We start from the raw sequence: 288358 nt of genomic DNA, 5'->3' as shown, positions 1-288358 counted from the left end.
AGGTTTGTAACTGCTGATTGAATTTCTATTTGTTTTTCATCTGTCCAGACTTTCTATTCCTTTCTGATTCAGTTTCAGTAGGATGTGTATTTGCAGGAAGCAAGCCATTTCTTCCAGGTTATTCAACTTGTTTCCCTATAATTTTTTCACATAGCCTTTCTGATCATTTTTCTTTCTGAAAAAGCTATTGACATGTCTTCTGTCATTACAAGGATATATTGTTACTTTCTACATATTTATGAATTTTACCATTCCTCTTTTGCTGCAGATTTCTATTTTATTTTCCATCATAAAAAAATGAATAATTTCAGTCTGTTTAAATTTCTAGGACTTGTCTTGTCATCAAATATGTGATACATCTTCCAGATTGTTCTCTGTGCATTTGAAAATGCTGTTGTGTGTTCTACTATGGAATGAAAGTTTCGTGTGTATCTCTTAGGTCCATTTTGTGTATAGCGTTATTCCAATCAGCAGTTTCTTTAGTGATTTTCTATCTGCATGTCCTATCAGTGGCAGTAAGAGGAGCCATGACATTTCACAATGTTGTGTCTGTCAATTTGTTCCTAAAGATTTGTTATTATTTATTCATTTGGCACTCTAACGTTGGGAACCTATTATTTACAACTGTTACATCTTTCTGTTGAGTTTATCCTTTCATCATTGCATAGTGACCTTGTTTGTCTCTAGAGATTATTTGCTTAAAGTCTGTTTTCTCTGATATAAGCGTGACAACATTATTTCCTTTGGGTTATGTCTCACAGAGAATATCTTTTGCTTTCACTTTCAGCTGTGCACATCTTTAGGTATAAAGTGGGTTCCTTGAAGACAGCATGCACACTAGATCTTATTTTGTCCACTCACCCACTCCATGTCACCTTCTCAGGGACTTCAAAATAAAACATTTACATTTGAAATAATTACATTTTTGCTTTGTAGTCATTTTGTTCTTCCTTCCTCTCTTGTTAATTTTTTTCATTATTTGATTGTTTTGTAGCAATTTGGCCTCACCAGATTTATTTTTATCTTTTTTGTCTCTGTTACAGGTTTTTCGGTTTTAATTGCAGTTACTTGGAGTTTTGCATATCATGTCTTTCATGTACAGTATCTACTTTTCCTAACAACATAACTTCAACCACAGACAATAATTTTACAGTCCCTGCATTCCATTTGTGTTCTTTAGTCTACCTTTGTTTCTTATATATTCTGTTCATTAAGAAATTATCTTAGCTAGTTATTTCTAATAGTTGATCTTTTACTGGTTGTTTTATGATTAACATGGTTATAGGTTACATTATTTTAATAACTTGCATATTTATCTCTACTAGTAACATCTTTGATTTCTTACATTTCATGCTGCTATTTGGAATGTTTTTGTCTGAAGAAATTTGTTATGTAATTCTCATAAAAGAGACCCACTGACAATAAACTTTCACTCTTTTTGTCTGCCAAATATATGCCCTTCATTTTTGCATGATACTTTGTCCAGGTATAATATTCTATGCACTACATTTTGTTAGGTTTGTTTGTTTCTGTCTGGACTTCTGTAGCATGGAATTCTCTTTGCAAGGAGAGTGTCATGGTGAGTCTCTCAGTTATATATGTGATCATTTCTTTTTCTGTGTCAATTTCAAGATTTTTTCCCCTGTCTTCAACTACTGACAATTAAATCACGTTTCTATATAGGACTCTTCCTGTAAGTAAGGAGAGGTGTTAGCTTGTTCACTCATATGTGATTGACATGGGTCAGGTTGTTTTCTTCAGGTTTGGGTTGCACTTCCAAGAAGATGTCACTCACGTGTCAGATGCAATGGACTCTTCCCTTCTGGTATCCCTCCTCCAGGAGAGTCTCTTCTCGTTGGGATTTTCAGAATATAGCTTCTCATACTTTAAAACAAACAAGTAAACAAACTAGGTTATTTATTTATTTATTTCTGTACGTGAAAATCAGAGTTATAGAAAGCAGAGAGAGATTTTTCATGTGCTGGTTCACTCCCCAAATGTCTGCAATTGTTGCAGCTGGAGTGGTCTGAAGCCAAGAGCCAGAAGCTTATTCTGGGTCTCCCACATGGGTGCAGGGGCACAAACACTTGGCCCATCATTTGCTGTTTTCCTGGGCACACCAGCAGGGCGCTGGATTGAAAGTGGAGCAGCTGGGACTAAAATTAGCACCCATATTGGATCTGGTAGCTTTGTACACTATACCATGGTGCATAGCCCCTGTCTACACTTCATAAATTATTATTGATTTTTCATTATTCTTAATTCATTTTTTATTGGAAAAGCAGGTCAGATTTACAAAGAGAAAGAGAAACAGAGAGAAAGATCTTCCATCTGCTGGTTCACTCCCCAAATGGCCACAACGGTTAGAACTGAGACAATCTGAAGCCAGGAGCCAGGAGCTTCTTCTGAGTCTCCCATGTGGGTGGGGAGGCCCAAGGACTTGGGACATTCCCTACTGACTTCCTAGGCTATTGAGCCATTTTGAGAGCCCCCACTTAATTTTTAAGCTTATTTATTTTATTTGTTTGAAATACAGATTCCATCTTCCATCTTTTGCACTGAGCAAAAGGGAGATTCTGTACACTAGATGAATTCCCTCAAATATCTGGAATAAGCAATGTTTGGCTAGGACAGAGTGAGGGGTAAGATACTCTGCTCTGATCTCCCATGTGGGTCTCGGGGACTCAGAAACTTGAACCATCACCTGTCACCTGCCAAGGTGTGCATTAGCAGGTGGTAGAGTCAGAAGTAGATGTGATACTTAGTCCAATGCTCAGAAATATGAATGTAAATGTTCCACGTGGTTCTTTAATCTGCTGCAATACAATACCCACTCCACATCGAACTTCTTGATAATAACTCCCTTTCAAATTCATGTGCAAAATTAAGTGCCAATTAGGGATTCACCTGGAGATAGTACAGCCTCCAGTTCACCTTTCCTGTTGAATCAAGGCAATCTGTGCCAGATTTAAGTAGATGGAGAAAATGGGTTAATTATTGATATACAATGAAGAACTCAGAGTCAAATAATATGTAGTAATAAGTAATGTATTGAAAATTAGTTGAGGAAACAAAGTTTTTGGAACATAGATAAATATCATAATACTTATGCTTTAAGACTAAATAGTTTTGGTCAATTGTGATAATACTTCATGGGAAAAATGAGCATAAGAGGAAGGACTGAATTTGTGTTAAAAGAATATTATGATATATTCAATGTGCGATGTGACAAAGATTTCTAATGTTTTGCACAGTAAATCAATGTGTTTTTATTGATGGTGAAGCAATTGGAGAAAATGCAATGACTGAATAATGTTTTATAAAGTATACACTGCAGACAATAAATATATACTTGATTAATAGGGGACGCTTGGGAAAGAACAAGTTTGTTGACTCTGAAATAGTATTTGAACAAAGTATGCTCCTGTCAAATTACACTACTGGAAGCACAGGCATCGAGCTCCTATATGGGGACTCTGAAATGAAAGTCATCAGTAAAGAGGTGACAGATAAAGTCAGGGGACTAGCTAAAATCACACAGGGGTACAGTAATGAGAAAAAAGAGAAGGCCTGAGGATAAAGCAAGGAATCAACTAACTTTTCAGGCATCACTCTGAGTGAAGGCTTTGAAGTACTTTGCGTTGCACTAATGTTGATTAATTTGGACATCAATCAATTCACGGCTCCATGAATTGTTTTAGCTCTTGATATAAGTCCTGGAAGTATTTTCACGTGAAGTTACTTTATTTTTTTTTCAATAACACTGCAAATATTTCTCTAAAGTCTACGATTTCTGAATTAAAGGTCTTAATGGGATTGATATTTCGGTTTTTATAATTGTACCATTGTGTTTGGTTTAGAGCCAACATCCCATGTCAGAGTGACAGTTTGAGTTCAAACCAATTGCTTTATTATAGTTTCCATCTTCTTTGCAAGCAAAGCAAGGAGAGGGAAGAAAGCATTCCGCTTTAAGGATAAGTCAGAACAGCAGACCGATAGGCCTTTTCCATAATAACCTAAGCAGCTACACGGAACCCAATTGTATCAAGAGAAAAATGCATATTGACTTGCACACACTCATTAAAAAGACGGCATGCTGTTGTATTCTGAGAGCATAATTCCATCTGCCTTCATCAGATCTCTCAGTTTTCATTTACAGATGACATAGCGTCACTTGTTGGAGCACCAGAGTTAATTCATACTCCTCATTATCCGCTGCTGTGTTTGTTCAAAGCAGAGAGCCACTCTGGAAGGCTTTTCCATACTTGCTCATGCTAGTTCCCAAATTGTATATTATCTGTGATAAATGCCTCATGCTCAGATCTTCACTTTGAGTTTTGAATGGATGAATTCTGAATTATCTGAAGCAAATTCTTCTAGCCCCTCTTCTGCAGTCTCTGGGAAATTCATCTTCGGTGTGGCCAGTCTAACACCTGTCATCTTGAGGAAGTGTTCAGTTCCAGAAACTGCATAGTTTTGATACTACAGTTTGCCTTAGTCTCAACGTTCTGTGTTCAGAGCCACTGGTGCAGAGTTCTCATCACGACTAAATCTCACGAACGAAGTATGACCGAAGTGTCCTCAGTAGGATCCGACTCTGCCCCACTGTTACAATAATACTCGGAAAATTTAAAATCTAGGGCCTGGCGGTGTGGTCTAGCGGCTAAAGTTCTCGCCTTGAACGCTCCAGGATCCCAGATGGGCACCAGTTCTAATCCCGGCAGCTCTACTTCCCATCCAGCTCCCTGCTTGTGGTCTGGGAAAGCAGTCGAGGATGGCCCAAAGCTTTGGGACCCTGCACGCCTGTGGGAGACCTGGAAGAAGGTTCCTGGTTCCCGGCTTCAGATCAGTGCAGCACCGGCCGTTGCAGTCACTTGGGGAGTGAATCATCAGACGGAACATCTTCCTCTTGGTCTCTCCTCCTCTCTGTATATCTGACTTTGTAATAAAAATAAAATAATTTTTTTTAAAAAAAGAAAATTTATTCATATGTTTATTTGCCATTTGGGTTTGTTCCTTTGTGAAGTGTTTGCCCATTTCCCGTGCCCATTTCTTGAGTGGCTTGTTTGTTTTGACATTTTGGTTGTTTTGTAGCTCTTTGTATATTCTGGAGATCAGCCCTCTATCACCTATGTCGTGTGCGAAGATCTTCTCCCATTCTGTGGGTTGCCTTTTTACTTTGTTGATTGTTTCTCTAGCTATACAGAAGCTTCTTAGTTTGATGAGGTCCCAATTGTTTATTTTGGTCTTAATTTCTACTGCATCTGGAGTCTTTTTTAGGAAGTGAGGGCCTACCCCTAAGTGTTCCAGTGTGTTTCCAACATTTTCTTCCAAAAGTTTGAAGGTTTCTGGATGTAGGTTTAGATCTGTTATCCATTTAGATCTGATCTTAGTGTATGGTGAGAGATGTGGATCTATTTTTTTGTTTCTGCAGGCTATCAACCAGTTGTCCCAACAGCATTTATTGAACAGACCTTCCCATTTGCCTGGATTGTCGTTTGTCTTTTTGTCAAAGATTATTTGGCTGTATCTGTGTGGGTTTCCTTCTGGCGTTTCTATTCTGCTCCATTGATCTTCCTCTCTATCTTTGTGCCAGTACCACGCTGTTTTGATAACCACTGCCCTATAGTATGTCCAGAGGTCCGGAACTGTGATTCCCCCTGCTAACTTCCTGTTCTTCAGGATGGTTCTAGCTATCCGTGGTTTTTTGTACTTCCAGATGAACCTTTGGATCATTGTTTCCAGTTCCATGAAGAATGTTTTGGGCAATTTGATTGGGATTGCGTTGAATGTATATATTGCTTTTGGCAGTATAGACATTTTAATGATATTGATTTTACCTATCCAGGAGCATGGGATGTTACTCCATCTTTTGAGGTCTTGTTCAATTTCTTTTTTAAGTGGTTTGTAGTTTTCTTCAAATAAGTCTTCTACATTTTTGGTTAGATTTATTCCAAGATATTTCATACTTTTCTCTGTTATTTTGAATGGTATCTTGCTGGTTAAGTCTTTTTCCATCTTGGGGCTGTTTGCATACACTATAGCTGTTGATTTTTGTTCATTAATTTTGTACCCTGCCACTCTACCAAACTCTCGTACAAGTTCTAGCAGTCTCTGTATTGAGTCTCTTGGCTCTTCTACATAAAGAATCATATCATCTGCGTATAGTGAGAGTTTAACTTCTTCGTTTCCCATTTGGATTCCTCTGATTTCTTTTTCTTGTCAAGTTCCCTGGCAATAAGGGAAATCCAAATTAAAACATCAATGAGGTACCACCTAACGCCAGTAAGACTGGCCCACATGAATAAAAGCACCAACGACACTTGTTGGCGAGGTTGCGGGGAAAAGGGAACCCTACTCCACTGCTGGTGGGGCTGCAGGCTGGTACAGCCTCTATGGAAATCAGTATGGAGAATATTCAAACAACTCAAATTCAACATACCGTATGATCCAGCAATAGCACTCCTAGGAATATATCCAGAACACTTGTTCTATGAGAAACCAACATCCACTCCTATGTTCATAGCAGCACAATCAGTAATTGCAAAAACATGGAAACAACCAAAATGCCCATCAACAGAGGATTGGATAAGAAAGCTATGGTTCATCTACTCCATGGAATACTACTCAGCTATTAAAAAAACCAAAATGCAGTTCTTTGTGGCCAAATGGGCCAAACTGGAAACCATAATGCTAAGGGAAATGAGCCAATCCCAAAAGGTTAAATACCACATGTTTGCCTTGATTTAAGATGATATGATGTTATGTATAACATGTTATGTTTTGAATGTTATATGTTGTGTATAAACTAAAATTGAAGTATAGGTGAGGTGGTCACAGAAGGTGGCTGGGAACTCGCATTTACTTTTAACATATTGGTTACTCATTACTATGTCAATTAATTCCATAATGATGTAAATTTTTGCTGATGGTATGTTGGAGCTTTCAATTGACTGGGATGATACTCTGCTGGCTCTGTCTTCAGACCAGAGAGGGTATACCTAAGAAGCCGTTGAACTTGACGGGACAATAAGATACTGGACTCTATGTTTGGTATACGCTTGCAATGGGGAAATCTCAACTGAACTTGAGCTGTGGTTATGCAACAAGGTGGAGGAATCCACCATGGTGGGAGGGTTTGGGGAGGGGTGGGGAGAACCCAAGTATCTATGTAACTGTGTCACATAATACAATGTAATTACTGAAGTTAAATAATAAATAATTAAAAAAAAAAGAAGAAAATTTAAAATCTGTACCATCTGCAACAAGAAGTTCTTCTTCATAATGAAGAGATGCAGAATTGATAGCTACAGGAGCTTCAGAACATTTCACTGCGTCCAAATCTATTGCGCTATGCAAAGCAACAGATTATCCAAAAGATATAACTGAGATCTCTCCCTCGGGATTATATTTTTTATTAGTAAGATACATATTAAAATTTAGTAATGTCACTTCTTTCATAGTAGCATGATCCCAAAGAATCTTCTTAGTATAATTGTGTCAGAAAGTGTTTTTAAAACCGGAAGTGTGATCACCAATTTCTTTAGGTTCTGCTTCAGGTTTACGCAAATTGTATCTGAGTAATAGTTTATCCGATGCCCCAGTTAACAAGTATTTACTATCCTGTGGGAAATCCACAGTCTTGAAAATGTGATTATAAGCCAGGGTCTTCTACTCATTTGCTGAAACAGCATCTCACACTTAGTCTAAGAAATCTGCAGGTGTTGTAGCTGCTTATTGGTACTTTTATTCATTGTTGAACCCCAAAGAGCATTCTTGAGCTCAAAAAATGCTCTGATCCAGACTCCTGCATTTCCTTAGTGGAGCATAAGCAGCCAGCTCAGCAAACACCAGTTAAAAAACATGCATAAGTTGTGATGCCACTGTCAGCCAAGCCGATCCTGGGCCACGTGTGGCCTGAGCAGATGAGCTACCTTGACTCACTGTCATGGCAGCGCTGCAAACAGCCATGCAACTGTTGAGACGAGAACCATCCTTGTCTTCTCTTGCCTCAGCTACCGAACCTCTGGCTCCACAGGCCCCTTCTCGGACAGTGAGGCTGTGCCTGAAAAAAGAAAGACAGTCCCGAGGCACCAAGATCAGCGAGTGGTTAGGTGAGATAGTCTGATTGGCAAGCATTGACTGCCAAGGAAGGGAAAGGAAGGGAGGAAGAGGGTGAGGGGAGAATTCTAGAAACCACCCAGTCAAGATTCCAAGGTCCACACCCATTTTATTTCTTTTTAAAATGCAAGCACTTTATTTAATTGTTACTGTTTCCTTGAAGTGACTAGTATCTCAATCACCTGATCCATTGAAATGGACAGACAATTCATTGACTTTTTTATCATTGTGTTTCAGTGTGTATGAGTTTTCATAGATAACCTTTATTTTCAATCGTCTGAGAGATTTTACTGTCAAAAACGTATTCTTCTATTTTTATTTTTTTGTAAATCTATGTTGTTATGTAACTTCCTTAATTTTCCTGTTTAGATAGTGATTTATTGGTATTGTCACATTCAAAGGTTTGTCTTAAACATTTATTTTACTAATAGCTCATGTTGAAGTTCCTCCTTTCATTCTTGTTAATGGTGAATTTTACATTTTTTTTAAATTATTCTAGCTGGAGTTTTATAAATTGGATCTTTTTTTAAATCAAGAGCTTTGATATTCAGCAGCTTACTCCTTTATTTATTTCCATCTTTGTTATTTTTCTTCCTCCATCTAATCTGAGTTTAATTTTAGTCTTTCAGTATTCATGCGGATGCCTTGTTTAAAAGCAAACAAAAACCTTTAGATGCCTAATACATTTATAGTATATTCTTAATGTAAAGGAAACCATAAATCTAACTTTATTATTATTATTACTTTTTCCAAATAACTATCCAGTTACCCAAGCAAAGTATAAACCTATCTTTGTGATGTAACTTTTGGAGATGATAACTTTAAGGTACAGCAACAATTCCATATATATTGGGAAAGTTTTCTTCTGCCTTTGTTGATACATCGATGTCTTCAGTGTCAGCAGCACAATTTTATTTTTATTTTTAGTACAATTATTTTAAAATCATATATTGATATACATACATACATTCACACATACATCATACATACGTGCTGTGGAATACCTACTTGTTAAATGCAAGTGTGAGGCTGATATTAATGCAAGGTTGGCTAAGCGGCAAGCAGCTTTCCCTGTCAGAGTTTCAGTTGCCATGCTGCTTCTGATCACCGCATTTCTGATTCTAACAACTTGCTAATGTGACTGGGAAGGCAGTAGAGCAAGCCCAAATATTTGGGTTCCTGCCAATCATGTGATAAACCACAATGAATAACCCAGCTCCTGGCCATCCCTGCCAATGGTGGACTTTTAGAGAATAATGGCAGAAAAGCAAATTGATCTCTCTCTCACTGTCCCCATTGTGTGTTTGTGTGCATGTATGCCTTTCTCTTCCAATCACTCATTCAAGTAAGTAAGAAATACAAATAACTTGAAGTCAAATCAACCACTTGATCAACTCAGAGGCCAAATTCTATTCTAAACCCATATCAAACTAATAACAAATGTTAAGAACGGACATTTTCTACATTGTTTTTGAAAATATTTCCCTATTTAAAACTTGGAAAATGGTGTATATACACACTAACCTGATATTTCCAGTGACTTGCATGGACTCATTATTTAGAGTTATAGCAGCTGGTCTCGCTGTGCTCACCTGTGCTAGACTTCCAAACATATGGCAATCTAAACTGCAAGGTTTGTTTCTTTGGACTCTAACACAACACACGTAAGTGGAACTTTTAGAGAACAATAAGGCCTAACTCTCCCACTTCATTGATCTAAATTATGGTATTGTCATTCAACATCAGGGATTAGAGCCATATACATACCTATAAACAAAAGTTTAGGAATTCAACAAACATCTGGAAATTTAAAATGAATTTTGCCTTAAACCAAAAAGCATCTTTGAGTTTGCTTCTTTGTAAAATGTACAGGTAAATGACCTAATTTTCTGTTCAATTTAACATTTGTAATTGTAAATTAGTAAAATGTACAGTTGCCTTTGTTTCATATGCTAAATCTTTAGAAGTATTTTATATATCATTTTAATTATTGCTGGAATAGTTGCCTGTGCTTATACTAATTAAATAAATGAAACTTATTAAAATATATTCTGAAGAAGAAATGTTAAATTAGTTCAGAATAATATAAACCAATGATTTTTTATCATTTCCAAACAGTTTAACTCAAGATGGCAAGAAAAAACTTCAGAATTTCTAGTCTTTTAAAACATACAACTTCAGTGAATGAAACAAAAAGCCATATACATATACAATAATATTTAATTATAGTAATCTACTAAATATTTCATATATGAGACAGGGACAAATATGTGATATGAAACAACTAATAGATTTATAAATTAAGTATGAATTTCTGTTTTGGCTTCTATGCAGATCGTAATAAAATCACAGATTAGTATAAATTAGAAGTGGCCAGGCTCCTGAAGGCAAAAAGTTGCAATTTATTTATATGAAGTAAAGTAGTGTTTGTCATCTCAATTATAACTTCATGTTTGAAATACAGAAATCATTTCTTTTTTTTTAAGATTTATTGCAAAGTCAGATATACAGAGACTTGGAGAGACAGAGAGAAAGATCCTCTGTCTGCTGATTCACTCCGGAGTGGCCGCAATGGCCAGAGCTGAGCTGATCCGAAGCCAGGAGCCTGGAGCTTCTTTCGGGTCTCCCAGGCAGGAGATCCCAAGGTCCTGGGCCATCCTCTTGACTGCTTTCCCAGGCCACAAGCAGGGAGCTGGATGGGAGGAGGGGCTGCCTGGATTAGAATTGAACTGGCACCAATATGGGATCCCAGCATGTGCAAGGCAAGGACTTTAGCAGCTAGGCTGCCACGCCGGGCCCCTAGAAATCATTTCTTTAAAAAGCAACATGTCCATTTGCAACTAAAATACTCCTATATATTCTCTCCAAATAAAATATAGTTTTATTACTTTAAAATTTTATATTGCATGTGATTAAAACATTGTTCTTTACTGGCACTTTCAATTTTATGGTAATCAAGAATGAATTATTTTAATATTAATTACGCTTAAAGCAAATAATGGAGAAAAATAATTTCACTGAGTCTAAGATTGTTAAATATGTAAGAAGCAATGCTTGCTTTACAATGAACTTAGGTTAACCGACAGTAGCTAGAAAAGAAACCACAGCTGAATGTGGCATTTGGGGCAGCTATAAAAAAGTTTGAAACACTTGCCATTGCTGATCAAAACAATAAAATTAAATAATTGTAGCATAACATTTCTGCCTGGTTAGAAGCAACAGATGTGAGTATGTAGCAAAATAATATAAAGAATCTGATATGAGCAGAGCGTTTGCATTTGAAGTAAGTCTGTGTTGCTTTTCAGATGAAAACAGGTTAATGTGACTCTATCATCTGTTTATGTATAAAAAATTATGCCCTATAATTAGAGGTTTGTTTATTATTTAAGAGGTGAGGCAGAAAGAGAGAGAGAGAGAAACATAGTTGCCTATGGGTTCACTGTCACAATAACAGGGTCTGCTCCAGGCCAAAAGCCAGGGGTCTGGAACTCCATCTGGGTCTCCCACATGGAGAGTAGGGGCCCAAGTACTTAAATCACCATCTGATGCCTTCCCAGGTACATGATTCAAAACCTGGACTGGAAATAGAGTATCTGGGACTCAAACCAGTACTCCAATGTGGAATGAACCCAGGAGCTTCTTCTGGGTCTCCCATGTGGGCTCAAGGGCCCGAGAACATGGGCCATCTTTTGTGCTTTCCCAGGCCATAAGCAGGGTGATGGATGGAAAATAGAGGTAGTTGCTGGGATATAAGTCAGCACCTGTATGGAATGCTGACAGCACAGTGGAGGCCCAGCATGCTCTACCATGGCTACAGCACCAGATGAGTTGAATATTTATGAAACTTGTAATTGCAGCTATATACTACTTTAGAAATTATGACTTTTCCCATTTAAATGTATATACATTACCTATGTATAACCTAATACATTCAAGTAGACACTCGGTACAGATAATTTATGTGTCATCATTTACCACTTCGTTGTCAATAGTACATAAATATTTCTGTTCATGTAAGCACATATTTAATGTTTGTCAAATTACTTCATTAAAGTATTGGGGGAAATCTAAGAAATACACTAATGTAATGCACTCTTGTTAAGACATGCTGAAGTTCAATAGTGTACACACAGATGCAGAATAGAAACATCTAAGTTTTGCTTTTCAACTCCATTTTGCAGTTAGATGAGCTGTATCTTTCAAAAGAAAACATGTACTTATTTTATTTGAAAGCTAGAGTTATAGATACAGACAGAAGAGAACTGGAGAGAGAGCTTTCATCACCTGGATCATTCCCCAAATGGCCAGGAAAAAGACCAGGGATTCCACGCTGTTCTCACATGTGGAGGAGGGGAGCCAAGTCCTTGGGCATAGTCTTACGCTTTCCCAGTGCCATATTAGGAACCTGGACAGGAAGCAGGACTGAGCTTAGTCTGGCACTCGAACACGAAATGCAAATGTGACTTGTGGCTGTTTCACTGACTGCCTGTCAACATTATCCTGATAACTTGTGTCTTGAGATAATTATGTATCTGCAAACATTTTTGTTCAGGTGTGGGCATTTGCTATGCTAGTTGAAACATCCCTTGAGAGTTCTACAACTCATGTTGGAGAGCCTAGAAGGAGATCATCTCTTCACTTCTGCTCCAGCTTCTTGTTGGATGCAGATGAACAGTATGTGATTCCTAGGTAATTGGTCTCAGATTTTGACTTCCTATGGACCCAACAATGGTCTCTCTTCCATATGGTCTCTTCTAATGGTCTTTCTCCCGTACTCTCTTTTTCATTTTATTTTTGCTTGTTTATTTAAAAAAAATTTACTTATTAATTTAAGTTCAGAGTTAGAGCAAGAGAAGGAAAGATGGAGAGAGAAATCGGGTTCTTTCCTGAAATGGTCACAACAGCCAGAGCTCCTGGCTGCTCAAAAGCCAGCTGCCAGGAGCTGTTCTGTCTCCCACACGGTGGCAGGAGTACAGGCACTTGAGTCACCCTCTACTGATTTCCTTGGCCATTAGCAGGGATCTCAGTGAGCCACGGAGCAGTAGGATTCAAAATGGTGTCCATGTGGGATGCCATCCTTGCATACAGAGGCTTAACTTGCTATGCCCCAAGGTCAACTTTTTGACTTTCAGATCGTTTTAGATTAGGAAAATACAATTCATGCCTCTTATTTCCAAATTGTGCATCACTTTTCCCCTTTTATTTTAATCTCCTTAAGTTGATTTAGAATTCAAGGTGAAGAACAGTTTTGCCTCAGAGTCTTCCTAAAAGTGTCTTTCATCAAAGTCTGAAAGGATCTGACAGATATCTGTTGCGGGCCTGTTGCATTCTCAGGGGGCTCTTTTTCTTCCCCAGGGGTGATTTTTCCTCTTTAGACATCCAGCATTTCCTTTTCTTTAGCTATCTTCTTTGAGCGCAGAGTACACTGTCACTCTCTCTGTCATGTTCACTTGTTAATTGATAGATTTTTCTTTGAAATAAAATAGTTGCTGCCAAAGCGTTACCTAAGCCAGACAGTGCACTTCAAACATTTCCTCTCTGAGAGGTAAGTCTGATAAAAATCTTTTAAAGCATATTTGACAGCAAGGGGAACATATTGAAAGGGTTATACCAGGGCATTTTCAAATCAAAAGGCATACATCAGGAAATGGCTAATCCTGGGCTCTGGGAAGACCCTCTGGTAACAACAGCAGATGAAGGGATTGAGCTGCAAATTCTTTAAATGGTGGCATTTTCCCAGCCCTGTCTGCCCACATGGATCTGTCTGGAAAGCACTGTCCATGGGCACATTTATCTTTCTCTTTGGCCAAAGATGATTTTTTAAAGATGATGTGATTTAACACCCTATCTCATTTTTAAAGATGTTCATTCTATTTGAAAGCCAGTTTTAAACAGAGAGGCAGAGGCAAAGATCTTCTGTCTACTGGTTCACTCCCTAAATGGCTGCTACGGCCAGGGATGGGCTCATCCAGAGCGAGGAACCAAGAGCTTATTCCAGATTTCCCACGAGGCTGTAGCAGCCCGAACACTTGGGCCATCCTCTATGTTTTCAAAGGCCATGAGCAGAGCTGGATGGGGAGTGCAGCAGCCAGGACACAAACAGAGGCCCGTGTGGTATGCCAGTGCGGCATCGAAGGGTTACCATGCTTCACCACTGCCTTGGTTCCTCTACCTCATCTCTAACATGCTGATACGTATTTTCCTGTTTTTTCCGTTACTTCTACTATCAATAATTAGACTCTGACAACAAACACATTGTGATCATGCATTAAAATGTCTTTTCAAAAATTCAGTAATACCATATAAATGACAAAATGAAAATATTCAGTCTCTAATTAATCATAAGCAACTACCAAGCATTTGTTTTAAAAATACAAATATAGTAAACTTATAAAATTATCACACCACAAGATTATGTATTATGATAAACATACCAATGTGAAAGGTTCAGAGATAATACAATTGCTGTAACTGGGTTAGATTCATGTGCAGATGAGTATTTGACTCAGATAATTAAATGGCTTGTCTGTATTTGCATTGACAGCATTAAGGCTTGAAACCCTATAGAAGGTACCCAGGATTTCAATTTTAAAAGAGGCGAGCAGAAGCCCTGAACTGTGTATGCTGACAGGTAGGGGGAGGTCCAATTAAAAAAAAGAGCTAACGTGAATCATGACGTAACAAGTCAGAAACAATGAGGGTAGTCTTAAACTGCTGCTGTTCAGGGGCATAGACGCATGTCAAGCAGAATGGTGAAAGTGCATTGCATGTGAAGTTCTGCTAGGTTCCTTCCCTGGAGGAGTTTATTATCCAACACAGGCACTGAAAAAGCAGCAACTTCCATAATCACAAGATCTTCTGCCATTAAAGCAGAATGAAAGAATTACAAGGAAAATCAAGGAAAATATTTCTGATTATTCCTAAGAAATTTTATTAAAGAAAAAAAGAATTAGATTTGTACAAACTAAATTATCAAAGCATCAAAAGGAAAATAGCCAAAGAAGGGGAACATGTTACAAAATACATGCGGAAGAATTACCATGCTTTAAGCCTCACCCAAGCAATATGTGCTATTTTCTTCCTTGATAACAAAATTGATGATCTTACAGATAATCAGTTATGTAATTCTAGATGTTGAAGTAAGTAATCTATTTCATTGGAGGGGATGATATTGTGCCAGCTCTGCTTTCAGACCAGAGATGGTCTCCCAAGGTAACTGTTGAATTTATTTGGACAATAAGAGTCTGGATTCTATGCATGATACATGCTTGCAAGGAAGGAATCATGACTGGATTTGAACTGTAATACTGCAACAAGGTGGAGGAATCCACCAATGTGGGGAGGGCACGGGGAGGGGTTAGGGGAATCCCAGAACCTATGAAACTGTGTCATAAAATAAAATGAAAGTTTTGAAAAAGTAAGCAATCTATATTATGTGTTTAAATTATATTATAACTGCCAAGAAATTTAGCAAACTTGACCACTGCTAGATTTAAGCATCATTTTATTTACCTCTTTCCGAGGGTGGTGAAGTAGCAACCCCATGTCCCTTGGGCAGTTTTGTTCGGATTTTTGTTTTCTAATGCAATGTGTGCTTGCTGCTGATTACTTATTCAGAGAACGAGTCTCTGATCTGTTCCCCGCATAGGGAACAAGGAGATTTGCCAATTTGCTTGATGTTGTTTTCCTAATGTGATGACAATAATTGTAGAGAGAATGTCTCTTTCTCCCAAATTCTTAATCTGGAGCTACCTTCCCAGCATGATGCTATTTGAGGATGGGGTTTTCAGGAGATGATGAAGTCTTCGAGATGAAATCTCATGAATGGGAATCCTCATAAAAGGAACCAGTGAGCTCCCTTGTCCCTTCACCTCATGGAGTGCCATTATGAACACAACACTTGTGAACGGGAGGCCAGGCCATCACAAGTCACTGAATCCCCCAGCACCGTGTTCTTAGACATCCCAGCCTCCAAAACTGTGAGAAGTAAATTGTTGCTGTCTCTCAGCAACCTGAGCTGGCCAAATGGTAGTAATTAAGGTGTATAACACCATCCTAATAATAATATAGCACAATTTATAAAGAAAAGGGAAAATAAGCTAATAAAATGGTGACTTTCAATCTAATTTTCTATGATACTAAAAATGTTCGAACTCTTGAGCTACATAATACAGGAGCCGACAACTATGTGTGTCTAATGACCACTTGATCATTGGCTGGTGAGAGGAAAAAGTGAAGTAAATTATAAACTTTCATTGAATGTTAATCAAGTTACATCTCAGTAAACATGTGACTATCTTATTGGAAATGTTTGCATTATTGGACAGTGATGTTCCACAGACACCACATTAGTGGCTCTCAATGTCATCTGAGGATCACTGAAGTTCTTTGAGAAATGTTAGGGAATCCATGGGGCAAAAACACATTGTATAATAATACAGGAAGATTATTTTAATGGGCATTGTTTCATATATACTGCCTTTCATTATTTCAGTTCCCCAAAGTTGGAATAGCTGTGTGGGCCAAAGCCATGGAAATGGGAACACACTTCCATAAAAGACCTTTTACAAATTAAAATAAGCTTGGCTAAGTTAAATTGTTTGCTAGCCTGGAAATTCCCACGGTTTAGTAAGAGAAACTTTATTTCCCTCTACTCCTACAAATGTACCTGGGGAACACTAATCATACTAGAAACCTTAGTCAATAAGTTATGGCAGCTCTATAAGTCACACTGCTTCTTAAAACTACTGTTCAGAAAATCTACATATACATCTAGTACGTTTTATTGACAAGACAAGGCATGTGGCTAGACTTGAGTTTAAGGAACTAGAAAATTAGACTACTAGCATATGACCAGTGAAGGAGTAGCGGTATTAGCAAAATACCTAAATGAATAGTTTTGTGTGCAGGCTGGTACAAGGGACACAACATAGAAATGCGTCAGCATAACTCAGGCATGAGAATGGCTGTGTCGTATGCGGGGGCGGGGGGTGTTTGTACGGGAGATAGAATGTGATAAAATTTTGAATAATTTCTACAAGAAGTCTGATAAGATTTGCGAATGAACTGAGATACAAAACAAAAATTTCGGCAAATGAAATCCACAGTTCTGACTAAAGCAAATTGTGCAAGGTTGCTATTTGCAGAAACGAAAGGATCTACTTTGAAGAGTAGTCTCAAGAAGTTGGCTTTGTAGGGGTTAAATTTTTGGATGCATAATCATCAAAAAGTTCTATGCATATGTCTAGGCATGCTAAGATATATATTTTGCCTGAATCTGTCTACCCTTTAAAACTCTAACTTAGACCATTTGTGCATGCAGAATCAGTCCATTGATCTTGCACTTCTGTTGATGAGAGGAATTACTCCTAGGCTGCTGTTTCTGTGATCCTTTATCCATAGAAATTCAAATTTTACAGGATTTATTATGTACTTCTTTATCCAGTGGTCCATGAAACCAAACTAAGAGCTACTGAATGTAATGAAAGGTTTCCTATTATGCTGTAGAAAAATACCTCGGAGAACACAATCACTCCACAAAATTGTGAGAAGTTCTAGTTTGGTTTTACTCTATAAGCCCAGGTGGGTTATATCTACTTTTACAATTATATTCCACCTTTTAAATGCATACAGGCTCAAAATGATCAAGATCAAATATGCTATGAATATTTCAGAATACTATACTCAGTACTTTCCTGGCATATTTCATAATTCACTGTGTGTTGAGAAAATGTTAATCCCATCCTATAATGAACAATGGGATCCATCCTGAAAAACAACTTTTGGTTCATCGCAATTAGAACAACTAAATCAGTTTCTCTTATTACAGACAGAGCATTGCAGAAGGTCCATTATTACGGACTTTTTCTTTGTCTTCTGCAAAACTTTAATTCCACCAAACTTTTCTAAATTACAGAAATTTGTTTACAATCAGTAGAGACAACTGTAACTTTCTAAGTTCTTAAATAAAAAAAAACACATACCATTGAAATGATTCAAAGTAATATTGACTTGCTACTCACTGTTCAGGACAATTTGACATGAATTTCTCATAATTCCTACTGAAGTTACTATTGAGCCCCTGCCAGCCTTGCTAATGTCCTGATAACATGTGAAATATAGCCCCACTTTGGTGTTAATGGAGTATCTTGGTTGATTACAGTACAAGAGCAAATAGTAATGTCTGTGGCCTCCAGTGGACCCCCTGAATCCTACCAAGCTTTACTTTCATATGCAGCGATTTGAAGCTTACGCTCTTATCATCCCCACTGTTTTTGCCAAGACTGCAATGGAGTCAACTAATCTGTCAGTTGCTAACTCTACTAAAAACATGCAACCAAAAATGTGAGCCATAAACCCTAGTACAGCCACCCATACATACATCGTTTTGTTTTATTTAATATTGTTTTCCCTATACTGGCTTCTTCTATGTTTGAGTATTATTAGACCTTTTGCACACTAGTTTTGGTTCTAATTTCTCTGACTCTGCGCTTCTCCTGAAAGCAAGAGTTTGCGTTTTGCTTTTGTATGACTTATTTCCAGTGCAGGTCAAAACACTGGGAAAAAAAAAATCTATTCTCATGAATCTACAAGTTATTTTATTCTTTCTGTGCTGGGTACTGAAAAACTTATGTTTCCACAGAAATTTCTGCCCTGCAGAAAACTTGTTCTAAATTCAGCCACTAGTCAAGCACAGGTGCAAAACCTTTCCAGCTCTCACCCCATGTTCCGACGTAAATGATCTATCTCTGCATTATCCAGCTGTGCCTCTCAAACTCGAAGGCATTTTATTCTTTCATCTTCCCCAGAGGATGTTCAGTGTGGAGCCCACATTTTTTTCCTTCCCAAGAACACATCTTACCTACCTGAAAAATGTCATTGCTTTTTGTCATATCATAATGATATCACTTAGATCCTTTTTTCTTCTCTAAAAAAAAAAGGAACATCCTTCTTTCTGCATTCCATGTCAGATGACAAGGGTGTATGAATCAACTTCAGTGAGCACTATTCTTTCGGCATTTCAGCATGATGATGAAAGACTTCAGTTATGAACGTAAGTCCCATCTCTTGAAAACATCTGTTTCTAATTTTTGAGCCAATGGAATATGACCACTATCTTCCATAAGAGATAGAGAGTGTGCCACAATGGCTACTTTTTCAAGTGAGCACGCACTCTTGAGGACTATTCTTCATCAGCTTAGGAGCTCTCCTTAACTGACAAAAAATGCACTTTTCATAAGGTAGACAATGTGACCTGCTCAGGAACCAAGCTTAAATAAATCCTTCCCTATGCCACTAAGTCTTTTATAGTTTAATGTTAGGATGAACTGAATCACCATGTAAATAAAGATGCTAAATCAAAAACCAGTGAGTATTTTTTAAATAACAAGAATAGATAACTCCTATGGTATGGTGATAGTTGGTGCCAGCATTCTTTAACAATTCTATACTTAGTTGGCTCATTTAATTTTCACTATATTTTATTAATTCAATAATATTATGTTTACAGTAGGAAACTAAAGCAAGGAGAGTTTCAGGCATCCGTGCAGGGACACACAGTTGGGGAAATAATAAAATTAGGAAACAAAAAAACTTACTCGTATTTTCTAAGATGTTGTTTTGTAATTTTAACAGTACACTTTTCCTCAGCAAAGGGCATTTTAACCTTCCACAAATTCCAAAAGTAATTGTACGTGTGTGTTTTATTTATTCTATGTTTTGTTTCTAGTTTGTTTATTCTTTTTTGGAATTTGAAGGATCAATTCTAAGGATCAATTAAGCACTGATTTCTCTTGTCATTGGTTTCAAGTTTTTTCACTGCCACACTAAAATCCAACACACAAAATATGTGCAAGTGTGTGTCATAGAAGTCTTGAAATTCCATGAAACACATGGGATGCATGTGTAGATACAAGAATTCACAGAAAATCTACATAATGGAAAAATTGCCATCCAAAAACACATAGTAGGTATAAATCACAAAAACTGCACATGCATTTCAAAAAATGTTTATTCTCACATAAGCCATTATTTTAATTCTATTTACCATGAACTTTGAAGGCACTCAGATTTATTTGCTTAAAGTAGTTTGTCAACATTATTCAGAAAACAAATACCATAATGAAGCTTTAATATCAGAACATACCGCTCCTATAATTATGCAGTTAATTAGTGTTAGTTACTACCTAGTAACAATGATAGTAGTAATTCTGTAACACTCTGATCTAATTTTTACGTTGAATACCATGTGCTCAAGTCATAAAAAGCATGGAAAGCAAGTCAGTAAGCACTCGATGCATTTTGGTCATTGTGATTACTATTCAAATTTAGACTGTCTTGATTCACCTAAAAAATGTTGGGGCAGGTGTTTGGTAGAGGATCTCAGAATTGCTAAATTGCGACATTCTGTTTCAATGCATTTCTACTTCCAGACAAAGATGGACTTACAATGAAACTGTTTACCATATCTTGACAATAGGATGCTGAACTCTCTGCCATTGTCCATGCCTGCAGTGATGGACATATGACTGTGTATGAAGAACTATACTTTAGTAACGATATAGAGGAACTAAGCGGGGGAGAGGGCTGGAATAAGGGAAATACCAGTAGCCTATGGAACTGTATCCTAAAATGATAATAACAATAAAATGTAAAATGTGAAAAAAGTGCCTAATTTGTGTCCCAGCTACTCCATGTCTAATCCTGCTAATGCACATTATGAAAGGCAGCAATAATTGTCAACTAGCTGAGCTCCTGTAACCTCTGTGTGATTCACAGATTGAATTTCAGAACTCTGGCTTTAACCTTCCCAGTGTTGGCAATGTCTTGCAAGCAGAGGTAAGGAGTACTGAGAAGGGAAGATACAGCGCTGTGTGCATCTCTACTCCTGAATAAGAAGATGGATTCCCAGTGAAACTGTTGTACACAACTTGACAATAAAAAAATGCTGGACTCTACCATTGTCTGTAACTACAATGTCACATACATTCAAATAGAGGAATGTTGGACTATTTCGGAAGGACTATAATATCTTAATAATAAAGGGAAAACAGCAGGTCTGAGGGTAAATGGGGGGGGTGGAAGGGGAAATCCTTGAGTTTAAGGAATCATAGACTGAAAATGAGAGAAAAAGAAAGAAAGAAAGGAAGGAAGGAAGGAAGGAAGGAAGGAAGGAAGGAAGGAAGGAAGGAGGGAAGGAGGAAAGAAAGAAAGAAAGAAAGAAAGAAAGAAAGAAGGAAAGGTAGGTAGGTAGGTAGGTTCTGGAAGGCAGGAAGGGATAGAGGGAGGGAAGGAGGAAAGAAGGAGAAAAGATATCCTGAATGTTAAAGATTTGTAGTCAGTCAAGGAGAGCTCCTAAACCGCTAGGGAATAGTGCTTAAGAGTGTGTGCTCTCCTGGCGCGGTAGCCTAGTGGCTAAAGTCCTAGCCTTGCATGAGCCGGGATCCTATATGGGCACTGGTTCTGATCCTGCTGTATCCTTGTGGCCTGGGAAAGCAGTCTAGGCTGGCACAAAGCCTTGGGACCTTGCACCCAAGTGGGATACCTGAAGAAGCTGTGGGCTCCTGGCTTTGAATCAGCTCAGCTCCAGACTTGCTGCCACTTGGGGAGTCAATCATTGGATGGAAGATCTTCCTCTCTTCTCTTCTTCTCTATGTATATTTGACTTTACAATAAAAATAACTTTTAAAAAAACAGTGTGTGCTCACGTCAAAAAGTACACTGTTTTGATGACCACTGTCCTGTACTATGTCTTAAGGTCTGGAATTGTGATTCCTCCAGCTTGATTTTGACTCTTCAGGATAGCTTTGGCAGTTTGTGGTCTGTTGTGTTTCCAGATGAACTTTTGTATCATCTTTTCTATTTCTGAAAAGAATGTTGTTAGGATGTTGATGGGGATTGCATTAAATCTGCATATTACTTCTGGTAATATGGATATTAGCGTGCTGCTGATTCTCCTGGATGAGAAACATGAGAAACAAATTTTTTCCATCTTTTAATGTATTCTCCCATTTTAAAAAAATGCTTTATAATTTTCATCATTGAGGACTTCCATACTTCAGTCAAGTTTATTCCAAGGTTTTTAAGATTGTTCCCTGCTTCTATAAAGGGGACTGTACTTGCAAGTTGTTTTTCAAAACCATGAAGCTATTAGTATGTACAAAAGATTGGTTTATGTTCATTGGTTTTGTATACTGCTACACTGCCAACCTTTCTTATGAGTTCCAATAGCATCTTGATCGAATTATTTGGTTGTTCTTTGTATACAATTATTCCAATCCAAAAAATGAAGTATAAAAATGGACATCATGGTCATAAACAGAAATAGAATAATCAGGAACAAGCAAACATACACAAACAAATCAGAAGGGCTAAATACATAATCCACCAAAATTGAATCAAGAAGCAATTAATAATCTAAATCACCTTATGAGCAGATGAACATTAAATCAGTAATTCAATCTTCCTTTTTTGATCAGTTGGACTAGTGGGGAATCAATTTGAACCAGCTCTATGATTTGTTGATCTTACATATTGTTCTTTCAGCCTTTGTTTTATTTCCTCTCTTGTTTTGAGTATTTCTTTTTTGCTGCTAATCTTAGGATGATTTTGCTGTTTTTTTTTTTAAGCTCTTTCCAACGTATGGATCGTCTATAGTATCTGATATAAAAATGGAGGCCTTGAGAAATAAACAGGATATAAAAAGAAGCAATAAGACAACACGTATAGTTATGGGAAAGAGAAAAGTTTCTGATCATGGTGTCTGCGTTCTAGTGGAGGTAGCCTGACCTGCTTCTATCCTGTGCTCTTCCTGCCTGGGCTTAGGGGAAGTCTGGCTGCTAGCAGGAGCTAGGGTGATTGTTCTGGCCTTTCTGAACTGAGCAGGAGCAAAGTAAGGGCTTATGGTAAAGCCAGGGCTCCAGCTGACAGTGTCCTTCATGGCTACAGTGGCAGCTAGCAAAAACTATTTCTGTGGTCTTACATACATGGGCACTGGAGTTTTAAGTCTGGATGCACCCAGGAAAGTTCTGTAGTCATCCAGGCATATACTGACAGGTTTAAGGTAATGTCGTGAGAAGATAATTAGACATCTTGGTCTAACAAGTTAGACATCCCTTTAAGTTCTAGAGATCAAACTGTGCAGCCTAGTCCTCAGCATCAGAGAGAGAGGGAGAAGAGAGAGAGAGAGAGAGAGAGAGAGAGAGAGAGAGAGAGAGAGAGATGAAGAAAGAAGCTGGAAACACCAGATTAATTACATATAGCAATAACATTATCAAGTGAAAACTATCAAATAAAAGTTCTAAACAACATTTGCCCAAAGGTTTGGTATCTGCTATAAATTTGAAACAAAAGCACAGGTTTACAATTAACCTAAATTACACATTAGAAAAAGCAATAATATCAATGATAAACATTCAGAAAATGCTATAGGCAATTTTAAGGACAATGATCAATTACATCATACACAAATCATACAAGATGTATTCCTCCCAAAACTTTCATGACTTCCCATCCATTCCTCAACATGCATTAACCTGGAAATATTCTGTAAAACAAGCGATAAGAGCACATAGAAACATCTCACACTTTGGAATAATTTAACAGTGGGTTAGAACAAATCTATACCAGATTAGTTATATATATATATATATCTGTTAAACCAAATTATAGAAAAAGTTTGCCAAGCAGCAGTTTTTCTCATTTTTCTTTTTCCTCTTTTTTTTTTTTTTAATAAACATTGATTTGCTTATCTCTTACCCCACCCCTCTCAGGTGAGGGATGGAGGTGGTGGTGAGGGGGAGAGCTACAGAGAGTTCAGATCCTGATGATGGCTGGGTGGGTTTTAGTCAAAATATTCAGAGGGAGAACAGGATAGGCAAAAGGTTAAAATGGAGAAAAAGAAGGTTTAAATATAGGAAATCTCTGATTGCCATTTCAGTGGTGGACGTTATCTAGTATATATAATTTGGAGGCCAAATTGAATGTCAGACACCCAGTGGAGGGAGCAAACAGAGACCTTCAGGCAAAAGTGGAGAGAAGGGAGAGAATAAGGCAAGATGGTGGACAGGGTCCTGCCATGTGGAAGAGAAGGGCAGGATGGTAGACAAAAGGTGGGGTGGGTGGGGTTGGAAGATAAAATGGGAGGTTTGTTAGCAGGGTAGAAATAGCAGAAAGAGGCCAGAGAAATCGGGGAAGCATGTGGTGCAAGAGCCCTGGAAGGGTTTCCTTCTTCATGGCTAGAAGATATGGAAAGGAGAGACATACAGCAGAGTCAAAGAGGGTTTCAACAGAGGATGGGACCTCCCCCCACCCTTCCGAATGCAAACAGTTGTTGATTAGATCTCAGAGTATATCTAATCCAGAGAGTTATTAAGCGACCATTTGGAGGATCTAGCTAGGGGATACTGAAGCCAATTCACAAAGGTGTATTCGAGTTTTAGGTTTTAGGTAACAAGCCAACTGAAGGCTTTCTAAATTTGCTAGGATGCAGCCCAAGAGAGTTGTGGGGGCCACTGTTGATGAAAAAACAGCTCCCATGGTTACAGATTCAGGTCCAATTGCAAGCATGGATCATGGATTGATACACAGAGATACAAAGGCGTCTCCTAGTTCCTCATGTGCCATAAAATAATGGAATAGCTCTCCTAGAAAGTCATCTCCAGGCCTGGCATGGTAGTCAAGTGGCTAAAGTTCTTGCCTTGAAAGTGCTGGGATCGCATATGGGTGCCGATTCTAGTCCCAGCAGCCCCACTTTCCATCCAACTCCCTGCTTGTGGCCTGGAAAAGCAGTCAAGGACAGTCCAAAGTCTTGGGACCCTGCACCTGTTTGGGAGATCCGGAAGAAGCTCTGGGCTCCTGGCTTTGGAGCGGCACAGCTCCGGCCGTTGCCGCCACGTGGGGAGTGAATCATCAGACGGTAGATCTTCCTCTCTGTCTCTCTTCCTCCTCTCTGTACATCTAACTTTCCAACAAACATAAATCTTTAAAAAATATACACTACCATTTTATTACATTCCACTTTAACCATCTGAAGCACCCTCATATTTCTGGTATGTAAGTCTTATTTAATGCCAAGAAAAGGAATATTACATAATGAGACAAAATATAGTTGTAAAATGAGTACATAGACATTATTTAGTGCATTACATTAGAATGAACTTTATGTGAAGGGAACAATGTTAGTGTTAGAGTCTGTATATTTGCAAAATCAGGAAGGGAGAAATTAGTCCTAGCGTAAAACATTTTAAGAGGTTTGTCCATTGTACAGATATCTGCGAAAGGTAAGCAGAGTATCTGGAAGTGGAAAGGTGTGTGTTGGGGTTGTGGGGTAGAGAACATGAGGAGGGAAGGGAAAAGTAAAACAAGGAAAAGTAAGGTGGAATGTAAAATGAGAAAAGGCAAAGAATGAAAGAAGGGATCTGTAAGAAAGGAGGAAATTTAAACAGAAAGCATTATAGGTATGAGCATTTTTAATTTGTGTTTTGTTATATTAAAGATCTCTGACTCTGAATAAAAGTGGAAACAAGAATGTCTTCATATCTAAAGCACAATGGGAGTGATTCACTGAAACAATAAACATATTAACCATTGTCTGTTCTATACAGGAAGCGGGGAACAGGAAGGGTGTACTTTTTCCTTTAATTTTATTTATAGTTCAGCCAAAACATGAGAGATATGAATTATTTATAATGTTCCAGGAGTCATGCTATGATTTTATATGCATTTTCTTCATTTAATTCTTAAAATAACTCTACAAGTCTGTGTTATTAGTTAAATCTGTTACCATTTGAAAGAGGGAAAAGTGAGGATAGAAAAGGTACTCTTAAAAGATGTTAGGATCAGCAAAGAAGCTCAGGATAGTACAACTGCAGACATTCAATATCTGTTCTCCTTTCCAAAGGTAGACAACTTCCCAAGTGATCTGCCTAAGTTGTTTTTCAGAGATCCCTTGATTATATTTTAGTAATCTAAGAGGAGCAAAACGTTATGAGGTGGATGATTTGCAGGAGTATACTTATTAATATCAGGGCATAATACTATTTCTTCTACGTAAAATAAAGAAGAGTGATTTGAACTTTATGAGAAGAAAAGAAACAAAATAGTATCTGTTTCAAATAACAACATTTCTACTCATTTCTATTCTCACCCTGACTTAACTTGGGTTAAAGTTTTGACTGCATCACATTTTCTCATTATCCTTGATATCATTTATTCACAGGGACATACAGAATGCCAAATGCTCATAGGACCATAGATTTGAAATTTTCTACAGTGGAGATGTGAGTTACAGGGCTGAAATCAAGGTCACAAGTTAACATCTGAATGCAGAAACGCCATGGTGCCAATCTCTTGCTGTTCTGCCAGAAAAGAGACAACTCCAACATAAAGCGTTTATGGTGTTTGTTCTCAGGAGAAAGTGGAACAAGCCTTCAAAACATAGAACAAAAGAAGGAACAAAAGGTAGAAGTGAGGAATTGAGTGACAGATGAAGAATTAATTGAAAAAGTCAAGAGGTACCCACTGCAGTGGTTTGCAATTCCCAGAGTATTGGAGGTGACTCAGAAATGGCTGGAGGCAAGTCTGGCAGTCTCACAGGGCTACAGACAGAGAAGGGCCATACTCTTGGTTAGTGTTCTGCTTTAGTTGTCTTGTGAGTATTATTTTTTAATGGTTTGTATCTCTAGCTTTCACAGAGTTTTGCAGATTATGTAGAACTTATCAGTTATGTATGCTCTCGACAAAACATCTTGAGCAAACAAAAGAATCTTTGAATTTTGTCCAGCTTGACTATGAATAGGTCTTTCATGACTTACCCTCAAACACGAAAAAAAGTCAAGAATTTTTAGGCCTATTGGAAAACTTATTACATGAAAGAAAAATGAAAAACAGTGTGAAACATTAAAAGAAAATTAAAATAAAAGCACTATAAAGCTAAAAGAAAATACCTGTATGCATAAGAACTACAATTACTAACTAAACACAATACCAGTTCATAAATGAAACAAAAACATGATACTATAAACATAAGCACTCAGCAAAAGCGAATTACTCATATAAATGGAACAAAGGCACTGAAAAAGTTTGAGGAAATTAACAAAAAGATAAAATAAAAAGACAAGGTCATGGAAGACAGGTTTTGGCAACAAGCAGGACTCTGATTAGAACTATAAAGCTCATTCTGTAAGGGTTATTTTTATTGAAGAGACAGAGTTACAGAAAGAACTGGTTCATTTTCCAAGTGACTGAAAGCACCAGGACCAGGCTAGGCTGAAACCAAGTATCTGGAGTTTCTTCTGGGTCTCCCATAGGGGTGCGGTTGTCCAAGGAGTTCAGTATCTAAAGCTGCATTCTCAGGTACATTAACAGAATGATATTTTGGGAATGGAGCAACCAGAACTTGAATGGGCAACCTATGGGTTGCTTGAAGTCATAGGCAGTCGCTTAACCAGTTACAAGACCACATGGGTCCTATAAATATAAAACTTTTAGGGAACTAGAAGGATAAGCCTGCTTCCTTGGAGTTCAAATCAGCCATATTTTAGTTTTACAAAGAAATAAGAATTGAGCACTTGGCAAACATTCAAATTAATATGGCCAAAGACAGTCTATATTGTTCTGCTGGACGTTTTTTGGTGTTTCTTAGCAAAGAGCTTTGACAGGCTAACTTATATGAACAATCTCCTTATATATACATACTCCTTTATAAGTGGCTACACAGCTATTAATCTCTTCTCCAATTTGAATTGAAAGCAAAATCAACTTTGAAGAAATAAAAATCCTTTCAATATTTCCTACATTTTTAGTGCTTCTCCAAATTTGAATTGCAAATTGTTTGCCTCCTTCGCATCTGCCTGATACAATCTCTCGCCACCTCTTGAACAGCATTTTGTATCATCTCCCTTCCAACCTGTTACAAAACTGCTTCTCTTTCAGTTCAAGCATCTGGGAAAGTATTCTCTGTTTGATTTCTGTCATCTTATGGTCTTCATTTGCATACATGAAACTGAATGAGACATTTTCCTGTTCCTCCAAGTGAACTCTAACCACGCAACTCGAGTGGAATGAAATTTTTCCTTCATTTCAACTTCTCATTTCCTCTCTGCCATGAAAATCAGGTGGCCTGTTGTGCACCTTGCCGTGCTCAGTTGAGGATATCAAGCTGTTCAGACACATGCAGAACAAATCCCCCTCAGGATTGTGTGTTCCTGCATTCTGTTCCAGACAGATGACCATGATGGTTTCACACAAAATCTCCCATGGTAATGTCAGGGGAATTTGATTTTTTTCCCCACATTGATTGCTTGGTATATTTTGAAGCCAAAATGCATTTCATTTATGACTACTATTTAAAATTCTATCTGGGGGCCAGCATCGTGGCATTTTAGTGACAGATTGTATCCTATATAATGTTTATGTGTAACTGTGTGTGGCTTCATAATGTGTGTATCAATGGCCATAATAGTCGAGAAAAGATGTAGATACTGTGACCATGAGAGAGCCTTACACGTCAGATAACGCAAGGTGCCATAGACTGTGTGCTGTGAGTCTTGACAATGCATGTTTGAAACTGAGTCTTTTGTAACATTCTGCATTTCATAGTGTGTATGTGAATAGCCATGGTCATGTTAACAGTTATTCACAAAACAAGCATGCATTCATGTAGCAAGTACAACAAAAATACTTTTTTATCATTTTATTTCTATGAGCAGATTTAAATTAGAAATTTAAAAGTCAATGATCATTGGTGTATAAAATTGACAAAGTTTTTTTGTTTGAATTTCACCATATCAAGAAAAAGATTGAGACTGCAAATTATGACAACCTCCCTTTTCACACACAAGAAAGTAAACACACACAAGATATTACTATCAAATATAGTCATTTATGTTTATAAAATAATGCTATTACAAAGAAAACACATAAAACTATATTTAAGTAGAACAAAATATTCACACACACCACTTCAAATTGATGTTGAAAATTGTAAACACTGAAAAAAATAATAACCAAGTTTTTTTTTCCTACCAAACATATTGAAATTTGTTACCTAAGTTTAGTTATTTAGTTCATGGTAAATATGATATTTTTAAAAAAACATTTATTTCTATTGGAAAGGTGGATCAGATTTACAGATAGAAGGAGAGACAGAGACAAAGATCTTCCATCCGATAGTTCACTCCCCAAATTGTCGCAAAAGCTGGAGCTGAGCTGATCCAAATCCAGAAGCTTGGAGCTTCTTCTATGCCGGGCCCTAAAGCATTGAACCCTCTTTTACTCTTTTCCCAGGCCACCAGCAGGGAGCTGGAGAGGAGGTGGGGCATCTGGGACATGAACCAGCACCCATGTGAAATTCCAGCAGCTGCAAGGTAAGGATTTAGTCGTTGAGCAATTGCTCTGGGTCCAGTTAACATATTTCTACTCAGTGAGTGAAAGCATTTAACTGTTGGGAAAGCGCGTATTAGTAGATATCCCTTAGGGTCACAGGATACCATGTGCAGATATCTGGATTATGAGAAATCTTTCTTTTCGAAGTCTACTATATCCTAATCTGTTGTTGCTTCATGCTAACACAGTATCACTGCAGTTTGGTATCCTGGAAATTGATTCTGCTGCTTACTAAATCAACAACCTCATGAACGCTATTTAACATTTCTTAATCTCTTTTAATGGGAATACTATAATTAAACACTATTCTAATTGAGGACAGAATTAAAGGTAAATGTTGAAAAGATTTTGCATAAAAACCTGACATAAAGTAGGTGATGGAAAACAGTTTATGAGTTTAATCCATTGTACCCTGCTGTTCAATCCAAATGTGAACTCAGAATGCAACATTTATACACACATCAGTGAACGAAAAAAAAAAAAAAACCACAGGCAATTTGGGGCAGTCAATCAGTAAACAGTACTCTTTTGCTATAGAGCTTTGACAAAGTTTTTGAAGATGTGATCATTTGCCTCCAATTAAGAAGAAACAAGAAATCCTCACATTTGAAAAAATAATGAAATGAATAGTTGATACATGTTGCCTAAAACTGCGTGCTGTAGAAATTCTGAAGACAAAAATCTTCAGTGTGAGCAGGAATAATTAAAGCAGCTTCAAAGACTGTGCCTGGGGAGTATGGTATCTGTCTTCTTGACCTTCCACGTGTTCAGAATTATTAACCACAAGCACCAATTCAGGTCTGGACTCAAGTGGAACCTTCCAGGGAGGTTATTTTTAAAGGTTCCTTTTTGTAGTTTTTGATTCCTTTGGGCAGTTCCTTCATGCTTTCCATGTGTCTATTCATGTGACATTTCTTAAAACTTTTAATGAATCATTTCATTTCATATTCATGAGTGACATAGAATACAAAGTAGCTTACAGATGGCATGAGTGCAGAAAAGCTGAAAAGTAGAGAAAACAACTCAGAATTAATCAACTTTGTCAGAAGATGTGAAAAGCATTTCATTGCCTTCCGAATACGAGTTCACTCCTTGAGGATACTGACTCTAAATATACTGTTTTTGTTTTTTTGTTTTTTAATCATTTTTAAAGTTACCATCCTTTTTTTCATTATTGGTTTTTATTGTAAGGCATATTTGCAGGGAGAAGGAGATACAGAGATACTTCTCTTTAACGAAGTGTTCCAACATCGAGATTATGGGAATAGCCAAGCTTTACAAAGAAAAAGCACGCTTTTTGGAGAAGACATCTCTGTACTTGTTCCTACATTCTGTTGCTACACAATGAAAAGAGAGCTTGTCCCACAGCATGTACAGGTTAAAAAAAAAAAAAAAAAAAGCCAACCTAACCCACTGAACTGTGTGTTTGTGAGGTATATAGGTACACAAAGAGGATTTTAGAGGTTCGCACAGGAGAGCTCTCTCCAGTTTGATGATGATATGATTTCAGTTCCAGCAGGGGAATGTCACCAAGGCCAAAATATCTAACAGTCCCCCACTGTTCACTCTGCAAAAGTGACAGTGTGCAGGAGGCACCTGGTTCTCATTCTCTCTAGTGTTGCTGAAAGAATCACACTTAGGAGCCATTCCTGTCTATTGCACTCCCCGGTACCCTTGAGGAAATGTAAAACTAATGGGCCCGGCGGCATGGCCTAGCAGCTAAAGTCCTCGCCTTGAAAGCCCCGGGATCCCATATGGGCGCTGGTTCTAATCCCGGCCGCTCCACTTCCCATCCAGCACCCTGCTTGTGGCCTGGGAAAACAGTTGAAGATGGCCCAATGCATTGGGACACTGCACTCGCGTGGGAGACCCGGAAGAGGTTCCAGGTTTCCAGCTTCGGATCGGCGCGCATCGGCCTGTGCGGCTCACTTGGGGAGTGAATCATCGGACGGAAGATCTTCCTCTCTGTCTCTCCTCCTCTGTGTATATCTGGCTGTAATAAAATGAATAAAATCTTAAAAAAAAAACCTAAATGGCACACAGTTTTTGAAGTGGCATTAAACTGAGTGTGCTGATTAGCTGGGGCTTGCCTTTTGAAATAGATGAAACATACCAACATAGGTAACAATAGCAAATATATCTGATGAGCTTATTGAAAATATGTAAGCTCATCAAAAGAGACACCCAGAAAAGTTCATAAACCAAATGAATAAGATGCAATAAGAAAAGTTAGTAACCATAACACATATTCTAATTTGATTTTAGACTTACTTAATTGTGGAGACTGTTACATCAAAGCATCACTTGATGGGTAGGGCTTACGAGCAATGTGCTAAGCCATCACTCAGAATGCCTGCATCCCATAGCAGAATACTTCCTTCAAGACCTGCACCTGATTGAGCTTTCCACTAATATGCCAGGGATGGAAGCAGGTGATGGCCCAAGCACCTGAGTTCCTGCCGCCCATATGGGAGAACCTGAAGTTCCTGGCTACGGGCCCCACCCTGACTTTGTCTGGCTGGCTGTTGTGGACATTTGTAAAGTGAATCCCTTGAAGGAAGACCTCTCACTTGCTAGCCCTCACTCTCAGTCTCCCTATCAAATAAATAAACAGATATATAAAAATATTTTTGAAAAGTTAAATTTGGGCCCAGTGCGATAGTCTCGTGGGTAAAGTCCTCGTGTTGCACGCGCCAGGATCCCATATAGGCACTGGTTCTAGTCCCGGCGGCCCTTCTTCCCACCCAGCTCCCTGCTTATGGCCTGGGAAAGCAGTTGAGGACGGCCCAAAGCTTTGGGACCCTGCACCCGCGTGGGAGACACGGAAGAGCTCATGACTTCGGATTGGCTCAGCTCCAGCCATTGCGGCCGCTTGGGGAGTGAATCATCAGAGGGAAGAACTTCCTCTCTGTCTCTCCTGAACTCTGTATATCCGCCTTTCCAATAAAAATAAATAAGTATTTTTTAAAAAAAGAAAGAAAAGTTAAATTTGAGCAGAAGGCATTTAGTATTTAGTATCATGATTAAGACTGCTTGGGACAGTCGCTTTGTTGAAACATATTCGTTCTAACAATAATCTTTTCAACCAATAATCTATATTTTGGTCTCAGAGCAATGGCTCAGTGGCTGAATCCTCACCTCACAAGCAACGAGATCCCATGTGGGTACCAGTTGGTGCTCCAGCTGCTCCACTTCCCATCCAGCTTCTTGCTAGTGGGATGGGAAAGCAGAGAAGGATGGCACAAAGCCTTGGAACCCTGCACCTGCGTGGGAGACCCAGAACATCCTAGTTCCTGGTTTCCTGCTCGGCTGCAGCCATTGCAATAACTTGGGGTGTAAACCAATGGATGGAAGATCTTTTTGTGTCTCCTCCCTCTGTGGATATACCTCTCCTACAAAAATAAATAAACTTGGAATGGAGAATCTACATTTCAGAAAAACCAAGAGCTCTACTCCACAAAAACAGCAAAATGTAGCTAAAATGTCAGATTATAAAACAAAAAAACACTTAGAAGAAAATATATAATATCATTATATTAGATTATATAATTGACAGAGGAAAAAAATAGGCAGTGATGTTGGAGTTCTCTGCGTTCATACAGGTTCCCTTTTAGGGTGATGGGATCCCCAAGTTAGAATTTGGAAGTAGTTGCATAACTTTTTATTGATTTTTTGTGATATGGAAAACGTATCATAAAAATGTCTCTTACATACACAGATAGAATACTACACAGTTCCAAATGTTGCTTATGCAACATGGTTCCGAAGTTATAACATGCATATGATAAAATTCTCAGATAACCACCTATTGACCTGAACACAAACTTTTGTCTTGCATCCAATATTTTGATTCATAAAATATATACAATGATATATCATATTTCATATGGCTATTGTGAGTATTAAAAAAATACATGGGAATTTTTATTATAGGATATGGTATATGATAAGCAATCAATATTAGCTCCACATTTTAGTAATATTCTTATTTGAAATCCTGTCTCTAGTGTGCATTGTGATAATTCCTGTCACAATTTTTAGTATATATTTGTATATTTTCATTGTCATATGAAATACAATTATTCTTCGATCAGATTTACAAAGCTGTTAATTGTCACAATCTCTCATGAATTTTACTGCAGAAAATTTACTTAATAAATCCTACACATTTTTTTAAAAAATTATGTTTAGGGAAATTGATCACTTGGCTATGTCTTTCTGGTAGTCATGACTTGCAAATTGAATCCAGGCATAAATGAAATTGTGTGAGCAAACCTGAAGACTTGTGTCTTGACAGAGAAGGAAATAAAAGGGTCTAATATTCAACATATATATACATATACATTAGAAATGACTAAAAGGTAAACTTAGTAAATGGGCTCAAAAATGCCCACGTCATTGCTCTCACTGTGGTAACAAAGGGTGAGCTGTTTATTGAGGTAGTAGATACCTGCACCCAAAGTTTAAATACGAATAACGGCAATTTACAAAATTCAAATTTCTGTTTTTGTTTGAATTGAATGATATATTAATATCTTCAAAATGACCCTGTTACCTCTCTGTGGTAGGATGCATGACCCTTAGCTAAGTTTCTATTCATCATGTATTTTAAGAAAAATATCAGATATTTCCACTAACATTATTTTTACAATAGTGGAAAGCTAGTCCAAATAACTTAAGTATGAATTTTTTTTCTGAGAAAGAGTTATTCTAAAATATAAAATATAATTTTGAAGAGAATAAAGATCTTATCAAATATACATGATACAAGTATTTGGCACTTAAATTTGTTATCAAATATGAATTTTTATATGATGCTTAGTGATATTAAAAGTTGATTTTCTACAGGGCAATTATACAAGCTTTGAAATAATCAACTTACAGAATGACAAATATTCTCACATGTTTTTGAAGTTCAAAGTGAGGGTCATGTGTTCAAGCAGCATGTAATTCAGCGAGGAGAAGAAAGAGGAAGATAAGCATGGATGATTTCTCTATGATCTTAATTTTTCTGAAGGTGTATACTTCTAATTGCTAATAGTAGATACAAATAGATTATATACATACAATCTTTTTTGGTAAGTATTTTGTTATATGAAAATATTGAAGATTTATGCTCACTTAATATTTACGTATCTTCAACAGCTCAAAACTGAAAATCTTTCAAAATTCTTCTTAGGTTTTAAAAGAGCTAATGTCAAGGATATGTAAATTAAAAGATTATTCAACGGCAATGGTAACTTTTCTGTTAAAGTTTAAACATGCACCCATGCTCAAAAGGAATTCAAACAAAGCAGTCAACACTTTAATCTAGTGTAACTTACTGTAGAATGTGTGGTAAGAGTTTGGCCTAATAGTTGAGCAAGTCGGGTGCCTCATGGGAGTGCTTGGGTCTGATACCCAGCACAGATTCCTAACTAGAGCTTCCTGCTGCAGCTGGCCCCGAGTGAAGTTTTTTTTTTATCACCTTCAATGAGCTCCTTCCTCTCTTCTGGCTTTCATTTGAATTATAGAACATAGAATTGGCCACATGAGGCACAGCCTGCTTACAGTTTTGTAGTAAGATTTGTTGCATGGATAATAGCTTTCAAGCATATGTATGCAAAATTTAAGTAACTTGTTGAATGATCCCCCACACGGATGCGTGGGCTGAAGGTCTTGAAGCATTCTTGTGTTTCCATAAATCATTAACAGGGAGCTGGACCAGAAGTAGAGCAGCCAGGACTTGAAGCAGCACTCATATGAGATATCAGAACCATAGGTAGAGAATTAACATGATATGCCACTGCTCCACATGGATGGCACCCAAGTTCTTCACCATTTTCTGCCTCTTAGGCTGTACATTAATAGAAAGCTCGATTGGAAAAGGTGATTGGCCTTAACCTGAACACACTCATTTGGGATGTGGTGGTGATAAGCTGTGCCCACTTCCCTACTCCAAATACCTACCCTAGATGTGGTAAAATGTAAAGACTGAATAACAGAAGCAACAGTTACAAATATTTGATGAACAATATTAACATTAATATTTACCATATGTTTATTTAGTAAAAAGAATGAGCTAATGAAAATTCACCTAGATCCCCATGAGGTAGTTTATTTTTCTACATATAGATTGTTTATTCAGTTATTTTACACTTCCATGCATACACATACAAATACATGGATATAGCAAAAAATCCATTTCCTCTATCTGTTCACCACATCACAACTTTTTAAAAAGATTTATTTATTTTTATTAGAACGGTAGATATGCAGAGAAGGAGACAGAGAAAGAACTTGCTTCAGCCATGTCTCCCACACAGATGCAGGGTCCCAAGACTTTGGGCCATCCTCCACTGCTTTCCCAGGCCACAAGCAGGGAGCTGGACACAAAATGGAGCAGCCAGGACCCAAGCTGGCTCCCAAATGGGATCTGGTGCATGAAAGGTAAGGACTGTAGCTACTACGCTACTGTGCCAGGCAAAGAACATCACAACATTTTCCTTTTCTATATATACTTTCCTCTTCACAGAAAAAATAACTTCTTAAGCAATTTAAATATCACAATTCTTAACTAACTTATTGTTGTTCACACTTAAGACATTAATCACCTTGGATGCATAAAGGAAATGGCAAATCGATCAAATCATATATCTTACTGAAAGTACTGAACTTTCAGAATTTGGAAGATAGGTAACAGGAGCTAAGGGAAAAAAGGTCATTCTTGAATGAAAAGTTTCTAAATTGACATTTCCAGCAGTAATGGCAGAACCTGAAAGATTAACGATTCTGTAAATTCACTCTTCCAGGATTATTACAAAATACACCAAGATATATGTTATGGAAAAAATAATTTAGTTTCTCTAGTTGCTGTTATTTCCATTGTCTTCAAATTAACAATTATTTTAGCAATCAATGAAGTGAAACAGCAACTCTGTGTTGACTCCTTTTCATGTGTTACGGTTTGCGTTGGAAAAAGTTCAAATAAATCTCAAATGTTGCTCTAATCAATACTTCAAATATTTCACGTCAAATTTATTTAGCTCATTCATTCAACAATTATTTATTGGACACTCAATATCTTTACCAGATCCATGGTAATGGCTACATATCCTTGAGTGAACTGATATATCCCTCATCAGGTGTCTTGTCCAAGCATAAATGGCACGTTACCTATCATTTTAACTGATAAGTATTATTAATTGAAACAAAATGAAAGCCAATGTGTATGCTAGCAATAAGAGATGTATTGAGAATGTGACACTAGAGAACCTTCTAGATAAGTACAATATATATGATTTTAACAGAATAATAATTCTTCCATGACTATCCTTCCATTCTCCCTCCAACCCTTCCTCCTTCTTTTCCATTTTTTCTTTTATTTTTTACAATGACATTGAAATTACTTTATAATCACAAGCTTAGCCCACAATACTGTAACTTAAGTAAAACAAAGAAATGTTTAATGATTGGATGAGTTGGAGAATCGAAAAATAGCCATTAATTCAAAACCATGTAGACTACATTGAATGCTTAGATTATCAAAGACAGGAAACAAAGTAATCACTGTGTGAATTGTCATGCACATATTATAATATTCCAATTGTCACATCTTATACATATTCACAGATGTTGTATGATGTTTTGGTATAGATATACACCGAGTGATGCTCAAATGAAGGAAACCATGGCAAATTCCCTAGACATTTATTATATCTTTGTGGCAAATTCATTCACAAACCTTTCTCTAGTTTTCTTGAAATGTACAGTCATTTTTCACAGTATCACCGCATTGTACTCTTTTGTTGTCACATTTTATGAGATAAATTATTTTAGATTCCTCGTTTGAGTGAGATTGTATTAGATTTGTTTGTTTTTTGATTTCTGGTTAATGTCACCAAATGTAGTGTTCCCAGTGGATGTGATAGTTCCAGAGAGAAGAAAGCTTTTCAAGTTAGATTACAGGGCTGAGCTCTCAACAAAAGATTTTCCATTTTCTCCTACACTATTCTAATACAGGACTTTCAGGCCCTGTATTAGTCAAACCAGCATGAAATATTAGCCAAGGTAGAAAACCTAAAATGTGCTTCATAATAGGATATAACGATGGCATTCTTCGAATTGGTAAACATGGAAGAAATATCTGATTCACAGAACTTCACTGTATTTGTAAATTCCAATATTAAATATGCACAGAAGCATTGTGTAGTCCCTGTGTTTCTGTTAGTACAATTAGGTAAATTGATGGCTGCTGAACCACCATAGCTTAATCTTGATACGGAGTCACCACCCATGTTGATGTAATAGTCAGTCACAAGGTGCACACTCCGTTTCACTCTTCATTTGTGTTGCATTATTCAAAGCAAGTTCAGAAAATGTGTGAGCTGCATTAATTTGGAATGCATGATGACAGACTAGTGTTCCAAGATCTTGACAGGCTCAAATGATGGGCCAAATTTAATAAGACAGATTTAATCAAAATAATTATAAGGTTACTCAAGAGATATCTGTCCAAAAATTTAATTATAAAAATGATTGCAAAGCAATGTGGAAATGCCACAAAAAAATGTGACATAAAATTATATAGCACTTTAGTAGTTTCAATTGATATTCATTCACTGTTAGTAATATTGTGATATATACACAAATCAAACTTTATAATTTCACTTTTAATTGATTAATATGAATTTCTATAATAAATGATCATTTCTTTTTAGTGTACTGTGTCAAATGATACCTAATTTATTGAGCTTAGTCCTAAAATATGATATTTTGGAGACCATTTTAGACAAAATGAAGTCATTTTAGACAAGTGTGATCAATTAATAAGAGTACAGGTCTATAAGTATGTTAAAATGAATGAGAAATTTGGTTTTATCCCAGATGAAGTGATTCATGCGAATAAGGTATTCGTACTGAAAAATTTTGAAATGATGTGATAGGTGAAAACTAAAAGGAAGCTGATTTTTAACTACTTATGCATTAACAAGTTGATAAATACTTCGTGTTTAGTATGGGGCACATGTTACATAACCAAATGCAAAGCCAGTTATACTTTTCTTGCATCACAGTTAGTGCATGATTTAGTTTTTTTCAAAATATTTGACATTCACTTTATTAAAATTTGCCATTTTTTCTGATACATTATACAAAGGATTAACTGTGAAGTTACAAAAATATGCTAAAAATATGTTACGATGATTGTTTTTTTACCTTTGGGGTCTAAAATATGTTGAATTTACCAATTTTTCTAGTTTAAACAAATGATTTAAAACTATAGATAATTCAACTCAATGTTTGCATTAATTTTATAATATACTTCTCATTAAAATTTTAGTTTTCACTAAAATTTATTAAAATGTATATCATTCCTAGTGATAAAAATTAAAACTTTTGATAATCGCTTTTTAATTTTTAAAAAAATATTATTAATGGATTCTGTTGAAAATATTTTCAAATATTTTCAAAGCAACTTCACAACGCCATGGTTCTTTGGGATTTTTTGTTTATATATAATAAAAGCATCATTCACCTAAAGCAGTTATCCAGAAGGAAACCTCCTAGAGCTGTCTCTCTAGTAACTGAGGAAGAAGATAAGGAATCATTTCAGTTAAGGTCATACATTTCAAAACCCTGATCAACTGTGAAGTTCATGTGAATAGTATGTCTCACACATACACCTGTATATGCAGGTGTTCACTAAGATTTGCTGATTCTTCCTAATTTTAGATATAAAAATTAGTGTTTCTAGATTACCTAAAGTGAACCAGATAATTGGAATTTGTTATCCTAATGTGTAGAATACCAGCAACAATCTCATAAGGCAGGTATCAATAGCACAGAGACATGAAATTATTTTCCAGGGCCGCACAAGCAGAAAATGCCCAAGTGAGATTTAAATTGGGGGATCTAACTGCTGAGTTTGTGTTTCCTGAACACATGGCTTCCCACAATTAGGTAGTTCAGTAACCTAACTAGAGGACACTGAATATACATGGATAGTTCTAATAAACACCCAAATTTAGTGCCACCCTACACAGGTGTTTTAAAGAGTTTATGAAAATGTAAATAGAACATAAATTAGGGAATGGACATGTAGCCTAAAAGTAAAATGCAAAATCCTGCATCAAAATTTCTGATTTTGATATTCAGCTCAGTTCCTAATGCCATCTCCCTTTAACACGGCCAGAGACTCCATCTTTGACATTTAGAAACAAAATGGTTATGTTCTAAATATCAGGTTCAAAACTGATCTTTGAATTTGTGATTGCTAGCCAAAAGTATCTCAATAAACTTTATGAACCTATACCAGTGAATGTTACATTGTGAAACTAAGCATTCATGAGATACAGGCTCAAGAAACATCTTTAAACTATCACTTTTTCTTGATAGCACTCTAATTATTTGACACACATATAGTTCATTATCTTAGTGAGAAAATGTGTATGAACCAATATACATGAATAATACTAGTCTCTCAAGAAATTCTTGGGAATATAAATATAAAACTTATCATTTCTAATGATATTCCTTATTTGATGATAGGATATGGAACACAGCTTCAGTCTGACCAACATCTTAAAACAGGTAAAATTTCTACTAACCTATGTTATAGATAACTAATGAGATGATCAATACTTAACAACAACACAGAAGTCTGTGAAACATGTTACATGCTGAATTATACACCAATAAATTCAAAACAAAATTTGGAAAAGTTAGACAACTGAGTGGACAAGGAGACCAACAGAATTTAGTGTTGGAAATAGAGTGTGTGTGTGTGAGGTGTGGGTATTTGCCAGTCCAGAATTGGAACCTGCAAGCATAATGTAACGAGACACTTGAGCTGTCTCATATTCATTGAGGATCCACCCAATGTTGCACATAGGAGAATGATGTGAGGCTCTCTCTGAGGACAGAGGCGTTCACCTGATGGAGGGAGGGGACCAAGCAAGAGGTCATGCTGCTGTTGCCTAAAATGGATTTTTGAGGGCTACCATTAATCAAGACTGGGGAATGTACACCTCCCACATTGTGAAAAGCCCACCAAATCTTGTGCTTTGCCTCCAGGGCAGACACAAATGGGACTAAAAATGCAAGAAATCTGTAACAGACTAAATGTTAACTAGATTATTTCCTATGGTCAGTGAATGATAAATAGCCAATGGCTCTAAGCAGAAAAAAAAAAAAAAAAGAAATAAAATATGGAGCAAAAGGAAATTATAGAGACTTAAGGATTTTAACAAGATTTAGTTTGGGAAATAGAGAGGATTATAATAAGAGAAACAAGGATGTTTCCAATTATTTTAGGTAATTGGAAAGATATTGAGGCAAAGTAACAGAATCAAATATTTACCAAATTGCTGGCAGTGTTTTGGGTTGGAAGGTGGTACAGAAATCCAGACTCAGTAGTTGAAATTGAGGTGTCTTATATCAACTATAAGAGTTGAATAAATGAGCCTACACTAACAACACAGACAGAACCAGTATTTCTGAGCTTGTGTTTGATAAATTATATCAGCTCTTCCCATCACCAAGGGAAAGCAAGTAGATTATCATAGATACACTAAATCCACCCTTCCCACCCCCTTACCCCGTCAAGTAATATAACCAAACACAGCAATGCAAAGCTGCTGATAAGGTTCTGAGAATACTGAACAGTGGGTAGTTAACAAGAAGGTGACTAACCCAATGGCTGCTTTTGTGGAGGCAATACCATTATATTATTGATCTTTTAAATCTCTAAGTTTTTACTTATACTTAAGATTAAAGCACAATGACAAGACAGGCAATTTGTTTTGTTCACACTCAGGCTCACCCTCGGGTCAGTGCAGAATAGATTGGCACTAAACTGCTATTGATTTGGGGTAAGGAAATCCTGAGATCTTTCAGAGCAGAAATGCACTATATTGTGCGCAGCTTATAGAAACTTCTATTACTTTAAAAGTTAGGCATGAGAAAAGCTATTGTTCTAACAGAATTAATATATTATGAAGTTTAACAGCTTAACACTTCAGAAAGTTATTTTTTAAATCTACACTAATTAAGGAGAAAATGTCCAACTGCCATTTTAAAAGTTATAATAGAGAGAAGACTTATTGAGACTTATTAATATAAATAAAATTGGAAAGTTTAATACACTAAGAGCAAAAATACTCTAAAATAATGATTAATATATCATTTAAAATTTTTAATTATTAACATTTTAGAACTTAAATAATCAGATTAAACTTTTTGTTTAAATTTTTCTCAATACTTTTTTCTCATAATTGTAGTATTATAATATGTTAATATTTGTGGAGAAAGTTTAGATTTTGTTACTATAATGCCCGTTTTTGTGACTGTACTCTGAATTGTATGAGTTTGGGTGCACTGATGTCTTTCTCAACGGAGGTCTCATACATTGAAAAAACGTTCTCTAAATCAGTAATAACTTAAAATTTTAATTTGAATACAATGATTAAGTGCATTATCTTGAACATAATGTGCTGTCTATATCACAGCTTTAAATAAACATGTATACTTAGAGAAGGCATATTATTAAAATATATAGCACAATCTTATATTACATAGTATTATATTCATTTCAATAACAGCAATCTGTAATCAGGTAATCATAGGTTTCATTTAATGCAAAAAGCATCTGGAATCATTGGGGAAACATCTATAATTTGATAAGCATGCTTTCTTTTTAGCATTTCCTATTATTATTACTTAAAAGAAATCTTGAAACATTTTTGTTCCCTATTGACTTATGTTCCTTTTTAGGCAAGGCAATATGCTCCAGAGGGTACACACTTAGTAATGAACAGTCCTTTCAAAGAGCTTGCAAATTATTATTAAAATTCTGCTTCAAATCAGCTAAGGCAGAATTGAAATGAATGAATTAAAGATCAAAAGAAGATGCTGTTATACACCTGTGAGTGTGGCAAGACAGCTCATTTCATAAAAATTGCTTCATAAGACATCTACCCTGAAAGTTTTGACGATCCTAAATTGCACATCAGCTCATCTATTCTAAGCCTGATAGACTAACTTGACCATGAGATTGGCTGTTTGGAGACTTCATTTATTTTTTTGAACCCCAACTACCTTAGGCAAATCAATTCATCTGTTTCTAAGATTGGTTTCTACTATTTCCTTTAATTTTAGATACTAAAAATCTTTAACAGAAAGTTTTCAAGTCATCAAAGTTTAATGCGAGCAATACTGCAGCTTTTTTTTTTTTTCAGTTGCCAGTCCATCATTTTCCAATTACTGGGAATGCTTAGCAATCATCCACAAATTTCAAATAACTTGAGTTTCATGAAGCAGTTTCAATTGCCTAACAAGTCTAAAAATGCTTATATTTCAAGCAAGTATACCAACTGTAACTTCACTGCCATGGCCAATTATCTGACCCAATTATTTGAATTGTCATGGCTACTTCCCCAGATTTGCATTAACAGCATACTAGGATCTGGGGATTCTCCTGATAAGAGAAGTGAGTATCTCAAACACAAGTGTTTTCCTCCAAGTGTTATTTTACTTATATGAACACTTATGGGTTCAGTATGTTAATTAAGTGCTTATAATCAAAATATAAGACAAAACCAAGCTAGGAAAACCTATCTCTTTAAACATTATAAATAGTATTTTCTTAACCATAATTGTAGTGTATAGCTACAATAACTGAATATCATGCATGGTGATCCAATTAGAGAAATTAGCATTTCCCTGTTTTGCTCATTATTCCACAGGTGAAGCCTTCAAGGTCATGTCTCTTATTTTTTTAGAAATAATATAATACGTTATCATGTACTAAAGCAAACCTATTAATTCTGTGCAACACCAAGGATTGCTTTTATATAAATAATTTGGTATTGATTGCCCAACTCTCCCTTCTTTCCAGTTCCCCCAATCTCAGGCAATCACTAGTGTATATTAAGATTGATATGTTTTAGTGTCTACATATGGGGAAAGCATGTATACAGTTTTTCTATACCAGACTTATTTTATAATCTATAGTTCTATCCATTGGGTAATAATAGAATTTATGAATGATTGTATAATGTTCTGTTCTGGTTTATTCTTTGAAAATTCATATTGCTATTGTACAAATTTATGGTTGACAATGCGATAACATTTCAGTACATGTATACAATCAGTGTTGGTCAAAACAAAGTAGGAAGCATTTGTCTTTATTTAATATTATTTTATGATTGAAGGTTTGCTGATTTTTTCTACTATTTGTTTCCATAATATATACCAGTTTACTATGTTTTGTTCTTTCCTGATTCACTCCTTAAGTGGCCACAACAGCAGGAACTGAGCCGGTCCAAAGCCAGGAGCCTGGAGCTCCCTCCCAGTCTCCCACATGGGTGCAGGGTCCTAAGGCTTTGGTCCACCCTTCACTGCTTTCCCAGGCCACAAGCAGGGAGATGGATGGAAAGAAGAACCACCTGAACATGAACTGGCACCAGCCTGGAGCCTAATCTTAATATAAGAAACAGCAAAAAGGAATTGTATGTAAGTATACCATAGTTGACATAATTACGGCTCCACAGCATAACGGGTGGCTCACATCCCATATTGGTGCTACTACATGCCCCAGCTCTCTTCTGGTACAGTTCTCTGCATATGGTATGGGGAAGCAGCAGTGAATGATGGCTGGAGTCCTTGTGCCCACATTTCCACAAAGGAGACCCAGAACCTCTTGCCTCCTGACTTTGGATATGCTCAGCTCCAACCATGGCAACCATTTGGTATTAGGTTAAAAGGTTAAAGACATTGGTTTATTTACTTATTTATTTTTTATTTTTTTAAAGATTTATTTTTTTATCAGAAAGGCAGATATGCAAGGAGGAGGAGAGACAGAGAGGAAGATCTTCTATCTGCTGGTTCACTCCCCAAGTGGCCACAATGATCAGAGCTGAGCTGCTCCGAATCCAGGAGCCAGGAGCTTCTTCCTTGTCTCCCACGCTGGTGCAGGGTCCCAAGGCTTTAGGCCATCTTCAGCTGCTTTCCAAGGCCACAAGCAGGGAGCTGGATTGGAAGTGGAACAACCAGTATTAGAAGCGGTGCCAATATGGAATCCCAGCACTTGCATGGAGAGGACTTCAGCCACCAGGCTGCTGCGCTGGGCCCTCAATTTATTTTAAAAATAGGAAGAAAAAAATGCTAAAGCATGGTTTTTCCATAGGATTTAAGAGTAGGAAGGATATATTAACAAAATATAAAAAATACAATATCGTAGACATAAAATGTTGAATACACTGACAGCAACAGATGGAGAACTGAAGAAACAAACCACAACCTGAAAAATATATACTTACAACACTAAAATAAAAGATAAATATAAAATTCAATTTTTAAATATTTCTTTAGCAACCGAATAGGAATGAAATTTAGCATTTTACCCAGGTGTTGTTTACATTGTAGATTAGAATAGGAATCATATTTTCATTTTATTAAAGTAAAACAAAACTATGGCAACTAGTTTTAGCAAATCTATCAGAGTTGTAGCAAAAAATCAAATATGTATGAAGTTTTAGACTTCAGATTTATAAGTGTAACTGAAACCTTTTTTTTTTTTCCTGGAAATGCAGAATTAGCCAAGTATACAAACTGATATCTTAGATTGCATAGGAACACTTTTCCCAAGTGCTTCCTGATTTGAGATTTAACTTGAAAGTCATATTTTCAAGCCCAGTTCATGAAAGTGTCACTATTTTATCACTGTGGACAAGTTTTTCTCTGCCTGGTAGGCAGCTATAAAAATTAATTGGAGATGCTACATGAGCTCAGCTTCTTGTGAAAAGTTCAAATGGAGATTTGATAAAATCAGGAAAATGCTTTTTGACAGAGTTGAAGAATAGATATGTAGCCCATTCGCATTTTAGTGTTTGATGTAAGAGTAACTGATTTTGAGAAAATTGTGAAATTGTCTACAGTTTGTCAATGGCTGCGAGGGTCAGAGTTCTGCCTGTCATTTCTCCGGTGACTATGCAGCCACTGATCTCAGAAACAGACACACTGATCCTAACGGGGCAAGTGTCAGCAATTCTGAGCGATAGAAAACTGTTTTTCCAAGCTAGAAACAGTTACAAATAATGCTACCTCTAACTCTCTATTTTACCTGACTTTGTTGATTCATATCCATCATTACAGCACGAGCTTCTTGAAAAAGAGGACTCTGTTGAACCCGAGTTCCTGAAACAGGGTCAGAACCTAATAATTGTTGGCTGAAAGAATAACTGAAAGCATGGAAGAAATGCTACTTCACGAGCAGCTTGTACAGAAACACGTGTTACATCAGCCACATTTGATGTACAGATGGTTTTCTCTGTGCTGTAACAGATATGCTAAGACTTGGAATAGTATGAGGAACATTGAATAAGGCTGCTAGTGGGAAAATTGTCATTGAAACTTGGAATTAATTTTTAGTGATGCAGCTATACAATATTCGAGGAAAAATGAATATATAAGGGCCTAGTGCAGTAGCTGGTGGCTAAAGTCCTCCATATGGGCACAGGTTCGTGTTCCGAAGGCCTCGCTTACCATCCAGCTCCTTGCTTGTGGCCTCGGAAAGCAATTGAGGACAGCCCACAGCCTTGGGACCCTGCACCTGCATGGGATACAGGGAGGAAACTCCTGGCTCCTGGCTTCAGATCAACGTAGTTACTGCTGTTGCAGTCAGTTGGGGAGTGAATCAGCAGACAGAGGATCTTCCTCTCTGTCTCTGCTCTTCTCTGTGTATCTGATTTCGCAATGAAAATAAATAAATCATTTTTAATGGCTATTTAAACAGTGGATTGTTATTACTTACAGTTCTTATTTACTTCTCTACATCACAGACTGAATCAAGACAGGTAAGTTCAAGTGAATTATATAAATTGTCTTGAGAGCTCTTCCAGATTTTGTTTTTTCATTTATGGTTCATTTGTAAAAAAAATTTTTTTTCCTATAAAACAAAATTTCATAAATTGGATATTTTCCAAAAAATAGTATATTCATATAATTGACAAGAAAATATCATGTATTATAAAACTGCTCATTGAAGGCTAAATTTTATATTAATATAATTTTATATAAATATTAAATATATTATATGTATATATATATTATAAAACAGCTCATTGAAGGACACATTTTTACGATGAATATAAGGTAAGAATGGCATCCAGTTCCAACATAACTGAATGTAAGTAAATGTTCTACTGCTGTACCTCCTAAAATAATAGTTGCATGTTATTGTATTCATCACAAATAATTATTCCTCTTTCTCTCTCTATATATATATAGATAGATAGATAGATAGCAATATATTTTTGAAAAACTACTAAATATGCTAATACTCATGATAATCTTCTCCCATTTTAAACAATTACAGGCATACATGTTTCTCACCCTTAATCCTAATGATGTTCAATAATGCATATTTTTAAACACATCACAATGAAAAATAAGAGTTGACTTTAAGACATTCAGGACAGTCCTAAATGGAGAAGTTTTTCTCATGCTTTAAATATTTATTTCTTCGTTTGCTTGAAAGGCAGAGCAGCAGAAAAAGAAGGCGAGATGAGAGCCAACCTCTGTTGACTCCTAAATTTCAGTAGCAATTGGGGCTTGGCCAAGTCAGAGACATTAGCCAAGGACTCCCTCCTGGTCTCCTACGTGTGTGACTGAGGCCCAAGTACGTGAGTTGTATTTTATTGCCTGTACAGCATGAGCAGGAAGCTGGATCAGCGGTGAAACAGCTGAGACGTCCACCTGCGCTCTGTTACGGTGCAGGTGCATAACGCTGTGGTTTAAACACCTGTTCTACAATGCTGATGCTGGTCTCTTCTCTATGCGTGTATCAAAAGAGATTTTGTGCATGCACACACACTCATTAACAAAGTTTTATATTAGTAGGCATATTTTGACACTCTTGTAAGGATAAAAGTCAGAGTAGACAAAACATGAATTACTGGTGCTTCTTTACCAAACTGCTAGTTTTATTAAGTATTTTGTAGGACTACTGACTACTAGAGTCCTCACGTTTTAGTCAATGAAATACACAGACTTTTCAGATTTGCTTTATTCAATTGTATAATTAAATAGACTTTATACATACATGAAATGTTTATTACCATATCGATCAGTAAAGTAACATTTAAAATTAGTCTTACACATGTTTTTATCTCTTGGGAAACATGAACTTGTTTCACTTTAGTCTACAATAATTAGTTGAGCTCTTGCCTTTAGGTATGAAGGGAAATATTTAATTTTACTAAATCTTTACAAGACTTTTGGTATAAATAAGCAAATGAACCCAATAGTTTGAAATTTAAATTGTTAAAAAAAAAAAAAGACTACTTTGAAGCCCAAATCCAATCTTACAAGTGATTTTCTGGTTCTCTGTTTGAAAAATGAATGCTTGAAAATGCTGAGCTAGTAACGTTAGGAAGGTTCAGGTATTACAACAATAGCCTGAGTTGCTGCCTGGCATATCCACAGCCCATGCCAGAGTGCTGCTTTGCATTTTGGCTACTGTGCTCCTAACGTCCTGCCGATGTCTCCTGGAAAGCAGAGGATGGTGGCTCAAGTGCTGGTTCCCTTTCATCCACATGGGAGTTCAAGGTGTTCCTGAGATTTGCATGCCCAGTGCTGGTTACATCAGGCATTTGGAATAAGATTCTCTCTCTCCTTCTACTTCATCCTTTTTTGTTTGTTTGTTTGTTTAAATTGGAAAACCAGATATACAGAGAGGAGGAGAGAAAGAGAGGGAGATCTTCCATCCATTGATTCACTCCACAAGCAGCAGCCACAGTCACAGTTGAGCCGATCCGAAGTCAGGAGCCTCTGCCAGGTCTCACATGTAGATGCAGGATCCCAAGGCTTTGGGCCAACACCCACTGCTTTCCCAGGCCACAAGCAGGGAGCTGGATGGGAAGCAGGACCTCTGGGATTTGAACTAGGGCCCATACGGGATCCCTGGCGCATGCAAGGCAGGGACTTTAGCAACTAGGTTACTGCACTGGACCCTCTACTTCAAGCAAGTAAAATTTACAAAAGATCATAAATACCAGAAATTCTACAGAAATATATAGCTTAATACTTTAATATTAACATTTCATATTCACCATATTAACTCTACATCATGTCCCTTAGAGAGGGTAATGAATGATACAAATAGATAATGCTGAAAGAGTGATTATTGTCACATAAAACTTGTATAACATTCTTAAAATTGTTTCGGTGTACAACAGAAGCACTAACTTATGACTCTATGAGTTAATGGCTAACAATGGACATGAGTGGCATGGCCTTTTGATCTTGGAATGAGTGACTTATTTATATACTTTAGTAGTTGCTGAAACATGGATAAAGGTAAGCTGTGCTCCTTGGGTATCCACTAGGGCATACCTTAGGCAAGGGGAATTTACAGGAGCGAGTCGAAATAGTTGAAGACTCTGCAGGCCTTAATTTAGAAGCAGCGGGACAACACCACTTTCATCAAATTCCCCTGGCCAAAATTAGTCAAATAGGTAAATACTCCACACATGACACAAGAAAAGGCATGATAACCAGGAGGAGGAAACATATAGTCAGGTATAAGTTTGTCATCTCAAATGAGGAGGGGATTGGTAAAGCAGGATGAACGCTCAGTGTTTTGTTGTTGTTGTTGCTTCTTTGTTTGTTGTTGTCCTAACTTAGCTTTCCTAAACCTTTGAGCTAGCTGACTCTTCAGTATGTCTTATGTGGGGAAATTCTGCTACAACTTGTATAGAATCAAGGATTCCTATACTGTCAAATTTCACAGATAATAACTATCACCAGGCTCACTAAATGGAACACACAGTAACTTATGATATACATGAGAATTTAGTCAAGTGGTAGAGTGGTAAGACTTAGTGTTAATTTGACTATTCCCAAGAGAAGCTTGGCAGGAAATATGTTACAGAATAAATAAAACCTGAACTGATCTTGGAAAAATAAGCAAAGAAATAGGCTGTGTAGTAAAAGAGAAATCATGAAGAGAGATGAGGGCCTACAGTAAATAACTGTGTCCCACAAATGGCGCACAGACATATTCATTTTTATACTTGGCTGTTCTTTTAGAAGGAAATGACAATGGAATTAAATTTACATTGGTAATGGAAGGAACAGACAAAGGATGCCACTGAATTTAGACAGTAAATTCAAAAACATGTGAACATTTGCTCAATAAAGTGAGAAATGGATTGGAAGATATAGAAGACAAAGCAATGACAAAAAATTAAAAACTTAGGCAATAGAAAATAGATTTCATTCTTGCTCTTTTTTCTGAAAATGAGTGATGATTTTTCTTCAAGAATCAAGGAAGTTAGTAGAAACAATTGTCAGCAGGCAGTTCAGTTGTAAAATCCCTATCATTCCTTCTGCTATAGTACCACTTTGATGAACACTTAGTCCAGTCTTGTCCCAGTTGGGTAGTCTCGGAAAGATCATCCCATCTTCAGACTCTCCTGGTCAACCGAGGCTGTCTAGACCGCATTGCATCATCTCAGCATTCTGTTTGTAGAACTATAAAACGGAGTGATTTGAATTGGCCAGAATGGCTGACAGCAGGGCATTGTCAGAGCTATACCCTGCTACCTGAGCCCGCGTGATGGAGCAAGGACTGGATCCCCAACTGGAATTTCTAAATGTAGTCTCCCCCATGACCTTTGCACTACATCTCATTAGAACTTTTGCATCTGGAAACTGTTTGGTAAAGTTGAGCAGACATTTGATAAGATCCTGACTAACCCTGCATCTCCTTCCTCCTTCTCAGGGTGCAAAACCGATCAAGTCTAAAAACCACCCACAAAAAGCTATTTAGCTCTCCTGCCACTCCACCCACTTCTCCATTCCAATCCCCAAAATGCCCTGGCTGTTGGGTCACTGGGTCTCTGCCAAGTGCTTCTTCTGTTTGCACATGGGTAGCTGGTCACCTCTTTGATTTATTCCTTTGATGTTAAATCCAATTTGCCCGTGAGTCTGCTCCACATCTCCTCTGTTCTGCAACTGTGTAGACTTCAGGAACTATTGCTGTACTCAGTACTGCCACAGGCACACACGCACCGGGGAAAAAAAGTGCCAACATTTAGACCAAACGCTAAGGAAAATAGATTATTTATCCCTCATTATTTCTTACAAATGATAAACAATATTATTTTAATATACTGGTTTCACTCTTTTTAGTCTCAAGGCAATTTTGCTTGTCAAGAAGAGAGTATTTAAAGGAATTTCAAAACACATATATATTATTGACTCCCTCCTCATATAACACTTCTTTCCACTATCACCAGTACCCCCACCTCCTTTGGATAATCTACAGTGATGAGTTATTCACCCTATGGCTCAGCTTCTCTTTTTTCAGCAATGATGAATCGGGTCTGTGGGAACTGGGAAACATGGATTAGTTTTCTGGTAGATTGGTGTTCTCTGTGAAAGTAACTTGCCTGTTTGCCATTCTGACTCCTTACACTAGGACACAGCTTTTGTAAAGTATATTTTTATTAAGCACATTAAAAGTGTTTTTGGTGCCCGGCACGGTGGCCTAGAGGCTAAAGTCCTTGCCTTGAACACCATGGATCCCGTATGGGCACCAGTTCTAACCCGGCAGCTCCACTTGCCATCCAGCTCCCTGTTTGTGGCCTGGGAGGGTAGTCGAGGACGGCCCAAAGCCTTGGGACTCTGTACCCATGTGGGAGACCTGGAAAAAGTTCGTGGCTCCTGGCTTCGGATTGGCACAGAACCGGCCATTGCGCTCACTTGGGGAGTGAATCATTGGACGGAAGATCTTCCTCTCTGTCTCTCCTCCTCTCTGTATATCTGACTTTTCAATAAAAATAAAATAAATCTTAAAAAAACAAAAAAAGTGTTTTTGACTGTTCATAATTATTACAGGTTTTAAGTAAGATATTAGAGAGACCAAGGTCACCTTGAGAGATAAAGTACACCTGGCACAAGTTGTTCTGCAGGTATTCAAAGTCCAGCTTTAAATTAGCAAACATGTCACCATTTTCTCATCTCAAAAGTTTTTTTTTTCTTTCTGCCTCATAACAACAACAACAAAAGGTTCATTTTTGGGTACCTGAAAATTTCTAAGCAATGCAAAAAGTCACAACTTTTGTTATTAAATGTATTTCAAGAAAAATGTTTCCAATTAAATTAAGAAAGGGCAGGAATGTTAGTCAGGAAACATCAGTTTATGGCCTGTCCACTAAGCTTGGAAAGCATGATTAACCAATTAGACACTCACCTCCAGCAACCTATCTAGCTGAAGAAAGCTAGGAAGATCAGTTCAAGCTACTGGCTTTCCCTGCCAAAAATTGTGCATCGATTTAGTAATACAGAGTATTTTGAATAACTGCAGAAGATAATGCTTTTGCTCTATATAATTTAACGGTAATTTGTGCTTTTATTTTCATTTTTTAAAAATCGAAATTTAAGTGGACTTTTATTACACAAATTTAAGCAATATGAACTTATTAAATCAAATAAAAGTTTGATTTCTTTATATTCATTCCAGGTGCTGTCTTGAGTAATTCATACAATAATTAACAAAATTGACACCTTTAAAGATGCCGTCTAATTTGCAAAAAGTATTTATGTTTTTATCTGACTTTCAACTAGTGGAAACTGCTTTTCAGCTGGGCAGAGAAGATGTAGTAATATTTCTCAGAATTTCAATCCCCCAGATTGCTATTAACTGAAAATTTCCATAGTGTACAAATATATGATTTATGATAATGTCATAGCAAGAAACCAAAAATTTATTGCATCATATGTCTATGTCTTTGAAGGTGACAAAAATAAACAAGGGGTAATGTTGTAAATATGTGTTCTAATTGCCACTGCTTTCTGTGAGATGTTAATGTTTTCTCCAACTTCACCCTCACAGCCTAGGACTAATCAGTTGATTACTGATTAGTGCATTTTAATTGTCACGTTACAATTCCTTGAATCATTGTCATTGTTTCGCAATAGACTTTTTCTCCTCTAAGTATGCTAAATGCCCTTGCAAATCTGTCGCTGAAAGGGTTTATAATTGCCATGACCAACACAATTTTACCCAATGTTCCCCATCTTTGAATAATCATATTTATGAACTCTGAAGAAGTGGTAAATCATTGAGGAAATAGAAAAAAAATAGTTGAAAGTATAATGGGAAAAAATACTATGCAGGCAGTTAGTTCACTGATGAAAATTCTAGGACATCTTCTTGCATACCACACACCTTTATTTGCTTTCATAAATAGCTTCAACTTACATAGATTTTCATCCTCAAAGTATCATCAATGCTTCTATAGCACATTGATTTATTAGCATGTATATATATATATATATATATATATATATATATATATATACTATATACTATATAGTATAAACTACGGTCTCACTTATAATCCCCATCCACAGTGCACGAAGATTTCAAATAGTACTTGGAGGTAGTAAAAGCATTCTCTTTGATGTAGGTATGTGCCATGATCTGTGTCAACAATTTTATGAAAAGACAAATTCAAGTCTCATAATTGACTACACAAGGACTTAATGACGTTAAAGATGTGTTAGAAGATTGAATAGAAATTCATTAAATCTGGGTTTGATTGAAATAGATGAAACTGTCTTTTCATTTAAAAATATTAATATATAGATCTGCTATCCCCTCTAGAAAGGATGCAATTGAATGTGGACATTGGTTTGCTAAATGTGCATTTCTATTAATACTATTTCCTAGTAGAAGTTCAGTACCTATTATTTGGCCATGGCAAGAGATACCCAGTTTTTTGAGGTATTTGTAGTGAGTCTTGATAATCATTTCCCTGAATATATACTGAATATAATTTAGCTGTGCCAGCATTGGATGACTCTGGTAAGGGTTTGTTCATTTTTCCAGGACCCTAGGGCAGCCACAGTCTATCAGCAGAAACAGCAAAGCACAAGAAAGCCACCTGGGGAGCAGTGCAGTTTGTTGGGTGTGTGTAGTTACAGCCTGAATAATTGCAAGGTGTTTGCTATGGGAGCAATTTAGCTTTCTGGGTCTCTGGAGCCGTCCAACAAGCAATAGATCACGCTAGCCACCATGGAAAGAGATTTCGCTACACAACCCTTCAAATGGCAGGCAGGAATGACCAAGGAGAGAAATCAATCTTTTTTATGGGCTGCATTGGAAACCAAAGTAACAACATAGGGTACAAGACTAAGTGACTCAGGCTGGGAGAAATGCAATTGTATCAATCCTGTGAAGCATGGGAAAAAACTCAGTGGATCTTGGTAGAATGAAAGGTGGCTTTGAACTACACTTCTGGGAGAAAGAAGTTCCTTCCAGGAAGGAAGTGTTTTGCACCATTACATTCTAGTTTGTGAGTGGAAACAAGGCTATTCTGTTCTATACTGTTTTTGGTGGGTTTTGAAAGAGAATACAGAGAAGTCGAATCAAGAGATAATTGTGTGTTTTGTTCATTTTTTTTTTCATAAAAGCAAGGAGAAGTTTGATATTACAGAATTCTTATGCCTACCGGGATTTTCTGTGCCTTGAAACAAGTCAGATTAAGACGGTGATGAGGTAACTTCCATCTCTCTACATATTACTCAATTGGTTCTCCACAGAGAGCCCAATCCCTGTTTGATGGCATTTCAAAAATGTTTAGAAAAAATGGAATCCAAATACTTACCAATTATTCTGACTTAACTATTAAAAGATAAACAATACAATTTTGGAAAACCATACAGAATTTATTTGCTTCTGTTTGATATTAGAATATCAGACATGATGCTAATCTAATTGATTCATAACAAGTTTACATAAAAATGTTTCAAAAGTGCTTTGAAACATCACCCATAAAGAATCCGATATAGGCTTCTCTGATTTGAAATCAATTTTACTTCTAGTATTTTAGTACCCATTTAATGTTGAGCAATGACCAAAAAGCTCAGAAACAGCAATCAAATGAACAGAAATTAGATTATCATAAAGAATAAATTTTAGTCTCACAAAGATGTTAAATCTATCCCTATATATCTTTTGTATATTTGAGGTCTCATGTTTTTATTTTTTGAGATTATAGTAAGTGCATAGTAATGTCCATATGTTTTTCTTCTTTTTCCTAAATCCATTTAACAGCACAAGATACAAATATTTATAGGACATTAAGCGATGCTTCATTACATGTGTATCTTGTGAGATACAGAGTTGTGGTTAAAAAGGGAACAGAAAAAGCCCAGTGGTAGCAGAGCTGCACAGTAGATGAGTAGCTGCAAATAAATAACAATATTGATTACGATAGCAACATTAATTAACTCATGATAGTCTAGGCAAAATTTTGGCTGCATCACAACGCTTAGCTATTTTAATTCTCTACCTGCATCGTAGAAACTGGTATTGTATTTTAGAAATATTTTTAAAAACTTGATCAGAAAGGTTGTGTAATTTTATCAACATAAGATAATTGCTGGCTACGGGATTTAAACCAAATACATACTTGAAAATGAAGAATCCAATGCACACTATTGAACAAAGACTACAAGGTGCATGGGAACAGATCTCAGTAATTTGGTAACATCAAGTTATTTTTAACATACTTGAAATTAACGGTAGGTACCAGTGTACTAAGAGTACTAAATTATTTGATATAATTGTCATAAATACAATAATATTTCCAAACTTTTCAACAGTACATGAGTCACTCTATTACACTGTTCCCTTTACCCAAAAATTAAGAGAACCATAACGGACAAAATTTTAAGTTAAATATATGAAAGTTTGGCTTAAAGCCATTTCTTCAGTTTCTACCTTGATACCCAATAGAAGTGAGAAAAGAGAAACAAGTTGGAAAGGAGGAAGTTAGTCCCTGTTTGCAATGGTATGATCTAAAGGATAGGAGCTAGCTTGCTCTGCGTGTGTGATTCTATCTTTCAAGCACATGAAAAGTAAATGTTTTCTTATGTATTGTTACTCTTTATTTTATTTTCGTTGATGCTATTCATTGGGTATCTGAGCAAAAAAATAGGATGTAAAATTAAAATTTACAAAACTGGTGTCATGGAATAGCTTAATATAAAACCGCTATATAAAAAAGCTAACAAAATTGTTTTCCTTTATGCTTGTCACATCTCCTTAAATACACTCTCTGTAAAGTATACTTCTAAATCATATGCTGAAGCTTCAGCAATGTAGCTTTCATTGATGTTAGGAATTTCCCTGCTAAAATACTGCATTATACTTTCATAATGCACTTTGTCTTTCCCAGTGACATTATGGCCTATTGATTTAGTCTTTTGTGTAAGAAGAGAAAACTAGTGGACATTTTCCTAGCCATGTTATGACTTTTCACCAAAACAGAAAGCAAGTATTTCCCAGCTCCCAGCTAATAAAGTTGCTATCTAATATCTATGAAATATTAAATAAAGTAATTGCCTGCTTTACTTTTTAAAGACCATGTAATGAATTCTCTCTGGGGAATGTCAAAACAACATCTGAACATAAACAGATTTATACATACGTGTATGTGTATATATATATATACATATTCATATATATATTCATATATATATGAAGCTTTGTACAGACATTGAGTGATCTTTGTAAGATCTATTCAGAGAAAAGGGGCAAAACTTTGTCTTCCAACCACATTTATCTCTTACTTCAAGGTCTTTCTGCATTTAGGAAAATGAACTTACAGATCTTTAAACATTAAACAAGTTAAAAGTAACTTGATAGGTTGTGCCACTATATGACCATGATTGCTTACTCTGACAATACAATTTAAATAGACTTTAAAAAATCTTTAAAATATTCAGTAGAAACTATAATAATAATATTCAATACTAAATTCATTTTTGAATAGTTTTTCATTTCACTTTTCCCATAGTTCATCCATGCTATCGATAAAATTGCGCTTCGTGGGGCAGATAGAATGTTGTAACACACTAATCCTCTGCGTGTGGCACTGAGATCCCAAATGGGCACTGATCCAAGTCCTGGCTGCTCTGCTTTGGTCCAATGCTCTGCCTATGATCTTGGAAAACAGAGGATGATAGCTCAAGTCCTTGGGCCCCTACACGCGAGAAAGAAAGAGAAAAAAAAGTTGTCATGGCTCCTGACTTTGGATCAGCTCAGCCAAAACCATTGTTGCTATTTTTAGAGTGGATCCATGGAAGAGAGACCTCTCTCTCTCTCTGTCTTTTTTTTCTGTCTGTAAATTACATCTTAAAATATAAGAGAAAGTAAATTGGCTTTTGAAAATAACCTATCAAAAATAAGCAATGTAAGGCATTATAAATGAGTGGAGAATTTTTCATATTGCCACAAAATGAGCTAGTGTAATGAATCTAATGAAACAATGAGGAAAACACTACTCACAGTGGGAAATCTGAGTTCAGGAAACTGGCCTCTTAGCATCTCCACACCTTTCTCACTAGCACGGTTAAACTTCATCTCTCTACTCAACTTTAACAAATCAAGGGAGAATTTCTGACTTTTCTTGAATTTCTTCACAGATATGAAGAACTTTGCTTTCTGATAGAATATTCAGATGGAAAATTTATTCTAATTCTGCTAATTAAAACTGAAAGAAGTTGATTTGTCTATATGCTAATACAATCTGTCTTAATATATAATGTTACATTTGATACTGTCTTATATGTGATATAGTCAATATTAACTTTGTCTCACAAGTAAGGAAGTTTTTATCTTCCATCATTTGTTTCCAGGATCTTTTAATTTAGAAAATAATAATAGCATTGGTTCCTCCTTTAAAGCTGTTAAAGCACGAATTCTTGGAGCCTCAAAATTGGGGTGATTATTACTAGGTTGGATGAGAGGTGTGTTTTCCCTGTTCAAATTCGTGCTTTAATCCTTTCCTCAGCAACCTAAAGCACAAATCACTGAGTTGGTACCAGCTGGGTAAGCAGGGGCTTAGAAGAGATACCATCAGGAGCAAACAAGCTGGTCTGTACTGATATAGCTTGTAGTATAATGGGAGTTTGATGAAACCTCAGGTTTCTTGCAGACTCTACAGATGTGAGATTCTCAACTGATAATCAAAGTGCTAGAAAAGCAAGGTAAGAGAAAACATTGTCCTCTTGTTATCATAGTTCTCTTTTGGAAATGGCAGAATGTAAAAATCCAAGTCAACAAAAAGCAAGTTTTTCCTGAAGTAAACTTTTGTGATACTATACTTACCTGTCTCAATACACAACACCATTAGTACTCAATTAAATGTTTCCATACTTCTTGTTCGCGTTCTTGGATCATTCACTCTTTTTAAAATTTATTTATTTATTATTTTTAATTCATTAATTACATTGTATTATGTGACACAGTTTCATAGGTACTTGGATTCTCCCCACCCCTCCCCAAGCCCTCCCCCCATGGTGGATTCCTCCACCTTGTTGCATAGCCACAGCTCAAGTTCAGTTGAGATTCCCCCATTGCAAGCATATACCAAACATAGAGTCCAGCATCTTATTGTCCAGTCAAGTTCAACGGCTTTTTAGGTATACCCTCTCTGGTCTGAAGGTAGAGCCAGCAGAGTATCATCCCGATCAATTAAAAGCTCCAACATACCATCAGCAAAAATTTACATCACCATGGAATTAATTGACGTAGTAATGAGTAACCAATATGTTAAAAGTAAATGCGAGTTCTTAACCACCTTCTGTGACCACCTCATTGACATTTCAATTTTAGTTTATCCCCAACATATAACATACATAACATAACATGTTATACATAACATCATATCATCTTAAATTAAGGCAAACATGTGGTATTTAACCTTTTGGGATTGGCTCATTTCCGTTAGCATTATGGTTTCCAGTTTGGCCCATTTGGCCACAAAGAACTGCATTTTGTTTTTTTTAATAGCTGAGTAGTATTCCATGGAGTAGATGAACCATAGCTTTCTTATCCAATCCTCACTTTTAAGTGACTTTCTTACTACTGTTGCTGCTGAAAAGCATCACTTTATATGTGTATTTAATCATTGATACAGATACGTATTTTGCATCATCCAGAATATATGTGTATAGGAAAATGCATACAATGAGGAGTATTGGTGTATCTTAAAAGTGTTAAATTTCATTGCAATATATAAAAATTCTTTCATTCTAATGAGCCATGATCCGTATTCAAGAAATACAGTGTATCAAAAATAAATCCTTTGTATAATAAAGAAGGCATCTCAGAATATCTGAAAATATCTCATTCTTTTTGAGACGAATGTGGTATCTGTCAAACTATCACTCTAAGTTGAAAGAAATGTTTGGCATCATGGTGACAAGGCAAAAAACCACATCCAAGTGCTGAGCAGGGCTGAACGTATGCTGAATTTGTGGATGTTGCAGGTGGAGATACCATCAAAGAGGGTCAATAAAGCATAGCATCTTGAAGAATGCAGTTTCCTGTTTATGTATTTTCAAAAATTGATATAATTATTATTTAAAAAGAAATCTTCAAAGTGACACCAAAATACAGATGTATATGCAGTTACCTTCTAGAACTAGTATAGTTTCATGTATATCAGCTTTTGGGAAATAAATCAGCATTTGCCATACTATCGATGAGCTGGGAAGATACTGTGCTGAAATCCTCGAAATGTAAAATTGGAAAAAAGAGATTACATTTACTGAAGTGAAGAATGAACAGTGGTCACCAGAGGGGCAGAATGAGGGAGAAAATACAAGAATGTCATAAATTTTTGCATCAAAATTGTCTGTTAATTCAGATCTTTCATTAACCACAGACCTTTCTTTTGACCCACCCTTGCACGTGTATATTCACATAAAGATGTGAATTTTTTACAATAAAATATTTGTTAAACTTAAAATCATTGATAATGACATTTTCCTGTGACCATAAATGGCACCTTACGTAAGTTAATATTACCATAGGAAGCCACGTTTTTCCATCTCTCAACTATAATGGATTTATAATTTCCATCTGCCCACATTGTTGGAAACTTCATCCGTTCCTGCCTCCACATTTAAATCATGTCTGATTGTTCAGCATCATGCTTTATAGTGTGAATCCCTGAACCAAAACATTTACTAATGACCGCAGTTCCGAATCGGAATATCCAATAATCTGCAGTTGTTGCACGAAGTTTCCGGCTAGAAAATTGAAAGCAAAAGCAAGCAAAGCAACAACATAAGCCACAACAACAAACTACATTCAACCTGCTTCCCTGAAGTTAATTCTGTCCCATCATGAGCAGGTTTGGTCTTTTTCTTGATCTTTTCCACTAACATGAATTTTTTTTTCCGCCAAGACTCTAATCAATTTTGTATTTAAGACATATGTTCTTAAGAGACAGAGAAGGAATTGACAGTCTATAGATGAGATGCTAATACTGAATAAAAAGTTCAAGAACAGAATTATGAGTATCCTACGAAAGGACAGGAGATTTCTTTATCCATCACTTCCATTCAGTCCATTAAACATTTTTGGCTTTTTAGATTATTTTTTGCCAACATACCTCCTGTTTTCTTTTATAATTTACGTGTTATTTTCCACAGTAAAGTATTAGGTTTTTTTCCTTTCATGTGGTATGCAATTAGAAGTCCATCAATGTCTGAAAATTTTTAACATGGACATAAATTGAAGTTGCTGTCTTTTTAAAAGATATATTCAATGAATAGTCATCTGTGGGTTTAAAGCCTGCTAAATGTCCTGAAAAGATCAAAATATGTTGAAAAGAGACCTGCCATTATGGAGACGACCTAGTAATCAGCTGATCTGCTATGGACACCGTTAGATAATTCACTCACAATCAGGATAGGAAAAGGTGTATTGCTCTAATTTTTTTTTCAAATATTTATTTCATATAATTCTACTTTATCTGCTTTCCACATGTAAAATTGCCATACAAACAGTAAATTGTTCACTATGTCAATTTTATTTCATTGAGAAATTTCAAAAGAATAAAGATATAAGGATTCAGTATCATAAATTACAGTTCTTGAATAACATGCTACCACTTAAAAATAAATCATTCCGGACCTGGCAAGGTAGCCTAGTGGCTAAAGTTCTCTGCTTGTGCTGGGATCCCAAATGGGTTTGTCCCAGCTGCTCCACTTCCCATCCAGCTCCCTGCCTGTGATCTAGGAAAGCAATCCAGGATGGCCAAAAGCCTTTGTACTCTTCACCTGCATGGGAGATCTGGAAGAGGCTCCTAGCTCCTGGCTTCAGATCAGGTCAACTCTAACCATTGTGACCACTTGAGGAATGAACCAGCAGACAGAAAATCTTTCTCTGTCTCTCCTTCTCTCTGTAGATTTGTCTTTACAACAAAAGTAAATAAATTCTAAAAGTAAATAAATGATCAATTAAAACCAAAATGTGTTCATATCCCTAGAAAATTTTAAAGGTAGAGGTATAAATCCATGAAATTTCTTTTTTTTTCTTTTTTTTTTTTTTATAATCCATTTTATTGTATTGTTGTTGACAATCTTTACATAGTTAACTATAGTTGAAGGAAAATCAAGAAAGAGAAGGAAAAAAAAAAAGGTTCAGGGGGATGGGGAGGTGGGCAATGCTATTATGTCCATATTGTTTCCATCATGTATCTGAGGTAAAAGGGGATATTGAGGGAGAAGCCCCACCCGGTTTCCCGCCCACCCCAAGTCCCGGATGTGGGCATGCTCTGAGATATGTGCTCAAGTGGAGTTAATAGTTCTCCAGTTATGAGTCACTGCCAGTTTCGCTCGATGAGGTGGTCCACTGATTGATATGGTCCATCATGAAGTCTCCATTTGTCCCATATTTCGCTGATCAGGGTGATGGACTGTGCTGGGCCCTGTGCTTGCTAGAACATACAAGAATCTGGTCTGGGAATACCTCAAAGTATCTTTGGAGATCTCCCCACTTGAACTGCTGGACTCAGAATTCTAACCAAGAAAAGACAGAAGACAGAATAGGACAATCCATGAAATTTCTTATCTCAATAGAACAGGTATCCTTTGAAATTATTTTTTGTTTCTTCATTGGTCAGTTTTACTATGATAACACATTTAAGAAGAATTTCATGCCAGTTTTTTAAACTCAAATTCCCTGTTTTGATGTCCAATTCTTTCTGGACATCAAAATCATGGAACATTCAAATATATCTTTCATTAAAAGTTCAAATACTTTATAGGATTTTCTTGACTAAAGAAGTCATGGAATGAGTATATAATAAATCTATTATATTAAATATTAATTCACTATAAATATCATGAAGCAAAAATATGAGTTATGTTGCAAAGTATGGAATTACTTTCATGTTAAGCAATGGATATCAAAGGATCTGGCAAGAAAAAAACATTTCTAATACTGACTTTTACTCCTGATAGTTAATATAAATGCATAAATGCAAACATAATATTCCCCCTAACTTTGTATTTGGCATACCTTAAATTCGTCACAATCTTATTTCCCAGGTAATACATTTTAAAATGTCTTGGTCAATTAAATGTGTTATGTTTCTATACAGAGGTTTGTTGAGGCTATTGATTATTTAGATAGGTATTATAAATAAGACATGATTTACATATTTACTCTGCCAGAAGGTAAACTAAGAAATGAAAGATTTCCTCTACTCAAATGCAAGGGGTTTTTTGCTTTTTCCTGTTTTTGTTTTGCTTTTAGTTTTTTTGTTTGGTTATGTTCTGTTTCATTTTGTTTTATGATATAAAGATCAGGTCTTCTTGGAACAACGCCTGAGTCCTGTATTAATTCCTAGCTCTCATACTTCAGCCCCAGCACCCTGCTAATGCACCCTGTTGGAAGCAGCAAATAATCCCATGCTTTTGGGGTCCTTAACTCACCTTGGAGAGCCAAGCGCTCATCCTGGGTCTTGGCTTCCACCCGGCTCCATGCTGGTGGTCGCCAGCTTTAAAAGACCAAATCATACGTGAAAGCTCCCTCAGGCTTTCTCATGCTGAGTCATCACTCTGCTTTTCAAACCAATCAATGAATGCAAACTAAGCAAGCACAAAAACAAAATAAACAGGAAGCTTTCAAGAGATTGCATCATGACTGAATCTTTTAATGCTGAAGAGGGAAAATTGGATCCCAAAACTATCTCTGCAAAAATATCAGAAGTTAAATTGACAATGAATTAAATAGCATGTGGCTAAATTCAGTTTTGAAATGGTAGCTTAGCAATTACTATTCAAAAATTGTATTTAAGACTAATGAAAATTCATTTACAAGAGTATGCAGGCAGTAACACTCAAAATGGAAATTTTGTGTTTAAAAAAATAAGAAAAAATATGCTGGATTTCAATGTTTTTAAATTGATCCACTCCATACATTTCTGTCAGTTTATTTTGTTTATTGATTGCTTTTTCAAATTGTTATGTAAAAAAACTTCAACCAACAGATCTGATTATAAAGAACTTGTACGATTTCAACGTTTTAATTGTAGGTTCAAAATAGATTAGTATTTCTGTGGAGTCACAGAAATGATCAAAATATTTATATTCTTTATCACTAATCTATTTTCAATGGCTAGCATATAAATATGTATGTGTATGGACGTCTGTCAGCTGCAATATATTTATTTACATATGCAAATTTATTATGTATCAGTAACTGCTGTATTCATTATTTTAGCTAAATTTAGAATAGTGTGAACGGATAGGTTTTGTGATTATATTTCTTATAGTCATATATACAGTTATTTTATACTGTGATGAGTATGCACTGACATAAATTGTGATAACATAGTACAATTAGAAAGTGTTAGTATAGGTACATTTATATGCAAATACACTGATGATTTCCCATGTATTTACTTAAAATTTGGATTTCATATTCTTTCCGGCTTGTCATTTCATTGATCTTATTTTCCTTGTTTTCTGCTATTTGTTACTTTGGCCATTAATTTTTAACATCTGTAATTTTAGAAATACATTTCCATTTTTAAGACTCTGTGACTTTCAACTTCTAAATAAAAAGTTTCTACCAGCTGATTTTTGAATACTATAATTACAATGCTTTAGTTTTGCTAAACCTAATCTCATTAAAATTTTTCCCTACAAAATGGTAATTTTTTTAAAGATTTATTTATTTTTTTGGAAAGGCAGATGTACAAAGAGAAGGAGAGACAGAGAGGAAGATCTTCCGTCTGATGATTCACTCCCCAAGTGGCCGCAACGGCCTGTGCTGTGCTGATCCGAAGCCAGGAGCCAGGAACTTCCTTCTGGGTCTCCCACATGGTTGCAGGGTCCCAAGGCTCTGGACCGTCCTCAACGGCTTTCCCAGGCCATAGGCAGAGAACTGGATGGGAAGTGGAGCTGCCAGGATTAGAACCGGTGCCCACACGGGATCCTGGCACGTTCAAGGTGAGAATCTTAACCACTACGCTATTGCACCAGGCCCCCAAATGGTAAATTTTATAATTGCTAACTTTCTTTTGAAATTCGATTGTCTATTTGTAAGACACAGCAAGAGTTCACTTCTTAAATGCCCACAGTTCCCAGGACTGGGACAGCCTGATTGAGAATAGAGCTGGACTTGAACCCAGGTACCCCCATGTGGGCTGTGGGAGTCTCAGGCAGGGTTTCATGATGTAAGTAAGATCAGGTCTTATGAAGCACATAATGTCTGACTCAATACTATTTTCCACTCTTTAAGATTGTACACATTTGACCACTTGATTACCAAATACATTGAGTGGTATTATTTTGCCACTGCTCCATTTGGATTCTGTGTAACTTTTATAGCATGAGTAACTTTGCTATTTTTTACACGAAAAAATTGTTTATTTTTATTCTCACATTTTTCAACACAATTTAGCAACTGGGTCAATACATTTGTTTTACTTGTCACTTAAAGATTTTCTTGTGCCACTGGCCTATTTATGAGGTTCAGATACTAAAATATCCATGTAATAATTGTCTTTTTTCTGAAAATCTATCCTTTGTTTTGCTGTTAATATTACTCTTTGGCAACATTTTTCTGTACTTTTAATAACCTTGTAGGTCATTTTGTTCTCTGAAATTTTTGTGTTCCTGCATCCAGGAGTTGTGCTAATACACAGTGAAACTAGTTCAGTGTTATTTCCTTTGAATATTCTTCAATGATAGGATTTTGACACTTTGAGGAGACAAATTCTCATGCCCCACCATTCTGTCACAATCCAGGAAGCATCAAATTCAATCTGCCTGCTGCAATGGACATAGATTTTCTTCTGGATGCTGTCAAAGCTATAGATTATGGGTGTTCAGTTATTGCTTTCAATTTGGTTTAGATGCAAGTCTGTTGTCACTGTGTGCTTGTGTGAACACCCAAACCTTTAGGTAACATGGCCTGATAATTATTCCAATAACTCTCCTCAGGCAGTTAGGTGGGGCTGTTTTAAACAATAGATTCTCTGCTTAAATTTCAATTTCCATTTATCTCATTTCTGCCAAGTTAGTATTTTTTAATCATTCTTAATATGTGTTTGATCTATTTATTATATTTGGATATTTTTTAGCTGAAGAATGTGTAGAAATGTCTCAATATGCCTTTTTTCAGGATGAGGAATGAATGAATTAGTAATTAAAATCCTTTATGACTATTACAGTCAATGACAGTTTATCACCTTAAAGTTAACTGTTTATATCAGTGCTAAAATTATACTATTTTTTCAGCAAAATAGAACCTAAGAAGTGTGAAGATCTTAATTTTAGTAAATGTACATAAAAGCAGGCACTCATGTAACTTACATTCAACTTGCATCTCAAGCACAACGCACCAGGAGCACAAATACTTACGATGTCTTCAACTGCTCTCTCAGGCAACACCAGCAGGGAGCAGAACTGGAAGCAGAGTAGCTGGGTCTCAAACTAGGACTCTGACTTGGAAGGTCAGGGTTCCTAAGGGCTATATGACCTGCTTACCACAATGAAGTCCATTTAAAAACATATTTTCGCTTTACCAAAAGAACTATTTAGAGAGTAATCTCCCTCAAAGACCATACATCATTTCTACAGAATCGAGTGGTGTTCTCGATGCTTGGACAGGACTTAAGATTCTGCACGTCCCACTCTATATAATAGCTAGAAAACCAAGTTAATAAATTTGCCTGACTGCAAACCTATTGGTTCCCCTCCTCCTTTTTAAAAATCACACTGACTTTTCCATTAACTGTATCCTTTCAAATACTTTCAGCAGTGGTGGATTCAACGCTGCTTTGGAAGTTCTGCCTCTCAAGTGACATCAATAAGGAAAAGTTGCAGATGGCAGTGGATGGGCCAAAAGGAGAAAAACTGGCAATGAACAGACATGGAAAAGCAGCTTAGGCAGAACTCCACTCCTTGGACCAAAGAGCACACTGCTGATTCACCAACGGGTCCATCCACAGCTCACCATAGAGGAGGGGCAGAATGTGGTAACCATGGCCACCCAAAGTATATTTTCCACTACAGAGTTTTAGTGAGTTGTACACTCTGAGATGCTGTCTGGAGTTCTGGCATAGTGAGTAAAGCCACGGGTTAGGATGCTGGTGTTCCACATTGGAGCTGGTTTGAGTCCAGCTGTTCCTTCTCTGATGCAGGTCCCTAGTAGGCACTCAGGAAAGCAGCAGAAGGTGCCTTTTGTGTTTGGGGCCCACGTGAGACACCAGGATGACTCTCCTGGTTTCTGGCATTGGCCTGGTCCAGTTCTGGCCGTTGCTGCCATTCAGGCCACTGAACATGAGCATCGAGAATCTCTAGCTCCCTCTTTATTTTCTGATACTATACCTTTCAAAGAAATAAAATAAATATTTTAAAAAACCAGATATATTAGACTTTTGATAGCTTAATGCAGCATTTTTGTCAGTAAGTATGTTTTGGTAAATTATAAGTGAAGCACATCTGAGATTGTGATTTTACCTGTGTTAACACGTTGAGTAAAACTGCAGGTAGGAAAAAAATCAAGTACCTAAGTTTTTCATAACTACGTAAAACTGTATTGAAACTAATCTGAACACAAATAACCATTGGCTATATTCTTGACTGACAGTGAATTTTTTTTTACTTGTTGATCTCTTCATGTATTTATTGGAACTTTAAGTCTTTGTCTAATGAAGTTAAGTAAAATTACATCACCGAAATGAAAGAAAAGGGAAGGGAAAGAATAAGTACTATATTCATAGAACTGTGTCTATTAATCACATGAAATTGCTTTTCATGCATTACCAAGAATATTTAAGAATCATAACAAAAATAAAGACATTGTGATGTATTTTTGAAACATTCATTTATTTGAAAATCAGAAAGTTGGAAAGCAGGAGAAATGAAGAGGAAGAGAGAGAGAATCCCCTGCTTGCTAGTTCAATCCCTAACTTATCCCAGGATCTGGGCCTTAGAGAAGAGCCATGTATGCCCCTGGCCCCCACTCCTGAGGAGGATGGCAAAGGCAAAACTGGAGCCTTCAATCCACATTTCCCACATGGGTGGCAGAAACCCCACTTCTTGAAACATCAGCACTGTCTCCAGACCATGCATTAGAAGAAATCTGGAATCAGCAATGCTAGGTGGCATGGAACCCAAGTACTGCAACTTAGTACGCAGCATTAAGTCCTGGGTTAACCATTCACAGTGCACTTTAAAAAAACTGTAAAAAAAATCCCAATAGACACTTTGCATGTTAAACTGTATGGCCTACCATGACACATAATGCAATGTAATCCAAAAAAAAAAAAATGTAATACAGCAACAAGGTGGAGCAATCCACCATGGCGGGAGGGTACAGGGAGGGGTTAGGGCATCCCCAGAGCCTATGAAACTCACATAATGATATGTAACTAATAAAATTTATAATAAATAAATAAATAAAAATAAATAAATAAATATAAATAAATAAATAAATAAATAAATAAATAAATAAACAAACGGTATGGCCTAATAACAGAATATTATTTCTCTAATACTGCTTTATTCTCGGTAATTTTAACTTTAGTCACACCTGATATGAATTAAATGATGACAACGGAAAACATCTAGTTTACATTTCATCTGCGAGTCTTACGGGCTGCGTCATCCTGGACAATTATTCAACTTATTGAAACTGTCATTTATCTTTTAAAAATATATTTATTTCATATACCAACAACAATCTACAAGCTATAAATAAATGTATTTTATATATATATCTTCTATATAGGCTGGTTAGAAAAGCATGATGCATTGATGAATATAATATGGCAATATTTGCTTGGGATGCATAGCAAATATAAAATTTTGTTAGGTTTATTATTATTGGTACTGTTGTATTAATTATAGTTAAGATGTTGCCATGGGAGTACTATTTCATTTTGCTAATGGAGCACTCAGCTTGGAATATTAGGATTTCTTTTTCCTGTTGCAGCATATATTTGCACTGGTTAGGCTACAGTGTTTCTATAACCATCACTGGCAGGATAATTAATGACCTGCTTAGGTGACATGTATATATGGGACATTCTTTTATTTGCCTTTGGGTTTAGATATCATTAAGTGAAGCTATTCCATGACATGTGGGTACATTTGAGAAAAACACAATGATGAGGAATTCTATCATATAGCTTTAAAACTTAATTGGATTATGGTCTGATCCCTATATCATGTGAGTAAATGAAAAACAACTATTTTTATCAGTTGGTTTTCACACAAACTATCTCTTGATTTAATTTAGTTATTTAAGAAGGTATTTTGATGATTTAAAATACTAAAATTTATTCCCTAGGAAGTGAGCATTCTTTTTGAGTAACTGAAAACTCTTTCCATTAGTTAATTTTATATATTTGTCCAAAAATACTTACCTTTTCTGTCATGAACATTTTAACATGGATTTCCTTTTTTTAAAGGTTGATTTTATTTTTATTGGAAGGGCAGATATACAGGAAGGAGGAGAGACAGAGAGAAAGATCTTCTGTCCTCTGATTCACTCCGCAAGTGGTTGCAATGGCCAGAGCTAAGTCGATCTAAAGCCAGGAGCCCGGAGCCTCTTTCAGGTCTCTCAAGCAGGTGCAGGGTCCCAAGATTTGGGCCAACTTTGACTGCTTTCCCAGGTCAGAAGCAGGGAGCTGGATGAGAAGCAGGGCTGCCAGGAGTAGAACTGGCACTGATATGGTTTGCTGGCACGAGCAAGGTGAGGACTTTAGACGCTGAGCCTCCAAGCTGGGCCCTAATATGGTTTTTGCAATCATCGTATTTAGGGCCTGGAGTGATGGCCTAGCGTGTAGTCCTCCCCATGAACACACCAGAATCCCGTATGAATGCCAGGCTGGTTCCGGCAGCCTGACTTCCCATCCAGCTCCCTGCTTGTAGCCTAGGAAAGCAGTGGAGGATGGCCCAAAGCTTTGGGACACTGCACCTGCGTGGGAGACCAGGAGTAGCTCCTGGCTCCTGGTTTCAGTCGGGGCAGTTCTGGCTGTTGTGACCGCTTGGGGAGTGAATCATCAGATGGAGAATCTTCCTCTCTGTCTCTCCTCCTCTCTCTATATTTCTGGCTTTACAGCAAAAATAAATAAATAAAATTTAAAAAATTAACTGCCTTCTTGATAATATAATCATCATGACCCATCCAAATGAGTGAAAAAGTACGCTTCATTTAAAAGTAAAATAAGTAATTAAGTATTTGGTTTTTCCTTTTCCTTTGCCTTTAATTTAGCACACTTGGACTCTTTCACAATTTAGGCCATTTTCGTGATAGTAACATTTCAACTTTGGTTGTTGAGCTGAGCTTATTGTAGCCGAAATCATTCTTTCAGCAAGCATAGCAGAGTTCTACACATGGATATGTACTTGCTCCCATCCATTCAATCGTTTGCTGATTATAAGTTTAATACTTCTAAATTAACAGCTATTTGCTTGAGCTGATTACCTAATGTTTGGTGACTAATGAGTAGGTTAAGTTCAATTCAACCTACCACTGGGAACCAATCTATAAGCAATGGTGTTAGATTTGATTAAAAGCAGACTCTGTATGGTCATGGAAGTTTTCTCAAACATTTGCTGAGTTTGCATACTCTCAAAGCCAATTTCTTCCTGATTGGCACAGCAGAACACTAAGGCATTTATCACCCATTTCCCCAAGTTCAGTCTTTAGAGATTTGAATGGCCACACCATATGGCAAGTTGGCAGTACTACAGCCTGGATTGTTCCACGTTAACTTCAGCTCCATTCTTTAAGACAATTAGAACAGTCTTACTTAGGGGTGGAGCTGGGGAGCGAGGCAAGTAGAGCTATCTTTTTGGAACTTTACCCAAAGAATGTATGAAATCAGTTCTTTTTATGTAATAAACTTGGTTTTAAAAAATTTAAGAAAAAAATTTATGCCTCACATAGAAAGTGAGAAGACACTGCTCTGTCAACTTTTAGTAGCAGATGTAAATTTCCATCTCACATAAAGTGAAAGAGTCTGTTTCTGAAGGTATGGTTTCAGCTGTAATTTAGTACTGAGTACATTTATAAATGATGCTTAAATAATTTAAGTTAAGTGGGCTAACCCACACTTGCAGCTAAAATCAATGTGTATTTGTTCAGTGAAGCAGCTGCTGCTTGAGTATGCTTGAGTTCTGGCTTGGAATCCCAAAGAGCAGACCATGATTTTGAAGGCATTATAAATTATTTCTGAGAAGTCATAAAAAAGCCATCAGAATATGGTCTTGTGATTACACTGAAGAGTTAGAAGGCTTGAATTACATTCTCCACTGGGTTAATAATCTCTTTTTTTTTTTTAGCCTGGAAAAATCAAATAATCAATAGTCAAACATAATTAGCTTTGAATTTAGTCTGATAGTACTATATTTAGGTGTGCATTATTTGCTGAAAATTGTCTTGGTGTAATAAGATCACATGCATTTTCCTTATTATATGCTTTTCCATATCCAACTATTTCTCCATTTAGGAATATTTGACAATTAACCATTCTTTTTTTCTTCATTCAGAAAGCATATTAAATCAGTAACTCTGCCATCTATATGTAATTTTTAATAGTTTTCTTTATACATGTCAGTAAATTGATAAAAGAAATAGCAGCACACTAAAAGAATGCCAATATAAAATTATTGGGAAAAATCCTATTATTTAATAAAATAAGTTGGTTTTTAACATAAAAATTTACTTATGCATTGATTGTAGAGAAAGTAAATAGAAAATTAATACTAAAAAAAAGCTATAAAAAAAGTGGTCAAAAGGCATACACACATGATAGAAATAGAAAGAAATGTCCAGTCAGTTCTAGCTGTACATGGTTGCTGCGGGGATACTGAATCAATCACTTGACTCAGCATCTCCAGCTCAGTCAGGGCAAGTCAGCACTGGGCTAATCTCACTAGGTTAAAACAACCATCGAGAGAGTGAAAGACAGGGATTGTTGTGATGACTCATCAGTGAATTCAGTAAACAAAATCAATCAATCAACAAATAAAGCTATTTTCCCCCCATAAAGTAGGTTGATGAAGCACCAAGAATAGTGATCGAAATTTAAGTTTACACTGTGCTTAGAGTTGCTTTCTCTAAAATCAATACCTAACGTTCCTATTGTTATTATTATAAAAGTTAAAAGCAAACATTTTAAAATGGAAATAATGTTTTCACCACTCCTCTTTTTAATGACTTGCTTATGTGTAATTGCTATATTATTAGGTACTGAATTAGAAATTTCATCGTTTACAATATTTCTTTTTTGTCTCACACCATATCTAGGAGACTTATTTTTGTTCACATGTTACTCTCTTTTATGAAAATTTTGTGTTTGTGTATTTACTTAATCCTGTCAAAATAAGTGCTCTTATTGAGGAGTCACATTTTCTATGTCATTAATATATTGATTTGGCATAAACACATATCAGGTGATCAAAAATCATTTATTCTCCATTCTACCTTGGCTACCTATACAATTTAGAACCACATAAAGCTATCCAATCTGTGTTAAATAAATTTAACCTTATTTAATATGTGAATGAATGCTCCATGGATGATTTTTTCTTTGTCATTTTCGTTTTTATTTCTTCTTCCCTTCATTTATCAACAACTAGCTAATTTCATCAACGAAAGCTTTTCCCATACATCTTACAGCTGATTCTAAATTTGCCATTTTTTTCTGGCATAAATCTACTCTTGAAATACATTTAGAGAATACATAGTTCTTGTATACTCAAAGCATTATGCTAAGTGCCACTGTAGGAAATAGAAACTTTACAAATTAAAATTGAGTCTAAAAAAGAGTATGCACATTTCCACAAACAACACATGGATATCTTGAATGTTGGATTTGGGGAAGCTGGATTGGATTGATGTGGTAAAATATGGACAGTGAGCTGAAAATGAGACCATAGAATAATCTGTTTCCACTCTCTGACTGATAATTTGGAGATGTTAGTGCGTATTCAGCTTTGTTAATTCCTCTTTGTTCTTCGTAGTTATTTCCACAGAGTGATGGTCCTGAACTCTTAACTGTATGTGTCCACACATTTAATTTTACCGTATCTGAACACCCGGGAAGCTTCTGAGTCACTTATTTCTGTATCCAAGGTGGAGCAAAGCAGACCTGGCACTTGTTAACAGCTGAATAAATGTTTGTCAAATTGTATATATTTTATAAATGGAACAGATATTTTGAAATAATTTTTTTTGAAAATGGAAAACCGCAAATGACTCAAAAGGAAAGAGAATATTTCAACAAGCCTATAAAAATAAAGACATTGAAGAGGCAACTGGAGCCTCTGAAGAAGTTCCAGAATGAGAAGATTCACCAGTGAATCCTATTACACACTTAAAGTGGAATCAACAACATCTCCTCTCAAGCACTTTCTAAGAGCAGTAAAAAGTGGTTTAAAACACTTCTTATTCCATGCGTCCATTAGTGTCTTGCTACCAGAGAAAATAAACTTATATACCAATATTCTGCAGATAGATACATAGAGATAAACAGGGATAGAAGCAAAACCTTAACAAAATAAATGTAAAAGCATTTTGAAAAAATTATGTATGAAACATGAAGGATGTGTTCCAGGAATATCTGGTGAATGCAGGTAAGAAAACCAGTCAAAGTAATTTGGCACATTTACAAAAGGGAGAGGGATGGGAAGAAGCATATCATCATTTAATTTGATAACAAAAGTTAATTAATAAAATCTAAAACTCTTTCTCGATATGATACAAAGGAATCTGGAGACAACACGGAACTTAACATGATTAAGGCCACTTATGAAAAAAATCTCACTAAATTATACTTGCAGGAAAATATGGAAAGTTTTTCTTTAATGTCATAAACCAAGAAGGTTGGCTATTTTGACCACTGCTATTCACTATTCTTCATGAATTTCTAGGTATTGAAACTACATCATAAAATAAATGAAAGGCATTCAAATTGCAAATGGAATAGTAAAATACCTCTGTTCATAGATGGCATGATCTCATACTCATAGCCTTTCAAATAATCCTCTAAGGAAGTTAGAGTTAGTAAACAACTTCAGTCAGATTGCAGTTTGCAACAGTGAGAAAACAATGTTGAAAGAAATTAAAGATGTCTTAAAGTCAAGTGAAGGCATTCCGTGTCATGGGTTAGAGTTTTCAATGTTGTTATCATTTAAATGCAACCCAACCAGACCTGCGTAATTGATGTGATCTCTATGAAAATGTCAACAATAAATTTTACAGAAATGGAAAATCCCAATTTCAAATTGTTGTAGAATTTTGTGGGGTTCTTGATAAAGTTGGTCAATTCATACTTCCATTTTAAAGAACTGTAATAATCAAAACAGTGTAGTAGAGTGGAATGCTGAAGTGGTCCATGAAATCATCTCAAATGTCTAGTAGTAGAATGGCTTATTTTCAGTTTCATTTATTTGAGAGGTTAAAGGAGAAAGAAAAGAGATGCAGGCACAGAGAAAGAGACAGACATACAACAGCCTTCTCCTCCACAGACTTCACTCCTCAAATGTCTACAAAAGCCAGTGCTGGACAAGAAGCAAGTCAAGGACCGCAAACCTACTCTAGATTCCATCCCCCTGGCTGACAGGAACTTAATTATTTCAGCCCACCTTACTGATTCTTAGGGCCTGGATTAGCGGAATCCTAGTCAGAACTCACAATATATCATCAAGCCCAGGTACTGCAATGTGAAATGAAGCCATGCCATCCAGGGGGGCTGAAGGCTTAGTACCAGGTCAATCAAATTTGACAAGATTATCAATTTGGTGCTGGACAATTGGGTTCATATCTCCAAAACTACAACATTGATCATCTAACTAACAGATGATATACAAATGTTGCTAGATATGTCCCCAAACTGAAAGTAAGATCTAAAATCATAGAACTCTTAAAAGAAAAGAAAGTGTAGATCTTTATGATCTTGGATTGATAATGGGATATTTAAGTATGCCAATAACAGCACAAACAATAAAGAAAAAAATATCATCAACCACAAAAGTTCAAAAATTTTCTCAAGGAAGTGAATGTATAAACGATAAAATAAGGAAAACATCTTAAAATCGTATGTGATAATAGAACACTGCTATAACTTAACCACACAACAATTGTACAATGAGCAAAAACTTGACCAGATATAATTCCAAAGAATACAAATGGCCAGTAAGCACATAAAATATCAAACATCATTAGTAATTAAGAAAATGCAAGTCAAAGTCATTTGAGATATTTCACATCTACTTGGATGACATTAAAATTGAAAAAGAAATTTTTGAATAGATTGCAACCCTGACACCGCACATAACACTGGAATAAAAGAACAACACAGAAAGTCTGAGTGCAACATGGCTGATTACTCCAGAATAGTTCCATAGGATCCTCAAAACTAAAGCTCTTTACTTAGCAACTCCACTTCTAAGCATATACTTTGAAAAGTTAAAAATTAAGAGTCACACATACCTGCACATCAGTGTTCATTGCAGCATTGAATAGTGAATAAAGCAGTGAAAAAACACAAATATCTATGTGATACACACATGCTGTGAAACATTGTTCAGGTATAAGAAGAAAACAAATCCTGATGTATATTCAACAGAGATCAGCTTTAAAGTATTATAACAAGTCCAATCAGCCATATACAAAAGAAAATTAACTAATGACTCTAGATCACAATTTTTCATAGCCTGGAAAATTAAATGATAAGTATTATTGTTACAAAAGTATAGAATTTGGATTTAGATTGATAATTGCCAAAACAGGTGTTTTATAAAGTTTTAAAAATAGGATCAAAATTGGACAGTATTGTGAACATTAAAAGTTCCATTACTTTTTATGTTTAAAATGTTTAAATATCAAATTTTGTGTTATACTTTTCACAATCAAACACACTTTAGAAAAAGAGCACAGATTGCCTGCAGCTGTCACCCTTGGATATTAAATCAGACAGTCACATGGTAGGGACATCTAATTTGGTTGTACCCAACATGTTCTGTGGCATTTGCATTTTAAATAATGGCGCATGTCTTTATACACACAGTATATTTAATGAGTAGCCTTATGAAATATCAGTATAAATACATTTTGAAAAAAGTATAGAAGTTGAATAAGTTTTTAGAACAAATTTTAAAAAATGTGAAAGAAAAAAGTGCCTGAGATTATAAATGTAGTTTTGAAAAAGGAAGCAAAACATTTTCATGGAATATTCCGCATATATAAAATTAGACCCTACATATTTTAAGTAACAATTAAAATGTACAAAAATGCTTCTGAGAACTTCCAAATTATGAAGCAAATGTAAGATTAAAATTATTTGAACTTTATTTTTACATAAAAGTATTCCTTTTGGTTGGAAACACTGTTTTATTATTAATCCTCAGTTGTACAATTAAAATTATAGTTGTAGGTAATCAAAATATGAATTATAGTTTTCAGTTTGCTTTCTTATGTCATCAGATGTTCAGAATTTTCCTTGAATTTCTTGTGCACACATAATATGCTTTACAAGACATAGCATGTGGAGTGTGACATCAACTGAATTAGAGGCAGACCTTTTAACATGGTTTTGGCACGTAACCACATTTACAGTTACTCAGGAGTGTAAAGTATAAGGATAACTAGAAATATTTCCAGTCAATGTCTGTCAGCCTTACATTTGAGACTTGACTCCATATGTTAAACCATTCCTGTATATCACAATATGCTCACTTAAAATAAACTGATTCTACTTATATTCAGAGTATCAATTTTAATTGATCACTCATTTTCAGATGATTAGTCGTATTACGTTGTGATCATACATCTCTTTTCTTACATCATTGAAAAAAGTCATAAATGGTGTTCCGCTAAAATTGAGACTCAGACTTAAACCAAGAGGTAGACTGTGACTGCCTATCTAATATTCCTTGATTGAATGCATAATAAATAGAAGTTTGGTTTTATCTGGAAATCATGCAGTGAATAAGTAACTGAATTTCCATTCACCTGTAGCACACTCAGAGTACTGTTTCTTGGTTATAAATACAGTATGAATGTCAGAGGGAAAAGGTAAGGTGGATGACAGCTCAGTTAGGAACACTGCATCACTATTCTCAACTAGAAAGGCAAAACTCAGCCAAAGTGGAGATGCAACAATGTAGAAATGAATAAGAAAATCACCTGCAGGAAAGATTTTCACAGCTGAGACGCTAATCTTTCCTTCGTTGGTGACCATGAAACACCATTCCATTCCTGCAACTTGTGTATTTGAAAAGTTGTATACAATAGGAAAAGTTTCACAGAGTTGATGCTTGCTCAGTTTGTCTCCTTTGCATCGGGATAAATATTTAGGTGTATATATGTATGCATACATGCACAGAAATATGATTATTCTTGAGAAATTAGTATTCTTCAAGTGATCAAGAAACGCAAATTGTGCAATGGAAACTAACAAGAAGTCCTCAATCTAATTTCATGAATCTTGTTTCAATAATGTACCACATCTTTCTGGAGGAGGGTTTATAGGAAAGTGAGTTTCCCGAGTTCTCATAGTCATTAATCTTGTGCAGGCTGTTTTGGGGGACTTGCATGCTTGTGACAGATCAGGACACAAGGGATGCTTTACAGATGAATCCAAATTCTCTGAAAGGCAAATTGTGTGCTAGGACCAGTGTTGTGGCACAGGAGTGAGCTGCTGCTTGCATTGCTGGAACTTCACACAGAGCAGAATAGTGTCCCAACCTTTCCTATCTAACCCAGCTCCCTGCTAATTTAGCTGTAAAGGCAATAGAAGGCCAAAGTATTTTCGCCCTTGGAACTCATGCTAGAGACCTTTATGGAGTTCCCTGCTCGTGGCTTTGGGTTAATCTAGTCTTGACTATTGTGGGTATTTGAACAATGAGTCAATGGACAGAAGGTGCCCGGCTTCCGATCGACGCAGCACCGGCCGTTGCGGTCACTTGGGGAGTGTCTCTCCTCCTCTCTGTATATCTGACTTTGTAATAAAAGTAAACAAATCTTTAAAAAGTGGTAAGCTGTATTCTAGTTCTTATATTCTGAACTATTGTTTGGTATTTAAACTACACATTGCTATTATTAATCAGAACTGTCAATGAATGAAAAATAATCCCTTATGAATTTGGAAAATCTATATTCAGTTGGAAGAAGCAATGCCACTAATAGTATTTTTTATGATTGTAAAGCTAGAGGGGAGATCAATGGGAGGATTTAGTTCTTATCTGAAATACTTGAATAATTTCAAATTCCATGCTAATGTATATCTCGTGATGATGTGGGAGACTCTTGCATCACACCCAGGACCAGCTCTTAAATGCCATGTTCTGATATCGCTTCAATATGTTTGTATTTACATTCATTACTCATCACAGATGCCTCACTCATATACGCTGGTATGAATCAGATGCATATTTTTTATTTACCCTGGGAGTGGACAGAACTAATGAATTTAACTCTTAAAATAAGTCATCATTGCTGGTATCCCCTTTCTTCTGGCTTTCTCAGAAAACAGTAAACCAGTTTTGATTACTATGAACATGCCTCAGTCTTCTCTGAGATGCTGCAAGAGGATGAAAAGCCATCAAGCTCCTGTCTTACAAAGAGGCATGCAGTTGACAAAGACCCGTTTAACTCACTGTACATCTCGCCCATGGAAGAGGAGGCTCCTGATTCAAAGGAGAAAGAACTCCAATCATACTTACAGTCTCTGAGACCTCGATGTTCTCAAGGCAATTCAATTTAAAACAGTGTTATTACCTCTTGCAATAACCAGCTTATCACTCAGGCTTGAAGGAGAAAGTCGTTCACAAATCAGGCATTGTGCAAATTTGGTCATAGTAAAACATTTATTTGTTAAAGTGTTATAGATTATTCAAGATTCTACAGTCTGTTAAATCATGAATGGCAATGTAAGATGGACTGATACAGAAATTGATGCCAATATAGGCTTTTCTCTTTCCACCTTGAAAAGAAAATCTGTAGGCCAAAGAAAATTTGGTTTCCAAAGGGGATGAGCCATGGTCTGATGGAGCCATTGTGCAGGCATCGGAGACTTCTACCCCAGCCCCCATGGATGGTTTCTTCCAGGATATCAGTTCGACAATTAACTTTTGTGAACTGAAACAATTTTTAACTTTCCAGTAAAAATATCAGTGGCAACTTCTTTCAGGAGAGACAATAGTGCTCTTCAGACTGACTCCAGCCTCTGAAAAGAAAGGAAAAGAGAACACATAGCTAAGATGATTGTGCTATTAACCTAATTATTGAGCTGTAAGTACTCAAGCAAAACTTTCTTGCCATAAAATGCCACCTTCTTTCCAATCCCCGAAGTATCTACACATGCGTACCAACACATAAAGCATTGCTGAGTCATTTCACATTGGTGAATATTTAAGGCAATCTCATTGTTCAAAGCAATCTAAGTGTGTGAAGCCTGAACAGCTAAATCAAAATCAAGCAGTGGAATGCTATGTACCTTGTTGCGGTTTTCACGTGTGTCATTTCAAAGTAAGATCAAACAACAAAAGGTTTTATTAATTAACGTGTGGCATTTAACATTCAACAGATATTTATACTGCTTTTTAAAAATGACATATTAAGTTTGTCTGGCTATCTGCTTAACTTTGCATAGAAACTGGAAGGTACTGCTCATACGGGAAAGGCTATGCGAAGTAAAATTGCACCTGGACTGCTGTCTCTTAAAGGAATATTGAGACCAAGTTCCACTAATATTAGTCATCAAAACGATAGGATGACTACAGCAGAAACCAGCCACAAAGTACAAGAAGGAATAGTTATGTTGGGGTCAGATGATGTCTTTCATCTGATGACAGAGATAACATGAGCTTAAAATGACAGGATGGTGTATTGCTGCTAACCTGAGTTAAAATTATTTTCTGTGGATTTTTATTTTCTAGTCACAGTATGGAAGGAAAATTTATGTTGACATGATAGTCATTTCCTTTATTAAACAACAAAAACAATAGGGTGAATTGTTTAGAAAGAAGACTTATTTAACTCCATTTGCAATTCACCACATAAAGTTAATGTAGAATAAACACAGACATATGAAATTACTACATATTGAAATAACTACTCACTAAAATAGGATGCAACAGACCATCATTTGCATCTGGGTGGAAGATTGTTATGATTTTTAAATTTTTATTATATTTTTCAAATATTATATGGTTATATTTTAGAATTTAAAAGGAATTATTGAGCTTGTGTGTATCTATTTTATATATGCAGTATCACCTTCAACGGCAATATGAAGACTTCCTAACATACTGCTTTTCCCTAAATTCTACCTCAAATAATGTGGTAAAATAAAGAAAAATATCCCATTTAGGAAATGTTTAAATTAGCAATTAAAATGACTGTTTCAAATGTAATGCAAGCTTTAGCAGTATTCTGCATTATGCTCCTTAGAGATTAATTTTTGATTCTCTAATCCCTTTTTTAAAGATACACTAACTTTTAGTTCAATTGAATGTTCAAAATCATATGATGAATGACTAAAAGGATATACAGAGAGAAGCAAGTGACTGAGAGACAGATAGGAGGAGACAAGAAAGAGTAGGAGGGAGCACCTAGCAGAGAGAGAATGAAGGGGTGAGTGGCAGCTCCTGCCTCTTCTCGCAGGTCAATGCAACACACACACCAGAGCTCAGTGCATGGCGTGTCCAACACTGCTGGTGACTGTGTTTAGGGAGTCATCTGTTGGTCTTTCCTTCTTTCTTTCCTCTCTCTCTCTCTCTCTCTCTCTCTCTCTCTCTCTCTCTCTCTCTCTTTTGCATTACAACAATGGGATCCTAAATTCAGGAATGAAATAATGCTTGAAAATAATTTGAGTCTTGGATGTAATTGGGGAAAACCCTGAAGGGTTGACCAACTTTCTATTGTTTTAAAACAGAAATATATAAAAAAAAATGCTATTTTTACTACCACTAAATAAATGAATGGACTCCTTGGGAACTTTTAAAACAGAGTATTTTTTTCTGTGCTAAACCTAAAGCACATGGCTGATGCTTCCGGCTGTTTGAACAGATTGCATAAGTGCAATTCTGTTCTGGAAATCTACCTTCTAATTCAGTCAAAATGCAGAAATCAAAACCTCATTTGAAATTTCAAAAAAAAAAACCATATCACTCAAGAAGAGTAATTGGTTGCTAACAAAAGGAATACCATGAATATTTTATTTGCACTCTTCAGTTCAATTTTAAAGTGCCTTCATTCATTTTAGATAAGAGTGAAACACTTCTGTTGGACATTTTTCAATGAGACCTAATGTATCAGCTCAGCTCCTTTTAGGATATGGCAGTCAACAAGAGCGTTGAACATCTTCTGCAGAAGTTGCTGTATTCACATTAGGAAATATGGTGCATCACTACATGACGAACTTTGATGTCTAAAATCCCATTGCTGCTTTCATTCCTTACAGTGTGACTAGCCCTATTATTGTTTGTAAGTGTTAGTTACGGTCCCGTGAATATGTGATCTTTATAGTTTTTACTTTTTGAAAATCATGGTTAGTGGTGTATTAAACCTGTGATTATGAACTGGACTGAAATTATGGTTTTGTAAAACAAAAAAGGAAAAAAAAGAGACGTGTATTGAGCGAGAAAAAAGGAGTGCGGAAAGTATGGTTGCATTCTTAGAGTTGTACCTTTGATACGCATATTATCTGTTCCCTTTATATTGACAAACATTTAAAAAATAAATTTGCTGAACATAATTATATCAGTATGCACTGCTTAGCATTCTGAATCATAATGAGAAATTTCAACCTTATACAAACTGGCAAATAAACATTGAAAATGAGTCATGAAAGAAAGCACCCATGTTAGAATAGAACTAGGTGGACAGTAGCAAGAATCTCACCTGTGTTTCCTGGACCATCTGGTCAACATTAGTCAGCAAAGCATCTGGGAATAAAATTTTCAGTGTCATAAATTCATTTTTTAAAGAAGGACTTCTCACTGAAATCTTGGAATTTTTTCCTTAGCTATGATTCACCTAAATATTTGGTTGGTGTTACTTACCAGTATTGGGGGTAATTGTAACAGATTTACATATTAATTGATAGTTCTCTATGGCTGCTTCTTGAAACAAGTTCTGTAAAAATGGAATTTTAAAAATATTGGCCTAGTAACTTAATAGAACTTTAATATGAAATGTGTTTTCCTTACAAGAGATGAATAAGAAAATTGTTTTTTTATATCCTTCTGTGCATTTCACATCTCAACTAGATAGTTGCATCTGATCAATACGGAAAATATGTCAAGTGAAAAATAATCCAAAGCCAACAGAGTTTCACCACATTCAACACAGAGATTATAAAATAATCACTTTTGTTTTCAACCATCATCCAATACCTACTGCTTAAATAGCAGCATGTATATATAACCCACACTTATTTAGTATTCTTTTGTAAGCTAGCATAGAATACATTGTATTGCTTTAAAAAAAAATCTCTTCCTTGGGCCAGGCGTGGCAGGCTATTGGCTAAGGTTCTCACCTTGCACACACCGGGTTCTCATATGGGTGCTTGCTTGTGTCCTGGCTGCTCAACTTCCCATCCAGCTACCTGCTTGTGGCCTGGGAAAGCAGTCAAGAGCAGCCCAAGGCTTTAGGATCCTGCACCCACATGGGAGACCTGGAAAAGGTTCCCGGCTCCTACTTCAGATCGGCTCAGCTCTGGCCATTGCGGCTGCTAGGGGAATGAACCAGAGGACGGAAGATCATCCTCTCTGTATATCTGACTTTCCAATAAAATATAAATACAATTTTTAAAAGTATCTTCCTTAAGAAAATAAAGTTTATCATTTAGAATTGTTACAGTAATAAGAAAAAAATAGCTGTCTATCAGAAAAACATTTTCTGTGTTCACAGAAGAGTATGAAAGACTAGGAATCTCATTTTTTAAAAATAAAACCTTCAGCATAAAAATTCATGTAAAATTGCAATGGTTTCTGGAGTTCAGGTTTTACTTGAAATCAGTGACAAACAAATGTCACATTGCATGAAATAGAATCAGAAATTGGGAATAATGACAGAACTAACATAGCATTTTTCATAAGCCCCTTCAGTGTATTGTGGTAATTGCATGTACTGGGCATATTCTGGAGCAAAATCTGGTATTTGCATAGCCATGTGTCAGTCAAGATGAAAAGAACAGCTACATACAACCACAAATATTTTAAATGAAAGTGATTGGATTGCTTTCTCCTGAATGTACTTGAAATCTTTCGTGTGCTTGTTTTAAACATTCATGAACATGGCATTCACCGATTTTGAACATCTGGATGAAAGTGGTAGATAGAGCTATCATAAGGAAATTTGACCACTCTATAAGCAACAGCAATTCATATCGTTTGTCTCATAAAATATGTGTAGGTACAATTTTGTTATACTAATGCGAGAATTACTAGTCTGTGTTATAGGCCAGAAAATGTCGATTATAATTGATTAATATTATAAAGATAGGTTTATATATAATGCAAGATTCATACCTATGTATCAATTTGTATATATGCAGCAACTTGCAATGTATGTATATATCCAATATTAACCTTCCATGTAAGTTTTTAATCTTGAAATAACTGAATATAATCAGAAACAATGGTATACATTTACATTTTTAGTGACTATAAAATTTTATAAACGTTTATTCCTATTACCTTAGCAAGATAATTTAATGGTTAAGTAAACTCCAGGCTATAAAAGGTTACTTTCCATGTCATAGGCGCATAACACACTTTTAAGAATTGCCCCACAACAGTAATATGTTTTCTGTGATTTGCAATTAGTCTTCTCTAGTGCTACAAGAGTAACAGTTCTATAGATAAAAATAACTAAAATATGCAAACTAGTTGCATTTCTAATCAGATCTGTTTTCTGGTATGGAAAGGGAATGAACACATAGCATGCAATATAAGATTTTGCACCAATTATCAAAACCTAACTTTTGCTTTCAGTGCCGAAAAATACGCAATTAAAATATTACTTGTACATAAATGTAATTTAATGGTACTAACATAAAGTATATTAATATTACCAACAACCTAGGAAGATAAGGAGAAGATCTTTTTCCCATGTGTACAATAATGCTCAGAAATCGTTTCCCCCAAACATTTCCCAGTCATACATAAGCAAACATTATGAAGATAGAATCATTAGATTGGTAAGGCACGCAGGGAAAGGCAAAGCAAAAGAAAGGAATTTGTTTTCATTCTTCCTAGTAAAAGAGGAAATTGTATTCTCAACTTCATAAAATGCAGATTTATTTTTCTTTTGATTTTTTCTAGTTTTTTTTTTTTATTTCCAGAAATTTAAAAGACATAGGAAACTATATGTAATGATGTACTACTATGTGATATGGAAATGAACCATATAAAAAAGACAACAGATTTATACCTGCTGAGATTTTAAAGAAATGTCTCATTTACCTTCACAATTCCATCTACAGGATGTTTTATATTTATGGATAGTTTTGGACACGATCAACTATATTTGTCTGAATAAAGAGAGAAATAGTAAGAGGCAACCGATGTTTAAATGTTTATATTTAGCTTAATAATAATATTTAGCTTAATAATAATAATAAAATAGTCAAACGTTATATTGATGGCCCAGCACGATGGCTCAATTGGCTAATTCTCTGTCTTGTAAGTGTCAGTATCACATATGGGTGCCAATTCGTGTTCTGGACACTGTGCTTCCCATTCCTCTCCCTGCCAATGTGCCTGGGAAAGCAGCAGAGGATGGCCCAAAAGTCTTGGGACCTAGAAAAATTCCCTGGCTTCAGATCTGCTCAACTCTGGTCCTTGTAGCTACTTGGGCATTGAACCAGTAGATGGAAGATCTCTCTTTGCCTCTCCATTGCTCTCTCTGAAAAATCTTCCTTTCTGATAAAAGTAAAATAAATCTTTAAATATACATGTATTAAAAACAAGTCGTTCATGAATGCTATGACTTTAATAAAAATCTCCCTCCCCTATTCACAGAAATGAAAGGGGGAGTCCTGTAGTACAAATATAGCACAATTAAGTTTGAAGGGAATTCCTAAATATTCACAGAAAACGTTGTCATCTTTCAAATTATAAACTTGCCAAGTTTCTAAATTGCTTAAAATTGTGGACATTTCATATGTAAAGACCTTTTTGGAGAATGTATCTAAAAGCAGATAAAATCAAATTTTAAACTATGCTTACTTAGACCACAACTGACACCAAATAGTTTGTTTAATAATATATAAAAATAAAAACAGTAATAATATGTAGTTGTTCCTAACTTAAATTTTTCATTTAATCTGTATTTAATCTTATGTTTTACTGAGTTTTCCTGCATGTATTTTTAATTAATTAATTTTAATTTTTCATGATACAGTTATATGGGCTCTCTGTTTCCTTCGCCCTCACCCCAGCTAGCTCCACACTCCCCTTTAATTTCCCTCATATCATTACAGTAGTATAATCTTTCACAATCAGTCAGAAGTCAATCATTTTGCTATTTAAGTGTATATCCTGACATTCTAGGCATGGGCAAGTGAAGAAAAGTCCAACATCCTATTGTCAAGATACATTCTGTGAGTCCATCTTGGATTTGGAAGTAGAGATACACACTGCATTAAATCTTCACACCTGTATGTGATCCTCTCTAGTACACAGTTACTATGCATCCCCTTAAAGAAAGGCCATAAAAAAATCAACAACAGAGAGAAAAATAGAAAATTTACAACAACTTGAAGTCAAATAATGTGCTACTGAATGACCAATGTGTCACTGATAAAATGAAAAAGAAAATCAGAGACCTTCATGACCTGTAGGTAGGTGAGGAAATCAATAAAAAAAAAAAAGTTTGAATGAATGAAGATAAAACAATCATATCAAATCTCCTGAGATGTAGCAAAAACAGTACTCAAAGGGCTTTCATCTTGTGTTTTGCGTGAAGGTTGCCTTATATCAGAGAGAACATGATATATATTATTTGGGAATTGACTTAATTCATTAAGAGCAATGGTCTCTAGTAAAGATCATTTGGTTGGAAATAGGGTAGAACTTTATTCTTTATTATGACTGAGTAGTAGTTCATGGAGATATGTACCACAATTTCTTTATCCACTCCTCTTTTGAGGGGAATCTGGGTTGTCCAAATCAAAATTCTAACAACACTCTTCTCAAAAGTGTGAAAGATGATGCAGAAGTTCACCTGGAAACACAAGAGACCACGAATAGCCAGAGCTATCAAGAAGAATATAAATCAAGCTGGAGGAATCACAATTCCAGACCTCAAGACATACTACAGGGAAGTGGTCATCAAAACAGTCTGGTACTGATACAGAAACAGAGAAGAATATCAGTGGAACAGAATAGAAACCCCAGAAGGGAGCCCACATATGTACAGTCAACAAATCTTCAACAGGATAACTGAAAATAATACAGGAGAAAAGTCCGGTCTCTCCAAGAAAATTGTTGGGATGATTGCATAGCGGCCTGCAGAAGTAGGAAGCAAGACCCCCACTTGTCACTTGTACAAAATCAACTCTAAGTAGATCAATGACCTAAATCTGCACCCAGAAACCACCAAACAATTGGAGAAAAACATAGGATGCACTCTCCAAAATATGGGCATTGGTAAAAACTTTTTTAAAAATTCACCAAAAAGCACAGGCAGTCAAAGCCAAAATAAGCAAACAACAACAAAACAAACAAGCAAACAAACAAAACCCAAAAACTAAAAAGCCTCTGTACAGCAAGGGAATGTTTGACAGAATAAAAGAGCAACCAATGGAATGGGTGAAAACCTTTGCACACTAACACACTGCACAACTGATAGGGGACTAATATTCAGGATTTACAAAGGGTCTCAGAAACTCAAAAAGAGTCCAGCAAACAATCTGTGAAGAAATGGTGAGTGAAATGAACAGACACTTTACAAACAAAAAATTCAAATGTCAAATAGACATATGAAAAAAATCCTGAGGCTCCCTAGCTGTGAGAGAAATCAAATGAAAATGACGTTGAAGTTCCACCTAACTCCAATGAGATTGGCCTACATTCAAAACTTTACTAACAACACTGCTGGGAACTATGTGGGGAAAAAGGAGTCCTCCTTCTCTATTTGTGGGAGTGTAGGCTAGTACAACTACTAAGGAAGTCAGTGTGGAGAGTGTTAAGAGAACCAAAACGTGACCAGCCCTATGACCCAGATACCCAGAAGAAAAGAAAGTTGCATATGAGAAAGGGATCTGGAATCCTCTATTTATAGCAGCACAATCTGCAATACCGAAGACTTGGAAACAACTTTGTATGTATTTATGTCCTATGTCCTATTTAATCTACCTTTATGCTATTGTAAAAATATGGGTGAAAACAGTGGGAAATTGAACGGGGGAGGGAGTTGAAGAGAGAAAACCATCAAGAAAAAAAATTGAATAATACTAATCAAGCTCTGGGGTCTTGGGATTTGAAGTTACTGCCTAGGGACATCTATAGATAAGGCCACTGTGTATGTAGGTGAGGAATGAATCTTGAGGGACTCTCAACTACAGGGCCGCTGTAGTTTTAGGTAAGCAAGGGGATTGAAACATGATGGTTTGGAGTGAAGAGACCAAAAGATCTGAATGGGTCAGAGTGATTCACCAGCCCACATTGGAGTCCTAAGTAGGGATTGTTAGCATGGAACATTGCTGATCACCACATGTCAGTCCACGTGAAAGCTAGGGCTGGGGACTGGTCTAGCAGGGCCAGATCCCAGTAACTGACTGAACATCAGAATGAGGCATGGGTCACATTAGTCAGGTCCATGACATTAACCAGCACACAAGAAAACTGGGTCTGGGGGTAGATTCTGTGGGGGATATGTGAGCCCAACCCTGTGGAAATACAAGTTGCACTAGTTGGCTCAAGAGTTGGGGTGGGGAAGCCCTGAGCTAGATGTAACCATGGAACCTGCCATCACTCACAGGTACAAGGACCCAAGAATAATCTGGGCAGGTCCAGGTGGCAGAACCCGCATATGCATTCTAAAACAGGATGTGGGGCAGGCCAGGCTACAATATTCACCAACTTGTACGAGGTCAAGATGGAGGGGCAGGCTATGACAGGTAAGGGCCTAACACGTGCTGGCATGCATGAGATCTGGGTCTGGGAGTGGGCTAAGTGGGGGAATGTGGGAAACTCCCCTAGTAAGTCATATCATCTGGTGAGCACATGGTCCAGGTCTGGGGGTTGGGTAAGCAGGGCAAGGGAGCTCCAACTGTTGGCTAATGTAAGGGTTGGTTCTGGAAGAGGCAGACCAGGCAAGGTTGAGCAAACCTTAGCTCACCAGCAAGTACAGAAACTAGGCTGGAGTGCAGGTCACGTTGGGCTAGGATATCACACCTTGTATGAGATAGGGATGGGAGTAGGCTGAGCAAGGCCAGGTTCCAGCAACCACCAGTGAAAGTTGGGAATGGGGGCAGGGTGGGTCAGGCCATGCTACAGCATCCAAAGGCAAAGGCCAAGACAGGGGAGGGGCTGTGCCAAACTGGGTCAGAACAACCACTGGAACACGTAAGATCTGTGACTGGGATCAGGTCTGGTTGGAGCGCTAAGAGGATGCCTTGTCTGTGTTGTGGTTCCCACTAGTGAGTGCAGAGGCTGGAGTTGGGGCTGTGTTCTGATCTGCAAATAGCTGCAGTGACCCTTGGCACAAGTGTGGACTGAAACTAGGGTGTACTGGCCTGGGCTACATTCTAACACTCAGCGGTGCTCATTAGAACCAGGGTAGGTGTGTAGCACAGGCTAGGCTAGGCTAGGCCTTTGCCCCTGCTCAGCCATGTGTGAGCTGTGTCTGCCTGTGGACCAGGCTTGGCTGGGCTGTAACACTGAACAATAAAAACCAGAATGGCTTGAAGGCTGGTCAGGAAAGGCCTCTGTTCTTGCTGGAACAGGGAGTGGACTAAGTAAGGTTGGCCCATGAACCAATTAATGCATGTGAGATCTGGCATTGGGAGAGGTTCTGATGGAGGATCTTGGGAAATTCCTCTGTTGGGACACAGTCCTGCATGTAAGCACAAGAACCAAGAAAGGGGGAAGCCCAGACCAGACCAGGGAATGGTACCCAGAGGCATATATTTGGCACAGATTGGGGGCAAACCAGGCAGGGCCAGTTCACATCACCTGCTAATGAATCCAAGCACCAGAATGGAGTGTGGGTCAAACTGGGTTCAGGCGCCACACATGTCAGTTTACATGAGGGGCCAGCTAGGCTGGACTAGGCTATAGTTCCCACCAGATTGAGCTGGAATTGGGAGTGGGCTGGGCCCAGCCAGGCTACAGTACCCACTAGAAAATGTCAAGGTGAGGTGGCCATGCCAGACTGAGCCACAGCACCCAACCAGCACATGTGCAATCCAGTGGAGGAGGAGACAAAGCCAGTAGAGGAGCTGCATGGGGCTCCTATGCTGGACAACCATTCCCACTGGAGAGCATGAGTTGAGATGGGGGCAGATCTGACCAGGCAGGGCTAAAACACCTGTTGGTCTCATGTGAGTTGGATCAGGGAAAAGTCAGGCTGGGTTGACTGTTTCTACTGGTGCAAGGATAAGCCAGAGTGGGTGTGGGTTGGTTGGGCTTTATCACAGCATTAGCTGGGAGATACTGGCACTGGAGGCTAATTCTGCCAAGTTAACCTGAAGAACCACCTGGAAAGCGCATGATCCAGGAGTAGGAGTGGGTCCATTAGGGAAACAGTGGGCGCTCCCTCTTGGTTATCACTCCCACTGGTGAACATGAGAACCAGGACTGGGGCAGGCATGGCTGGACAGAGTGGTACCCACCAGCATGTGTATGGATAGTGGGGCTAGTTGGGTTGAACAAGGCTTCAATGCCCATTAACATGCTTGAGAGCTGAATGGGATGTGGAACAGACTGGATCAGTTTGTTGTACATACTGACAGGCACGAGAACCAGTGCAAGGGGCAGAACTGGTGGGCATTACTGCAGGTCACTGGTTTGTGTGAGAGGTGAGTATGTGGTGTGCAGGATCAGGCTGGGCTTCAACACCCATTGGGTTGCATAAAATATGGGGCTGGAGACAGAACTGACCCAGCAATTGCAACTACCAATATATGCATAACCTGATTTGGGTGATGGACTATGCCAGACCCTGTATCAACAAGCACACACAAGAATCAGGTCTGGGATCACCTGACATGAAGTTTCTTTGGGGATCCCCCCAATTGAATTGCTGGACTCAGAACCCCATCCATGAAGAGAATTGCAGGTTCCACGTTCTGACCATGGAGTGCATGTGTCAAACCTGAGCCTTCTCAGTGGCTCAGACAGAGCATTGGACAAAATATCCAGGTGAACCTGGAGAATATGGCAGTACACTGGAGCCTGCGGAGGACACCTGGTACCATGACAGAGGGCAGAACAAATTGATCAACTACCCCAGACAAGTGTGGGCAGTGAATTTCTGGGGAAATGGAGACCCTGGGTTTCAGTGTGTCCATCAGTGGGTTCTGGGGCAGGTTCATCATGCTTGCAGTAGTGAGATTGGCAGTAATTCAGAGCTGTTGAACTATAAAAATCTCTTGCCCAGGACTCTCAAAGCATGCTCAACATTGGGGATCCTGAGATGGTGTCAGGTGCACTCTCTTCCAGGGTGCAGAGGCGTTTGAGAGGCTGTGTGTGGCTTCTCTGCTTGTCCCCGTTCCTCCTTTCCCCAGATACAGGAAGGAAAAACAGAGAATGTGAAAATGCTGATCTCACCCACCTTCCATAGGGTGATCCTTATCACCCTATGCAGCTATCATCAAAAACAAATTAATAAAACTATCAATCAACATGTGCTGCTTTTTGGAATTTTGTGCTTTGCTTGACATTCGTTGGGACACGATTATTCAAAAAGAATGAAAACAATAAGGTCATATGTTATTCTAAAAATATTTGCACCTATTCAGGAAGCACCTACTAAGATACCCTTAATGACAAACAATATTTTATGTTGTTCTTCACATTCAACAAAATGAAAGAATAATGTAAAATAGTTAAAAATGTAAAAAATGAGAGTAAAAGTAATCTGTGGTACTATACAATATAAATAAAATCACCAAATATATAAAGCCAAACATATGTTTCTGTTCACATAGGTATGACTGGTTAATTAACACATGCAACACATGACAGAAGGAGAAACTAGAAAAGAAACTTTCTCGCTTGGGACGGCACATCTAGATCACAAACCTATTACACTAATGTTTCTTATCAGTGTAACTTCCTCACTGATCACATTCACTTATCTATTCTTTTATTTACTCATTAATCCAGGCAACTCTTCCTGTGACACTTTAACAGGCTTGATTAACTATCCCCAATTTGTCCATACTGATTTTTCAATCTCTTTGTAGTGAAATTGCCCTATTAGATCATTTTTTTCTGAACATTTATAAATAAATACAGAAACAAATTGGTTTCCCTGATAGGCCAATATGCACTTTTTGAAGACAGGGAAAAATGGTCCAGAAATTCACTTTTAAGAACAATTGTCCAGGCATTTGGTTAAAACACTCTAAAAATGATATAAGAAGGACACATAAGTAAAGGAGTGCGCACGCCTTTGAGGCACAAAATAAATTTTAAATGTTTGGACACCACAGAGGTTTAAATGTGTATGGGAAAAATACACAGGTCACTGGAAAGAAAAAATAAATTCCTCAGTAACTTGGAGAAGGGCTAAGCTTATAAGCAGTTTACAAATTTTCAGGGCCTCCATCATTAAAGACAGCTTTCATAATGCCAAAATTCTTTCTGTTTAAACTCATTTTTGCAAACCATTAAGTCTTTAACATATTCAAGTATTTTAAGTAATATACAAATAAATCTAAAATGTGAAACATAAATATCCCCTTGCTTTTCAGTACCTCCTTAGGAAATACACAATCAATATTAATTAAAAGTATTTAGCTCTGACTAGTACACCACTATAGAAATCATTTTAAAAATATGCTTGAATAGTGCTTTTGATTTCATAAATTAACTTCCATCCATATGAGCTCATTTATTTCTCCCAAACACTGTATACCTGAGCAATGGAAGAGAATACACTTTTCAAAAATTAAGGGGAAACAGAGAAGAGATGCTGTTTAGAAAGTGCCTAAGATCAATAAAATTCATTGGGAAAAACATTTTTTTAATAAAGAGCCTGTGCTCTACTTTGATTTCCCATCTAATGAAGAAACCATGATATACTCATGGTAAGATACACCTCTCACAAGTTTAAAATAAACTACAGTGTTTGTATATGCTTCTAGCAGAATGAGTTTAAACCCTTGATTCAATATTCCTCACCTATGTCTAGCAGTTCAGGTGATCTTAAACAGTTCATAATAATTTTAATGTGTGTTTATCTGACTCTGAGCAAGCATTTTAAGAAGGTAAATATCTATGATAATGCTATGGATAGCATACCATGATTTTTCATATAAAGAAATAGGCCTAAATCCTTACATGAGCTTTCTTCTAAAAAGACGCATTAATAACATTTATGTAACTTTACTGAAACACCATCAAAAGGAACATTTGATTTTAATAAGTAGATAGACTACTTAGTTATAAATCTTAAATTAAGGGAATATTCACACATATTATTTAGAAACAATGACATGTTATTACTAATTTAAATTTTGCCATGAAGTATTCCTACTAAACTGCATGGTTTCTGAATAGATTTATCAAGGATTTTTGTTAAAATACCAAAGAAATATACTTTAGGAAAGAAGAATCAAACTTACAGCAAAGGGGGGAATCCACTGTTTGATTAACAAGCAACGACTTCATATTGCTTATAAATGAAATGAGATTTTTGTTAGAAGCTTTTTATTTCATTTGGCTATAAAAATGAAAATTCCTTTGATAAAGATAGTCTTTTGTTTCTCTCGAATTAAGAGCAAAGTAAGTACCATTCACTCAACAAATGTACACTGAACGAATGAAATCATCTTCATGTAGATACACATGAGATCAAGACACGTGATTTAAACTGGTAGGATCAATTGATGAAAGCAAAAATAAGCAATATTTTCCCTTTTTTTCTACTTCACAAAAGTTATGTCATGGAAGACAAATGTGTCAGAACCATTAAGGCACCTAAACAAAAAATGCTATTAGGATGATAGGCATTTGATAATTGTTGGGTATACTAGCTGAACATTTTATTTAAAATAAATAATAATATAATTGATCTTCACAACATTTTCTTAAAGACAAAGGCAGCATCATTGTGATGAAATGAAAGTATATAGTCTGCTAATTGAGAATTACCAACCATTCATGCATGGCCTTTTGTAAAATTTGAGAAAATGTAGATTTTTTTTAGGCGAGATTTTTCTCTCCATGACAATTTTGATTTTGTGATTTGCTGTTGCAGGACCTACAGGCAGGTCTTAGAAGAAGGAAGGCACTCCTCCTGTGTCATGTGTTTTTTCCCTAATCATTCATGTATGTTACCTTTATTTCATACATTTAAATGAAGTATACCCAAGAATGTGTACATACAACCTCCATACTAGGAGCCATGCATCAGAGAAACAAGACTGGAATCCCAAACTGCAATTTCTTATGTGAATTCATAAAATAAATTTTCTTTAAAAGGAAATCATCAATTACACCGAGCTTTCTAATATCCACTCAGAATTTGAGAAAGTTACATTTTCACTAGGACCATCGGAACCTCCAGACTGAATTCACATCCCATTCATAGACATGCTTCTTTGAGAAAACAGTCCACATGTGTTCGGTGAGTTAATATAACAATAGTATTCTTTTAATTCTCCATCCAGAGAGTACCTTTGCCTTGCTCTGGATCTTGTGGTAGGCAAAGTGAGAAACTTACTTGGCTGTGTGTGTGCTCTTTTAGCCGTGGGCCCCTCTGTGGCAGAATCCGGAGGTCGGCTAGCTAACTGCAATGCAGTTGAATTGTTCCTGTTAGTGTTTTGGGACTCAACATTTGTGACAGCTTCACTCTGTGATTCGGTACTCGGCTTTGTGCCAGTCTTTCTTTTCTGCTTTTGGGACACAGATGTGCTTGAAGTCCAGGTAGGAGGCAAAGCAGAGGTAGTGGTAGAGGAGTCCTGACTTGAACAAGTTTCTGAAGATTGGATCACATTGTCATTGGCAACTTTACAACACTGGGTATTGTCTTCATGTACCACAGCTTGCTTGGACATGGACTGGGGCAGCGTGACACTGCAGCCTTGGGTTTGAGCCCCATTTGTTTGAGAATAAACATTGCTAACCTTGGTGACTTTATGTTGCCCATTATTGTTACAAACCTTGTATCGGATCATTAGAATGATGATGAAAACCAGCACAGATGCTACAATTATTCCACCAATAATAATAATCATGGTGCCTCCCAAAAACTGGGACTGCATGAAATGACAACGCACATAATCCTGTTCCGTAGTAAACTGGATGCAACCCACGACTCTTGTGGCAGTGAGGGAAGTGATGCCATCGTCATATATGGCCAAGACACATAAGTCATACACAGTTCCAGCGGCCAGATTATTGACCAGGAAAGTCTTGCTCGTAGGAGGGATCATTCTGAGGGACAATGGAATTTGTGTTAATGTTAAAATCAAGACAAAACGTATACACAGAAAGTCATTATGACTTCAGTTCTGTCCCATTGCAGTACTCATTAAGAACATTCATAATAGCTATGGAATATGGGAAATGATCTAATCTTGTATTTGCTCAGTTGAAATGGCTGAAAGTCATTGTTGGCATCTGCATTCTATTAATGTTGCCTGCACCTTGCCTTGACAAGCTTACTAATTACATTGCTTGGCAAAGCAGAACTCCTAATAAAAGCCAGTGCTAAAAAATCATTTATGACAAATTGCTTTTGAAAGGTGTGACTGTGACATTATCTGACTACTAAACAAATCCATTTAGCACTTACAACACCTCTGTGACTAAAAGCCAATTTGAAGAAAGGGAAAACACTGACAATCACATTAGAAACCAGAATGCAAACGCATTTCAGAGGCCTTATTTTCAAAATTCCTGGTAAACTGCTGTGCAGTGGTACCCAGTGAATCTACCTTTAATAACAAATATAACTAAGATTCATGTATTTTATTTACAGACCTCGTCCCTTTCTTATCCTTGTAGCACTTGTTTCCTGCCATGTTTTTATTTATAAATGAAGATGATGATCATGTATGAATTAAACAAATAAAATTATCCTGGAAACAGAAAAGGCAAAGGTGTTGACTAGAGCGGAAGTCCCTTGCTCTATTATTCACCGATGAAAATTTCTATGAGAAAACATTTTCTAAAATCTGGCAAGAGTTCTAGACACTCTAAACTATATGAAACAAATATATTTTGAAACTCTTTTGATGTGTTCTTATTGTACAATCTTTTTGCTAATTTGGAGAAAAATTCAAAATCATATTTTTCATTGAGAATGAGGTTTAGAGATTTCAAAATTTGATAATAGTGATTTTTTTTAACATTACAACAATGTGTTCTAAAGAACTATGGGGCCTTCCTGCAAGAGCCACTATTTGTGACTAAAGCACCCTCCATCTTTAGTGTCCATTTCAAGTACCAGGCAGCAATAAGCCCTTTATATACATCTAAATCTGTTAGAATCACTTTATTTGATAGGTATTTTCATTGTTTCACAGATGCCAAACCTTAGGATTGGAAATTCATGGGATTTTCTCAAGGTCACACAAAATTATTTGTCACTGCTTGATTAAAATCTTCGGGTTGAGAAAATCATCTGACCGATTTGGTAGAAGTAATGTCTGTGGTGTACAGAATTCTCAGCACTTACAGGCAGGTGAAGTGCTGGGGTGAGTGCCTGATATTGAGGACGTACTAAAGAGTGCCCAGCCTAGGGCAAGAGCCCAGTATGACAAGAGAAAACTACCTTATACTAATACATGCGCATTATTTCTACCTTCCTATACATTTTATGATGAAAAGAGTATTAAAAATCATCTAGTCTAGTTTTTCCCATTTAAAGATGAAGATGTTAAAACTCAGGCAACTAGAACCTTGCCCAGGTTTGATCATCAAGCTACCTAGTATAATTTGGTATTTTTTCCCCTATTAGTCCATACATTTTTTTTCAAATTACTTTCACTTCCACACATAAGTGACAAGCAAATGATCTTCAAGAATTCACCTGAGCATGTAAGAAAATAGCTGATCTGATATCTGAAAAGCTTAAAGACACAAAACCATTTCAAAGCCAGTTTTTTGCATCATTTCCTAGGGAAAAGAATTGTTCATCATGAGTTAAATTATAGGAAAGGGTTAAAGTGTGTAGTTAGCACTGAAAATTGAACAAGATGTGACTATAAATCAATGAGGCTGAACTTCAGAAAAACATACCAGAAATTCTTTAGCAAATGCAAATTCTTCATCATGATTCTTACCTGGAGAATACATATTTAACTCCAGTGATACTTTCACTGCTCAAAATACTTATAAAATTTCTCTTTTGGAACTGTCTTAAGAACCAGTGCACATGAGACCACACACACACATGCAACTCAGTCACTCAAAAGAAAAATCAGTCTCATTATTTTATAGTTACATCCTATTTTTGACCAAAAATGGCAAATACCCATCTTGATCACCCACCTTATTCATAAGACTTGTCTCCAAATGGCTTTTGCTTGTTTCCAAAATTCAAATTCACCCTCAAAGGACGAAGATTTGCCACAACTCAGGATATTCAAAATAGTATGACGAAGGTTCTAAAGATAATTCCAAAAGTGCTTTGAGCAATGGCAGCATCATTGGGATAATGGTATAGCCTCCCAACGTGATTTCCTTGAAGGAAAGAACACTCAGGTGGATGTGTACATTCTGGTATGTTTTTGAATTTTTAAAATAAATCAATCTTGTTCCCTGATAGTCACATCTCAGATGAGGCGAAAAGTAAGCACAAAATTAAATATAAATTTGAATTCTCTAAAAATAATACCTTTCAAAACATTTCCCCACATGTTCTCAACACTTTTCAAAAACCTTATACAATACACTTTAAAAACAAAGTGTGGTGATTACAACACACAGTAGAACTGCTGATTAAAAGTAATTACATTACTAGGCCCTACACTAAGATGCTCAGAATCCTATAAATCTGCTTAGTTCTTCTTACCTGTAAACAAGGGTGTCATCATAAGTACCATTGTACTGGATTTGAAACATACGTATTCCAGGGATATTTCTTTGAAAATTAAATTTTAGTAGTGCTGTTGATGAAGTTGCTTCTGCCACCACAATTTTATCTTGACTCATTTTAGTATCACCATTACTACTGCTCGTGTTAGAACCTGACTTAGTAGAAGTTGAAATATCTGAAGAACCAGGATCAGGCTCATGAATATGGTTTGTACTGTTTAGTACGTGAGGGAGTTTAATTATTTGTAAAGCCATGGATTGGGTTGCTTCCCCAGCAGGATTGGAAGCAATGCAGGTAAAAGCACCTGAATCCTTCATAGTCGTAATCAGAATATCAAGCGTTCCATTATCATACACCAGAGACCGTGTTGCATTTGAAATAAGTTTCCCTTCAGGAGAAATCCAGTGAATTGCAGGCTCTGGGTCTCCCCTAGCCTTACACCTCAATGTTGCTCTTTGACCCTCCAGGACTCTCATCTCATGTGTATGACGAGTGATGAGAGGAGGCTCACACAAAAACTCTTCCTCAGGAATTGACCAGAAATAGCGACCAGTTAGCAGTGCAGGAGAAGCACACGTCTCTAAGTCATCTTCTCTGGACAGTCGCCTCAACCACAGCAATTCACAATTGCAATGTAAGGGGTTTCCACCAAAACTTAATGCGAATGTAGATGGGCTTATGATTCCTGAGGTTGCTAGTACCTGAGCTCGCTGAAAGAGAGGGTCAGGTGGTAGCTTCTGCAGTTTATTGGATGTCACATCTAGCCGAGTCATCTTGTGCAAGTGGGAGAAAGTCCCCTTAGGAATGTTGTCGATCATATTGTGATCCAGACTGAGGGTGTGCAAACTAACCATCTTCTCCACGGCATCCCAAGGAATCGTTTCTAGATTATTATAAGACAGGTCCAGCTCCTCCAGGGCAAACACGTCATCGAATGCAGTCGAAGAAATTAACGTCAGCTGGTTGTTGTTCAATATCAAATGGTGGAGGTTGGAAAGCCCGCTGAACATGTCATTTGTAATCTTAGTCAACCTGTTGCTATTCAAATGCAACGCCCTCAAATTTCGTAGATCAGCAAAAGCATGAGGAGTAATAAAACTTATTGTATTCCTGGATAGTGTCAGGTCCACCAAGCTGGTCATATTGGCAAAATCTTTTCTTTTGATATTTGTAACAAAATTGTCTGCCAACCGCAGTTCCACAGTTCTTCTGTCAATGTTTGGTGGAACAAATAAAAGCCCTTTCTTGGCACAGAGGGTTGCAAGATTAGGAGACAAAATCTGACAGACACAACGCTTTGGACAGATCTGAGCTCTCACTGCTATGCCAATGAAAAGCAGATAAAAAAGAAATTTTTCCATTGTAGATCAGTTTAAGAGCCTGTAGGAAAAGACATATAATAGAGTGTTAGCATCCAGTCATTGAATGAGTGCAGATTACTGCTAGGAGCCTATCCTCATGCCATTTAGAATATAGAATGTCATACTTAACAAAAAAAGTATTAAATACCTTCTGTAATGAAGATTTTTTTCCTTTGGACATGAGAATTGAATACATATCATTTATAACTTAATAGCACATAAGATAAGAGAAATAAAAATATTGTTAAAGTATTCTACTTTAAGTGACATTTTAGAAATATGTCGAAGATAATAAATATGCAAAACAGAGAGTACCAGACTTACTTAAATAGTGGCATTTCAGAGATACTTCACCCAAATCCCAAAGAACATGTTTTGTAAGTAGAGAAATAGGTTAAGGAATATCTGAGGATTTACAGCTAGTTCAGATCACTAGCCTACTTTAGAGAAATAAAAATAAAACACCAAACGTTGTTAAATTAACATTGTAGCATGATATAATTTTTGAAGATTTAGTTTTTATTGGAAGGACAGATTTACATAGAAGAAAGGGCAGACATGGAGAGAAATCTTCCAACTTCTAGTTGCAGCCACCACTGTTGGTCCAGTCCAAAGCCAGGAGTCTGAACATTTTTCTGGGTCTCCCTGCATGTGTGAAGGACCCCAAGGACTTGTGCCATCTCCTATTGTTTCCCAAGCACACTAGCAGCAAGTACAACTGAACGTGAAGCACATGGAATTGTAGGCAGAGGCTTAACCTACTAAGTTAAGGTGCTGGCCCTGTAGCACAATATTTGAATAGTATAAATTATCCACCAAGTTTTAGTCATGTTTTAAAACATATTTATTTTTATTGTGATGGCAGATATACAGAAAGGAGGAGATACTGAAAAAAAGATCTGTCCACTGGTTCATTCCCCAGGTGTCTGCAGCTGCAGAACTGAGCCAGTCTGGAGCCAGGAGCCAGGAGCAAGGGGGCATGCATCTCTTCCTGATCCCCCAGGCCGGTGCAGGGTCGTAAGTCTTTGAGCTGTCCTCAACTGCTTTCCCAGGTCACAGGCAAGGAAATGGATGAGAAGTGAAGCAGCCAGTGTATGAACCAGCGCTCATATGGAATCTCAGTGAATACAAGGTGAGGACTTCAGCCACTAGGTTATCATGCCCGGCCTAAGTTTTATTCATTTTTACCGTCTATCTTGGTATAATATAACTTTCTATCATTCAGGATCCTATTGACAAAAACCAGAGTATCATTTACTATATTGTGAGCTTTTGAAGATAATTTGTGTAAATCAGTTCCCAAAGGACTCAAGAGTAAGCTGAAAAATATCATATTCTGCTTTAATATATTTCAAAAAATCATAATGCCTTAATATTTGTCCAAATTGGATTTTAAGAAGTGATAAACATTTTGATTATTTCATTTTCCAGTTATCTTGAGTATATATTTCTATTGAAATTAATTCTCAAAGATAAAAATACCAATCCATTTGTGATTAATTTCATGAAGTTTGCAATATAGGAGGGAAAACAGCTATTGAAAACATTTAGTCTTTTAACTGATTTTATGTATGAAATACAGAATCATTGAGAAGTATTATAAATCACTTTTATATTTATAAGATGATAATTGTAAATTATTTTGTTTTTTATTAAATCTTAAATATGTTTGTATTAATTATATTAAATATAGTTTTTCTCTACAAATTCTTTGTACTGACTGAAAAAGCAATGAGTAAATGAGTTCTTCCACCACTGGTAGCAAAGAAAAAAGTGTGAAAACATATAAAAATTTTCAGATGTAGGAAAAGATTAAGCTTAGAACTGTGATCCGTGATATGGGTGAATAAAATACAAACTTTGTAATGACTTTTGAAGACATTTTTCGCTATACAGCATAAAATGGGAAATAAAGACAAACTACAAACAGTCTTATTAATCTGATGAAAGAGGATTTCCATGTACAGTCTCAGGTGGTTGCATTTTGTGAGGTAGTGTAGCAAAGGACAGAAGACTACAAGTTCTTCCAAACACATCATTATTGTTGGTATTATTGTTGTTGGAAGAAATGGAGAGAATCCTTCCATCTGTTGCTTCATCCCTCGGAAAGATGGCAGCAAGAGTTAGGTCTGGGATGGAGCCAGGAACTGGACCTCACTCCAGGTTTCCCATAGTGAGGACAGGAACCCAAATTTCTTGAACCATCAACACCTGCCTTTCAAAGTCTGCACTGGCAAGAGCATGGAGTCTAGAAAAAAAGCCAGGAATTGAACCCCTGCATCACAACATGTAATAGGGCATCCAAGTAACCCATGCAGGGGCAGGTCATGAATGGTAACCCTCTTGAAACGTAGGGGAAACAAAAAGATGATCGAAAAGGAACAAAATTCAGCAACCTAAGGAACAATTACTAAAAAGTCAAAGATACTCTAATTGGAATATCAGAATATGGGGAGGGAGATCACCCCTGAATCTCTGCCTGCTTGGCCCACGTGGAAGGTCATAAGGACACAGCACATCATGTCCCTGAAGCAGCATCCTGGCATTGGTCTTAGTACACTGATCTGATCACTGGACATGCAGGTGAGAGCAGTGGGCTGTGCACCAGCTTCTCTTCTCTGTCCTTGGACAAGATGTGTTGGGACTCTCTTTATAAGCAACTCTGAAAAGCCGGCAGCCCCACATTTTCTGCCAGCCAGACATGATCTACATGATCAAAAGCATATTTTTGAGGGTTCAGAGAGACAGAGATGCCTACTAACCAGTCATGGTGCCATTGTTGGGTGGGAGCATTGTTGGGAGACACCCTTCTGCCTCCTCTTTTTCTTAGTCTATAGCAGTGTGCACTGGCTTTCCAATACCAGAGCATGCTCCACCAGATTGCTCCAGTTTTTCTTGCTGAGGAACGCTTCCCTTGTGATCATGGGGGCCTGCTGGTCTGGGCGTTGAAGAAATGTGATGAGAAAATACTAACTTTTAAGAGTAAGCTTAACAGAAAGAAACCGTACCTAGCTACATCATAATCAAATCGTAGAGACCATGGGGACCAGGGGAGAAACCAAAACCATAAAGCAGGCAAAGGGATAAGAGATTAAAATAAATTGCACAAAATGAGAGTGACTTCTGATTTCTCACTGAATTTTTTTTTTGTAAATAAAACAAGATGGGAGATCATCAGAACTATTTTTGAAGTGCTTAAAGAGGAAAAAAATTACACCAACCTTGCGGGATTTTTTATCATATAAATAAAGATAAGAAAATTTAGAGAAGTATTTTTCAGCTGAGGATTTTTGGACGAATTTTAGAGTTTCATCAATAACAGATTACAAGAAAATGCAGTATAATGAACAGAAAAAGCATACTATTTTGTAGCTGAAGGAAAATTACAGAACATGGCAATACTTGTCCCTTGAAAAATGGAGAAAGATCAACAGAAACAATACATTAGTACATTATAGATAAATATGACACTTTTTGTTATTGTGCTTAGTAGGTTTATAACAGTACTTCGGGTATGGACATGGAAAGTGTAGGAAGCTACCACTGTCACTGCAATAATTACAATCAAGTGGGCATGTTACAAATGCTATTCCTAAAGATGACTCCATAATGTTAATACAAAAAGAAGAACGAAATTCTAAGGTGATACTGCAAAAGAAAACATACATAGGCATCCCTCTGTTCATTAAGAGAAGAAAAATGATCTGCCTTTCTGGAACTAGGAGAAACCTGCCCACCTCTGTGCAATTAAACATAAGCCACAAGAGACCCCAAAGCAAGAGGAGAGAGTCCTAACATTCATTTCATTCTCTGTGGTCTGCATTGAGTGATAGGAATAACAGCTGGAAAATATAGGGATGGGAAAAAATGGAATTTCTCTCAAATACTAGTTATCTGCAGATAAGATAGAATTGCTGAAGGAAAGGAAAAATGAAAGAAATACTTTGCATGACTTCAGCTTGAAAAAGGAAGAAAGCAGAAGAGCTAAGATAAATGGCCATTCTGAAGGAGTTCATCTGTAAAAGACTAAGGGTATGATAAGAAAGCTAAATTTCTTTTTTTAATGTTTATTTATTTTTATTGGAAAGTCAGATGTATAGAGAGGAAGATAATTCGTCCACTGATTCACTCCCCAAGTGGGTGCAATGACCAGAGCTATGCCAATCCATAGTCAGGAGCCAGGAGCTTCTTCTGGGTCTCCCACACAGGTGTAGAGTCCCGAGGCTTTGGGCCATCCTCGACTGCTTTCCCGGGCCACAAGCAGGGAGCTGGATGGGAAGCAGAGGTGCCGGGATTAGAACCAGCACTCGTATGGGATCCCTGTACATGCAAGGCAAGGACTTTAGCCGCTAGGCAACTGTGCTGTGTTCAGAAAGTTGAATTTCAACAAGAGAATGCCTGCGGTGGCACTGGGCAGCTAGGAAACCCTTGGGAATCTCCACCATCATAGAGTGTAAGGAAAATGCAGCCAAAAGGAAAAAAAAAGCAAAGAAAGTCAAGGTTGTGATTTAGGATCAATCACACCTGTTCAGTTACCAATAAAGCCAATAAAGCCTTATGGTTTTAGTACAGGGTGAGATTTATGAAATCAGAGGATGCAGCTCTAGAGCAGATTTACAAAATTACTGGACAGTCAGATCCCAGATCCTACTCAATAGAAAATTCCTAACCCCATCCCCAAAACATTTGAAAATATGGACAACTGAACAATAACGGCATTGTTAACACTTTACAAATGTTAATTGCAGAACATATAGACTGGGTCTTCATTAACAAAGACTGAAAGAAAGCAGACAACATCCTTTCAAAAAAATGTGCATGCTGCACAAAAAGTTTGCGTAAAAATATGAAAGAAGCATGAAAATGTGATCAACATTCAAAAATGGCAATGCTCAATGGAATAGACACAAAGACAACCTAGACACTGTAGTAACCGTAGGAAGTATGTATATACCTAGTGGAAAAAGTTGATGAATTGTCTGAGAAGTAAACATTTGGTTCCTTTTCAAATGTCTGTGAGGGCACAACTAAGTAACATAATAGCTTGGTTATATGTACATGGACGTTCTTAGGCAAACACGAAGTTAGTGGTCAAAATAGCTAAAGTAAACGGTGCAAAGATTGTAATCTCATAGTCATACATAAAGGAGAAAGTGGGGAAGGAACTGTGTGTATGTATGTATACATGTGTGTATATATATGTATATATACATATGTATATATGTATGTATGTATGTATATATACATACAGAGAAATAGATAGTAATAGCTATATAATCAAGAGCATTTGATAGTGTAAAGGAATCAAGTTTTCATGAAACCATGAAAATACTGAATGGACATAAATGTTAGAACAACTCTGCGCTATAAAGTAATATTAATACAGGAAAAAATAGAGGAGTGTTTTAAAATCCATTTACAATTTGAGATGCAAATTCACTGTAACAAACAAAGTAAGCCGTCAGAAATTGAGCAGTGGTTCAGAAGATTTGAGTAATCAAATACCTGTATCAAGAAACCCAACATAATTTAGGATTTGGAGACACAATTTCAACATATATATTTACTTAAGAAGTTTGACAAAGACTGTCCTTAAAATTGACCGTACTTCTCAAAATGTCTAAGATACTGTATATCAGATGGGCTACATAGGCTTACCACCTGACATTTTCTTATAAATTAATAAAACAAAACATCTAAGAAATGCAAAAATGAAAATTTAGAATTGCATGGATCAAAAAATTAAATGGGAGAAATATTCTGACTTAACGTGAAAAACAAATGTAACAAAACTCATGAAGAGTAGTGCATTAAATTATCAGAGAGAGGCTGCATTTGTTAACAGTTGTTTAAAATAAATAATATATGTTTGAAACCTAAAATTAACTAACAAATGAAAAGGGAATGATTGAATAAAAAGCATAAATTAATAAAATGGAAATAAGATACAAGATAAAGAAAACACACGTCATATTAGAAAGTTATGATTTAGAAATATTAGTAAAATTATCTATATATATTTAAGACTAAGAAAAGAGAAAAATGATTGTCATTTTTGTTCATGTTTGCAATCCACTCGAAATGTGGTCTTGTGGCCTTTTCATACAGTATTACTTGAACGTTATGATTAGTAACAAATTGAGCCTGTGATGGTAGAGCAAGAGGCATGGATGTTGGTGAAGTGAACATGACAGCAAGGGAAATGGAATATTTTTTAAGGGTTTATTTTCTTTTTATTGGAAAGTCAGATATACAGAAAGGAAGATCTTCGGTCCGATGATTCACTCCCCAAGTGAGTACAATGGCTGGTGCTGTACCGATCCGAAGCCAGGAGCCAGGAACTTCTTCCAGGTCTCCCACACAGGTGCAGAGTCCCAAGGCTTTGGGCTGTCCTTGACTGCTTTCCCAGGCCACAAGCAGGAAACTGAATAGGAAGAGGAGCTGCCGGGATTAGAACCAGCACCCTTACGGGATCCTGGTGCACTCAAGGCCCAGGAAATGGAATTGTTTTCTTGGAATTGTACCTTTGTAACACATAAAATCTATTCTCATTATATGAATTAAGAAGAGAAAGAATAAATAAAAGCAAAACCAAACAATAAGAATAAAAAACAGTCATCAGTACAGATCCCAAGAGCATTAAAAGACCAGTGAAAGATTTTTATGAATAGCATCATGCCAGTGAATGCAACAATTTACATTATTTGGCAAATTTACTAAAAAATTGCTATATATATTTCAAGGCAGACATGGTGATTGACAAAATGAAAGTAAATCAGAATAAACTTTGGCCACCCTCTTAAATCTAACTATACTTTCTATTTGAGACATCCCAATAATTAAGAAAATAATGTGAGTTGTGATCAATGAGTTTTCCCAATTTATTAGAACTAGGCTGAGATTTCAAAAACTGAAAATGAAAAAATGTCAAGGATTAGCTAAAGAGGTAGTTTTCAAATTCTAGGAGATAAAAAATCAATTCGTGACATATTTATTAATACATGAGCGCTTGAAATAATGCATATGAGTTAGAGCAGAGTACTTTCATGCTTTTTTATAATTAACAACTTTTTTATTTAGCAATGTGAGAAGGCCCGAATTGCAATTCTGTGTAGCTTGCTCATGAGAAAACAAAAAAGCCATCAGAATGGTGTGACTGAAAAGTTCTTTCTATTCCACTGATAAACCTACGAGGGTGGGACTGCACTTTCATCTTGCTAAAAGCATCTTATGGGCGAAAGCCATCTTGTAAGCTTTTAAAGGAACATCCACCTTTTCTCTTTGCAAAACTTTCATCCATATCATCAAATGCAACATAAAATTCTTTTATCTAGTTAAATAAAAGTATTTCAAACAAAATCGCTATTGCAAAAAGAATTAAATGCAAAAACACACGTATTTTAATTAAATCTTTGAGTCTACTGTAAGAGTAAATATTAACAGTTGAAAATTTTGAAAAATATTTACCCATCTCTATTGTATATGGTGTGTTCCTTGAAGCAAATTCTTTCCAGATACAATGTGGTCCTTTGATAAATAAAGAAGAATCTATCACACACCCAGCTTTCACTTCATGGTATTTATAATGTATGCTCAAGAGAATCAGTATTTATTGGAAGGGGATATAAAAGCGCCTTTAGATTTTACAAGTAACTGGACGGATAAGCTTATTGCCTTCAGAAACCAATATGGTAGAAACTTACACACGGAGTTAAAACTGGTGAATTCCACTGGAACTGCCTAGTCATAACTCAGGACTCAATCGGGTAAATTAGTACTCCTTTACAGGGCCCAGATTAATCCTTCAGTATAGACAAGTTATTTTAGGATACTGAAATAGTTACAGTATTGATATAATATTTTAATATAATGTAGTTAAGGACATTTGATACTTATGAATGTTGTTGGTTGTGACATTACCCTCTTGTGGTAGAATTGTGAATACTAACACTTAAACGGCATTCTTCATATAAATATAGTGAGGTTATTGCAATTGAAATGACTGAATCCATGCCTAATAATCTGATAAACAAAAAGAAATATATTTTTGATTATTTTATAGGTGAAGAAGTGATTTGGGTTTTTTTATTAAAGATTTATTTATTTTTATTACAAAGATTCACAGAGAGGAGGAGAGACAGAGAGGAAGATCTTCCGCCCGATGGTTCACTCCCCAAGTGTCTGCAACGGCTGGAGCTGTGCCAGTCCAAAGGCAGGAGTCCGGAGCCTCTTCCTGGTCTCCCATGTGGTGCAGGGTCCCAAGGCTTTGGGCCGTCCTCGACTGCTTTCCCAGGCCACAAGCAGGGAGCTGGATGGGAAGTGGAGGAGCTGCCAGGATTAGAACTGGTGCCCATATGGGATCCCGGTGCATTCAAGGCAAAGACTTTAGCCCCTAGGCCACGCTGCCAGGCCCAAGGAAGTGATTTGTAAAACAAAATTTACATTAATTTACTGAGTGGAGAACTTGTAATGTTGTATCATCCTTCTAATGTGTAGATATGCAAATGATTTAGCAATGTGTAAACATTGACCATTATGTTTTTCTTCCTTAGTACAGTTAACATAATAAATCATTATTTTTCTTAAGACTGATTTGTTTTTATTGGAAAGGCAAGCATACAGAAAGAAGGAGAGACAGAGAAAGACCTTGTATCCATGGAATCAATCCCCTGTTGGCCTCAGTGGCCAGAGACACGCCAATCAGAAGCCAAGATCCAGGAGCATCTTCTTGTTCTGCCACTTAGGCGCTGGGTCCCAAGGTCTTAAACTGTCCTCTCCTACTTTCCCAGGCTATAAACTGCAAGCTTGATGGGAAGTGGAGCAGCTGGGGCAGGAACCAGTGGCCATAAGGGACCCTGGCAGATCCAAGGCAAGGATTTCACATGAATATCATATTCAAGATATTTTGCTGGAATCATCTAAATTTGGAAGGTTTGATTCTTTACAGGACAAGTACACAAAATTAATATAAATGTCAAAGTATAAAATGCTTGAATTAGTATGACTTTTAATAGTTAAATATACACAATTCAAAGGGGCTTGTTAGTTCTTAGGTGACATCCTGAGATATTTGTTTGCAGCAAATTTATGCACATGGATATATTTTGACATGACTTTTGCATATATTAAGACATAATATTTATAATGTTCTACAGGTATGTGACAACAAATATCAATAGCAACAAATAATGGCAGTCATCATTCACTGAATATAAATAAACATAAAAGAAATAATGGTCTTTTTATTTTATTTTATAAATGAGAAACACTGAAACTTCACATTAATTTAGTGAGTAAAATATCCTGTGTTGTATGACCTCTGTAACTTGTAGTCAAGTAAATATTTCAGCAATTCTCTGCTTCTCTAACTTCAACTGAAAGCTAACAGACACTTCATGTCTTTAAAAACCTTTTGAATTTAATTTATTAATTTACACTAGAAAACAAAAGTTTGTCCATTATATTATATACTTACCATATGATTTTCTGTTTAATCAACTCGAACAATTACATATAAGAAATCTACTTTTATTCACATTCCAATAGAATGAAATTGAATTTAAGAAATATTAACTAATCCCTACAAGGTCTTATAAACAAGTTAAAAATTAAAGGAAATTACAAAGTGAGTTGAAACATAAACATTATCTATTTTTAAAACCTATGCTTTTCCATTATTTTAATTCTTCGGTTGTAAATTTGATACACTGTGTTTTTCTTACTAGATAGGACTTTTTAAATTTAATTTATTTATTTCACTTGACAGTCATAGGTTCATTCTCCAATGACCGCAATGGTGAAAGCTGAACCACTAAGCAGCAATGAACCAGAGCTTCTCTTGGGTCTCCCTAGAGGGTTCAGGGTCCCAAGGCTTTGGACTATACTCCTCTGCTTTCCCAGGGCACAGCAAGGAGCTGTGTGGGAAATGGATCAGCAGGACCTGAAGTAGTACCACATGGATACAGACATTTCCATGTGGAGGATTAGGCAATTAAGCCACCACATTAGCCCCTATTAGAACTCTTCATGTAAAAGTTGCTAATTATCACAGCAATAACCTTGTTATCATATGGTCCACTCAATTATTTTTCTAGCCTGTACTCATAATCAAATTATATTTAAAAGACAATAGCTTAATTTAGGACAAACTTAAGCATAGTACTTTTTTGTTGTTGTTAGCTTGATACATGGTCATAATCCCATATAATTAAATCAGCAAATAAGAATTGAGAAGAATGATTTAATTTTAAAAATGAAAAAGCCAAATCCTCCACCAAGAAACTATTAGAACTGATTAAAAAAATTAGTAAGCTTTCAGAATGTATGACCAATTTAAGGGACTAGCTTAGAGTCACCCTGTGGAATGATCACATTCTACATGGGCTCTGCTCTGTCTCTCTGGCTATTCTACTTCTGCTCCAGCTCCCTGTTAGTACAAGATGACCAAAGATTCTGGGTTCCTGTTGCCCATGCAGGAGACCTGGAAGAAACTTCAGGCTCTTGGCTTTAGCCAGGCTTAGTCTCAACTATTCCAGACATGAGTGAACCAGTGGATGGCAGATTGCTTTCTGTCTGTCACACATACATACATGCACACACACACAAAATGGCATTCTGGCGTTTGCAATAAGATGAAACTGGCTACTGTTATGTTGGGCAGATAAGAAAGAAAAACACTGTATGTTCTCTCTTGTATGCAGAACCTAAAAATAATAAAATTTGTTATTGTCCTAGCTGCTATATATATTACACATGTACTTATGTGCATTTTAAGCATGTATGTATATATTTATATTTATGTATTGGATTTTATATAATCATTATTAGAGTTTTAGATGGGAGTGAAATACAGTTTCGGGGATCTTGAATGATAGGTACCAAAACACAGTGAAGTGTGATAAGAAAGTTTGATGATTCCCTACAATGGTTAACCTTCAGGATTTGAAGTTCAACTAGCTATTACATGTACCAAGGGTTACCTAAAATAAAATTGTGTTTCGCTTAAGTTTTCTTATTTGTAAATAGAAGGTGAAGTTCATAGGAAATAGAAAAGTAATTTATATTTAAACCTTTTACTATTAATCCAGCTGTACCTATAAAAATTGGTAAGTATAATCCATCTGGTAAAAAAAAAATGGTCCTTTGTTGAGACAAACAATTTGACAACCTGTCTTGTACCTGGAAAGTTGCCCAAGGCATGACTTTCAAAGATGACACAAAGCAAAGGATAACCAAATTCTTCAACTTGACACATGATGAGGAAGAGCAGCAAAATTGAGAGAACCAAAAAAATTTGGATGAAATGGTTGCAATATGACCTTCAGGTAAACAAGCGAACTTTCAGTTTAAGAGTACCTGGTATGGCACTGTTGCTATCCATCAATGTCAAACCTGAAGACTTACCTGCTTAATGAGAAGTAGTGAACAGAACTTGACATTGAGTGGTTAGGAAACTGAATCTTATTGAAAGCCTGAAGACATTATGATGCATGTAAGAGTTCAGCCTGATTCACTGTTGCAAACTGTTTCTGCCACATTTCTTTGCAGGATAATCAGGCTTAAGTGGACACAGAAAGAAAAGGTATACATGTAGAACACTGTCATCAACATGTGAAGCAATAAAATCATTACGCTCTAAACACAGTAGACAACCTTTGTTCTGTTCCAATATCCAAGCATATAACTGCCATTTATGTAGTACTGGCTCTTAGTCACGATCAGCTGTAAGAATATACACTTAATGTACAAATTAAAAGGAAGCAATGATATAATACAGTGATTACAGAAGAGATTAAATTTTCTTCTCAACCAGTGAAGATGTTTTTGCCACAAAATGGACGAACATGTGAGATAATGCATTTCTTAATCAATTATCAATCCACATATTTGCAAATACATTATATACAATAAATATTTATAATTTTATCTGATAAATAGAGATGAAATAATACAATTGTATCTGCTATTAATTGGCATTTCAAATAAGGAAGTGACTTATTGATTTTATGATACATTTTAATTGAGATTGTGAAATGTAAATCTTTGGGTCTTTAAGGCATCACACTATCCACTGTATTTAACATTCCCTCTAACCGGATCCTGTGGTATTATTGGCTCCGTGGTGCTGTTGCCATAGCAACTCAAGCAACACAGCCATGGGGTACTACAGAAAGGATGGTAATCAGCCCAGACACCTAGTATGACAGAAGTCAGGCTTCTAGAAATATCGATGGCTCTTCAAAAAAAAAAATGTAATTTAATGTCTTTGTGTTATTGTGGAGTTTGAGGTAGTTTGATCATTTTCAACTGAGTTCCTAATAGAATAACTAAGATTCAAGAAAGCTGAGAAACATGGAACAGGAAAGTCCTACGTGTCTAGTGTCAGAAGAAGTAGATTTACTGGGGGCTTTACTGCTAAATATGTGAACGGATGAAAAGTCCCGGCAGTGCTCCTACAGAAATATTTTGACAAAGTAACACCATATGGAAGGTTTTATATCTCAGGAAGCAATGTGTTCTCTCTCTTGCTCTTCTTTCTCCGTCTCCTGCTCCTCTTCACCTACTAGCCTGTCTCCATTTCTCTTCCTCAGGGAAGTGAGAACTAAAATTATGTACAATAGTTAACTGTTGAGGTAAGTGCACTCATTTTGGTATGAAGAATATTCAATAAAAGTGGCATAATTTATAGCATATCTAACATTTTATTTCATGTTGACTTTAAATTATGTGATACATTTAGTTCATGACTGAAAGTAGGAGCAAGAATGGATGTTATTCACCTAAGGTATCTCTAAACTGTCTCACAGCCCGGTGGTCTGGGATGCACGCACCATAGGTACGAGTGCCTCAAACGTGCCAATGCAGCAGCGTAGCTGGCAGAGTCAGGACCACCAGGTGGAAGAGCCTATTCCAATTTTAGAAAGAGCTATGATGTGTCAACAGGGCAAACTTTAAACACTGATTTACTTATTTGAAAGGCAGTTACAGAGGAGGAAGGGGAGAGAGAGAGAAACAAAAGGAGAGATCTTTCACCTGCTATTTCACTCCTCAGAGAGCTGCAACGGCAAAGGGCTGATCTCAGCTGAAGCCATGAGCCAATAAATTCTTAGAGATCACCCATATGTGTAGCAGGGACCAAATCATTTGGACCATCTTCTCTTGCTTTTTTGGGTCATTAGTAAAGAGCCTTATTCAAAGCAGAGCAACTGGGACACAAACTGGTGCCCATTTAGGATGCTGATATTATAAGTTGTGGTATTACTCTATGTCACAATGTTAGCCCCTTTCAATTGGGTCAATTGTTAATTAAGATATTAAAATATTTTCATGAGTCACAAAGAAGCAGAACATAGGAGTTTAGTGGAACAAAGCATAACAAACATACAATCATCTTATATTCATACAAACTTATTTATGTATCTCTGTGTTAAAACTTGTGTTCATGAATATGACTATACAAGGAGGTTCCCTTTCTAAAATTCATTCTTCAGGAAATTAACCCACATTTTTATCCTTTGTATTGCTTCCCATAATTAGAGGTTTATTTTTTGCTTCCTTTGCAAGTAAGTGCAATTCTGTGAGTCACAGTTTCCTATGATATATCAGTGAAAAATTCTCAGAAGAACTTTAAAGTAGACTGATTAACAAAAAATATCTGAGATGGGATATAGCTTCTTGTTGTTTTATCTGTTTGCCTTCCTCTGAACTAAAATTTAGATGCAGTGTTTTGAAACTTGGTGCATTGTGGTGACTTTGTAGATGAGACTTATGAGCCAAGATGATGAAGGAAGAATTCCTGATGTCATGGATTTGCTCTACAGGCCTGGATTACCTCCCGGCATGTTTATGATACTATTTTAGAAAGTCTCTGTAGGGGAGCGTAGAGGGGAGCCATTTGACACTGTCATAAAAGCAGATGGGAAGCAACACTTTCTGAGTGCTAGGAGTTGGCTCCCAACTCTACCCTGACTCGAGCCTCCTGCTAACCTAAGCACTAGGGAGCAACACAAGAGGACTCAAGCAGTGTGGCTCTTGTCACCAACCTAGGAAATCTAGGCTCACTTCCCAGGTCCCAGGGATGGGGAGTAAATGGTAGTTTTGTATTTCTAATCTTTCTGCACCTCAAATAAACACATGCTTTAAAAAGTATCTGCTATTGGGCCTGGCACAATGGCAAAACTGACTAATCCTTTCTTACAAGAAACAGGATCCCATATGGGCATTGGTTCATACCTTGGCTGTTTCACTTCCCATCCAGTAACCTGCTTGGGGCTTGCAGTGGAGGAAGCCCAAGGCCTTGGGACCCTGGACCCATACGGGAAACTCAAAAGAAGTTCCTGGTTCCTGGCTTTAGATCTGCTTAGCTCCAGTCATTACAGCCCTTGGGGAGTGAGCCAGTGGATGGAAGATCTTTGTCTCTCCTACTCTCTGTAAATCTTCCTTTCTAATAAAATAAATAAATAAGTATCTGTTATTCACAGCCAACTAATCTCAATTGTTTACAGTGATTTTTAAGTTACTGATATATCAAGTATAAATATGCTAGATTAATTAGAAACATGTAATATGTTCAAGTCTTTATCACCATAGATATTTTCAATATGCTTTATGTTTCAATATTTTTAGTTTACCAATTACTCTATTTCATTATATTCACTTCATCTGTATGTTATAATATTACACACACACTGTTCTTGAAAGCATAATATGGAATTCATGACAAGGATCATACAGTGAGAGAAGAGTGCATTATTTTGCAGAGGGTGAATTTAGTGGTACAACATTTATAGCTATTAAATAGTTTTTCTCAAAAAATTATATGCAGTGTGCACATATTTTGTGTAAAACAAAAGAACACACTAAAACTAACTTCGATTCCATTAATACTAATTCACCCATGCCAGCCATGAGTGACAACCATATAAAGTCTATTAATTGAGACATTTCTGACAGATATTGCTCTAGGCTATAACGAAATTCTCAAAGACAAGCATTTTAAGAAGATTCAAGTGAGTAAACGCATTTAGCATACATCCATCATTTATCAACAGGAAGGCATTACTCATTTAACCCCTAAGGCACTTCTTGATAGCATCTTGATAGCTAAGGAAGTTCATTACATTAGTGTAACTAAGAATAATTTTATATATTTGTTGTTCAATTACAGATAAACCCTGACTATGGGAGTGAAATGTAAAAACAACTGTACAACTTGGTCACTGTTAGATGTGTGACCCAAAAGAAATCATTAATAATGTGGAAGTCAAGGTAATGGTTTCCACTGTAGAAGTATGGGTTGACTAACAGGAAGCGCAGGGCATTGATATGGGACTCCATCTTGCCCAGTGTGGTGTCCACATACATGTGTGTTTGTGAAAATTAGTTAAGTTCTACATTTACATATGCACTTCTGCGTGTGGTAATTTAGTGCAATGTTTAAACTAAATGCAATTCACTGAGAGCTATTACAGTCTTGGATCAGCAATTTCAGTGTTTGTTGATCATTACTATTTTCCAAACATTCTGGAAGACATTGGAAATAGAAGGATGAATAAGACAAAGTAGTTCTCCTTAGCTCTAGTAAAGGTAAAAATATACCAATACATTTTAAAAACACAGCCCATAAGTTGTTAAAATGCAGCTTTTTAAACTGTAGCATTCAAAATGTGTTACAAGCAATTTGAATACGAAAATACATGATAAGAATGGATGATAATCTCTTGAACAACAGAGGAATCCATGAAGCAAAACTTGTGGAAGTGAATAAAAACATAAATGGCTAGTGTATAACTAAATGGTCTTACATCAGTAGAATAACAATAAACAAAGATAGAAACAATAAAAAAGCTAAGAAAAATCACAATTTACCAACATGTTAATAAAAACCAATGTGAAAATAAAATAAGCATTAACATTACAATATGGTATATATATATATATATATATATATATATATATATATATATATATATATATTCAGTTACACATTAAGATACTTTTACAGTTTTGAAAATTTTCTTCACAAAAATTATTATTTTCCAGGGAAAATGTGGCTGGCTTACATGCAAAGAAATTTGACAACTTTTTACACTAGAATTTCTTTAAAGACAAAGCTACAAAGAGAGAGAGAGATAAATGAAGGACTCGTCCACCTGCTGGTTCACTGGGCCTCCCATGGCTCTGCAAGGGTCCAAGAACTTGGACCATCTTGGCCAGCTTTCCTGGGAGCATTATCAGGGAACTGAATCAGACGTGGAGCAGCATTCAAACCAGTGTCTCTATGGGATGCTGGCCACACAGATGGCATTGACCAGCTGAGCCACAACATCAGTCCAATTAGATTTTTTTTTAAATTTTTAGTAACATTCTAAGGAATTATTCCAAAGAGTTAAAGACTGAAGAGGACTGATAACAATTTTAATGTACAATATTGGATGAGACTCCCTTGTAGAATTATTTTTTTCTTTGAAGGTCAATTTTGAGATCATTAAAATTCTCTTTTAAAATGTTTCACTTCATTTGAATTGTCACTGGAATTTTCATGGGTTTGAGTTGAAGTGGATGTTTACTGCTTTTGACTTCCAAGCATTCCTTCCTCTGTCTGCTCCCTAGCACCTGCCGGTGTCTGCTGAACTGCCTCTGTCACTACGTGGTTCTGAGGAGTGGCCATTCATACAGTTCAGCTCCTCTGCGCTGGCTGGATAGACGGCAGTTACAGGAGCAAAGTGGGCAAATAAGTTTCACCGGCCTTTTATCCAATAACCTACTGAAACGGAAGTTAATTTTCAAATTGCAGTTCAGCAACATAATTAAATACAGCCATGAAGAATTATATTTTGAGTCTGTAACAAAAATAAATCTTTGTATGTACATGTATGGCCAAGATAAGGTACTAACTGAAAAATTATTGGCTTCAAAATAATCTAGCTTGTAGATCCATTTATATTAAAAAGTTGCGTCTGTGGTTATATATATATTGCTGTTTATGCCGACAGTGATGTAGAAATATAAATGTAAGCATAAAGCATATATTGGAGGAAAAGGGGAAATATTTTTTAAAATTCACAGGATTTGGAATATTTACAATGTTATAAAGAAAGCAGAATTAGGGGTCTGGTGCTGTGGCAGGACAGGTTAATTCTCCTTCTGTTGTGCTGGCATCCCATGCGGGTAGCAGTTTGGGTTCCAGGAGCTCTGTTTCTAATCATGCTCTCTGCTTATGACCTGAGGAGACAGAAGAGGGGGCTCTCCAGCCCTTGGACCCCTGTACCTTGGAGACTCAGAGGAGGCACCTGGCTCCTGGCCTCTGATCTGCTCACTCCTGGCCATTGCAGCCATTCGGAAGTGAACAATGGAAAATCTCTCTGTAAATTTGCCTTTCAAAGAAAAATAAATCTTAGAAGAAACTGAAGCAAATGCAATAAACATCAGTTCCTCTAGTGTTTGTGTCTGTCTCTATGAAGTGTATAGGTAATATTTTATGCTGAGCACATCCCTGTGCTTTTAAATTTATTAGACTTTGTGTTTACTCTGTGTGTATGTATGTTCTGCACTATAATATAGATTCAGCTTTCCTTTGCTTTCTAGAAAGCTAGCCTTGTGCTAGCGTGATACTTTCGATCAGAATTTTCTTGAACCATTGTCTTTGGATTCAGTTATCAAACATTTAGACAAGATTCAAGCAGAGGAATGTAAAATGAATATATTAACCTCACATTTAATCCACGCACCTTTGTCAAAATCTGAATCATGTTAGCCATCTCGGAAGCCCAGCATAACAGGATGATAGAATAAATGATGTGGTATGTGCTTGCATAAAAGAGTATATACACAAGGGTGAAGGAGTTATGTTCAATGTGATGACAACTCTGAGGGAGTACTGACGTGTAATAGCAATTATATAAAGGTATGATACTTCAGATAGTACTAGAGATAAACCAACAGAAATACAGAAGCTAATCCTTCTCTCTTAAGAAATCTGTGCCAGGATTATCTTAGATATTTCTACTTTGTACAATGTTTGAATGTCTTCCTTCCTATGTTAGAAAACTGGTTGAGTTAAAATTTTCCATCATTTAAAAAAAAAATTTTCCATCATTTGACCTTGTTCACAAACATGGCCCCATGTGGGCACATGGACCATTGAAAGCATCCCCTTTCTGGGATGCACATTAGGTATTTGTGATCTCTGGCCTGAGACAGAAAGGTGTTCAACCATTGCCAACTCACTGTATTAGAGTTATGACTTCAACAAACATTAAAAATGTTGATAGCTCTAATAACCTTCGGAGGCTACTTCTCCTCAAGTGGTTGTTCATTAATGCAGTTTTACCTGCAAACTTATGTTTGAACAGAGTTCAATTTTCGAGGATGAGGGAGGGAATATGGCAGATTGAGGTAATCAGCGGCTGAGAAAGTCTTTTGGAGCTTGTTCTAGGTAGCGAGTTACTCCTACATATAACTTTAATCTGATTGCTCATGCCAGTAGCTAAGAAATTCAACTGAGTGGTGTTCCAAAAATTACTTTTTTTTTGACTCACCACAGATATTTGCTAAATTTCCAGAAACTTTTTCAGCTGTTTCACCTCACAGTGATGTCTCAAGAATGATAATGGCGGTAATAATTATTCCACACAGATTCACAAATGCTGCAAATCAGAGCTTCTCTCCCAAATGCCAGCGAGCCATTATACATTGGCTTCAACGCTACTGTGCTAACAAAACAGTCTTTGTCATAATGTACATCATGACTAAGAGCACATGAGTCATTACTGTAGGACACAGTTTTTGTGAGAAGCATGGATATACAAGGAAAGCCAGAATATAGAACTAGGACACAAAACTGCGTATACCAGAAAGTCATAAAAAGAATCACCCATGTGAAAGGCCTGGAGAGCCTAAATAACATTGTAGGTGAGAAATATTCACTGACGTTTACGGGTAACAGTTCAGTATGGTTGTGTGCAGTGGTGGATACAGAATAGATTGCAATGAGCCCAATAGAACACAAAGAGCATAGGACAAAAAGCAGGGAACGTGAGTTCCTGGAGAATACTCTGAAAATAATCTGAAAATAAGACTGAAAGAACAGTGGGAGGAAGGATCTTCGTTAATTTTTTTTTTATTTCATGTTTACCTTAGCCATGCACATGCCAAGCGGAGGGTAACACCGTCAGAAGAATAAACAGGGTAGAGAAAAGTATTTGAAAGATGGGGGCCTCTGTGATGTCAGAGGTGATAAAATTCAGAGTGTAAACCTGGTCAGGAGACAGATGAAAATGGTGTGGTAGATGCAGAAGCACATTGACTTTTGCTTGAAAACAAAACATTAGAGAGTGTGTGTATAAATCGGCCTTTTTCTCTCGAAGTCAAGGAAACTAGTTCCACTGACCTTGTCTCAAGGTGACATGGGCTTGATAGTACTGAGGGAGAGACAAAGCTCTTTCACGCACTTTCTGATTTGAGAGCAAAGAAGCTGCCTACGGAAAAATTTAGCCTCAAGTAAATTGGCCACACCGTACCAGAGAGGAAGACATATGTTTTATTTATTAATTCATGTGATACCACTTCGGAGCAGTTTGTCATCAGCTCTATTCTGCCCTTGACCTTGACTTTTATTCCTTCTCTCCAAGTTTATGTTTCATTCTTCTGGCTCCAAATGAACTTATTTGATGTTGTAAACTCACAATAGGATTTTCAGCATAATATGTGAAATATCTATTTGTAAGATAAAGAAATATAGACAGGACAGAGCAAGGAATGGGAGAGAGGGAAGGAGGTTTGGAGAAAACAGGAGAAATGAGGAACACCCAAGGAGGTATTGAAATTATAAATAGAAGCACCACTGACTATTGAAAAACTCTTTATTACCTAGACTTGCAAAAATAAATATATTACACTGCAAAACAGTAAGAAGTACAATATAAAATGGTGAATATTACTCAAACATAATGCACAGAAAACATCCCTGGAAGTTCTAAGATTCTATAATCTATTTTCTAACATTTTATTACACAGATAAGTCAATCTATGACATCCATCTTTTTTGTTTGTTGGTGTCTAGGGAAACAGTATGGATAAGTTATTTAAAATTGTGGCGTCTAGGTGTAATGGCCTATCGGCTAAATCCTCAACTTGTAACCACTGGGATCCCATAGGAGTTCAGGTTCCTGTCCTGGCTACTCTGCTTCCCATCCAGCTCCCTGCTTGTAGGCTGGAAAAGCAGTGGGGGGAGGATGGCACAAAATCTTCGGACCCTGCACCTGTGTGGAACACTCAGAAGAAGTTGCTGGCTCCTGACTTCGGATTGGCTCAGTTGCGGCTGTGGGATCACATAGGGCGTGAGCCAGCAGACTGAATCTGCTTTTCCAATAAAAGTTAAATCTTAAAAAAAAAAAAAAGAAAGAAAGAAAAGAAAATGTGGGATCTAGTACCAATTACTTGGGCTCTTTTAAATCAAGGCTGTTGCTGAAAGCCCTGGGACCCTCGGAACTGCACTGAAGCCTTGTGTCTTGAATTTAAACTCTAAGATGAGAATAATAACAATTATACCTTTTTCAATTCATTCAGAAAACCAAATTAACAAAAACTGCACAATCAAAATGTGATTGGTATTAGCCACTGATAATTTGGGTAAGATTTTATAACACCTAAAATCCTCGCCAGCAGAGTTGATCATGTTCAGATCCTCACAAATACAAATGTTTCCAGGCAACAAAATCAAGTGTTTGAAATAGTAGCATACAAGCACTGGTGCACATTTATCCCATGGTTTCTTTATCTAATATGATCTCCACTAAAGCTTCAGCTCCCAGATGGAATAGGGTGTGTACCCGCTAAATTTCTGTCCCGCAGAGGCCCTGCTCACTGTTCTGAGTCACGTACTCAAGGATGCTATAAAAGAAGCCACATTCCCTGCCCTGCTGTTTCTTCTGCTGCGTGCTTTCCCAGGGCTCTGGTACCAGGGTGGAGCAAGGTGTCTGTTGACTCCATCACCATGATACACATGAGAGGCCAGATCTGTTCTTCAGAAAACCTCCTAGAAAGATCTGACCTTGCTTGGCAGTTAATTGTCACTGCGCCTCTGCTCCTACCAAGAACCTGACAGTGTGCTCCACTGTTAAATACAGGCCATGTTTGACTGCATCTGCCAGATGATGTTCATGGAGGCTGGGAGATTGTGGGGGACCTTGACATTCCAGGGACTCACAAGCCCTTGGGTTCTCAAGGGCCTTCACCATGAGGCAGTTACTCATCCCCCCCAGTAGGACACTCAAATCTGGTACCATCCATAACACTGGTGTTTGGGTTAATATGGGCAGGTGTCGGGGTGGTGTTATGTACAGGTAGCAGACATAATTGCACCTCCATGTTATATATCTAGCCTCAGAAATTTGTGATAGACCAATTCCAGATAGTTTCATCACCTCTATAAACTGTACCATTTTTATTAGTAATTATCATTTTCAAGTGTATAAAATAATTCCAAATCTGCACTGCAGTTAATCGGCTTATCCTGTTGTGAATTTTTGAGTCTCCTGCCTTCTTGCCAAAGCTAAGAGATCCTCAGGACCATGCGCAGTTCTAAGTAGAGGAATCCTCAAACCGTAGAACATTCTACACTTAAAAAAAAAAGCAACATATCACAAACTAAAGAAAAAAAGTCTTGTTTATATATTTTGAACATAAATAATTGCAAAATGTAAAGTCATTTTGTGGAATGTACCAGCAGATCGATACCAATGTTTCTCTTTCTTTCAAGCATATGGAGATAAATATTTCTAAAATAAGGTAAGTTACATAAAAAAATTATCTGCCTCAGAATACCTGTAAAATCAGGATGATGAAACAGGGAGACCATGGAGGTTACATGTTGATTTTTAAAATATTTCTAAAAGGCAATAATCACTGAAGATTTTGTGAGCTGCATCTACCACAACTCTGCAAACTAAGGGAAAATATCTATGGTGATACTTGTTCAAAAATTAACTATTTTATATGGTTACAAAACATCAGTTTTACTGAGCTTGTTGAATTATTATAGGTAAATGAAAAGCTTACTATTCATCAATAGAACCAGTAAAAATATTTATAGAAATGTTAGTTCAGCTTTCTAGAAGTAGTCATAAAGAAGTTTCCTAGTAGACATAAATCCCTTTAATGAACAATATCTCTGTGTCTGTGACATTCTTTTCTGACTGTCCAAAGGAGCATTTTCCCCAATGTTATCCTAGGTACAGGCTAGAAAATACATTGTACCAATGCAACGTGTAGCTAGATACATTCAGTGGCAGTAATATAACATAACCTTCAAATTACCAAAGACTAAGGCTCATCATCTACTTCCAAATATGTTCTACTGCTTGAAAATCACCTATGTCTCCCAACTTATTGCGGAATAAGCCTATACACAGCATGATTTTTCAAGGTATTTCACAGGCTGTCATTGTGGGAATTATAGCCCATTTTCTTCATACCTTTGCTCACCCTGCCACCTACTTCCAGAATAGATTCCCTCCAAATGATGTCCATCAAAATCCCATTCATTCGGAGTATCAATTGAAGTATGTTTTCCTACATGAGACCTTTCAGGGTCACTATGCTTGAAGCAGGCTTGCTTTGAACTTTGATAGAAATTTATCTGTCACCTAGAACATAGAACTAAGCTGCGTCCTATCCTGCATTCTGGAGACAGGGATTCTTGGGGAGAAATGATTAATTCATACCACGTTTACATGAGTGCATGCTATTATGATGTGTTTGTTTTATTGACTAGAAATACAAATTTGTTACTGTATGGAATGTAAAATCTACATGGCAACCACACTCCTCTGCACAAAACATTATTGCTGTTTTCTCTGATGAAACACTAACATGAACGCAAGGACTCCAGAGGGCATACTTCGTTTTCCCCAACACACACACTGACCTCTAACAGTTACCCATAGGGAACCTGTATACATTCACATTCTCCCCTCTAGCTGCAAGAATTTACTCAAAGATGAAATGCTTCAAACAAAATGATTTTTCTTTCATCCACTCCAACTTTTAAAGGGCATATTTTAATGGTACTCTCTTTTCCTGCATTAGTGATGTCTTTATAAGATTATGTCCAATTGTACACAGATGTGTTCTAGCGCCTCCTGTTAAGCAAATGGAAGTCTTCCTCAGCCTCCCTCCCATCCCAGGTCCCCGATGCGAGATGTGCTGCAAGGGTTCTGCTCAAGCTTTGATAGTTCAACAGTTCTGAACTGCTGCCAATCTCGCTGTTCCAATCATGATGAAACCTATTCAGAATCCACTTGCTGACATAGTCTCTTCATGGTTGGGGTTCTGAGATCAGCAGTTCAGTTGGAGGGGCCCCTGTGCCTTAATCAGCTAAGTAAGATTATTTAAAAAAAAAAAAGGAATAAAAAAGAAAGTCTTCCTTAGCCAGCACAATGGCTCACTGGCTGAATCCTAGCCTCTGACATGCCAGGATGATTTATGGGCATTGAGTCAAGACCCAGTGGTCCACTTCCCTTCCATCTCTCTGCTTGTAGCCTGGGAAGGCAGTAGATGATGGTCCAAAGCTTTGGGACCCTAGACCCTAGACACGTGGGAAACCCAGAAGAATCTCCTGGCTCCTGGCTTTGGATTGGCTCAGCTCTGGTCTTTGCAGCCATTTGGGTAATAAACCAGAGAACAGAAGATCTTTCTATCTTTCCTCTCTGTAAGTTCGCCTTCCCAATAAAAATAAATAAATCTTAAATAAAAAAAGGTCTTCCTCCCAGATAAGATATCTTACTCTTTTGTGATGGAGCTTCCCCTCATTCAGACCAAAAGTAATAATGGTACCAGATGTGGTATGCTTGTCATAAGTACTAAATCAGTGCGGTAATTAATGTAAATACTTTAGGATATGAGTTATTCAGAAAGAGGCCAAAATTATCATAATTGTTATTATTAATCTTATTGTTAGTATGACCATCACTATCCCAAGTTATATATTATTTCTACCATGTATCTAAATAAAACAGTTCCTCTAACATCTGGTAGTTCTCTTCATCTACCTTCTTATTCAAATCACTTTGGCATTTCCTGTGGATTTCATTCATTTCCATAATGATATTATCCACTCCAAATATCTCCAGTAGTCATTTCCATTGAGTAACAGATCATATATTTATCTGCTTTTTGGCATAAATTATCTTAATTGTAACCCAGTGGAAGCCTACTTTACTTCCATAATGCCTCCTCACAAAAAGTCTTTTGAACCATTTCAAGTCTTAAAAATTTCTCGGGCCTGGTACAGTAGCCTAGCGGCTAGAGTCCTTGTCTCACATACAGTGGGATTCCATATGGGCACCTGTTCTAATCCTAGTGGACCTGCTTCCCATCCAGCTCCCTGCTTGTAGCGTGGGAAAACAGCCAAGGAGGGCCCAAAGCCTTGGGACCCTACACCCACGGAGGAAACCCGGAGGAAGCTCATGGCTTCGGACTGACTCAACTCAGGCCATTGCGGTTGCTTGGAGTATAAATCAGCAGATGGAGGATCTTCCTCTCTGTATATCCAACTTTCCAATAAAAAATAAATATAAGTTAAAAAAAATTCCCTGCAAGGTCACTACTCTCTCTTGTCTTTTTCTACCCTCAACATCCAAAATAATTGCTTAATTATAGCCATCTAAACTAAAATATACCTTAAATTCACACACAGTTATGATTACTTTTTCTTTCACTGTCCTAAAGCAAACCTACTCACCGGTGTTCTTGTTTTGTTTTTGTTTTGTTTTGTTTTTCCTAGAATAGCTTCCCAAATTGTAATACAGAATAAAGGACAAACTGTTCTGAAGTGGTACTTGTAATACGAATCAATGGATAAAACATGTGTCTTCCACTCTTGTGGATTGTTCACAATTTATTTGAAAACATTCTAGATTCTAATTTTCAAAAAAGTATTTACTGGAAAGCATCCTGTTTCTCACATGGCTAGATAATTCACGAACACTATCCTCTGGTTTAGAAATAAATCAGTGACGACGTGCCATGACTGTTAATGTTAGAACTGTTCTAAGATAAATGATGTGGTTGCCCTAAAGACAGGTCCCATTGGCAAGAGGCACATTAATGATCCAGCAGTTAACATACTACTTGCTATATCTAGTCTCATATGAGTGTGTTATGTGTTTGAGTCCCAGTTCTGTTCTAGATTCTGTATGCCCTGAGAGTTGGCAAATGATGATTAACAAATAAACAAACAACTAGATTTCTGCCAACAAAGTTGGAAATCTGGATTAAACTTCTAGCTTCCAGTTTTAGCCTTGTTTGGTAAAGATATATTTGTGGATGAATCAGCAGATGGAGGATCTCTTTCTCACCTGCTTAGTTCCTGATTGCTACTTATTTTGGGACAGTCCCCATTATGTCTCCATGTTAAACAGATTAATTTAATCTGGTTAATTTAAATGCATTTGTGTAAGAAAGTACATGTGTATGTTTACCCATTGAGAAACTTTTGAATAACTGCTTCATGTACAAATTTTAAATATAATATGTATCATATAAAAATGGCTAGTGCCTTTTATCCGCTGTGGCATTTAAATTTGATGAGAGATTTTTGTTTTACCATCAGTATAAATGATACAATTGCAATAATCATAGTTAAAAGTTTATAAATTGAGTAGTCAGTTTCCAGAATGTAATGCACATTAATATTTTGCTTGCTATGAAGAGTTTCTTGTAAGTTATTTAATCTCATGATTTTATACAATACAGCTAACACATATTTCCGTGTGCCAATGTCCTAGTTAGTTATAGGTAATAGGTACACCATAGTTATCTGCATCATTGTAAGTCTACCCTAGAGTAACAGGCATGTCATATTACAATGCTGTTACCAATGAACAGCTCATCTTTTCTGAAATTTGTATTTGAACAAGAAAGACAAGTTCTGATAATGTGTTCATTAGTAATAAGTCTACTGGTAAGAATGATATATATTTCCAACCTAATTATGAACTGCCAGGACACATTAGATGTCATCCAGTTATAACTTTGTAACATCTATTTTTCCTCAAATATTGAAATTACACTTAAGAGATAAGAGAGTCTTGAATTATTTTTCCAAAGTTTAACTTTCAGAAGTGGTCTCTGAGAACAGAAGTTACAATACAAAAGTTCAGTTACAATACAAAAGTACTGTAGCGGTAGGCATGATGGTATACATGGGATTTCCACATCCCATCAGGTGTGAGTGTGACTTCTAGCTACTTCACTCCAATTCATCCAGCTGATACTGTGCCTGAGAAACAGAGGATGATGGTCCAAGTATTTGAATTACTTCAACCCATGTGAGAAACCTGAATTGCATCCCTGGCTCCTGGCTTTTAGCCTGGCCAAGTCTCTCCTAACCTGAGGTTGCTATTATGAAGAATAAGCCAGTTGACCAAAGGTTCATCTTCTCTCTCTCTTCTCAAATAAAATATTAAAACCTAGCGCACTGCTAAAATGATGGCCAACTGATGATTCAATAAGACACTTGGGTGATATAAAGATAATTAAATTGAAATGACTAGTTAAAATTAATTGAACAAATGAAATGTTAGCTTTATAAGAGGAGAATTCAGTGTAATAGGTTTGAATGAATTCTTTTACTCCACCTATCTTTGTTCTTACTTCAATAAAATGCTTTGTGATACAGGAACCCAAAATATCCACAATTATAAGACATTCTGTAGCTAAACAGTAATCATGAAAAGTCTCAATATTTGCCTTTACATACCAATCTTTTGAAAGTGACAGTACTTATATTTTCCTTAGATGAAAAAGTTCTTAAAATAATTCACTCAGTTCAGATTAGGTTTATGGCTCAGGATTTATCTACTCAGCACCTCAACGCTGTCTTCATTCTGCCTACCATTTTTACTAATCATTCATCGTTTATGCATTTAATGAGCAAGTATTATATACATGTCAGTCACAGAACTTGTTGCTGAAGGTTAAAACATAAGCAAAGCAATCTCTAATTTTGGAGGATGTTGGTGGTTTAAGTAATATAAAAAATGAATATGATAAATTCAATATCACTTCTTACAAAACCATAGCTTCTTTTCTTCATGGTGACCAATCACTGGACAAAAAGTATTCTCGGTTCGGGGGCTGCGTCCTTTGGGTGGATTCTTCAACGACCTCATCATGCTTGGAGTGGCAAGACTGGCAGTGATTCATAACTGGTGAACTATCAAAACCACTTGAGCAAGTATCTCAGAGCATGCCCCACATCCAGGACTTGGGGTGGGTGGGAAACAGGGTGGGGCTTCTCCTTCAATATCCCCCTTTACCTCAGATACATGAAGGAAACAATGTGGAAATAGTAGTCTTACTCACTTCCCTATAGCGCTTGAACCTTTTTACCATAATGGACCATGTAAAGATTGTCAAAAATGTAAGCATTGGGCCGCCCTCTACTATTTTCTCATGCCACAAGCAGGGAGTTGGATGGGAACAGACAGGGCTGCTGGGATTAGAACTGGTACCCATTTGGGATCCTGGCTCCTGCAAGGTGAGAACTCTAGCCACTAAGATATTGAGTGGGCCCATTATGAACATTCTTACACTTTTTGTACATATATATCTAAACCCATGTTTCATTTATTCCAAGAAATACAATTTCTAGGTAGCAAGTATTTCATGTGTCTACACGTAAATACATCTTTGGCAAATACTAGAAATAGTCTCCTGACATTGGTGTATGGTTTTGAGGCTGCAAAATTTCCTCTGGCATATTCTGTAGACACTGACTACCATGAAAGCCAAGCATATGGTCATGTATGTGTCGTCCTAACTTAGTAATAATTAAGGAAAGGCTCTGAACTGACTTTAGCATACTTTGGTTATCCTTCAGAAACAAATATGTTGATAATTGACAAATTGTCAAGATGCACACTTCCTTATTTTAGTTCATGAATACATGCACAATTTCTCACCTGCAAAAAATAAACCATTTTCAAGTCTACATAGAACTGCTTATTTTAATCATATGCAAACATTTACTACTGTTTACAATGTAATAAATGAAGATGACACTCACTCAAATTCTTGCCTGGTTATATCAGTTTGTAACAGATAATTGTGGAATTCTGTGAATGGACTGTTAAACTGTTAGTAGTAGAAGCTGGTCATAGTAGAAATACATTCCCTCACAAATATTTGCAAGTAATACAAATCAACACTTTACCTTTCATGGGGAGCAAAGTTACCAACACACAATGCATGGTTCTGTGCAATCAGTGCTAGGCAACTTAAGCATAAATAATGTGATATTAAATTTGCTAATCTGCCTTTTAAGAAGTTGGTGATGATTTTTAAACTAATGGAAGCATATGAAATCCTCCACAACCACATAGAAATTTCTGTGAATTATGCATTTTAAAAATATTTTATTAACTTTAGAGTTGCATTATGACATTTTATATTTGAAAATCTCCAATTATTAGCAAGGCTGCTTTTCCCCCATAAGATTGACAACTATGTTTTCTTGTTATGAGGTATCTGTGCACCTTCACTGACCTTTCAGCTATCAGTCCCATCGTGTTTTGTATTACTCGGAATAAACTGTATCCTGATGACGACAGAAATTTTATTATCATTGACTATGTGCTGCAAATATCACACTGAATCTGATTTTCCACAATGTTATTATTTTTACATGTGGTCGTTTGTCCTTCATCTCCACCTTCATGATTGATTCATTTCTTATAGGGTATAAATTCCATGTTCATAAGATGAACACATTCATGGAGTTGTGTATTTGTATAAAGTTGCATTTTGTGTTGACATTATCTGAACTTACTTTAATGAAGGACTCAAGATTCTAATCTGTCCAGGTTTCTCACCCACCAAGAACCTTAACACAATATGAAAAGGAAGTAGAGAGGATCACGATGATAATATAAGTATATGAGAAAAACATCAATACAATTTAATAGGAAAATAAAGTCTTCAATAAACAGTGATTTATATCAGTATATATTCATAAGATAAAACATGAATCTTGACTATCAACACAAAAGCTGATTTGTAGAAGGTTATTAACCAAAAATGAGAATCTTCTGTACTACAAAGGAAAACACAAGAAACTTTTTGATGATACCGGAGAAAAATAGGGAAGTCAAAAGTCATTAACCATTAAATAAATGGTAAGACAAATCTCATCACAAAAGTTATGCTTATGAAGCATATTTTAAAGTCTTTTAAAATCAATTTTATAGTCTTGGAGAAGATGTTCATAATACATATACATAAAAAGAAATCAAATCTATCACATAAAATCAGTTTCAACTCAATATAAATTAAAAACGTTGGGCAACAAATGGGAAAAATATTTCATTGTAGAAGATATTTACATTTTAATAACATATAAACGAATGTTTGCACTAATTTCCAACAGATAATATTGAAAATCACAGATAATATGCTTAAAATTATATCAAAATGTCCCAAACACTTCAGTAGCTATGATATTAAAATACTGACAATATATTATAATTGAAAAATGAAATAATTATAACTTCACACATTCCATGGGTACAAAATGCTACAGATTCACTAAGAAAAATCCTTAGTGGCCTGGAGTTATGACTCAATGGCTAAATTCTCACCTTTCAAGTGCAGGATCTCATATGGGCACCAGTTCATGCTCCAGCTGTTTCATTAATCATCCAGTTCCCTGTTTATGGTCTGCAAAAGCAGTAGAGGATGGCCCAAAGCTTTGGGATCCTGCACCCATGTGAGAGACCCATAAAAATCTCCCTGTCCCTGGCTTCAGTTCAGTACTGGCCATTGTGATGATTTGGGGACTCAAGCAGCAGATGGAAGACCTTTCCTCTCTACCTGTGCTTATCTATGTAAATCTGATTTGCCTTTCCAATGAAAATGAATTTTAAAACAAAACTATTTAATAATTATATATATATATATACATTAAGTTGGGTTTTGTGTGAAAAATATGTAATATATTTTGAGAACTGAAAACTAAATATATACATATAGTTATATATGTGTCCTTACTACAGCTTTTGCCAGTATGATAATGTATAGCAATGTATGGGTGCTAATATAATTCTATTTGGCTAAATTATAATCAATTATTGCAATGGAAAGTTTTTTTCTGTGATTGCAGTTAATAAACTAGTATAATTTGGGAACAAATGTTTGTTGATATTTCCGTGTTTTTTAAAAGATTTATTCATTTCCATTCAAAAGTCAGATATACAGAAAGAAGACAGAGGGATGATCTTCCATTCATGATTCCCTCCCCAAGCAGCCAAAACAGCCGGAACTGCACCCATCTGAAGTCAGGAGCCCAGAGACTTATTCGGATCTCCCATGCGGGTGCAAAGTCCCAAGGTTTGGGCCATCCTCGAGTGCTTTCCCAGGGCACAAACAGGGAGCTGGATGGGAAGCAAAACTGCTGGGATTAGAATTGCCGTCCATATGGGATCCTGGCGCATGAAAGGCAAGGACTCTAGCCACTAGGCTACTGCTCCAGGTGTGGTATTTCTATATTTTCACCAGCACAAAGAGGTCAAACAATGAGACCTGCATCTCTGCCAATCACTATGTATGTAATTTATTTGTTGATTTACCTAGTAGTTTTGAACATACAAAACTATTTGTTTTAATTTCTATGATATTTACAATGTGTTCTTTTTAAATATGATGCATTTTAAATTTTTTTCATTAAATATATTTTCTCTAATGCTTTCACATGTTCAAGCATATCAAAAGACAGTATATTTATAATAAATCTATATACTGCATAATGGTATACAATTGGAATTTGTCAGATTTCATACCATGATGAGCATAGGGATACGAAAATGTGCAGTAATGCATGGCATTATACTTCATATACAAGATAGTTTGATATATTACTTTCTTTTTCTTAAAATTTATTAAAGCCTAAGTTTATACAATTTAATTTTAATCATATCAATGTTTAACAGCCAACCCTTAAAATATCCAAATTTTTTACAAACAGCTACAGTGAGCTCATATGAGTTTTCTCCAGTAAATCCATTCACGCTGTGATCAGAAACTGTACAACTTATACACGCATGAGAAACAAATATAAACATGTACAAAAAGACTTGGGCAGATTGTTGTTCAAAGCTTAATTTACAATAGCTCCAAAGCGGAAGGACCATGAAACCCGAAAAATCATCAAGAACAGCATTCACCAAAAAGATTATGGTGTTGTCACATAACAAACTCTATACAAATTAAAAAATTATTCATGCATCTTTACAATGTTTGAATAGGAAAAACCAGATACCACAATGTATAAACTACCTAATGCTATGTGTTCATTTACATGCAAACATGCTTGAATCAGTGAGGTTCATAAATTAGTTGTAAGAAACAAATCCATGTGTCACATAACCACGATTTTATAACTACCTGTCCTAATGGGGAAATCTATTTTGCCCCTTTTTTACACACAACAAATGTGAACAGATTTTGTTTTTCAGAATATATTTTTATATGGACCTGTAAAAAAATCAAAATGTTACAATTGCCATCTATTTATTCATGATTAATATAGTCACATATTTCATATAGTTGTATAATTGCCACTATGGAGGTTCAAGACTTAAAACCATTGCTACAGATATATACTCATATCGAATGATGGTTGTGGAGTACATTCAAATATCTTGCTTGTGACTATTAGAAAAGGTAGCTGATACATTTATTCAGGATGTTTGTCTAAAAAGTATTATCACTGCTAACTTATATTTTAGTCTTTATACCTGGAACAAATATGTTATTAAACATTTAATATCAACAAATGCTAATTGTGTAAAATTAAAAAAAAAGATGTTTACTTAGAATTACTTTAAGTGGCCACCAATCCTCTGAAGAATACAGCTCTTTTGGATCACTTAGCTGGGTTATCTAATAATACAATGGCAAGGTTAAAACCTGCCCCACTTAAGGGATGAGTGAGAAAAAAAGATATCCATTATTGATGCACATGGAAAATATTTATGCCTGAGACTGCCAGATCAGCATTTTTACAATTGCTAAAGGCTATTTTAAATTGTACTTAAGCACCAATAAAATATTTTAACATATTACAATGATAATTTTGATGTTTCCTGAATATTACTGTATGAAATATTTAGTAGGCATGATTAAATAACAACAGAAGTCATTTTTTGGTTCTGTTGCCAAATGTCTTTCAGGAATAACTGAAAAATAATCACAAAATAAATTTACAAATGGCATGTATGATTCATTTTATGATACAAGGGACATTCAGAAACTTTCAGTCTACCTATTTTTTGCATGAATTCCATAGGGATATGAAAATTTTTATGGCTAAGAAGAAAAACTGTGTGATTATTTTGTAAATTGTTAAGACTGCAAACAGCCTACTAGAGTGATTCATGGTTGTCTACATCTTTCTGGACATTGCAGACACTTAACAGATACTGGATATGTTTGTTTAGAAAGACTGGTACTCTCTAACACAAATTCAAGGCCATTTCATAGTTAATGTACAATTCCAAGTTATCCTTCCAAGTACTCATGAAATTAGATTTAAGTTTTAGAGCTAAAAGAACAAATGAACGAGAAAGAATTAAGAAGAAACATTATGCCAGAAAGATGGGACCATGGCGAGACAGGCATGTCTTCAAGATACGATGATTCTTTGGCTGCTTCTTTCTGTATTATCAAAGCTAGGAATATGTGCACATAGTATGTTTAGCAAGATCTGTTGGTTAGGAATTGAATTAGCTGAAGCCACGGGAGTTCAAGAGAAAGACCTCAGCAATGTAATAGCAATAAATTTGCAAGGTGTCTAGATTAGGAAGATAATGCTCAAGATCATTTCATACAAACCTCTTTGGTGAGTTGAACTGTTTATCATAAGTTTTCTAAATATTGATATCATGATTTATAAAAAAAATCTGGCTAATATTTAGCAAGGGATTATGGCTGTTCTGGCCAGGAGGCAAACAGGGAAAACATCTGTGCTTATTTATTTATTTATTATTTATTATTTTTAATTCATTAATTACATTGTATTATGTGACACAGTTTCATAGGTACTTGGATTCTCCCCACCCCTCCCCAAACCCTCCCACCATGGTGGATTCCTCCACCTTGTTGCATAACCACAGCTCAAGTTCCGTTGAGATTCCCCCATTGCAAGCATATACCAAACACAGAGTCCAGCATCTTATTGTCCAGTCAAGTTCAACGGCTTCTTAGGTATACCCTCTCTGGTCTGAAGACAGAGCCAGCAGAGTATCATCCCAGTCAATTAAAAGCTCCAACATACCATCAGCAAAAATTTACATCATTATGGAATTAATTGACATAGTAATGAGTAACCAATATGTCAAAAGTAAATGTGTGTGTGTGTGTGTGTGTGTACATTACTGCAGACAAAAAAAAATGGAACATTCCAGTGTTATTGTTTGGGTCACTGTCTACTTGGAGAAGTTTAATAATGAAACCCTTTAGAAGATGATTAAAGACTGTATTTTGATTGGTAATACCCTTTCCTCCCCTAAGTATCAGAAAGTATGGACAAATTTTGAAGGAAGTAGATTAGTTTTGTTCTTCAATACACTGCTTTAGTATTTAGATCAGCCCTGGACGAAGTGACATATGATGTGAGCCTGCCTCCAGCACACCGTCTCGGCAGTGTCTCCGACAGCGCCTGCTCTGAGGATGTGCTTATTTATATGGAAAGCAAAGGGTAGCACCATCAGGTAAAAGCAAAATGGCTGACACATATTGCAAGGACTGGTATAATAAATGATTAGAAAAATAGAGATACCTAAAGAAATAGCTTTTTGATTTATTTACCTTATTTATTGCTCTTATGGTCTCTATTTTTTTTTTATTTACTCTCTTGTGTTGGTTATTTCTATTTTCCTGCTATTATATCCAGATGTGAGGATAAAATGCAGTACGTACCTCTACTTACAAGTCAAAGACAGACTCCCAATGAAACTGTTAAATATACCTTGACAGTAGGATGCTGGACTCTCTGTCATTGTCTATACTGTTTGTCAGGACACACTTAAATAGCAACATGATGCATATGTGACTGTTCACGAAAGATCGTACCATTGTAATGATATAGGCGATATCAGCAGAAAAGTAGAGTATTTGTTGAAAGAGGAATGGTAATCCCAGAGCTTAGGGAACTGCATCATCAAATAATAAAAACCCACTTTAAAAAGAGATACTATTGAGATCAAATAGTCAATAGTACTGAATTCATTGTCAGTGTAGTAGATTAAGAATCAAATACATGTTGCATAATGACTAATGACACATTTGAAAGCATTTCATCTCTTGAAGAATGTCTGTCTTTTCAAAAATTATATTCTTAAAATTAAAAGAAACTAGTCTAGGATATCATGACTGCCCAAATACTTAGTAAATGTATATCACTTTGGAACAATCTTTCATTTACGTATGGAAGAAGAGAAGTAGCCATACTTGTTGGAAGAAATGACTGAGAGAATGGAAAATGTGAAAACACATGACATTCTAACTTATGAAATTTAAACTCTTTTCTGTAGGATATTGAACAAATTATTAGGAGACAGCAAGTATTTTCACAGGGAAGAAGCACAACTCAATATTAAAACCTTAAGCTATGGTGCAAAACAAACAAACAACAAAAATCATATTCTGCAACAACCTGGTTTGCCTAGAAAAAACATTTTTTAAAAAGGTCTTGGAAATTGTTTTCTTTCAACTCTCCTTAAGATAAAGAATGATTTCTGGTCACACTCTTATTTAGAGGCAATAAGAGAAGAAAGAAAGAAAGAAAGAAAGAAAGAAAGAAAGAAAGAAAGAAAGAAAGAAAGAAAGAAAGAAAGAAAGACTCAACTCAGTCATGACCACCCGTATCTTTAACACTGTTATCAGTCCAAAAATGTCCTCTAATTTTAGTCTCTTAATTAATAAAAAATATTCAGTCATTTGTCAGGTACTTGTTGATGGTTTTACCAAAATGATGATACTTTACAACTGAAAACATTTTAGTTTAATCTTATTTCCTTATCTTTTTTTTCTCACTCTCCCCATGCCCCATTTGATGTTTTTTAACCCCAAAGGAGAGCACAGACACAAGAATTATTTCGCAAGGAGATGATGAACAGAGTTGCTGCCATTCTTCTTATGTTAAGACCCCTTACACAGTTCTAACTTTAGAGATTGCAAACAATTTAAAAACTAGCTACATGGCACTTGTGTTATTGTAGGTTTCAGCAGCGTACTGAAAGAAAGAATAGAATAGGACCTTTCAACTTGATATTGTTCTTCTTACCAAATTCTTTCCTGATCCTATGAGATATTGTCTATGCCATGGTTATATTTTCTACAGTAAATTGAAATGTGTAACATTAAAATCTCAGCATGTATTTGCATGCATGTGTGTCATTAAGGAATTTATTAATACATTACATTCTCGGGGTCTAGAAACACTTGATAATTGCCACAATACAATTATCATTAATTCATTTTCCATTAACACAAAGAGAACAGATGAAATGTAGTTCCTAGATACAATACTAATACATTAATGATACCCCTTTCTTCCCAACCCTTTATTTTTGTGATACAATTTTTATGAGTGTGTATGTGTGTAATATGTGAAGTATTATCAAAGGAGAAGAATGCCAGAAATATATTTGCATTTGATTTTGATCTCTATGATAAACAACACAAAACAAAATGAAAGAGCATATTAGTATTCTTTGGACTTTTAAATACATTATTACATTGGTATTATACGCTCATTGATGACTAATGATAAAAACACCTTCATATGGGAGAGGTGGGGAGAATCCAAGTACCTATGAAACTGTGTCACATAATACAATGTAATTAATGAATTAAAAATAATAAAAAAACACCTTCATTTCCCTTTGACATACTTGGTGTGGTTTGCAAAGCAAAAAGAAAAAAGAAACAGCAATTTACATTATTTTCAAAGGTGAATAGTTCTTTTCCCACAGGTAGATTTAATTCTATGTGTGTATGCAAATGCATCAGAATAGGAACATACAATTCCTAAGTTTACACAAATGAGCGTATTTGTGAAAAACTGTTCTAGAAAATAGAATTAAATTATGATTACATCAACATCTAGCTTTCCTTGGATTATAAGTTTCATTCTATAAAACCTCTGACAAATAAATTAGCTTAGCTATATAACAGCAGCGATTCTTTAAACAAAATGATTATTCCACATAACAAGGAGTTTGTACATGCAGTAACTAATATTTTAAAGTGTGTCTGACATAAAAATAGAGAAAGGATGCCAGTTCATATTTGATGGACTATTTCCCCCCCATTTAAACTGTAATGATTCACTATTTACTGTTACTTGTAATGTATTTATCTCAAAATTAGGTTGTTTTTCTAGATAGGGTCTATAACTTCCAAACTGTGCTTTCATTGAATTAAATAAAAATTGTCCTTCCAGGGGCCAGTGTGGTGGCAAGAGGCTAATCCTCTACCTGTAGCACCAGCATCCCCCATGGGTGCCAGTTCTAGTCCCAGTTGCTTCACTTCTGCTGTCTCTGCTTATGTTCTGGGAAAGCAGCAGAGGGTAGCCCCTGCACCCATGTGGGAGTACCAAAACATGCTGCTGGCTCCTGGCTTCAGATCATTCAGCTCTGACTGTTGTGCCATTTGTTGAGTAAACTAGTGAGTGAAAAATCTCTATCTCTCTCTGTGTGTCTCTCCTTTCAATAAATCGGCCATTCAAATAAAAATAAATAAATCTGAAAATAAAATATTGTCCTTTCAGTCTAGTATTCCAATTTTACTTTTTATCAAGGTCTTTCCCCATTAAACACCTCAAGACACAGCAAAGGGGCTAAAACATGGGTCGCAGCAGGTTCTGCCCGTGAGAATCTTTCTCCACTGCCTCCTTTCATGTCTTAGCATTTTGCAATTGAACATGGCAGCACACTATAAAAAATAATTCTTGCCTAATCTGCAGTCTGTAGATGCTCCTGCAGTAGCACATCCTGCATGCTGACATCATTGTTGTAACTGAGATTTCTTTAAATGTTGACTCCTGTGGACTGTGTGTAAGCATATTATGGTTTTATAAGGCCTCAGTCTCCCAAGGTTCCTAATTCAAGAAAAAATCTGCTAAACCAGATCTCTTCTCTACAACATTCTAGAAGTGATTCCATGGGTTTCTTTGAAGAAATACTACCTAGAGAGGGAGTTGGATTGGCTGTCACTCAAGCTTAACCAGCTTCCCTAGTAACCCAGAGTGAGAATCTATCCAACCTGGCACAGTTGAACGCGGATCTGTAGCACTGTTCCGTCATGCTGTCTCTGCGCTTCGCTGCTGCATCTTTGCTTAGGAATACTGCTGGCAATGCAGGTCCAAAAGTGCTGTGTAGCAAGATGAACAGGGATGCTCCTGTCGGATGCATCCTGGTATCAATTAGCAAGTCTATTTGGGTGCAATAGTGTTCTCAGACTGATAAAAAAAATTGCTCACAGAACAAGCACCACAAAGCATAAAGGGCCAGTTGTTGTATGTATTAGTAATAACTGGGCAAGATCCAATCCCAATTATCCCTGGATTATCTTAAAAGATGATTATAATTCATTTTTCAGCATTGAGTTTCAAGCAAGCAAATTGTTTACAAAAATATCCCATAAGCAATGAACGAGTGCATACATTACAACAAATATGTGCGTGCACATAAAATATGTATTATATATAAACTTAACAAAACACACACAGAGTTACACTTGTATGTGTATATCTGGTCTATACATTCATTTCATACATACATTTTACATTTGTCTGCTTGGATGAAAGGTATATGTATGATATTTGTTTGCTGAGAATTCCAAAGAAAGAAGCTTATCTTTGACAAAGGTAAATGTTAGAAAACTTTGTCAATCATCAATCTGTCCAGGGACATTCACTTTGCAGGAATTACAGAAAAAAAAAAAACTTTAACTGGAGAATAAATGTAGAAACTAAAGTCTGAATTCCAAAAAAAAAAAAAAAGAGGTGTTATTCAGTTACCTTTCCCCCTTCCAAGCTAAGTAGGATTTATTCTTAGAGCCTTTAATGTCCTTTATAAACATTTATAGGTGGGAGATGATTGAATTTCTGAGCCCATTTGATGTTTATCTTTACAAGGTGATCAAATTATTGCATTCACATTGTAATAAATTACATAAGGAAAAAAAGACATTTTCAAAGTTTAAAATAAATCTTGCTAATATGGCCACAAATATTTTGGACTGCATGCTGTTTGTAGATGAACTATTAATTCCATCTAGAATCATTACTCTCGTATGAATTCCAAAGGTTTTCATGTACATTTTCTAATTCTTGTTCTCTCAACCCCATTTATTGACCTATTAGCTTTTAATGTTCTTTGATTAATTTAATCCTGTCTAAAGTCAGAAGGTCTATTTGAATTCAAAGCAATTGATATTATTCTACTGCCAAATATAAGCAACTATTCATATTGTTCAAGCTACAGACTAATTTAACATTATATTTATTGCATAACTTTTGTGACCTTAATTAAAATAAGGTTAATTTTTTAGCCTATAACAAAAGAAACAAAGTGATAAAAGCAGAAAAGAGCCATGGATATGTGTCAACACCATGGTCTAGTTTGCAAAACTCATGGTTCACACATCAGTTTGACAATCCTGGACTCAACCGTCTTCTCATTCTGAATGTGTATTTGTAAGTCCCTCCTTAAATCCACTTCGCATTGCCTTTGTTCTTTCCTCATCCTTTTTAAAAGTCACTGTACATATTTATGACAAAAAAATGGTTTTCAGATATTTGTGATTCTAAGATTAACTTCACTTTTCTCAAAATTTTTTAAATACTTTTCAGAAATACATTTCAGTCTTTTTCTGAAATACTTTTCAGAGCAGTATTCAAATATTAGTCCCTTTAAAACATTTAGCTTGATTATCAAGCAAGATAACGTATATATAAAGGAAATAGAGGATGTGCTTATCAAATGTTAAGTGAAACTGAAAACGAAAAGCTATGTTTACAATTCAACTACAGAAGTTGCTAGCAGAGTCTAAAGTTCGACCAAGGTTAAAAGGCTCAAAAGTACTGAATGCACTTATTTTCACAAAGCAGATAAATATCTTATTCAGTTTTTAATACTTTAAGTCTTTTAGCTATGATTAGAAACCTAAATTAACAAAATAAAAGCAGATAGGTCTAAGTGGAGTGGTTTTTCTTCAACTCATGAATGATGACTGATAGGTTGGCTTGAGCGACAAAAGGTTTGAAAATAAAATAAACAGAAAATTGCCAAAAGAATCCATGGAAAAAGTACAGATGGACTTATCTTATTGGGTGCAGAAATGAATGTATTCTATCACCCATTAAGTGTCGATCACACAGCAACTTGCAAGGAGGACCCAACCATTACAGAGATAAAATGGCATTTTCTGCAGATGCTGGACTCTCCTTCTCCAACTAATCCTCTTCTTAAAAGAGCTCATCAGAAAGGTGCTTAGCGTAACTGTAGTGAGTTTACATGTGACCTTTTCACATTAACTTCCACCCACCAACTCTTACAGACCTAAAGATACTGGATGAGAAACTGCCAACATCAGAGATCAAAACTGAGACCCTGATATGGAAAGATACCCTGATGTCTGGTTGAATATATTATATTACTTCTAACACAAAAGCAGCAGCATGTTGTTCTCACAGGAGTAGGTATTTATTATGGATATAGATTTCCTTATCTTACCACAATGCTTCAGTTAAAAGCAATCACTCTCATCTTCCAAAAAATAATGCACACTTGGACTTATAATCTCGGAATGCACTGCTTTTATCATGTCAGTCTCTGAAAGAGCTGACATGGTACAAAATCAGAAAGACATTTTAAAGACTCAGTTAGACTGTGGTTGGCTGGGGCAGTTGTCTTCCAAGATATGGAATATTTGGGGGTAAGATATTAATAAGGGGATTTTATGTGGTGCTATTTCTCCTCTGAAGTCCAAGAGCAGTGCAGTGCCAAAAGCTTTTCATTATCACTCCTAACAATCTAGTGAAATTGTTTCTCATTACTGTAACTTTGATAGTCCAAGAATCTTGCTTCTGAAACAAACCGTAGTTCTACCTAGGGGCATAGTGGTGTTTCCATTAAATTGAAACTGACACCTGGTCACTTAAATTCCTCATGCCAATAAACCAGCATGCACAGAAGGAGCTGATTGTCCCAACTATAAATTAGTGGAGACACAAGCAAAAGAAGACTCAAATAGAAGCAAACTCTTGGGTACCTCTTACCGGTTTTATACCTATAATGAGACAGTGGACACCTGCAACCATGCAGACAAGCCTGTCAACGGCACACAACATGCAGGAGTGAAAGTTAATCAGAGAATATTATCCTGAGATAACTCGCAAGCAAGAACTCATGATTAGCCCAAGTGTTTGCTGAGGGCTACTTGAAACTGTATTGAATTTCCTCCCAGTTCATGTCTTGCAGCTCTGACTTCTGATGTGACAGTATTTGGAGATGGATTCCTGGTTGGGGACAGTAGTTAGAGGTAGATGTGATCCTAAAGGAAGAGCACCAATGATGGGATTCATGGCTTTTTAAGAGGATGAAGAGAGGGCGATTGTGACCATTCTTTGTCCATCACGTGAGGACACAGCAAGAGAAGCAACCACCTGCAAACATAGAAGACAAGCCTCAGAGGAAACCACATGTGGCAACAGCTTGATCTTGAGCTTCCTAATAACAACTGTGAAAACTACATGGCTGGCATGTAGGCTACGCAGTTTGTGGGGGTTTGTTTCAGCAGGCTAAGTGAAGTAAATCAAGAACAAAGGTTCAATGGAATATGTACAGTAAGAAGAGATATGCATATGCCACCTAAATCACATCACCAGTTATAGGGAGAGAAAGAGCAGAGGTATTTATTAAGGGTCCTCACGAAGTTCATGGAAATTTGCAATTTGAGAAATGCTACAGAGATTTCAAAACATTTTGGCTCCACTGTAAACTGATTTCAATCTCATTTTCTAAACATTTTTGAAGTTGCGTTCATCTGTACAAATGTAGTTCTGAATGTATGTGTGTGTGGATTCAATTGAAGGAAAAAATACTTGTAAGTACATAGGTCTTTTTCTCCTGTGTAGTTTATGGTGATGCATATTGTACAGGTGTGTGTTTATACACATGCAAACATATACGCACATATAAACATACATACATATAAGAATATTCTTATTTTTAAATGTGTGTACATGTATGTAAGAGTATTATATATACTGTATACACATACACATATAAGTAAGTACTACATAAAGAGCTTATTTATACTTTCTCTTGCATGCCGACACATGAGTAGACACTATGGATAACATATTTGCATGTGTATAAACATACACTATGCGATTGTTTTCCCTCACCTAATGAAATAGCCATAAAATCTATTTCTAGAGATTAGATTATACATGACTCTGTATTTGGATTGCAAATGACTCAACTAGAAAAAGAATATACAATATTCAAGATGGAAAAGGAAGGTGCATTCTTTGTGTTCTCTTTGATGAAGAAAAGCAGTATGCAATTAATTGTAGAAGACCCAGTTACATGGCTTTTTCATCACTTTATTCAGAATGACTAAATGACTAAGAAAGTGAAATCTGAATAAGAAGTTCCAGTGGGTTTTCAAGGATGATGCTAAACTGTATAAATATCAGTAAGCTGGATTTATGTATATCAAAAGTCTTGGTATGGGCGAATAATAGACATTGCCAGCAAAGGAAGCATGTTGTGGGAGGAATGAAGAAATTGCTGTTAAGACTGCAGAGAGATGAGGGGAAAAGTTTATGGCAGTTTCCAGTGGGTTCTTGATTCCCCAATTTGTGCCTAGTTCATTCCAGCTGCCTGCAGTGCTAACTACAGGCCACTATCAGAAACAACAGGACTGCACATTCCTTAACCCTTTGCTTCTGGCAGATGGTCCCCAGCTCCCCACTCTCCGCTGTCAAGATTTGGCTGTCTGTCAGTGCTGGGTAGCGGTTACTCTTTGATACTCCAAGGGCTATTTCTGGATGCACTTCCTATATTGCGTTGTTTATTCCCCACTGCTCAGAGTATTTGTACTTCTGTGATAAAACACTGATGGATACAGAATGTTGTGTTTGTTAACGTGTAATATACACTTAACTTTCATAATTGTCTATATGCTAAGCAATAGTAGTGAAAACAAAAGCAAAATTGCATAAAATCAAGCAATAAGAAATAACTTAATAAAACTTTTCAATCCATTGAGCTTTGACTTTCAAAGATCATGTTTCTGAAAGCTAAAGTGATAATCAAGTACATGAATTTGCAATATATTTGATAATACATAAGCCAGAGGGAAAAAATTCAAATCAAATTGAACTGGCCTTGAGTGTTTGGCATAGGGGTTAAGATACTGCTTGTATTTCCTGTGATGTCAAGTTGGAGCTCCAAGGTGTGAGTACTGACTCTGCTTCAGACTGTATAGGAGGCAGAAAGGAACAGCTCAAGTACCCTGGTAGCTGCCACAGTGGCACATTGTGTGAAGCCACAAATTTCAAATCTGCACCTGTGATCAATTTTTTCATTTATGGAAACAAATCATAGTGAGTGATGGAATAGAAAAAAATGCAAAAGTGGTAATTAAATAAAAATAAGTGGAAGAAAGAACTAACGCATCTGAATGATCTTAATATTTGAAATCTAAAATGTAATCTATGCTACCGATAGAAAGTTCATGACTAGAGGAAGCTGATCGAAATATTTCTTATGACTTAACTCCATTTGATAGTAAAGTTATCTATTTCTTTCTATTATGAACAGATAAAATCCCCTCCTGACATGAACCAAGCCCATCAAGCAAAACCCTGAAGCAAATATACCTTGAAGAATGATTATTGAAACTTTTGAGAATAGAAGCACATGATTAAAGCAATTGAAACAGAAGGACATATCTATTACATTGTATTTTGTGGCTGAAATAATTTAGGGAAAGAAAAAGATATAAACTAGAACCAGCTCCTCAATTTAGAAACATATATGCAAAACTTTGGGATATATAATTATAAATAAATGAATAACTATCAAAATAAATGATTATTTAAAGCATGGCAGGATATTATGTTGCTTAACTGCATTTAGTGAAGTTTTAATTTGTAACAGTAGATGGCCTTTGTTCTAGAGTTTAATTGCAATAGTAATGGGATTTATGTGAAGAGAAATTTAAAATCAGATGGTGCCAGGATTTCAGAAAATGATTAATGAATATTTTGTTCATATTTTCAATTTTTAAATATTCTTTTTATACATGTTGCTTATATTATTTTGCAATGTACTCAGCTTGATATTTTACTGGCTCACAACATTTTCTCAAATACATGTGTTGCAAATAACAGAAGCATTAGTCTTTGAAGAGTTGTTTCTATCCTCATCTTTATGCATTTAAACTCACATCACAGCACTACCTGTAATTTGCATCTTTTGAAAATTAGAAACAAGTGTGCAGTTTTTTGTGTATCTGAAAAGTGTCATTCCTATCATCAGCTTTCATTTTAAAAGCTTTGCTTTTATTCCATATGTTTTGCTAAATGCCAGTATCAGTGTGCGAAAAGAAACCTCCAAATAACCCAGCAGCTTCACAAACGCAAGAGGAAAAAGCACTGTTCACGTCAACGTGGAAGAACTTGGTACTAATCTTAATTAATGTCAACCCGCTAAATAGGTGTCATTTCATTTGGATTATATGTGTCTTAAGCTTCAATTTGTGAATCAGGTAAGGCCAATTCATGTTTCTGGAACTACTTATGAAATGATATGTTTACATAATCTTCAAATTGCAATGAGAAATTAAACTATAAGGCAAACATAGTTAGTTCTCAAAATAGTGGCCATATCCCTTACTCCACATCACAAAGTCTTTCTAAATTGATGTCAGAGATGAAAAAGAAGATTATCAACACAATAAGACAAAACATATTGGATGTATAATAACATATGTCCAAATATCTCAGAACTTTAGTTACAATTGAAACAAGTAACCACAACAAATTTGAAAGAGCAGAATATCACTAATTAGTCTACATATGTATTTTTTAATTCAAAGGTAGTGGTACACAACATTAGAAAAGAAAGGATGAGGGGTTAAAGAACCAACATGAATTTTCTAGATAATATTCTATGTAAAAAATAGTAATATTTCTCAAGTCTCTATCCAAATCTGGTACATAAAACCTCTTCCACCTCTCAAGAGAAAATTACTTTTTTCTCTTCTTACACTGAATTGTAAATCAACATTTGAAATCAATATAAACAGAAAGTAAGGAATCAGGGCATTGTGCCACAGCTACTTAAGTCGAACCTGTGATGTCTGTATGCCATACTCCATCGAGTACAGGTCCAGCTCTACTATGCTTCTGATGCAACTTTCTAGAACTCATCCCGGGAGACAGCACATGAGAGCTCCAGCATTTCAGCTGCTGCAGTGCATTTGATAAAGCTAGTTGGTGTTTTGGATCCCTAGCATTAGCCCAGCCCAGTCTTGAATATTGTGAGATTTTGGGAAGTTAAAGAACATATGAAAGGTAGCTTCCCTCTGCCCCTCTCCCACCTCATCATGTCTATATGTGTCTGTTGCTGTGTCTCTCAAGCAGATGAGCATAAACAAGCACAGATAAAATTTAAAAGTTCACAAGAAATAATTTTTTATAAAAGAAAACAAAAAGCACTAGATACTAGACCAGAGCGGATGAAATTAAAAGAATGCTTTAAAATGAGTTGAAGATAGAGTTAATTATCACATCCAGGAAACAGAATGGAATGGAAATTTATGATGAGCAAAAAAGGGAAGAAGAAGAAAACATCAAGACCTAAAGAATTAATGCCCAGTTATGATAATTCTGATAGGACAGAACAGGTGAAACAGAGGGAAGAGAATCATCACAGAAATTTATTAACAAAGCCCCATAACTAAACAACCAAAATCAAAATTTCTCAAAATGTACAGGGAAAAATTAAGTGAAATTAAAAGAATAGAAAATCAAGGTGACATTGAATTATTTGGTGCTGGTTTGGCATGTAAGAATTTGATGTTGGCATTTTATCTTACCAGCAAGTAAAAGATGAACAAATTTCAAAATCAATGTCCACTTGTAGACCTTTCAGAGAGATAGGAACACATGGCAACGTGCTATCTACAGAGGTGGTGATGTCCACCACATCATTGCACAGAACTGCAGCTTGGAGGAGTGCAAATCCCTGAGCCTAAACCTAAACGGGAAAAGCACCTGTCCCTGGAGGATCGGTAAAAACAAACCTGAGACTTCAACTCTGCATGAGACGCGGTAATTAGAGAACGCATGCTTTTCTGAGTTTACCTCAAGGAATTCTCGCAGTGATTTCTATGGAAATCATCTTCTGGTGCTTCCAGCAGAGTGAGGAGAAATGCACATTCTGAAGCATACCAGAGCAATCCATTCTCAACAAACTTTGCCTCTGGGGAATCTGTTAAACAAAGCCTGTTCTCTCTTTTTAATCTTAACTTTCACTGAATGGGAAAGAGAGAGAGAATGGAGAGGAAGAATGGAGGGAGAATCTTCCATCTGCTGCCTCACTCTTAAAGTACTCCCAACAGACAGAGTTGGGCCATACTGAAGCCAGGAGCCTGGAACTCAATCTGGGTCTCCTATGTGGATGGTAGAGATTTAATTATTAGAGCCATCACCTGCTGCTGCTTAGGATATGCACTACAGGAAGTGAGGTTTGATGTGCAACTTGGACTTGAGCCTGTCCTCTCAGTTCCAAAGAAGGGTATCCCATAATGCATCTCAAATAATATGTCAAATGACCACCCCTCCCTGGGAATGTTGTCATAGCCTAACTTGTGTGGTATCAGTAAACTATCCAACAAAATCCCAAATCTAGATATTCTGGGAGCCAAAAACTGTTAGAGTGGACTAAGAAGAATGTGTAAATGTGATGGTTTAGAAGTGCAAGTTCCTTAAATGTCTAAAATACAGTCACTGGACCATAGCACAGTGCTCTCCCCACATTTCGCATGATATTTCTAGAAGTGTATATTTCTAGAAATACATATATACATATATATATATACACACACAATGTTTCTATGGTGCATTACAATTAATTATCATGTTTTATAGACACAAAACAAGCATAAGAATCAAACTGCAAAGATGGCAATGATGGTGGGATTTCAAGCTGGAAATTTGAATGAGCACAACTGATGCCTTAAAACTTGATGGATAAATTAGAAATATGCAATTATAAACAGATAACATAAGCAGGAAATTTAAAACTCTGAAAATAAAACAAGAAGAAAAGCTGCAGATTGAAAGAACTGTAACAAATGAATAATGCTTTGAATAGACATATTGGATAGACAGAAATTCTTTGGGTTTGAGATAGCTATTTGCAAAATATAAGAAAAATAATCAAATATATAAGAATTAGTAACACAAGTATAATGGGAATTCCAGAAAGGAAAAGGAGAAAATGGAAGTGAAAAAACAGCTCAAGCAATAATGGCTGGCAATTATTTAAATATGCTTGAAGAAGCCAAAATAAAAGATGCAAGAAGCTTAGAAAACACAAAGCAGAACAAATCCCAGAAATTATCCAACTAGGCATACCATGTTGAAGCATGTTGAAGAGTTCCTAGATGGGGAAAATTCTGACAGAATCAAGTTCGTGGGGAGTTCTCTCCATGCAGAAATAAACACAAGAACTAAAGTTTGACTTCTTACAATCCATGTAAGGAAGAACAGAGTGCAGTGAAAACTCTTTAAGTGTTGAGAAAGAGAGAGATTCTGTATCCGGTGATACACTCCTTTGAAAGTTAACAAGAAATAAAACTGAGGAAATTTATAGGTTACAAAATTTCCATGAAAGAAATGTAAAAAGGAATTTTAATGGAAGGAAACGGATAAAAGTACAAACCTGCGATACAGTAAGGAAAGGAATCTTGGTCAGCGTCATGCTGCAGTGGATTAGCACACTTCTAGCTGTGCTGTACCACTCACCAACGTGCTGTCTGGGGTCCCGCTACTGTGCTTAGCTCCAGCTCCTGCTAATTTACTTGGGAAGCAGCAGATGATGGCCCAATTGTTTGGATTCTGCTACCCATATGTTAGAACTAAATGGAATTCTTGGCCCCTGGTTTCTGCTTGGTCCATCTCTAGCTAATTGTAATCATTTACAGAAAAAAAAAAAAGTGGATGGAATACCTCTGTCTCTCTTCCATTCCCTTCTGCCCTCCCTCCCTCTTTTTCTGTTATTCTGCCAGAAAATATGTTCAATGAAAACCACAAAAGGCATAAAAATGTGAAATATAAAGTAGAAATAAAGAATAAATTAAAAACTAAATGATTCTAGCAATATTTATTTCAAATACTAACAAGTTCATAGTTGAAAAATAATTATCATGGTGAACCAAAAAGGATCAAATTATAGCCCGTCTACAAGAAAGACATTTTAAATCTAAAGCCTTGTAGAGATATAGTAAACACATTGAAGACAGATAGTGCTAGCACTAATTAAAAGAAAGCTGTATTAACTTCAAACAGTGTAGAATTTAAACAAAGCAATATCATCAACGATAAAGATGGGCATTACCTAATGATAGAGTCAAGTTTCCATATAAACCTAAAAATCCTTAATGTATTTGTGTAAAAATAGCATCAAAAAATGTGAGGCAAACTGATAGAATGACACAAAGAAATAACTGAATTAAATAAAAATACTCTTTTATCAGAAGTGAACTGATCCAACAGACAGGAAGTCATTAAGATTCTGGTTGACCTCAAACTCAACACACTATCGATCATCTGGACATAATGGACATCTATCAACTACTTTCTACTGGAATTGACTTCCTTTAGTTCTTAAAATGTCAACCCCTGTGTTTCTCATATTGGATGTTTTTGTATGCTGGACTTTTATCTGAAATGTTCTGCTCACTTTTTCCCAGGGATGTATTTTTTCTTCATGTCAAATGTTAAATGCTGGGGCTGACAGTGCAGCATAGCAGATACAGCTGCCACCTGCAGCACTGACATCTCAAATCAGCACTGGTTCCAGTTACAGCTGCTTCAACGTGGATCAAGCTTCCTGATTATGTGCCTGGGAAAGCAGTGGAGAATTGCCCAACTACTAGGGCCACAGGACTCATGTGGGAGACCTGGAATAAGCTACTAGAAGCTACTAGTTTCTGGCTTAGGACCAGCTCATTTCTTACAATTTTGGCTATTTGGGGAGTAAACCAGTAGATTTCAGATCCCTCGTTCTCTCTCTCTCTCTCTTTCTCTCTCTTTCTCCCTCTGTTTCTCTCTCATACTAAGAAGATGATTTTATTTTTGCTTCGAGTACTAGAGAATACATGATTTTAAGAGAAAATCATAAAACTCCCCATGGAAAGAAATTAAGAAAGAAACAGCCACTTTCAAACTTTGTAGACTGGACAGCCTGCAGGAAAAAAAAAAACAAAAAACAAACAAAAAAAAACTACTGTATTGCTGCCTAACTCAGAGGACCAGAGCTCACACTGAAGAACAAGCTTCTTATCATTTTGTTATTTGTAACCTGAGATAACTTACTAGTCTTCCATTAGGAATACCAAGATGTTCTTAGAATCATGCTTTGATGAGTCCTCTCAAGTTTGCCTAAACAAGCAGGCCTTTCAAGATCTGGAAAGACCTAATGTCCAGTAATAGGTGGTCTGTCCATTCAGAGAGATGAACTGCTAGGGGGCAAAGCGCTTAAGTGGGAGTTTCTCAGAAAAGACTGGGAAGGCTAAATTCAATTTTTCAAAGTTTGATTTCATTTTAATTAAAGAGTCTGCGTCATTTACCATCAGAGTTTAATGTGCTGTCATGTTTTGAACTGAAGCTGCATAGCTTAAATAACTCAGAAGCAGAAACAGTGTCTTTCCTCTTGGATCACATGGCATTCTGAATTACAAGCTACAGCAAAAATCCAAGCCCTAGAACACAGCATTGGTTTCTCCCTCTTCCATAGCATAAAAAACAGGTCAAAGGTCGCTTGTAGTTTGCTCCATTGACCATTTCCGCACCTTCTATCTCTGATTTCTGCTTGTGTTGTTCCTTCATATCATTGCACATCAGCCTGTTCAGTATTCATACTCACATGGTAGCCCATTCTCAAAAGAGAAATGAGGACCAGACATGAAGATGTACTAGAGAAAACAAGCTTTTAATGTTGGATCTCTTATGAAAACCATCGAAGGGATGCAGTTTGAATTACTTTCTGTGTTTTTGAGAATAGAAGTCATAAACAAAATACTTTGCATCCAACCGAAAGGAGAAGAGTTTAACATTTTACCTGGTTAATTCATATGTATCTTTTGGTTCCTTTTGACACTGGACTGGAGGTATGGGAATAAAACTGTATGGTTCTTGTGTGCCTATGCTTATGTGATTGAAGACAAGATTTTTCTATCGTTATCTGAGTATAAAAATATCTACAGAGTATTTAAATTTAAATGCCAATGTTTTAAAATAAAGGAGCTCTGTTCTAATCAATTTATCAAATCTAGTATTCTTATAATTCTGAGAAAATGAGGGAAACTTGTAGCACTTTTCACATGCTAAACGTTTAAGAAAAATAAAAGAGTATCAGGACAATCAAAATACTAAGAGCTTGCTTGGATGCTTGTATAAAACTATCAGGACAATGCAAGTTAACAACTCCAGGTTGTTTCACTCTGCTTGTCATCATTTAGTTTTGCAGTCATTTCCATGAAAATAAATTTAGACCATTATTTTCAATGACTGCAATTTATTTTCGTTTCAGGTCTCTATAATTTGTTCAATCCTTGTCTTATTAAAGGACATCACCTCATTGAATGAACTATTACAAATTCAGCTCTCTAATCTAGTGTTTTACTGTGCTTTGTTCTGATGAAAATCCAGATGGGACTAACAATATGGCAGTTAACAGTAAAAAAGGAAGGCCAGTTAGAGGGAGGAAAGTGTGATTCTGATTTGTAAAGACTTCAGGAATTACAAGTTGTTCTTCTAAATTATTTTTACACTTTCAACTTGTAACTGCCCAATGTTCTTCACTATAGAACGCCAATTATAAGGAAGGAAGTTGGGAAGCTTCATGTTAATTTGTACCTTCATTCGGCATTACATTGGAAAGCATTCAAATCCGTATTTATTTGTCCCTGCCTTTACTTTCTCTTAATTACTTTAGTTCCTGTTCTTTTTCTTTTTTTTAAGATTTCTTTATTTTTATTGCAAAGTCAGATATACAGAGAAGAGGAGAGACAGAGAGGAAGCTCTTCCATCCAATGATTCACTCTCCAAGTGACCACAACAGCCGGTGCTACGCTGATCCAAAGCCAGGAGCCAGGAGCTCTTCCTGGCCTCCCACGCGGGTGCAGGGTCCCGAGGCTTTGGGCCATCCTCGCCTGCTTTCCCAGGTCACAAGTAGGGAGCTGGGTTGGAAGCGGGGATACCGGGATTAGAACCGGCACCCATATGTGATCCCAGCGCGTTCAAGGCGAGGACTTTAGCCGCTAGGCCACCACGCAGGCCCCTGTGGTTCCTATTCTTATACATTAAATTAAACTGAAATACATCAACAATTTTCTCCCAGTTTTTCATAGCTGACATACTGTTCTGTGACCACTAGGATTTGCACATAAAGCGGAGAATCTTCTTGAAAGAGAATTTAGTACTGATTTCCTCAAATTTTAGTACCTAGTGGACGGTTTGGGCTGAAAAATATCTGTTGAATGAATTTTCGTAAGGTGTATTCTGCCATCTTCTAATGGCTGTAAAATTCTTTGATGACTGCATTCCACTTTTTAAAATTATCTATATCGGGCCCGGCGGCGTGGCCTAGCGGCTAAAGTCCTCCCCTTGAACACCACGGATCCCATATGGGCGCCGGTTCTAATCCCGGCAGCTCCACTTCCCATCCAGCTCTCTGCTTGTGGCCTGGGAAAGCAGTTGAGGACGGCCCAATGCGTTGGAACACTGCACCCGCGTGGGAGACCTGGAAGAGGGTCCAGGTTCCCGGCTTCGGATTGGCGCGCACCGGCCCGTTGCAGCTCACTTGGGGAGTGAATCATCGGATGGAAGATCTTCCTCTCTGTCTCTCCTCCTCTGTGTATATCTGGCTGTAATAAAATGAATAAATCTTAAAAAAAAATCAAAATTATCTATATTTAGGCAATTTTATTTCTACTAACATATGTACATATTTTTGTAAACATCAGACTGCATGCATTCCAAAAAGTGCTTTCTCTTGTTTAATGCTTCCAGTAATCAATAAAAAGCTAAAGTACTATTTTGGCCAAAAATGCTTTTAACTGATACCTGAATCTAACCAGTTTGTATTTGTCTTCTTCTTTTTTTTTTTTTTTTTTTTTTGTATTTGTCCTTCAGGTAGAAGATGAAGTCTATGAATATCTTTTAATATTGAATTCTTTATGATATATTACCAAATTATACTGAATGTTTATGCTATTCATTTCTCTTACAGAATGCGCTGTTTCATTTTTGTCACTTTGTCTCTTTCCTGACCTATTACAGGGTATGGATTCCCTCAACAGTCTTGAAATCTAGATAATGAGTCTTTTCCGGGCAGCATTAGATAAACAGCAGGAGGGAGGGAGTGCTGTCTCTCTAAAGAAGCAATGGGATTTCAGCTGTGGGCTATTTTATTGGACAGTTTAGGAGTGGGACTTCAGCGAATCTGTTGATTCATTTCTTTTGGAATTTTGACTGCTGGATCAGTTTCCATTCAGTTTCCACGAAGCGGGGGTGTTCCTGGTTAACAGTGCCCTAAGAACAGCTTCTTCAGAAGTAACGGAGCATTTCTTAGCAGTGTAGAACAAACAGGCAGGTAATTATTTACCTCAGACAGATGCTTGGGTTGGAAACTCACTGTTTAAACAGTGATTCTTCCCAAATACTCAGATTTCCTAAAAACCAGTCCTATATACAGCAATTTCCTTGAAATCACCACAGGAGTGCTCTGTGTGGCTTAAGTTGTCTAGGGCAATAGAGGTGTGTACCTATATAACTGGGCAAAGCTGCTACATTGGGTTTCTTCACATTTTAACTTAGGGTTCACTGCATTTATCACTGGGGTTCCTGGAAGCCTAGTCCTGCTCCTCAGTCAATATCAAAGCAAGATGAGCTGGTTGGTATTGATAACACACTGCCTACAGCACGCTACACCTCTAGCGTTCCTCAAGGTTGGCTTGTCTTCTTTGTTCAGGCAGTGTACATGACTGACTTGCATCTGGTTTAACTGAACATACAGCTAAGCCTGGGTGCAGCACCAGTGTTCTGTCAAAGACCCTAGGGAAAGCTTTGCCAAAATTCCCTGGAACCAAGATTCCTCACTCATCTCCTGATGACCAAAATTTGAATGAACAAGAAGCCAGCTTTGCAATAACAGTGAAGAAAAGAAGGAGGAGGAGGAGGAGGAGAAGAAGAAGAAGAAAAAGAAGAAGAAGAAGAAGAAAGGAAGAAAGGAAGAAGGAAGACCTCCTGGGGAGAGATACCGGCAGAAGCCACTCAGCTCCAATATCAGCTTTCTTTCTTTTCTTTTTATCTTGTCTGTTGCATTCTCCTCCATATTGAAGTAAAACCTATGGAACCTCATGAGAACATCCAGCTACCAAAATCTTGTGTCAGATATACTTGCTCTTTAACACTGTATTCATTATTTGTAAAATATGAAAATAAAAAGTTAATCAAATGTTACTGCTATTATTTTCATAATCATAAATCGGTCCAACATGTCTTCTCATTTTTATCAGAAGAAATTCCTTTTTAGGAATCAGATGTTTGCTGACATCCAACCCCTTGGTTGGGAACAGAACAGGCAGAGATTCACCCTGTAACACAATTTTTATTTAAGTGGAAAATGCAGATGCTATTTATTGCTTTTCTTCTGGAGCTAATCTTAGTAACATCATCTTCCATCTGTTTCTTGGTTCATATTGATTTCTCCTCCTCCCTCCTGCCACAGCGAAAACATTACCACCGCTAATGGCCTAAAGATATTTACATGCAATAACTAATGTAACGATGATTTTTACAATTAATAAACTTGCGTTTCAAAAATAGGAAATGCACATCTCTACTTTGAATGCTTCCTGGCATCATAACAAGTGTCAGATTATTTTCATAACATTATCAGAAAATGAAAATTTTAAAAATAAAAAATGAGAACATTAATTCTGAAAGAATTTTTATATCTTACCATATCTAAGAAATTCTTCTAAGTATAGAATGAAAAAAGTCATTTTAAAACAATTGCATGATTAAAAATGTGCACATTCAAGTGCTCTGCTCAATATGATAACTGTGTTATATAATACCAAAATGAAAATTCATAAAACTTAAAAACTTAAAACTTTGGTTACCAAAAACCTTAATGGAAAACACTGAAATATTTCTGATAACATGTATTTGCTATAATTTCTTAACTAAACATTGCATATAATATAAAATTTCAGTAACATTACTTTTGTAACCTAATGTAACAAACAAGGAAGAAAATCCTCTTGCCTATAAATATTATCTTCACTATGACTTTAGCCTGGGATTTCATTAAATAGGAACAGATATCTTTACTTTTGTAACTAAAACTTAGGGACCAGAGAAGTCTAGGCTATTAAATTTCATCCCGGTCTGTTAAATAACATTATAGTGATTAAGACTCTCTCTATGGCCAAACTTTATTGAGGCTTTTAGAATCTTTTCTCAGGGCCCAACGCCATGGTCTAGTGGCTAAAGTTCTTGCCGTGAACATTCCGGGATCCCATATAGGCAGAGGTTCTAATCCCAACAGCTCCGCTTCCCATCCAGCCTCCTGCTTGTGACCTGGGAAAGCAGTCGAGAATGGCCCAAAGCCTTGGGATGCTGTACCTGCATGGGAGACCTGGAAGAGCTCCTAGCTCCTGGCTTCGGAATGGCACAGCACCAGCCATTGAGGTCACTTGGGGAGCGAATCATCGGACGTAAGATATTTCTCTCTGTCTCTCCTCCTCTCCATATATATCTAACTTTGCCATAAAAGATAAATATTTTTTTTTAAAAAAAAGAATCTTTTCTCAAGTAAGTTTGAACTTTCGGCTATTGTGTTTGTCTTCAAGTTGTCCAGTTTTAACACAAGTTGTATTTGTGAGAACCTTTTACCCTTAGTATTCCATATTAGAGTGCCCCTCGGGATCCAAGCCACTCCAATTCTGACCCAACTCTTGCTAACGTACCTGGGAGGCAGCAGATGACAGCCCAGGGAATCGAGGTCCTACCATCCGTATGGGAGACTCTGATGGACTCTGGCTGCTGGTTTTAGCATGGCGCAGTGTGAGCTGCTGTGGCTATTTGGGGAGTAACGAAGTGGATACGAGATCAGTCTTATCTGCCTTCTCTGTCCCTTCCACCCTGCTCTTCCCTCTCTCTTCCCTCTTCCTCTCCTCTCCTCCCTATTTCTTCACCCACTTTGCCTTTTGATTAAATACATGAAGCTATACAAGTACAATTGCATCGTTTACATATAAAAGGATCCTTCCGAGGTTGTTTAACTGTAATTTTGCCTACCACGGATGCTTCCTTTAAAGAGTTCTCATCTCCCAGTTTCCAGCACTACCAATGTGCCCCTTGCCTGTGTAAGCCTGCTTGTTTTGGCTACGTTCAGAATTGATCCCAATTCCACACTTCGATTTCTTTTCCCCTATGGTAATATTGCCAGAATAAAATCAGTTTTTACTGATTGAACTATTGTCCAGCTCTGAGTTTCTTTAACAACGGTGAAGGGCAATTCATATCACTTCAGCAGTGCTGATGGAAAGATATATGAAATCAATACCAAACACTCCAGTATTTACCACATTTCCTCCACCAGAAGACTCCTACAAAATCCAAATTCTGTGGATTTAGCACTCGTCTTCATTCTGCTCCTTGACTCCCCTTACTCGCCTCCCCAGTTCTTATTTTCATTCTTGTTTCTTGGCAGGCATACGGTAACTTTGAGACCACTTGGGGATATGGAGGGCCTGGCAATGGTTCTCCTTCCTTCCACTCTGCAGAAAATGCTGCTTTCCCCCCGCACAGGCTTCAGAAACTTTTCTCATTCCAGCAGAGCAATTTCTGCAGTTAGAGCCAATCATTCAAAGTGAACATGGTGAGATAAAACATATTTACCATCTCCAACACATCCTATAGGATACTTCAAGAGCCCCCGACATCTAGCATAATGAGCACCTGCTGTGAGCCCAAAGCCCTTAAGGATCCTTCTTGTGGAGAACAAAGAAAGCAGGAAGGGAAAAGGCGAGAAAAATGCAAGAACACTGATGAAGCACAGAAAACTTTCACTGTGGAGTGGCGGTCCACGGGAGACAAAAAGAACACTTCCAGTGCACAATCAAGGGCTCTTGTCCTTAAGATACATGTAGTCTAGTTGCTTGTAGGAACAGAGAGTTCCATACCATTAATGAACACTATCTTTAGAATGAAGAACTAAGAAAAAAGTGAATATATCTGCGATATTTCCACAAAGTGCTCTAAAAATATGCATGTACTTAATCCTTACAATAATATTTAAGGGAAGACTGCTGTTCTATTTTTCATACGCAGATAGGGAATGACTGAATACTTCTGTAAAAATTTAGACAACATTTATTTGCTAAGAGCTTGAGGATAATTTTAAATTTTTTTTAGATTCCAACACCAGCTGAATTTTTTACCCCATTACCAATCTTTATATACATTATTTAATGTTCATATATGTCTCCTGATATTGTTAAGTGTAATATGATACTGCCACTGTGTATCAATAAAATATAACATTAGCTTTACTGTAGATTTATTAATATATATATATACATATTTCCAGTCCTCATATTTAAAACATAAATCAGACGGTGCTGAATGTTACAAATTTTTTCTGTGTGGTTCTGTTGTATTGTGCGGTACCTGCTCTTTATAAATGTTGTTGAATTATTGAATGCATTCATTCAGTTGTGACACATTTATATTGACAAGCCATGATTTGAACATATCATTTCCTGAAGCAAAAAGGACAAGGCTGTGGAACTGGATCTATGGTTCAGCAGTTTAAACCACTGTCTGCAAGGCTGACACATGATAAAGCTCTGCTTCTAATCCTAGGTGCTAAGGCAGCTAGAAAAGCACCAGAACAAGATCCAAATGGTTGGACCCCTGCTATTTATAAAGGCAACATGAATGGGCTCCAGATTCCAGGCTTTTGACTCAATCAGTCCACATTAGTTTTGATAATGAACAAATGGAAAAGCAGTCGCTCTCTGAGTATCAATTTGCCTTTCAAATAAATTAAATTGTAAAAAAAAAAAGGAAAAATAAACCTAAATAAATTATGTGTCATATAAATTTCTCACTTTCACTTTTGTTTATATTTAATGAAGTAAACTCCAACACTATTGGACTAAATATTAAACATCTATATGTGTATATGTGTGTGTGTGTTTCTATTTTAGTACCTATAGAGAATTTCTTTTTGTTCTGGCTATCATTTTGGGGGGGAATAAAAACTTTTTGTGCAATCACAATATTAATCAGAGGTAATTCTTGCCCACCTGTACTCTCTCCCAGTTAAACGGCAGCTGTGAAGAAAAATTGAGGTATGTATACAAGTGATTATAGAATAGATTGTCACTTCAAATTTTAATTGAGTTATGTGGCACTTAATTATGATGTCAAATTCAGAGATTTACTTTAGACATATAAACTGGTGACAACTGTACATGAGAATGCAGTTTTTACTAGCTGCATGAGGCACTTTGTCTAGCATCTAGCAATTGAATTTATCACCCATGGTTTTTTTTCTTCTATTGACTTTCTTTTAAGATCTCATTTCCATCATCTTCATGCCTTATAAACATGGTATTTAGGATATTTTTATTACCTATCCCTTAAAAAAATTGTAGATTAACAATGGCAAAACAACAGTTAAGAGTCATACTTCCCAAGCTTATCCTGAAAGACAAACATGTCCATCATACACATTTACCTCCCATACACCAACTATATAACTAGCAGTAAATCAATTCAGAAAGCAATGTATCTACAGTGACAAGAATCACACATCTGATGCCATCAAAAGAAAAGTTATCATAAATGACAGAAAGAAGAAAAGCACATGAAGGAGAAATGGTGTCTATGTGTCAGTGGCACAGAAGCTGCAGAAGGGTAACTTTAAGCAACAGAGGTAAAAACAAGCCGTGCCCAGAACCCCCAGAAAGTGAGGTTAAATCTGGAAATGCAGGACAAGTACAAAACGCTGGTAATATGTGCATGTTTCTACCAAAATCAACTGTATGTTCCCAAAAGCTCTCAACACTCACACACACATGAAAAGACACAAATTGCTGAGTGCAGAAGGCCTGTCAGGAATTTGGCTTCCAAATTCCAAGACAAAAAAAAAAAAAAAAAAGTAGCAGAGAAAGAAGTAAGTGGGGGAGACTTTCCTAATCAAAAACTGTCATAAATTCCCTTGGAGTGGTTAGAACAATCGGTTATTTGGACTCTATAAAAATGGTCTTCGTATTGGGACTTTTAGTGGTCCGGGTTCAATAAGGCAACCAGAAATCTATCTGCTTATCCTCAAGCTAAGCTCACTAGTCAACAAGCTTGGATCAAGCACAATACTCCCAAGAGTATTCATAAATCATTTTAAAATTCAAAAGAAAATAAAACAGAATAATACAAATAAATAGAAAATAATGATATTCAGTAACTAAAGATAACTTCAATAAGTGAAACCTAAGCCGCAGAAACACTAAAAGAAGAAGCAAATAGTGATGGAGGAGAAAGGATTGAAATAACAACGGCCAAGGATTTCCTAGAATTAAGGGAAAGTATCTAAGCAGAGGAATACAGACCATACTAATACCAAACAGAAGAAAGCTGAATAGCCATAATAATTTCAGAAAAGGTGAATTCCCAAATGAGATAAAATTATCTAAAATAGAGAGGGGTACAATGAAAAAGCTGCTAGTTTTTCAGTGTGACATACCATTCTTTAACAAGAACACATTTAACATTAGAACATCGAAATACTTGACAGAGAAATGATAGATCTGCAAGAGAAAAGGCAATGCTGTTATCATAGTTGGAAGCATCAACAGTCCTCGTTTAGCAACTGATAGGTAAAGTGGAGAGAAAACGAGTAAGAATATAGCACCATCAATCAACTTGAAAAAATTGATTATTTGCGAAATATTTTGTCCAGCGGGAGCAGAATACACATGCTTCCCAAGCTTACATGGCAGATTCATCAATAGAGCACACCTGCATAATTAAAAAGGGACAAGAGACAAAGAGAATATTCTCAGATGACCCTGGAAATAACAGTGACTTTATGACAGAAAGAAGAAAAACATAAAAATAGTGGGCTATTAACTCTTGCATCTAATTTCTGCCTCCCAGGCTATGCCTGGTCTACCCATGCTGTTATAGGCAACTGAGGAAATTTCTCTCTCTCTCTCTCTCTCTCTCTCTCTCTCTCTCTTTCTCTCTCTCTCTCTCTCTCTCCTCTATTGCTATGTATCTCAAACAGGTAAAAATAAATAAAACATTAAAAATACTACTAAATATCCATAAGTAAAAATAAACCTCAAAATAATTTTTTCCAACTAAATGAAGTTGAAAAAAAGTTATTGATTTTGTTATGTGGCTCTTCATTTAAGGGGATGTATAGTAGCTGTGTAATGGACACTGTCATATCTAGTAACATGTCATTTAACTTCATGGCATTGTAAATTTCTATTTTTCTTTCTATTGTTGATTTTGTATCATGACTTTTCATTTAAGGGGATGTACAGTAGCTGTGAAATGGAGACTAACATCCAGATGTGAGGATGCAGTGTGGTATGCATTTCTGTTTCCAGACAAAGATGGACTTACAATGAAACTGTTTACTATATCTTGACAGTAGGATGCTGGACTCTCTGCCATTGTCCATGCCCGTAACGATGGACATATGACTGTGTATGAGGAACTATATGTTAGTAATGATATGGAGGAACTAGGTGGGGGGGGAGGGAATTGGGGAGGGCATAAGGGAATATGGAGCTGTATCATAAAATGATGGCAATAATAATAAAGTGTATATTAAATAAATAAATAAATCTTTTAAAAATTTTAAAAATTAAAAAAGTTATCAAAAACCATAAAATCAGTTATACTATGCTTCACTTGAGGAGTTTATAGAAAGATTAACATAATGAACTTAAAGAATGAGAAGAAAATGATAATAAATAAGGCAAAATGGAGAGAAGAAAAATATTTGAGAAAAAAATAATTGTGACAAAAATCTACTATTTTGAAAAGAGTAATAAAATGAATGAACTCCTAGCCATTAAAAAAAGTACAATCTGTAAGTATGGAGTCATCTCTATTGTGCCTGGAAACTCCCATAGCAGTACAATTTCTTCTGACCACATAGGAAAGAATCAAGTTTCTGTAGTGATCTGCAAACATCAGGTATAATTCACAAGGCCTATTGCACTACTGTGTATATCTATACCCTGTCTGGAAGGGAGGGTGTGATTCATGCATCTGCCTCTTTTGATTTTCTGAAGGTCAAGGATGAGGGGCTGGTCTTGAAGTTTTCTTCTGTGTTGTGTGTTATCAGCATTGTATGAATTTGCCTGTCATGGTGGGGGTAGAAGATCACTCAACCTCCTTTCCTGAGCCTAGAATGCTGGTCTTCAATGAATAAAACCTAATTAAAATCAAATCACTAGGCGTTGAGATGAAGGGTGATATGTGAATGCCTGAAAAGTCACCAAGAATTAGATTGGATTCCTGCAAAAAGGTGTGTGTGTGTGTTTAAAAATCACAGTAATTTTATGCAAAAACAGTACAAAATATTAGGACAGCAATACATTTCATTAACATGGGATCTTAAAGAAAGCGAAGTCCACACAGATTTTCAGTCTTACTAGTAGATCAAACAAGAAAGGGAAACCATTTTTTATAAAATGTGGAAATTCTAAAATTGTCTATTCAGTATCCATAGCATATATGAAATCTACTTAAAATCTGAAGAAGAGAGAAATGTTCTACAAAAAGCTATGGAAATTTTTACCCTATCTCTTAATTTCACTCACATGATATCTTTTTGTAAGTTATATATATTATAATTATTGGACATTTAATATGTTAAACTAGATATTATGATTTAAGACGCAATTTATCCCATATACATTTAGTTATATGGACTTTCCAGATTACTTCACTTCTCAATTTTTTTCTAATAACTATTTATTCAGAATGATTAAAGCATTCTGGTCATTTGGGAGTAAAGTGAAAATTCTTAGGTATACAAACACAGATTACTAATTCAACAAGTTCATCTAATACTGAAGATAGAAACAAGATATAAGTCTGTGACTCTGTTTCTCTAAAAATTTCCAGGGCTTTGAACTAAGCATTTTAAACATTATTTTCAACATGGTTGAGATCATATATTTTTTTCTGCATGTGTATATATATATATAGAGAGAGAGAGAGTCTTCAAAAATTTCAGGAAAATATATATTATGAGAACAAAAGCTTTCAAATTCAACATAAACTTAACTATACGAGTCACTTTCCCACCAGCTTTTTGAAATATCCTTGTATACATTCTTATGGTAAATGCATATATTTGCCTAATAGTTTCCAGAAATTTACATAAAACTGGCACATAACATGAATAAATAAATGCTCATTTTATTTAACTGGAGTAGATTCAATTAGAATTTTTCATATGATAAACCATCATGTGGGCTGAAGTTACTATTTTATCAATGGCCAGATTTAGAGTTGAAAGTGATTCAAGAAATATCATCCTGAAAAAAAAAAGAAATTAAGATAAATCCATTTTATATAAAATAGCTGTCAAGGTTGAGAAAATACGCCTAAATTTGTTATCCAAAGCATACAAGAACAAATTTGCACATGATTTTCATGTGCAAAAATAAATTGTAATGATACTGCAAAGACTGGATAAAAATGAAATAAGATCAATTACTTAATACCTTTTCCAATCTTTCCCTGTCTCTATTTAATTTGTATCTACTTACTTATTTGAAAATCAGAGAGGTAATGTCAGAAATCTCCCATCTACTGGCATATTCCCCAAAGGTCCACAGCATTGGGGCATGACTAGGCCAGAGCCAGAAGCTGGGATCACAATCCAAGTTTTTCATGTGAGGTAGCAGAGTCATACACTTAACCTTCACTAGAACTTAGAATAGAAGCAGAAATAGGATTATAACCCAGGTACACCAATATTGAGTTCAGGTGTTTTTTTTTTTTTTTTTTTTAAGATTTTATTATTATTGGAAAGCCGGATATACAGAGAGGAGGAGAGACAGAGAGGAAGATCTTCCATCCGATGATTCACTCCCCAAGTGAGCCGCAACGGGCCGGTGCGCGCCAATCCGAAGCCGGGAACCAGGAACCTCCTCCAGGTCTCCCACGCGGGTGCAGGGTCCCAATGCATTGGGCCGTCCTCAACTGCTTTCCCAGGCCACAAGCAGGGAGCTGGATGGGAAGTGGAGCTGCCGGGATTAGAACTGGCGCCCATATGCGATCCCGGGGCGTTCAAGGCGAGGACTTTAGCCGCTAGGCCACGCCGCCGGGCCCAGAGTTCAGGTGTTGTAAGTAACGGCTTAACAGATTATTGCACTAAGGATAATGTATGTGATTTGTGTCCCCAAGGATGTAGACAACAGGGGAAGCACTATGAAATTCTACATAAATTGCAACAAAAAATGCATCTGAGGTTTAATGGGAACAATATGTATGTTATGATAGAGATCGATACCCCCAAACAGTACCAGAGTGGCCATCAGAGTTATCAACATATAACTCATTCTTAGATATCACTGAGACACATTTACATACAAATACAGTTTAAACTTATGACTGCTATAGATTCACACACATTTTTTAAAAAATTAGTTTATCTGTTTGAAATGCAGTTACTCAGAGAGAGGAAGGGAGGAAGGGAGAGATAATGAGGGAGGGAAAGAATCAGAGAGAGAAAGAGAGATAAGCAAAGGGAGTGAGGGGGAGAGAGAGAGAGATTAAGTCAGAAAGAGAGGGAGAGAACGCTGCTATCATTGGTTCATTCCCCATATGGCTGTTCTGTTCCACAGCCAGGAGCCAGGAGCTTCCTCCATGTCTCCTATATTGGTGTAGGGGCATAAGAACCCATATCATCCATCTTTCATTACTTTCCCAAGCATATTAGCAGAGCAGGAGCAAATGTAGAGCAGCCCGGTTTTGAACTGACACCCATTTGGGAAGCAAATGTTGCAGGTGGCAGCTTCACCCAGCCCACAACAGAGCCAGCCCCCTCATTTTCATTATAATATGCAAACATCAGTGAAAAGATAAATCTTGCCTAAGCATATGAGAATCTATTGTTTCATTTCAGCATGTATATAAGAAATATTCAAAAATTCTTCATATTATGACCTTGATAAAATGAGAGAATTGGTTCCATAATACATATTAGTGTTCATTTTAGTCATAGTTTTAGAGACTTCTTCCCATGAAAAACTTTATCTTCTGTCATTTTTTAAAGAATAAGTGCATGGTTATATTCATGTTGGAATCATTATTTCAATAGACATTGAAATAATCTAAGAGATGTTCACTCCCTATAATGGAACTCCATCTTTAAAACATAAATAAGGAAGTATGTATTAGGAGATTATTTGTCTTTCAGATATTAAACAGCATTGTTAGGGCTTCAGGATTTGTTTTAGCAGTCCTGCCATTCCTGCAAGTGATTAAAAACAAATAAACAAACAAAAAAGCCAGATTCTTACCCTATACCTGAATTGCCTAGCATTATGAAACAGTAACCATAAAAGAAAAAAAGTTACTCTAATGGAAGCACCAAATCTTTCAACCCATTTGTCAGTGCTAATATTATCTGGTATTTTGTTGTACAACCATAGGGAGACAATGTATGCCATTATGGATTCATTTATACCTTCAATATTCCGATAAGATCAAACATAAGGTTGATGAGACATAAGAGTTCAAAGTACAAAATCAGTCACCTGCATGTCCGCATTGCCCAAAGACAGCTGTACTTATCCTCTCGTTTACACTGTTTTCAATGCCCCTGGGGTTCTTACATGATTTGTCCAAAGTGCATTATCCATGCAACTCTACCTGTTGACTTAATCCTTTGTAAATCGTGTCTCCAGGTTTTCTCCTGCTGCTAACATGAGAGACAGCTATTTTAGCGAGTTCCCTGATTTTTTTCATGCCACTCTACATCCAGTTCTAACGAGAATGATGTTTTATGCCCATGGTATTAAATCATTAGTAATATTGTTAGTGTTTATATAACTATAGTTTACATAAATTCTTCTAGTCTGTCAATGTCTTCCCATGGTAAAATACAGATTTTGTGGAAGAGAAGCTTTTGCATCAGAAACAATGTAGTTTTGGTTATTAAGTCTCTCACCATCTGTTTCATTCGCATGTAAGATGCCCAGTTCAAACGGAAGATTCTAGGTTTTCACATTTCCTGAAGAACTCTGGAGGGCAGCACACAAAGGTCTGGGGAGGTGAAGTGCACAGTGGGAAGGAAGTGCTCAACACAGTAACAGATAATAACCTTTGCTTGATGCAGTACAAATTGGATTGTTTCCATGGGGTTTCATAGCCAATGCTTTGCAATTGGGTTGTTGCCTCCTATTTCATGTCAACTGCCAAGAGTACACCCCTTGTGACAACACTCTTTCTTGGTCCTAAATGTTAAATTGTCATTATCTCTTAAAGCAGAACATTTTCTCAGACCTCTTCCCAAAACACTTCACAGTAAGAGCCAGAGGACCCACAAGGCTAAACCAAACAATAGCCAGATTAAGCAGACATTTCTCACTAGGTACTGCTAGGTAAGACATTTTTAGTTTTGGTGTCAGTACTTAAGGGCTTTGGGGAATATTTTACATTATACTTCCATCTTCTGGATGTTTTTTAGCCCAAAAGATGAATAATATCAGCATATTAATGATAGTTCAGATTTGAAACGTATCTCTGAAGCCCAGAGAAACTCTGCTTCTATAAAAAGTCTGCTTTCAACATCTTAGCTGGATGTATTTCCCCCTCAGGGAACTCATGACTACTTGTTGTTTTCCATCACTTTTATCTTTTGCTTGTTTAGTTATTTACTTCCCCTACCTGAAGGGCAGAATAACAGACAAAGATAATGTCCTATGCAGAAAGAGAGACATGCTAAGATCACGTGTGAGGTCATGGGACAAGAGGACTAAGTGCCTCTATGCCCAGAAACAGGCTGTGGCATGTCTCTGAGACCTTTAGAAACTATGAAGCCAGGCAGAGCATTAAAAGCCATGAAAAAGAACTGGGTCTTGATTCCAAGGATTATGGTTTTGGGAGCTAATATGAAAGCTCCGTTTTGTGTTTTTTTTTTTTTTTTTTAATTAATTACATTGCATTATGTGACACAGTTTTATAGGCACTGGGATTCCCCCCACCCCTACCCAAACCCTCCCCTCATGGTGGATTTCTCCACTTTGTTGCATTACCACAGTTCAAGTTCAGTTGAGATTCTTTCATTGCAAGCATATACCAATCATAGAGTCCAGCATCTTATTGTCCAGATAAGTTCAACGTTTTCTTGGGGAGACCATCTCTGGTCTGAAGGTAGAGCCAGCAGAGTATCATCCCGATCAATTAAAAGCCCCAACATATCATCAGCAACAATTTATAATGTTATGGAATTAATTGACATAGTATTGAGTGACCAATATGTTAAAAAAATGCAAATTCTTAACCACATCTTGTGACTTCTTCACTGACATTTCAATTTTAGTTTATATACAACTGGGTTCTATACACATTAAAATGGCTATAGATTACTATTCAGCTGTCTCCTGTCCAATTTCATTTTAGTATTTAGCATTTTATAGCATTGAAGCAAAATTTTTACTGAACCTGGCTGTTTTTCAGGTGGTCTAGACTGGCTTATAACTCTAACAAGACATATGTCAACAGTTTAGGTGCAGAACAGTTTTAGGAGGGGTGTGCAGAGAAATCTTCAATACCCTAGTGAGGAGTAACTAATCTTTGTGTCCCACCTAGTAAGGTATAAGTGAATCCATGCTGACCATTTCAAAACAAACAAACACACAACATACAAAAAATCTAGAATAGATAGAGAACAACAAGGAAAGCTTAGAATCAGACAGGAAACATTTTGTGTTTTGAAAAGCTCTCTCACTACCCATGAAGAAGAAGCAAAAGATGCGTTGCTAAATAAGAATACGTAATCTGAGAAGCCCCAGGGCCAGGCCAGGGAAGACATGCTTGTGATTGTAATGATGTGGATATGAGGAAAAGAAGATGAATTCATGGGATTTTTGTGTGTTAATCTGACCAGATTAGATGAGAGATTAGATGGGTGGAATGAAGGAGAGAGAAACAGAGAAATTCTGCTTTTTCTAGTTCATTCTGATGTCACATACTGACCTCAAGAATACAGAAATGATTTGTTTGTAGAAATCATCCAGAGGTTATGTTACAACAAGATAACTTTAAAGGATTTAGGTAATTAAATGTGGCAATTATGGAATTGAATGGCAAAGTCTATTTACTATATAAATTTATGAGTCAATTTGATATTCACTTTCTTTGAATTTTTTATTCTTTCTTTTTTTAAAAAAATGAGCTGCAAAAACATGTTTCTATATTGCTCTACTTTGGGAACTTATAACTGATTCACAACTCAGAAAACCACATAAGCGTTCATATTTAGCCCATTGATTTTTATCCTATTAGTGATCCTGCTTTCTATCTGTATGTGTTTAAGAAGACCACATGTTGGAATGATTTTAAGGGCATAAATAAATATGTAAAGATAGTAAGCATGAAAACATACCTCACAAGTTAAATTGACAAATCATGTCAATTTCCTAGTACAAATGATATAGAAATCAAATAAGTTGGAACTTGTTAAAGAGAATGTGTACATTATCAAATGATAATAGGCTTGTCTTTATTATGTTAGCCAGCTAAGCCCTGACATTTAGTATCAAAGGTGGTCATTTACAGTGTTAAACATAGAAGAACTTGTATCATGAAAACAAAGTATATGAAATAACCAGTATTTATTAGAATTAAGAATATTTCAGTATTTAGAAAACATGTAAGATTAATAGACTTGGAGGCAGTGCTGTTATGACCTTTTTTAATTTCTCAAAATGTGGGTAGCACTTTTTAAAATACATTTTTATTTTAGAATTAATGAATGATACATTTCATGATTTATGTTATGACTATATTAGATTCGATTATTGTAAAATGTATTATCTATTTTGGAGGAATTACAGAGAGTAGGAGACACACACACACGGGAACTGAGAGAAAGAGGAAGTGAATACGCTGGCTTACTACCTACTTGACTGCATGTTGCTGTGGATCAGGATAAAGCCAACAGGCAGGAGGTCTATCCAGGTCTACAATGTGGGTGGCAGTGATATAAGCAGCTTGGACCACCTGCTGTTGCTGTTCCCAGGCCACTATCAGAGTGCAGGATGAGAAGTAGAGAGGCCAGGACACTAATCAGCACACACCATAGGATGCTGATGTTATAGGTGGTGATTTCACCACCTATGACATTCATTCCAATTCAAATTTATCTTTGAAAACACATATGTATGCATTAGTTTAAACTGGCATGAACACCCAGGCAGATGTCTTGTTCGGATATTGTTGTGTATTGTTTAAATTAATCATTGCTTTGCCAAATGAGATAATTAGAATAATAGGAAAATACAAAAGAACACTTTCTTTGACCACAACTAAATGAAAATATCATAGTGAGAAAAATAATCATCACCGTAAATAATACTGTATTAATTATTTGGCCCCAATCACAAATGCATATTTTTGCATCATGATTTTAAAATGGGTTTTCCATTCACAATTTCACTTCAAGAAAACTGAAACATTTAATTTGATTTTTTAAGGGACTGAAATGGATAGGCTATGAACTTCCAACAAGGTGTTTAAAATTGATGAAACGACTTAGGTAAATATTCACTTTTTTTTTAGGTTAATTCCTTACAACACTTGTAATCTAATGTTACTGCGAAGTGGGAGAAATAGAAGAGAATCATCAATCTACAGGCTAATAGTAAATGTTAAAAACAGAATCAAGTTGTAAGTCAGAAGTCATTTTAAAAGGTAGACTTTATAAAGAGAAAAGGAGAGACAGAGAGAAGGTCTTCCACCCGCTAATTCACTCCCCAAATGGCTGCAATAGCCAGAGCTGAGTTGATATAAGGCTGGGATCCAAGAGCTTCTGTTGGGGTCCCATGTGAGTTCAGGGACACAAATGCTTGAATCATCCTTTGCTAATTTCCCAGGCCATAGCAGAGAACTGGATCAGAAGTAGAGCAGCCTGGACTCGAAGCAGCACCAACATGGAATACAGATGCAACAAGGTAACATACTAAAATGCTGTGCTACCCTCAGAAGTCATTTTTAATGTCTAAATCATTTTTGCTTAATTTTCTATTATCAGATTAAGCAAATTCTTTTTGAAGCCATTAGTAAATGAAAATGTATTTGAATTTCTAAGATGTGCACTAGAGCATCTATTTCAGCAAAAAAAAAAAATCCCTTTAGTAACAACTTTCATAAAGTCAAATGGTTTGCTTTAGAAAAACAGCTTAATGGGTTGGGGGGAGGAGAACTCAATATCATAAATTAGCAAATGTTTTAGAATCAAATATGTGAAATCAACTTAGATTTGACAGTCTTCTGTCTCCTTAAAAAATACAAAAGAGAAAAAATAAATGTCTTCCTCAAATTGCCTCATGTAAGAAAAAGCCTGAATTAGCAATGAAAAATGGCTCTCAAGATAAATGAATAAATCATGTACAGGAGTAGTATAAGAAAATACAGCATACACGGAATTATACACACTAAAAGTTACTTGCAATCTATATTCTGTATATTCAGACTTTGCATTTTATGCTAGTTATAATCACCATGAATAACCTCATTACAACCTATATATGCATACATACACATATATACAGATTATATATAATATAAAAATTATATATATATAGTTTGTATCTTTAACATAGTCCTTCCCAATGACTTTAGGTGTGCTAGTAGCACCATACGGACTGCCCACTTGAACTCTCACATAATTAGTAACATCATAATTCAGAAATAAACGTTTAGCAAGTCTTTTGATGACATTTACATTTCAGTGGCAAGCATGCTGGCATTATAATATGCTGCAAAAAAGCTAAAGCTATTAAGTGTCTCCTACTCTTCCCTAGAAGAAAACCGTTAAGCATCCAATCACTGACTGACATTTTAGGCCATCTCAAACTTCTACTCTTCATAAAAATGCCTACAAAGAACAAGAGATGCATATATCAAATAATTGGAAAATTGGAATTAGAATAAGACTTTTACTGTGGACTTGAAAAGCCTATGCTTTTCTGGAGACTGTAAATATCTTATACTAAATATAATGATTAAACTTTCAACATATTATATCACATTTATAAATATAATATTAAAATACTAAGTTTTTTCAAAGCCTATTAACATTAATCTTATAACTAATGGCTTTACTTGTTTTTTTTTTTGAGAAAATTTGAATACCTGGAAATAAATCTGTGGTTTTTATTTTTATTTTGAATTGCATTACTACATTATATTAAACATGTTGTTGACTCCTCACGTACCATGATTTCAATTTCTTTTCCTTCCTGTGATTTTTCTTTTGTTTTCCCATTATGGAAAGAATCATATGGTGCCATAAAATATCTTTGAATGACACACAAAAGGCATCATCACTTAGCACCAACCCATCAGGGAAAGTACTGTTAGCCACAGCCCATTATCCTCCATATAACATTGAGCACAACCATGGAAAGAGCTTTCAGCTCTTCAAATCTAAAGATTTTTAAGTGATTCTAAGATTCCTAACTGACCCATAAGAATTTAGATTGCAAATACACCATTTATTAGTTAAGCAATCACGACAGTATTCTAGGTCATACTAAATCTATCTATTCAATTGCAAGCATTGTTCCAATCTCTACCCTTTCTGTGCCTCAAAACTGCAAATATGAATTGTTTTGTGTGTGAAAAAGCAGTTCTCAAAGAAATCCAAAATTTCATGAGGAGAGTGGTGAAAACAAAGGTGGTATACTTTGTCTCCAGAAAAAAAAAATACACTTGATATGATCAACAAAGCTGGTTGTTTTGCCTTCTGTATTAGTTTTGTAGAAGCCTAGCTAGCCTCTCATCAGTGTTCTAAAACCTAGTAGCAATCATAGAACTGAAGGCAGCCAACTTACTTCTGAAGCCTGAAGAGTTCTTGACTGCTGTGCAGGAGTCAGCACTGGCTGCTACAGAGGACCACCAGCGTGAGAGCATCTCCAAAGATGGTGCCGAGGACAGTGTCAGAAGAAAGGGCGCTCAGCTTCTACACCTGGCAGAATGGTTACAGGGATTCTTCAAAGGAGGCAAACACAGAACAAAACAAGGTATCAGAATGCTTATGAAGTGTCTTTTAAACAATCTCAAACAGTATCAGAACAACGAATATGTAGCATTCACATGGATTGGCATAACAAGGCTTTCCAACAGAATAGGAAATTCCTTCCCATTCCACCAAATACATCAGCATCTGACTTCTCATTCTTCAGAACAAATTTTGTTGTCTCAGAACTGCAGACATTCATAAGCTACGTAGTTCATGTTTAGATTAACCAGAGTATGGCAAGAGTGAACACATGCTTAATTACCACCTACTGCATACCAGCTACATGGCACAAGAGCTACAGCAATGAATGAACTGGACAAAGCCTTGCACTCACTAAGCTAAGAGTCCTGCTTTGTGTTACTTGAATGTTCTCTAAAATAGAAAATATAGCTACTGAAACACATGTCTGTAGAAGAAACACAAGGTGTATATGTTAAATTTTGTTATATTTAAAATTAACATTTATGTTTCCAACTTTATACCTGAATATTAGTGAATTCTACAGTTTTCTGAGGGTCTACAACAGTATGAGTAATAATTGACATGGCTCTACTTGATGCAATGTTATACTTTCTTTTCCCTAACAGAAAATAGGCTGACTTGCATGAGATAGGATTTGGTGAAGTGATTGGGACACTTTCACCTCATGCACTCAGACTTGTGTTCAAGTCTTTCTGCTTTTGCACATCCTGACAGGCAGAAGATGATGGCTCCAGCATTTTGTTCTGCCACATCTGTAGGAATCCCTCATTCAGTTTTGGATTCTTGTCTTTTTGTGGCCCAACTTTAGCTGCTGAAGTTATTTGGGGAGTGAGGCAGAAGAAGGAAGATTAAATTTCTCTGCCTTTAAAGATAAGCAAAAAATGTAATTTGGATGGTTGAATTTTGAAAGAAAGAGAAAATATCGAAAGAAATGGAATAAATGATGTTTAACATTGATAATGGTATCATATCACAGAAAGAAAAGTGAGGAATCAGGAAATGCTGTGGCACAGTGTGTAAAGTCACCACCTACAACACCAGAAACCTCCAGTCCAGCGCCAGCCACTGTGGCCATTTGGAGAATGAACCCGCACGTTTGAGAAACTCTCTCTTTGTCTATTCTTCTCTCTTTCTCTAGCTCTTCCAAATACACAAGATAAATTCTTTTTAAAAAAGAATCGTGGGCCCAGCGGTGTGGCCTAGCGGCTAAAGTCCTCGCCTTGAAAGCCCCGGGATCCCATATGGGCGCCGGTTCTAATCCCGGCAGCTCCACTTCCCATCCAGCTCCCTGCTTGTGGCCTGGGAAAGCAGTCGAGGATGGCCCAGTGCATTGGGACACTGCACCCGCGTGGGAGACCCGGAAGAGGTTCCAGGTTCCCGGCTTCGGATTGGCGCGCACCGGCCCGTTGCGGCTCACTTGGGGAGTGAATCATCGGAAGGAAGATCTTCCTCTCTGTCTCTCCTCCTCTCTGTATATCTGGCTGTAATAAAATGAATAAATCTTTAAAAAAAAAAAAAAGAATCGTTAAAGAATCCTTAAAAATTCTAAAACGTATCAACAAAACAAGTAAAAACCAGTAAAGATGTAATAATAATAAAGCAGTTTGCTTTATTGCTTCTTTTGAGTTGGTTTAGAAACAAATTATTTCATAGAGACAAAAAATTCATTATGTTGCTCTGTTGTCCAATAATTATCAGTGGAAATCAATGTATTTGATAATTCATACTAAAGAATCTCAGAAATATTAAACAACCAACTCAGATTGATGATAAAAGAGAATGCCACATTACAATGTCCATCTTTTCTTATTTCAGTGAACATGTCAACCAACTCTATCATTTTATTAAACTTGAATTTAATATACAAGATGCTTGTTACAGAATTGCACAATAAATAAAGTATACCTGATACCTGCACATGATTATAACTCAATCCTATGGCAACCACATACCAATACAGCAATTGTTGCCTTTTCAACTATTTGCTTCCATGAGTCTATAATCCTATTTTTTCTTTTCATAGACACAAAAAAATATATAAATGATCCAAAAGTAACCTTCACTCTAAAACAAGATATACCCCTTAGAGAATCATTTTGCATTTTAGAATGTTCAGAAATTGTTGCAAACGTATGCATAGGTAGCTGCACTTGTGTAGAATTTTCAGAACAAATAAGGATATTGCAATTACCAATGTTCCACTTCTGTTTTCTATCGCCAACCCATCCATTCTGTGAGTGCAAATTCAGCACACCCATAACTGGCTCAAAAATGATCTTGTGCAAAAATGTGATATGATCAGTGTTATGCACCTGTTAAGTGCACCTGTTAAGTGAATTCATGAATAATCAATTTCCACAAGTAAAAATGTAGATTACAAAATCGCCTTGCTCCTATACTTCTGACCATGTTCTCTGTATTTCAGGGGTAGTGTGAGAAAAAGAGAAATTTGAATCTTTAATTTGTTTTATGTTATTACTTTGTTTTAGCAAAACATAAATTCCTTAAAAGATTATGTTGGCAGCCTCCCTGTTAAAACTATTGGCCAACTGTATATTCAGCATGAAAAGCCCAGTAGCTTCTACAATGGTTCTCTAAAGTCCAGTGGCTGACAGAAAGCTTTACTTGTGCATACTCATATTATTTATCAAAGAAAATATATCTTTTTCTTATAACACCTTTTTATATAAAGTTCATGAAGTTTTAGCTATCATAAAACATGTCAATCAAATATTCCAAAATGTTGCAAATACTCCAAAAATCCAATATATATATAGATGTATATACACATATATACTCATTGTATATACATATATACATATACATACACATATATATACATATACATGCACACATACATACTTCTATATAATTGCTACAAACAGCAAAGATTGAGAAAGGTCAACAGACACTGAGATGGGTCGCACAGCTAGTAACAGGCAGCGTCAATCTCTCATATAGGCCTTTCTCCGTGAAGTATCTTTCATCAATTGCTGTAAGCGAGGACTTCAGAAACTGCCATAGGATTCTATAACCAAATAAGTTTACATTTTTTCAATCTACTTATTTTGTTCAATGTGATGCTCAAGCTAGGAGATTTTAGATTTCTTCTTCTAATATCAAAAATTTCTCATGTTATCACACAATGATTTACTTTTCTTCTTGTAGTAAATCGAAAATAACCATGAAAAAAAAAAATCTGATCTATTCCACAGTTCCAAGATGTTACTACATTGGCCATCTTCCACACTGCTAGAGAATTTGGAAGCTGTTACTGTTGATGCACATTCATTCCCAAGAAACACGATATTTTTTTCCCTCTAAGAATGGTTTTCATTGCCAATTCTACCCTGTGAAAGAACTCAGGAAGCATGGGGAAAACTTTGGAAGTTATTAGGGAATATATGTTTGAAAGTGATAATCACTGTTTTCCCAAGTACTCAATGGTACTCTCTTACCCTCTACCTCATATTTACTAAGTGCATGTCAGTTGTCTGAACTTATACATAGATAAGGCCACGCTGCTAGCAAAAACAGGACTTTTAAGTTACAGAACAAAAAGTTAAAATTATTTCAAGATGTAAAATACGTGAACATAGTAATCACAATACTTTCCACATTGTAGGCAAACAACAATTCTGTGTCCCTTGGAATGTTGTTCCTAAGATTGCTGCAAATTTTACTCCACTATAAACTAAGGAAACCCTAAGCATTTGAAGACAACAGTGACATAGGCTCAAGTAGGCACACCATCTGGAATATTCAAATATTTAGAAAAATTATTAGTATATCAAATTGTATGATTAACATTACACATCCCTATTATTTTCGAATGGTATAGAATTAAAATATTACATCATATTTAATTATACTTACCTTATACTGGGAATTATTGTTTGATCTCCATGATGGAAATAGCCAGCTGATTTGAGTACATAAATAAATCATACAATCACATTGCAATTCACTCAAACACTTTTTTAATAGACATAGAATAATAAATTATTTGGCACAATAATGCTATCAATTTACTACTCCAAGAATGGGATTTTAACATCAATATTATTTTGTTAATATAAGTAACTTGAAAAAATAATTTGGGCCAGAAGCTTTGAATAAAATTAGAAATTATTATATCTTAATGAATTTGTAAAGCATGGATAGCCAGATAAATTTATATAAACCGTATCACTAAAACATACTTGCTTTACAATCAGTACTGCTAAATTCACCTTAAAAATTAGGGACACGAAGAAACATATCAATGCATTTGTGTTATTGGATAAAAGCATAATATCATATACTTAGCTATATGAAATAGTTTACAAATTATTACACACATCTGGGATAATACAACAAATAAATTAATGTACCACTAGATCATTTATTGCTTAATGCAAATGCCACAATATAAATGAGAACAACTTATCATTCCTTTCTGCTTACAGCAAAAGTTCAGCATTACACTAAACATAAATCTTGGTGACCTAAAAATTTTATTACTTCCTACTAATTTCCCATGAACAGCTCACAGGAAATAGCTTTCACTGATACTGAATTTCAGGAAACTACAACCCAAAGTGAAAAGCTTTTTGCCTGTGTATTTTGGGGTTGGAAGTGACAACATACAGACTAAGGTAGATGTACTACATTTTTTTTGCATTTGCAAAAATACTGCAAGTTTTACATCAAAATATTTGCATCCAAAATAACTTTTTCATTCAATATATATCATAATTATAGCTTCAAGTAAAGTATTCTTAATTGATCTTTGATCATATGGGGAAACAAAATTTGAAGTTAATTTTAAAAGTTTTTATTTTTGATTGGAGGGTGATTATAGAATTCCTACACAATATAAAGAAAAGAAATGCACAGTAAGACCCGTATGAAGGCTGTAGATTTAAGGAAGTGCTTTTCCTTGCTTAGAAAATATTTTACCAAATGGTCATGAAATTAATTACAGAGTAAGGAAAATGTTTTACCTTATAATTCTTTCACAATTTGAATTTAATCTGCCAAGACCTTACTTGAAAATCAAATGTTTGAATCATATCTTTTCTTTCCATAAAAACATATTTACCACATACTTAGTCTTTGGAGTGGTAAAGAGAACCATGCTTTGTTTCTTTACTAGTTCATAGTCTGCTCTAACAAGAGAGTTGAGAGGTCTCCTCTTCTGTTTTGAACATGAGAAAAATACCCACCAAATTCTTGTTGTTTTTAGTGATTTGGCCAAGAAAGTAGACACATACCGTGGTCACTAATGTGTATGCCAGTTTTATTTCCTTAGCAGTGATATTTCACTATTTGAAGGAAGTATCATTTGAGTGTTATTGATGCAATGGTGATTTGAACTGTGTGTTTCTGCAAGTAGCATTGGCCTCATTTCTCCTGCATTTCCTGCTTTCTTTTTCCCTGTATACCTCCAACTGATGTCCACTCCTCCCTTCCTCCCACTTTTACCTCCCTCTCTCTTAAAACTTTATCACTTGAATGTGAAATAACAAATAATTTAATGAAGAAACCACAATATCTATTTCATGAACATATGCATTTGGAAAAACACACTTTAAACAATTTCTTTTTTTAAGATTATTTATTTTTTTATTTATTGTTATTGGAAAGTCAGATATATAGAGAAGAGGAGAGACAGAGAAGGAGATCTTCCGTCCAATGGTTCAGTCCCCAAGTGGCCACATGGCTGGAGCTGAGCAGCTCTGAAGCCAGGAGCCCAGAGCCTCTTCCGGGTCTCCCATGCAGGTGTAGGTTTGGAAGGTTTTAGGTTGTCTTTGACAGCTTTCCCAGGCCACATGCAGGGAACTGTATGGGGAGTGAGGCTGCCAGGATTAGAACTGGTACCCACATGGGATCCCAGAAAGTGCAAGGTGAGGACTTTAGCCACTAGGCTACCATGACAGGCCCTAAACAGAACTTCTAAACATACATATCACGCCAATTTTAGGATAACTGTTTCATATGCAAATTTCCAAAACTCTGACCAAATTTTTAATGTGCAAATTAGAAAGTGCAGATTTGTTCATTATGTAAATAATGAATGCACATACATTCCTCTCATTTTCTTCCCACCTGTACTATTGTTATTATTACTATTATTATTTTATGTTCCATACGCTCTGGGATTTCACTGACCCCATTCCTGAATCCCCTCCTTCTGCACACTGATTTCCTCTGTATTATTATAATCATAGAGTTGTTCATAAACAGTCGTAAGTCCATCATTGTGGGCATGGACAATGGTAGACAGCCCAGCATCCTATTGTTAAGATAAATTTAACAATTTCATTTGGAGTGTAAAAAGTTATTCAAAAATCCCACCCTGGACCCGGCACCTTTTCCTCTTCCTCACAGCTCACAAAATCCGCACCAGTCCAGCCGTCCACCAATAAGGCATTTCACCTGAGAATCCCATTCCCAAACTCCCAGCCCCTTCCCCAACTCTGCTCGCTTACCAGTCATTCGTAGGCAATCACCTGTGACAGTCTCAGGCACCAATCCCCTGGGGCCTGCCCTCAATCCCTCCAATCCCTGCCCCCCCCCCCCCCGCCTTGTGGGCTCACTTGAACGGCATAAAGGCCACGAGGTGCGGCTCTGGCTCTCTGTTCTCCTTCCAAAATCCCTCCCCTGCCTTTCTCCACCTCCATCCTGTTCCTGCCCCACTGGAATAAAAGCTCCTAAGATACATCATTGCGTCTGGTGTTTTTGGCTCATGGTAAAGAAACAGGCTGCGGGAATTAGCTGTGCATAATAATGTAAAAATCAGAACTTTAACTGTTTTAAATAACTAACAGGGAGTCCATCTTTGATCTGCAAGTAGAGATGCATGCTGCATTGTATCCTCACATCTGGATATGATAGTCCCCGTTACACAGTTAATATACATCCCTTTAAATGAAAAGTCATAAAACAAAATCAACAACATGGAGAAAAATAAAAATTTACAACACCATGAAGTTAACTAACATGCTACTGAATGACTAATATGCTACTGAAGAAATAAAAAAGAAAATCAAGAATTTGACTATCTTCTGTAGGGCAGGCCTGGAAGAGGTGTATTCTTTGAGCTTATCTTTACTGTGGAATACTTTTATTTCATTTTCTTTTTTTTTTTTTAAAGATTTATTCATTTTATTACAGCCAGATATACAGAGAGGAGGAGAGACAGAGAGGAAGATCTTCCGTCCAATGATTCACTCCCCAAGTGAGCTGCAATGGGCCGGTGCGCGCCGATCCGAAGCCGGGAACCTGGAACCTCTTCCGGGTGTCCCACGCAGGTGCAGTGTCCCAATGCATTGGGCCGTCCTCGACTGCTTTCCCAGGCCACAAGCAGGGAGCTAGATGGGAAGTGGAGCTGCCAGGATTAGAACCAGAGCCCATATGGGATCCAGGGCTTTCAAGGCGAGGACTTTAGCCGCTAGGCCACGCCACTGGGCCCCTTTTATTTCATTTTCAAAGACAAAGGAAAGCTTCGCTGGGTACATTATTCTGGGCCAACATTTTTTTTTTTCCTTTTAGAATATGGAATATGTCACTCCATTCTCTCCTGGCCTGGAGAGTTTCCTGTGAGGCATCAGCAATGATTCTGATTGCCATTCCTCTATATAGCAATTGATTTTTTTCACATGCACATTTAAGGATCTTTTCCTCATGTTTGATTGAAAAGAGCTGGATTATCATGTGCCATAGTGAAGATTGCTTTTAGTCAACCCTGTTAGGAGTTCTATGCCCCTCCTGGATGTTGTTTCCCAATTCTTTCTCCAGATTTGGGAAGTTTTCATTTATTATTTCTTTGAACACAGCTTTCAACCAAGCTTCTCTTTTTGCCTGCCCCTTCTGGAACTCCTGTAGAAGGACATTGTGACCCTAGAAGGTCAACAAGCACAGAATTACAATTGATAGGATAACATTTGTATGAGAACAACTGAGTGGATAGCATGTGAATGATAACACTTGGAATATACAAAACAAAAGCGTTCCAAACAAGGGTATAGAAACAATTGATGGGTTCCCCAGATAAGCTCAACATCTCCTCCCTTATCCTATGTGACCCTTGGTCTATAAAAGGCTGATGTCACTAATAACTTTGGCTATTGACCACCAGTCAGCAGTCTACGTGTGCACTAAGCCATAGCTTTGCACCAAGCCATAACTGATGGTCAGCTAACAAACTCCCATAACTTTTATATTTCACTTGTAATAGTGTCTCTTAATTCTTGAATGCTTTTTTTTTTTAGCTTGAACCGGCTCCACTTCCTGCTTTTTGATTGTTTTTCCCCATTGTGACAAGAAATATCTTCCAATTCTGAGATTATTTCTTCTGCCTCATTCATTCTATTATGGAGACTCCATTGAATTTTTAATTGTTTTATTGCAACTTTCATTTCCAATAATTCAGTGTGATTTTGTTTCAGTGTTGCTATTTCCTGTGTGACATATTCCTTAAATTCCTTGAACTCCTGTGTGTGCTTCTTGTTGTTGTTAAGAATCTCTATAATGAGTTTTCTGAATTCTTTATTTTTTCATCATTCATTCATTATTTTTTCATTGCATTCCTCAGTAAACTCTGAGGTTGACAAAGGCTTTTGCTCCTTTGCAGGGAAGGCTTCATTAATATTCATTGTGCCTCTGTCTCTTCTTTTGCTCTTGGCCATTGTAATTTTGGTTGTCAGGTTCTTCTCCTTAGGACAGGTTTCTAAGCTGTGTCACACACAGGTCTACAGTTCAAATTTTACTTACTGTGTTTGGTGCCCAGTTCTTTGTTTACAGTCATTTGTACCACTCCCTCCAGTGAGTTTCAGACATGAGCTCTTGCGTTAATCTTCCACCATGGTCTCTAATGCCCCAGCTCATAGTTCACTATTCTCTACCACTCTCTTCCACCATTGTCTGTATAGCATTTCTCCCACTCCTTGTTTGAGCAGTTCCCAGAACTAGGGAGACACAAGGTGTCCTAAATAACTAAGTTGTTAGTGATGCTAATCTTGCCGGAACCTGCTGGCCCATTAGGTTTGAGGGCCAGCTGGACCTATTTTGACCTGCAGGGTGCCAAATTCGGTATCAATTTCCCTGTGGGACCAGTGCAATGCACTGACCTGGAAGTAAGTTTGTGCCCAGCTTAGCACATGCGCATGACCTTTGCCACATGGTACAAAATGGCATCTGATGTGCCATTGGTGGAGGTCTGGATCTGTTGGTCATTAGGCCTGGGAGCTATCCAGATCTGTTTGGAGTGGAATCTGTAGTTTGCCATTTTGATGCAATGCACTCAGCCAGAAGTGAGTTCTCTCCAAGCTCAGTGCATGAACAGTTCTTTCCCTACAACCTTTGCCTCCCTATACAATACGGCATCCAATGAGGCTCTGGTGAGGGTCTGAGCTGTGAGAACTACCTTGTTCCCACATAGCCTGTTTGGGATCCATTGCTCTGTCTCTGTTTCTGGTTGAATCAAACAAATCAGCAGAATGAGATATTCTTTGTTGGATTCACCAGCTCAGCTCCTGGTGAACTCTGCTTCCCACCTGGCTGGTGCTGGATCTCCAGCTACTGGTTGAGCTCAGTTTACTGTTGACTGACTAAGCTGGATTATCTGGTCACTGCAACAATACACCATTGTCTTTGTTGCTTTCCTGTGTCCCTCAGCTTACAGTTGCCAGCTGTTCCTCTGCTGTCAGCCTGTCCTTCACTATTTTTTGGAATGTGCCCGCTCTGCTCCACTCTGGCTAATGATTCTCCATCTGGTTAAATGTGTCCTTATCCCATTCTACCATCTTGATTCTCTACACTCCTCTCTTAAAATTAAACATATTATGTTGAGGGGGTGAATGGGGGAAATGGTTGTAAGAATGTTATTGGAATGGAACTCATCCATGTTTCATTATATTCATAGATTCCTAGGCTGGAAAACTATATGTAAGTATTTACGAGTCTATGAATATTAGTAAGATATGAATTAAATGAATTTCTTGTTTGTGGCAGTGTACTACATTTATTCAATATGTACCCTTTGAAAGGAACTATGTATCGCTTATGAGGAAATCTCTGTATTATTTTCCACAATTGCATGAACAGCTACATAATGATGCGTTATGTTCCTTGGCATGGGGCTTAAATGTCAGCAGTTTTGCTAATGTAATCTCAGTACTCTGCCAGAAAATCAGTATCAGAACAGTGTATCTGCAGTGAGTTATTTGCTTGTTATCAAATCACATCTAGGACATAATGTGCTCTCTGGAAAAAAAAATTAGAAAAAAGTGTAAATTAGTTAGCTAAGAAAAAAATACTGAACTGCCCCTACTTTTGAGCAGCAAGCCACTTCATTGTCATTGTTGTAAGGGACAGTTCATAAGGTGATATTTTTAAAATCTAGATTTCATGAAAATATGTGTGAATGTATGTAAGAGGCAGAAAGACAGAAAGTTTGAGCTTATATTTACTGGTTCACACTCAAATTCCTGCTGTGCATGACTTTTCTTAGCTGAATCTGGGAACCTACAACTCAAACCAAGTCTTCCAGGTGGGTTACTCTTTCCATTCAGGATAGCCACAACCTTGCAAGACTTGCATTAGCAGGAAGCAGAATCAGGAGCTGTTACTGGCTCAGGAATTCAGAGGCTGTAGTACCAGAAAGTGGAGGCATAACTGCTAAGCCAAATGCCTGACTCAGAGGTTAGGTTTTGCTTTAGAAATTGACTGACTGGGCCCGGCAGCGTGGCCGAGTGGCTAAAGTCCTTGCCTTGAACGCCCCGGGATCCCATATGGGCTCTGGTTCTAATCCCGGCAGCTCCACTTCCCATCCAGCTCCCTGCTTGTGTCCTGGGAATGCAGTTGAGGACAGCGCAAAGCCTTGGGACCCTGCACTCACCTGGTTCTCAGCTTCAGATTGGCGCAGCACCGGACGTTGCGCTCACTTGGGGAGTGAATCATCGGACGGAAGATCTTCCTTTCTGTCTCTCCTCCCCTCTGTATATATCTGACTTTGTAATAAAAATAAATAAATCTTTTAAAAAATGAAAGAAATTGACTGACTATTGAATGTTTTACTGAAGTGGAATAGTTTGAGAAGCTTCCCTTGTTTGTTTTCCTTTGTTGGGAAAAAATTTAAAGAAAATATGGGTTTCTTTTGCGGAAGAAATAAAACTGTTTAGAGCCTTTGTCTAAACTCTTGAGAAACAGTAGAGTTTTTCTTTTATTTGCTAAATGTTAAATTCTTTGCCTAATGGAGTATTAAGTCTGTGATTGTGAAGTGAACTAAAAATGTGCCACTGTAAAAATTTAAAAAAGAAGATAAAGAAAAAGGTGGGTGGGTGGGAAATGCAGGTAGGAGAGAGAGTAGGGTGGAAAATATCACTGTGTTCCTAATGTTGTATTGTGAAATATGTGAAAAGTATTCACTTTACAAATAAGTTATATATACATAAAATTCTGGACAAAAAATGAGAATTATTAAGAGAAAATGTTAAGCAGTGTGAATAGATATTATTTCACATTTTAAAAAATATATTGGCTTATTTGTCTTAAAGGAAAGGGAGGGTGAGATGAAGAGTAACAGCAAGAGAGCAAGTATAGACCTTCCATTCTTTGATTCAATTCCCAAAACACCCACAATAAACAAAGCCAGGCCAGGTCTGAACTAGGATCCAAGAATTTGACCCTGGTCTGCACTGTGGATGCCGGAAACCCCAGGATTTGGACTACCATCCACTGCCTGCGAGCTGCATTATTAGCAAGAAGCTACATAGAATGCATGGAACAGTCGTCACTGGAACTCACGCTCTGTATTGCCTATGAAGAGCCATTCGAAGTGGCTTCAGTGTTTCCAATCCATTTTTGGAGATTGAATGAAATTAAAAGCGCATATTGAAAAGTAAATCTTCAATGTTGAAAAAATCTAACCAAATGAATCTACAATACAAAGAAGTTCATGTACCCTTGCACATGTAACACAATACCTACACACACACACACACAGACATACACACTAAAGACTGTCATGTGTGTACATTTGCACAAAGATATTTCTTTCACGTACACCCACTTATGTATATTCAAACACATACATACTATAGAACACTTCAATATAGGAGTATAGGCACTCACCTATCTACAGACATATACAGAAATAGGCTACTCTCTGCAGCTAGAAATGTGTATTTATGCAGAGGGAGAGACAGGAACAGAGCTAGAAAGAATAGAGTATATATGAGTAACTCTAAGAACATTGGCGCTCACATACTTAAGGCATCAGGTTAGGCATGGGGCTGTAAATCTTGACCAATACTGAATAGTTGAAAATCATAATCATAGTGAGCTTAAACAAAATTTTGGAAGGAGTCCCCCCAAAAAATCTAAAGACCACATGGAAAATGGGAATTTGGAGTTACTACAAATACGTTGAAAGACAATATGGGTGTGGGAAATATCTAGAAGCACAAGGAATACACTTGGGGGAGGTTAGCCATGGAGTGGGACGACACTTTCACATGACAGAGAAGTACTAAGACTTTAGCTGTGAAAGAATTATACTTGCCAATGTATCAATCTAATGGGACATCTTGTACCTTAATTTCTTAATTAGCCGATAGCTCTTTAAGGTCCTAGGACATCATAGAAATAAATGCAAGCACATAGCATCCTACAGGTTTATCCTTTATAAGACACTGAAAATGCAAATTAATGCTTTTAAGCTTCAAATAAAAATATACTTGAAAAACTTAGAAGTTACACCTAAAAAAGATGTTTTCTAAAATGGTAATTCAAAAAGTGAGCAGTGTTCTCAAAGTGAAGTCCTTATGATGCAATTAAACTGATTTTGATGACAAAGGAGTCACTGGAAAGAAATTGCAAGAAGTCCTGATCATTGTACGGGAGGAAATCTCCATAAAGTGAGATTATGAAGTGTCATGTATAAAAGATAGGAAGAAGGATGCAGAACTAAAGAGGAATGCAAGATTGTGTTTGCAAAGCACTTTCAGACACATTATTTCATTAGAGAGTAACCCTGCTGTCCTTGGCCTTTTCTTGTTCCGCATTTTAACGCTGATTCGAAAGAGGATATAAGGAACAGTGCTTATTAAATCTGTGAATTGTGTCTGATACAAAGCTTGGATTTAAAAAATGTCTCCATGGGATAATGGATGAAGCAAGGCTTTCAAAATGAAATATAATAAAGCTGAAAGTAAAGACGCTTAGATTGAAAATTTTAACTATTAAAGGGCACATGATGATACTTTTTAAAGGCAGCTTATATGAAACACACATAAGGGATTGTCTCTCTGATCCTTAAGAGCTGACTTAAAAACTGTCAACTCGTCCTTCATGAACAGCAAAGGCATATCCAAAATAAAAGGTTTAATAGCTGTATTAAATTATTTGTTCCTATGGAACTGAGTCAGAAACACAATGTGTCTCATTCTGACATCTGATGTATATTAGGGGACATACCCTCAAGGAATATATGGCCAATTTGATCCACTGCCCCTGGAAAAATGATGAATTGGAATAGTATTTTGAGAAAGAGAATATATACGCAATGTACCTTCAAATATCACTTTTAGGGGGTAGCAGGGGTGCTAAACACAGAGCACATGATTTTTCATGGAGGATAAAGGTTCTGTGAGGAGTCTCCTGAACATGAGGGTAAGTTCAATATGTCAGGCACAGAGGGCAAATACTGCTTGCTTTCAAATGTGGAACCTTAAAAAGTTAATCTCATAGAACTAAAACACAGGTATGTGGTTGTCACAGGCTTGATATTTGAAGGGTAGGTAGATGCTGGCTAAAATATTTGTAGTTGTGGTTTAATAGAAGAAATACTTTTAAACAGGTGAATAGAGACAGAAAGTATATTAAGTGATTTTCTAGGGATTGGGGTGATGGGAAGTCTTGAAGAAACAAGTGTGGAATAATTACTTAGTATTTATTGAGCTTCGCTATAGTGATGAAAATTTTCTAAAATTGTTGTGACTGTTGCACAACTATACGAACAAGCTAAGAGCACTGGACCGAATGCTGTGAATGAATGAACTGCACATATGTGGGTCCCACTCAATGCCTTGGAGGCACTAAGGATGTGGAGCACTAAAGGGTGCACTTTGTAAGAATGTCAAAGGTGCCATTCATCTATGAATCTTCAAGTTGGAGATTTGCTGAGAGGATTGCCTCCAATTCTAACACCTGCAGTACTGCGTGAGATGTTCTGTAGATGAGGTTTGTTCTGGGTCGGAGACGAGTTCATTTCCCTGAAGTGTCAGAGTGCTTGCAGAGACTTTTACTGAAGCACCAGTACTGCTGGGACCAGAGCAGTAGCACAGCCAACAAAGCAGAAGCCCACAATATCTGTGTCCCAAATGGGCTCAGATTTGAACCTCCAGCACTCTGCCTCTGATCCAGCTCCCTGCTAATGCACCTGGAAGAACAGCAGACAGCAGCCCAATTGTGTGGGCTCCTGCTACCCAGGTAGAGGACTTGGACAAAACTCCTCACTTCTGGCCCAGCCCTTGGGGCCATGTGTGGCATGATTTGGAAGATGGAAGATCTCCCAGTCTCTATCTCTCTCTCTCTCTCTCTCTCTCTCTCTCTCTCTCTCTCTCTCTCTCTCTCTTCTCTCTGCTACTCTGCTTTTCAAATAGATTAATCAATAAATAAATCTTTAAAAATTGCAAACATACATGTATGTATCACCTGGAATTTACAATGTCATAAATCTTGAAAATTAAGTAATTTGGAGAACATATCTCTCATCTCTTTGAACTATCACAGCTACAGCTGTGTTAAACAGACTCATTTGTGTGTTTGACCAGGGCAGTACACATGTGTGAGTGGGGTGGGGTTATGTTTAATAATTTTTTCCATTATTTTTCAAGTAGAGATTCTATTAGTTGACCAAAGGAATTGAAACTGTATTTACAATTCTAAACATGTGTGCACTTCAATTTCACTGCATTTTTAATTGTGAGTTTTAATTTACTGAGGAATAGCATGATTCCATTCTCAGCTTTATTATAACTAAGCATATTCGTATAATGGTTCTATATAGGTGATCACAGAGATCAGAATAAAATAAAAATATTTAACAGTTTGCATATTACCATTTTCAAAGTTTTTTCACACACACACTATGAAGTATGACCTCCAGAACAGTGTTATGCAGCAAGTACTGCAGTTACTATTTGCTTGTTTCTAAGGTTGGAGATGATGAATCAATTGTACAAGGCCATGCCAGAATTTGATGGCAGATAAAGGAGCAGACCATCGAATTCTGCCTTTCTCTAAGTCTCCTTCCATTTAACTGTTATTTGGGATTTATACGAAAGGCTATTCAGACACAAGAAAATTCTCCTAAGATGTAACGTCAGAGAGAAAAGAACTGATGGCTAAACAAAAGAATGTTGGCAATAAAAAATAAAATGGACAAAGTGTTAAATCATGTATACATAATTTTTAAAATGTATTTTGGAGGTAAGGGCAATATACAAATAGGTTACTAAAATATATGAAAGATAAATAGCTAAACAGAAAGCAAATTTTAATATAAAGAAGGATTATAGAGACACAACTTGAAAATATAAATGTATTCTTATTACATTTTACTCTAGGTTAATATTTTTGAGGTTCTTTCACTAAAATATATACTCATTTTCTGATCTACATCAAAATTCCTGTTAATTATGATAATAATTATATAACAAGGGACATTAAAATTAGCATAAAATACTTTCAACTGATTCAATGTTTTAATTTTCTCTGGTTCTACTGGCACTCAGAACTCACTATATTTATTATAATTCAGTGTTTCACTGTCATATAATTTAATGCAACAGATTCTTAATTGAACTCTCAGTTCCTGTCTCATTACTAGACAGTAAGTCCTGTATATTTTCATTTGGATAGCAGCATAAGGATTTTAAAATGCAAATAAAACTGTGTTACATACAGATTTCTAGTGTGGTATTCAATCTACAATCATCTAGCTTTCCACATTCCTCAAATATCATGCTCCACACCTTTCAAAACACATACCGTTTTCCTTTGATTTTTACAACTCTGATCAAATGTATGTAACACAAAGCTTATGCTACTGGTTTTTTTTAATATGTGATTCCATATTAAATACACGCATACTGTTCTTCAACTGCCGTCACAGCATTTCCAGAAGAGTTTTCACTTTGGAAAAGTATTAAGCACTAGCTCCCCACTCTCTCCTTTCTCCACCTGTCTCCGACTTCGACTGTTCTTTTTTTATTTCTATTTGTTTATTTATGTGGAAGTCAAAGTTAATGAGAAAAAGAATGAAAGACAGAGATTTTCTCTCCACTGGTTCACTCTCCAAGTGGCTTCAATGGTCCCTGCTGAGTCAGGCTGAAGCCAAGAGCCAGGAGCTTCATCTGGATCTCCCACAGCAAGGCAGCAGGGCAGAGAGTACAGACATGCCATTCATTCTTGCTTTTTCCAGGTTGTTAGCAGAGAGCTGCATTAGAAGTGGAATAGCCAGGGCATGTACTTGGCCCGTATGGCATGCCAGTGTCGGATACAACAGCTTTAAGCCCTGTGGCAACACCAAGCCTCCTTCTTTTGGAAATAAAATTACTTATTTATTTCTTATAAGTTGGTAGACTTACAAAGAAATTCAGATAAAACAGAGAAAAAGAACTTCTGTCTGTTGGCTCTCCCCTCGATTGCCCACAGCCAGGAATGCCATCCCAGTTTCCTACATAGGTGCCAGTGGTAGAAGCACTTGCGGCAAGATCCATTGCTATCCCAGCTTCACCAGCAGGGAAGGGGATCAGAGTTGGAGTAACTGGACTTAACTGAGCACAATCTAACAAAACATGTCTAAAAAAGTCACAAGTAACTAATTAACCCAATGAACCACAAGACCAACAACCAGTAACCACTCAGCTGTCTCTATCTTTTTTCTGATTGGCTTTCTTAACCTGAAGATTTGTCAACATTCCAGCATATATTCGAATTGTCTTTGTTGTAAGATTAAATTTTTCATGGTGTTTGTAAGCCACATTTTCCTCATCCATTCACTTGTTATATCTTGAGATGTCCATCATTAAATTTGTGAAGAATGCTGTTATAAACTTAAGTGTACAAATCTCTTCAATACTCAACTTCTATATTCAGAAATAGAATTTTTGGATTGCATGGTAATTCTATTTTTAACTTGTTGAAAAATGATCATAGTATTTCTGACAGAAGTTGTACTATTTGACATTGCCGGCACCCCCAAAACAGTGCAGTTTGCTCTGTATCCCCTTCAATGCTTCATATTTTGTGTTTTTCTTTTGATGTAATCATCCTAATAGTTGTACAGTTGTATAATATTACAGCAATTTAATTATTCTTGTGTTTGTCTTAATCCATGTAATCGATATTGTTTAATTGTTTTTTTTTTTTCAAAGAACCAGCATTTACTTTCAATGATTTTTCAAAACTAGGTTAATTAGAGATATCGAGAATACTGTATATTCTTAAAAGTTCAAATTATGGGCCTGGCATGGTAGACTTGTGGCTAAAGTCCTCACCTTGTATGCGCAGGGATCTCATATGGGCAGCTTCCTCAGGCCCTAAGCAGGGATCTGGATGGGAAGTGGAGCAGCTGTGACATGAACTGGCACCCACACGGGTTCCTGGCACTTGCAAAGGGAAGATTAGCTCATAGAGCCACTGTGCCAGGTCCTGAGATAAAACTTTTTACTTGTTAGTTTTGTTCTTAAATAATTCACGAAAATGGGTATATTCGATTTTTAAAAGTTTTCAGTTTACATATAGTAAACGATTTAGGTTCAGGAGTGTGGTGATACTTTCTGTCCTATTCCTCCTCCTTTCTGCGCTCCTCACCCAATCTCTCTCTTCCTTATTTCTCATTCTATTGTTATTTTTAAATATTACAATGGCATATTTTCATTTCTCTTCACAGTCACAGGCTTACGGCTTCATTCAAAAAAACCCCTATCATTCCTCAAGAGCATTGACACAGGATGTAAACAATAATGAAATCTAGCTTTTTTTTCTTTTGATAGTATAGATCATGAAGACACAATATTTGTTTTTGGGAGACTGGCTTATTTTACTTTGAAAAAGTTTCTAGTTGCATTTATTTTGCTGCAAAAGACAGAACTTCATGTTTTCATGGCCAACTTGTTTTCCATACTGTATATATAGCACATTTTCTTTACACAGTCATCTATTGATGAGCATTTATGTTTTAATACATATCCTAGCTATTGTGAACTAAGCTGCAATACACATGGACGACAAGTATCTCTAGTATACTGACATCATTATATTTGGGTAAATTCCCAGGAGTAGGATGACTGGGTCATAGTCTGGATCCACTTTCAAATTTCTAAGGAATCACCAAAGTGAGCTCCTTAACGGTTGTGTTATTCTACGTTAACACCAATAGTTGAAAGCAACATTTCCAATTTAAAACAGGAATACAAAAAAATAAAATGTGAATGTCTACCTTAAAGAAAGCATAATGACTTTTTGTTGAAGGTTTATTTTATTTATTTGAAAGACAGAATGATTGAAAGCAAAAGAAACGCACAAAGGGAGATTTTCATGACTCTGCAATTCGCTTCGTAAATGGCCACAGTGGTCAGGGCTGTGGCAGGTGGAAGTCATGAGCCTCAGAATCTCAATAGGTCTGGCACAGATGTGGAGGAGACAATAACTGAGACAGTCTTCGGCTGCTTTATCAGGTATATTAGCAGCAAACTGAGTTAGATATAGAGCTTGGATTCTCAAACGAGTACTCTAATATGGGATACCAGCATTCGAAATAGTGGATTAATTCATGGTGCTACAATGCTGGTTCCAGCAGTGGTAGCTTCCATATAGCTGTTTAAGATATATCCAGGGCCCACCTCAGTAGCATAGCAGTTAAAGTCCTTGCGTTTCATACACCATGTTCCCACATGGACACTGGTTCTAATCCGGGGAGCCCCGCTTCCCATCAAACTCCCTGCTTGTGGTTTGGGAAGGCAATCAAGGATGGGCCAAAGCCTTGGGACCCTGCACCGCGAGGGAGACCCTGAAGAGGCTCCAGGCTCCTGATTTCTATCAGTTCAACACCAGTATTGTGACCACTTGGGGAGTAAATCAATGGACGTAAGATCTTTCTCTCTGTTTCTCCTTCTCTCTGTATAATTGACTTTCCAACAAAAATAAAATAAATCTTAAAAAAAGATATATCCAAAAAAAATTTTGCAAAAAACAAGAGGATTTGAATTAACTCAAGCATTATTACTCAAGGTAATATTCTTTTTTGGTACTACATAAAAATTATTATTGAAAAAAGTAAGGAAAACTAATGCATACTTAGATGGTTCAATTAATTGTGGAAATTGAGCTTGTGATTGGAAATCTGGTTCTAGGTTTCCAACTATAAATCAGATTTGTTCTTAAAACTTGTCACATGTGGGACCCAGCACGGTAGCTGAGTGACTAAAGTCCTCACCTTGAATGCACCATAATCCCATGTGGGCGCCGGTTCTAATCCTGGCAGCCCTGCTTCCCATCTAGCTCCTTGTTTGTGGCCTGGGAAAGCATTGAGGACGTCCCAAAGCTTTGGGATCCTGCACCTGCGTGGGAGACCCGGAAGAGCTCCTGGCTCCTGACTTTGGACCAGTCGTTGTGGTCACTTGGGGAGCGAATCAATAGAGTGAATCATTTTAAGCCAAAATGGATGGATCTTTAAGACTGTTGGTTGGTAGCTTAATTTTTAAAAACCTTACAAAAACAACATAGTTGATCAATTTTTGATAGAGCCATTAAAATTAAAGATGCCAATTTTGTCAAAGTGATAAAAATGTCTCTCATTTAAAATACTCAGATATTCAATGGAGTTAAGAATATTAGAATCAAGGGACTCATAAAATGTCTTGGCTTCAAGTTAGAAAATAGTTATAAAATTTGGAAACCTCCCAAATCTTACATAGTAGAATTAATGGATTTTTCTAGTGATGAAAATTAAGAGGAAAAAATATACAAGAGATTGTAATTCTTAGCCAAAAAGAAATCTGAGCATTAATTTAAGATTTCACAACTATTAAAAAATTACCGCAGCCTTCACTTTTTATTAAATGATAAGTAAGACACTATTTCAGCTTGTTTTATTTTTCGTAATCTAACATTTTGGTTATTATCAGAAATGAATAGAACTGTATTTTTCCTTATTTCAGAGCCTTTGGGCTCACTAACAAGATAACACATCTGAGACTCAAAGGAACATTTTGCTGAGTATTTTTGTCTATATTACAGCTTTTTTTAAAGTTTGTGAGAAAATAAAAAATTTCCAAGAAATGTTTTAATGGAATTTTTATAAGATTAAAGTTAGAGGAAATTCCTAAGCAAAAAAAGAAATGAATAATATTTTTTTCTTTAAAACAAGTTATGGACAAGATTTCAAATACAAAACAAAAGAAAATCCAAATGGTTTCTTACCAAAAAGATCTATTGCAGTCAGTCATAATAAACTCCAAATGTTATATGAAGTTCCTTCCAAAACCATGCAACAAAAAAATGTGTAAGTGTTTCTGAACACAAAGAATTTGAAAAATATAACTCACTGGGTCCAGTGCGGTAGCCTAAAGGCTAAGATCCTCAACTTGCCTGTACTGGGATCCCACATGGGTGCTGCACTGGGAACCCATATGGGCGCCAGTTCTAATCCCGGAGGCCTTACTTCCCATCCCGCTCTCTGCTTGTGGCCTGGGAAAGCAGTCAAGCACAGCTCAAAGCCTTGGGACCCTGCGCCCACGTGGGAGACCCGGAAGAAGCTCCAGGTTTAGGATTAGCTCAGTTCTGGCACATTGTGGCCATTTGGGGAATGAACCCAATTTTGGTTTCCACACTTCTTATGCCTCTACGGAAATTCATATTCAATAGATATTTCTGTTATTATTTCAAGAATGTTCCTGAGGGAATACACACGTGTCACTTGTGCCAATGCACCTTGGAAAGAGTTATCTTTCACACAATGTCTTTGCTGCTTAACAAAGATTAAATTCCACCAAACAACACCTTATGGGAAACACAAATAATGGTGAAAGTCCTGTGGTATTCTGTGTCAGAGCAAATTTACAGGATGGCATAAAAGAAGCAGAGATAGACCGGCCAAAAATATGTACCCCGTTTTTGAGGTTCAAAGAGAAACTGTTATGGTTAATAATGACGCCAAGCTGCTTAAACAATGTAGTCCCTTTTAGCCTAGAGTGTTATGATTGTCAGTCATAATTCATTCCATATGCCTGGTTTCCAAGAGGAAATAGTTTTTAAAACTAGCCCAAGGGCCAGGCGAGATAGTGTAGCAGTTAAGGTCCTCGCCTTGAATGCGCCAGGGATCCCATAGAGGCACCAGTTCTAATCCCAGCAGCCCAGTTTCCCATCCAGCTCCCTGCTTGTGGTCTAGGACAGCAGTCGAGGACCGCCGAAGCCTTGGGACCCTGCACCCGCGTGGGAGACCTGGAGGAGGCTCCTGGCTTCGGATTGGCTCAGCTCCAGCCATTGCAGCCGCTTGGGGAGTGAATCATCGGACGGAAGATCTTTCTCTCTGTCTCTCCTCTCTGTATATCCGCCTTTCCAATAAAAATATTAAAATAAAACTAGCCCTGAACACTATCGGATAAACTGAGGAGAGGTTTCAACTAGTTGGATAATAGTTTTTATTTAGCAGATAAAAATTATTGGAACATTACTCCTCTTTGCATGTATTTAACATGTTATAAAAGAAAGCAAAGGGTTACAAAATTGAGGAGTTTAGAGTAAATACTAATTATTTCAGAGAAGAAAAACTTGGAAACCCAGAGCTGTTATGAACCAGAAATGTTCTTTTGAAGCAGTGTGTTTCAAAAGAGGCTGAGAAATACACACACACACACACACACACACACACATACACTATGCATTTGGCCAGAAGTATCTCTAAATAATTGCATAGATACAGAATTCCTAAGAATCCTGTAAAGCATTTTTCAGCTCCTGAAACATAGATTTGGCTGAAGTCTAGAGTGGTTCAACTGAAAGTAATGTTTTGTATCCAAAAGCATGGCACAGAAATGGAGGAATTAAGAATGACTTCTGGCTTTTGAGATAGCCTACCGATATGTCAGACAGTGGAAACTACTGGTAGTGGATTAGAGTATTTGGGAAGATACCTCTTTCAATTCCACAATGCAGAAAGAGATGTTCACATCAACATGCAATTAAAATGTCAATTATTCCCAACAGCAGATGACACCATAAAAGGAAATGGGGAGCAGAAGATAAAGGACTTACACAGGAAGTTCAAAACCGGAAGTTCACCTCAGTATCCTGATTCTGCCTCAGAACTGCAACCTCATTGACAAATGAGATCAAGATCTTTAAATCTCAAGTTATTCACGATAAAAATGTGAGTCTTAAGTCTGAGCATGTCTTGTAAGAGTGGTTATACAACTTAAACAAGAGAAAGCATATAAGGCAATACACTAATAATTCCATTACAAATATTAGCCCCTCATCTATGAAGAAGCAGCAACAAAAGAGAGAGCTGCAAGCTAAAATTTAACCAGTGGTTTTCCACTTTTGCAAGGCCAACATAGGAATAACTTAGAATTGTTTACATAAAACAATACATTTGACAAAAAGGGAGCAAAATTAGAAAATGAAGCCTTTGAAATCTGCAGGGACATGAAAGCAAAAGCCTAGAAATGAGACATAAAATAGAAAACCTGAAGAACAGGAAAAATAAATGAAGTTTTTATTGGGTTTGTGGCAAGATGATGATTTAGAACTCACAGGAATAGATGAAAGGATCAAGTGGAAAATGCGAAATTAGCAATTATCAAATAAAATTATTTGTAAATTTAGCTTATTACAAGTTATTTTGTATACTAATTACAATAAAGTTAGGGTAATTATTAGTGTCAAAATTAATATATTAACATATTCACGAATTATAATGAAAATATGCTATTGCTAAACATTTCTGTTTCTGTTCTCATCGATGAGACAGTGAAATTGGCAGTATTCTCGAGGAAATTAGTTTGCATATTTATGATGCTAAACAAAGAAAAATGTACTGATCATTTCATAACTTCAAATGACTATTTTAATGTTGTCTCATATTTTTATTAATATTTAGACAATTCCTGTTATTTCTAAGACAAAAATGTGAGCTAATAGCACATTAGAATATAATTCAGCTAAAGGTACTAAGTATACAATTTTTAAAATACTTCAAATGTTTTCAATGAATTTGCTGGTCTCATGAAACACATGCTTCGAACTTAACAGTCCTTTTCAATCTTGCCCAGTGTGATGGATTAGGTATGTCTTATAATGTCTGGAAACAATTTGAATCAAATTTCAGAAAAACAAACAGAATAAACATGTGTTTCTCTTCTACTAGAATTTTCACATTCTCTTTGGGGTCCAAATTCTAGAATATGGAATTTCACTATAAACTTTTTTATTATCTATAAATAGAGGTCAGATGATAGAAGAGGACGTAGGTGATACAGAAGCATGGTTATAAAGAACCAAAGCAAAATATTAGAGATCAAAAATTAAAGTTATTTTCAAAGTATTTAACTAAATCAGAAACAAAATGATTAGAATACAAGGATGGCTCATTAGGGATAAACTAGAACTAATAAAATGCTAAGTGGGCTAAGTGACACATCTTCAAACAGTAGTAAGGATAAAAGGTTGTATGTGGGTGACTTGGAATAATAGCTCTTATAATAGAGGGATAATTTCAATGTTAATTTATTTTAATATATACATATGTAGAGCAGGTGCAAAAATACCACACACACTGACTATAAAAGTATGCTATAGTCTTACTGCATTTTAAAAATCATGTATCTGAAGATTTGATTTAAAAATAGGAGAGCTTCACTCAACATTCTGCTATTTTGCTAAAATTAAAAAAAAAAAAGTCGTACACTCTGAAAGTCAGTATGAAGAGTGCTCAGACAACTGAAAATTGACCTGCTGTATGACCCAGTTATCCCACTGCTGGGAATATATATAAATGAGGTGAACTCTGTATGTGGGAAAGCAACCTACAATCCTATATTTATAGCAGCACAATTCATAATAAGGAAGATATGGGAATAAATCAGATGCCAATTAAAATAGGAATGGATAAAGAAAGTGTGGTATACCTACTAGATGGAATATTACTCAGCCATTAAAAATATGAAATCCTATCATTTGCAACAAAATGGTCACAACTGGAGACTATTATACTCAGTGAAATAAACCAGTCTCAAAAGGGAAAACAAATGCTGTTTCTAATATAAGGTAATCTTCATGCAAAATACAAATAAGTATATATATATATATACACATATATATATATATATATATATATACATATATATGCTAACAAACAAATACATGAATTCTGTTAGATGAGCTTTGTAATAAAGACCACACATTGGGAGGTGATAAGGCTTTGCTGTGCAAATCTCTGCTTCTGGATAAAAGGGCTGCCAAAGAAACAGTGAAATACACCTTAACAGTATGATACTAGCTTTTCTATATTTGCCTATACCTACAATATCAATAATACTTTCTAAATGGCAGAATGATAAACTTGTAACTTCTATAAAAGGACTATACTACTGTAATAATATGGGGAGATATTGGGAGGGGAAAAATGGAGAGAGAAAGGTGAAGGGAAGGAAGGAATCCCTATAACTGCAAAACTGTATAAGGAAAAGTAGTGGTTGTAGTAGTTATAATAGTAACAATCATAAAGAACCTAAATGAAAAATATAAGAATAAAATTGAGAGGTGGAAAAACCTCCATGTAAAGAAAGGCCTAAATAATAAAGGCATAAGGTGGTGCATTTCAATTAAGACAGACATACATTCCTTTTAAATTATTTAGGAATCCACTATCAGGATGACAGTAAAGTGAAGAAAAGAGCATGTTTCTGAAGATACAGCTGCCATCACATGATGATTGAAGGCCAGGGTTCCAAAACCCAGTGGAAAAGAAGTTTAGAAAATTCATAAAGAGACCTGTTTCTGAAGTTTAAGACTCTGGTCAGTATACGGTGTTCAGCTTTATCTTACAATGTTTCCCTCTGTGGCTATGAAATAGCTTTGGTAGAATTTGCTTCTTTCCTGTTTGCTGCAAAAGAACTGGCTAATGATTCTCTCTCTAACCATGAGAACAACTTTCCATTTGTTTTAACGTTTCTGTGTGGTTCACCTGCCTGCATGTTAAGCAGTATCTTTCGCCAGCAGGGTGTCAGTTACCAAGTGCAGGTACAGTTGGATTCCTGAACTACTTGGTAACAACACAGGCAGAATGATTATGGCCATGCTGTGAATCAGCACACAGCTGTAACCTTTGGTCACTGTTTACCTTGGTGTTCAATAAATAAAAACGCCACCAAAAGAGGTGAGATGGAGTTAAGTTAGTCAACTTTCATAATGTCTACGTCATCTAAAAAGGGCCTCTTTCACACACATATGTTGTAATGAACCAACAGTTTTAAATGAGGGAATTTCAGAAACTAAGCATCTTATAATTTTACTAAACACATACTGTGTAAGTTGGAACATGTGAAATACAGGGTTAAAATGGCCACAATATCTAGCCTTTTTTTTTCTTTTAAAGATTTATTTATTTTCATTACAAAGTCAGATATACAGAGGAGGAGAGACAGAGAGGAAGATCTTCCGTCCGATGATTCACTCCCCAAGTGAACCGCAACGGCTGGTGCTGCACCGATCTGAAGCCAGGAACCTGGAACCTCTTCCAGGTCTCCCACGTGGGTGCAGGGTCCCAAGGGTTTGGGCCGTCCTCAACTGCTTTCCCAGGCCACAAGCAGGGAGCTGGATGGGAAATGGAGCTGCCGGGATTAGAACCAGCGCCCATATGGGATCCCGGTGTGTTCAAGGCGAGGACTTTAGCTGCTAGGCCACGCGCCGGGCCCAATATCTAGCCTTTTTGCATGCTAACTAAAGATTTATTATTCTGTCTTTTCTAATTTCTGCCAGACAATTCAAAGTAAAGATAATTAAGTGGACATTTAATGATATGGTTGAATAACTTCAATGATCCCAAAGATTACTTGCACTGATGATACTTTAAATTGTGAGGCAGAGATTGTGTATTCTAGAATTATAACCCACAATCATCTCATTGTGAACCTACTATTTGTGTGCAGTATAGTAGATGTGATGTTTCCTTCTGACAACTGATAAGGCTTGTCATGAAATTACATGATAAGGCCATGTAATTTCACCAAGGTCACTGCATCAGTGATTTTAATGAGTCCAGTTATGTTCCAATTTTGTGCATTTCAAACACTTTACATTTTAGCTATATATAGTAAAATGCTCAATGGGGATGATTGTGTGACAGTTTTGACAAAGATCATACAATCTGAAATTCCAAGAAAAAGTAAAAGGTAACTCCAAATTCCATGGAGAATTAGGACATGGAAGCGGGAATGAGAAACATTCTAAAACCTGTTCGAAGAGTTTGGACCCTTCACATCTTTCTAGGGTCTAGTTTGTGGCTGAACAAACCATCTGTTCAACTGCATTTGTCAGAATCTAAGGTACAATTCAGAACAACAGAAGCGAAGCTGCTTTTCAGAAATTTCTGTTAGAGTTAAAAATCCGTAAAACATCAGCCTCAAGATTGGACACAGACACGTAATGAAAGTTACTGTGGTCCTTGGGCTGGACTGACCCCAAATAAACTGGATAAAAATAATTGGCTGAAACAACAATGAATCAAAAAGGTGAAGACGCACTTCAACAGAGATTGGAGGCTGAAGGACCCAAGTTTCCAGACTCAAACACACAGGTCTAAGGTTGATCTCTGCACAAAAATGCCTATGAATGTAAAACTACATGTTTACGATATTTGTGTCTAGCAAAACATGGAAATGTCCAACTGTCAGAGTTTTGTATGATGGACTTCTGAGGGTCCTCGGAAGACAACTCTTGAAAGACTGGAGGGGAGAACGGGGGGAGATGGTGGGAAAACCCTAATGCCTATTAAACTGTGTCATAAAATAAGGAATTAAAAAAACGATGAAGATAGTTTTTCTACTTGTGTCCAGTAATTCTGTGTTTAGCATGCATTGGCTCAAACAAGGTTAATCTGAATCATTCCTAAAGTTATCACTGTGATACAGAAAAATCAATTTGTTTAGCTTAGGATGCTCAGATGGGTGGTGTATAATGGACAGTAGAGGAGAGGAGGGAAACATGATTTGCATGAATATGTAATAATGTAGTCACTATTTTCATCTGTTTTTACAGATACAGAAGCTGAAAACGCTAATTTGTGAGATTAAACATAGTCATTGTTGAGAAAGAATAAGAAAATTATCACTATATTCAAGAGATTGCCTTGTTTCCAGAGCATACATATAAACTAAAATATGTGATTTAGAAAATACCGTGGTTTGATGCACAATAAAGGCTCAAAACATGGGATGTAAAAATAGAACATTAAAAAAAAAATAATTCCAGCTGCCAGGGCTATATTCCAGCGAGTTAAGCTACTCCCCGCCCCACCTTTCTCTAACTAAGCCTTTCAAATAATTAAAATAAACCTTTAAATGTGTTCTTTTCTCCTAGAACAAAAATTCCATTGATGACTATAGAATATAGGTATATAGAAATACAGAAATGAATACAGAAAGACAAACAGATATCGTAGAACTCTAAATACTCTTTTTTTTCCCTGAAATCACCAGCTATTTATCAAGTCAGATATAAAATGTCAATAGAAGTGATTTTGTTACCGAAAGAAAAAGAGAGAGAGGGAGGGAGAGAGAGAGCTTTGAAAAGACTAAAAAGGGGCAGACAGTTGGTACATCAGGATAAGCCAGAGCTTGAATTGCCAGCATCCCCTGTTGGGATGTCAGTTGGGTACCAGCTGTGATGCTTCTGATGCAGCTGACAGCAAATATGTCTGGAAAGCAGCAGGAGAGGGCCCGTGTACTTGGGACCCTGCCACCCACGTGTGTGTTTCAGTTTCCTGGCTTTTCTTTGTTGTATTCCAGACTGTTCTGGCTATCTGGCAAGACAGCCTCTGAATTGAAGATATGTGTCTACCCCTCACTCTTACCACTCAGTCCTTCAAAACAAATGAACATTATATATGGTGTATATATATAGTTGGCTAGTCAGTTAATAAAATAATGACTCTGAAGAGACAGAGATGAAATCCTAACCTTCCATATGGTGTCATGGGAAGTCATTATGACTTCCTACAAACCTAATTTTAACACAAAATAAAATTCAAGCATCTCACAAAATTAGAGAACATTCAGATGATTCAATTCAGAGGAAGGATACAGAAACAACAAGGAAATAAAGTCAAAGATGTAGCCTGAGGTGAATCCCTCCTTGAAACATGATTTACTTCACAAAGGTAATCATTTCTTCTGAGGCTGTGCAGTGGCACAGCAAGCTGATCCTCCACCTGTGCTGCCATCAGCTCATATGGTGTCAGTTGGAGTCTTGGAAGCTCCCATTCCAAACCAGCTCCATGTTGGTGGTCTGGAAGAGCAGCAGAGGACAGCCTCAACTCCTGCACCTGCGCGGAAGACACAGAAGCCCCGCCTCCCATCTTTGAACCAACTCGGTTTTGGCTGTTGCATCGATTTGGAAAAGGAACCAGGGAATAGAAGATTCTCTCTCTCTTTCTCTTTCTCTCTCTCACTCTGAGACGTTAAATTAAAAAAAAAATTTTTTTTTCAAAAAATGTCTTCTAAGCTCCTGTTCTTCCATACTCAGATCACATCAATGTAACCTCTTTCATTAATGCTAATAATTTCCACATTTTCTTTCCGAATTTATTGAATTATTATTGCTATAAAAATATACAAAGAAACAGAAATAATGCTTCTATTATTATTTATCTTGCACATTTATGTATTGAATTTGTACATTTTCACCATATCAGTACATCCCCTTGTAATAAACATCTGCATTTATGTATTCATTATTCTCTTAATGAACATTTGATTATTCCTAACATTGGCTATTATTAAAATTGTAGCCAGAAATATATTGGTTAACTTATTTAGATTCAGAAAAAATTTCCTGGAATTATTACATTGCTACACAAATGATTTGAAACCTTGTTATATAATGTATCATAAATAAGCTTAAGGAAAATACTGAAAATTATATAGATTTTAATTCTTTTTTTTTTAAAGTTTTTTTTTTTTAGGTGTTGAATTCAACTTTTCTTTATAAGATTTATTTCATTTTTATTACAAAGTCAGATATACTGAGAGAAGGAGAGATAGAGAGGAAGTGGAGCTGCCGGGATTAGAACCAGTGGCCATATGGGATCAAGGCAAGGACCTTAGCCACTAGGCCACGCTGCCGAGCCCTAGATTTTAATTCTTTTTGGAATCCAAATAACATTACATTTTAATAACATTTTTCACAATCTTTTATGGTTTCCTTAATGTATTGATTTTATTATTGCCAAGTATTACTTAAAAAATAGTACTATGTTATTTGGAATGACTTAATTTATGAATGTTTGTAGAAAATAATTCAAAATATGTTTAATAAAAATATAAACCTAAAATAATTTTAAGACTTTTCTTGACTTATTATGTGAAAGATAAAAGGCAATGAATAAAAATAGATATTTCAAATATAAGACAGTTTGAAGATATACTAGATTATTCAAACTTTTATTCATATCTTTAAATTTCTACTAATTTCCTGATTTCTTCCTTTAACTTCATCAGTAATTTCCATTTAATCTATTATTGAATGTGTTTTTAAATTTGCCTTTTTCTTATGCAGTATTACTTAGTTCTTTTCCAATTCTGTGTTATTTTTAATTGTCTTATATTCCTAAATATCCTTTTTATTGTTCTTTATAAATGTGCACACATAGACACAAACACACACACATTGGTATTATATAGAATAACTGATTAACATAATTGATTTGCTATGACTTCCACATGATGTTATTGCCTCATTCAAAGTAGTTCATACTAATTAAAATTGTATTTTTGAAATTATTTGAATGTTTAGTTTCATGAATTTTTCCTAAGCAGCCTGTCATCGACAAGTGCAATCCACCTGGAGCAAAATTAAAAATATTTTACAGCTGGTTGGATTTAGAAGTACAATAAACTTAGGGGAGCAAGACGTTCTGTATAGTTGTCAGCGTGAGTTTAGAATTTTCAGGATATATAAAAACACACTCAGAATACTCACATACTCATACACACTCCAGTGAAAAGTTCAGCTAACAATGTCTGCTTACTCTTTGTGAGTACAGCATTTTTTTTTCCTGCTCTCATTCATTCACAGAGCATGGTATTCTCCACAGATCAGGCTTTAGATAGGCATCTTTTATGAGTCACTCCATCACCCACATGCACTGGTGCTGTCTCCTACAGCTGCACTATGAACCCTCAACAAAGGAATTCAAAATACCTGTAGAACAACACACAACACTATCAATCGCTAACTACCCCAGCCCACCACTTATTTTTTATTCTTTATTCTGGATTTATTAAGTTTTGGCTTATGTGCATTGTATGTTGTGTTTTATATTTAAATGCCCTTTTTCTTCCTTTTTAAAAAGATTTATTTATTTTTATTGCAAAGTCAGATATACAGAGAGGAGGAGAAACAGACAGGAAGATTTTCCATCTGCTGGCTTACTCCCCCAAGTGGTCACAATAGTGGGAGCTGAGCCAGTGGGAAGCCAGGAGCCAGGAGCTTTTTTGGGGTCTCCCACAAGGGTTCAGGGTCCTAAGGCTTTGGGCCGTCCTCAATTGCTTTCCTGGGTCATCAGCAGGGAGTTGAATGGGAAGAAGGTCTGACAGGATTAGAACCTGTGCTCATATGGGATCCTGGAGCGTGCAAAGCAAGGCCTTTTGCACTAGTCTACCGTGCAGGACCCCTGCTCCTTTTCTTATCATAAGATGTTTGTTTAGGATACTTGCTTTTCTCTTATAGCAGAATGAAACCAGTTACTATTTTGAACAATTTTCTTAATTGAGTCATCAAATTATGATAATTATGTTCAAGTAAAATAAAAAAATGCACTGAAATATATGCTTTAATTTTTGTTACATTTATCTTTTAATCTAAGGGGAATCAAGAAATTTTTGGTGGTTCTAACAAAATCAATTGCTTTTATTTTAATAAGGCAATATTTTATTCTTGCAAAAAACATCTGCGCTAATAGGAAGGCTACTGAACTTACATTTGACAGAATACGAAGCCAGGAGTCAGGAGTTACAGAAAACATATTAGCTACGTGAAAACGTACCAAAGCCTTTTTAAATCTTGGTCCGGAAGTGATTTTCATAATCTATGATACTGGAATAGCTCATTAATAAATGTCATTTATTTGAAATTCTCTCCATATATTAGGAAGCTAAGACTCTGTCAGAATCTAAAGTGATTATATACTAGTGTCAAAGCAAGTGTATTGATGCTTTCATGTAGTTGCCAATTGGCGCACATGGTGTATAATCTAATGCATTCCTACAATTACCTTAAAAATATTTGCCTAAAGTAATTTCAATTTATACTAAAAATTACAAATTATAAGGATTTTTAAAAGCAACAGCGATGATGAATGAGCTGGTGTGTCACAGTGGTATTCATGAAATATTGGCATAACATATGGGCACTGATTCAAGTCCTGGTTCTCCTGCTTCCCACCCAGTTTCCTTTGATGTGCCTGGAACGGTAACAGAAGATGGCCCAAGTGCTCGAGTCTCTGAGACCTACATGGGAAATTTGGATGGAGTTCCAGGTTCCTGACTTTGGCCTAGCCTCACCTTATGTGTTCAGAGCATTTCTGACACCCCTGCTTTCTCTGTAAGTCTACCTTTCAAATAAATAAGCTATATATTTTTAAGAAAAAATTCTAAATCTTTACCTTAGAATATATAATTATGGATATATATTGCTGAAGTTAATCTGTGCTCAGTTGGATAAATCTGAACATAGACCTGGCTTCCAATACCATGTCTCTCTCGTTTGTTTAGGAGTTGTTGCTACCTAAAATACTAAGTCAAAAAAAGCTTAAATGACCATATCTAATTTCCCGCAATGTTTTAATTCTATGGATCTATAATGCTAAAATAAAAACTAGATTTCATATAAAGGAAGTAGGTTAATAAAAATGAAAAAATCAAAAGAGTGTCAAATAGTGACACCTTTCAAGCACAAAGAGAAATTAGATAACATTGTTAATACTAACAGATCAGTAACAGGCAAGACATTTAATAGCGAACAATGAGGGATACTATTTAAAACAATGTGTGATTAAAAAATCATAATTATCAAAATAAATATGTTGAGTGTTTCTCTGTCATTACATTTAAGAAGTCATTTGAAAAATAGAATGTGATCTCAAATTCCAGTCCTCAGATATATAGTATCATTCCGAGTATGGATCCAAAATTGTACAGTGGAGGGTAGATTATCTCATTTTGCTATAAAAGCAAGGAAAGCTACTGAAGTCTGATCAAAAGGATTTGGAAGCAACCCAAAGAGCTTTCCCTTTCCAAATTTTTGGTAATTTCAGTGTAATGGTACTCAACGATCAGTCCAGCAACAACAAAACACCCATTTGTGTGTAGAGAATGCTTGGAAAGCAAACTACTTTGAAATTTAGAAACAATGAAGCACACATCCTGCTTTTTGTATAATCATGGAATTGTATTCAGAGATAACAAATATTTGATGAAAATAAAGTTCACTTTCTAGAATATTTTCAATGAAGAAATGGGAAATAATAAAATCAGATTATCATGGCCAAATTTAGAGAAATTTTAACCCCCAATTATGACCAAGAAACAGTCAATGAATTGCTGATAGATGGCTGTGATATCATATGAGTTAGTGTCATAATACATGACAGCTAAATTCTCTAGAGAGGTTAGATACTGTCTCCTTAAACCAACATTTGGACATTCCTAACATCATCAATGAAGAACAGTAAAAAAATGCAAATCCAAATCTTACCTAGATTCTTTTTACCTAGCAATTTCATCCTTTAGAAAACAAAAGTCAATCAAAACAACAAAAATCTGAAAATGCAGGAATTTTGAATATCAAAATAGGGCAACAATATAGAGTAAAGCAGCCTCCCTACTTTAAGGAATTATTTTGTAAGGAAATAAATATGAAAATTGAAACATTTATGCAAAAATATATCATAAATATGGTGAATAAGCATTAAAATATCACAGAGCATCCAGAATTCAATAGAAACACAGTTGTCTAAAAACAACATTGGAAAAGGATAACAGGGCAGATGTCCATGTCCTCCAATGGTATGTTATTAACTCTTTTATTGATCACAGAAACTGCTTCTAAAACAGGCTTTTTGACAATAATGTGAAACTATACATTTTCAAAGCTATAGTGTATAGCTATGTAAAGTTATACCTACTTTCAGTCCAAAGTAAGCAGAACTGTGCATTTAAAACTGACTTTTTTTTTAAGAGAGGGAGCAAGCACTTCTTCCTCTTGTCATTTCTAAGCTCCGTGGCTGTGGATATTATGGCTGAAGTTCCAAGTGAAACCCTATCATGACAGAGGGCAGAACATTCCTGGATACAAGTCACAAGAAGAAGCTAATCATTATTTGCATTGTCTACCACAAACTTGAACATGAAGACAAAGAAAACTTAAATAAATCAGTAATCTAGATGCAGACTGAATCAGTAATAAAGAATCCCAAGAAATAGGATAGGAATGGATGGATAAGCAGCATTTTTTAACCAGTGTCATTAGACAAGAACAGACATCAAAGGGATGTAAACTGGAAAGAAGGGCATAGGATTATCTGTTTGCAAATGATATGGTCCATAAGAGCCCAAGCTTGGGCCAAGCCAAAATCAGGGCCAATAACTAACCACATCTCCACAAAAACTGCAGAAGACTCAAGTATCTGAGCTGCTGTCTGCTCAGACTTCTAGGCACATCAGCAAAAAGTTATATTGGAAGCAGAGTTCAGAAAGACTCAATCTCAGGCCCTTCAACATGGGATATGCACATCATAAATGGCTTAACTCATTGCACAACAACACTCACCCCAGTTCTACACTTTCTAAAGTGCCCTCATGGGTAAGTGCAGGATATCAGTGTGCCTTGTAGGATAAACCTGAAGAAAATCTGCATTTTGCAGAGTATAGAAAAAAATACATATCTAACTCCACAATATAATTTATTACAGATATACAATCTTTATATAGTATGTATTATGCATCATGCGTGTGATTTATGCACATAATTAAGTGTATGAAGATATGAACATAAGGCTATGGACTAGCTGGGGTAACGACAAACATGCTGGACAAAGAGGAAGAAGGAAAAAGCGTTTAGCACATCTCTAACAAGGTGTCCATATATTACCTTACAGAATCCTATCTTTGCTACAGTGTTTCATATTTGTGTGTTAGTGCCTGTGTCTGCATGTGTTTCTGACAGTGCATGAGGTTAGAACCATTAGCACAGTACTAATGATTTCCTCAGAATGCTTAATAAAACACATCTGTGTCACATTTCATCACCTCAACTTACAGTTGTCTCCTTGCTAAGTAACTCAAACATCATCTTAGTAACTTGAAGAATTTTTATCATCTACAACAAAAGATGTTGTGAACAGCTAGTTATTATGGTATTCCTATTTATGTAACATCAATATCTTCACCATCCCCTAGAAGAGGACACAGCCCCAGCTACTGCATATAATACACTGCACTATCTGGATTTGAGATTATTTATTTTGCATTTTCACTCGGTAGATTTTGATGCTAATTGCAATTATGTTAGTTAATGTATGAGAAAACTGTTATATCCTTGTTTTGAAAAATTATGTATTTTAGTATTTAAAGGCTTCTCAAGATAACAAGTGAATTAGTTACGTCACAACAACTTTTGCTTGCGAAGAATGGTTGATGCACACAGTTGACTTACCTACATATATCATTTCAAAAAGTGTATCTCATTTTTATGTTGCATCCTTTAAGAGCAACTGGATCATGAGCAGATAGAATCCAGAAACGTATTTACAATACTCATATATCTCCAAGGAGGTACGTTTATTTCAGTTAACATAAATATCTTCTTTATTTTCCCTCCAAAAACATTTTTAGAATGACATTTATTCCTCATTCTACTCAGAAGCAAGGGGCTATACTAGGCAAGTGGCATAATCCTGCATTAAAAAAAAAAACTATGTATGATAGCTGGAGAAATAATTGATAACATGTTTGGAAATGGGAAAAAAGAAACTGGTGACAGTAAGTCTGCAGAAGGACAAATGATTCTAATTGAAGACTAGGCAAGAGCAACATGGAGCCAACGTCAAGTACTGAAAAATGAGAATCGAAGAAAGGAAGAAGCATGTATCACACGCACACTTCAGAACTTATAAATTAACTCCCCCTCCTACATGTTATGCTGATGAAACTAAAGATGGTGCTCCAAGAAACACTTGGAAATACAAGAGTTCTGCTCACTTAAATGCAAAAAAAATCATAATCCTGTAGCATTTTTTGTATCTATTTTAACCAGTTTGGACCCACACCCATCTAATCAAATCTTGCTTTCATTAAATGTCTTTATGTCAAGCCTCATTTCCTTGTAACTAAGGTGTGGATTGTAATATTCCCAGAGTAGAAATTTATGGAATAAAAATGGAGCTATTTAGGAGAGAGATAAGCAAGCCAGGTACCTATTTTTCTGAATTCTTATTTTCTGCTTAATGCTAACATATACATTAAGTACCATTAAGAGAAAATACAATGTTCTCCAAAGGGAAAAATTACACCATCAGAATTTGGTTAAAAATTGTCATAATAATACAGGCAAAAGACATTGGGAGCTGGTGTTGTGGCACAGTTCATTAAGCCAATGCCTTCAACATTGGCACCCGTTACAAGCACCAGTTCTAGTCATAGTTGCTCCACTTCCAACCCAACCCCTTGCAAACCGCCTGGAGAAAAAAGCAGAGAATGAGCCTTGGGCACCTGCCACCCACGTGAGAGATTTCAGAAGGCTCTTGTCCTTGCTATGACCTAGCCCAGCCCTGCTGTTGTGTCCACTTGAGGAGAGAAACCAGCAGATGGAAGATTCTTACGTCTTCGTCTCACAGTCTTTCTCTGCAATTCTGACTGTTCAATATATTTGAAAAAGTCTTTAAACACGCACACAGAATGACACACACACAGTGACATTCACATGTATTACACCATCTTACAGTATTATCCCTGGGGAAAAAAAGTAGTCTGGTTTGTAAAGGCTTCTGTCATGAAATGATCATCAAATCAACGGCATTTACTCTGGGAAACTTGCACAGTATTTGAGACCAGAATTTGTAAATAGTTGGATTCTCAAAGGAAAATGATATGGAGCAAAATTTCCTGTGTGTTGAAAATCTTTTTTTAAAAAACAAGAGGTACTTCAGCTAGGTACAAGAAAAAAAATACACTTATTCTCATTGATGTGAAGATCAATCTTTTTCAATGAAATAAATACTAGTAAACTGATTATATAGCCAGAATGTTATAATCAATGCATTTTTCAAAGAGCTGACCAGTGTTTTCATTGCAAATTCTTGGAGAATATTTCAATTGTTTGTAGCAAAAATAGAAAAGGTCCAATGTTATTTTGTAGAAATTTCTTTTCTAGGATAACATTATTTTAATATTGTTATAGTATTTTTTCACTATAACACAACATCATGGTTTTTAAATATATAATTCCAAGCTCATCATTAAATACTATGCTATATTTAAACTATCAGAAGAAATTAACTGAAGAAATGCAATGATTTGCTGAAATAAACATATTCCATATTTAGATAAATATGAACATTGCCATAAGATCTTTTTCAGTATCATAAAACATTCCTAGTATTTAAAAGCTTTATTTATTGACTTGAAAGGAAAAGGAGAGAACAGAAGACACAGAGGGAAATTAAGTGAAAGAAATATATATAAAGAGAGAAATTCCGTCTGCTATTTCATTCCTCAAATGTCTCCTATAGCTGCAATTTGTCCAGGAAGAATCAAGGACCCAGAATTATATACATGCCTCCTACATGGACTGAATCCCTTGAACCATTACCAAGTGCATTTCAGGCACATTAGCAGGAAATTGGATCAGAAGCAGAGTTGGGAAACAATCTCAGAAACTCAGGTGAAGAATGTGGGTGTCTCAAGCAACAGATTAGCCCCTTTATTCACAATTCTCACATCTCCTAATTTTAGTTTTAATCTATATTTTCATTTCTTCTTTCTTTTCTTTTTACAAAAACATCTTAAAGAATATTCCCAACAGACACAAAAATTTAGAAGTAGCACAAGAATTTTATGATTTGAAAAGAAAGCTAGTTCAATTAAACCATCCAAAAAATACATTTTAAGCTACTTAAAACTGAAGATATTGTTAGTCCTTCACCAAATTCTGTCTCTCTTTCCACTGAAAAACAAAATATATGTTTCAATAGTCCTGCATGTCTGTAATTCCAGAGAACACATTGGAAATGTGTTCCAAACTCTGAAATAAAAGTTGCTCTATTTGCAATCAGAATAATACAGGGTGGCAGTGTATGGTGCTGATGGTATCATGCTGATTCAAGTCAAAAGTTTGGGAAGTTTATTAAGCAAATGATTCCCTCTGAGTCATTATCTTGTAATCCTTTCTCCCTCCCAACTCCACCTTCCTTCTCGTGAGGTCCCTTCACACCACATGGCTTATCAGGTGCCTCCAGCCTTCTCTTTCTGATATTCTTGACATCTTTATTTTTAAGATGAACACAATCTCAGTGACTTAAGATTTCACCATCTTCTGTTTGTAGATGGAGTTATTTAATAGTGACCAAGATTTTTTTGAAATTATTCCTCACCTGTTGACATGAATATTTTAATTCATCTACCAAATCAGCATCAGACCAGAGTAAGTCACTCATCTGCTAGAGGATAAGTCCACTCTTTCTGATACCGACATTGCACCACTGGTATTTACTTCAACTCATTGCTTAGCGGGTACCATGTCCTAGAACTTCTCACATTTTAAAATGGAGAGTTTATTAAAATGTAGATTTTTAAATGATAGATCTTGGATGGGGATTTAGGTTCTATTTTTCAGAAAGGTTTTGGATGATGCTAATGCTGTTGTTCCATATTCCAAACTATCACAGGAGTGTTAATGGGCTTTCCCTTCTGTTCCCTATGATGCTGTCATCATCATGAATTCTCTCAGTGTTGAATCACCTCTAGTGATCTGTCTCAAAGAGCTGGACAAGTTTGTCATCACATCACTCATTTCTCTGCATTTTATTTTTGCCAAAAGAACATACACAGAGCCATGCAGCTGAGCTGGGGATCGGCTCCTTCTACCAAATAAAAAAACAAACAAACAAACAGAAAACATTTGACCAATAATAGTTTGTGACAGATTTACTTTGGCTTAGCAATGTCTCTTTTAGGAGACATTCTCTCTCAGACGAGTCTCTGATCTTACACAGAAATTATCTTTTGTAAATCTGCCAAATAAACTCGGCAGAAAAAAACAATCACTGCCCTCTGGAGTTAATGTTCTGGAAAAAAAATTAGAATCATGTATTCACTTATCTTTGCATCCATGGGGGAGACCAGTAAGTTCCTGACTCCAAGCTTTGGCCCAGCCTGTCTCCAGTCTTTGTGATCACTTGGGGAGTAAACCAGCAGATGAAAGACCTCTTTCTCTCTCTGTTTCTCCCTTTCTTTATTTCACTGTAACTCTTTCAAATAACATAAACATTTTCAAAAGAAATATTTTCTGAATAAACTTTTAAAAATCAGAGATAAAATTGATTTCCTGAGATGAATTATTACATTTCCGTAACAGAATGAAGACTGAACATCCCTATGAGTCCATGCTCAATTTTCTGGTTTGAGTCTTCTCTTTTCAAATGTGCTTATATCCCTGGATCTTAGCCTTGGTTGAGCAGAAAAACCACCTGGGGAACATAAGACTTGCTGATGCCCAAGTATCAATCCCACAGGACTCCAATTTGTCAATGGGTATGGTCCAGGAATGCGATTTCTAATGTACCTCTGATGATACTGACAGGCAAATAACGCTGAGAATCGCTGATCCATCAAGTATTCAAACTCTAGATACAAAACTTGATAAGATATAACAGAAAATGCAATGTATAAACTATCTGCCATAGTTCTGAGGCTCTCACTTTTTATCCAACTATTAGAGCAAGCCAAAACTGCCCATCCTAAGACAATTCTTTAGTACAGATATAAAATTTTTAACAACAGTAATCAGTGGAGATACACACTAGGTATTTGGGAATTTTTCACAAAACATTTTTAATGTAAAGAATACAATATTGAATATGTCTATTTGGAGAGACAATGGGAGGCTGTGTATATTTTAAGAATCATTTCCCCAAAGATAATCTGTAATTTTAAAACAAACTCAATTGTTTACCATATAAGTTGAAAATTGATTTTCACTATATATTTGAGCATATAATCCACCCAAAAAGGACAAAACAATTTTAAAACTGCTTAAACATTAAGCATTTAAAGCACTTTCACTCTTTAAGCTCAAGTCTTACTCTCTAGTTGAATCATCTAGACCAGATCATATTTTCCAAGAACAGGAAAATGCATCAGTAAGAAAGGATTGAAATCCAGAAAGAGGCACACATACACAGTCAATCGATTTTTGACAAAGATTTCTTAAAATACCAAAAGCATTGTAAGTATTTACAAAAGAAAAATCGGAGACACAATCTTCATATGATTAAAAAGCCCTTCATATGATCCCAAAGCCCTCCTGAGGAGACATCAGGGCAAAGTGCAGGTTGGAGGGGCCTGAGAGGGACATACCCAAAATGGACAGTGAGCTTCTGTTAAGTCAACAACGAATATGCGTAACAACCATAACATACCACTTCTAAGTACAATAGCTAACATTTTAAAAATATAACAAACTTAATAAGCAAATTTTGGCACATAGAGAAGAACTACAGATCGAAAATGTGAAGTGACATAAATACTTTGAAGAGTTTTTATCAGTTTTTCATTGTTTTGATATGCTTAAATTACATTTCTAATCCTGTATATTACCCCAAGGAAATTAAAAAAAAAAACATACAAGAAGACTTCAAAGAATTTGTGAAAAATTCAGTACACCAATTTATTTTGGTGCAAAACCTTTTTGAATTTGTGCAGTAAAAACACATGTTCCCTGAATTTTTTATGGCTCTTCTTACAGACACCAAAAAAAACTATCATGTATATTAGCCTAAGATTCCTCATAATAAATCATAATTGTAAAATAACACAAATATCCATTGACAAAATAATTTCTCCATAAGTGTGATGTAATAAAAACATTAAATGTTACTTAGCAAAGCAAATAACTACCAAGGAATGCCTTAACTCTACTAAATCAAAAATCATCAATATTATTTTCAGGAAATTCAAAGACTGGCAAAATACATGTAAAAGTTACACATTTCATCCTAAAATAAGAAAGTATGTGTCTCAGAGAATAGTAGAAAAAAGGATTTATCTGAAAAAGTATCACAAAGAATCTGAAACAATGAAAATTTTCAGTATCTTGCATCAGATGGTGATTGTTCTTAAACAATGATCAAAAATGATCAACTGAATATTTTCTGTCATAAGTTTCATTAAAGTATAACTATCTTATACCATATCTTTGTGCTTATCTTTATATATAAGCATATCTTTATACTTATAAAAGTGTATGACTTTTATAATTTTTCTATTATATATGTATGAAAATTTTATATAATTTGGCTTTTTTGTCATTTTTTAAAGATTGATTTTATTTTTATTACAAAGTCAGATATACAGAGAGGAGGAGAGAGAGAGAGGAAGATCTTCCATCCGATGATTCACTCCCCAAGTGAGCCGCAACGCGCCGGTGCATTCCGATCCGAAGCCAGGAACCAGGAAACTCCTCCGGGTCTCCCACGCGGGTGCAGTGTCCCAATGCATTGGGCCGTCCTCAACTGCTTCCCCAGGCCACAAGCAGGGAGCTGGATGAGAAGTGGAGCTGCCGGGACTAGAACCAGCGACCATATGGGATCCCGGGGCTTTCAAGGCGAGGACTTCAGCGGCTAGGCCACGCCGCCGGGCCCAATTGTCAGATACTTTTTGAAGGCCCACTTTCTCACCAAATTACATAGCCGCTAAAGTCCTCGCCTTGAACGCACCAGGATCCCATATGGGCACCGGTTCTAATCCCGGCAGTTCCACTTCTCATCCAGCTCCCTGCTTGTGGCCTGGGAAAGCAGTTGAGGATGGCCCAATGCTTTGGGACCCTGCCCCCGTGTGGGAGACCCGGAAGAGGTTCCAGGTTCCCAGCATCGGATTGGCGCGCACCGGCCCGTTGCGGTCACTTGGGGAGTGAAACATCGGATGGAAGATCTTCCTCTCTCTCTCTCCTCCTCTCTGTATATCTGGCTGTAATAAAAAAATGAATAAATCTTTAAAAAAAAATGTATTTGACAATGAATTGTTTGTTGACTGAGAGCTACAGAATTGAGTTAGAAATTAATCATAGAAAACTGTGAACCTCAATTATAATTCATGATAAAATATGAAATATTGATGGAAATGGAAAAACATTTTGAAATGGATACTAATAAGATTTCAGGAAAAAAAAATTTCAGAATAAGTGAAATATATAAAAAAAGTTCCAGCTTGTAGCTTGAAAGCATATTGGAATTTTTAAAAAAAGAAATAAAATATTTTTAATAGCTCAGGAACATTTATATTTAAATATAAATAAAGCCTCAAGATGAGACCAAGAAACAGTAAGTAAATAAAGAATTTAGAAACATTTTTTTTTAATAAAGCCCAACATATGACACTGTGGATAACGAAATGCCTGGCATAGCCCAAGATTAAACATGGATTAAAATTTGACAGAAAGGGAACAACTTGGGCACAGAGGAAATGAGTATAAACTAACCTTGAACATAATTAGGTGATGAACAAAGTTTGGCTATGAAGTATTTGTCTCTATTGCATATAATTATAAACTATTACATGTTCTTGAGTTTGGAACTGATGCCAAAAACTGTTTTAGAAGATTTATTTAATAACCATATTTCACCAGAAGTGGATTGTTTAAGAGGCATTGGAAGCAAAGAAGCAAGGATTAATTACTCAAAGAGAGACTGGAGTGAACCAAGAGGGAATGAAAGCTAACAAGATGTCAAAGCAAGCAATGGGAGAACCATTAGGAATGGGGAAAAGAAACATGCTTTGGAGGAAGAGATGATCAGCTTAGACTTCCATCATTGCTATTTTCCCATTAGCTTAACCTGTACTTCAGAAAAAGAAAATGCATATTCTCATCTCAGAGAAGTATTATGCGGGGAAATTCACTTCCTCTTATACCAAAAGATTTTTGATAGTACTGACATTTCTTTTTCATAACCTCATCAAATCTGGTGGACATTCTATTTTCAGGAATCCATGTTGGAAAGTGAATTCCTTTTGCACCAAAGAATGACGTCTACGGTGACATAGCAAATTTTAAAACAGATATTTATATTTCTTGGTTGGAATTTCTTTTGCTCCATTTTACTATCTTCTTTGTCCTTACAGAAGAACTTGTTCAATGTCTTTACTACGTGATAAAATAGGAGCTTTTACGAGCAAACTAGGACACAGCGAAAATGAATGTTCTCTGTAATATAATTCATCATTGTTAAAGGAATGCTGACTGAAGTAAGAAAATAAAAATTAGTCTGCTTTTCTATACTTCTTTGCTTTCTGACAGTCTCAAGTATAGTTTCCTAGCTCTGATTTTGCTTTCTATTAAAATAAGAATGGAAGGTAAAATTTTTAAGACTATTTCAGAGAGGAATTACAAATTTATAACTCAAGTAGATACAGCCAAAGAAGAACCTCAACAACAACAAGATAAAGCCTTCAGAAACCTAAATATTCACACCATGTTGCTTTTGACTTGAGTCATTAATCACAGGAAGATAAGGCTTTATTTTCTCAGTGATACTTCGCTAATTATATATTTTTAAAACTGCAATGAACTTATTTGACAGGGAATAATAACAACCATTCAAAAAGATCTTATTGACCCAGGATATTTTAATAAGTGTGATTTTAACATGGGATAAGAAGTGTGGAACAATGAAAGAGAGAAAGAAAGAGAGAGAACATTTAATTGCCAAATATCTTAGTGTACCAAACTTGGTACGGAAAATGAATGTTGAATGCAAATTTCAAATTCTTGAAATTGAATGAAATATCAGCTATTTCCCAAATCTTCCCACAAAATTTTCAATCTGTTTTATAAAAGCATACATAAAAGAAATTCTATTTTATGATATTCTGATATGTAACAAAAATTAAGAACTACATGCAAATAATCAAATTGTTTTAATGGGTTATAACTGTTAATAATCTACTACTGTTAACAATCACTGTATCTTTACAAAATTACTTTATGTCAAGCACTATAAAGTAACTTCATTGTATTAATGCATTTCTTTTCTTTTTTTTTATTAATTATTTTGCATTATGTGACAGTTTCATAGGCTCTGGGAATTCCCCCACCCCTCCCCACGCCCCTCCCCCTGGTGGATTCCTCCACCTTGATGCAGTATTACAGTTCAAATTCAATCAAGATTCTTTCCTTGCAAACGTATACCAAGCATAGAGTCCAGCTACTTATTGTCCAGATGGGTTGAACAGTTTCTTGGGGAGACCATTTATTTTCAAGTAGCCAAATGAGCTATATAGTGTTAATGCTGTGCTTTGTAAGTGAGAAAACTGAAACACAAGGCATGGAGTTACTGGTTGAAGACTCTAGATCCAATAACGGCACACTGTGTGGTAGCACAGTGGAAATGGCTGCTTTGGCACCAGATTTAGCATGGAGAAACTAGCTACACAGCCCTAATCAGGAAAGACAAGATGTCCACCAAACATTGTGGAGTGGAATTCCATTCCCGAATCACACACCACTGATTATAAGCAGGTAGAGCTGTCAGAGGACATGGTCAGCAGTTGTCAGTGAAGATAAGGATGGAAAAGAACAGGATTTAGCCTCAAATTTAGAAAGGCAAAGAAATAAAAGGAATAGCTAGAGCGTGACTAGGAAGAATTAGCTTTCCAAAGATTTTTAAAGATTGAGATCCTTCTGTTGAGGCTGGATATTTAAATTCCTCAGGCAGAATGGAATCAATTAAGCGCAAGACCCTAGATATCCAGCAGCTTCCAGAGAGCACCAGAGTGATACATTTGACTACATAGAATGGTAAACTAGCCACAGCCGAATGAATTGAAAATTCAGTTCTTTGATAAGTCCAGACACTGTTCAATGCTAAACAGCCTCTATGGATGCAGACACTGCAGTAGACAGCACTGTTACATGTAACAACCTTATCAAGCCTACTTCTAGCTGTATACAAGATGAAGCAATTGTATGAACTCAGGTTGCATCAGTAATTGAATCCAGTCCTCCTCATGTGTACATACGAATAACCATGAGAAACTTAATAGCATTCAATCTGATTTGTAAAGTTATATTCTTTGACAAAGTATAAGTGGATGAAAAGTAAAATAAGAAATAGCAATTTACTCAGTGACAGCAATTCTACCAATAACTATGATAATTTTTGAGCAATTATTAACTTTAAAGTCTGGTAACGAAATAGCAGAAATAAATTATAAGATTATATGGGTTTGATCAAAGTAATATAGGTGAACCATCATTATTAACCCCCTATATATTTACATCTGCTGATGTCTCAGCTCTCTCATTGACGGGTTAAGGGAATAACTGATTGTTAAATCTAGGCTTCCATCTTTCATTTGTAAGTAGAGATAGATAGTGCATTGTATCTTCACATCTGGATATGATAGTCTCTGTTACATAGTCACTATACATTCCCTTAAATGAAAAGTCATGAAACAAAATCAACAACAGGAAGAAAGTTAAAAAATTTACAATGTCATGAAGTTAAATAGCACATTATTGAATGACTAGTGTGTCACTGAAGAAATGAAAAAGAAAAGAAAAAACTTCTTGGAGAAAATGATGCTACTGTATGACCTATGAGTTGATGAAGAATTTAATAAGAAAAAAATAAACTATTATATAGAATCTTGACAATATGACGCTGGACTCTGCCATTGTCCATACCTGCACTGTCAGGATACACACAAATAGCACAATGATGGGCTTATGACTGCTTATGAAGGATTGTACCAATTTAGTAAGATAGAGGAAATCAGTGCGGCTAACAGAATTTGGGAAGGAAGAAAGAAAAATCCCACAGCCTTTGGAATTGTATTATAAAGTAAAAACTAGCATAAAAAAATAGGCTTCCAAATTTGACATTTGTTCAACAACCAGAAATAGCAACCACCTTTGTAAAATCAGATTATCAGGTATAATTGTACAATCTCAACTTTTTCAATAAATCATAACCCTATTAGAAAGCACTAATTTTACCCACATTTTTTTCAGCATTCACATTCAAACAACAACCTCTGATTCTAGGGAAAGATATCAACATGAGAAAAACAAATTCTTGACCTTTTAGTTTCCCTTAGTTGGACAATGCCTAAACCACAGATGAAACCTTTAACAGATAGTAATTCAAGTATGAAAACAACTCTTTCATCATTTTTCCTCACAAAATGTGCACACGCACTAGTTCAACACCGTCCCAAAAAACTATACGGAAAAATAATACAAAGTCAAAAGTATAACCTATTTTTCCATTTAGTAAAAAACAGCATTCATCATGAATTCTAATTAATGATATCTTTAATGATGAGTAGTTGGCCCAGTGACTGGTTTTTATGGAAAGGGAGAGGGGAGGTCGTTGGAGTGGAGAGGAGAGGAGATAAGAGAGTAGTTGACTCACAAAGTGTCCACAGTAGCGGGGTCTCATTCTGTATCAAAACCAGTAGCTGGGAATTGAACCTGCATGGTTTCCATTTGATTTCAGTAAGTTATTTTTAAGTCCTGAGGCTTAAAAAAAGATAATAAACAAAATGTATATTTTGAAGAAAGCAAGCATTGTTTTGGAAGACAGAGAAACCAAAATGCTTTACTGACAAATTAGCATGTGCTGGCCAGATAGCTGAAATAAAATCTATGCTCCCCAGACATTTGGCAGTTACCTCATGGATAGAATTACTGTCATCACATAAGGCTTGTCTTCTCATGTATTGATTTGTGTGGGCCAATCTCTGTTCCGTCAATACCAACACATTAGCAGAGAGAAGCCAATCAGAGAAAAAAAAAAATACCTCTTAAAAGCTTTCTCAGAGAAGGAAAACAATCATTTTGTGATTGAATAAACATTGCATAATTTTTCCTAAGGGCATTTAATCTATGTCTTTGGATTAGGAGAACACTTTAAAATGTCTGAGTGTAAACACATTTTTATATTAGAAATTTGAATCTTTTACTCTTAAAGTAGTAAAATTCAAATTTATTAACCTTAGCAGTAAACACCACTAAGAAAAACTATTACTCCAGTAAGTGTAAAGTGATGGTACAAACAACTGCAAATTGCTTTAAGCATGGTTTTGTATTCTCCATTACCATTTAAATTTAGAGAAATAACTTTAATCTTGCATTTTAAAATATGATTTATTTATTAGCTGCTCTTGGTAGCATTCCTATTAGTGAGAGCATCACCCATAAAATTTAATAACTGCCAGCAAAACCATAACCTAACTATAATTCTCCCATATCTCACATGTAGAAAACTTACAAATCTCCTACTCTTCTAGGCTTCATGTTTAGCGTAACAACAGTTTACAGGGTGTATAGGATGAGTGCAATGCCAGATTACCATTAAGCTACTGATGGCTGGCTAAATTTAGGCTGTCATTTTATGGAGGTAAACTAACACTGAAGTAATTTGTAAGAGTTGGGATCTATACAATTGTTCTTAAACTTGAAAACTAGACTCCTTTCAAGGTAATTCACCCTTACGAATGATTTTTGTAGTAACTACATCTGCTAAATCCTCTTTTGTATCTTCATGAAAGGAGTACAGTAGATACATAAAATAGGAGATTTGCTTCTTCTTTGTAAACTCCCATGCAAAGAGTTGACCTGCCCTTGGGTCATAAATTATGTGAGCTCTCAGTACATGCGTTACTTGTCTTTTGTGAGCTGTGAATTTCTGTCCACTCAAGTCAGGGAATGCAAGTGAGTCCTCTCTGACTAGGAGGAAGCATACGACATTCTCATTAGTATCCAAAGCAATCATGACAGTCTGGTTTTACCTTCTACAACATTGTGCTTTTAACTCAAACCTAACAAAACAGTACTTTTAATGAAAAATATGTAAGGAAAATATTAGTCACTTCATATTTTTCTATGAAGACAAAATTAGCCTAAGCTGTGTGTAAAGTTTCTAAAATTTTTGGCAGATCATATGTAATCAATAAACCTTCCCTATTTTTAGTCATTATAATAATAATCTGAGTCATCATTATGATTCACATGGAATCCCTAATGTACTTATCAAGGTATAATTTTGTGCCACATGTATATGGAACGTCTCCAACTCTCAACTACAATGGAAACAAAACAGCTGGCAATGGAAGCGGAGAACACGTTGCTCTGTGTCAAATTGGTTAAACTGGGAACTGTTCCTCAGGATTTGAATCCCCCCTTTTTTACATCTGTACAAGTTAAAGTTATTGTACAGTGAGGTTTCCACAAAATTTACAAAGTGTACGTGAAGCAGGTTTCATAATTGCCTGAACATTACTTTCCAGTCCTGTGCTCACCATCAGCCGCAGAGATGCTGCTGGGTTCCTTGTCTGTGAAACTGTCCTCTGGTCTTCTCACAAGTCTTTGTCCTGATGGCAACTCCAGGGACACAACAGATATCTGGCTGCGATCTTACAGCGAATGAAGCTGCACAGAGAGCTCCTCTAGCAACTCAGCCTTTTCTAACAATGTTTCTGCAGCCAGATGTTCTTGCCTGCTCCAATTTGTAGGTTAGTGACTTGCACTCCAATACCCTGTTCAAATGCCCTCTCCCGAGTGCCCTGACATTGTATAAGGTTTATTTTCTATAAAGTTTTTGAAGATTTATTTGTTTATTTATTTATTTGAAACACAAAGAGAGAACATCTCATCTTCGAGTTCATTCCCCAAATGACCACAACAGCCAGTTTTTTGTCAGGCTGAGTACAGGAAATAGGGAGTCTAATATGATATACTATGTTATATGTATATCTATATGTATACATACATGTATATGGATATATGTATGCCTTGTCCACACATGGCTCTATCTCAACTTCCTTTCCTTCTTCATGCTGTTATAAGTTATGTGTTTGACTGTAGCCTTATCCCACAGTGAAGTATACCTGTCTGGTCACTGAGTCTGTTGGATAATAGTCTCCTAGATTTTCTTAAGTGGAGATTCTTAAATAATCCTGCGCCCTAGAGACTTCAGCTTAATAGTCTCAAATTAGAAAGTGAGGATTTGAATATTCACAAGTACACCCAAATACTTCTACTGTAGGTGGTTAAGAATAATTTTATTAATAACTAACTACCAAATCTGAAGTAGACTCTTAGTACTCATCCACAGTTGACCTTAGTGCAATATTTGATATCCTGTAAAATTCTCCCATGAAATTTCATTATCCAGATACATGCTCATGTTCTTGGTCCTTAAGAATCAGTATTGACTACAATAAACAGCTAAATACAAAAATGAAAATGGACATGAGACAGCTGAATAGTATCCTATAGCCATTTTAAGGTGGATAGAAGCCGGTTGTAAATAAACTAAAATTGAAATGTAAATGAAGTAGTTACAGGATGTGGTTAAGAACTTGGATTTTCTAACATATCAGTCACTCAATACCATGTCAATTAACCCCATAATGCTGTAAACTGTTGTTAATGTTATGTTATGGCTTTTAATTGGTCGGAACGATATTCTGCCAGCTCTGCTTTTAGACCAGAGATGGTCTCCCCAAGAAACTGTTGAATTGATCTGGACAATAAGATGCTGGACTCTATGCATGGTACATGCTTGCAATGAAAGAAACAAGACTGGATTTGAGCTGAAATACAATAAGGTGGAGTAATCCACCATGGGAGGAGGGTATGGGGAGGGGTTGGGGGAATCTCAGAGCCTACGAAATGATGTCATAAAATGAAATGCAATAAAAAAAAAGAATCAGTATTGACAAACCAACAGCTTGTTAATGAGTTGATAAATGCTCTAGACAACATCCCCTATGCTAAGCTGTTGCTTGCTCCTTGGTCTGAGACTTTAGCAGTCTCCTTTCCTTCTTTTACCATTGTTATTTCAGGAGATAGTCTTCCCTATTCAGTCCACTGCAAAAATAAAGTAACGTGGACTGAGGAATTTTGTTGAATGGTCACTGTGGGCACTAAGAATACATTAGCAATGTCATGAACTCTCCTTATTAGACTTGTGCATTCAGGTTTGCTGTTGCTTCATTTTTTTTTCCTATAATCTAATTTTACCAACTACAGTGGTCATCCCCACAGTCTACTTCTACCACAATGGCCCTTTCTGTAGAACATTGTTCCTGATGGCCTGGCTGACAGTGTCACCTCTGTGACTTCTGTTCCCTCTGTCCGCATCCCCTAACATACAGTAAGTAGCTGGAGTGCTAGATCTCACTACTTCTAATTGCAACGGATTTTGTGTACCCAGAGTTACATTAGTAGCTCCCAGGGCCTGCCACAGATCCATATTGAATAAATTTTTCCCCAAATTATCTACGGTTGATTACCATTATTGATTTATTTAATTCTTTAGCCATTGTGCAAGGCATATTGTGCAAATGCATAAGACATCAGCCTTGTACAGCTATATTCAAATGACTCTTGAGGATTATTAAAATAAAAATTCCATATACTTGACTTAAAATAGGTGATTTTGAATGCAGGAATATTAATTTTGGAAATCCCACCAGGTAATTCTATAAATAGCAAAACTGAAAAAATGGGGGAAAGAGTTCAAACTGGGATGGGACAGATTTGTTATCTACTGGGAATTTAACTCATGGGCACCTTATATCTCATTAACAAATTCTTGATGATGAATATTTAATTTAGAAACAAATAATAAGAATAAATCATTTTTATCTTCAAATTTTTTTTAGTTTGAATAAATTGAAAGAACTCACTATATATTTACAATTAATCTTTCCTCCCATCTTTCTGAAACCTCTTTTTGAGTAAATAAGAATGAATAACAGTAATTTCAAATCAAACAAGGATGCAGGAGCTAAAAATGCAATAATTCTAAGATTGGAAGAAGAAATAATGTTTAGTTGCAGTTAAGAAGAGATGAATGTGTGTTCATCTTCACCAGACTTTCCTAATTTCTTAATATTTAATACAAACAGAAATATTACATAAGTATCTCATATACTTATGTATATAAACATTATTTATATGCATGTAAATATACATAGACAGAGCATGACCCTTGAAACATATACCTCAAAATAATTTGAGATCCTTATTAATGCTATAGTTCTCCAATTCACATCTAGTAATTATTAAATCAGAATGTTTTGCCAACAATCAATTGCTTTACAAACACTCCAGGAGAATTAATTCATCTGTCATTTCAGAAATATCTGCATACTTGACTAAATAGTTGAGGTAGAATGATAGATACAAATACCGAACAAGCCATTCTACCAGCTACAAAAGGATCTGTTCTCTCAGGTGCTCTTCCAGGCAGCCTCTGAACATGTACAGAAGATGTTGGCACACTGTGTAAATCCAGCATATTTTCTGACATTAGGGATAGGGAATTTAAGCATATGTGCCAGGAAACATTGTAATCCAGTTCATAACTACGGCCTTGTAAATGTACAAACAGTTTGATCCAGTGTGGTTCTAGGTGGAAATAAAAACATTTGAATAGGACATTAAAGTTGACCATTAAAGAGCTGCAAGACGCTTTAGGGGATAAGAAAAACAGAAAAGAGTCATAATACACAGGGATTGGAGATACAACTACTAAGAGACAGGATAATGAGTTAAATAAATGAAACTGCAGCTTTGCTGATTTACATAGTGTGGCTTTCACAATAAAATCTGTGATTAGCAATCATCAGTTTTGTTAAGAAATAAAATCACATGTATTACAATGCAATAAGCACAGATCCATCATATCTAAAGGTTTAGCTGACTTTAAACAAATTAAACAATAAACAGTGAGAAGCCTTTCCTAAGATATTGAACTATTTGTAGAAAATATGCTAAAAATATCAAAATGCAGTGGGATCCAAGGGCGATCCTGACAACCTCTTAACAGGAGGTCATATGCACAGAGCAGGAGGGGACCCCAGAGTGGAGCAAGAGAACAGGAGGAGGCTTGTATCCCAACCCTGGAGACTCCCGGTACCTCACCAAGGACTATCAGTATGGGCACCAAAGATTATATCCCAACTACCAAGGAGATCATAGGAAACTGGAATGCCCTTGTAGGCCGAGAACCCTGAAGTCAATCATTCCCTATTGGATCTCCCACACGGGATGGAAGAAGCCCAGATCCTTCCTCACAGCATCTAATGTCACTTACTCCTCACTAAGCTATTGAAGATTTCTCTGCATACCCCTCCTAAAACTGTTTGGCTTGTCAGAGTTACAAGCCTGTTTGGACTATCCTAAAATTCACGAAGTTCAGTAAAAATCATAATTGAATACTATAAGCTGCTAAATATAATAATGAAAATAGACACGAGACAGTTGAATAGCACCCTATAACCATTTTAAGATTTATAGCAGCTGGTTGTGTGTAAACTAACATTGAGACGTCAATGAAGTAGTCACAGGATGTGGTTAAGAACTTGGATTTTTCTAACATATTGGTCAGTCAATACCATGTCAATTAACTTCATGATGTTGTCAATTTCCATGTTTCTTCCTGTTGTTGAAGTTATGTAGTAGCTTTTCATTAGAGGGGATGATATTCTGCCAGCTCTGCTTTTCAGACTAAGAATGGTCTCCCAATGAAACTGTTGAATTTATCCGGACAATAAGACACTGGATTCTCTGCATGGTCCATGCCCGCAATGAAGGAATCATGACTGGTTATGAACTGTACTACTATAACAATATGGAAGAATTCAAAATGGGGGTAGGGTATGGGGAGTGGTTAGAGGAATACCAGAGCCTATGAAACTGTCCTAAAATGAAATAATAAAAAATAACTAAAAAAATTCTATTGAATGGAAAAAAATCTCAGATGGCTATAATTTAATAGGTTAATAGGATACATGTATTATCATATTTTGCAGTTGAAGTTTTTAAGAAATCCATTATAAATTTATATATTTTCAGATGAGGAAAAAATTGATGCCTTAGATATAAGTTTTGTGCTTCAACTTAAAATAATTTGGAAAATATATTGCAAATACACAAAAATTATTTGAAGAAGTAAGTGAAGAATGAATTAAGTATTATTCACTACTTTTCCTGAACAAAAATTATTTGTATCAGTTGTGTCATGATTAAAGGAACAGAATACAAGTGCCAATCACACACCTGTCTGAAATGTATGAAGTAAATTTGCCATTTAATTTGATTTTTTAATCCTATAAATTGAAGTCCCTGTTCACTAGAGAATCATTCTGACATTTTCTCAAGGTCGAACTTCTCTGAAAAACAGGTTTCCAATATTTCACCCACTAGGCAAATGAAAATCTGCAGCTGTCTTTCTCAGGCCAAACATGCTATTGATCCTTGAGACACGGCATACTCATTCAGCAAACAAGTCTCAAGAAATAGTGGGGTTTTTTTGGTTTTTGTTTGGTTGTTTGCCTTTTAAGATTTAAGAAAAAATGTCTTGTTAGGCATGATGTAGTTCTGAATTTTATTTTCCAGAGCTTTGTAAAGAATTAGAAGATATGTGAATTTTTTAACAAAACCTTGAAAATATAGTATATAGGTAAAAGCTGCCGTCTTCCTAAAAGGTACTTTCCTACAGACTATCAATTTTCAAAGCCAGTCCTAGTCTTAGTTTCTATGTCAGAGGGAACAAAAAGCTTCCTGATGCTAACTAAATTGAATATCCCAATAAATTCTCAAGTTGTATTTGAAAATGGAGAATTGTGGAGCCAGTCATGGTAGCCTAGTGGCTAAAGTCCTTGCCTTGCATGCTCCAGGGATCCCATATGGGCACCGGTTCTAATCCCAGCTGCCCAGTTTCCCATCCAGCTCCCTGCCTGTGGCCTGGGAAAGCAGTCAAGGACGGCCCCAAGCCTTGGGACCCTGCACCCACATGGGAGACCCAGAGGAGGCTCCTGGCTCCTGGCTTCGGAATGCTGCAGTTCCAGTCATTGCAGCCACTTGGGGAGTGAATCATTGGACGGAAGATCTTCCTTTCTGTCTGTCTGTCCTCCTCTCTATCTGCCTATCCAACAAAATAAATCAATCTTAAGAAAAAAATGGAGAATCGCAGAGATAATGAAGCTATCTCATAACTGTTTCAAGCATATAACAGACTTCATTTTCTATTTTAGTATTTCAAGAGTGAGTTGTAAATTTAGTCTTATCACGTGATCATCACCTGATTGCAATCACATTTCTATGAGTCAAAAGTTTCTCACATGCTACAAAATTTCCCCTAGCAAATGTTTTTTTTTAATCAGTATGTCTTAGTTACAAAGACATATATTTGCAAGCTACCATATAAACTTCCTACCAAATGCAGTAACAATTCTCATAGTACTCAGTTCTAGGATGCCAGCTTTCTGATATGTCCTCTTGAGATGAATCAGATGGCAACCCGATTCCAGTGGCAACTGGGCCAAATTTCCATTCTAGTTCACATAATTTAAGGTCAAAGTGAAGTTTAGATGCCTACTGAATATCTTATAAAGGTGTTCTCCAAACTCTACTGAAAATATTATTGAAAAATCGTTCTTTACATTCAGCCTAAAATAGAGAGTACTTTCATCTCTTCATAAAATATTTATTAAAAATATGATCACTGAAATGTCATGTTTTTGTTGTTGTCAAATGAGACAACCAGAGTTTCCAAACATATTCGATAATGTAAAAAAGGTAGATATGGAATATACATCAAAAAATTAGTTGAAAAACTGAAAAATAATTATATATTCCTGTCTTCTTTACTTGTTAAATAAAACATCCTGCAATTTAGTCTCTCTCAATTCCCTCTTCTACGTTGTATGAATAATATCTAAAAAGCACAAATCAATATAGAAGGATAAATGATTTAGTTTAAAATTGGCTCACATGGAGAAAGCTCCCTAAACAATAAAATTATATAAAATTATGAACAAAGATCAAGTGGTACTTTACAGTCATATCTGGTTGAAGAAAGACATCTCCTGTGTCTATGAGGAAGTAACACTTGAAACAAGAAAATAAAATAGCACTTTAGGTTCCTTAGCTGTCTCAAGTTTTATATAAGCATATGAGCTTGACATTTTCTTCCCCCAAAGGAGATGCTTTAGAAGTATCAATAGTGATTAGATATTGGTTTGGCTGGGCATCATAACCCTTGCCATGTGAATGAAGTATCTAAAAAGGCACTGTGAAATGGAGGAGTACTTGTAAGCTGAAGACGTTAGACTTATTTTATGAATTTCCCTCTCCTCTCCTGCTTTCATCCTGATTGGAAGATTTGAGCTCATTAAATCTTTTAAAAAGTGGCTTAATAGAACCGATCAGGTCTTGATAAACCTCAGAAACATATATGAAAATTTCACCAAAAAAAACCATTCCAATGTGATCAAACCAGAATAAAACTCAGTGTGAATGACTAATGCGTTCAAATTCATTTCTTTCATGCCTTTGAGTGGATAGGATTAGCATAAGGAGCCTATTCAGAGTGTAGACAACAATAAAAACTGCAATAACTCATGCTTTGTAGTGACTTTCGTTTTTGAATCTGGATATTCTTTAATTTTCATAATAGCCTTGGGAGGCAAACATCATTATCCTCATTTCAGAAGAAATAAAGTTGAGAGATTAGTGGTTTGCCCATAGCTACATGGTAAGTGAACTATATATTGATTTTAGTCCAAGATACTGGCACTAAGATTACTGCATTACTAAAATGTTTACAGCTAGATGGCTAGCACTGGAGAGACATAGCATTGACATTAATAGCCAACTTAAAATCTAAAAGTCAAAACACGAAAATAAATATAAAGGCATAAAAGAATATGTGGAAAAGAACTGAGGGGCATCCCAAATAGGAAAATGTTAATATTTATTATGTGCTATGTCTAAGTGCTTTATATGAATAAACTGTGAAATCCTTATTTTATTCCCCCAAACAGTGATCAAAACTGAGACTGTCATTTTCTTCATACTCCTACTCTCCACTTTCAATCAGTCAAAATATTCCATGGTCTTAGCTTCAAACTATACTCTGATTTCACCCACCTCCTGTCTCTTGCCTCATACCAGGCAGGCTGCAGCATCACTGGCTCTGCCCTGTTTTGTTTTTTCCAATCAGGCCAACTTCAGTCTATTTCCTATTCGACTAGACAGGATAATCTTCTAAAATTCAGACATGTCATTCCTATTCCTAAAAACTCCCTACGGTTTCAGTGCCATACAGTTTACTCCTCTACAAAGTTCCACGCATCCTAATCCTTCATCCTCACATCTCAATCAGGTCTGTCATTGGCCTAGAACCACTAGACAATTTGTTCCTGGATCATTTTTCCCATCACTTTCCTTTCTGAAAGTCATGCTTTCTTGTCTGAAACACTCTTCTAAGAATTAGCATGATTTTGTCCTGACTACCTCATGTTTCTTTTCAAATATAATCTGTAATGGCCACTATCAAAATGTCATACAAATAAAAAGTAACTCTTTCTATAGCTACCCATCTTGAAACCACTTCACTGTCCTCTAGAAAATAAAACTAGAGATACAATTGAATCAGCTGCTTGCTTCTGCAGGTAATAAAGTCTGTGATGCCCATGACAATGAGAGCTCCATTCGTGGAATGTATCTGTCTTGTACGTTGCTAAAACAGTATCAATCTTAAATCAGATGCTCAAAAAAAATGCCGTTGAACAAGCATTAGGCCAACAACGTTAAGAGGTAGGCAATGTAACACACCTTTAATAAATGCAGAGGTGGGTCAGCATCGTGGTACATTGCATGAAACTGCTGCCTTTGATACTAACATTCCTCATGGACACTGGTTTGGGTCCTGGCTGATCTACTTTCAACTCAACTCCCTGCTAATGACCTGGGAAGTTTATTGGAAGATGAGACAAGTGTTGGCAGTCCTGTCACCCATGTGAGAGACCTGGGAAAAGTTTCCTGGACACTGACTTCAGTCTGGCTCAGCCCAGGATACTGCAACCATCTGAGAGAAGCAGCAAACCTAAAGTATCTTCTCTCTCCTCTCTCTTTCTCTCAAAAGCAGCAGCTAATAGAAGCCGAGAGATAAAGTGATTAAACCACAAGGGATTAGACATCCTGAGAAAATCAGTGACATGGGATTTCACAGCACATGTAATTACCAGCAAACTGCATAACAGAGATACAATATCTGTATGAAAAGTTATATCGCATAAAAATAGCCATGTTGTTAAAAATATCAATCCTGAGTAATCTGCCCTTTCTTATTATCTACTTGTCCTTACAAAAAACTCGTTAAAAGATGTCACTAATCTTAGTCCCCCCTGGTTTCCATTTCCATTGAGAGGCACTAGAGTTCGTGGAGACAGAACTGATAACAAGATTGGGACAGGAAGAGGAAAACACGAGTCTTGTACCAGAAAGTGAGAATGTGCTAGGAAACTGACGAAGCTGTGTGGAAAGAACTTTTATATTTAGTCACCTATTATGCATCGGGTACACTCTGTATATTCTCCTCAAAAAAAATCTGCTAAACAGATATCAACTGAGCATTCAGCAACGTGTGTGACATGCAGTCAATACATTCACATAGCGTTTAACCTAATGGGAAATGCAGAGGAAGAAACTGGGATCATCATGGCCACAACACACTGAACCTATGATCCACCACAATGGTTACAGAAGGAAAATGAAAGTGTGGGGAAGTGGAAAGAAAGGCAAGAAGGGAAGGAAATGAAAGACAGTATGAGTGAGGGGGAAAAAATGGGAGACGTTCTAGAGGGTGTCCTGATGTCAAACCCTTCATCAGAACACACCACCACTTGAGCAGTAAGCATACCAAACATGTTCAACTGGAATTTAATCATCAGGAAATGATCAAACTAATTTAAGATCAGAAATGTTCTGCAAGAAACTACATTGACCTTGTCAAAAATGCCAATGCTATTTTTTCCAAAAGAAAATATAGGGCATGGTCCAGACAATTTTGCTGAATCTTAGACTACATTCCAATTCAGTATAAAGAAGAGTATTTAGTTGATAAGCTTTAAATATGGGTTATAGTTTAGAAAAGATGGGATCACCATTGCCACAGAAAGCGTTCAACTGATGCTTGTGACCATCAGCATCCACGACTGTGTAATTCTATGAATCCTAGCTGCTTCACTTCCAATTCAACTCCCTGCTGATATACCTGAGATAGCAGAAAAAAAAAAAAAAAATTGGTTCAAGTGCTTCAGTCCCTGTTATTCACGTGGAAGAATTAAGATAGAGTTCCTGCTCCTGCAGTCACCTTGGCTGTTGGAGTCATTTGGAGAGTGACCAGTGGATGAAAGATCTTACTCACTCCCTTTGTCTCTATCACTCTGCTTTTCAAACAAACAAAAAATCTTAACAAAATACTGAGTCTGGAAATTATATGGGGAAGTACTACACTTTTAAATTTTTCAGGGAATTTTTTTCAAAGTATGTGGAAAAAGGGATAAGGCCCTCCTTGCAACACCAGCACCCCAGTTTTTGTCCCAGCAGCTCCACTTCCATTCCCACCCTCTGCTATTTGCCTAGGAAAGTAGCAGAGGCTGAACCAAGTGTTTCAACCCTTGTATCCAGCCTGATTTCAGCCTGGCCTAGCTCAAGCCACTGTGGCCATCTGGCAAGTGAACCAGCAGACAGAAGATTCTCTGTGTCTCTCCCTCTCTTTCCTTCGGTGTAATAACATCTTCAAATTTAAAAAATTGTTTACAAATAATAATCAAAAGAAGTTACTATCCCAAAGCTCATTTGTAATAATTTATGAGCCTCTGCTCCATTATAATAAAGTTATCATTTTATAATAAATATAAAGTATGCAGTTTTTCTTCATTATTGATTTTAATTTTCATATACAGAGTATTAAAAAGGTTCAGTAACACTGCCTAAATTTGAAGATTACATAAAAATCAACTATAGTTTATGTCAAATTCAAATGTGTTTCCTACTATTGGTATTTAAGTTTGTCAGTGGAACTGCTGGTTAAATTATAGGAAAATTCACTTTGATAGAACACTAACTTGGGTTCTTACAAACCACAACAACTAATGCTCATCTTAATCATTGACCCAAATTTAAGGATTGAATTTCCAATGAATTGTATTAAAAGTAGTTAAGTGATAAATTAGCGAAAGTAGCTTTTTATTTTGAAGGTTTTTGTTGTAAATGATGGTGCTGTCTTTGGTTTTAGTTTCTATCAATTTGAGCAGAAGAGCTTCAGTAAGTACAAGCTGTAGAGCAGAGAATTTATTCTGGATTATTTAATGCTATAAATTATTTTAAGATATAAAATGATGTACAGAATCAGTCACCAGCCTAAAAACCAGATCCTAGTGTAGGATTTCAAAAAACAGTCCTTGTGCTTGGGCATTGAAGGAAATACAGCTTCGTCCATTGCCAAGACGCCAGCTTCTAGATTCATGAATTTCTTCTACAAATGACAGTTGTGAAACTACATGGCTCTGGCGCCATCTGTGAATGGAGAATGATGGCATTCTTCCTTCCTGGGTCTTTCTCCACTTAACTTCGTTCCAAATGTAAATACTTCCCAAAGCCATCAGATTGACAAGATCTAGATGGTATGCAGAAATCGCATGTAAATTTGCCCATATTCTGCAGCTGTTGCTCTTCTGACGTCTGTAGTAACAGAAAGGTCTACTTGAAGCCAGTTGGAAAGGATATTGAGCTATGCAATCCAGGATATGACAGTCAACTTAGGTGGATTCTGTTCTTCGAAATTTACAAATCCCTCCAGCTACAGGGAGATCCAGAGCCCAACTATTCGTAGCCATTCATCCCACAATCCAGACCTCCTTTACTAACCTCATTTTCAAGCCCATCATTCTCTCAAGGTTACCATTAATCACACTTAGTTAAGGCTAACTTCTCCTTCTTTGGTAAAATCTCACCAGTGACTAATGAGATTTATTCCATATGATCTTTAATAATATTTGGCCATAATACCCCAGTGAAAATACTATTTTGCCTTACAACATTTCTCCTTCTTACCCCCCAACACCATATGTCCAAATCTCTCAGATTATCCACTATTAAACATCACTTCATATACTCAAGAACCCTCCAATTCATTTCCTCACAACCAACTACAACTCTCTTTAAAAGCCTCTAACAGGCCCAGCATGATAGTGCAGTGGTTAAAGTCCTTGCCTTGCATGTGCCCAGGATCCCATTTGGGCACTGGTTCTAATCCCGGTGGTTCCTCTTCCCATTCAGCTCCCTGTTTGTGGCCTGAGAAAGCAGTTGGGACTCTGCACCACATGGGAGACCCAAAAGAGGCTCATGGCTCCTGGCTCCTGGCTCCTGGCTCCTGGCTTTGGATCAGCTCAGCTCCAGCCGTTGTGGCCGCTTGGGGAGTGAATCAGCAGATGGAAGTTCTTCCTCTCTGTCTCTCCTCCTCTCTGTATATCTGACTGTCCAATAATAATAATAAAAACCTCTACAAAACCTCTCTTACATCCTTGTGTACTCCATATTCAGTGGTCAGCAATGTATCTTGAGGTACATAGCATAATTTTCTTCGTTACAATTTTGAAATCGTTGAGTAACTCAACCCAGTAGATGGACATTATTGGTTCATTCAGCAGTGTCAATCATGAGTTGATGGCCACACAAAACCTTCAAACTTCTTTACTACTACATTTCTTTAATCAAATTTCCTACTCTTTGAGATGACTGCTTCACACTGAGTCGGTGCCTCACATTTCTTATTCATTTGCATGACATTCTCCTTGTTGATAGCATCAGTATCTAACTCATAGAGAACAAGAACCAAAACATGAGAAGTATTACACTTACACATCTTTTAGTTCTTTTAATGTTCCCATATCTATGCCTTAGTAGTTTACACTCTATCATATTACCACGAAAGATGTATTTCCATTCCTATTCAAGGTCAATATTGCCAATATGTCCAGATTCTCACTGTCTCTTGCCTACATTGATAAATATTATCAGTTTTCATTCCTTATGAAATAATTAATATCAATAAATCAGCTAATATAATTCAGTATAAGTAACATTCATAGGCATACACCCATGGTCATAAATTCCCAAGTATTCAATTTCACCTCCAATGTCAATTCCCATAAAGTAGCAAATTTTTTCTAAGTTGTCTATATTGACTGTATCTTCTTTTTTACTTTCCATTCTTTATTAAATATATGCAAACAGTGATATACTTAATATCGCAACCATTACATGGCTTTTAATGTGTATGCCAATGAACTCTAATGTGCCACAGTCAGTAGTAATTTATCTGTTCTAGTTTTATTTATGAACTCAATAGAATTTATAAAATCTATTACTATTTCTTTTTAAAGATTTATTTATTTTTCTTGGAAAGTCAGATATACAGAGAGGAAGAGAGACAGAGAGGAACATCTTCCACCCAGTAATTCACTCCCCGCATGGCTCCAATGGCCAAAGCTGAACTGATCTGAAGCCATGAGGCAGAATCCAGGAGCTTCTTCCAGGTCTCCTACACAGGTGCAGGGTTCCAAGGCTTTGAATCATCCTCTACTACCTTCCCAGCCACAAGTAGGGAGCTGGATACGAAGCAGGGCAGCCAGAACATGAACCAGTGCCTATATGGGATCCCAACACATGCAAGGTGAGGACTTCAGCCTCTAGGATACCGCTCTGGACCCACCATTACTATTTCTTAAATACTATCTAAGGGTTGAGATCATGGTACAGCAGATTCAGCCACAGCTTATAATAGCAGCATCCCATATCAGAGTTCTGGTTTAAATGTCAGCTGCTCCATTTCTAATCAAGCTTCCTGCTAATTATTCTGGAAAGAGAACAGATGATGGCTCAAGTACTAAAACACACAGAGAAGAGCTCTGTCTCTCCTCCTCTCTCTCCGAAGACAGGGTGGCTTAAACAGTGGGCATCTGTTTTCTCACCATTCTGTATCTGTTAGTATGAGATCAGGTGTTATTAGAATTAGTTACTCCTGAGAGAGAGTCTTATATCCATTAATCTTGCCTCATCTTATCTTGTCTTATGATCCATTAATCTTATCATACATCCAGTGCCTCGTTCTTTTATGTACGTTCATGCAAAGTTTCTATGTTAAAGTCCTAAACCCTAGTATCCCAAAAAGTAGTTGTAATTGGATGTAGAGGTAACTAAGTTAAAATGAGGTGACTAGAATGAGCTTAATCCAGAGCTGACTGATATGCTATAAGGAGAGAATTTGGACACATACACACATGAAGAAGACTGAGGAAAAAAACTCAGGAGTAACTAATTCCACTAACACCTGATCTCATACTAACAGTTACAGAATGGTGAGAAAACAGATGCCCACTGTTTAAACCACCCAGTCTTTGGAACTCTAGGAAATGGATTCAGCTGACAACAGCACCAGCCAGTATAGTGGTGACTGTTTAGTAATGTTTGTGGCTTAATAACACCTTTTGAAATTAATGGCTTCTCAATGGAAGTGTTAAGATTCACAATATTAGTGTTTGGATATCTATTTTTATCCTTTCTAGAGGATAGCATCTTGCAGCACTATATCCCAAACCTCTCACATATAAACCAACATTGGGAATTTAAAAATCATGAAATGACTTGCCAACTAGGAAATGTAGAATTGCTCCACCCCATTACATTTCAAATTATTTCTGATATTGTATATGTACAAGTCTAATCCTATTTAATTTTCTCACAGATGGTTAGTTTTCATTTAAGGTATTGTTTTTAGCTTATGAAACAGACTTGCTCAGGAAATACCTTGGAAACAACTTGAGAAGAATCTATTTTGAAGTTCAATATTTCTTATAAAAACCTCTCAGAGTTGGAGAACTACCTCCTCAGCTCAACTGACTAACTCTACATTATTGCAGCATAATTTGGGCACTCATTAAAAGCTTCCACTAAGAGGCTGGCACCTTAGCATAGTAAGTTAAGCTTCTGCTGCAGGGCAAGCATCATATATGGGTGCTGGTTCATGTTCCAACTGCTCCACTTTCAATCTAGCTCTCTGCATATGTCCTGGGAAATCAGTGGAATATGGTCCAAGTATTTGGAACCAGCCTTGTGGGAGACCTGGAGGAAGCTCCTACCTTCTGGCTTCAGATTGGCTCAGTTCTGGTCTTTGTGCCTGCTTGGGGAGTGAAACAGTGAATAGAAGAACTCTTTCTCCGTGTAACTCTGTCTTTAAAATAAAAATAAAATAAATTGTAAAACATAAACCTCCACCAAGGAAGTATAAATTTTTTATGTTTGTTGAGGATTCACAGAAGTACAGTGAAAGCAAATAGTTTATACAACTTTCTCCCTTTTCAAACAGGAGCACGGAACGAGTTTGTTGTTTTCATGTTCAAACAAATGAAACAATATCTACAAATGGTCTTGTTTTCTTCTGTTTTCAGTCTGATAAATAATCAATGTATGTATAAGATAAAATGAATATAACTGGGTGGTCCAGTAAACTTTGTGTGAGAGCTGAACTATTTAATGCAATCATAATGGTTTAGTGAACACTGATGATACTCATGAAATTTATACCTTACCTCTAAAAGTGCAGTGTTGAAAACAGATGAAATTGGAGTTAGCACCATGGCAGAATAGGTAAAGCCTCCATCTATGTCACTTGCATCCCTAATGGGCACTAGTTAGAGACCCGGCTGTTCCACTTCAAATCCATTTTTGTGCTGATATACCTGGGAAGCAGGGAAGGATGGCTCACATTCTAGGGACCCTGTATCCATGTGGGAGACCAGGGACATGCTCCTGGCTCCTGTCTTTGGACTGGCCCAAGTTCTAGTCATTGTAGTCATTTGGAGAATAAGTAAGCAAATGTGTCTCTCCTTCTCTCTGTAAAACTACCTTTCAAATAAAAATAATTGAATCTTTAAAAACAGATGAAATTATGCAGAAAGATAGATATGTTTGTATGTTTATGTAAAGTTACATAACCTCAATTGATAAGCTAAATACATAATTTTTGTTATTATTGTATTTATGTTTATTTACCCATGTAAGGTTTACTTTTCTTCAAATTATATTAGTCTAGATAATTATCCTATAGTTTAAAATTCACCACTACTCTTCCCTCCATCTTGGTCTATTCCTCTCTATTTCAAACTGATGAGTTTATCTTGCCAATCAGTTCAAAGATTGATTGACTCCAAATCTCTTGGGCCAGATTTGACCTCGCTTCTTATGTTAAATTTCAAATTCCTCTTCTTAGCTCGTCGACATATCAAAATCAATGTCTAAACCTGAACTTATTTTCTTCTGGAAAATCCAATCTGCAGGCCTGTCTCATCCTTGTTAGGGTGAGAATTAAAACCCATGGTACAACTGCCATCTAACTCCTGCCTCCTCTTCTCCCATTTTGGTTTTTCCATGCTTGGGTTTTGTGTCTTCATCATCTTTCCTGCCCATTGCAAAAGTCTCCTGACCTGCTCCCATCCTTTCTTTAAAGCGCTATCCAAATGATATTTCAAGTTATGCTGCTTCTTCCCTAAAATTTTCCATGATATAACATATTTACAAAAAAAAATACTCAAACTCTTTAAATAACATTTAGTTACTGATTTGCGATCCTAGTTGAACTGAGGCTGGGGATTTATTATGGGGAGTAGACCAGGCCTGAGACCGACCTGTGTCACCCTTTGTTTCTGTGACACAGCGGTTTTGCTTCTTAGATGTGGTGATTGTACAGATTTCAGAATATGAAAAAACAAAATTTTATATTATCCAAATTCATAGATTATGACAATATGATGAAAAAATACATTCATAACACAAACTAAAAAGCATACATTACAGGATCTTGGTAACATTTTGAATTAATATTCAAATGTATACATGGCCCGTAAATCAATAATAATGTAATATGGACGTTTGCTCTTAAAATCTTTCATGAAATTTAGTTTTTCAGCTGTTTCTACTTCCTCAAGCATTCTTGAGAAACAAAAGAATCATCATGTCCTCCGGACTCTCGGCTGAGACCTCACTTTAGGGATGCCAAAACCATACTAAACTTCAGGGCTTGAGAAAACCTGCTTTTACTCTTACTTCACACCCAAGGATAACTCTGACAGCTATCAGGATGCCCATGGCCAGCAAATAAGGAGCTTTGTGGAGAAAGAGATCTTATGAGTAGCAGTGGACACTGTCTTGCACAGCATAGATATTCAGTAACTATTCACTGACTTAACCTGAATTCTTAAGAAGTTTTAAGATAAACCAACAAAGTCAGTCTAAGTGAAAATAATACTGCAAAATCATCAGGACAAAATTAATAGGCAAATTTCTCATATTATTTTCCCATTGCCAAAGAAAAAGTATTTTGGAACGTAGCTATAGTAGGAAGTGATGTTCAGAAATAGCACATAAAAAGGGAGCTTGTGATCCTAATACTTTTGCCTTACCAAGAAGTACAGATGTGGTTAGAGTGTTTAGCATTTTCTCCTCCATATGGAGTGTACTCATCACCAAACCAACATGATTCACCGCCAAGTCCAACAAAAGACAGGATAATCTCATGGGATTAAAATGAATCTCATAGGAGCAGGAGGAAACTTCTGCACTAAAATTTTAAAAGCTCAAGAGAAAGTGTTACACACACACACACACACACATATATGTATGCTTTAAATAATATGAGTTAAGAATATCCCATCACAGAGAAAGCAGACAAATTTACTAAAGACTTTGAGTTGACCTCAAGATAAATTTTAGTGTGATTGCTTAAGATGTAATATGGGAGCTGGTGGGTGACACAGTGGATCATGAGAGTTCCTGAGACTCCAACATCCCATGATGTAGTGCCTAGCTCAAGTCCCACGCTGCTTCCAACACAGCCTCCTGGTGACGTACATCCTGGTAGGCAACACACAATGGCTCAAGTACCTCAATTCCTGCTACCTACAGGAAGACCTGGGAGGACTTCCACACTCCTAGCTTTTTCTTAACCTGTTTGTTCTGTTCTAATATTTGGAGATTAAAACAGCAGATTTCTGATTTCCAAATAAAATGAAAATATTAGATATGTTTTGGTGCAGGTGTGGTGGCTCAAACCCTCTGTGTTAAGCAGTGACATGCTATATAGACTCCAGTTCTATTCCCTGTTGCTCCACTTCCAATCCAGCTCCCAGATCATAGACTAGGAAAGCAGTGGAGAATAGCTCAAATCTTTGGGCCCCTGCTCCCACATGGGTGACCCAGAAGTTCCTGGTTCCTGGATTCAGATAAGCTCAGATATATCTGATGGGTGATCCAGAAATTCCTGGTCCCAGCTGTTGTGTACATTTGGGCAATGATGAAAGCAGATGGAAGAGCTCTCTCTTCTCCCTGTAAATCTATCTTTCCAATAAAAATGAATCTTTTTTAAAAAAAATAATGGTTTAACACTCTACTACCTCAATAATAGTATGTAGCTTGTTCAAATTTTCTCAAAATATTAAGGTCACTTATATCAACAGAGTACACAGGAATAGGGAGGTCCTAATATTGCTTAACTTGCTCTGCAATCCACTAAGATTATTGCATTGCCATTTTAGAAAAATAGTAACACCTGCTCAGTTTCAGTGAACAGTCATAATAATGAAGCGTGACACCTGAAAAAAAAGGAAATAACTGCTTACTTTACTTTAAAAGAAACTAGGATAAACATTGTTCTGTATTTAAATAGTTCTCATTGGAAAGACATAATCCTTTGGAACACTTCCAACAAGGTATGCATTCTTCTAACAAGAAGAGTAGCAAGATTCTGGTTAGCAACTAAATTATGAGGAAACATTTGCTTTTTTTTTTTGGACAAGCTCTCTAACAATGCAATCACACAAAAAGAACTGCTGATAATCACTGAGAATTTTCTTCTAGAAACTTTGCAACATTTTATATGCATCATACCCCTTCATCCCCTTAACCACTCTGAGATAAGCATTATCATGAACTTCTTTTTACAGCTTAAGAAATTGAAGCATAAAAAGCTAAGCTCAGTGAGCTAGGAAAGGTAGTACAGATGAGCCTGTTGAGACCGATCCATAGGAAAAGCGCTTAACCATGACACTACACGTGGCACTCACCTTGCTGTGACTGTTCTAAACGAACCAGACAGCTATCAAAGAAGATCGTAACAAATAAAACATGTGTTAATTCGGACTGTCAAAGATGATCTTCGAGATTTCTTCCAATGTTATTTTTAAGATTCTCTGGTCTTACATTTTTTGCTTAAGACAAACCCATGTCTGTAAGCCAAGATTCTCCTGGGATTCCAGCACAGATCTGTTCTGATCTTCAATGTATCAGAAACAAATTTTAAAGTTCAAAGACCTTGAACTTGTAGGAAACAGGGTCAAGAAGAAAGCAATTTTATCCATTTCTTTAAGATAAACTTTATTCTCTTTCATAACAGGTTTCACTTCAGTGTCTCCCAATGTACTTCTCATATACACACACTATATAGCACGACACCTCACATGGCGTATGATTGCTGAAACTTAATTAAAATGATAGCATCTTTTGCATAATCAAGAAAGTTTTTATTTTTCCCATTATGCTTTATAAAATCACTGGAATGTAGTTTGAAATAAGTTATAAAAAAGATTTATTTTATTTTTATTGGAATGTCAGATACACAAACAGTAGGAGAGACAAGGACGAAGATCTTCCATCCAATGATTCATTCGCCAAGGGTCCATAACAGCCAGAGCTGAGCCAATCTGGAGTTAGGAGCCAGGAGCCTCTTCTGGATCTCCCATGTGTGTGCAGGGTTCCAAGACTTGGGGCTGTCCTTGACTACTTTCCCAGGCCACTAGCAGGGAGCTGGATGGGAAGTGGGGATGCTGGGATTAGAAATGGTGCCCATATGGAATCCTGGTATATGCAAGGCGAGGACTTTAGCCACTAGGCTATCATGCTGGGCCCAATTATATTTCTAATTATATGATTGATCTACAAATAAATATTCTCCACCCTTTTTCTATAAAGATGTGATCTGTTGAAGAAATTCAATGATTGATTTATAATATCTGAGGATAGCCTGTATCCATGTGGTAAATAGGAAAAGAACTATTTTAAGGCCGCTTGGAATCTGAAATTCACACTGGAAGTATAAAAATTATCAAAACTGGTTATAAATGTCTATAGAGTTTTAGGGGTTTCAGAGTTTATCCTAAATCTAAAATACTCAAATGTTTGCAAAGTAAATCAACCACTAACAAGCCATCACTTTTTCAGCAGCATCTCAATAGGCAATTGAACGTGTATCGTGACAACATCCCCCCCCCCAATAACCTTAGTGTTTAATTCTCTGTTTTAACAGCCTTTTTAATAAAAAAAAAAAACACATTTGAGAAACAAGAGAAAGAGAGAAGCAGACAGAATCCCCACTTGCTAGTTCACTACCCATGTCCTATCACAATAACAGCTTGGCCAGGCCAAAGATGGAGTTTGGATATCAATCTAGATCTCTCTCTCATGAATAGTAGAGACCCACTATTTCAGCAAAACCACTGTCTCCAAGTATACACACCAGTAAGGAGTTAGAACTGGCACCAGAGTGGGGACTCAAATCCTCCCCTCCACAAAATTTTTGAAGCACCTTTTCAGAGAAACCTTTAAAATTAATTTTAAGATAAGTTTTTGTCAAGTAGTTGTGTGTATGAGGGTTGCTTTAGTTTCAAAATCTTTCCTTGAGCATTGTGGTGCGTCATCACAATTTACCATTGCTGAAGACATCAAGTGTGGGCTCAAGTTCTAGTTTCTCTGCTTCCACTCCAGGATCCTGCTGATTCTGCTAAAATGTTTTCAACATTTTGGACATTTAGTTTCTGCTATTTTTGCTGGATTGTCTTCATTTACTCAAGCTCTTATGGTAAATGGAATTAAGATTGCCTAAAATCCATTTAAAAATCTTTTATCTCTTGATTGAATTTATAAAGGACTCACAGAATCCATACCTGAGTCACGTTAAATTACCTTAACAAAATATCTGTCAAATCTAAAATACACACAAATATGGTGTCCATAAACATTAGAAGCTTTATCTTTGGAATCATATTTAGTTAAGATGTGTGTTTGTGTGTGTGTACATATGTTGAAAGGCAAATTTCAGTTGACTTTCTGAAAACCAGCACATACTGTATCCATAATGGTTAGAAGCTAGGGATGCCTAATCAGTATCTCAGTCAAGAGGCTAATTAAATCCACTTGGATTATTTTAAATTTTCATTGACTTAACTGAAAGTTGGAACAATGAAATGAAAAAGAGACAGAAAAAGTGATCGCTCATCTTCTTGTTCAATCCCCACACGTCTGCAATGGTCAAGTCTGGGCCAACAGCCAAGAACTCCATCTCACACCTTGACCTTCTGACACTAATTCACTGGCACATTAATAGGAATCCGGTTCAGAAGTGGAGTTGTTGTAATCAAACTGGCACTTCAATATCAGATGTTTGCATCATAAGAAGCATCTTAACCTGTTTTGGCCCAAGACGCATTTTTAATACTGCCTTCAGTGTGACTGCTTCACGCTGATTATGTAAAGCTCTTAATCCCTTTTTATTACTCCTGCTAAAATGTATGGTGTAAGTTGTGATGAAGTGTGAAGTGACAGTATACAAATGAAACAAATTATTTTCATTTAAATGACTGGTACTTTAATCCAGCTATCTGTCTTTAGTCTTTATCTAACATTCAAAACAACCATGTTATATTATGCATAATTTTATCTGAAACAACAGCATTTTTCAATGTCTTACTCTAGCGTACAAAGTGCTAACAGAAAAAGAAAACCAAGAGGAAAGGTAATTTAAAAGATACAAGTAGGGATCTCTAAATTATGAGGAAAATTATCTATCAACCCATATTGGTGGTCTTCATTTTGTCCAGGTTACCAGGAATACAAAAGTGGAAGACATGGCTGTAGATGCTGAATCTATGCTAGTTCTCCCGGACATGTCACATCTTGGCAGAAAGCCAGCATTGCCTTCAGGGTGGGAAAACATGAAACACAACAAGGAAGCACCTGCCTAAACTAGTGCATTAATGTATACATTACCTGAATCAGCACAGCAACATTCTCCGAAAACTCAGTGAACTGTTTACAAGTGCTGTTTCATCTATGTTGGTAACATTCATTGATTTGGATGAATAGTCACATTAATATCATTTGCAAATGTAAATCATGAAATACAAAGAGGTGATAGGCCAAATCTGAGAAAAGTAGGATTCAAGTTTGAACACAACCAAATTTCACTCTATAATCTGTTTTTTCTCATTTGTTGGCCAGCTTGTCCTTTGTGCTCATGTACATGCTTCCACCTTTTTATCTATTTCCATATATTGTATGAAGATGAAAGTGTAAACAGATCGAGGAGCCCGTTGACCTTGTACTGAGTAAAACAGCTGTGATGTTTTCTTAATGCTACAAATTCAAGTAATAAAGAAATACCATGTGTTTTTTACAATGAAAATTATTTTTGCGTCTCTGCTAAGCTGTAAATCAATAAGTAGCACATGAAAAGAATCTGTTGTTGGAAATAGAACATGGGTTAGGGTGAATTTCAGCAACTTCGGGTTATTATAGAAATGCATCTCAAGTGATCAATATGCATTTTTCTTGCTCAAAAGAATAATTTTATGCTGACAAACTCATTTTTAACCAGGAAAAACGTCACATTATGGAAACAAGAGGAAGTTGCTTTGATTTATGTGACTATAGTAATGTTTCAAAGCTTCACTTCTGATGTTTTTAAGGCAGAAAGATTACACTTCACTTTCAAAAATCGTTCAAATCTAAATCAAAAAGCCATTTTCAAACATAAGAAGCTATGTCAATACCCATTTGGGGACACTGTGAATCTGATACTTACAGTTTTCTAGTGTGTTTTTTGAATTTAAGAGTAATTTATTATTTAATTTCACATTGGTTATCTTCCCAAGCAAGCTGCAAATATCTATACAAGTACTCACAGAAAAACCAAGTCATGCTGGAAGCACCAATAGTTACACACACACACACACACACACACACACACACAAAACCGAAAAAGCAGTAATTTTATTATTACAATACAATGTTGCAGAACATAGAAAAACATTATCATAAAATAATAACCCTCTACAGCTAACATTGATCAAACTATGTCTTCCTGACACATCAGCAAGTACTCAAAATGATAAAATGATACACAGGTAATACTTTCTGCATGATGGTTAAAGAGAACTACTAATGTATTTCTTTAATCTATTTTATGAACTCAACAAACAAATGCATTTCTCTTTTCTGTGGAGTGCATTAATACAATATCTGAATGTAGAGTTAATATTTCATATGATCCAACCAATGTCCTTCTAAGACCTTCAGAATCATTTTTGCAAATGTCCTCTAAAGAGCCCTTCCTGTCTCCGGCAGTGATCAAATGCATCTCAAGTTACTGTGCTGCGGTTTTACATTAGGAGGGGAATATCTGCCGACAGTTCATGTAGCTTGCACTTGAGAGAGCACTTTTTTTTCCTTTTTGGTCCTTAGACTGCTCAGCCATCCTATACCTTTGAAACATATAAAGTCCTTTGTGTCATTTTTTTCAAATACTCATCCTTGAAATTCTTACACCAGGGGATTCAGAGAGAGCTCCTACAGAAATCCCCTATATATTCTGTTTAGACCTGAAAAATTTCACCTTTTAACCAAAAGTAAAAAATAGGTCATTTAGACATAAAATCTTAGAAAAATATATGCCAGAATTTTGAAAGCAAGAATTAGGGGATAAGGATAAATAGAATCTCAGAAAGTTCTTTAGTAATCTTCTAACCTGCTGCCTCCCACGGTGTGCACACATAAGAAGCTGGAATAGAAAACAGGGCTGGAACTTGAACCTTGGCATCCCTAGATGACATGTAAGCATCCCGATGGACTTCAGCGCTAGACCAAATGCCCACCCCTAGTTGCTGAAACACATTTTCTTAAAATATTCCAGATTTAAGTTTACTTCCCTTTATCTACTCAATTCTCCTACATTTTTCAATTCCTATTTTACATGTGAAATATTTTCCTCATTACAATCCTGTGAGAGAGCTAGACCAAGTTCAATTGTGATTATTTTATAGTTGAACCAAATTGGAGCTGGCATGATAGCTCAAATGGCCTGGCTGCTCCACTTCCCATCCAGCTCCCTGCTTGTGGCTTGGGAAAGCAGTTGAGGACGACCCAAAGCCTTGGGACCCTGTACCCACATAGGAGACCTGGAGGAGGCTCTTGGCTTCAGATCCACTCAGCTCCAGCCATTACAGCTACTACAGTCATTTGGACAGTGGACCGGTCAATGGAGGATCTTTCTCTCCTTCTCTCTGTAAATCCGATCTGCCTTTTCAATAAAAATAAATACATCTTTAAAAAGAAATAAATAATGAACAAAATAAGAACTGGTTAAGTTAAATGATATTCTCAGTGCTTGATAATCAAGGAGATATCAAGCCAAAGACAGAACCCATATATTCACTTCCTAATACAGTGTTTGGTTTGTGCAGCCATGTACTGAAACTGAAAGTCAAACAAATGGATCTGCATTCGTGAACTTCTCTTGGCCCAGTGTAGAAGAAAAGATAAGACCACATCATGTTGTCTATCAAAGCTGCAAAAGATAAATTAGTTACATTGTCCATAATTCTAGATTACCCTATGACCCTGCACCCACATGGGAGAACCAGAAGAAGATCCTGGCTCCTGGCTTTGGATCTGCGCGGCTCTGGCTGTTGTGGCCCCTTGGCAAGTGAATCAGCAGATGGAAGATCTTCCTCTCTGTCTCTTTTCTTCTCTGTATATCTGACTTTCCAATAAAATAAAATAAATCTCAAAAAATATATATAAATCGCATCAGCCTGCATTTGAAACACTACACCCATTTAATCTCTGATACTAGAGTATATCCAAAACAAAATGTATGTTTCCAGCTGCCTCTAAATTGTTTATTCATTCATTCTTTTCAAGCACACACACACACGCGGAGGGAGATCTTGTCTGTTAGTTGACTCCCAAGTATCCACAACAATAGATTTTGGCCATGCCACTTCTGGAAGCCATGGATTCAATATTTTTCTCCTCTCTGCTGTCTCCTAGGTGCATATCAGTCAAAAGCTGAAATTGGGAATGGAGCCAGGATTCAAATCAGCCACTCCAAAAGATGACTCAAAGACCCCTTCCTCTGCCAAGTGTCTGCTGTTCAAAGCTAATTTTAAATGGTTTCATACAGTTCATTTTATAAATGTGAATGAATTCACTTGTTGTTTTAGGATATAGAATATTAAATTTGATTCATTCCATAATTTAGTTTATTAAAAATGCACCACACTATTTGGTGTATACTATTTTTTAAATTGGCTTTAATAGCCTGAGATTGGTTAGAATTACATATTTTAGAACTAGAATATTTCATAAAAAGATGCTAAGAAGCATTGAAATACTACACTGTGCGAATCACAAAGTAGAAGTTGGTAAGGCATATATTTTTAAATGTCTTCAGCTAATTTAGCAAGATAAATCAATTGGAATATTATACAACCTATTTGAAATCTACTTTTTTTCTTACTGAATTTTCTGATCATGTATTCTCCAAAAGTATTTTTAAAGTAAAAATGCACAGGTTACCCTTGAGTATTTCTTGGAGGAATACAAGTGCCCCCATATGCAGAATGAGATTTGAACACCATACCCATAGAGATGTTCTATTGCATTCTAGAGAGAACTCAACTTTCTCTCACCTTAATTAGGAGTAATAAGTTAAAGTTATAGCTAGCATAACAAAAGAAGGTGGGAGCCACCAAGTCCTCACCAACAACAGCAGACATTCCAGATTTGCTGCAATCTTCAGGATTACACTATTTTTTAAGTTAAATGGAAGGGGTCATATGTCACATGGAGACAGATTATCCTCTCAGTATAGCTTGTGCTTAAATTAAGGTTTCAGAGCTGCCTCCCGAATGGATGTTCCCTGGGTTCCAACGGCAACAAAAACGGAGCTCTCATGGCTGTATCATCAGCCTGGAAATAAGGGACAATTTTTAATCCTAAATCTAATGAATAAACAAAAAGTGAATCTCAACTGTAAAGCAGGAGTTGAAAATAATCCCTAAGGTAAATGTATGCTTGAGAGGGGAAAAAAAAAAAAAAAAAACTTTCTAATTACCTACTCAAATTTGAGTGGAGAGGAACTACTCGAGATGCTGGGCTGACATGACAACATGACTCTGTCAGAAAGGTTCCAAAGCCTGTTGAGATTTTAGAGAAGAATGAAATCATATAACTTAACAAAGTATCTGAACAGGAAAAAATACTCAGGCTTTCAAGTCTTGTCCTGAGACAGAGGTTGCAGTTTTCATTTTTTCCTAAGCAAAATACTGTGTCAGAAACTCCTATAAGTATACAAAGGACAGTGCAAGTAAATAACATGGGCTTCATCCAGATGCTTCTAGTCTTGACTGAGAATAGCTCCAAACTTGAGGACACAGTAATTCTAGCTTTGACTGCTATGCCGGGATAGCAAGATAAATGCGGGAATACAAAATCAGAATGCAGCACTTGAAGAGCTACACTGCAACAGCAATTAGGCTTTCTTGTTAACACGCACAGGCCCCAAGTCCCTCTTCTACCCTCTTGCCACTGCAAATCTGTTTTTTTGTTTTGTTTTAAGATTTAAGATTTATTTATTTTTATTGGAAAGGTGGATATTCAGAGAGGAGGAGAGACAGAGAGGAAGATCTTCTGGCTGATGATTCACTCCCCAAGTGACCGCAATGGCTGGTGCTGAGCCAATCCAAAGCCAGGAGCCAGGAGCCTCTTCCAGGTCTCCCACGTGGGTGCAGGATCCCAAGGCTTTAGGCCACCCTTGACTTCTTTCCCAGACCACAGGCAGGGAGCTGGATGGGAAGCAGGGCCTCCGGGATTAGAACCGACGCCCATATGGGATCCCTGGTGCGTACAAGGCAAGGATGTTAACCATTACACTATCGCGCCGGGCCCACCATTGCAGATCTGAGAAGGCCCAAAATACTATCTCAAGTGCTGAGTCTTTGAACCACAGATGGCAGAACTGGAACAAGTCCCCTCTTCCTGGTGCTGGCCCAGGTCCACTCCCAGTTGTTGTGGGCATTTCAAACAAAGGAAAAATAAAAACAGGAAAAAAATTAAAAATAGAGACTAAGATATGAAAGCATATATTCCTACATAAAAGCAAAGATTTTGAGGTAGAAAAGAAGCATTCTGTCTTCTATCCTTCAGTGCTGGAAGTTATCATGTATTTTATCATTATATTTAAACAAAATAAATTGTCTGGACATATCATTATGAAAACCATGTAATTCTACTATTTCACTTGATGGAAGCCCAGGAAGGATGAGCAACTTCCTCGCTTTAAAATAGGGTATCTAAGTATCATGGCTAGGAAGAGTCAAGCCCTGCAATTTCCATCCTCCATGGCCGGAACCCATGCACATTGCTCCCTTTTTGACTGCAGTTCTTGAAAATAGCTATGGAGTATGTTGGCAATGCAACACTTGCAGAAGAAGGAGCTATGGACAGGCTAGAATTTCCTCCTCTCTCCTTGGAAGCAGAGCAAACTTCTCCGAAGCCATGAGCCAGGGTCTTCTTCCAGGTCTCCCATGTAGGTACAAGGTCCAAAGGCTTTGTGCTATCCACGACTGCTTTCCTAGGCCACAAGCAGAAAGCTGCAAGGAACGTTCAGCAGCCAGGATACGAACCAGTGACCATATGGGATCCTGGCATATACTAGCGCATGGCTACCATGCTGGGCTCAAATCTTAACTTTTAAGTTTTCCTGAACCTGCCAATTATATTCAAACCTCACACAGCGTTCATGGATCTGAGAGACCCAAAGGCCACAACAAATGCCTATCAAGAATAGTGGAACCATGGCACTCACCCCTCTTTTGGATCACAAGTTTGAGACAAAAAGAATGTATAAATTTTGTGACCTGTGGCTTCAATAAGAAAACAAATCAAAACTCCCAATTCCTAAATCTGCATAAAAGTAAACTTGAATTCGCTGAGCTATCCCCCTCCCCACATTTCTAATTCGTATATCAAGTATTGATTGTTTCCCATCCCAGTCAGAAAGTTTCAATTAACTTTTAAATAAATGTATTTATGTAAAGTCAAAGAGAATGATCATCTATCTGCTGGTTCACTCACCAGATGGCCACAACAATCAGGACTGAATCAGGCTGAGTCAGATCTGAAATCCAGGTCTCTCACATACCCAAAATTACTTGAGCCACATTCTACTGATCTTCCAGGCATTAGCAGAGAGGTAGATCAGAAACTGAGCAGCTGGGACTCTAATTGGTGCCCTTAAGAGATGTAATCTTGACTATATCCTAGCAGACAAATATCTGTTGAATACATACGTCCGCATAGGCTTTCCACAGAACTCTGAAGAACCAGCTCAAGTCGGACAGCAAGACATGATAGAGCAAACATCCAAGGAATAACAAGGCCAGGGGGAGAAACAGTGTGCAAGCCAAGTAACTCAATTGTGTTGTTATCAAGAGTGTGAGTGAACTAGAGACTAGTCATGGCTTACACTGCAGGCTTGATCTCGCTGGGATTTGGAAGGCCATGAATGCCAGAGAGCAGGTTAGAATTTAATTTATATTTAATGAGGAACCTCTGGCGGTTTCTGTATACAGAGATTACATGACTGGAGCACTTTAGAAAGATATCTGGAAGGAAGTGTGGACTGTGAGAGAGAATAGTGTAAGGGGAGTTCAGGGCTCTCTACGAGCCATTCCAACTTGATTTAGTCCAACATTTCCTAACTCAGGAAAGACCTCAAGACTTGAATTTGTATTTCAGATAAAGTCAAAGAATTTAAAGAAATCCCAGTGTTTTTAGTACAAAATGGTAGTGAAGAGAACAAATGCAAATTTCAAAGGAGAACTCTGAGGAAAATAAAATGTGTCCAACTTGATACAAAATACTTTAAAAGTCACCAAAGAAAATCTGAGTATAAACATTGATGCCCAGCGATTGGACAGGTGTATATATTGTATGACTAAGGTAGTCACAGTTTAAAAAATTATTTACGTCCTCTTAAGTGTACATATTGCACAGTAATAACATTCCTAAAAAATGAGATCATTCTCAATGCTTTGTTACAACTAAATTAGGAGCAAATATAGATAACCATAGTATATAATGTGAACCATAAAATAATCATAACTGTGTTCTGAGCAAATGACATGAACCAATTTGGAATGAATGAGAATGGTATAACTCAAAAAGACAATTTAGAATTTTCAAAAATCCCTGAAAATATCAGCAACTGAAATTATACTTTTGAAACAAACATTGACAGTATTTCCGGCATGTCTATGACCCAGAAGTTCAGAAAGAGAGTTATCTAGTTGGAAAATTCATTGTTTTAAATTTTGTTTTAATTCAAAGGGTTTTTTCCTTAAATTTTATTCAAGATGTTTATGTGGGTATAAAAAAAAGTTCTTGGAAAACAGAATCAAATGATACGTTTATTCAGTTTCAAAAAAGTAATTTGAGATAGTTTTTCATAATACGTGTGTTTAATGAAAATTTGAAGACCCCTTATATTTATAAATTTAAACATTTGTACACAAATAGGCTTATTTTCAATTATATTTTCTATACCCCGTTTGAAGTAGTCACATGCAAGTTCCCCCAGCTCTTCTGGTACTATATTTCTTTATTGAGAAAAATTTTCAAATACTACCAAGCATCAAATACTTCATTTAATATGTTAGCTCAGGAAGAATCTCTAAGAAAATTGTTGCATATGTTTTGTCTTTAAATGCATTTACACATGATTTAGTGATTCATTTTGATAGCAGTTCAGACATTATTCTAGAAACTCAGAAAAATATGAAAAGTGCATTAAATATCTTATACTTTCAAAGACACTGCAATCTGTCTAGCTAAAGAGAGGGGAAAATGAAATGCTGTAAGATCACTATTTTAGAAATGTGTAAGATCACCATTTTAGAAATATGATATGTAATGGCCTCTGCGCAAGAAAGTAGAGTCCTCAAAAAGTGCCATCGAAGGATTCAGAAGCTGAATGTGCCTCTTTCAAAGCTGCTTTGCACAGAAAAGCAGAATATCACCTGTGAGGACCATGTAAGAGTAAGGGCCTATACACACATGCGTAGCCAACTGGTCTTTGACAAGAAAACTGAAAACAATCCAGCGAAAAAGCCTGGTCTATTCAATAAATGCTGTTGGGACAACTGGATAATAGCCTTCAGAATTAAGAAGCAAGACCTCCACCTGTCACATTTTACAAAAATTAGCCCTAAATGGTTTAAGTACCTAAATCTACACCCAGAAACCATAAAACATTACATGTGAAGTAAAACAGAGGGAATGCTTTCCAAGAAATAGGAACAGGGAAAGTCTTCTTAGAGAAGACACCAGAAGCACAGGCAGTCAAAGACAAAATAAACAAATGGGACTACATCAAACTGAAAAGCTTCTGCACAGTAAAGGAAACAATTAACAAACTGAAGAAGCAACCAACAGAACGGGAGAACATTTTTGCTACTACGCAAGTGATAGGGGACTAATATCCAAGATTTACACAGAGCTTCAGAAACCTGGGACATTAAAATAAACAAACAAGCAAAAACAACCCTGTGAAAAAAATGGGCAAAGGAAATGGATATTCTTAGTATATGTGCTGCCGAAGTGAGCACAGAAATGGACATTTTTGAAAAGAACAGATTCAAATGGCTAACCGACATATGAAAAATGCTCAGGGAGGTGTCAGGGAGATACAAATGAAAACCACATTGAGGTTCCACCTAACTCCAGTGAGATTAGCCTACATTCAGAACTCAAATAACAACACCTGCTGGAGAGAATGTGGGGAGAAAGGTACCCTCCTTCACTGCTGGTGGGAGCGCAGGCTAGCACAACCACTATGGAAATCAGTATGGAGAGTGCTTAGAGAATTGCGAATAAACCTGTTATATGACCCAGTTAGCCTACTCTTAAGAATATATCCAAAGGAAATGAAAAGTGCATATGATAAGGGGATATGTAATCCTATATTTACAGCAGCACAATCTACAATAGCAAAAGCAAGAAAATAAGCAAGATGCCCATCCAAAGAGGAGTGGTTAAAGAAACTGGTACATCTCCTCCATGGAATATTACTCAGCCATTAAAAAGAATGAAGATGGTCCCAACTACAGATCTTTATGCTCAGTTAAATAAGTCAATCCCAAAAAGACAATGTTGTCTCTAATGTAAGGAAACCATCATGCAAATTGAAATGTGTAGTGGCACGGTAAGGGAGACTACCATACTCAAATGTGAAGACACACTGCAACATGCATCCCTACTTTCAAATAGAAGGTCAACTCCCAATGAAAGTGTTGTACATATCTAGAAAATGAGATGATGGGCTGTCTGATATTGTCTGTACTAGCAGTGTCGGGGCACACTTAAATAGCAGACTGATGGAATTGTAACTCGTTATGAAGGAATGTACTTTTGTGACACTATGGGGAAAATCAGTTGGGGTGGGAATTTGGGGGAGGGGAATCCCAGACTATGCAGAATTGTACCATAAAATTCAAAATTTAAAATAATGGTTTTTTTTAATGGAAAAAAAAGAGTAATGGGCTATGACACTAACCTCAACCTTCAGGCATCAGGAAAGTCTTTGCCAAGAGAAGATGCTGAACTTGGGTATGAATAATGGGGAGAAAACAGATATTTAAAGAGGGGGGAAAGACACAAAAAGCAAAGACACAAAAAAATCTGACATTACTTAGCATCCTTGTACAGCTATAAAGAGTTGAATAAAGCTTGGAAAAGGCATGTGTCAGCTACAGTGACTAACCAAGTGGACTATTCCATTCAGAGAAATAAAATGACCTGTCTAACCTGAAAGCAAGAAACTGTTGAAGACAATGAGCTAAAGTAAAATAATAGAATTATTTTACAAATTAGTAATAGGAAACTCTTTCAAAGTTATAAAGAATCATGAAAAGGTAGTCCTCAAATAAATGAGCATGAAGTTAATTGTGCAATAAAACCCCAGCTAAATTATGTGACAGTGTAATACAAGAAATAATCATAGAACAATGCATTTTGGATTAACAGGGGATATTCCTAAAAGATATTCTCAATGCTGCATTTCAGCCAGAGCAGTCTGCTTTATAAAAGTAGGCAAATTTTCACATCTCAGGAATAACTGCAGAAAATATATTTTTTTTCTTTTGGCAAATATGAAGACACACATGACATTTCCAAATCTTTAAAGATCTAAAAAAACATATTTTAAAAAATCTGGTAATGAGTCTGGTCTAATAGCTGAATTTACATAGTGCACACCTTAAATAAGAAGTTTCAGGAGTCAGAATGGAAGTTCTAACTTAAAGAACTGTCCCAAACAACCATCATTGAACCATATGGAGTGAGCTGATAGGGCATTCCATGGAAGATAAGCCTGAAGATGTATGGCAGTGCCACTTGCGTGTTGTCAGGATGTGCTGCTTCCGCCTTCGTAACAGTCCTGACACAGGAAAGGCTCTAATGCGACCACCAGGACAGATATAGGATAAATGTACAACACACTAAATCCATGGATTCATGAGCATTTCTTTCCTTGTTTTTCTGCATATACAAGAAAGAACTAAGCATAAACACATAAGCAGAAACTTAAAAAGCTTCCTATTGTTTCTCAAAAGAGAAAAAAGAAAACATTTCAACTAATATTCATTAGATTCCTTAGCCTAATAAGTCCCTAAAATTATCAGATTATTCAAAACAAAAGTTTCCCTATTAGACAACATTCACTAATAAACTAATCATATACAGCATAACCTTATTAAGTAGCTCTCCACTTAATACCAGATGTATGGAGCACAAAACACTGTACAATTCCTGCTTGCAGGGAAATGGAGAGACTGTACCGAGTCTGGGAAAAATACATCTCATCATAAATATGTTTCATGTCACTTTAGATTAAATTAAATGTTAAGATATTACATGTACTCCCCTCCACAATATAATTATAAAGTGAGGGTAAAGCAATAGTATTTTTGATGCTTCACAATTTTTAAAAGTATCATTAAGTGTCAGGTGCACAGTTTCTTCCTATAGAGTGCAATTAATATTTTAGTTCAGGCCATTTACTAAATTTCTGCAAATAATTTATAAAAATACTAAATTTTATAAATATAACTAATGTTTTCCCTGGAATTTAGCATTCTAACAGTACAATGCACATGCTAATGCATCATAATTATTTCAAAAGATATTCAATTTTACTTAATGTTTGATAATAATGCCCATTAAAACCTATGCTTGTTTATTCTGATGATTTATTACATGTGCAAGCAAAAAGTTTCAAACTTTATTACAGAATTCAACGTAATATCATTTGGCCTTCCAGTCATGGAGAGAACCACCGTGTGTGTGTGTGTGTGTGTGTGTGTGTGTATTCTTCCAGAAAAAATGTTAATTAAGTATAAATAAATGTACTTGTAAATATGTATACAAATATTGTCTTACTTAATAAAAAGAGTATTTACTCCTATCCTAGTTTTCATTATTATGGGACCAGAATTTTTGGATGACTTTGTTTTGCAAGAAATACAAATATATTCCCTTTATTTCAAAATTAGCAAACATCTCATTAAGAAATGCATCCAATCAGGTACTGGGGATACAAATATTCCATTGTCAGAGTACATGAAGTTGGTATCTCAGCTCCATTCCATAATCCAGCTTCCTGCTAATGAGCACTTTGGAAGGTACATATAACATGATGGCTCTGTCACCACATAGGAGATGTAGTTTGAGTTCCCATCTCCTGGCTTTGGCACAGGTTAGCCCCAGTTATTTCAGATATGAGGAGTAAACCTGCATATAGGAGATCTGTATCTCCTGCTTTTGCTCTCACTCTAGGTTTCCATTGCTTTCTCTGCCTTTAAAACAAATAAAATTTAAAATTAAAAAATACGTCCATCATGAAAGTTTGTAAAAACCTTTTTTGCTACTAAAAGTCAAGCTGTAAAAATTTATTTTCAATTTTATTTAACCAGTGCAACTACATATATAGATTATGCATCAAAGCAATGCCGCGATCTTTCAATAGTGTTGGAGAACCGTATGAAACACTGTATGAAAAATTGCAACCTAGAATTATACACCAGCTCTGGATCATCACATATGTCTAAACACCCATTCAGTAATCACAATGGTATTACCATTATATAAAATATGATTTTGAAAACCATAAACGAAAATATTAGCAAAGAATAGATCCTTTAATAATACTTAATAAAACATTAAGCTAATTACTGGTAATTAAGATCATTTACGTAGGAATGGAAAATTGTGCCACTATGCAAAGAAATTTTAATAAAGAATAAGAAAAGGTATTCTTCATTTACTGTAAATAGAAGACTAAAAAGAGACAACGTGGACAATTACAAATCTACAAGTTTCTGAGTGTGTGTGTGTGTGTGTGTGTGTGTGTGTGTGTGTTGGCTGAGACGAAGGACATTATCCTTCAGGTTTTTTTTTTCCTGCTTCCTTTTAGCTTTACTGCTGTTCTTAATTTGTCAGACTTGCATTCCAGTTTAATGCCCCAAAATGATTCAGAGTAATACTTGAGTAATGCTTAGGGTTCCAACAGTCACAAGTGAGTCTTTAGAATACTTTGTTAATCTCATGAAAATCATACAATGAATGCTCTACCCGGATGGAAAAGGACAGGAAATAGAATGCTATCTGTGTACCTATTTCTATATTCTATTCTTCCTGGTGACCTTCCAGCTCAATGGTTTCCCCTCTGGAGAGACACTTAAAAAGATTACAAGTGATATCATACTTGTCCTCAATGTTCAGGTTTACATAAATCTGTTGTTGTTCATATGAATTAAATAATAACAATGATAATTCCACAAAGGAGTTTATTTCAGGAAAAATAACTATTATTCAAGTTTTAGGCCATTTTTATTAAAATGATTAAAAGTACAATGGTTTGGGCTGTACTTAAAAGTAAAAATATTCTGTTACGTATATCCAGTGAAACAGATTTCATGCTAACCATATTGATGTAAGGGACACAGATTCATTGAAAATCTGAAGAGATTTGGAGAGGAGGATAAGGGAAATCCTAGAGCCTATGGAACTGTAACATAAAATAACGATAATAACAACGGAAAAAAAGAAAATCTGAGTATCTAAAGCTCAAAATACTTAGCATCAAAATATTGTATTTGATGGTCCAGGATTTATTTTTTTCTAGAGTTTAATGTTGTCACATAATCTATTAACCTAACCACATTGCATAAAATGAAACAGGAACTTCAGTTAACCACTCTGCATTTTTGTCTTTGCAAGCTGCCAGCATGTCCCTCCCAACGGAAAATATAGAGATGTGATTTCACTGCCAATATTACCTAGATTTTGGAATGCTCTCACTAAAAATTGACTACATTAACACAATTTCTAAACTTCCAGGTGTACTATAGTGAAGTAATCTGAAATAATGGTAAATATACAACTTTTAAAGACTATGAGTGCCTTAAGAAGTCCACCTAGTTCAACTAAATTATAAAAATAACATGAGAGCTATTCCCACAGGTGTCAATATTGCTTACAGAGTCTCAGCTATATGTTTGTTTTAGTTCCTCATTCAGTTTTAATTCACAGCTACTTAATAAAGAACGCATACATCAGGAGCTTCATTATGTCCCATTCCCTACATAATCCAGGTGTACTGGATTACTTTTCTGCCATGCCAGTAATGGGAACTCACACATAAATTTTTCAAAACCTCCCCACAGAACAATGTTAGCTATTTTTTATGTCTAATGGGAGAATCCTAATTCGATGGTTGAAGAAAAGCTGCCCATGGTCTTGAGGGAAACAATTGAGTGTTTAGAGGAAGGGAAATTTAAGCATTAAACCCTGTGATAAAGCAAGAGATCTTAAATGCACTAAACTTATCCCAGGCCAAGGTGGTGTTGCTTCCTTATTTTAACTAAAATTTATCAAAAAGTCAATATAAAATAACGCTTTATTCCAGCTAAAAGTAAATTTCATATTGCCCCACCTGACCTTAAATTGACATTGTAATTAAAAGTTAAAATGCAAATTGGTTTAAAAAATCGAATCATTTAATACATATGCTGTAAATGTATTCTGTTAAAATAATTTTAAAAATCATGACTTCCAGAAATGAGAAGATCATCATGGAGTATTCTTTGCTTGAAAAGCTGATTATGACAACAAATAAATCTACAATGGCTATTCTGTATTTAAATAAATGCTTTTACAGAGTTTCTTATTTTTTAAAGATGGATTTATTTTTATTGGAAAGGCAGATTTATACATAGAAGAAGAAACAAAAAGAAAGATCTTCCATTTACTGATTCACTTCCCAAATGGTTGTTATGACCAGAGCAGAGCCAATTGGAAGCCTAGAGCCAGTCTTCCACATGGGGGTAGGGTCTTAAGGACTTGGGTCATCCTTTGGTGCTTTTGAAGGCCATAGCAGAGAGCTGGATGAGAAGTGGAGCAGCTGCGACTCAAACTAACACCCACATATGATGCTGGCGCTTGCAGGTGAAGGCTTATCCTGTTGAGTCACTGCACTGCCCCAAGAAGCAGAATTTTCAAATAATATTTAATTACATTCATTACCACTTATCTTTTCCACATTTATTTTATTTTAAAATGAATACAATGGGTGATTATTATGGCATTGCCAACTAAGTCACCAGTTGGGACATCCACATCCAATTCCAATTCAGATCCTCTGCTTCTGCAAACTTCCTGCCAATAATCCTGGGGGCATTAGCTATTAGAGCATAATTTATTAGAGATGTATATGAAAGTTTACATTATTTAATTTCTAGATTCATCTGGAAAAGTATTGTCTTGCCATTACAACCTTTCTCTCGCTTCTGGTTGGAGCAGTCCCAGGATTAGGGAGACACTAGGTATCTTATATAACTAGATTTTTGGTGCTGCTGATCTTGCCGGAACCTGTTGCTGTCAGGTCTGAGGGCCACATAGGCCTATTTTGATCAGTACGATGCCATACTCAATATTATTTGGGGGGCGGGGGGGGGGGAACAGTGCAATGCAATGAGCTTGGTGAGTCCTTGCCAAGCTCAGCACATGCGCAGAGTTCACTGCTGACCCTGCAGTCTTAAATTCTTTGCCACACTGTAAGAAATGGTGCCTGATGTGCCACTACTAGAGTTCTTGATCTGCTGGCCGTCAGGTCTGAAGGCTACCTGGACCTTTCTTGAGTGGAACCTGTAGGATGCCACATTGTTGCAGTTCACTGGGCCAGAAATGAGTTCACTCCCAGCTCAGTGCATGTCCAGTCCTGCAACATAGCACTTGCCTCCTTAAACAAAATGGCGCCTCCTTAAACAAAATCAGCTCTATGAGGTGGGGTGGGCTGGGCTGTGAAATCCACCCTGTTCCCACACTGCCTGTCTGGGACCTACTGCTCTGTCTCTGGTTCTGGTCAAATCAAACAGACCACCTGGACGAGCAGTTCTTTGGGTTCACCTCCTGAGCTCCTGGTAAATGTCTCTTCCCACCTTGTTGCTGGTGTATTTCCGGCTACCTGTGGAGTTTAGATCGCTGTTAGCCGAATGCCGCTGGGGTATCAGTCACTGCAACACCAGACCATTGTTTTCGCTGCTTTCCAGTGTCTGTCAGTCTCCAGATACCCCTCTGCTGTTGTTCTATTCTCTCATATTTCATGGAATGTGCCCTTTCTGCTTCACACTGGCAAATATTTCTCCATCTGTTTAAATGTGTCCTTACCCTATTCTGCCATCTTTATTCTCCTGTCTTGCTATTACTTTAACAGGCTTCTTTAGTCCTGAGTGTCAAAAGAGCATAGTGGAGGCCCAGGCGCAATAGCGTAGCGGCTAAAGTCCTCACCTTTAACGCACCAGGATCCCATATGGGTGTCGGTTCTAATCCCGGCAGCCCTGCTTCCCATCCAGCTCCCTGCTTGTGGCCTGAGGAAACAGTGGAGGATGGCCCAAAGCTTTGGGACCCTGCACCTGCATGGGAGACCTGGAAGAAGCTTCAGGAACCCAGCTTCAGATCAGCGCAGCGCCAGCCATTGCCATCACTTGGGGAGAGAACCATCAGATGGAAGATCTTCCTCTCTGTCTCTCCTATTCTCTGTATATCCTCCTTTCCAATAAAAATAAATAAATCTTTTTTAAAAAGAGTATAGTGGAAAGAGATTTGTAAGCTGGAAATTTATTTAGGCTTGTATTACAGGCTGACAAATAAAGGAGAAGGTATGTATTTTTTGAGAAAAACTTTAATATGCACCTTCACATGTAGAGAATTTCTGATATGTGCTTTCATCACGCTTCATTATCTGCGATTAAAGCTCTCTTTCTTTCAATCTATATGAATAAGAATTGCTGGTGTTTTTTGCCCATTCCACTATTTTCTGATCCGTGTGTTAACTGGTTACTTATTCTTCACAAATCTTTGGGACAGAAATAAACATGAGTCAGATTTCTACAGACAAGAAATCTGATTCATGTTGTGCTGTGCTAAGGAAATAAGCTTGCATGTATATTTCACATGCTACACCATTATTTTAGAATGTACTAGTAGAATTCTCAAATAATCAGCCCAATATGTATTATCTATCTTAAACTCTAAAACACTACCAACTTTCAGAAACATAACGTAAATAATGTATGTCATATGTATGATAATTCAAGAAAGCTTTCAAACTCATAATTACTAAATAAATGTAAAGAAAATGTTTAGGTAAATATGAAATGTATTCCCAAGCATACCCTCACAAACATATTTCTGTTAAATCTTAAAACACTGAGGTCAATTACACTTTTTAATTACATATTTTAAACAAATAAGTAGTAATCAAAAAGCTATAATCCCATCATAATTGTGCTTTTCTGTGGCCTCCAAATGTACCTTATTATACCTATAAGAGTGTATTCATTTCCTGTAGAATAATTTGACACGTCAATGAGAACATTATTAAATAAAATGAGATGCATATGAAAGCTCTGAATAAAGTAAATGTACAATCTAGATTTAATATAGGAAAGAAACGAATAGCAAACATAAATCACTAGAACATAACTAGAAGCTAAGATGAAATCTAGAGGTGGCAAAATGTGAGACTAAACAACAGCAAACCCTGGTGCTACTTGGAGAAATTTGGTAAGTTCTTTCTTGGGCTTTTGGTGAAATGTGGTTAAGGAAGTTTCTCAAATGGAATGGTGAGGGGTTACGTAAGAAAAAAGGTTGATCAAATGTATTATCAGGTGCATTTAGCCATTTAAGCAAACATCTTACAAAAGGTACCCACCATAGGATTAACAAACTCCATTTTGATTTATATTTGGATAGATAAGGTCAAGTATATCTCGATTATCCAGTATGGTTTTGGCCACATATCCCACCAGTGGTGCTGACTGCCAGCTTGATCATCGTGTAACCGGTGCAAGCAAACCTTGGCTCCATCCCATTTGTTCAAGAGGGCAAGAGTGGAAGTTAGTGTTCTCTGGAAGGTTAGAGTTCGAAGTTCTGCCATATTCATGTTTGTCACACCTCTCATTCAAAAAAAAATAGCAAGGCATACACAGATTTTTACAGCAGGAGAAACAGATATCTTTTCTTAATGAGAAGAAAGGCACTAAATTTGTGGCATGTTTAAATTCACCACAGAAGATGGAGAGAGTAGATCTCAGACAAAATACACAAGAGTGATTATTGTGTAAAAATCTACCTAGAATTAAGCATTTTTTAGAATTTTAAAATTACCTTTTCCTTCACATTAAAAGTACAGAGATCCCAAAGCTGCTGGTTCATTCCACAACTTTCCATAATAGCCAGGATGGCTTGCCTCAACTCAACCTGGGACCCAAGTGCTTTATCGATCACTTGCTGCCTTCCAAGATCCACAGAAGCAGGAAGCCAGAACTGGAAGTGGAGCCAGAACTCAACACCAGGTGCCCTGTTATGGGAAACAGGTTTCCATAGCAGCACTTTCACCTCTGCCTCAAGCATCCACCCTTAAGTGCTGTTTTTGTTTGTAATCATTAGTTATATTATCATTGAAACAACAGTGTTGATTCAAGGTAAAGAAACAAGTTTGTTACTTCCCTTATTTCTGGAGCAGTGGTGTCAACGGCATGTACAGTGTCAAGACTATGTTCTATACTATCCTAGCATTGCAATATTGTCTGGTTCCTCAGTACTAGAAAAAGTGTTGAAATTATTCTTGGTCATTTGTGGCACATGGGTACTCTCTTCTGTGGGTTACCCTCAAATCACACAGCCTAGTTTGGCAAAATATCTGAATATGCACTGTTATCCAAGACTCAGGAAACACGCGCCTTTGTAATATGAACAATTTGCCTCTATGGCGAGTCATAAAAACTGGCAACACATGTCAAGATTAACCTTATGACAGCTTGCGGCTCTCATTCACCCAGGTTCTTAATTAGAAATACATCTAACAATATTTTATTTTGCTCATAAATACCTATTAGTGAGTTAAAAGAAAAGCAGGAACATTAACAAAGATAGCTACATGCTACAAGGAACATTAAGGAAAAATAAGAGAGGAAAGAAAGAGGAAGACTGGGACCATTCAGTACCAGCATAAACTGCCTTAAACCTGTCAGATGGGTCATGAGAGTGTTTCCACTAAGGGTATGTATTACTAAAATACATGATGAAGATCTACAGCCACTAAGAAAAGGTGAACCAGGCCCAACGGTAACCTAGTAGCTAAAGTCTGTTCGTGTCAGGATCCCATACGGGCATTGGTTCTAACCCTGGCAGTCCCGCTTCCCATCCAGCTCCCTGCTTGTGGCATAGGAAAGCAGTCAAGGACAACCCAAAACATTGGGAGCCTGCATCTGTGTGGGAGACCCAGAATAAGCTCCTGGCTCTTGGCTTTGGATCAGCTCAGCTCTGGCTGTTGAGGCTGCTTGGGGAGTGAATCATTGGACAGATCTTTCTCTCTATCTCTCCTCCTCTCTGTATATCTGCCTTTCCAATAAAAATAAATCTTAAAAAAAGGTGAATCATATTTAGACTAATGTTGATACCTACTTGCATCCACACTAAATGTGAAACTTTCCTTAACAGTCACACAATAATAACATGTAGTATTGCAATTAATGTAATTACAAAAATTACAAAAAGATTTATTCCTCATTTAAGTACCAAATAAAGGGAGGATTATCATCATTGCCTTCTACATTCAGACTTACATTCCTTTTGGTAGATATGGAGTGCCCTCGTAGTCAGGGTAAGGAATAATTAGGAATCTATTTTGTACAAATGCTTGAAGCGGTATGCATTAACTTAGCAAATATCCTGAAAATTAGTATAACCTATATTTAAGGTTAGATTAAAAGGTAAATTGTAGGATGTCATCAACAGCAACTCATAAATCGGATGCCTTTATGAAAAAAATGTTTTTGAAACTTTAATGAGTGGTCATTGATGCCATTTTGGCTTTTGTGTTTCATAAAAAAAATAATTAACAAAATAAGCATGCACATAATTTTTGATGTTTGTTAAAGAAATCTAACAATGTGTTTTGAGTCACTTCTGTCTAAATGAGAGGATTGTAGAGTGAGAATGAAGCTTCTGTTACTGTTTTTTTTCTGTATCACATTTTTGGGCATTCTTGTTATGAACACTAATAATATGATTTGTAAGTTATTTTCTTGTCACCATGCAATGAAAAGGTCTTAAGATGTTCAGTCACTATGAGTAAAGAGTATGATATGAAAGCTGAAAAAATGTTCCCAGGAATATACTTGCATGTGAATTTGGAATGGCTGGTACTTTTAATGTTGTGACTGTATTTGGATTAGCCAGTTGAAGCATTTTATATGTCAAGAATTCCAAGGCTCTATCCAAGTTAAAGAAGATAAAAAGCTGTCATTGAGTTGGAACATCTAGCCTGAAAGCACGATGCAGTGTTACAGCACACATTCTTTCTGTTAACTCAAAGCAAGAAATCATGACCCTGTTCAATTCTACATCAATAAAATACATGAGTTTTTGGCATTGGTATCGTAGTTCAGTGAAAACTTGGACGCACATACCAGTCCTATCCATTTGAAAGTTATGAAGACTATTGATAGCTAATATTTGGCGAAAATAAAACATAAATGAATTTGAAACTCTTGCACATAGAGAAATGTGAAAAACAATGTCCAATTTATTTCTTGTAATTATAATAAATAGAGAAATTATGGGGTGAAGATAACAAAACATCCAGTTCAAATTCTCCAACTCCTTGCATCAAGATTTAGACATGGCGTACTACTTCCCCAACAGATTAGCATTTAAAAGCTGTAGGACAGCAGGAGTCAGACGCAAACCAAAAAGAAAACATTATGACACATATATACAAAACTTGTATGATCTACTTAGAAAGGAGTGATTTTGGAATCACCAAAGATGCTCAAGCTTAGTTGGGATGACCACATGGCAGGGACGTTGAACATTTCACATTGAATGTGACTTGGGAGGGTATGTCCTTCAGAGGATAAAATGGATTTAAATTTGAAATTTAAATCTGAATGCCTTTGGGTAACATATCCCCAGTGTCACATACTGTACAGCCTGCAATTTCTTATATCCTGTCAGAAACTCTGCTTTAATATTCTGCCTTAACCATATGACGTAAGACCATTGGATACCTGTTTTGCATGAGTTCACTATACCTTGGAACCCTGAAGTTGTTTCTAGACAAAGGCTTTAAGCCATCCAATAATCACTTCCTTCATAATTCCCTAGCTAATCATGAGACAACGGCGACGACAGTAGCAGTGATGGGGATAATAGTTAAGTGCCTATTGACTCTGTCACTGACACATCCTGACCCTCCTCACATGATTTATATTATTAGCCTCAATTCCTTAGTGAAGATGCTAATATTCATAGAGTTAAAATGATCCATTCAAGGTTACTTCAGGATGAATTACCTACATATGGAATTCTTAATTTAACCACTACACAATACCAACATCATGATTTCCTAGCTTCTTATCTCTCCACCTCTAAAAACCGTAAAACATCTAAAAATAAATTTAAAATATTTGCTAGTACACGTGTTTCAAGCTTATGTGTTTGATTGCATATTTCATGTTAAGAAAATGAGTCCAATAAGACCAAGAATCAGTGTTTGGTTAGAAGCTGTGCAAGCTGTTAAAAATACCTCACATAAAACCATCACCAAATGGAAAATATCCTATACAATTCATTGTGAGGTATGTTTCCATTGAATGTGGTACTTCATATGAAAATATCTGTGACTACAAATATCTAATGATTGTGTCTTTGTGAAATGAAGTATTGTACCACTCCATGCGGTGTACAGTGTTACCATGCAAATCATATGCATTTCAATGACACTTTACAAATGCCAAAACACTAATTAAAAATAAGCACACAAAATCATTTTACATTGACTAATCATCACACCAAGAAAAAAAAATTTAAAGGAAACTAAGTTGTAGGGAAAAATCTACAGTCCATATTTTCAAAGGCGATAAGAGAAAATAAGCCGGCATGGCCTCATAGTTCATATGTTCTGAATGTGAAACATTTCAATGAAATATCCTACATCTTTGGAGGTGAAAACATGAAGATTCGTGAAAACCCCAATAAAAGAAAGGCAACAGGAAGTTCAATGGAGACTGAAGCCTTGGATACATCCTAAGGGTATCCTTTGGTGTTCATTATTACTTCTTCAAAAGAGCTGTGCAGGGCAAAGTGGATGAAGCTAACAGTATTACTTATAGCTTCTATTTCTGATTTATACATACACATATACAATCTATGCATACATACTTTCTATATTTTATATATACATATATAAAGTTTCAATTTGTTTTGTTCCAAAAAATTTTGAAAAAGTTCTAGAGTTTGTTGAAAGTAATCCACAACTTGGGCCCGGTGGCATGGCCTAGCGGCTAAAGTCCTCGCCTTGAAAGCCCCGGGATCCCATATGGGCGCCGGTTCTAATCCCGGAAGCTCCACTTCCCATCCAGCTCCCTGCTTGTGGCCTGGGAAAGCAGTCGAGGACGGCCCAATGCATTGGGACACTGCACCTGCGTGGGAGACCCGGAAGAGGTTCCAGGTTCCCAGCTTCGGATCGGCGCGCATCGGCCCGTTGCGGCTCACTTGGGGAGTGAACCATCGGACGGAAGATCTTCCTCTCTCTCTCTCCTCCTCTCTGTATATCTGGCTGTAATAAAATGAATAAAATCTTAAAAAAAAAAAAAGAAAGTAATCCACAACCTTTTTCTTTTTAAAAGATTTATTTAATTTTATTGGAAAGTCAGATATATAGAGAGAGGAAGAGAGACAAAGAAGATCTTCCATCCAATGATTCACTTCCCAAGTGACCACAATGGCTGGAGCTGAGCCAATCCAAAGCCAGGAGCCAGGAGCCTCTTCCGGGTCTCCCACACAGTTGCAGGCTCCCAAGGTGCTGGGCCGTCCTCGTCTCCTTTCCCAAGCTATAAGCAGAGGGCTGGACGGGAAGTGGGACTGCCAGGATTAGAACTGGTGCCCATATGGGATCCTGGCACATTCAAGGTGAGGACTGTAGCCGCTAGGCCACCGCACCAGGCCCTAATCCACAATCTTAATAATTTCTCTTAATACCTGTTTTTGAGGGCATGAAAACTTAAAATAGATTCCATTTTCTATCAAAATCCTGCAAATATTGTTTACAAGGATTATAAGACCTCCAAAGTACTTCATTGGAAGGCTTAAAAAGCCTTAAAAAGGCAATAGCTATATAGATCCATATATCCACATATACATCTATGTCTATCCATACATGTGTGTATGTATTATCTATCCATCTCCTCAAAGAAATATAAGAATAATAGCATAAAAGTCAATAAGTGACAAGTTTGGGGCCAGCACAGTGTGGCTCAGCAGGCTAAACCTCCACCTGCCAGTACTGAACCCTATACAGATGCTAGCTTCGAGTCCCAGCTGTCCCACTTCCAATCCAGTTCTCTGCTTGTGGTGTGAGAAACAAGCAGAGGCTGGCTCAAAGCCTGAGGTCCCGGCATCCACATGGGAGACCCAGGAGGAACTCCTGGCTCCTGGTTTCAAATCAGCTCAGCTTCAGCCATTGCAGCCATTTCAGGAGTGAGTCAGAGGGTGGAATATCCTTCTTTCTGCAAATCTACCTTTCAAATAAAAATAAGCAAATCTTTTTAAAAGTGTCAAATTTCTCTTGTAAAAAATAAATATTTTCTAGACAGGCTTAAATTGTTCACTTGGCATTTTTCTTAAAATATGACCATGTGACTCAGGCAGCATTTATTTTAAAAGTCAAATTCTAAGAAATATTACAAATATAGTTAAAATAATAAAGTCTTCATGTGATTTTCTTGGCATCAGCAAAATAGTAGTACATTTATATATCCATGGAATTTCACTTTTGTTTTTCTATCACTCCTTAACTATATTCATAATTAACATTAAATTATACTACATTTCAATAATAAACATCCTATCAGAATGCCATGAAGAGAAAGTTCAGCAATACCATTTGCTATAACTGAGTTAAATTTGTGTATTATTATCTCTTCTCAGTCTTACATAAAAGCAGGATTTTAATAATATTGTACATTTAGTGTTGATTGAGCCAATGGTCAACCTCTAACTAGAATAATTTTAATAATTAGAAACATGCTTCTTAATTTTGTATGCCCACACCATAAAATGGTAAATAGTGCTGCATTTGGTTGTAAATTGTTCTCAATGATTGAAACATGCCCCAGGAATAAAAATGCAGACTTTAGATGCAGAGTAAGTAGTCTCATTCTCAAAGCGTGTTGAACAGGGCCGAGAGCTCTGCACATGTGTGTCCTTGGAATGATTTAGCAAAATCACCTGGTAGTCATGTAACCAAGGGTATTGCATTCACACCTGTAAGATCTCAACCTGCATTTTTCTTCTTCAATGAAACATAAAGCTGAATAGTGTACACAGAACCAGATGTGACACTCACACATCTCATTTCTGAGTAAACAAAAACAACCATCAGTGAAATAAGGCAACACCTGGGCCAGTTCCGGCTCCAGAAAGTTTCAGAGGGCTTTCTTCCCAGGACCTCAGAATTGGCAAAGATAGTTACCACTAATCTTATTTATTGTAAAGTTATCTTTAAACCAATACCTGAGTAGTTATGATGCAGTATTTTTATTCATAGTCAGAAATGTTGTTAGACGTCTGTTAGTGTCTCACCCCACTACATGACAACATTACAATAGTATCAGCAGAAAGCCAGATTCTAATGTCACCAGCTAGAAAACTCAGCACTACTACCAAGCCAAAAGTGCAGCAAACAGCAAGAGCCAAGAGAACTCTGGATTAAATGACAAAGGGAAATGGCACTCATTCATGAAGAGAGGAAAAGGCAATGTAACACCAAGTAGCCACTTAAGTTCCGGTGCTATAACCATGCTGAGCCCCAAGAATGTACCTAATGGCAAAGGAAGCAAAAATAATTTAAGCGAGAAGACTATTGGGGCAATGCTCTCCAGTGACACGATTCTTCTTCCCCTTTTTGGGAACCAGGAAAGAAATAATCTCAGACCAGTGTCATTCAAACACCTTGATGAACTCTACCCAAAATACAGCAGCGTAGGAATCTCCTATTTCAAAAGTGATACGCGTGGGCTGTGTGTGTGTGTGTATGTGTGTGTGTGTGCGTGTTTTCACCTATGCATTCTACACATTTGAGAGTGGGAAAGGTGTGTGAAGCCCAGCAGTGTACTGCTGCTCAAGGTCATCCTCCTTTTGAAACCAGAAAGAAGGAAAAAAAATGACCAAAAGAAATGGTCTAGTGGACAGGAATCACGTGACAACTTTTAACCACCTGATTATCTGCTTTTCTCTTTCCATGGGTGCCCTGAATTTTGTATTATCTGACTCCTAATAATAGGAACCAAAGCAGGGTTTAAGAGTAAAGGGGCTTTGGATGGGATGTTTCCTATCAAAGCCTGACACTTTCAACCCATTTATGAGACAAGTCACAGAGCCAGCAACGAGTAACAAGGCAACGGACTCAGATCCCCCACTAGCTTTGGCCTGTGTCCATCTCGTTGGACCAGGGAAAAGAGAAAGGTGGCAGAAACTCGTATCTTGGAGGAACCTCTATGTCTGGTACCCTGTGCTAGGAGCTCTATATCATTCCAACACTTGACCTGACTCCGTAGCATTTTTAAGTATGAACCAAACTGTAATCTATATTTAGGGCTCTGAGCATTTTACCTTCCCTGAAGATGAGGGTACAAATAAAGACTTAGCCTGCAAAAGAATGAATCTCTTCGTGGAAAATGCCATAATAAAATAATATGAGAGAGGATATGGGAGGCCACTTTAATTTTTAAGTGTCAATATTTTCCACCTGCATTTTTTTCTTGAGCAATGTCTACATGGGTATGATTTAATTGTTGACATATATCATGAATATTGCATTGTTTCTGTTATAATATGCTGAAAAAACTAGAAGACAAGATAAGGCCTTGTTAGAGGTTTAGCAGAGAGAACTGAGCTTTCAGTTTAGGATTTTCTTGATAGAAGAATATCAAAGAAATTCAGTTAAAAAGAGAGAGAGAGAGGGAGAGAGAGAAAGAGAGAGAGAAGAAAATCCTAAGAGAAGAAATCTCCTAAGTCTTTCCAAATGCCTGGATCTTTAAATATGTGAATTATTATTTTTTAGTGCAGGAACACCTTTTTCTTTCTGGTCCTCAGAGGGTGGGGTGCAGACCTGCTTTTCTATTAAAATGAAGTCACCCTCTAAATTCCTCTAAGTTCCTTCTGAAGCTGTAAGTTACAGAGCAGATCTGTCTGGAGAGCAGCCCTTAGGGGGCTTTCATACTTAGGGGGAGGACAGGTCAGGAAACATTACAATCTTGTTTCAGCTGCAGGCAAACATGGGTATAAATGACCTGACCAATTCTAGAAGAGCATCAGGGAAAGAGAGAGAAGACAGCTACGTATCTAGGAAATGCACAACTAGTTTTAATCCTGATGAACAGTGCAATATTTTATTATCAAGGTATTTTTGTAGCTAGTTTTCTTTCAGTTCATGTGCCTGTATATTCATTAACAGAAAGAGCAAGGGGGAGAACAGAGAGAATAGAGGGGAAGAGTGAGAGGAAAAAAGGGGGTGAAAAACAGAGGCTTTGCAAGGCAGGGAGTCAGGCAGGATACCACCGCCCTGCAACAGACTCTCTCTTCCCCCCCTCTTCTCACATCCTGGTGACCACCTGGGCCCATAAGGTTTGCTGGCTGCTCAGAGCCGCTGCTGAACAGTCCTGCCCCGCCCCAAGAAAGTCTCAAAGCCGACCTGGCAGCTGCAGTGGCAAAGCCCAGCCCCCAAAGCCCACTGCATACGTGGCCTTGTAGCACCACCAGCCTGCGAGGGCTGCAGCAGCAGCCAAGCCCAGACTTCAGAGGAGGAGTTGGGGACGTGAGAGTGCAGGGACAAGTGGAGCAGCTCTCGTCCAGCTAGTAGTCTGCAAATGCCATCATAAGGATATCGATAGAAACGCAGAAAGTGGAGGCAAAGGAGGCAGCGCCCCTACACTTCCTAAGCTGCTTCAGCAAAAAGAAACCCCAGAGCACCCCAGTCAGTGGCTCCTTGAGGAGGGTGCCAAGAGATCCCAGGGCCAAAATCTGCTCTGAGTGCAACCAGCAAGCAGCTCCAAAAGGCAGGAGACAATCGAACACTCCTTAGCTGAATTATTCAGACTATCTTCACTATGGAATAAAACATTGATGAGATTACTTTGGGAGTGCTTTATCTTGCTAACCCAAATGCTCTGGAGCAGGGGTGATAAGAAGGAAGGGAGAGGAAATAAGGTGGAGGGGCAGGGGCTTTGGAAGTTAACTCAATTTGCTCCCCCTGAGCTGACCAAGGGAATCTCCATCTTAACATGTCAGACCCAATATGTTAATTAGGCAGCTGCAGATTCAGCCTGTTCCTGGTAAACCCAGATACTGGCAGGAATTTTTAAAATACCTGCCTTTCAGGGGGTGGGGTGGAATAAGAGGGGATAAAACCAGGCATGCACTCCCCTCTCTGCAAGGGAGACAGTATAACTGGGCATGGTGTTGGGTGGTGCTTATGGATTTGCCTCATTCTTCTAGATATAAAAAAAGACTTCTTTTATGAATGTATTCTGCCACACACGAACATACCTTGGCAACTAAAGACCCTATCTCAACACACAGATTCACACAGGCACATCACACACACCCCAGAGAATGATCTGCTTCCATGCAAAGCAAGTTCCAAGAAAACTCCATTTGGGATCAAAGTCTCCAGATGTTTAATTTACAACTTAAAAAGAATCTAACAAGCTCTTCAGGAGGAAAGGAAAACCAGGGTAGAGAAGGTTAAAAAAAAAATGGAGCAAGGATCCTAGGCTGAAATGATGGGTGGAAACCAAACAGAATCTCACACCCCATAATCACGGGAGGGCCGGATACCAAATGGTCCATGAACACCACAGCCTGAAGGAAGCCTGGATTTTTAATCTCTGACATTTTCAGACAGGTTCAACACTACACACACACACACACACATTGTCTTACAGTGGTATCCTCCATAGCTTCACTTTCATTACCAGATTAAGTGCTCAGGTATAGATTGATATTGCATCCAGCAGCTTTGTTTTAGAACATCACAGAGCAGGCGCCTTAAATACCCAGCCCTTTCTAATGATTTTCAAAACATTAATAAGTAAAGTAGCCTGCAATGCAGATAAGACACTAGAAACAAGACCAGAAGGAAACTGGGTGAGGCAAGAAGTCCTTTGCTTATTACCTGGTGCCTCAGGGGGAAAGACGGTCGTAGGACTTTCTGCCCGCAGGTACAATCCCAGCAAGGTAGCTCCAGGTGGCTTTCACAGTCCTACACGGGTCTCCTTGGTCACTTCGCTGCCCTTTGCCATGGCTCAGCACCCGCATCCTAGGGAGTCCGAGAGGTGGCTCTTGCCACTGCCGCCACTGCCCGCAGGTCGCGCTGGGTGGGGGATCCGCGCAGATCGCCCCATGAAACCCGCGGCTCCGCGCCCGGGAAGCGGGCAGAGGCAGGGCGGCCGCGCACGCACACACAGACACACACACTCACACTCGCACCCGGGCGCGCGCGCACTCGCACTCACACTTGCACACGCACAGTCGGCCCAGCACGGCGAAGCAGAAGCAAGGAGAGAAATGGTCCTTCTCAAGGCAGGCTGCGCATCCCACGGAGCGGCAAAGAGAGCGTTCTCCCATCTCCTTTGATCACGTTTGCTTCAAGTTCTCCAAGCCAAATCCTTGCGCTTCAAGAGCTCGTGACATTTTGATGGGGAGGACGGAGCGCAGGGGAAAAGGCTGAAGGAAAGTCAAGAATTCTATCAAACAGTTTGCAAAGCAATCTTTATCACCTTGTTTGTAAAGCAAACCAGCTCCTGGAAGGGCTTAACTTTTGGCTTCAGATGCTGTGGCCCGCCGCGTAAACAGTCTTTCTATCAAGACAGGAAAGTCTAGTTGGAAGGGAACAAGACGGCTTCAAGACCCTCTCTTGACCTTGTGATGTACCTGGAGGCAGGTTAATACTGCTGCTTTTTAAGTCTCTGGGTAATGTAATCCACACACATATGTCCACAGCCCATCAATCGCTCCGAATCCAACCAGGAAAATGGATCTGGGTGTCCAATGCGCTCTGCGAAAACCTGGGCATGGAGGGGCATCGCCGAGTTAACACATTTGCGTCTGGACAGCTGGATAAAAGGCAGACAAATGCATCAGCAAGGCAAGCGTGCGCACACACAAACACACACACGCATACACACATGCACACACCGCACACACACACACAGTTATCTGGAAAGCGGCTTACAGAACATCAGAGAGATGCCAAGACGCCTTGCAAAGGTTAAAAAAATCAGATTCTTCAGCAAAACAGAAGGGGCAGCGGAAAAGAAATAAAAGTCTTCTCAGGTGCTTCAGTTCTTGCTTTCTCCCTTGAGTGTGTGCGTGTTTCCAGGAGATTTCTTTGCTCTGCCCCACCCCCGTCCGGTTGCGCTTTTTTTTTCCACCTCCGGCTGATAGAACCGACCACGTAAAATGGATGAGACGGGTGGGTTGTGCTCACAGTCCCGATCTTTCCAAAGTCAAGGATGCTAAGGGAAAAGCCAGCTGCGAAGCCATTCACATCCTCCTGGGAAGAAGGCAAACCACGCGCAAACACACGCACACACGCGTGCACGCACGCACGGCCTGCCTTGGGCAGCCTCTGCCCAAGCTTCCCGCTCCCTGGGTGCCGCTGCACACCGCGCCGCGGGGCTCCGCCGGCCGCCGGGGGATCCTAGGCGAGTCCGTAGCTCAGGCGCGAGTCAGGCAACGCTGACCCGGGCTCCGGCCGCGGCCTGAGTGGGCCCCGGACACGGGCTCCACTCCGCGGCGCGTAGAGGCAACGCCGGCTCCCTGGCCCGGAGGAACTGCGCCCGGCGCTGCAGCATGGAGGCGGCGGCGGCGGCGGCGGGCGCGCGGCCGTGAGCCCGGCCCTCACCGCAGTGACGGGAGCGGCCGCGCCGCCCAGACCCCACGAGTCAGGTGCAGGCGGATACCCGAGCCGGGGCCGCCCAGCTGCCCTCAGTCCTATGGCGCCTCATGGCCCGAAGTCTTCTGAACCGCATTAACTCAGGGGGTTTGGAGCGGGTTTGCAAATCTCCAGGCAGATCTGGCAGGCGCGGGGGCGTTGCAGGCAGGCAGGAGGTGGGGGGGGTGGGGATGGTGGAAGGGAACTCCAGAAGAAGAATGCGAACTTCCTGGGACGTTTCTAGCTTGTGGTAGAGAGGAATGTTTGCTGCTCTCCCGCTGTCCCCCGAGATTACAGAATCCAGAAACGTCCCCGGGTCAAGTTGAGACTGCTGGAAGCGATGGGGAGAACAGTGCGCGTCTTCCCGGCGGAGCAAATCTGAAATGGGGAGAAGGCTCCGCGGGATCTCCGGACCACCAGGCTACACGTCTAGAACCGCCTAGCTATGGTTGCTACTTGTGGTTGCTCGCTGCTCTGACAAGAGCGGATGCTGAATAGAGCATATATTGGGGGCTGAACCCTGCCCAGCATCAGACACTGCGAACTCTGTAGTGGACAACGTTAAGTATTTGTCAAGGGCAGAAAGTGAACCCAATTTTCGTCACAAACCAGGCCCTGGCCACTAGCTCACCCACCCACAGAGGAGAGGAGTTACCGCGAGACAGGACCCTACCTAGGACTGCCTCGGGGCAGCCCGTGGGCTCCCCTAGTTAGGATCCCACCATTCCTCTGGCGCTCCTCCGCCCAACTGAATTCACGTCCCCCCCTACCCATTTGTAAACAAAGGGATTTTTGCTGGGAATTCCTAGTGAAACCTTGCTGTTTTGGTTTTGTTGGAGCCACGGGATTCACTCGCCCGTGGTGCTCGATCTTAGCGCTATACATCCCCTCTGGCCTTTCCGCCGACTCACAAATCTCTCCGAATCCAAAGGGAATGCAAGATTGGGGGTTTGCAGAGACGTTCTTTGCTTTTGAGAGGCCTGACAAAGCCAAACGCGGGTGACCTCCTGGAACTGGGAGCCCTCTCTTTTTGGCGGCCAGGCAGAGCAAGGCCAGGCTGTACGGTCGCCCTGCTGGTGCACTCGCGCGCGCATCCTCGAGCACACCCACGGGCTCACCCCAAGCGCGCACTCGTGCACCCACGCAAATAGGACGCCTCTTTTCGAAGATAGCCCGAGGAGTGCAATGCTCCAGGAGGCAACCGCTCCCACCTCCTCCTCTGTTCCACTGTCCTCCAGGTCTGATCTCGAATTTAGACATTTCAGCACCTGCTCTGGCCTCTTTGTTCTGGAGGAGTGAGGCTCCCGGCTGCAGTTTCCTCCACTCAGCCCGGCTGCAGGTCGGGAAACTGCACCTGAAGCCGGACTCCGTGGATCGCCTCGGGAGCCCAGACCGCAGGGAATCCGTGTTTGAAAGCTGCCCCAAACAAGTACGCCAAAGGGTCAGTGCGGACAGTCACGCCAGAGAACACACTGAAGTCCAAAGTCTCCACTAAAAGCCACCAGCGATTTCTCCTGTGACTTCCTCTTCCCCGAAATGGAAACCGGGGCGTCCAAGAAGTCGTCGGCCAGGACCTGCGGCGAACCTAAGACGCCGACGCCCGGAGACAGCAGCCAGGAAAGAGTTCCCATCCTGGGTTCGCTGGAAACTTGGCCGCTGTTGGAACTTAACTGGCAGGCTGCAGAGTTGCGGTAGCACTGGACCACCGGCTGAGCCCAAGAAGCATTTTCAAATCCGTGAGCACATGGGGGTGGGAGACTGTGTTCCTGCAGGATTGTCCCACTTGCCCTATCCCTTAAAATGAAAGGAACCGCCCCAAGTCTGGGAGAAAAAGGATGTGCGGTTCCCTCTGGAAAACCAAGTATGAAGAGATGTGGAGTGAAATCCAAACACCTTGTCTGTTGGGCTGACCTTTGCTGGGCTGGTTCTTTCTTTACTTTTTTTCTCTTGTTTTTCTTTTCTTTTCTTTCTTTTCTATTTTTTGGGATGTTTTTTGGTGGTTTTCATTGTTTTCTTTTTAGTGCTATTTGGACTTTGGTGAGTTGGAGGAGGCAAGCTTAGCCAGAAATTCAGCAGTGGAAACAGAGCAAAGTTCAAGTATGTATTGTGCTTTTAGGAAAACCGAGTGGGTAAGAGTGCTGGAGAGCGGGAGGGGGAGGGTAGAGGAGAAGTGGAGAGGAGAATTCTACCCCAGGGAGAAGAAACCAGGAGTTGTGTAAAGCGGAGAACCAGGTGCCTGGCCTTTCAATGGTCTTTCATGCTACAAACCCACCACTCTAACAAAATCCACCATCGTGGCCTCGTTATACATTGTGTCTTGTGTTTGAAAATGGTTTCCTCTGCTTTCCTCATTTCACTTCGTTTCTGGAAAACCACCTCTCCTGAGACCAGGCACCCTTTGCTGTTCAGGGAAAGCTATACCTAACCATTGTTTTTCCTCCCCTCTACACCACAAGCTGATGACACTTTGCAAAGGGAGAGAAGGAAAGCTTCCCTTTTGGTTCAATTATCTCTGGAAAGTGCAAGACTTCCAAAGAGAGGCCTGCCTGCTGTCATCCCAGAGGACATCAGTACTGCCGGAGGTGACTGTTCACTTGCTCGCATGCCCCATTAGGGATCTCTGAAAACTACTGAGTTTCTAGTTGTTGCTGTTCTTAAAGCGATTATTATAGATAATAGCCAACTCTGCCTTTGATATACTTCTAAGAATGTAAACAACTTCCTCTTAGAAGAGTACATGTTAGTATCTGAAAAGAATCACATTTTTAAAACAGATGACTGCCTGGGTTGTCTTAAATTTGTCCCCATATTCAGTGTCGATGTCGAATTGCTCACTTTATAGAATGATTCAAGATGTGGGAACAAAAATGAATGCTTGCTAATTTAGAAGAATCATGGAAATGTTTTATCATTAAAATTGGGAATATCAAAAAACCCAAATTTCTTCTTGTAAAGGGCATTATCTACTCTTTGTAAAAAGTAATCATGAATTTTCTGTTTTCTGTGGATTAAGGAATGGGGCAAGTTATCCCTTTACTTCTTTTGCTTCATGTCTACTTGGGAAGTTTATTTTGCCCTGAATACATCTTCAAATCACTGCTGAGTTGTAAACCTTTGCTTCTTGGCACCAATATAGGGTCTCTGTTGATCAGAAACCGGAAAATCATGTGCAGAGTCAAGGACACATAAGTTTCTTGAAATGAAGGACTCACATGTGGAAAACTGAGGCAAAACAGAAGAAATTAAATTCAAACTATGGAGTTCATAGCTGGGCTCTACATAGCTTGAAATGTAAGAAGTTTGTCTAAGGAGCATACTTCGGATATACCTCCTCATAAAGTTTGAGCGTACAGCGTATTTTGATAACTCCAACTTAACTACGACAAATCATGATTCCATAGCTCCGTTATTCTTAGCAAATAGTCGTCACTTAATTATTTTGAGCCAAAATTGAATCATGTGCATTTGGTATTCAATATCCCTTTCAGAAACAGATGATATTTTTTACTTTGGTTTATAATTTTCTAAACTTCATTTGTATAAAGCACTGAGTGGCATTCCCCCCTCATATGTTTATAATTTATTAGTAGTAGTTCAAAATACTGGCGCATTAGAAGAACTTCCTGTAGACAACTGTGACTAGCACTGAGAATCCAGCCAACTACAAGGTGAAAATTATCTGTATTTTACTATGAAAAGTTAATTTTATTCCTTCATTTTTTGAAACTACATTTTTTAGGAAAGAAGATCATACACTAGGCAAGGGCTTTTTGAAAGAACTCCAAAGATAAAGAAAAAAAGGTTAAGTTAACTAATACTAAACAGAGGACATTTATAAATATTGCAAGTAACAAGTAAATATATGTTATAACCATCATTTCCCCTGATTCTCTGCTTATATTTTCCTATGAATCCCATGTTATTTTTTTTTGCTTGTGCTGCCATTTAGTTGTCCAACAGCCCATAATTACATAATTCTATGTAGGAATGTCTGATAAAGAGAAGATTGATACACATTAATGGTTTCTTTCCCTATCAAAACTCCTACTGGAGCATATTTCATGGATCCAATTGAACACGTTATGCTAATCCAAACTAAGCATAAGTGACTAGCAATCTATCTGCTTTGGGAATATAAAGCCAACCTAATTTATGAAAAACACGGTTTCTAGAAAAATGTGTTAATGTGTATAGTAAGCAAGTCTTCTCATCATTCTTTGTGTATCCAGTTGGACGTTAAGCATGGCACTGCTTTCCTACTTTCCTTTTTGTGTTTTTGATCACATTATTACGCATTCAGTCCTAATTTTTAGCTTCTGAAGAAACTTTTTTGGTTGTATGTATACCTGTATAAAGCATTTCAGGAAAAATTCACTAATCATGCAACTTTATTGTAAAATGAATCTAGACATGAAATAACTATCTTGAGAAGCCTGAATTGTTGTGGCTTAATTTTTGAGTACAACTAGAAATGTCAGACCATAATAGATGGCAATAAAAAGCTGATTGAAGGTCTTTGGACTTCTTTGACATACTTACATTAAACCCTGGTGTTGAGCAATGGAAAGTTGCTTTTGCCTTAGTTATACATTTAGTTTCCTGGTGTTTATTCATCTCTAAACTTAAACTATCATAGAATTACAGGCAGATGGTTAAAAGTTAGCAATATTGTTAGGTTTCCCTTTAGGCCTCCATAGATTTTAGAATGAAGAACTAATTTCTACTTGTTAAAGATGAACTTTCATGCAATTAAGTGAGTTTATCTGCATCAGAGCAGATCATTTCAGAATGACAGTATATTAATATAAATTATTAAAGTATGATTTGCTTTCTAATCATGATCTCTTTAGAGAGAAAACTGAGTTATGCTGCATGTCTTTCCTCATATTTTACATTCAGAGTCTCCCTGTCCTTGTAACTGCAATCTTTCTGCTAGCTTGATGTCAAATTTCTGTTGGATTTATTTCACTCCTCTTAGCAGCTACCATGTCTGTCATGAAAGGGAAGCTTTACTGTAACTGTTTGCTGCCAGACTTTTCTTCCATACAAGTCTTTATTTCTCTGCTTATAGTTTTGCTTATTCAATGAAAATCCACTGGGCATCTTATTTTTAGCCAGTGTCCTCTACCAGGCACAGGGAAAAGAAGCTGTCCATCATTATTTTGACCTGTGTACCCCACAGTGGTTTCCCATCTAATGGAGGCTAACGGATCAAGTGCAAATTGCTACAATACGTTACTTTTATGTTACCTATTCCAATCACTCACCAAGAGCAAGTGCTTCCTGTTCTGAGATCGCTAAAATCACCTATTGACGCTAACACTACTCGTTCTGTTGTTGTTAGTTTCTGGCTTGATTTCCTCATGCTTGAATAGTCTTGGGAGACAGCTTGTAAGGTGAAAGTGTGTTTGTGTGCATTTATTGATTAATTTGAAAGAAAAACAGAGAGAGAGAGAGAGAGAGAGAGAGAGAGAGAGAGAATATTACTATCCACTGGTTCACTCCCCAGATGCTTCAACAACCTGGATTAGTTCAGAAAAAGCAACCCAAGCCAAGCATAAGTGGCATGGACCCCACTCTATGAGCTAACTGCTGCTTCCATCTAGGGTACACTTGAGCAAGAAATTGGAATTAGAGCTGGCACTTCAATACAGGGAATGCAATATTAGGTGTGTTCTCAGCATTGTGTTAACACCTAGACTGATTGCTTTACCCTAGCTGAAGTTTCTTACTGAAATAAAAACACAATGTACCATATTATTCAACCATATTTTGGAACACAGCAGATCTAGGCTTGAGTTCTTATTCTGAGGTTTGTAACATCAGTTTTGAATATTTCTTCTCTAGCCTCAGTTGTCAGATTTTTGTGCCTATAAAATAAAAATGAGAATATCAAGCTTTGGTGATGGCTGACAGATTTTAAAGGATTCTGCTCTATAAACTAGTCTAAAGACATATTCCACAGATATGATTTCTATCACTTATAATTAATCCACTTTTTAATTATAATAAATAATTAATTTTACTGAAAATATATTATAAATAATCCCACTTGCCAAAAAAAAATCAAGAAAATTTAGTCAGGGTGGGCATTAGCTTACAGCAGATTAAGCTGCCTCTTAGGGATTCACATTCAATTTAGAAGTGACAAGTTGAGTTCTAGATACTCTGCAGTTCAAATCTATATTTCTGCTAATTTATCTGACAAGGCAGCAAATGAGGCTCATATACCTGGGTTCTTGCCTGCCACCAGAGAGAGCAGTACGAAATTGCTGGATCCTGACTTTGGACTGACCCAAAACAAGATATTACAAGTATTTGTGAAGCCATCAGACAGTATTGACTTTCTTCATTCACTGAAACTCTGTTTTCAAGTACATAAATAACAAATTTGAAAACAACTACTCATAAGGCAAATAGAAATGCTGAGAAAATTGACTAAAGCATTCTATCCACATGTTTATGCTGAATACTTGAACATTTTGATGAGGGGCTTATTAACAAAATTATGCTACCCAATTTGCTGTTTGAAGACAATATTCTCCAACAAAATGTTTCCTGAAAGTTGTTTTTTAAACTGGTGTCCTAAAAACTGACGCTTTCAAGAGCTGCAGTTGCATCCAAAGCAGCTTCCTTTTGTCCTGGGTTTTTGTGTGTATCAGTGTATCTGAGGTAGCCAGAGGGGAGAAAATTGTATAAATAATCCCCAACATTTGATGATTCTGTTCATGATTTTTCAGTTTTCTCCTGTATGTATCTCAAGTGATACACAGGCAGTATACATTTTACTTAATTTTGAAATGGGATCTCTTTCAGGGATAGTAATATCCTCTAAGTTACGCTCCTATGATGTCAAATCATGATGAACCACAGCATCAATCAGTCACTAGGTTATGTATGGCTTGAGTAAACAATGCTTTCTAGAGTATTGGGTAGCTGAGCTATGATGTTGGATAGGCTGTGTATTAACACAATTTTGACAAGATATTTTGAACTGACAATGCATATTTCAGGCCTTTGACTCAATGTAAGTCAAGAAGGTTATAAATTATATTAACTTTTAAAAGCAATTAAAAATATGTTGATAAATATTAGACAACACAAAAATAGCATGGAAACATCATTGAACATATCCAAATAGTTTTGAGATCCCTAACTTGTTTCTTCATTTTTCCATGAGCTTTTTCAAGTACCCTTGTATATTTTAAATTCCCTACATTTCAATTTATTAAAACTCAGTAACATTTATCTCGTAGAACGTTTATTTTAATTTTCTTTAAGAAAAGTTTCACTTCAAATGCAAATAGATACAGACAGAATGAGAGATCTTGAATTCACTGATTAATTACCCAAATTCCTGCAATAACCTGGTTGGAATAGGTTGAAGTGAACTGCACATAACACAAGTAGATATACCACATCATGACACAAAGCCACATACGTGAGCTGTCACTTGCCACCATCCTGGATGTGTAGAACCAGGACTTGGATCCAGACATTCTGACATGGGATGTGAGCTTGTCAAACAATGGCTTCTTGCTACACCAAACTCCAGTCATGAAACATGATTCTTTGTAAACATATTTGTTGGTATTTTGTAATGGTGCTAAGCAGCAATATATTTATACTTTCTTTAAAGCGAATTTATATCATGCCATTATAATTTTAAGCCATTATCCATCTGCTTTCTTTTGTTCCTTCATGTATATGTAAAAACTCAAGTTACTGTGTTATTTTGGGTTTATTGTAACATGTTTTGACATATTGGTAATATGCAACTGGAAATTTCTTAACACCAAAAAATTATTGGAAAATCAACATAAGAATTTTTAGGTTGTGGGAATGTATTAGATAGTTATAGTGGCTTTCTAAATAATAGAATCGAAGAGCCACAGAAGAGTGAGATTGAGCCAGGCAGTTGGCATAATAGTTAAATTGTTGCTTGAGACAAGGACATAACATATTGGAATGCTACTCTAGTCTCTGCTACTCTCCCATCCACTTTTCTGTTACTGTGCATCTGCGGAGGTAGCAGATGGCATGTTGTATGTTTGGGCCCATACCACCTACATGGGAGAGACCTGGTTTGAATTGTAATCTCCTTGCTTGGCTTCACCTAGTCCTCTGATGCCAGTATTTTAGAGAATAAATACAGGGAGTATCTCTTTCTGTTCCCACTCCCCTTTCAACTAAAACGAAAATAAAATTAAAAAAATTTTTGAAGGGCAAAAATAATAAGAAAAAAACCTGTGGCAACCTGTGAGATTGTAGTCTTTCCATATCTTTCAAATGTATGTGGCAATAATAAATTATAGTTGGCTTTTTACAAATTTAGGCATTTGTACATTTCTGGAGAAAAATTTTCAAGATTGTTTTGGTTTTCTGTTGTGCTGATAAATGTAATCAAAACTGCAGAAACATTGATACTAAATCTATCTAGTTATTAATTTATTTACTCATTCATTTATTTTTGTCAACAGTGTACTACAGCATGTGTCACTATTGCTGTTGACTCCATGCACTGGAATGTGTCTTTTTCTCCAATTTTCATTGACTTAAAAAGGGCACTATATGTAGAAAGGAAAAAAAAAAAGAGGAGGAGCAAAGAGTGAAATTTAAGGTAATGGTTATTCAGAACAATAAACACTTTCATGTATGTTGGAAGGAATTATTTTAACCCAAACACTATTTTCAGAAGAATTGGTTTATATTCTTTTTTTGAATTGGTTTATATTCTGTAGTGCTATTTTACTATTTCATTAATGAGAAAGATATAAACAGATGTTTTTATATGAAATATAAAATTGTGCATAAAAGATGTTTATACTGCTATAAAAGATGCCTTTTTCAATCTGCTAAAAGAATGTCATCTTAAACGCTAACATTGCCTTTAATTTGAAAATATTTGCTATGAAAAAATGGAAATTTACCAATTTTGAGATGTGTATCTGTTTCAAACAGTGAGCTTCTTGAATAAGTTAGTTTCTTTTTGTAGTGACCTTATACTGGAAACTTTGATTGGATTCAGTAGCACAACACTCATTCATTTAGAAAATTGCTAGTGAGCTATGAGATGGATTCCCTGACCTCCTGAAGTTATTTCTTCTTATTCTGTTCTACATTTATGCAATGCAACAAACTCATCTTGCTTGCTTTTGGTATAGAAAAGCTTCTGATTTCTCTTTTATGAGAAAACACTGTTTTATACTTGAAATGCATTCTTGCTTTCCAAAGCGGAGCCACATAGCAATGTCTTTGCTGGGAATCATAGACTCATCCCTCATTTCTTCAAATAGCTATAAAGGAGGCTTTCAGAAATTTTTTGGATAATATACCCCACTCCCCCAGGAATTAATTGGGACCTTCAAATATTGATGAAAACAGTCTATACATAGTGAGACTATGCAGATTAGATTATGTAAATGTGAGCACACACTTGAAAAGGGAGTTTATTTTTTAAAGTGCTTGAGAATTTGGATAGAGGTTAAATTTTGAATCTAGAGCAACATAGTAATATGTGTCATAATTTGAAGTCTTATGAAGAAAGCCATTCATTTAAGTGAGGCATGGTTTTTGAATTTCTTGACATTGAAGTGAGGTACAGTATGAATTATAATAATTTTAAAATTGTACCCTTCCTTGAAGAGAATGTGATTTATATTATAAGTTAAGGCATAGGCTAGTTGTCCATTATGAGGCTCTGAAACCCAGATTTACCTTAGATACCAGCAACTTCCTGAGTGGAGGCAGATCATAACACATAAATTAACACTATATTCATAATGAAGTATTATTTCTGATCAACATTGAATTCATATTCTGGCATAAAAAGATATATAATAAGTGCATGAGGTACAGTAAAAATAAATGAGTATGGTGAAGGGCATGGGGGTATTTGTGTTTTTCCAAAGAAGGAAATAAACAAATATCTGGTAGGTCAGGGAAGGTTTGCAAATATAGACATTTTAAGCGATTGAATATAAAAGGTAAATGGAAAAGATCCAGATAGTGGAATTGGCATGAGATAAATACAAACATCCCAGACACTAAACACTGCAAGTAATATAGCACAGATCTGGTTCTGGACATGGAATTGTTTGCATAGATTGTATTTTTAAGGATTTTGCTTCATCTTATTGTCAGCAGGAAGCTATTAAATGGCTTCATTTTTAGAAGGAGCATTCCTGAGCATTGTATATGATGGAAGATGACCGAGTTAAAACAAAGAGAAGAAGAAGAAGAAGGCTACCTAAAGGGAAATTATGGCCATTTAGGTGAGAAATACATGAGTCTGCCTATGAAATGGCTGGAAAGGATCAAATCTGAGAGTTAACAAAGAGTTGGCTTGCTTAAGGCCTAATAATTAATTAGATTACTTGTCATGCTGATTTGCAGATACCTCATTTCCAATTTCCTGGAATGATGAAAGTATTTCAGAAAATTTGTGGGGCACACGAAATCAAAACACTCAGTTTGTTTTGGTGCAAAATTATGAAATAATCACTTTTTAAAAGTAGCATAGTTTTTTTGTAAAGTTTTTAAAGACTGTGTATAGTTGACTACAAGACAAAATGGAAACAACAGAAGAGTTCTGAGCAAGTACGGAATAAATCTTTTCGCTTCACTCTCTTAAGTGATACAGAAGGCAGTACCCTCTAGGGTAGGGCATTGGCTTACTCTTTTCTAATTGACTTAGTTTTTTCATTCAGATCAACTCTTATCCTGCTTGATCACTGGAGAACATGATCTTAATATGATGCTCTCATTTAACTTTCCTGATTCATATTCCAATATTATAATACTGCTTCTTTCTAAGTCTCAGATTCATTCTCCAGATGAGAGATTAAAATAACTCAGCCCTACTCAGAGACAGAGTAATCTCATTTGATAACTATTTAGTAAATAGAAATTTTGGTAAATTTTTTGAAGAGTGTCAAAACAGCAAAGTACATACTGAGATCGTCAGTATACAGATATGTGGATATAGGCAGCTAGTTTGGGCAAAAAAAACACGAAATCATTCTTTAGATGTAGTTAAAATGCCTGGAATACAAAAACAAAAGTTGTCAGGCACCATTTAGATAAATAAGTTGAGCAATCAACAGTGATAATAACAATGATATAAATGAAAAGCATTCATTTATAGAAGATAGTTAAAGCATGGGATTGTGTCAGGGTGAGTAAATGAGCACCTCTGACTGAAGATGGACCCAGAAGTACAAATGAGTGAAACAAACAGTGATGTTAGGGGGACTGGATCAGGACTATCATGAACAAGATTTGTATCATAAATGGGACACTAAAGAGCTGCTTTCCCTTCCACCATGTTAGAACACAGGGAGAAGCCACCTTCTACAAGAGGCAAGGCCCTCAACAGATTCCAACTTTACTGGCATCTATTCAGTGACTTCCTGCTCTCCAGAATTGTGAAAAACCTGTCATGTATTCAGAATTGTGAAAAACCTGTCTGTGACTATATACCACTTCATGTATTCAAGTCTATTTTCACAAAAAGTATACATATTTATGGGATACTATTGGTGTTTTCATAGAGTGGCCTAAATAGTCAGAGTTGCTAAGTTGCTAGATGAAGGTTTCCACAGAGCTTAGAGGAGGAGTTTAACCAGCAGGCACTAACTCCAGGCACAGGCAGGTGCATTGCATAGAAGAGTGATGGAATCAGGGACAGATCGTCTAATTTGGATTCTTATGAAAATATTTGTATTGTTGCATTATTTGTTTTATTGATTTTTTGCTAAATTTAGAGAAATAATATGTAGTGAAACGTTTAACTGTCTTTTGTAGCGCAAATATTCTGTGTTGAATCTATCATTATACCAAACTATGTAACAATAATCTAAAAAAAGGGGAAAAATAACAAACTCAACTATCGTTTATGAAAAAAAGAATCTATATTCAAACTAGAAATTGACATATATTTTTTAACTATTTACTTGGTCAAGCACAATGTTAATAATTGGATTTAAAGAAAGAGACAAAACAAGACAGTTCAAACCGACATCTGTTTACCTGTTTTCAATATTACTTCCAATTTTACTAGATTTGGACAACTACAGATTTTCCTTATACCATCCTACATGAACACTTTGCTTTTCCAAGGACAAATAGTTTATGAAGGTAATATGATTATGGCAAAAATATTTTATAATGCACGAAACAATCAAATTCAGAAGGGATATCGGACAACAATTTTCAGAAAATATGTCCTTTATTTTTAGAGAAAAAAATACTGTATGTTTTCATTATGTGGGTCAACTAATGAATTAAGTCTCATAACTTCATAAAGATTTTAACAATATTTATGAAAGGTGTTTAGGTTTATTAATCAGATGTAGCCCAATTCATGTTTCAAATGTCTGAATGATACTTCAGTGTCCACATGCTTAGCCTTGAGAAGTAAGTATTGTTAATGACTTGCCTTTTATGAACCGTGCTTCTCTCCTCTGGACCCTGGTATAAAGTTTTCTTTACCAAGTAAATGTAGCTCTGTAATAATTTATACATTTTGAGTTTCTAAAATGTAGATGTTTTGTGTTCTTTGCTGGTACCATAGAACCAACATGTTACAGGTAATAGATACCTCGCTAATTTGAGAAATGCTATGTAGCATGCATGGCAAAAGGCAACTGTGATGCTGGTGGTGTTTTATGTAGCAGGAGGTGTTGCAGATTATACAGTGCTGTTCAATGGTTAACAATTACCTTGGCAAAGGAAAAGGAGAGGTTTTCATAGGTAATCCCCTACCTACATTTTTTGGCAAACCCTGTCAATTACCATGGTTGAAATGAACTAACCTTGGCCAATTTAAGCTATCAAATGAGATCAGTGAATATAATTTTTGAGAGATGTGCATAATTGGTTTCAGCTCGCCAACAGTCTGGTCCCTGCAACTCATTGTCTCACATGGCTGCGTTAGTAAATACTCGAACTCTTGGCAAGCATATTTGCCACTAAATATTCTCAAGAAATCTACACCAGTCGTGGTATTTGTCTTTATGTGGTTGGAAGAGCCTGGGGAAGAACAAAGCCATGTCTTTGAATTAACTATTTAAAAAATAACTTCTTTAAAACATACTTTACATTTAGTTGACTATGGAGTAGCTCATTATACAATGAAAAATACCCATATAACTTGCAATTCATATCACGATTATGATATTCTATGTAATTTACATTTTCTTTCCTGGAGCTAATGCTGATTTTCAAAAATTTTGTTTTTTGCAGAACATTAGATGAAGCATTAAAAGTGTTTAATTCACATCTTATATAAGTAATTTCAGAAATACACCTGTATGCATGTATTTTTTAGAAATTTAAAGATTCAGACAATCTGAATTGTCTAAAGCAAATATCAATTTCTTAATTGAATGATTTGTGTAATCATTAAAACCTGAGTAGAGTTGCTTAGCATTTTTAACAATTTTGTAAGACTGAAAATGAAAAATAAATAGCTGTTCAAAAATTGAGTCAATTTAATTTTGGAGAGAAAATGATGGCTACTGTTATTAAGTGATCAAAGAATACAAAACCTTTCAAAAAAGACCACAAGTAGAAACATATCACTTTAAAGCATTGCAGCAGAGGAATGCAATTGTTTTCTCATCATAGATTCAAAAAGCACAGACTATCCGTGATATTTATTCCTCCTTTCCAGATGAATCCTAAACACCTTAGTCATGTTCAATGTTCTGTGTTGGTTCATACTTTCTCAGAAGATTGTGTTAAAACAATGGATACTTTTGGAACAGGCATGCCCAGGGAAGGATTTAACTTCTTTACCATAATATCCAAAAGAAAATACAATGAGCTAAAAATAAAATAGACATTCTTAATATTATTTATCACATGAAGAATCTGTTCATATTCTTTAGTCTGAAAGATGGGGGAGCTGTTGCATTACAGAAAATTCTGGCTAATTCTGTTCTTGTAGGCATATTCCTTTGATTAAAATCATTTGTAGTGAAAATAACGACCCAAGCTTTTGTAAATGACTTTTAAACAGGGGTCATAGTCTAATGAAATTGTGCCTTCAAATGTGGTTCAATTATTGCAGCTATAAAATCTTGGTTGCCAGTAATATATTTAAAGTGAATTATCAATTCTCTCTGTAATGTTAAAACATATTGATTCATATTCTATTTTTGGACTGAAACATACTAGAATTTTAATAAGAAAGTTTGTGTATCTGGGCCAACATGAAAATATGTTTCTTTAAAAATAAATGCTCTTTTATTGTTTAGTTATGTTCCTCCTAACACTCTGATAGATCAGACAGATCTCTTAAACCCTGTTAAGGGTAAGTGAAAAAGAAGAATTCATTACAAACTTAACCTTGAGTAAATCCAAGTCATGAAAACAGAAGTAGAATGTCTTACCAGTTTAATCCTACAATGTGAATGTTGAGAGGAACAAAAGTATTACCACTACAGAAGAATAACCTGAAGTCATTTTCTCAACTAGTTTGGAAACCTGTTCATGAACAGTTAATATTATCTCATATATATGAGTTTTTTGTTATGAAAATAATTTTGGCAATTAAATCATATTGCACACACATGAAAACAGAACAAGGGTTCTTTGCAATATGCAATTATTTTTTTCATCCTTGTCCTAGTATTACTAGGCCTCAGGAATGAAGCAGAATGGTTACCAGCATTCCATTCTGGAGTTAAGGAACTGAGATACACAGGAGTTATTATTTTCTTCAAGTTGTCCAGGGGTCTGTCAGTCATCGCAGTGTTCTGTCAATGTTACTCCTTGTACATTTACTTTAAAAATGCAAAGTAAAAAATAATGACCTATTCTCTGCAGAATTATTAAAGACAATGTGTTTCAGAGACACTTTTCTTCACTGCATATGATATAAATGTCACTTACTGGTCTCTCATTATTGCATGAGCATCCTGTCCACTTTTATGAGTGACATTTATTTATCTATTTTTAACTTATTATGATTATTGCTATCATTTTATGATACAGTTCCATAGGCCTGGGATTTCTCTTATCCCCTCCCTAAATCCTTCCCCACCCCACTGAGTTCCCCTATATGATTTTATGGTATAGTTCTTAATACACAGTCATATGTCCATCAATGCGGGTATGGACAATGGCAGAGAGTCCAGCATCCTATTGTCAAGATGTAGTTAACAGTTTCATTGGGAATCCATCTTTGTCTGGAAGTAGAGATGCATATTGCATGGTATCCTCATTTCTGGATATGATACTCTCCATTACACAGTTACTACGCATCCCTTTAAATGAAAAGCCACATTACAAAATCAAAAACAGGAGGAAAAATGGAAATTTACAATGCCATGAAGTTAAATAACATGCTCCTACATATGATAGTCTCCGTTACACTGTTACTATACATCTGCTTAAATGAAAGCCGCAAAACATATTAAACAGCAGGAAGAAAAAAGAAATGAACAACACTGTGAAGCTAAATAACATGCTACTGAATGTCTAATGTGTTGCTGAAAAAATGAAAATCAAGAACTTTCTTGAAGAAAATGATGCTACTGTATGATCTATTAGTCATTGAATAATTTGACCAGAAGAAGGTGTTTTGAAGAGATGAAACTAACAAAAAAAAATTAAAGTCCATGAGATACAGTTTCTGCTGATCTTTATTGATGAAATTTGTCTCCTGCAGGCAACAAATAAATGTGTTTTGTTTTTTAATTCAGTCTGCTAATCTTTGATGTTTGATTGGTGAGTTTAAGCCATTTAGATTCAGGGTTAATACAAATAGGTGGTAATTTGGTTCTGTCATTTTAGCAATGGGTTGTTTATTGATTTAGTTTGTTTATTGATTTTACTGGGATGTCCTTCACATTTGCGCTTAGTTTTGGTGGGCGCTATTCTTTTTCTCTGTCAAGAGAACATCTTTAAGTATCATTTGTAGGGCAGATTTGGAAGAGGTATATTCTTTTAACTATTCTTGACTGTGGAAGAATTTTATTTCATTTCCAGAGACAAAGGAAAGTTTTGCTGGGTACGTTATGCTGGGCTGACAGTTTTCTGCTTCTAGAATCTGGAATATGTCACTCCATTCTCTTCTGACCTGTAGAGTATTCAAGAATTGAAAGACACTATTAAAAGGCCAAATGTAAGAGTTATGGGAGTCGCAGAAGGTGCAGAAAGAGAAGCTGGATTTAAAACTATATATTTTTTTAAGATTTATTTATTGTTATTACAAATTCGGATATACAGAGAGGAAGAGAGATAGAGAGGAAGATCTTCCATCTGATGATTCACTCCCTAAGTGAGCCGCAACGGTTGGTGCTGCGCACCGGCTGGGAACCTGGAACCTCTTCTGGGTCTCCCATGCGGGTGCAGGGTCCCAAGGCATTGGGCCATCCTCGACTGCTTTCCCAGGCCACAAGCAGGGAGCTGGATGGGAAGTGGAGCTACCGGGATTAGAACTGGCACCCATATGGGATCCCTGGTGCGTTCAAGGCGAGGACTTTAGCCACTCGGCCATGCTGCTGGGCCCTAAAAATGTATTTAATGAAATTATAAGGGAATACTTTCCTAATCTAGAGAAAGAATTGGGAAACAGCATCCAGGAGGGGTACAGAACTCCCAACAGGGTTGAAAAAAAGCAATCTTCACCAAGACACATGTTAATCAAGCTCTCTTCAATTGAATATAAGCAAAAGATCCTTAAATGTGCACCTGAAAAAAATCAACTGACATATAAAGAAATGCCAATTAAACTCACAGGAGACCTCTCACAGGAAACTCTACAGGCAAGAAGTGAATGGACATTTATTTTTAATATTCATTGTGCAGTTCTGAGACACAGCGGGGGGAAGGGGATTCTGAAAGATTTTTTTTTTGAAAGATTTACTATTTTATTTTATTTTATTTTATTTTTTATTGGAAAGGCAGATTTATAGAGAGAAGAAGAGACAGAGAGAAATATCTTCCATCTGCTGGTTCATTTCCCAAGTAGCCACAATGGCCAAAGCTGATCTGAACTGAAGCCAGGAGCCAGAAGTTTCTTCCAAGGTTTTCAGCCAGGCCTGCTTTTCTAGGCCACAACTAGGTACCTAGATGGGAAGTGGAGCAGCAAAGACATGAAAGTGGTGCCTATGTGGGACTGAAGGGAGAGGATTAGCCAATCAAGCCACTGCACAGTTTCTGAAAGATGATTTCAGTGTTGGTTCAGACATTTGGCGTGATGAATAGCCTGAAATGTCTAGTGGGCCACCAACATGAAAAAGAAAATAAGTATGGTGATGTAAAATGTATTAATTCATTTTATGTCCAGGTAAACAAAGCTTAATGCTTAAGACTACTTCCTTCCAGTCAGCTCTACTGAAGCCTGACAACCAACTGATATACCCAATGTATGCGAATTTACCACAATTGTTCAACACTTCAGTCAATATACATCATAATCTGAAGAAAAAAATGCCTGCCTGTTTAAAAAGGCATAAATGGATTGGATGGCATCTAAAATACCACCCTGGACAAACTTGATATCCAAATGAAAAGAATTGGAATGAAAATATTATGAGCTGCTGGCAAAATTATAGTTACAATGTATTTTTTCTAAAGATTTGTTGATTTTTATTTGAAAGGCAAACTTACAGACACAAGGGAGACACAGAGACCAAGAGAGAACGAGAGAGAGATCTTTCATCTACTGTTTGACTCCCCAGATGGTTGCAATGGCTAGAGTAGAATCGATTTAAAGCTAGAAGTCAGGAACTTCTTTGGGATCTCCCATGTGGATACAGAGTCTCAAGGCTTTGGGGCAGCCTCCACTATCTTCTGAAGCCATAAACAGGGATCTGGATGGGAAGTCCAGCAGCCAGAGCTAGAACTAATGTCCATATGGGATGCCAGTGCCACAGACGGAGGATTAGCCTATATGTCACTGTCCCATCCCCTACATATTCCATACATATGTGATATATGTTACATAAATATATATAACACATATTTACTATACATAATAGCTAATACATATCTAATAATTGTTATTATACAACTAATGATATCTAATAATGAGATATATATTAAAAGAATTACAAATTGGGGTGATTTTTAAAAACTAGTTTCTCAAATAATTTCACATAAATTTGGTGGTACTCTATAAGACATGGGTCTCACACATTTTAGTGCACGTTATGTTTGTTAAAACTGTTGAAGCATATCTGAAGCATATGCTTTATAGCATGTGCATTTTGTAAGTTAAATGACAAGTTTTGGTGCATGGTGTTACCACTTGTTAGACACAATGAGCAGTAATTCAGCACTTATGTGTATTTGAAACAGGCACATACACAGAACGAATGACAAGTTTTAAAATTCTAAAAGATACTTAGGATGGTATTGAGGAAGGTAGCTACAGTCACAGGACTGGGATCTGAAAGTTTACTTCCTATGTTGGCCACATGTCAGTATTATGATTTTTGCATGATTGGCTTAACCTCTTTTTCTTCCGCTGTAGCATGCAGAAGACAATACCCACTGCATAGCTGATACAATCTTGAAGTAAGTTAACACATCAGAAAATGTAGGAAGTGTGTGGATTAATAATGGGTGCATTATGTAGAAATGCACTGAAACTCTTTGAATCTTAAGGAAATCTCCATGCATATGACTTTGGCTTTTAATGTTGTTTTCATGCAAACAGCCTCTAGGATAAATATAAATTTATTCTAAGTCCATAAATTATCATGTTAGTCAGAAACATTTTGATCAAACCACAACTATTATTTTATTACGTATTGAGTGGACCATAATTTGTATTCTTTCATAAAAATAAAAAGTCAATACTACTAATGCTTTCTTGAGGTTTTTTAAAAGCATTGTTCTTTATTTAAGACTAGAATATCTGGTATGTTATTGATTTCTAAGAAAATCTTCTAAAAACTCAAATTTAGATCACCAGCATTCACAATCAGATACTCTAACTTCAAGAGTATCTACTACCAAACCTTCTTCCAACTCACCATTTTAAAGGGAACAGAGTATTAATTATTGGATGAATACTGCCACTCACGAATTGAGCTAAATATCTGCATCCTGTTGCTTATGTGTCACTTTTGTGTGCTATGGAAGTCTCGAAGTGTTTTTCACCATAAGGGGATTCTTGCTGGGGCCTGTGCAATGGCTTATTTGGCTAAATCCTCCCCGTTCAAGAACTGGGATCCCATAAGGGCATATGGGCTCATGTCCTGGTCACTGCACTTCCCATCCAGCTCCCTGCTTATGGCCTTAAGCAGTGAGGGATGGCCCAAAGCCTTGGGACCCTGAACTCCTATGGGAGACCCTGAAGAAGCTCTTGGCTCCTTGCTTTGGATAGGCTCAGCTTCAGCCATTGCAGCCAATCTGGGGAGTAAAACAGCAGATGAAAGACCTTTCTCTCTGTCTCTCCTAATTCTGTAAATCTATTTTTCAAATAAAATAAATAAATCTTAAAAAACAAAGAAGTTTCGCCACCAATAACATTTTTCTAGCTAGCACTAGCAAAATGAATATAATTTCAGGCCCTGCTATCATTTATTTGAGTTCAAATCTGGGAGTACATTATTTAAGCCTTCTTTACATAAGTATCTTCTACAAAAGAAAACAATAGTATTGCTTAACAGTTCGACTATATGCAGAGAATTTAAAATGGTGCTTGGTGCATGTAAATGTTGAACATTAGCAATTATTTTTGTGTAAGATAATATCACATAAGAAATTCCATGGAGGAGGGAGTTTAGCTTAGTGGTCCAGACATTGCTTGAGACACTTGAATCTCTTTTCCTGCACTGTATTAGATACCTAGCTCTGTCTCCTGACTACAGCTTCGTTTTAATGCAGATACTCGAGGCCAAGACGATGGTTAGGTCATTGAGCTTTTGTAAGCGTGAGGGAATCCTGGATTGCCTTCTGGTCTCCCATCTTGGACCCTGGCCACTCCCAGAATTTGTGGGCACCTGGAAAATGATCAGTGATTAAGAACTCAATCTGATACTGCCTCTTCACTTTTTAATTAAATTAATTTAAAAAATAAAACAGAAAAAAAAACTGCATGCACACAGATATTCCAAAAACAGGTATGGAAATTATTGATACTAATTACTGAAGATACAAACATATTTGTTGTATAATCAAAGTATTCAAATCAATTATGTAACTTTACTTTTTTTTCTCAGATGGCTTCAAACTGAAAAGAGATTTCCTTCTTTACTGCGAAGGTGAGGAAATTGATATTATGTGGATAAGTACATCATAGCTGTCTGGAGATAATACAGTTTTTCTCAGAGGCAGAATTGCCATGAAAACATCATTACGGGATCAGATCTTTAGATATGACCTCTTGAAAGTTAAAAAATATCAGAAAAAAGCAGGCATTTGCATTATTAATTCCTCAACATGAAAAGGCTAAAAGTGAGACTGCAGAGAATAAGATAAGAAAACATAGAGAGGAAAACTTCTTTCCAAAGAAGAAAATTAGACATTTTTTCCCGTAAGGCATTAAGTCTACCTGGAAAATAGATAAAGAAGAAAGAAGACCAGTTTTCAAGAGAACAATTAGCCCAAAGCCGCAAGTCAAAAAGCCCAGTTTTGTTTGTTTTCAAATCAATCAAATCAAATTCTGAAATGGTTTCCCGTATTTTCCTTAGTGAAACCAAGCATCACACAAATCCTCATGTGAAGAAAATGTTGAGAAAATATGTCCTCCCAACAAATTTGCAGATGCCCACAAAAATTTCAGTTGAAGCATTTTGTTTATTTTGAAATATGCCAACTTTTACTCATTAATACACTTGATGACTTTGTGATTCAAGAATCCTTCAACAAGTTTTCAGAGAGGAGAAAAATCACTGTGATCTCATTCAGGAACAGCCTAGGAGGAGCCTGAGGGGGAAAATGCTCCCAAGTTGTTGGTCATCAAGAAATGCTGATTGTTTTCTGTTCTTTGAAAGTAGTAATGGCTCCAAATTAAAATCCACATTGCTTTCTGGGTACGTCCTAATGGTTGGAAGGCATGGGACTTGGACAGAACTAGGCAAGAGAAATTATGAGAATCTTTTGGACCGTGTATGCAAATAGACCACATACCGTGGGGCTAGGGCTAGAATCAAATATTTGCAGACTTATAAAGATGCACTCCAAATCAACAAGAGAAGTAAAACTCTGTGCTTTATTAATCGGGTCATAAAATGATTATCCTAAAGGTGGAAGTTATCTATGAACGTGATAATAAGACGTCACCACAACAAACTGACTTGGCTACTGTGTTTGCTAAGCACCTGTCTTCTAGCACAGTAATCAATACTGAGTCCCAGAATGGATATTAGTTTGAAGGAACCTGTACCGTGAACATTGTGAAAACATTTGATCACATTAGACCAGTTCTTTTGAGTTGGTCTTGTGTTTTTTCACATAAACAGAATATATGTACAGAGAATATTCTAGATTAGAAATGTGCTTTTTTATTTCATCATGAATATCTCATGATTATTCTCTGGAGAATTCCGAAGTGCTTTATATAGTGTATTATTTTCCAAATGTTACTTTATAAATGAGTTCATTTTACAATGAGAAAAGAAAGATTGACAAATGTTCAAAGAATTCACTGATTTTGTGAAGTTCTCTGTAAGCCCGAAGCTAAAGAAAACTGTTAGAGCTATCTGAAGCTTGTATGTCAGTAGTTAAAAGGCAGATTTTACCAGTGTTGGGATGTGCTCTAGCAGGGTGAGGTACATGCTCCAAGCCAGGGAAAATACATGATGCTATCTTTCCCCAGAGGGCAAAAATTTTGAAAAAAAAAAAAAAAGGTAGAAACAGACATAGATCTCTCTTGTGTAACAATGACCCATTAGCAAAAACAAAAAACAAAACAAAACAAACAAAAAACCCCAACAAAACACCTCCTTTCCATACTTATTACTTAAGAGCTACATTATTTAGAGAATTTAAAGACCAACAGAAAATATTTCTATCAAGGTGTACATGCCCTTAGCTAATAGTCAACAGTGAAACTTTAAGGAGTTGATTGGAGGCTATTGTTTTTTGTATCAAGGTGAAATAGCGTCAGGTAAGAGAGTTAAATCAGTGAAGAGTTCAAATAGGACCCAGTCCATTCCCTCAGTGGTATTAGAGGCAAAATATAGGCAGAATCACTAAG

General features: G+C 36.7%; 1 protein-coding gene and 1 pseudogene across 1 annotated transcript; both read right to left on the bottom strand.

Moving 5' to 3' along the window:
* Window positions 1-7248: 7248 nt before the first annotated feature.
* On the bottom strand, window positions 7249-18846 carry LOC131480502 (serine-threonine kinase receptor-associated protein-like; annotated as a pseudogene).
* Window positions 18847-77676: 58830 nt separating this feature from the next.
* On the bottom strand, window positions 77677-265301 carry LRFN5 (leucine rich repeat and fibronectin type III domain containing 5). Its single transcript, XM_058666377.1, has 6 exons — window positions 264436-265301; window positions 166894-167050; window positions 96026-97429; window positions 92729-93441; window positions 80729-80772; window positions 77677-78050 (listed from the first exon to the last, which is right to left on the bottom strand). Exons 3-6 carry the CDS (start codon window positions 97408-97410, stop codon window positions 78033-78035), a joined length of 2160 nt encoding a protein of 719 aa, XP_058522360.1. The 5' UTR covers window positions 97411-97429; window positions 166894-167050; window positions 264436-265301; the 3' UTR covers window positions 77677-78032.
* Between the last annotated feature and the right edge of the window lie 23057 nt (window positions 265302-288358).

The sequence above is a fragment of the Ochotona princeps genome, chromosome 6 (genome assembly GCF_030435755.1).
Source record: "Ochotona princeps isolate mOchPri1 chromosome 6, mOchPri1.hap1, whole genome shotgun sequence".
NCBI lineage: Eukaryota > Metazoa > Chordata > Mammalia > Lagomorpha > Ochotonidae > Ochotona > Ochotona princeps.
Note: the sequence above shows the minus strand (reverse complement) of the source record. Positions and strands in the feature narration are given on the sequence as shown.

What these genes read in the sequence shown, in the direction of transcription:
- LRFN5 (XM_058666377.1), bottom strand. Translation starts at nt 97,410, where the DNA reads ATGGAAAAATTTCTTTTTTATCTGCTTTTCATTGGCATAGCAGTGAGA. An exon ending in GATGACACCCTTGTTTACAG is followed by an intron (nt 93,442 to 96,025) that starts GTAAGAAGAACT and finishes ATTGTCCCTCAG; the next exon opens with AATGATCCCTCCTACGAGCA. An exon ending in AAGAGCACACACACAGCCAA is followed by an intron (nt 80,773 to 92,728) that starts GTAAGTTTCTCA and finishes TTTTATTCCCAG; the next exon opens with ATGCTTTGCTGACTAATGTT.